This window comes from Malaya genurostris, chromosome 3 (genome assembly GCF_030247185.1).
Source record: "Malaya genurostris strain Urasoe2022 chromosome 3, Malgen_1.1, whole genome shotgun sequence".
NCBI lineage: Eukaryota > Metazoa > Arthropoda > Insecta > Diptera > Culicidae > Malaya > Malaya genurostris.
In genome coordinates, this window is record NC_080572.1 from 48837150 (window position 1) to 49077610 (window position 240461).

Below are 240461 nucleotides of genomic sequence, written 5' to 3' on the forward strand. Positions count from 1 at the left end.
ACAGGGTGATTGGTATAAAAATGTATATTCCACATAAATTAATCAGGTTTATCGGGTTAGCAGATTTGGATAGTCGATAAAAAAAATTAACTTTTTCAGTTTTAGTGGTATTTAGTTTTCGATTCAGAAGGCACCTAAAAATTTAATTCGTGCTATGATTTCTCAAAGATGTCTTCATTGATTTTCAAATATTTTGAAACAAATGTCAACTATACAGCTACTCAGGTGAATTTATCTGACTTCGGCCATACCGATTTTAGAATTCCGGTTCCAGTATAAAATCGTTTCTCAAAGCTCAATCGTTTCCTCAAAAAAAGCCTAATCAAATTTCAGAAACAAAAATTCAAATTAAAATAAACTTATATACAAAATAAATCCATTTCATCCAATTATGACTTCCGGTTCTCGAATTACATGATGATGAATTTTTAAAATTCAAACCGACATAGAAGATGACAATCCCGAAAAGCTTCAAAGTTGAACTCAAAACTGTTGTAATTTATTCGTCATATGGCCATACGAATCGGTTTGGGTTATGCTGGTTCCTGAACACCGGCTCTGGAAGTACCTTAAATTACCGTAAACTCTAAAGTGGAACTTACATATCATGGCATGTTTAATCGATTATCACACTTTTAGATTCAAATTCGAACCGATTTGCAGTTTCGACATTACAGAGTAATGAATGATTAAAATCTCAAATTGTCGCTTAAAACGACGGTCATTAAAATAATGCCATGAAAACTTAAACACCGAAGAATATTCATGCAAAAAACACATGCGGATTGATAAAAAAAGGTATCATCTCACTGCTAGGTGGATTAAACACGTTTTTATAGTCATGAGTTACAAGTTTTCCTAGTTTTCTGTTTAATGTGCTACAAAATCACCAACTAGTTTTGTTAAGATTTCTAGATTGCATCTATCAGTAGTTATCCATTGTTCAAAAGAGATCTCATTTACAATCTTCTGCTTAAGTTCTTCTAACAAGCCTTCCTCAAGAATTGAAGACATGTCCCAGCATTCGCGCAAATAACAATCCTTTATTTTTTTTTAATAACTATTTATTGGCATATGAGTTAAAACTAAATTATTAAGATTTAAATTGGGTGTTTTCATCCTTTTTATATCCCTATTTATACGACTTTTCATCCCTTTTATATACATGATTTGGTTATTACCATGAAGATATCATTTGCTTCCGCAATTCTGTGATTTTTGTGTACGGAAAATTCTAAACCTACTTGTATTGTGTAATGGGGAAAAGGAACTTATATACTAACTTACTAACTAATACAGAGAGCGAATCGATTCAATTGAAGATTGCATCGATTTTTGTCGGAATTTGCTTATAATATTATGTGACATTACATCTAATGGTTCTATATTTGTGAGTCTGTGTAACTCATTTGTACTAAACCAGGGAGGACGCTTCAAAATCATTTTCAGAATTTTATTCTGAATCTTTTGAAGCGTTTTCTTCCTGGTGGGACAACAACTTGACCAAATTGGTACTGCATAAAGCATGGCTGGTCTGAAAATTTGTTTATAAATTAACAACTTGTTTTTTAGATAGAGCTTAGAATTTCTGTTCATAAGAGGATATAAACATTTAATATATTTATTACACTTTGCTGGATTCCTTCAATGTGATCCTTAAAAGTGAGTTTTTTGTCATACGTTAAACCTAAGTATTTAGCTTGATCAGACCATGTCAATTCCAAGCCATTCAATTTGAGAATGTGATTATTGTTTGGTTTAAGAAAAGAAGCTCTTGGCTTATGAGGAAAGATAATTAATTGCGTTTTTGCTGCATTTGGTAGACAGATAATCGCTGAAAAAATTCAAACTTCTTTATAGGCGACTACAGATCACTCTTAGATTTCTACCTGTGGCTAACAGACTTGTGTCGTCACAGAATAGCGATTTCTGACAACCAACGGGTAGATTTGGAAGATCAGAAGTGAAAATATTATACAAGATTGGAGCTACGCTCGAACCCTGCGGAACACCGGCTCGTACGGGTAGCAATTCAGATTTACAATTCTGATAGCTAACCTGAAGAGTACGATCAGTTAAATAATTTTGAATCATTTTGATCAAATAAATAGGAAACTGGAAATGAGACATTTTTGCTATTAAACCTTTGTGCCAAACACTGTCGAATGCTTTTTCTATGTCTAGAAGAGCAACTCCAGTGGATAACCCAGAAGATTTATTTGCTTTTATCATGTTCGTTACTCTGACAAATTGATGAGTAGTTGAATGTTCATGACGAAATCCAAACTTCTCTGGTAGAAAAATTGAATTCTTATTTATATGAGACATCATTCTCAACAAGATAATTTTTTCAAAAAGTTTACTAATAGAAGAAAGTAAGCTAATTGGTCGATAACTTGATGTTTCTGCTGGGTTTTTATCAGGTTTGAGGATAAGAATTACTTTAGCGTTTTTCCATCTTTTTGGGAAGTAAGCTAATGAAAAACACTTGTTGAAAATTTTAACCAGGAGTCTCAAGGCAACATCGGGAAGATTTTTAATAAGAATATTAAAAATTCCATCATTACTTAACTTCTCAAATGATGCAATATTCCATTCGTACAAAAATTTACTGGCTCCGAGTGTAATTTGCACTCGGCTAGCAAGTGAGACTGTATGAACTTATATGCACGATTTACCAGCCAAGCAGATATGCGCTTCTGTGGCTCAGTCGGTTAACTGGTGTGCTTTGTGATCTAATGTTTTTCGGTTCAAGTCGCGTTGTTGCTGTCGACCTTTGATTTTTATTCCATTCGTTTTAAGGCCATGTAATTTTCAAATCACACAATTTTACGCGTTCTTGAATATAAATTTGTGTGAAATATGACGCTCCATTTTATGTGCATCTAATAAGATGTAAAATAACAAGATTTTTTCGAACTAAATTCATTTTCAATAGGACTCACAACGTTCAAATTAAAATTGTGGACACTCTCGAACTGCTGAGCAAGTTTTTGAACTTTCTTCGCCATTTGTAAGAAGTGTTTGATTTCCTTCCTTGAGAGCAGGAATTGGTTTCTGAGGTTTCCTAATAACCTTGAAAAGTTTCAAGAAAGGTTCAGTCGTTGAAGAACTGCAGTACCTACTTCACGTTTTATATCAAATGGACGGCCACATTTTTTGTTAGGAACAGTCAATACTTCTTGCTCTTTAACCAATTCTTTTACCGGTGAGACCGTGTATTTATTAACATTAAATTCTATCATCGTCATTGGGTAAAATTCACGAATTGGGTAAAATTGAGAGTATTCGTATTTTATCATCTGTTGAGTAATATGGCTCGGTAAATTTCGCCTTTAATTTATCAATGATTTCGTCGATTGCTGCGCCTTTGTTTCCTCTGTCTGAAATTCTTCAGATTCATTTTGTGGTGGATGGTCGAATAGTTGTTTCCTAATGCTTTCAACGATTTTGGAATACTTTTCTTGACGATAGTTGTCAGATCTGAGGTTTCTAACTGCTATATAAGATACATCAATTCTAGAAATACCTTTATTAAATACTTAAAATTTGTGATTCCTAAAATCATCCGCTAGATCACTGTGTTGGGAGGACGTTGAGTCAAGTGAAAGGCTGCTGATGGTATTTCTTCTAAATCATATCTCGATGTAGATGGCGGAATTTCTTCTAAATAATTTCCCGATGTTGCTGGTGAAGCTGTCGTATAATCTGATATCTCGTTGTCACTGGAAGCTAGTTGCTGTGCACTTTCAACAGATACAGGTCGATGTGAATATAATCGATATGAGTCGCAAATATGCATTGTAATATTCACAGTAATTCGCACTGCTTGAAAGCAAAGTGTTTAATCATACTATCCGTTACTTTGTGACGGTTAGACAAACAAGGTTTTCCATTATCTCGAAAAGGTCAACAATTATTTTTTCAATATGCCCGTAACCCGTTGTTTAACCTGTGATTTTTATAAACCAGTGATTTTTCTTCGATTTTGTTTTCAAAATATCTCGAAAACAGTTGCTCGCATCGTCAGAGAACAATTTATTCAAAATTTAATAAAGATTACAAAAATAATTTGGCGATAGAGAATCCAGACTAATTGAAAAAAAAAGTATTCTCATGAAATGTCCATTTTCTCGATTTAGTTCCTCATATATCTCGAAAATGACTGCATTTAAGAAGTAGATTCCTATGAGCTTTGTCAATGAACGAAGCTTGGAGAATAATATTTCATTGCTCAGATACATTTATTCCTATAAAAACACAGTTTTTTGAAAATTGTTAGAAAGTTTTTCCTTGAAAAATTTTTTTATTCATCATCTCCCCATTTATGTTCGATTTCACCAAAAATCTGAAGATTGTTTTTTTCAGGGTATATTTTTTTAGAAAGTTACATTGATTACTTACAACTTCTTCTTAGACATATTTTTTGTAGAGGCTATAGATTTCTAGTTATAATTGTTTGAAAATAATGTTACTAAAAACACATACGCCCTTTTCATAAATTAGTTTTGAGTGAAAAAAAAACTCTAGACCAGTGAAAAATACTTCATTTGCTATAACGAACACACATGCAAAGTTTCTTGTAAATCGAAGGGGGTCGTGCCAACAGTCAGCCGATTCCGCATGGAATTTCTCATTATCAAATTGCGAATTGTGGCCTTTCATATGACAGATTAAACTCCTGAATCCAGAAACTGAAAATAAAAACAATTGAATATTCATATACAATTTTGTGTAGACAAGATGTGCTAAATTATCCTTAGTAGGTAAACATTACTCCAAATTTTTCGACTATATTGAAATTTAGCGTCGATGTTACATTTTTTTGTGTGAAGAGAAACCTGGCTGACATCTCTAAGATCGTTACTCTTCACAAACATCATCTCACTTTTCTTTTTAACGCTTAACGGGGAAGAACGGATGGCTTGTTTAGATGCTAATCACGAGTGCTAACAAACCTTGGCAATGTCACCCACACATTTCCTACTCGGATAGAGCAACAGAGCGCTCGATAAAGGTGCGAGAGCTCAGAGTGGGATCGAAGTCGTAGTAAAATTCTCTCGCCACTGTAAAAAGGCATTTCGCTTCGGATAATGTCCAGTACTGTTAAAAGCATTGCTCCTCAGAGCGGGGGCGAGAGCATTTCAGAAGGAACAGAGGATCGATTCCAAAACACGATATACGGGAGAATGAGTGGTAATACTCTTGGCAAAATGCTGTCACTGCGAATCAGTTAGGATTTGCAAGTGCGTGGAAAAACAATCCGAAGGCCACGGTTTCGTAAGTGTCCCCGTGATCGTGTTGAAAGGCTTGGAATTATAAAAGAAGTTTTCTTGCTCGATTAGCGGAGCACAGTGCATCAAAATAGTGGTTTTTCAGCAGAAGCAGCAACAATCGTGCGTGGAAAGTAGTAAAGCAGGCTTTACGTCAATTTTCACCTGGACAACGATTCACTAAACGGCCTCAAAACGGAGCACATAACGAAAATGATGGATTTTAGCGGTGGGGCCTACGGTGGAGGCAAAGCAGGCGGAGCATTCGATCCCATCACCTTTGTGATGCGACCAACAGTGATCCTGAGGGCAGTCTGTTGGGTGAATATACGTTCAAATTTATTCCTGATTCCGTAATCATTTCGGATCCTGTTTTTCACTTTCCCACCTTTCCACCCGCACCAGAGAGAAAATCGATTTTCTGATAGTTCAACGTTGAGGGAGCTCTCACACGCTTCGGGCGCACATTTCGTTCGTTGTACAGAAGATACCATGCTCTCTTCCAGCTCTTTCTACTGGTCTCATTATTCTACTGAAATAGTGGGAGAAATTGACACAAATGCTCTGTTTGTAACCAGAAGTCGGATCCATCATGTAACGATCCAAAGATGTAAATGTGAATTAAGGTTTTGGTATTAATTATCACGGACACTGAAAACTGTAAACTGACACTGGCTACAAAAATCACGATTAGTTGCTAGGATAAATGTGTGCCTCGACCAAAATTGTTACTTCCACTTTCAGTCAATAGGAACAGCAGCAACTTAAAGCAACAATTTGGTACCATTTTTTGAAATTTTTATATGCAACAAACAATCCAGATTCAATAATGCTTTGTTTTAAAGATTTTTTTGCATTGCAAAATATGAATCCGATTTTTGCACTTACTGTTTTTGTCGGGGCATATCATAGAAAAGATATAGAATTACTCGGAAAACGGACTTTTGATCGGAGTCCTGGAAACCCCTTGTGTTATATGCCATTCGACTAAGCTCCACGAAAACGGAAATGTCTGTGTGTAGACAATTTCGCTCAATTTCCTAGGAGAATACTAAACCGTTTTCAGTAACCTTATGCTCGATTGAATGCTATTTCTGAATCATTGATCAAATTCTAATACTAAAAGGTTGACTCTTCTGGTTCCGAAGATATAATGGTATAAGTGACGTAACCGACAATTCGCACTTTTTCTATCCACTCAATTTTCGTGGATGTGTCTTAACAGGATTCAACCAGTTTAGGCTCATTTGAAAGCTATAATTGACCGGATAAATACATTTGTTTTGGAAGAACCGGTTAAGTTTTTGTCTGTTTTTTGCATTCAAAGTTATTTTGTCCGGTTCTTGCAGAAAAGATGTTTTAAACGTTTCTTGCATTGCAAAATCCATGTCCGGTTTTTGCTTTCAATGTTTCTATCCGATTTTTGCATTCAAAAACACTTGAACGGGGTTTCCAAACTAAGTTGCACTTATCCGATTTTTGCTTTCAGCCGTTCATATAAGAAATAGTATTGGATTCGTTTGAATGCTTCTGAGTTATTGATCAAATTTATAGCTGAACCTTCAGGTTTCAGAGATATTGCGATAAAAATTGGACTCAGATCCAGTATATTTCATTTCAAATAACTCTTCGTTGGTGTGTAGAGTACCGTTTGACTTCTCAAAACGGTGCAATTCAACAAAACGCAACGTCTCCCAATATGTGACGTAAGTGCTGAAGCATGCTTTATGTAAAAAATTAGCCCAAATTTGTTTCTGGATTTATTTTAAGAAAACAAAATTTCCAAGATAATGTGAATGACAAGAGCAAAACATTATCACTACACACAAATTTATTTTTACATCGATAGAACTGCACTGAACTTCGTGTCTGTCACTAACTTGTTCATCACTCAAAACCGATGTTCAGCAAAATTGCCAAAATGATCCTCAAATATATAAACTGCTTAATTTGCGAAGTATTACTGTTTTTGAGTGAATTTTATTGCAGACTTGTGAAATTAACTTATTTATTTTTTACTCAAAACATATTCTCATCAAAATATTTAATCTATTTACGCGGGATGAACTATGAACACTTATTATCCAAAATTTATATATGCATGTTTGTCGTTTGGTTGTCACCGATAATGTTGCAGTTTATCAGGTAGATTATGGTATCAGGCGTTATGAATATATTCACCCAAAGAAAACTGAAACTGAAAATCGGTAAAACTTTTACAGAATTTGACAAAAGAAATGACACTTTAAAGTTTACAGACCGTGTCAGTAAATGTTTCGGGTGTGTAGAGAGATTTGGTATGTGGTGGATTACAAGTTTTTTTTTTGTATCCGGGTAAACCGAAAGCTTCCATTAATTCATAGATCAAGTTCAAAGATCAAATGGCTAACACTTCCGGTTCCGGAGATATGATATGATATGATGGCACAAAGAACAGACATCCAAGTAGAGAATTCAACTTGTGTAAGTAATTTAACGATTGTTTTGAAAAGCAATCACCAAGTAACAATTCTCCTGTAGAGGCGCTACGAGCAGCCCAGAAGTTGCTTATGGGCTCTTGCGTTAGAGCTTCCATACAATGGTAATTAATGCGTACAAAGTCGTACACAACGGTGATTTTTAACGGATTGTCATTTGTATGCTTTACACAACTTTTTTGAAAAAGTTTGTACTAGCTTGGATGTCTGTTCTCTGTGATGATGGTGAAAGTTAAATTCAGATCTAGCATTTCATTAATCGCCATAAAGAAAACACTGTGCGGTGCGGAGTGGTTCAGAATTTTTACCATACTTCATGTTAATGATTCATGTTATCAATTTTTAAATATTGAGATCTCGTTTATTTTGAAGAAAGAAAAAATGTCAAATTGGTATCTCCAACCATGCAAAACAAATTCCATACCGAAACGTGTGCTTTTCTTCTAATTTGAACCAAGTGCAATCCAATGACTGGCTATCCGTTCCTCCGAAAATATTTTAACAAAATTGTTATTAATGTGATAAAAAAATCCAGAACAGCCAATCAATTGATCTAAATAAGTGTGGATAATTCAGTTCGCTTTCACATCCCATCCAAGTCAGTCGATAAAGTGTAAAGTAGTGAACAATAATGAACGATCTAGAAATGAGTGAACCAAATGAACAAAAGCTACCACAGCCAACACGAAAAAATACAACTATTGATGACTTAAACCAGTGCGAAATTCAAACTTCGATACGAGAACTTGAAGGTTTGCTTCAGGAATAAATGCATCTGAATGACAAGGGAAAAACATTATCACTAAACACCTATTTATTTTTACGGAAGTCGGAAAGTCGACAGGGTCTATATTAAAGATGTGCATTGACTTCAACATTCAATGAACATTTAATTAGCTAAAGACAATGGGCCGTATGAATAAAACGTAGCATGCTTGAATTTCGGTAGTAAATGCTACATGTGAATCACGTTCCTGTCAAAACATGCTACAAACTGTAGTATTTACTACAAGTTTTCGGTGGGTAGCTCTAGAGGTTGCTACTCGTGTGTTTGCTGATAAAGTGAAGTACAGAAATTAAAAAAGTGGCATTTTTACAGATGTAAGTACGTTTCTTGCTTTGTGCATGCTTATGTCAGCTTTTCCGGCTCTGTGTCGATACGATATGCAGTAAATGTCTAAATTCGGAAGTAGCATTAACTACATGTTCGAACTTGTTTTTTATTCATACCAAACCGCGTTACACTCTGTGGCCTTTTTTTTTGAGAAGATACTACAAACAACAGACTTTACTACATTTTATTCATACGGCCCAATAACAATGTGGACTACGTGGAGTATGAAAACATCAAGTACAATATACCAGTGCAGTGTATATGGAAGATAGTGCTATAGAAGTGCGTATGCATGATCTATCCTCAACTGTCTCCGATCCTTATATAACTATGTCCCAGTACGAAGAAATTCTTTCCATCGAAAAAAAAAGTTTCCCGGTATTCTAAATTGCGTACGTTTGTTACGTATGCGTTTGAAGGAAATTACTTGTTACCTGTGACAATCAGATGTATATATTGCCAAAAAGCTGTTCACTATGGTAAGCCATGTGATAAACTGGACAAGAGGACAACTACACCAAAGGACAACGATGCTTCTTTCACAGCAACAAAACATTCTCCTCAAAGAAACCATCAGTACGCCAGCTGCAGCTAACACCGCACCCAACGACTGGGCAAATGTAACGACAACAACAGTGATTTCGGTTCTAAAATATAAGGGAGTGACGTAACCGACAAAACGCATCAATTTTCTCTCCGCTCGATTTGGTCGGATATGGCTGAACCGATTTGAACAAACTTAGGATCGTTTGAAAGCTACTACACTGAAGTCTTTTTGTCGTGAATACGACTTACTTTACTATGGGGCGCCTTTTCAAAATTTACCCTCTGAGAGAGTGATCAGTTTTTGATCGTGAATATCTCTTGTTGTATCTAACGAATCAACATAATTTTTGCTACATGCCATCGGAAATATGATCACAATTTTATGACAAAAATTTTCAGTTGTGTGACATAATCTCAAACAATTCAATGAGCTTTCAATTTTGAAAGCTCATAGCTCAGTGATCTGTAAAAGGATTTATATAATCTATTTATTTTAATAGAATCGAGAATAGCAACATCATTGAAGTATTTCAATAGTACACTATTGAAAAACCTGTCTCATTTGACCCATGTCAACACCAGCCAATCAGAACGCTTTCTGAGGAAGAGAACAAAATATCTGCTGCTGTACAACAAATCGTTCGAGAAAAATGTTCCGAACAGTACTTAATATCGTAGTGAGTTCCACAATTTGATCCTTCTGAAAGGCAGGAATGAATCCCGTGCAGCATCTTGATAGTTTCTTTCAATGAAATGCGAATCCAAAATGAAATAATCGACATTAAAATTCTATATGCTGCTATTTTTAATGGCCGTTAGGACCGCCCATTCGTGAAAAAGTTACAAACGAAATCACGTAAAATGAAACCTCTTAACAAAAATTGGATCAGTTTAGATTCTATCGCCACTGCGAGAGATGTATTATGTGTCGTTTGCAAATCTAGTTTCGCTTCCGAAAAGAACGATTACGTCACAGCTGCTAGTCTTTTGCATAGGTGAAAAAACAACGGAAAGAGGACAACGGTGGGGAGCATCACACAAAATCAGCCGTTCTAATGGCTCTAAATGTTTCCTAAAGAACTATAAGGATTTTTTCTTCGCAAATCTAAGGTAAAAACCTCAGTTTAGTGCAAATCTAGAACTGTTTCGTTAGATTTGTGCGCTTTTCGCTGTGTGAGATTCACAGTAATCGAGATCAAGTGAAGCCTTCTTTGTTTTCGCGAAAAATGCAAAAAAGGGAATGCTGGAATAACTCTGAAATTTCGCATAAAAAACCACATAACTCTGAAATTTTACATAAAAAGTCGCATAAAAACCGCATAAAAAGACTGCATAAAAAAAGACCTTAGTGTATTGGGTTGTGGGTCAATTTCGAAAATAAAATGGCTGTCACTGTCGATTTCGAAGATACAATGGTATAAGTGACGTAGCCAACAAAACGTGTTTTTATCAGCACTTTTTCTTCCAGAAAAAAAAACCAATGATCAAGTTCAAATGTATTATTGCTGATACTCTTGATTTAGGTAGTGTTGTTGAATATGCGTGACGTAAGCGCTAAGTCACGCTTCTCCGAACTAACCAAAACCAATCTGGATGAATCTGCGGTAAAAATCAGCCCATTTTCGTGTCAGAAATTATGCAATAAAACAAAATGAAAACCATGAGACTGAATGACAAGATAAGGGGGGGGGGGGGGGTGGGGGCATATTACCACTCTACTATGTGTATAAGGAAGTCATTCGCCTCTTCGGACCAGAAAAATTTTCTGACACTATGTGCGGGGTTGGGGATCGAACCCAGGCGAACTGCGTGAAAGGCATCGACTCACCCATCACGCTATCCCCAGAGGTTTTTCTTACTATCGAAGTACAGATTTCAGTTGGCAGCTCTGGATGAAAAACCTTCCGGGAGAATCATTTAAGAGTTTCATAAGCTTATACTGGGGAAAAGCACTTAGAGTTTCATAACCACTTCGCACTGATCAATCAAGTATAGATCTATTCAATTAAATGCAAACGAGAGAAGAATCATTTCAGATAAAAAATATTTGACAATGAAAATTTATTTTGTTAAGGAATCATAGCGCGTCAAGAACTATGATTTACAGGTTTACGTCAAGAATAAACTCGTGATGAATAAAGTTCATGTTTGACTGCTTTTAGTGGTTATGCAATGTTCGAGTAAAATCTTATGGATTACTACGAAAAGGAAAACTTTAAGCCTTTCTTGAAAACTGACTTTTGATCGGAACTTCGGAAACTCCTAGTGTTATATAGCATTCGACTCAGCTTGACGAGATCGGAAAATGTCTATGTGTGCGAATGCAGCTTCCAAAATTTCGTTGCTAAATTGTTGATGCAGCTTTCAAAACGCTATTCGGAATTCTCGAATCAATTTGAACAACTCCGAATGAGTTTATGTCCATTTGATGAATTAATTACAAGATAAAGGCATTATCACATCATTAAGAGGATTAGGAAGAGTTTTTTTTCCCATTCAACTCATTGTCTTTATCTGATTAAACTTAACTTATAATCAATAAGTTGAAACAATTCGCATGTGACAAGTGCCACATTCCTTTCAGTTCATGTGATGTGGAAAATCGACAACGCCTGACTGAATGTGAGGTTACGTCATCTTATCGACATCGACAGATGGGTGGTAGGTGAAACGGTGAACAAGAGAGAACAGAAAAGAAGGATAGCAGCCACAAACACCAACAGATGTAAGAAAGTGGACACGGGAAATTGCTGTTTCGATGCAAATGTGCTCGCTTGGGTTATTATGCGAATAACGTATGATATGAAGATGAAGGCCTGTGTGAAACTAACGTACGAGGATACAAATGGTGGCCGAACGATGAAGACGAAATATTTGCTATACTTGATAGCAATTAATAAAACGATGCCTCAAATCATACATTCTAAAGAGGAATATTTTTTAGGGCCTGTGTATGAAATGTTCTTTGCGGACGTTGCTACCGAAATAAATATAACCCGACGAATGAAATTTATATCGCTGAAATTGATAGAGAGCAAATCAATCTTTTAATTGCTAGTGGTGATGAAACACCTTTGTCATAAACTCTTGGTAGGATGAACGCGAAAAATCAATCGCGGAAATAGATCAAGTTCCTAGACTAACAAGTCCAGCAAGCTAGCATAAATAAGCGAAAAAAAATCTTAGTCGGCCAACTATCGATAATAATAATCATTACTGTCGTCATGTTTAATGACGCAAAAAGACTAACTAACTAACTAACTAGAACTTGTACCGTTGGGTGATTGGGAGCATATTTATGCAGAACAGCGCATACAAGAATATTGGCAGAAATGTTTTCTCGAGTTCGGCTTGCGAAAGGATAAGTGCCAACTTGTGGATCTTGCTTGTGTACTCGTATATGTGACGGCTTTCTCACTTGAATCAAGGTTCCACTAGCTAGGAGTATATTCTGGTGGAAGGGTGTTGAGTTAGAGATTCTCACATAGCTATAGTGTATCAACGAAATAGGAATTCCCCAGCTCCTAGGAACATTTCTAATCCATCCATGGGGTGAATTTATTGACATATTATCATTTCTTTTCCACATGTGATCCCCTTTTCATTTAGCACTGGACTTGTCACTGGTAGATATGGAAATAATAAAGCTCTTAAAAATTTTTCATGCCGAATGGAAACTACTAGCTTTTCGCGATTATCGTTTTTGGCTGCATATCGTCTGAAGGCTGGCGGGAAGAAAATGGTAAGGAATATTGCATAATCAATCGCGACACCAATGCTTGTAACTATGCCGTCGGAATCGGTGTGATCGCTTTCTTGGCCTCCATGGGATTCATTGCGGGCGAGTATCTATTCGAGCAGATGTCATCGGTTAAAACACGGAAACATTACGTCCTAGGCGATCTTGGATTCTCTGGTAAATTGCTTGAACTGTAATTGTGTTGATAGTTGAAATTGTACTTTTACATGTGTTTTTCATTGTAGCATTATGGACCTTCTTGTACTTTATCGGATTCTGTTACTTGACCAACGCGTGGGGCAAAGCGGAAGACCCGCCAAATGGTGAGGGAGTGAACAATGTCCAGGCTTCCATCGTATTCTCGTTCTTCTCGATCTTCACTTGGGCCGGCTGTGCATACTTCGCGTATCTGCGCTTCAAAGCCGGCGTGGATCCATCATTCTCGTCCACGTACGAGTCGGATCCGAATGCCACAACGCAGTACTCGGCCTATCCAGTAGGCGGAGCTGACAGCGAACAATTCCAGTCGGCACCGTTCGGTGGTCAGCAACAGCAGCAGCAGCCAGCTGGTGAGTGAACAATTCTGTATAAAATGTTCAAAACGACGTATGTAACAATGAGAGATTCTCTTTGTTTACTTTCTCTTTCGATTATTGCGAAATATTCCTGCTTTTTTCGGTAATTTCTCCAGAGCAGATTAAAAGATGATAGCTTTAGTTATTATTATCGGTAAACGATTGGAGAGAAGGATTGCTAAGAGTGCCGTAATAATCAAAAGAGAAAGTAAACAAAGAGAATCTCTCATTGTTACATACGTCGTTTTGAACATTTTATACAGAATTGTGATTATCAATTTGGTTGGGTTTTGTGTGTAATGTAAATAACTTACGTAATCGGAGTCAATACTATGCAGAGCGAAAATACTGTTCTTAAGTAGTATATCGAATCATCATCAGCAGTTTGGAATTTAATTGTTGAACCAGTGTACTGTCCACGACACTTAGTCGAGCACCCTATATATACACTGAGAAAAAAGTTGAATGCGTTTTCAAGAATTAAAAACCTATTCTCAATCCTAGAAATGTGATAATGCCATTGACACAGTCTTATTAAAAGAATTTTTGCCTTGTTTTTTAGGGATATTTTATGACGAATTTGGGCTCATTTTTGATACAAATTCAATCTGATTGATTCGGATAGTTTACAAGTTTTGCTTCAAACCAAATGTATCAGCATAACACATTTGAACTTGACAATTGATTACTTTCGGAAATAATCGTGCGGATGGAAAAAAATATCTAGGTTACGTAGTTTATACGATTATATCTCTGGAGCCAAAAGAAACAACAATTTGATCATCGAACGCGATCCACTACCCAATATTATTATCTAACGAGCCTAAAATGGTAGGAATCGGATCATCCATATCCGAGAAATTTGAGCCTAAGCTTGTTGAAATTGCACATATGCATTTTCTGATCTCGTCGACCTGAGTCAAATGGTATACAACACTAGGAGACTCTGGAGTTCTGATCAAAAATCGGGTTTTTCAGCAATTCTATTACTTTTCTATAGAGAAATGCAAAAATTTGAGAAAAGATTTCATCCGAATACGACTTCCAAACCAGAAATCACTTCAATTTCTTAGGAATGGCCAGACCAATCTGTGCAAACTCAAATTCAAATGAAAATTATTATATTTCCATTATTTGATTTAGTATTTTATCTAGTTCTGGCTTCCTGCCTGGAAATACAGGGTAGTGTGTATGGAATTGTAACCTGTTATATAAAACGATAATGCAAAAAACGTATAACTTATACATTTGATTAGAAAATGTTTCAATTTATAGGTTATGCTAGTTGCTGACCTCATGAACCGATTTTAGCTATACCAGTTCCCAGCTCCCGGTTCCGGAAGTACCGGGAATAAGGGTCAAAAGCTCTAAACGAAGCTCAGAGATGATATGAACGATTTCACAAACTTAGGTTCAAATGGAATGTCCTAATGACTATTTAGAAATCAGCGGATTCCACGAGAGATTGTTAGCATTTAAAATCCCATTAAGCAAAAATATATCGATATCTTGTGCGTTTTTGGAAATTTCATTTGATTTATTTGCTCATCAATTCATTGCTATTGTAAACATGTCGCATTTCAAAAATGGGATGACATGACGGATATACCTATCGTTTTTTGACTAACAGGTATATTAGAAAAAATGTTGACCAGACGTGGCAGCCGGACGGTTTTGCTAAATTTTAGGTACTTTTGTACATCTAAATTTTTACCAACTCTGCAAACTTAAGGTTTTTTGTGTTTATAAAGTCCGAAAGTTTTTAAACATTCTATACTGTTTTCGTATCAACTTACTGTATAAAATTCGACTATTGCTTTTAAATTTTTCATACATTGCTAGTGTAGTGTTTTTTAAAGCGATCTGCTGTGTTTCGGTAATTAATCCCACAGCTGCTTGTTGCTTTCAATCAGCTACCGTCGTACATCTATCTAAACAATAAGTGAACCCGATGTAACGCGATAACGATCAGGTCTGAGAATAACAGTGACAAATGCAGCCAGGCTATATCCGGCATCGATTCAGTTTCATGACCTGTTCTAACGTTTCCCGAGCCCTCGTGAGCTATTTTACTTCGCATCGCAAAAATCTGTACTGGATGTGTGATAATTGTGTCACTCACTGAGGCGATCAACAACTTGCAAATCGAAATAAAGCAATTGTCGAATCACATTCCACGTACTATCACACCGAGAACTAGAATTTTTGGCCCATTGATCCTTGCCGTGCAGCCAAACGACCTCGTGGACTGGACTTGACACAGAAGCCATCAGAATGCAGAATGTCGGGATCGAAACAATCTGGGGAGAATGTTGTTTATGTTCATGTTTGCGAAAGATCGGTGAGTAAATCCTGGCTTTATTTGTCTCGCATAAGATCTGATGTGACTTATAACGATATATCTGAAATGGTTGGTGCAAATCTTGAATTGTCATATGACCCCGTGGTGGTTGAGTTGTTGGCTATTTCATATTTATATTGATTTAAGCTGCTCACAGCAACAATTGCTGGAAGAATATATCATCTTACACTCATATATCATTCGAATCAGTTCGTCGAGATAGATGGTTCTTAGATTTCATTTGAATCTTAGATCGGTTCAGCCATCTATGAGAAAAATGAGTTACACTATTATAATATCGTTTGACATATCATCCTGTAGCTCAGGAACCAGAATCTGAGTGCTTAGAAAATGGTTGAGTCATCTCTGAGAAAATTGAGTGAAATCATTTTCCACACATGCATTTGCTGATCTCGACGAACTGATTCGAAAGGTATATTGGTGTTATGTTCTTCCAGCATTCATTACTGTCAGTAGTTTAAATCAGTATAATTATGCAATTGTTTTCAACTCGAAAATGCTGCCATCTTTGCTATCATCTAATTTACATATGTCATATTCGAACGATTATGTTGCCTAAAACGAACCGTGCTAAAATCTGTCCGAGGCAAAATGACATAGAAAAGGATGCTGTACACAGTCTTTTTGGCACTTAGAAACAATTGTATGTAACAGTATAAAAAATCGTGTTTCACGTTGCTCATAAGTATTGCTTTGTCATACAGCGCTTAAAACTTCTACTACTAGAATAAGGTAAAAAGTCGCTTACACAAAAATATCGATATCTCCGTTAAAAATGGACGGATTTCAACAATCTATGGCTTGATGGATAGATATTACCGTGCGGAATCCAAGTCTAAAAACAAATTCTGTTTTCAAGGTCAATTGTGACAGATATAGTCAACAAAACTGAAAATTTTGACATACAACTTCGTATAACTCAAAAAGTAAACATCCGATCTCAAAACCATTCAATAGCGTTTAGGATGACGGGGAGACCTTCCATTTGCGACTAGTTCGATCGAAATCGGTCCAGAAATCTATGAGATCTCGACCTCTTAGTTGACAACTCACATACAAACACACACTCAGACATTTGCTCAGTTCGTCGAGCTGAATCGATTGGTATATAACACTCGGCCCTCCTGGCCTCGGAAAATTTTTCTACAGTTTGAGTGAATTCTATATCCATTTTTTATATTTATAAAAAAGGTAAAAAGATGAATTTACATTTTTCTTCTTGCAGGTGACTTCAATGCTCCCACCTACTAGACAACCACCAAAAATCTTACCCTAGACCGTTGACCTCTAACGGCAAACCATTATTATATAGCAGAGAGATCCAGAAGATCGGTAATCAGTGCAATGATGTCGAAAGAAGAAGCTTTGGTAGACATTCGTCGCGGATCAGCTATTTTTATAAGTGGTAATCCCAAGCTGCTTTGCAGCTCCAAACGGCAATTACTATATTAGAACGAAAAAAAACCGCAAATCGTATTAATCAGATTTCCAATGCATTGTGCAGAAACATTTTAAAATTGTCACATGTGGAGTAATACATAGCAACTGAAAACAAATATTTTCGCTCAGAATAATAGAAAGTGTAACTCAAACAAAAAGCTTTACACCAACATACACTGTTACATCCTACATCAACACACAATCTGGTCGAAGCATTGACGTGAAAAAAAAACTGGCAAAAAAACAAATAAATTATTCAAACAAAGACATTTAGAAAGTATTGTTAGTTTACAATAACAACTAAAAACTAATCCTTAAGTAAACATAAAACCAGACAACAAAGTATATCCTATCGTACTCAAAGTATGATTTATCACGATTAAAAATAATGATAATAAATATTATGAATAAACTAGGTAAGAAGCCAACAGAGAAGACAAATACATGAAATCACTAGATCGATGAGCTGCGGCAGTACGCTCGCATCGGTTTTTATTTTCTAGTGATGCGTTTGTTAGTGATTAAAAGGCTATTCGGATGTTGAGCATTCTAAAAATCGGCAAAACATGTTGTTGATTGAACAAATTGGAAATCGGAAGTGTAGTCGTAGTAGCAGCAGTAGTCGTACAACAGCGAACATAGTGCTGGCTATAACGTGTAATCTGTTGAATGTTTTGGACCTGATGACCAGGAAAAAAAAAGATTGCAATGGAATCAAACTAGCAAGTTCTACTGACAAAAAAATCAATAGATACGTATAGTTGTTTCAGTCATTAACATATATGTACAACATTGTAAAGGAACAGAAGTCACGGTCACCTGAATTACTGGTCAAAATAGCAATTTCAATACGTACATGATTTTCTCAGACCAGATCTGTTTAGCGAATCTATTTTAAATTATTCCATAGTCACAGTATGCCCTAGCATAATTTTGGTTTTTGTGAATGAGTCCCAAAACTGTGGAGATAGTCATTCAAGAATTATTCAACAGCGATTGTCGTATAGAATTCATGTCAAGCTGGCTGTTCTTCAAAACTTTTTTTTTCTGGAAAGTGAAATCTCGGTAAAATTAGCGTTAGAAAAAACAAATGGAGAAAAGTGTAAACAAGTGTTGCTTTCAACATCTAGAACAGCATCTAATGTGGACACAGTAGGTGTTGCAATGATATTGGAAAAGTTTGGCTTTCTGTTACCGATGTTTCCTCTAGATATCGTTCAGAGTCATTTATTTTTGAGAATACCTAATAGATATTGATAAAATCAAAAAGCAAATAGTATTAAAAATTCAATGCATTTTTTGTCAACAGTAAATGGATTAACGATAAGTGCTAGTAGCTAACGGAACCAAAACAAAGAAAAAGTGCAACAAAACCAAATCACGATCTTATTTACCGAAAAAGAAAACACTGCTCGATTTTTGGACTCGCACGAACAGAAAGAAAATGTCTTAAAATATGTAAATGATAAAAATAAATTGCTGGAGTAAAAAGAAATGTTATCAATATACATTGTGCATTATTTATAGTGACTTCAGAGTTTAATATTTAAATAAACGAGCAAAGGTAGCATGAAAAGAAACAAAATTCTAAGAACTGTGTTTACTTATGACTAGTTTTATGCTAGCATCCTAAACACTACAACATTGCGAATAGCTTTCGAAATTTGTGTTGTAGCAGTTCTATTCCTTTGCAAAATAACTTTTTTGTTATTTGTCAGTCCCTATGTGACTAGGAAGTATACACTCAGAATGAAAACTGCATGCTCTGTAGTAATTCCTTTGGAGCAAAAGTCGTTCGGTGATTTGTTTGGGTCTACTTAAAAAAAATCAAATAAATTCCAATTATAAGTTATGCATACCCATAAAACGTATCTTAAATCATTCAATCGTAGAAATCAATGTGATTATGTGCAGATTTAATCCAACATGACACGGTTAAACTTAAGAAATAGCCCATCTGAATTGTTGAGCCAATTGATTGAACAAAACCAATGGCAATGAGGCATCATCAAATGCGTTGCATTAGTCAAGCAGTACAAGCAACTACTAATAGCGGATCAAAATGAGAATGATTATTATTACTATGTACACAACAATATATGATTAATCGTGGAAAGGAAATAAAATCCTGTATAACAATCCAAATAATGGGCGATCGTCATTGTGTAATTAATTGATTAGCTTGTTTATAAGTTTTATATAGTTACTTTTACTTAAATATAATATATATATATATATATTTAGAAAACGTGGTCATCGCAACCGTTCGTGGTAAATAAAAGCGTATTTGAGGCCGAAACATGGTGCAGTGTCACGGATAAACGGAAAACCAAAACCAAAAGAATTATGTTAATAAAAATAATTTAGGAAAAATGTGGATTTATTTATGTTTCTAGAGAGAAATTATTCCGATATCATATCGTTTGTTTTCGTTTATGTTTTTCCGCTTCTTGTTAAATTCACTTTTTATTCATTTTTGAACTTTTGTGAAATCAAGAAACTTTTAATCTGTGGTGGAACTTAAAGTTTCGGAATATACACATACTTACAAAAAATCGGTCTTTAAGTGTTCGAGTACCCGTTTGCAGAGAAGCCATCCAAATGAACTTCCTCTTAGTTAAGTTATATTTGTGGATGTTTTTTTTTTGCAACAAACCACCAACCGATTCCGGCTATTCTAGTTCCCGGTCTGCGGTCCCGGAAGCACCGGAAATAGTGGTCATATATTCAAAAAAGGATCTCATCCACTTTTCTCAGCGATGGTTTGAACGATTTCCAAAAACTTAGATTCAAGTGAAAGGTCTCATGGTCCCATACGGAATTCCAGAATTTCATCTGGATCCGACTTCTGGTTTAGGCGTTATAGGGTAAAGAGTGTAAAATATTGTACACCGTCAGTTAAACTGGCGAAATAAAAACCGTAAAAATGTTTTAAACTGAACTCAAAACCGTTATTCCAATCTTACGGTCAAATGAAACGTCTTATGGTCCTCGGTCCGCGGTTTATCTATTCATCCATTGCTTCATCGTCGGCGTTGTGTGTGATTTCCATTTTCTTTTCGTTTTCCTTGTTGATCGTAGTCTTGGGCTCATTGAGAGTTGCTGTAGATGCGCCTTGTTGTACATTGGTTGCAGTTGCTGGGGTTGCTTGGGGTTGGTGTGAAGGAAGCACCGTTGTCCTTTGGTGTGGTTGTCTCCTTGTCCAGTTTATCACATGGCTTACCGTAGTGAACAGCTTTTTGGCAATATTGACATGTGGCCATCTGATTGTCATAGGTAACAAGTATTTCGCAAGATTCTTGTATCCTGACCGAAAATCACATAAGAATGTATAGGCCTCTTCGAGCGCATGCGTAACAAACGTACGCCATTTAGAATACCGGGGAAAACGTTCTTCCACTTTTCTTTTTCGATAGAGAGAATCTCTCCGTATTGGGACATAGTTTTGCGAATATAAGAATCGGTGACGCTTGAGGGAAGATCATGCACACGCACTTCAATAGCACTATCTTCCATATATACTGGAATGTTGTACTTAATGTTTTCGTGCTCCACATAGTGCACATTGTTATTGTCTTTTGCGAATTGAATTGCATCCAACTCTTTATAGAACTGGATGTAAACAATATTATTTGTCTTATTGCATTGAAGTAAATGCACACGTTTAATGTCAAGATGCATTTGCTCCTTAAGCAAACCTTCAAGTTCTCGTATCGAAGGTCGAATTTTTGCACTGCCTGTTGTCAACAACAATTGTATTCTTTCGTTTCGGCGGTAGCTTTTGTTCGTTTGGTTCACTCATTTCGAGGTCGTTCTATTGTTCAATACACAATACTGTACTTGGATTCTTCCGTCCGAACGTAAACGGTTTTGTTATATCGACTGATTTGGATGAGATGTTAAAGCAAACTGTACGATGACAAAATTGAATAAAATCTTCAAAATTTGAATACAAACTAGTAGAGTTTGTACAAGCAAAGCACTGTTTCATTCTGTATGTTATACTAGTTAATGCACAAACAATCCCTTTCTTTCAAAAATCGAGGAGAAAATTTTTGAATAGAATAGCACAATATTATATATGAGGAAGGCATCATTACACCACTTGGTGGATTAAAACAGGTTTTTTATTAGGTAATAAACATTGCTTACACTCTCATTGATCATGACTCAAAATTTAGTGACACATCACTCAAATTCAAAAAAAGTGCACGTACTCTAAACTTGAGTTACCACCTATCTACTCATTTTTGCGTTAAGGTACTAAATTGTCAAAACTTGAGTAATTTTTACTCAAAAAAAGAAAAAAATCATTTTGTTCAAAAATTTGAGTAAGTTCAACTCAAAATTTGAGTTCCTTGCTCTCAATTTTCATATACAAAGTTATTCTTCTTGCTTTTGAATGGGCTAAGTAGTGTATCAAAACCGTTTCCTGTATAACGGTTTGGAGTACAAATTGAATTGTTTTATTTATTTATTTTTTTTTTTATTTATTTTTCTCTAATTCATCCGACAATAAAAGGTCTTAATGAATATAATGTAGTCAAGTTATAAAATAGTAGAACGTAACACTTTCTGCGCAAATTTATGTGTAGGTTCGCCGAAATCGAAGAGATGTTCAACAGTCCCAAATGTTCTGATGCATGCTGTTATCGGTTCATAGAATCCAAACGTCGTTCGGTGAAATCTCGGTTGAAGTAAACCAGTAGAACGTAGCGATCGTTGTGAAGCACGGAAATCAAGACTCGATAAAAGCTTCGAAGAGTCAATATCGCCGTTTACTATTTTCGCAACAATAATTGCTTGCTGAATTTTTCTGCGCCGTTCCAGTGTGTCCAAACCAATCAGACGGCAGCGATCGGGATACGGTGGAAGATCTAGCGGATTTTGCCAGGGTAGATTCCTTAGAGCGAATCGAACAAATCTTTTCTGCACACGTTCAATTCGTAAACTCCAAGCTAGTTGATACGGACTCCAAACTATGCTAGCATTTTCAAGTATAGGCCGAACTAGCGAGCAGTATAATGCCTTCAAACAATATGGATCCTTAAAATCACGTCCGATCTTAGCAATAAATCCTAATTGTCGAGTCGCTTTTGTAATTAATGTGGAACGATGTAAATTAAAAGTTAGTTTGGAATCCAACAAAACACCAAGGTCATTAACACGATCAACTCTTTGAAGCGTTTGTCCGTCAATTTTATAGTCAAAAAGTAATGGATTCAAAATTCGGTGGTATGTTATGACCTGACATTTTGCTATGCTGACTATAAGCCAGTTCCTTCGACACCAGGTAACAAATTCATCCAGAAGCTTTTGAAGACGCACGCAGTCGTCAATAGAGCGTACCTCAAGGTAAAGTTTCAAATCGTCGGCGTAAACTAATTTGCAGCCACTATCGAGCAGCAAAATAGCGTCATTAAAAAACAGCGAGAACAGAAGTGGACCCAAGTTGCTGCCTTGAGGTACACCAGATATGTTCGAGAACGAGGATGACATACAGGAATCAAGCTTGACTCGTAAGACTCTACCACTTAAGTAAGAGCAAAGCCAGTCAATGAACTTTTGTGTTGCGCCCAGACGCGATAACTTACACAAAAGAATACGGTGATCAATTCGATCGAATGCCGCTTTTAGATCAGTATATACGGCATCAATTTGTACTTTTTCCTCCAAACGTGAAATACAGGTCGAGGTAAAATCCAGAAGATTAGTACTGACCGAACGCCCGGGCATAAAGCCGTGTTGATCAACTGAGATGTAATGTTTTGTACGAGAGAACAACTCATTGCTCACTATTATTTCGAAGAGTTTTGATGCAGCAGACAAATTCGTTATACCACGGTAATTCTTTACATTATTACGATCACCGGTTTTGTACACGGGAAACATATAAGACTGCTTCCAAATTGTCGGGAAGATTCCTTCCTCAAATGATCTGTTGAATATCAAGCAGAGAGGAACGGCTAAAACAGTTGCACAGTTGCTGTAGACTGCTGCTGGTATACCATCAGGCCCGATCGAGAATGAACGTTTCAATTTCTTTGCCGCTGCAACAACCATATCAGGAGTAATATCGAAAGTGTCGATGTGCACTAAGTTCTCAGGAACATCCAACGCTGCAACCTTCGCTTCGATATCAGAGGCAGTATTTCCAGCAAATACCGAAGCAAAGAACTTTGCAAACAAGTCGCAAGACTCCAATGTTGATTTGGATACAACACCATCGTAACAAACAGATGAAGGAACTGATGAAGATTTACGTTTAGAATTCACAAAATTCCAAAAATTTTTGGGATTCCGGCGAAGATCAGTTTGTACCCGCATAACGTAGGCTTTGTATAACCCCGCATTCAACCTACGATAGTTTTCACTAGAACTTTTGAACATTCGTAGTGTTCCAGAGCTATGCCATCGACGATGTTTACGCTGCCAAACATTGCGAACCCGTTTTAATTCACGCAACCTTACTGTGGACCAAGGAGGATTGATGGGCCGTTTAACGAATGGTAAATTTGAGCTAAACCATTGAAGTAATGCATCGCAGAAAACGCTTGCCATTTCATTAACATTATCGATCCCTTGTAAATATGTCCAATCAACATTCCGCAAATGTTCTAGTAAAGCAGTAAAATTAGTTTTACGATAATTTAACATCCTCGATTCATGAATAGGCTCCGATTGCCGTGAATTGTTCACACAGTCAACTGGCACCGAAACAACTAGAGGCGGATGATGCGGGTCGACGGGTAACAGAGGAGCAACACTACGCTCAACGACTAATTGACGCTCTGAAGAGCAAAAAATTAGATCGAGTACTCGCCCGAGATGGTTTCTTTGTTGATTCGCTAGACAAAGATTCAAATAATCCATTCCATCGATCAGTGCCGTACTTGCAGCGGGTAGCAAAGAGGAACAGATGAAATGTTCTTCCTCATGCCGTTGATTCCATACAATCCGGGGCTGGTTGAAATCGCCGCACACTAAAATAATATCATTAGCAGAACCTTTACTGCACAGCTCAGAAACAGTTGAAACGTGTGCATCTATCAAATCGACGTTTTTGCTTTTATCAGGAGGAATGTATATACCGCATAGAAACAATTTTATTCCACGTACGGTAGCGCTAGCACACACTTGTTCAATAGAGTGTCCATTCCGCGTTTCGATGATAGAGCTGGCATATTTTTGTGAGATGGCAATTAATACGCCACCAAATGTTGATTTCTCACTATTTGCTGAGCTGCGATCGCAGCGGAAGATGTTGAAGGAGTTCCCAAACAGCTGCTGGGAGTTGATACGGTCGTCGAGTCCAGTCTCAGTTAAAATGATTATGTCAAAATTACAATCAGCTGTTGTCAAGAAAATTTCGTCGATTTTTGTCCTCAAGCCACGAACATTTTGGTAGTACACCCATATTTGTGCCTCGTCTTGTTCCTCATGCTGCAACGCGGGATCATTTAGTGTAGTGAAAGAAAAATCAGTTGGAAAATACTCGCCTCTGGTGGAAACCCGAAGGTTTCCACCGTCCACAGTACAGCGCACGGAAATAGATTTATTTAATAACTCTCCGAACTGGTGGGAAGTACACGGCGATCTAAGTTTTTTGGCAGATGCACGAATTCCCGGAACAAGATTCCGACGGGCCAAGATGATGGGTCCAATGCTTTAGTTTTTAAGCCAGGCTCCAATCCAATTTTAAATGATATAAACGAAAAGCCGGTAACATCCTGCCCTTTTGGCACAAGCCGAACTAGATCCATTGGTTCTGTTACATCCAAGCAGCGAGAAATAATTTTCCGTACGTCGTCGTCCGTGATCAATGGATTGAGGCCAGAGAGGTAAAGCCAAAACCTATCGGCATTTTTTGCAACATTACGTACCGACAGATCGCTTAAATCGATCTGATTGGTACCACAATCGGTAGGAGCTTGAACGGTATTATTTCCTTCTGTTCGGCGACGCTTTGCACCCCTTGGTGTTGCTGAGTTTAGCGTTGGCCATCTAGGCTGAGCAGACGACATACCGTCAATTTTTTTATTTAATGCAATTACGGCTTCTGAAAGCTGCTGGACTTGCGCAGGCAATTGGACTAAATCGCTATGCGAGTCCGGCGACACGGTTGGTGCTTGTTGAGTCTCAGTAATATAGGTGCGAATGCTTCGACCATTTAACTCTTCTCTGCAAGCGGTACACAAGAGAATAAGCTTACCTTGGGTAAAGGCATCTCGCAAACCTCTAGTGTTTATGCCACAACAGTTTTGGCTGATGTGCAAGTAGGCATCACAGAAGCCGCAGCGCATCGGTTCGATGTCGTTCACATCGAGTTTACATTCGCCGCATTGTTTTTTATCCATCTTGTTGTCTCCACTGCTTCGTGATACACGGATGGTAGATAGCGAGACAGTAAGAACTTAACGAAGCCAGATACAGATGATAACAATGAAGTTGCTTGGCGCGTAAACGAAAACAAATAACCAGGCACTTTATCAAAAATGACACTGGGATTTCTGGCTAGATACAACACAACCAGGTGGTATTTCACGCTAGGATTGTTCCGAAGAGTCTTCCAATAACGATTCACGGGTTCTCGGTTCCGAAACGAGAGTTTAACAACGATAATTTTGAAATACTTTTTGCGCTCAACAATAGTAAACAAACTCAAACTTAACGAAAAATGGGGAAATTGATATCCTTATGTTGCGCTTTTCACTAAGCATAATTGAAAATTGTGCCCTTATGAAGCATGAAATTATATAACAATTTTTACTATCCGAAGCCGGTTCGGATAGTAAATGGCAAACGACCTTTGCCTTTACTTTCTGATATATCAGAGACTCGGATGACTCGTATCGCTAAGATGCCTAAGTTCGACTCCTCTGGTAGAAGGTAAAAGTTTAGATACGAGAAGCCTTCTGCTTACTTAAGGTGACCGTGGACAGAAGCCAATGAAAATAAATGTAAAAGTATTGGTGAAACAATACTTTTTCATATAGTAATAGTATTTGTGAGTAGAGAGGAATGAAATAACAATATTTGTGTGCTGAAAGGAATACAGGTGCAAGAACAAAATGTAAACATTGAAACTATTCAAATCACCTAGCAGAACAGAGTAGACTTATCTCATCTTCATGCTCATTCTGGAGTTAACAAATTGCAATCATGCGACCAAAAGAATATAATAATTGTGCCAAAGAAGATGGTTTACTGTTTGCCTTCGCTTGGTTCTTCGCATTTTTCTTACATTACATAGTAAAAAGGAAGCTGTTACAATATTTTTTTAAACAGCAACCTTCCTCTGACATGTTACATATGAAGCTCCCATATTCAAAAAATACAAACCAAGAAATTCTACATTTTCCATTTTGTCGACACCATCATCGTTTTCGGATAGGAAAGCAACCTCACCCAGAGAACAGTCAAGTGACACTTGACGAGAGGGCTTGATGACAAATCGACTATTTGCTCTAAAAAGATTTATCATGCAAATTTAAAGATATAATTTCATATATTGACGAAAATATCTTAAAAACTTTACCTATTGATACCAAATATTTGGATCCAGTACAGTTTCTAAATTCCGTGGTATTGTTTTGAACGGGCACTTCTGGCAGTTCTTCCACTGTTTGAACTGATGAGTCCCGCACATACTCATCACCCAAAACACACTCTATCAACGTATTCCATCTATTTTTCTATTTATTTTCGCGAGTAAGCGCTGTTTTCCTCTTATTAGATGGACGGGGCATTTTGAAAAGATTGCAATACTTGAACTGTTTGTTTATTTTTTGCATTCGATAGCGACGGTAAATAAGACAACAGGGTTGCGGATAACTTGGAGGGGAAGCAATGTTTGAAATGAAAATAAGGGAAATGTTATTGTTTTTTTTTTTAAATATAGATATTATAGATGGTGGCGTACGAAAGTAGTTTTGATCCGCAATTTTAACTAAATCAATGTGCGACTATTTGAAAATAATGCCATTTTTGTGCATTGCAAGGTTTTTTTTCTCTAATTATGTATGGCATCACTGCCAATATAAAAGGGTGGTATTACCAATACTAAAGTAGGCCGGCAAACTTTTTATCGTGGATTTTTGTAAAATTTTCAAAACCAGAAATGTTCAAAGGTTTTATAAAAAAATGTTTAGATCAGAGGATAAGTTCACCGGTGAAGAACAACGCAAAAGTGTTTCATAAAGCTTACTTATGTCACAGAGCTATAAACAGCAGTTAAAATCTTGAGGTGAGTGAAAAATAATAACATTCTAAGAAGAAACCTTCTAATGAAGGTCCGAAAAAGTTTTGCACAAATCATTCTTCAGAGATGATAGTTTATCGTAAACATATATCAATACGATGAGTGATTATGTCACCAAATTGCAGTAGCAATTCTACGCAACATATCAACCCATACGCGTAGAAAAAATGTGTTTCATGGTTTGTTTACATCAAGAGCTTGACAAAATAGCGGAAGGTGGAGTGGGAGGGTAGGTGGTTTCTTGGTTGCCATTTGTGGCTCGCTTCCATGGTCACCCTAAATGACCTTTGTCACGTCTCATTTTTCCGCACTTTATTCTTCACATTCTTGCTCTTCCTTGAGTACTATGGCTCCAGAAGTCATAAATAAAAAAGTAAAAAATTATATAACAATAATTACACTAACAATAAGACACACGACGAAAGTATAAGAAATTTTAGAAACATTTTAGATTTTGGAAGCGTGACCCCTACCATTAATATGATTTCTTTAATGTTCCAATTGCTGCATTTTTAATGTCATCGCAACCGGTTGTGTCTTGTACACACATCTTTGTTATTTTTTCGCTACGGTACGAAAAACCCGGTGAGAAATATTGTTGACAAAGAAATGAATTTTATGTCGGGTCCTGTGTACCTAAAGATGCGTACGCCAGTAGCTCAGTCAGTACCAACCTATACACAACCTGACAGAAATGAGCCTGTTCCATATGTGTTCCACTGAATTCAGGACGGCGCTAGTGTACCTAAACAATACAGGTGCAATGAACTACGAAACAAAAAGATCACAAGAGAAACCAGTACTTCATTACGTTATTTACGGGCACAGTGTATGCGTCCAGTAATATATTTAAAAGGAGCGTAATTTTCATATTGTGACTCACGCAAGAACTCCTGAATGAAATCAAAATATTGCGAATTTTTCTAACAGCGCTGCATAGCAACAAACTCATCAATAACACACGTCATAAATCTCCAAACATGCGTATTTTGTAATCTTTCTATCTTTTAATTCACTCTGCCCAACGTCTTCTTTTCGGTTTAAAGAGATAACTATTAATAGTAATTGATAGAGTTAGAAATGAAGTGTTTTGTGAAATGTGGTGTGTGGCTGAAGAGTACCTAACGTATTTATTCATATCAATGAAAACGCAAGGAATTAGTAGCCATTTGTAGGAGAAATCGTTATCATTGGATGATCTTCTAACGATTCGGATAAAAATAAGGGAACCATAGATTAAGTCTTGATTTGCAAATTAGTGGTATTCTTCCAGATTCAGTAGAAAACTTTACTTCACTTTCATTGTTCATTGAAATGTGATGAACTACTTTTAAACCTCCTATTGATGAAAAGAGAAAAATTATACTTAACTAAACCATAGTAACTTTTCATCGTAATTATTTTATAAATGGCAAGAAATGCTAGCAAAATTTATTTTACTTATTTAAATATAAAAATTTAAACCGCAGATTGCCGAACAACTGATACGTTATTTCCAAATGTTGTTCTATTTACGACGCCATCGTGGAACCAGAGAACCAAAACTTTTACTTATATTCTCGATGTATGGGAGCTGTCAAGTTAGACCCGCATTCGTGCAACCAATTCAAACCGATTCTATTGATCTGTATACAACTTTACCAAAAGTATGAAAGGATTTGTAATCAATACAGTTGAAGAAGAAAAAAATGTTAAAAGTCGAAAACATACTTTATTAAATATATTTGGTTTCTTTTCTTCTGGGAAAGGGATCTACAACAGTAAGAGCTGTACCGAGGTATGTAGCAGACAGTCACTGTCATTTTAGCAGATAGGAAAATAAATCTTTCTCTGTGATATAATTTTAACAACTTCCAATGATAGTTGAACTGATTAGAATAACAGTTATGGTTTCTGTTTCTTTGCATTCTTACAATATGTTCGTCAATATTTATCATTCAACAATTATATAATGGTAATAGATAGTGGATAGTTAAGGAGGCTATACTTTTTTTTCTTAAGTTCTTCTAATCTTCTTGCAAGCTTTGCTCTCATTATCTAATTGGCCGGATTGATTTTGCTTTGCAAGCAACACTCTTCTCTTTCTTTGAATATCCGATTTTCAGCACACGAGTAGTGGCTAGTTAGAGAAACAATTATTAACGAAGGAACTAACGTCAAAATAGTCCAAAACCAAGTTCAGTAGATTGAGCACATAAACAAAAGTTAATCGAAGTTAAAATCATTTTTTCTTTCTCACCATTGCATTGGTTGGTACCAAACATTTCTGTCATCTATTTATTTAATTCGAATAGTTATAGTTAAAACACGTAACAATACATTAATTCGTTATTTTTTTCTCTTGACAATAGTAAGTATGACACAAAGATAGCTTTGTTTTGTTTTGTTGGGATTGAGAAAGTATTTAAACGAGTTAAAATTCAACGACTTTTCTACGGATACGTTGGTGTTGTGAAGGATTATTGAGATAGATTGAACATGTATTGTTGATTTTCGCGTTTGGCACGGATTATTTTTCCTTTGGTTGAACGAAAAATTCCAGTCACAATAAATAATTCTATTTTTATGTGAATACAGATTGAACATAAATATTTTTCAGTTAGTAACATTTAGGCCACATTCATATGTTAGTACAGTAACTTCGTCAGCTTTTTCACTAACCTACACGTAGGGTATCATCAAATTTTCCAGATTGTGTCTGTTTATTTAGTTGTGATTTGTTCCATTACGGTTTAAAACCCTTTCGTTCGATAATTTTTACTTCTTTTGACAAGTTTTGAACTAACGAACATTTTCATTTTACTGATATGTCAGTACAAATAATCATTTGTTGTCAGTAGTGCCTTAAGGTACCGCTGTGATGAAACGTTATTTTTACTGAAAAAAATTAGCTACCGAAATTTGAACAACTAAGATCGGTAATCCAATTGTATTGTTTTGTTGAATTCTGTTTGCTCTATTTTGTGTTCTATAAGCTTTAGCTGGGCCTGAGAGTTCATAATTCAGCATATAGTTTTTTGTTTGTTTTATGCATACAATAAGTGGAATAATTTGAAACAGTCTAATGCATATCAAATTGAGAAAGCCTATCTAGGGTAGAATATATAGAGGTTTGCTTACTTCTGCGGTTCGTGTGAAAAAAAAAAACGATAAATTAACCATTACGCTTGCAATTTCCGTTTACTTGGTTATAAATTTAGGTTCAAGCGCAGCGGTGGTTCCACAAAATAAAAACTACCATGCGTCAGCACAGTACTGACACTAATAGAGACGTATGGTTCCAGGTCACTAAGTCTGAAGTGGTTAGTTTATTTAAGAGACTTTCAGCCGGAGACTGGTTAGTCTCTAAAACCACAGAAGTAAGAAACTGCTCGTTTTTTTTAAATAACAAGAGAACAGTGATAGTTTCTGTATTTGTAGAAATGTTTTAGATTAAGAAAGGGAATTTTAGTAATAGATTTGTTTACATAAGAATTCATTTCTCGATTAATTCGCTCTCGATTAACTCTTTTCCGTATTTCAAGAATAATACCATTCATTTTCTCCTGTATCCAAGGCAAAGCGTTAAGGCTTACGCCGTTAACTAAATAAAGACAATATTCTTAAGACGGAATAAATTGTGCATTTCTTTCGTGTACGCGTTTTAGGATGCATCGATATCCGAAAACGTGTTTCTTCACTCTTCTTCGCATTCTGTTGACGTTGTCAGTTGGTTTTACGATTTATTATTCGATAAGGTAACATATGTTGTCAGTTCGTTTCATTTTACTTTTTTTTCATTTGTCTAAACAAAACTTCTCGATCGGTTCGCCAATTTTTTCAATTATGTTAATTATTAAAAATCTGTCCATAACGGTTAGCTTGTTCAAAGTTAGTCCGGAAGCCCCGCAAAACAGATTTCTTGCCATTCATCACTGAAATTGGTGTTTAAAAAGTGTTGCCCCATCGAGTCCTAAGGTTTTTTATCTCGTCGCGTGAGCCTTCGGTAAAAGTCTCTAACTCGATCGTGTACAACAACTATTGGCAGAAGCCGCTCTGAAGGGTGCTCCGAGCTAGTGTTTGCTACTAGTGGTGGTGGTGTTTTGGGTTGATGATGTTGTTGATGGCTAGGATCAGCGTCAGCGTCACAACCACCCAAACCTATCATCATTCGCAGCTTGGCAATGGGATGCAAGGCCGCGGCGAATGACAATGATCCGGAACGGGATGTTCGACGATGCGACGACGCTGACTGCTGATGCGAATCGAGAGAAGTATCACCCCCATATTACTGATCCTCCTCTGGGGGTTGCTTGGCCAAAGCCAGCAAAATCATCGTCAGTTCCTTGCGCGAGATTTTTCCATCCTTGTCGTAACCAACACCTCGAAGAATTGTTTCTTCGAATTCGTTCAAGTCCTGCGCATCATAGTCCTAGAGAGGGAAAGAAATGGGAGAAAGAAAAAGGTTTTACATTGATTAGTGTTCGAATTAGTTTTCACGTGTTAAAATCGTGTTGATATTTCAGTTTTATACAAAAAGCGAAACTTTTGTTTTAGAGTTCATGTATCAGTTTCAACTCGATTATCAGATTCAGATAGTAATTGAAGATCAATTAATTAATCAATAATCAATTCCAAATGGTTTAGCGTGAATATTATTACTATTTGTGTTGACAGGTTTAACTACATATGTTGAAGTGATTTAAATCGCTGGAACCTGTCAGCAAATTTATCTTTATATTCAACATTAATTATGGCTTACTCTTCACCATAGGGTGAATAAAAAAAATATAAAACCAGCTGCGTAACCGTTTGACGTGAATACGTCTTATTTTACTATGGGGCGCCTTTTCAAAATTTGCCCTGTGAAAGTACCCCGAGGGGTGCCCGATGGGCCCTGACCCCTCCCGAATTCAGAAACCAAAACAAAAAAGGCGGGTGGGTTATGTCAGAGACATAACTAGATGTCGTGAATACGAAAAAACTGGCACGCTCCCATAACTTTTTCGAATATCAGTTAGTTGATTGATTGTATATTGTATTGATTGTGCAAGCTTTCCCCTTTTTCACTAATAGAGTTTGAAGCGATGCACCTACAATAAAGTACAGATTAGCTACATTAAACAGCAACTATTCTACAACAATATATTCCAAACTTGAAACAATTTCTTTTTAATTTGCTTATACAGGAGGCTAGGTACGACAGATTTGTAGTTTATTTTTATTGAAGCTATGAAGTTCGAAGATATCTTATCCTTCTCGAAATTTCAGTACAAGACTATTGCAATGGCCAGGTCTGAAATGTATCGACGATCTTCGGTATGCAAGAGTAATTTTAATAATAATAATAATAATAATAATAATAATAATAATAATAATAATAATTATAATAATAATAATAATAATAATAATAATAATAATAATAATAATAATAATAATAATAATAATAATAATAATAATAATAATAATAATAATAATAATAATACAGATTAATCTGTATATATGGCTACCCTGTTTCGCATGGCATATTTTCACACGAGTTCATACTGGTATAAAGATGTGTTGAACATCATCATTTTCGCATTGCGTTCGTAATTGAATGTGTTAGTGACGGTGCAAATTATTTTTACTTCCATCTTGATGAATCTTTTGGTAAGAAATATTGAATGTTTAATTAACTCTTAATGATAATCTGGGGCACTAAAAAGTGCCTTGAATTGTCACAATCAACAAGATCTGCATTTAGATCTGAGATGGTTCTCGTGTGTGTCTTGTTTCAGCAACAGTTGCTCAGAAAATGGTAGGAAAGCGACAAAATTCAACTAGTTCTTTATGATGAACTTTAGCACTGAAAAGTGCTTTGAATTGTCTGAAAAGCACTGAATAGTGCTTTGAATGGGCCTTGCTGGACTTTTTGGCTGCCTTTCTACCGGTTTTCGGTGCCATCGTGCTGACGGTGTCTAGTACGTTCAGAGTAGCTGCTTTAACTTAAATGATGCTATTTCTCACATCACATTTCATTTTATACCTGCTACTGGAAGCGGTGTACGGACAGCCCCTTCGCTAAAATTCCTTTTCCTGTTCGCAGAACGGGAAACAGTGAGACGACAGGTCCTCGATGTTGCTCTCGTGTGTCTTGTTTCGGGAACAGTTGTTCAGCACATGGTAGGAATTTTTTTTTGCATAAATATCTGTTTATTAATCTTATTTTGTGTATTACATCAATATTTTACAGTACAAGTGTTTTGATCGTTTGGCCTTTCATCTTTGTTGTTCATACGATTCGTTATTAATATTAGGTGTTTTAGTTACTCTTGTTTTACATACTAATGTTTAATCATAATATTTATTCTAATTATTTATAAAATATCTACCTACTTATAACTATCCCTAACCTATTACGTACAAATTTTGAATTATTTGTATTTCAGAGATTGAGCACCTCTCTTCAAATTTCGTGCAGTATTGTTCGAATTTTTGTTCTAGTATATCCAGTGAGGCCATCTCATGTACTTCACTAGTCCTTGTCCAAGGGGGTAGATTTAGAATCATCTTTAAGATCTTACTTTGAATGCGCTGAAGCCTAAGTTTGTGTGTTCGTGCACAGCCCCGCCAAACAGGGACTGCGTATTCAATTGCGGGATAGATGATTTGTTTATAGACAGCCATCTGATTCTTCAGGCACAGTTTAGATGTTCTACAAATCAGCGGATACAGAGACCTAATGAGTATGCTGCATTTTTGAACGATTTTGTCAACATGTGACCTGAATATCAGATGTCTGTCAAAGGTGAGTCCTAGATAGATAACTTCGTCGGACCATTGGATGACCTCATCACCGAATCGTATTCGGCATTCGTCTGATGGAACAAGTTTTGGAGATCTTGAATGTGGAAACAAGATGACCTGAGTTTTTGCTGCATTGATCACAATTTTCCAGCTTGTAAAATATTCCGTTAAAGCGTCCAGACCTGTCTGTAGTTTATTCTTCAGAGCATTAATGACACGACCTTTATAAAGAATGGCAGTATCATCAGCAAATTGTGACAGAACACCACCACCCGGACAAGGTGGGATGTCTGATGTAAAAATGTTGTATAGAATGGGACCTAGGATACTTCCCTGGGGTACACCAGCAGGAATAGTAAATCTTTCTGAAAGTGCATTATTCAGAGAAACCTGGAATGCTCTATTTGCAAGATAATTTTTGATAATTTTAATGAATACATGGGAAAATTATACCGATGCAGTTTGAACACCAGGCCATCGTGCCACACATTATCGAATGCCTTTTCAATATCCAATATTGCCATGGCAATCGTTTTGGACACTGATTTGTTTTGCTGGATGACGTTGTTAACCCTTGTGAGTTGGTGGATTGTGGATCTTCCTTTCCGGAACCCAAACTGTTCTTCCAGAAATATATCCTGTTTATCTGCGAAAGCAAGAATTCGCCTTTGTATTGACTTTTCAAACAGCTTGGATAGGGCAGAGAGTAAGCTGATGGCCCGATAGCTCTCGGAAAAGGAAGGACCTTTCCCCGGTTTCAAAACTGGGATAACTTTAGCTAACTTCCACTTTGAAGGGAAGTAACCAAGCTCCCAGCACCTGTTAAAAATTTTAGCTAAGAAGACAAATGAGCGAATACTCAAATGTTTCAGCTCAAAGTTGAATGTGTTGTCGAAACCGGGGGCCTTTATATTTTTGGATTTTTTCACAATAGCCATCAGCTCATTCGCAGTGACTCTACTTTCCTCCGGAACCAAGCTGTCTGATTGGTCAACCTCAGCTACGCTATCAGCAACGGCTCTTTCATGTGGACTAACAATGTTAAGTCCTAAATTGTGAGAACACACAAACTGCTGGCCTAGCGCATTTGCCTTCTCTACTGGTGTGATTAAAGGTATTCCTTCAGCTGCGTCCTGGGGTGACATCAGAGGAGGAATAGGCATCGGTTTTTTCTTAAGCACCTTCGTTAAGGACCAGAAGGGCTTTGAATGTGGGAGAATTTCTCGAAGCTTTTGCTGGAAGTTCCTGTTGCGAAGCTCAGATATCCTTTCCTGGATTATCCTAGTTAAGTTGTTATAAAAAGTCTTCCTATCTAGGATGCCAGTTCGTTGATACTGCCTCCGGTAGATATTTCGAAGTCGGATGAGTTTCTTGGTGACACTGTCGATTTGAAGAGAGGAACTCGGCATATATTGTACTGGAACCGTCCTATCACGAGCGACTGTGATTGAATGCTGGAAGGAAGATAGGGCTGCATCGATTTCCATCGGGGAATCAAGTGGCAGATCGATATTAATATGTTGGTCGGCGATTTGTTGAAATTGGACCCAATTGGTGCGATAATAGTTCCTCCGAGGTTGAATAGGCACTGTTTCTGGTGAAGATCCTAACGTCAATATTACTGGAAAGTGGTCAGAAGAGAGCTCGTTGAAGACAACCGGAGAGCTGTCTATGGCGATGTTGCTGATAAATATATCCAAAATGGAATGAACTCCCGATCTGGAAAGTCGCGTTGGTTGATCCGGAACGAGGATGTTGTATTGTCCAGCTTCGTAATCTTCGGCAAGTACGAATCCGTTTCGATTCTGTCTTTTGTTTCCCCACAGCTCATGCCGTGCGTTCAGGTCCCCAGCAATGATGAATTTGTTCTGTCGTCGAGTGAGCATAGCCAGATCTCGCTTCAATGATGCACACGTACTATCTCGAAGATTTGTTTGTTTGGAGCAGTACGCTGCAATGATGATGATGGGTCCCATCGTCGTTGTAATCTCAATTCCGATGGCTTCTATGAGTTGCAATTTAAAGGCTGACAGAAGCCTGTGCTGAATGGATCGTTTAACGGCAATGGCAACTCCCCCTCCTCTGGTAGTTGTCCTGTCGAGCCTGTGAATTCTGTAATTGGAAATAAAAATAGAAATTTCAGTTTTAAGATGAGTTTCAGTTAAAATAGCAATATCGGCATTCTTCTCTTGAAGAAAGTCGGATAACTCAGCAGTTTTGCTCCTGAGTGAGCAAGCATTCCAGTTTACTATAACCAACTCATTATATTTCATATTCGATGATGAATTTGCCTAAGGCGTTGATTTGATCTAACCGCGTTCTGCAGTTTCGTAGTTTTGTTGTCATTGTTTCAAAAATGACGATCAGTTGTTCAGTAGCAGTTGTTGATTCTTTTTGTGATCCAGCGGCTGAATCTTTTGGATTGCTGCGAGGAAGTGGCGGCAAATTCGGAATATCCCTCTTCGGTGGGAGCCGTGGGAAATTAATTTAATCCTTCTGTGGAACATTCTTGCGCGTTGATTGTTTACGGGACGCCTGTTGTCAAATTTTTGTGAACTCATCACGTTTGGGACACGATTTGCTAGTAGATGGATGGTCGCCATCACAGTTGACACATTTTACAGCGATGTCATCTAGTAGGCAATCGTTGGTATTGTGTGGTTCGGCACATTTCCCGCACCGACTTTTCATGTGGCAATTCCTCGCTCCATGGCCGTAGTTCAAACAGTTCGTGCACTGTGTGACATCCCGATGTACTGGTTTATACTTTTGCCATTCGATGATTATGTGAAATAACGATTTAATCGTTTTCAGTTGACTCATGGTGATGGAGCCCTTCTCCAGAAGAATCAGGTACAGTTGATCTCTAAACTTTTTGTCCGTATTATATCGTTTCATTTTAAACACCATCATAGGCTTTAGTCCAGCCTCCGACAGTGCCTGCTTTAGTTCGGCTTCCATCATGTCGGGTAGACCTCGAAGTACAACCTTCATAGGTTTGTTGGCGGCAATATCGTGTGTGAAGTATTCCGCTTTTTTCTGCTTCAGATAACATTCCACTCCTTTGTACATAGTGGTTCAATTGGTAGGAAAAATGAACCACTTAACTTTTATATAGAAGCTCTTGTATAGATGCAGACAGCTTGCGTTCTGATTTTCTGGTGCTGTCATGGGTTAAATCAAATAGATTTTTCAATAGTGTACTATTGAAAAACTTCAATGTTGTTGCTATACACGTTCAAGTTGAAAATTTTCGATTCTTTCAAAATACGAGAAAGGCAAACGTGCCTTATGAATTATCCTCTTTGATACTCGTTTATACCAAACAATTCAGAAAAGTTTATTTTTGAACTATTTGAGATTATGTCACACAACTGAAAATTTGATCATAAAATTGTAATCATATTTCCGATGGCATGTAGCAAGAATTATGTTGATTCATTAGATACAACAGGAGATAATCACGATCAAAAACTTATTACTCTCTTAGAGGGTAAATTTTGAAAAGGCGCCCCATAGTAAAGTAAGTCGTATTCACGACAAAAAGTTTGAAGAATATTATGGGGCAGATTACACCGTGACAAGTGGTTTCAAGAGTTTCGAGATCGAAACTCCGTTTCCGCAGACAGTGTCAAAATTACTTAAAATGACGATTCAAACCGGATAGAAAAAAACGACAATAATAATAACATATAAAATTGTATTGGATGACCGGAAGAGAAAGTGCACGAGCATGTGAAAAAGATATTCACATACTTATTTAGCCCTAGAAAGACAAACGCAAGCACATTTCGAACACAAGTTTGGCTGGATCCATTATGATACGCCAGAGAACAGAATGATTACCCGACAATGGACTGAAGTCAAAACGAGCGCTTCGAAATGGCATGAGTGCCTCAAAGGAGACTCAATTAGTCGAATAGATCTTGATGTCGGTTTTCTGGGATTGTTATGGTATACTTTTGGAGTACTACTTCAAAACAGACCGCAAGTATTGACTTGTAGTAATGGAGCGATTGAGGAACGTCCACTTTGTTCGCCTGATTTTGTTCCCTTGAACTATTATCTGTTCCCAAACCTCAAACCATCTCTGAGAAATCGATGTGAGCTTCGTTTTGGAATTTTAGACCACTACTCCCTGAACCACAAACCGAAACCAGTATAACCAAAGTTAGCTTGTATGGTCTTCAACTAATATGACCTACAAATTTAGAAGATTCTTTCCATTCTTCACGGATCGGAGTTCCACCTCTCAAAAAATACCGCTTCACCACAAGTCTTGTGGATTGTTGTCTCAAGAAACATTATATTTCACAAGTACGCAGTTTTTTCTTGAATACGGAGTTACAATGTGGGCTCATGTTCACGTCGGTCTTGACTGAATCGGCTTCAATCGCCTCGTTACGAGAATCGCTGACTCTGCAAAAAAGACGAGTACTTTTTCAACTCTAATAGAAGAAAGAAACCAGAAGCCATAATCGGATTTGATCCATTCTATTATTTGTGAAAATCGGCCTAGTCAACTCTGGTAAATCTATGTGCGTTTTGTTTTGGAATGTTTGGCCGCTACTTCCGGAACTTAAGATCGGTAAAACCAAGTTTGTAGAAAAAACAACATGCAAGACCTTGAAATTGAAACAGTTTTGAACCAAGTGGCGAAGATTTTTCTGTTTTGTTGAGTCGTTACTTCTAATGGCGAATGAAAATTTAAGCGAGGAAATTGAATGTCATACGGGATAATAACACCTTTTATTTGAATATAAGTTCGTGAAATAGACCAAACAATATCTTAGAAAGCTCCATTCCGATGTTTTTGACACTTTTTTATCGGTGCATTCGGAATTCGGAAAGTCAACAGGCCCCTCCCGAAACGAAATCCTGGGTACGGGCCTGTCACGCTTGCTTGCCTTTTTGCACTCGAACGATGGTTTTGAGGTTCCGTCTATGGTTTGTCTATGTTCCGAGTTTCAACTGGAAGAGTATATAGAAAGAAATAATGGAAATTACACGACATGTGAATCAATAGTAACATGGAATAGACATTAATTGTATCGAAATCATTGATGCACAAAGAACAATGCTATGCGAACTAACTTGTCTGCGAATTATTATTATGTCATATTTGAGAATATCTGCAAAAATGGCATACCTGAATGTACCTTAGCCTACTGAGTGAGAGGTAAGATTTCTTATTGACATTGGCTCATTCAATCTGTTAAAGAAGGATAGATACACATTTGGAAGAACGAACAAAAGCACATGTACCCATTTCTTCTCATTTATTACCAGTGCTGTCAACTGTTTTTTCCAAAAATCTGTATTTGGCGGAAAAATCTATCTGTGCAATATCTTTCTAGAAAAATCAATCATCAATTTACTGCGGAAAGTGATTTTGCGACTAAAAAAAAAGGTCGCTCGACCTGGTTTACCCCTATGGAATTCAACACAAAAACTGGAAATCGGTATTTATCTGTATGAAAATTGAAATATCGGTATTTTGAGAGAGCATATCTGTATTCCTGTATCGTGTCCAAAAATCGGTATAAATACCGCGAAATCGGTATAGTTGGCAGCGCTGTTTATTACTCGCTCTTCAAAAGCCGAAGATCCGTTCAGCTCGTAGCTTATTTTACCTTACCAGCAGGGATGCCAGGTCATTTTTTCAAAAATCTGTGACCATCCAAAAACTCTCACTATTTCCTACAGCTCTGTAATTTTTGGTACTAAACTGTGATCCATTTTAAAAATCTATGATCGATTTCAGAATCTATGTAAATCTGTGACCATTTTCGGAAATCTGTGAGAATCTGTGCCATTTTTGAAATCTGTGCAAAAGGTTGAAAATCTGTGAAACACAGATTAATCTGTGAACCGGGCATCCCTGCTTACCAGTGCAGTGAACTGGTGAGCTGCGGTTCTTTTGAAAAGAGCTGTGAGCTATCAGCTCACTTTAAAGATTCGATTCACTGGAATAGCTCAGAAGCGAATTGCACATCTCTAAGCTCACTGCAAAAGTGAGTTACAGAAATAGCAGACGCGTGACGCCCTCCGTTTCTTAACCAATCATGGTGGCAGCATGGCCATAGTGAAAATGAGTCACACGAATAGAACTCAGGATATTCTCAATGGAAAATAAATTGGATTAGGAATATATTTTCCTATAAGTATTGTTAAAGTTTGCTGCATTAAGTTGCATATTTCGCTTCAGTACAAGGTTTCCTAGGTAAAAATAGGTAAAATGATGTATAACTTTTTCAGAAAAGAATAAACCTATGCTTCTACAAAATTATGGGATTTTATATTTTCTACAATTATTCCAAATAAAGTATGTATAAAAAACTAACATGAAACAAGTTATGATTAGAAAACTAGTTTTAAGGGGGTTGTCATAATTTAATAACTAAAACTAACTTTGAAAAGGCCTAAAAAAAGTTCCATCGAGTTCCACTTAAATTTTTTTTATAGTATTGAGCAAATCTTTTCTTATAAATTTTGTAAAAATCAGCTGCATAAAGTTGCATATTTCGCTTTGGTGTAAGGTTTTATCATAGGTAAAAAAAGGTAAAATGATGTATAACTTTGCCAGGAAACCTTCAACAAAAATATGGAATTTTTTATTTTCTTCAATTATTCCAAACAAAGTATGCATAAAAAAATAACTCAAAAGAAGTTATTCTTAAAAGTAACTATATGCATTAAAAGAACGGTTTGGCAGCTACTGATTTATGTCCACGTTTTTATTGATTCGAACCACTGTGCGTCGTTGTGAGAACCTTCCTCCAACCCATCTTCTGGGTGGTGTAAAATGTCATATAGATTATATCCTGAAACTGAATTTAGAACCTGGATTCTGGTCCACCCGAATTTTGAACCTAATTTAAAGACTTGAATTTAGCTTAAGAATTTAGTTCCAAAGTACAGGATCAAAAGTTAAAACTAAGACGCTGAAACTAGATCCTAATTCTAGATTCTGGAACTAAATTTTGGAACAGAATTTAATTGTTTTAAGAATTTCCATAATTTGACACCTGCATGCTGAAGTTGGATTCGGAACTTGGATTCTGGAACTAGATTTTTTAACTGATTTCAGCTCTTTTATTTAGGTTCGGAATTCAAGTTTGGAATTCTGTTCTAAAACTTCTAGATTCTGAGTTCAGAGCCTGTTTCATATTATGAATTTATTTCTTGAATTCAGTTTCATTTCCTGAATACTGGTTCTGGTGTAGATAAATGGTTCTAGTATAGATAAATGGTGGCAAAAAGTACACAGCATTTGCAAACATCGGACAAATTCCGCTAATCGGTTCATTTTAGAACCATTCAAATATTCCCGAAGGATTATGCAAAGTTTTTCTCTACTGAGATTGACGTTCACACGTTTACGACGTTTGCCTGAGCCTGCGTTGTTCTCTATCACGTATCTGTTGTGCTATGACTTTTTATTTGTTCTAGTATTTATTCTAGTATTTATTCTATAAGGGCTGAGGCCAGTGTGTTTTAGGGCGTTTTAAAGGGCTATTTTCACGCTTCAAATCTGATTTTCTCAGAAACGGTGACGAATATAAAAAAACTGAACTGACAATCTCTTAGAAAATTAGTTTAAATTATTCTGTGAAAATTTCAGAATAATTGTTTGACTTTAGCGGTCGGGAAAGTCTTTTTTCTGAAGGAAGAATTGCATAGCTGAAAACGGCAACTTTAAACTTGTTTATTGAATATCTCGCCGTCAAAAGCATGGATCAAAAATCTTTCCTGACAATGTCTAGATAATTTAATTTAGATGCGATTGGTGCATAAAAACATATATGTTGTCGCGATAAAAAGTCAAGTAAAGTTATTTTTGTAAAGGTAAGTCGATTTCTATGGCGGCGCCATTTTAGTTCCCTGGTAAAGTAACGAAACATGAGAGAAATGAAATCGGCTCAAAAAGGTTGCCAAACAAGCGGCAGCTTTGTTGGATTTTATGTGATGTAGTCAAACTTGTAACCGAAAATATCAAAACTTTCTTGGCCACTCGGCCACATCAAGAGTCATTTTACACATTTGCGAGAGAGCATGGAGAGAAATGTAATACGCACAGCAAGCCACGTGGTTTTACGCGACCTATTGGCCTCAGCCCTTAATGACACCTGTGATACTAGCATTAATTTGCATCGTAATTATTATATTATTTTCGTTGATGTTTTTGAAAAGATGGTGCCACCCATTTGAGAACGACAAATGAATTGTTTAGCTCAAACGGTTTTTTTCCACTCTAATTGTCAATAGATTTCGACTCCGATGGACCCAATTATGAATAAATATATAATGTATATAGTCGCTTTTCAAGATTGACATGGTAGATGCAATTGGTGCAGAATTGTCCGATGGCGGCCCAATTGAAGCGCTACGATCAGGACGACCACCCCTATTCTGTATTTCGATCGAATCGGATTTTGTCGAACGAATGTAAAAATTGCATTCTCTAATTCGATCGAGTGATGCTTTTGTATGGAAAACTCGAACTCGATCGAGTTACGGAATGGCAAATTTCGTATTCGATCGAAACAATCCGATTCGAACGAAATACAGAATCGGGGTGGATATCGTGCTCTTAAATCGGGCCGATCAACGTACCGATGCGGTTCGACAAAATTCATTGGGTATTTAAATTGATTCATTGATGAGATTCTGACTTTTACCTGATTTCTTACCTTCTTCACAAGCTCTAGTAGATCTTTGAGAAAACCTCGAAGTTCTTCGTTTTCTATTGCTCCGTTGTTATCCTGTTGAGGAAGTGAACCAGAATTTTGCAATTTACATCAACCACTCTAACAAATTCACAATTCAATCTAATAATTTTTCATCAACTACTCACCCTATCATATAGCGAAAACACTTTTTCGATGTCCTCCTTCGTTAGTTTGGCTGCACCCTGGTCGAGAAAAGTAGATAAACGTGACAAAAGATTAGTAAATCAAGCACGGAAGAACGATCATATTCGCTTGCATCTCCCTGTCGGTTGATGCAATTTCTACCGGTTTTGTATTATAAAATCCTTAAAATCCAAACGATTGATGTTCAACAATTCGTACGCAAAACGTAAACACAAACAAACAGTAAAAACCCCAAACGTACGGAACTTGAGAAAATGTTGTAAACTAAACGGAACAGATTAAAAACGAAGAACAAAATCAGCTCTCGATCTACTGAAACAGAATGACACAAACAATTCTCAACTGTTGTAATGATTTGCGATTTTCCTGACCAGAGAAATTTATCTTTTCTTGGCTGCCATAATTGCAATGGAATAATACCTGTTATATGTTCATGCAGCTCGTACTCGTATGGCGGACAAGATTTGACAGAAACAGTTCAGACAATAGAAATCAAAAACAATAAGCTTTACAGCATTGTAAATCGACAATAGCGCGTCAGGAATAGAGGCATGAGTTTATTTACACGAGAAAGCAGTACATTTCGAATGAAGTAGAAAAGATAGGTGGAAAAGAGAATGGGATTTTTTTCTTAGTAGAAATGAAATGAGGTGTTGGTATGACATTACGTTTTTTTTAAATAGAAATATGAGAACGATTATGTTTTGTTATGAGCTGCTTAGAAAATGTGTGAAGGATAGTATTCCATAATTTTTCATGCACGTATCAGGCTAGAGAAAAAGAAATCGATTTTTTTTAACGTAAACTTCAAGACTTTATCTTACAATTTTCGGATTGTTCGAATTGCGTCAAATAATTACCGTTTTTTCACTCCTTTAAATAAAAATCTTGGCCCTTATTAGAGATGGTTTACCCAAAACCCGACCCGAACCCGAATCCGACGGGTACGAATCAGATTCAGAAAAAATTGTTTGTCGGGTTCAGGTAGCAATTTTTTCATTTTAAACGGTTACGGGTCATGTTCGGGTACAAAAATTTGGTCGGGTTTCGGATATTTGAACCCGACAACCAAAGTTTTTCTTGGGTTCGGGTTGGGTACGGGCAAAGATTTATATATTTTGGCGGGTACGGGTTTGGAAGAAAATTTATTCTCGAGATCGGGTCGGGTGCGAGTAACCTTCTTTTATTTTCGATCAGGTACGAGTCGGATTCGGGTTCAAGAAACTGCTTACCCGACCATTTCTAGTCCTTATTGGCGACAAAGTCTAGTAATTGATTTTCACAGCCTTTGGTTGATGCCAATTTCTTATCACTATGAAACTTTTGTAGTAGCATTGCCGTGCTAATCGCTTGGTTTCAGGACCGGGTGGTTATGTTGAACTTTCCAAGCAAGCTCTCGGAGTTTCTGACGAATCACCAGAGATGTATGTAGCCTGGTGTTGTTCTGAAGGGATATCTCTTCTATTACCCAATTCCAGTTGTTGACAGCAGATACTCGAATTTAGTAGCTGGTCATATGGAAGGAATTCGTAATAAGTGGTCCTTTTCCAATCTCTCCAAATATAAAATAAAAATTTTCCGGTCCGTTGGTATTCGTTTGGCTATTGTTTGAGTTGCCTCACCGCACTTTGGCCATGATCGTTTTTGTACCAAATGGTCGAATGTGACTCATTTTTCATCCCCAGTCATAATTCTTTTAAGAAATGGATACATCAAGCTTCTCTTCGAATCCAGATCAGCTCAAGTGGTTTTACACTGCTTTATGATCGAATTTTAGGTCAACTATTATTGTCTCTTTGATTTTATCAACATTTTTGACGACGGACTTGCTTAGGCAAGATTCATCTTCGGCGTCTGAAATTCCTGAACGGATTTCGTCGCACGAATCGTGCCCGAAGCTTACGATTGTGTTTCGCACAAGATTGACCTTTACACAGTGTCTGACGAGACAAAAAAAATCAAGAAAATGTCAAAACAAGTAGCACGACGGTTGCCCGATATGCTCTATAACTCGCTGTCGGGGTGACTTCAGTCCGATAATCTCGATGCGGTTTTAGGTTTACACTAGAGATGGGAACTGGTTCGTCTAGAAGAATGAGCGAACAACAGTTCTTTGTGAAAGAACGCTATCTTTTCAAAAATAAAATAGTGATTGAATATTATCAGAAGGTGTATAAATAACTGTACATAACGGTCGCAGTTTTAAAAAAATGCAAAAAATTAATTCTTAGTGTCAGTAGGATCATCGTAATAGCCAAACAATGATTCTGTACGCTATCAATCGGCTGCAAAGTCTGTTGAAACAGAAAGGAATAGTAATACCAATACTTCACTTTTAGTAGAAATTGTATATATTAGCGACCGATGAAAAAGTACATAAAAGTGAACGATTGCTACTTTAAATGCATGCGAAAAAGTTACTTCATTTCCCAACGTTTGTTACCAACGAAATATAATTATTTGCTCACGTACGGGTTTTGCCGAAACATTCTAAATTTCTGAAAAATGAATCAACAGTTCTGGAGAACGAGTTCTATTGGAAGAACTATCAAGTTCTGAGCAGTTCTTTGAAAGGAACTGATTAGCCCATCTCTAGTTTACACGGGTGAAGCAAATGGTGCAAAATATTCCGATGACAGTCGAATCACAACGCTACGATTTAGGTCCGAAAAAAATCACTGGGTTGTAACTCGCAACTGAATGCACCGAACAAAAAACAGCAAAAGAATTTGTTTAGTGTTAAGTGTTATCGATCACTTTAGGCATATACTGAGAGAAGCTCGGAATCGAGTATAGAATAATTAATTTTTTCAATCCATATTGGAAACAGTTCTAGGTGTGGGATTAAAAGTACAGTACAATCAATGTATTTCAGCTCGGTTAAACATCGGTAATGGTTTTCAATTAAATGTTTTTTTGGGTGATGTTTATTTTTGTTATATCTATTTATTTAACCCCGGCTTTAACCTAATTATGATAGTTCACCGAGGTGATATTTATTACATATTACCATTAATTTACCAGTTGTGTAGATTTCATTACTTTTTTCTGTGTGGCCTTCATTAGCAATTAAACATTAAACCAACAAAGACGCATACATTTTTTTAGACTATTGTAATCGTGCAAATTATAAACGAATAAGTTAAAAGTTCGTGCATGACATGTGTTAAGATTAAAATCATAATTGACATTAAAACACAACATGCAATATACCAATGTTAAACAGCATAGGGAGCTAGAGAACGAAAAACTTGCTACCAATATATGCGAGACACAGGAAAAAAATATGTCCTCAGACAAGAGAATATAGCTTTTAAACCAAAAAAAAAGGAAAATAACTGTTACATACTCTATAGCCTTATGAAAGTAGTAATAACCGGATTGACATATCACACTTCGAAAATTTGTATTAAAACTAAGACACATAACGCAGAAATTAAAAATATATGAAACGTCAAGATCATTGAGCATTTTGCGTCCCATATAAAGGACCGTTTAGTTTGTTTTTATTGTTGTTGATGGCGATGAAGGGGCTGATCACGTTCATCCAGCCCTTCAAGATCGAAGTCATCCTAAGTTTTCCTCGAGTGTTAAGAAACTGTGGAATTTTGATAAAAATGTCTCTCCTGCGAAGTGAACGGCGCACAAAATAAATTCACAAATTTGGTTCAGTTGTACAAAGTGCAAGTCGGTTCGAAACTGATTTTTGTTTTAAGCGTGCGAACACGCACATTGAAGAGCGAAATTCGAATGTAAAACGATAACTCATGGATACGACACAGTCATCTCTTTCAGAAGAAACCATTACAATGGCGTTGAAAACAGAGACAATTGGATATAATTAAATTGAAATTTCCACCTCCGATTATCTGAAATAGATATTTGAATTAGATTTGAATAGATATAGCCATATCTATTCAAATCAATGCGCAGAAATATTTTCAAGCAGTTAGTGAAATACAATCGAGAATCTGCTTAAAATTGGGTTTTGCAATGACTGAGTGGAAACATATATTGGAGAAGTCAAATGGCCACGGGGCGAAGATGACCACTTGCAAAAATTCGAACACGAAATGTCACAGCCTTCAGTAGTAGTAGTCGGTGAGTGCGAAAGTGCTTTTTCGTCAAAAGTAAAATTTTCTGGTTCCAGAATTTTTGGGTTGTAGAACATATTCCTAGGAACAAATCGTATTCGGTAAGTGGTTTTAGCTAATTAAAATGCGCTCAATTGAATGGTTTTAGTAGTTTTCATGAATTCTCTTAAATTCTCTGAGATGAACGCAGATATTTTCACCGAAGTGTGCATGCCGGTGAGCACTCTGGTGTTCGCATTAGAGAAGCATGGGTAATGCAGATTTGCTATCTTCTATAAATTGAAAAACAAATCACAGAAGTGTTCTCTCACCCACGCGCACCAGTGATCACATGGGTGTATTTAGGCTAGAGCGCGTGAGAGTGATTCATGCGAAGAGAATGTGGTTCACTCGCACCAGCTTCTTTAAACGCAATCACACACTCAAAGTCGTTCTATTCGACACTGATAAGAAGTGCGCTTTCCCTTTTTGTGGTGTTCGCTTGGTGCATCCCCAGTGTAGACATAAGATATACACCAGCATGTATCACTCTAGTGAAATGCAATCACTGCACTATGGTCCGAAACGGGAAATATTTTCACTATTAAATATTAGTTTTTTGTAGTTGGTGTTTCCACAAAAGTTGTTTGTAATCAAATGGCGCTCCTTTTGATGAAAAATGTTACTAGGGTGGTCCTCATTTAGATTGAAATCTGAAATCTAACATTCTTAATTGAACTTAAAAATGATTCTGTTGTAGAATAAAGTTGAAGAAAATTTTATTTTGAGCAACTTTGCTGAAAAAAGCACCTCTCTAGCTTTTTATTTGATCCTTAACGTATCAACATACTTCCTTTGTCAAAATGATAGTATCAAATTAGTTCTACAAGTGTTCCATACATTGTCCTTCCGAGAAATGAGACACACAAAAACTACAGCCGAAAATAGATTGCAGAACAATTTTAATTATATTTGAAGCTTGACTAGTTTTTGATGAAAAAATAATCATACCTTTTTACTGGTAGCTCATATGAAAAAGCTTAGCTGAGCAAAATTGTGCGCAATGATTAGTACAACAACTCTTCTAAAGACAACTTTTCCGTAGAACGTTTCACAAAAAAGTTAGAACAAAAAAAAATGAATTTTCCGGAGCTACCCTACTTTAATTCGGGAAAATTGATGTAACTCGATCAAATAAAAGGCTAGAGAGGTGCTTTTTTCAGCAAAGTTGCTCAAAATACAATTTTCTACAACTTTATTCTACAACGAAATAATTTTTGAGTTCAATTAAGAAATTTAGATTTTAGATTTCAATCTAAATGAGGACCATCCTAGTAACATTTTTCATCAAAAGGAGCGCTATTTGATTACAAACAACTTTTGTGAAGACACCAACTACAAAAAACTAATATTTAATAGTAAAAATATTTTTGTCACGCTAATTTCCCGTTTTGGATCACTGTGCACTGGCGGTGGGGAGCAGTGGTGGTAAAGCATCGAACCACCATCGCGAGTATAAATTTGCTGATACCATCGTTCGAGCAAGCATCGCCGAACCAAGAAGCGATGCTGATGCTGAAAGAACCGATGCTTTAGTTTGTGAACCTATCATTACTAGTATGTTCATGAACATCCGATTCGAGTACTATAGGCTGTTGCTTCGGATGAACCGAACTTTGTCAGCTGCGGCTGGACGTTTCAGTGTCTGGGTAGCTTAGCAGAGTATGGTAATTTTGTACATTTCCAGCGAGCGTAAGGTGGCTCAATATGATAAATTAAAAATGTTTTAACATTTGCAAATTCGATATTGAATGAATTTGTGAGTCAATAGCAAATTAAAATTGAGTAATTTTGGGCATTTACAACGAGCGTAGGGTGCCTGTATATGGAAAATAGAAATTTTTTTGAATAATCACATTTCGATGTTCTTTTGATTAGGTAATAAATAGCAGTTCGAATTGGATAATTTTTTACATTTTTATCGAGCGTAGGGTGGTGCAATATGAAAATTTGCATATATTTAGACTTTTGCTGATTTTATGTTCTATTTAATAGTGAATCAAGAGCAATAAAAATTTGATAATTTTGGACATTTTCGACGAGCGTAGGGTGGTGCTATTTGGAAAATTTTAAATTTTTTGACTGATGTCGATTCAATGTCCTATTAATTGGTGAATCAATAGCAGTTCCAATGGGATTTCCAATTTACAGCGAGCGTAGTGTAGTCCTATTTGAAAAATGTTAGTATTTGAGTTTGCAGATCCGATGCTTTATTGATTGGAGAATGAATTAAATTCGAATAGGATAATTTTTGACATTTTCAGTGGGCATAGAGTGGCTTAATATAAAAATATGGGAAGATTTTACCTCTTGCTAATTCAATGTTGAATTGATAGCAATTGAAATATTAGAATTTTAAGCATTTTGTTCGGTGGTAAGGCAGCTTTATATGAGAAATTGTGAACTATTTTTCTAAATCGGATGCTGTATTGATTAATATATAAATAGTAGTGGTGGTGAACCATCGGATTTGTACATGCAAATCGTCGAAGTGCCTGTGATTTTGAATGTATTTTTTAACGCGCTATTGCTTTGCTCATCAACTGAAATAGAATTTGGTTTTGATGCTGTAGGTAGGCATTTCATCGAACCATGATAATAAAACTCGGTTCACGCTTTACCGCTGGCATGTAATTGTAAATAGTTTAAAAATTACAATTTCTATACTAAGCCATCCAGCGCTCGTTGAGAATATCTAAAATTAACAAACGTCGCTTGCTCGCTAGAAACGTCCAAAATCATCCAATTCTACCTGCTACTGATTCGCTCATCAATTGAACATTAAAATAGCAAAAATCAAAATATTTTCAAATTTTTATATTAAACCCCCCTACGATCGCTGAAAATGTTCTTATCATCATCATGAAAATCATCTTATTTGAACTGCTATTAATTCATCAATCAATAGAGCATCGAATTAACATTAGTCAAAAACTTTACAATTATACAAATAGAACCATCCTATGGTCCCTGAAAATCTCAAAAATGAGTAATTTGTAATTGTTATTAATTCACTATTAAATGAAACATTTTATCAGCAAAAGTCAAAATATTTACAAGTTTTCATATTGCGCCATCCTACACTAACCGAAAATGCCCAAAATTATTCAATTCGAACTGCTATTGATCCAACAATCAATATACCATCGAATTGGTATCAGTCAAAAATTTTAAATTTTTTTTTAATTCAAATAGAAAAATACTATGGTGGCAGATAATTTCCAAAGATTTTTTACTTTCATCTAATTAGTAAAAAAATCCAAATTTTCAAATTGCGCCACTCTACGCTCTCTGAAAATGTCTAAAATTATCCAAGTTGAACTGCTATTGATTCAACAATCAATAGAACATCAAATTTAAATACACTCGTTGAAAATACCTGAAATTACTCAATTTTATTTGTTATTGACTCACCAGTTTATTAAACATCGAATTTGCAAGAGTAAAAAAAATCCCTTTCCATATTGAGCCACTCTACGATTACTGAAATGTTCCAAAATATTCAATTCTTATTGTTATAGATTCTATAACCAAAACCATAAAATTTGCAAAAGATCCAAAACATACTATTTTCCATATCGAGCCACCCTACGCACACTGATAATGTCCAAAATAATACCATTTGAATTGCCATTGATCGGTTTATCAATCGAACAAAACAATTTTTTTTGTGCTGATCACGTGTGCATTGATAATTTCAAAACCAGGATGCGAGAACTGAAATCAACAAACCATCGCATCGAACGCAGTTTACTCGGCCCTCGCCGATGGTCCGCCAACCGAACGGTTCGAATCAGATTGCTTCGCCGAACACCGAGCACAGAACACCTTCGCATTAACCGAGGGAATATCGCATGCTTACGCTCGGTGAACATTTTGGAGTAAATTTGCAGAAGCATTGGCGTTCGGTTCGCAATTTACCACCACTGGTGGGGAGAAAATGGTCACTTTTTGGTGGGTCGTAAATTTATTGTTGTTTTCTACAAAACCTTGCTGATTTTATGAAGCTCGACACAGTTTTCGAGTACATATAAAAAACCCTTCTTAATCCACCTAGTGGTGTGATAATGCCTTTCTCTTCTTTCATAACAGTCTCATGAAAATATGTTTCATACTTTTATTAAATAAATTTGGATACTAATTTTGACACCAATTGATTCAGATTGATTCGAGTAGTTCACAAAAGCATGCTTCAGTGTTTATGTCACACAGTCAGCATCATTTTTCCAAACTAGTGCTTGACATTTGCGTTGCCTATTTGTATGAGAACAGTGATGCTAATCTAAAAAACCCTTCTTAATCCACCTAGTGGTGTGATAATGCCTTTCTCTTCTTTCATAACAGTCTCATGAAAATATGTTTCATACTTTTATTAAATAATTTTGGACACTAATTTTGACAACAATTGATGCAGATTGATTCGAATAGTTCACAAAAGCATGCTTCAGTGTTTATGTCACACAGTCAGCATCATTTTTCCAAACTAGTGCTTGACATTTGCGTTGCATATTTGTAATCAGTGATGCTAATCTAAACTATAGAGAAAGGCAAAAAGCCTTCTTACTCCACTTAGTGGAATTTTCATATATCTTGAAAAATCACCATAGGGGGGAGTACATGAAATTTTCGAAATCGAAAAAAAAATTTTGATGCCAAAAGGCTTAGAATTGCATGAAACGTCGAGATTTAGTGTCATCTCGAAAAAAAATTTTTTTGAAAAAGTCGACTTTTTGGGACTTCTAAATCCTTCTTCTTTTCTAAATCCCAGAAAGTTGATTTTTTCAAAAAAAAAATTTTTTTTGAGGGGACACTAAATTTCGATGTTTCATGCAGTTTTAAGAGTTTCGGCATCAAAAAAAATTTTCGATTTTGGAAATTTCATGTACTCCCCCCTATGGTGCTTTTTCAAGATCGAAAATTGTCAAACCTTTACCACCGGGCAGCACCCCTTAAGCATGTCCAATTTAGGTCAAATTTTGCATGAAGGCTTTTTTCGAGGTGCTTAAACTTTTGAGCACTAGAACTTTACGAAAATAGAGTTGATCCCAAAATTTTGGCACCCTTATATATACAAGAGCGGTAAAAATCAACGTGTTTTGTCGGTTACGTCACTTATACAATCATATTTCTGGAACCAAAAGTCACAACCATTTGATCTTCGAACTTGATCAATGGCACGACAGTAGCTTTCAAACGAGCCCAAGTTTGTTGAAATCGGATCAGCCATCTCTGAGAAAATTGAGCGCGTTCAAATACAACGCTTTTTGTCGGTTACGTCACTTATACAATCATATCTCCGGAACCAAAAGTCACAGCCATTTGATCTTCGAACTTGATCAATGATCCGATAGTAGCTTTCAAACGAGCCCAAGTTTGTTGAAATCGGATCAGCCATCTCTGAGAAAATTGAGCGCGTTCAAATACAACGCTTTTTGTCGGTTACGTCACTTATAGAATCATATCTCCGGAACCAAAAATCACAGCCATTTGATCTTCGAACTTGATCAATGGCCCGACAGTAGCTTTCAAACGAGCCCAAGTTTGTTCAAATCGGTTCAGCCATCTCTGAGAAAATTGAGCGCGTTCAAATATCTTCGAAAAGTGCACACACATACACACACACACATACACACACACACACACACACACACACACACACACACACACACACACACACACACACACACAGACATTTTCCGATCTCGACGAACTGAGTCGAATGGTATATAACACTATGGGTCTCCGAGGCTCCGTTCGAAAGTCGGTTTTTCCAGCAATTCTAATACCTTTCTATAGAGAAAGGCAAAAATCCTTCTTAGTCCACTTAGTGGAATTTTCATATATCTTGAAAAATCACCATAGGAGGGAGTACATGAAATTTTCGAAATCGAAAAAAAATTTTTGATGCCAAAAGGCTTAGAATTGCATGAAACGTCGAGATTTAGTGTCATCTCGAAAAAAAATTTTTTTGAAAAAGTCGACTTTTTGGGACTTAGAAAAAATATGAAAATTTTTCTAAGTCCCAGAAAGTTGATTTTTTCAAAAAAAAATTTTTTCGGGATAACACTAAATTTCGATGTTTTATGCAGTTTTAAGAGTTTTGGCATCAAAAAAAATTTTTTATTTTGGAAATTTCATGTACTCCCCCCTATGGTGCTTTTTCAAGATCGATAATTGTCAAACCTTTACCACCGGGCAGCACCCCTTAAGCATGTCCGATTTAGGTCAAATTTTGCATGAAGGCTTTTTTCGAGGTGCTTAAACTTTTGAGCACTAGAACTTTACGAAAATAGAGTTGATCCCAAAATTTTGGCACCCTTATATATACAAGAGCGGTAAAAATCAACGTGTTTTGTCGGTTACGTCACTTATACAATCATATTTCTGGAACCAAAAGTCACAACCATTTGATCTTCGAACTTGATCAATGGCACGACAGTAGCTTTCAAACGAGCCCAAGTTTGTTGAAATCGGATCAGCCATCTCTGAGAAAATTGAGCGCGTTCAAATACAACGCTTTTTGTCGGTTACGTCACTTATAGAATCATATCTCCGGAACCAAAAATCACAGCCATTTGATCTTCGAACTTGATCAATGGCCCGACAGTAGCTTTCAAACGAGCCCAAGTTTGTTCAAATCGGTTCAGCCATCTCTGAGAAAATTGAGCGCGTTCAAATACAACGCTTTTTGTGTGTTACGTCACTTATAGAATCATATCTCCTGAACCAAAAATCACAGCCTATTGATCTTCGAACTTGATCAATGGCCCGACAGTAGCTTTCAAACGAGCCCAAGTTTGTTCAAATCGGTTCAGCCATCTCTGAGAAAATTGAGCGCGTTCAAATATCTTCGAAAAGTGCACACACATACACACACACACACATACACACACACACACATACACACACACACACATACACACACACACACACACAGACATTTTCCGATCTCGACGAACTGAGTCGAATGGTATATAACACTATGGGTCTCCGAGGCTCCGTTCGAAAGTCGGTTTTTCCAGCAATTCTAATACCTTTCTATAGAGAAAGGCAAAAAGCCTTCTTAGTCATATTTCATATATCTTGAAAAATCACCATAGGGGGGAGTACATGAAATTTTCGAAATCGAAAAAATAATTTTGATGCCAAAAGACTTAGAATTGCATGAAACGTCGAGATTTAGTGTCATCTCGAAAAAAAATTTTTTTTTGAAAAAATCGACTTTTTGGGACTTAGAAAAAATATGAAAATTTTTCTAAGTCCCAGAAAGTTGATATTTTCAAAAAAATTTTTTTTTGAGATGACACTAAATTTCGATGTTTTATGCAGTTTTAAGAGTTTTGGCATCAAAAAAAATTTTCGATTTTGGAAATTTCATGTACTGGTGCTTTTTCAAGATCGAAAATTGTCAAACCTTTACCACCGGGCAGCACCCCTTAAGCATGTCCGATTTAGGTTAAATTTTGCATGAAGGCTTTTTTCGAGGTGCTTAAACTTTTGAGCACTAGAACTTAACGAAAATAGAGGTGATCCCAAAATTTTGGCACCCTTATATATATATATATATATATATATATATATATATATATATATATATATATATATATATATATATATATATATATATATATATATATATATATATATAAGAGCGGTAAAAATCAACGTGTTTTGTCGGTTACGTCACTTATACCATCATACATCTGGAACCAAAAGTCACAACCATTTGATCTTCAAACTTGATCAATTGCCCGACAGTAGCTTTCAAACGAGCCCAAGTTTGTTAAAATCGGATCAGCCATCTCTGAGAAAATTGAGCGCGTTCAAATACAACGCTTTTTGTCGGTTACGTCACTTAAACAATCATATCTCCGGAACCAAAAGTCACAGCCATTTGATATTCGAACTTGATCAATGGCCCGATAGTAGCTTTCAAACGAGCCCAAGTTTGTTAAAATCGGTTCAGCCATCTCTGAGAAAATTGAGCGCGTTCAAATACAACGCTTTTTGTCGGTTACGTCACTTATACAATCATATCTCCGGAACCAAAAGTCACAGCCATTTGATCTCCAAACTTGATCAATGGCCCGGCAGTAGCTTTCAAACGAGCCCAAGTTTGTTAAAATCGGTTCAGCCATCTCTGAGAAAATTGAACGCGTTCAAATACAACGCTTTTTGTCGGTTACGTCACTTATACAATCATATCTCCGGAACTAAAAGTCACAGCCATTTGATCTTCGAACTTGATCAATGGCTTGACAGTAGCTTTCAAACGAGCCCAAGTTTGTTAAAATCGGTTCAGCCATCTCTGAGAAAATTGAGCGCGTTAAAATAGCACGATTTTTGTCGGTTACGTCACTTATACAATCATATCTCCGTAACCAAAAGTCTCAGCCATTTGATCTTCGAACTTGATCAATGGCCCGACAGTAGCTTTCAAACGAGCCCAAGTTTGTTAAAATCGGTTCAGCCATCTCTGAGAAAATTGAGCGCGTTCAAATATCTTCGAAAAGTGCACACACACACACATACACACATACAGACATTTTCCGATCTCGTCGAGCTGAGTCGAATGGTATATAACACTATGAGTCTCCGAGGCTTCGTTCGAAAGTCAGTTTTTCCAGCAATTCTAATACCTTTCTATAGAGAAAGGCAAAAACGGTTCAGAAATTCACAATTCTCGGGCATAATCGATAATCACAAATACGACATTACCGACAACGTGTACGTTTCTGAAGCACTATGGGAACTATTTATTCAGTAATCAGCGTCACAAAGTTGGCATTGCGTGACAGTATTTTTACATGCGTTAATTGCTTCTCTGAGCCAGAATCAGATAATGAGAGAAACGTTTTTTATTCATTTAAATTTTCTCATCATTTTTCATATTTATTTATCAATTAGGTCAAAACAAAAATTCATTCACACACAATAGTTTTAGTTTTATCATAGAAACTACTAAAACTATTGTTGGTCATATCTGAATGCTCCCTACGTCAAAATGTGACTGGTAATTCTCGCTTCACCCCGAGATTTGCGTTTGTAACTGAAGGTTGTAGCTTTCAAACATTATATAACACTGTGAAAATATTATTTTCCGTACTATTATTTACGCAAGACCAAATATAGATATTTCCGCCCCGTCTATCCTACTTTAAAAAGGCATTTGCTAAAACAAATTTTAAATTCAAAGTCTACAAGATTTAAATAAATCATTCTAGAGGAAATATTACTGCTAGTACTTTCACGAAGAAGTTACAGATTGCGAGATTTAGAGCTGATACATGAGCAATTAAAATGTAAATTTGACGAAACTTTAGTAGTAAGTAAATTTGTTATTGATCCATTAAACCATTAAAGTTGACCCATTAAAAATACTACGTATTTAAGGCACTCTGCATCACAAACGTAAAATTTCCATTGCCCAAAACTGAAACTTAGATTTGAATCATTTCTGGGAAGGGCCACATAAAATTCAATGTGACCATAAAGGTAACCCATTCGTATGCAAATCACTCTACGCTTCCAGGTAATGTATTCAAATTTTGCAATCGTAACGGCACTCAGCCGCCATTGTGCTCCTTCGCTAGAACCGGATAAATTAGGTTAAGGTCTGACTGAATCATAGTTCAGCCGGAAGCAGTTGTATTACATTAGAAATGTGGAGCCGAGAAATAACCGACACCATTAACCGAGCGTTCGTTCGTAATCATCAATAGATGATCAATAAGCATAAGCGACCAACATCCCAGTAGTCTCATCTTAGAGTGCCTTTAACCAGAGTGACGACATCTCATTCGTAATGTTAGCAACAATTCAAAACATTTAGTTCGCAATGTTGGCAAGTTTTTCGGTAGGTTTACATTGTATTTGACAGGTCGTTTTCTCGTTTGGAACAAATCTGCCATTCCAAACGAACACCTATTGTCACTCTGGTTTTAGACACTCTATCTCATCCCAATGCAGGCAGTCGCAAAACGATTTCTTCTTCTATTGAATATTCATTGAATCGGTAAAGTGCCTTGTATTTATACACGTATGTGGCTAAATTTGGTGTCTTACGAATTGTGGTTTTACTGTTTGACCAGTGGGTGGGATTGTGTTCGTTTTTGTATGACACTTTTTCAATCCGATAAAAATCAAAGTGGTGACATATTTAGAAAGTAAATTAATCTACGCTTGTGGCGGAAAATGTTCCGACAATCTAAGATGGGGTGATTCATAAATCTTATATGAGTAAAATAATCCGTCATAACAAGCGTATTTAATCATTTTCATCATCCAATAAAATCGACTAAATCTGAACCCTCATCTTCCATGGAGTAGGAATCGTAGTTTCAGGTAGTTAATAGGCTGAACTCTTTGAAGGTTTGTCAATTGTTTTAACGCTACTCTGGAATCGTTTTTTTTTCAACTCACAAAAAATTGAAAATTTTCCCGGTTTGGTTCTGAACAACGAAATAGTCGTTCCGAGATTTGACTTTTTATAGCAGTACGCTGAAATAGCGCATGACTCGTATTTATTAGACAGTTAATAGCACAGGAAATGAAATTCCTTGCGTGCCAACTGTGAGACGTTGCTAAGAATAATTCATCTGCAAATAAAATTTAAAGGAAACTATTCTAATCTCTTTTCAAGGTTCATATATAATCAGAAGTCAACAAATCAAAGCAGCATAGATAGAGTAGATGTTTTTCTAGATCCCAACGTTTCTGTTTGATTTTTTTTTAATTTATTGAAGTTTTGGTGGTTGTTTAAAGTCAAGACTACGATTTATTACGAAAAAATCCGCCATTTTGTAGCTCTAAAACCTCCTCAAGGTAACAAACAACGAAAAGGAAAACGTTGGGTTCTGGTATTTTACTTTTTTTTTTATTCATTTTGGTATTTTACTTGTAGAAAGTGTGTGCAAAATTCGAAAAAATTGGGACAGTAGTTTTTGAATGGCGATAGACACGGACTTTCAAAACCTGCTTTCGAGAAAAACGCGTTTAAAGTTTTTTTTATCTATAAAATCGGAGAAAACAATTTATTATCCTAGGACTCCCTAACTCTAACAATTTCAAAAAATCATAATTTTTCTTTTGTAATTATTGTAATGCAACATTTTAAGAATGTTTTGCATAGTTTTTCGGTCATTCGAAGCAGAAATCGTGGGCATGCAAGCCGAGCTCTTATTTCTTCGCAGTATGAGATAAGCAAAGATAAAAGCCCATAATTTGCTGAGTTTTGTTCCAATAGGCTTCAAAATTTCACAGAATAATCTTGAAATGCTTCACTATAAGAAAATACAAAAAAATAAATGAATGATCAAAGGTGTTAGACACTATCCGCCCCTTAACAAATTAATTATTTTTATATTTAGATTTGCTATAAAATCGAAAAACCATAAAATCATGCAAATAATAACAAGCATAAGGACAAAAATGGTTTTCATAACAAGGCGCATGTCTGAAGATAAGGAATATTGGAATAAGGAGTTTAGATATATTTGGTCATCAAACAGCATTTTTGACATTTTTAATTTTTTGTGTAGATTGGAAATGTGATATTTTTTTATATTCTATGCATACAAAACAAAACTTGCACATTTTTTATAAAGCCTATTTTCAATATTCAAAAACAAATTTACTATTCCGCAAGAATGAAGCTAACAGCAACAAACCAACAAATAAACAAACCTGCGTTTCAACGAACGTTACTCATAACATAACTATGCAGAAAAGCGCTACAGCAAAATTTTGACTATTTCAAAATTTTAGCTACTTCAATTTGGAAACGCAGAAATTGACACAATAAAACAAGAAATTCTCAAAGTGAAGGAACTGTTATATTGCCAAATAATGTCGACGTTTGAAGATTACCGTATTCGATTGGATCTGTTGAAATTCTGCAGAGGATTAAGAGGTATAAATTGCAGTGTTTTTATATAGTTATACGTTCATAAAAAGTTACATTTACATATTGTGAGCCACCTCTCAAAAACGACATAGTTTCACAAATAATTCACAAATAATTCTATTCTTACCGTAGTGGTGAGTGTTCCTTCAAAGATAAGTTAGAAGTTGTTCGACAATAATGTTAGCTCATTCGAGCTAATTGTCACTTTTGTAGCACTGAGTAAATGTTACTCAGAATATGAAAAATGCAATCTTTACTAACAAATAAGTATCTCTTACTTTATACACTATTCAGTAGTTCAACTTTTAGCGAAAGTGAGTGAAAGTTACTCGTGATCGTTCATGGTAACTGGTGGTAACTACTCATATATCATACGGAAATGAGCAATATAATACCCAGATTCTGAGTAACTATTTTATAGCGTGTATGATTTGTTTGATCGAGCGCATTTCTACCACCGCAGTGATCATGATTTGCTATCCGTTGATAATCACAATTATATACAATTATGTCGTTTTAACTTAATGCCAAACCTAAGAGCAAATTCAACATCTGCAAGATTCATTTGGGTGGTCTATAATAGACCTGAAACTGAAACAAACGTGTCCCCAGCAAGCCGTTTTAGTCTTATTTTTTCGAACAGTTCTACTGTCAAATTTAGAACTGGTATACGCTGCCGTTCTATTTTTTCTATATTTGAAACACAGATAAAACGCTGCTGGGGCTGGCAGTTTATTTTGTTATTAATTCTAGATTTTAATTTTAAAACTGACGTAAACTATGCATCTAGAACTAGAACACTCCTGAACACGCCCTAACCCAGTTTCCATTCTAACTGCTTCCAAACCGTTTGTTTAAAGCTGGCTTCGAACCTAGTTTCAACGTTATTGATATGAAACTCTAGTCAGTTTCGAACCTGACATTTATATCGGGTTACTGAGTGCAAGTCTAGGGATGTCGTAATATCGATCGAATAATCAAGTAATCGATTAGTAACCCAAATAATGGAGTAATATATAATCGAATAGTTTGAAACTATTATTCGATTATAAAAAATTTAACAACAATAATCGAATAATTAATCGAGTAATAACCCAGATAATCGAGCAAAATTTTATCGAATACTTTTAAAAGCTATACTCGATTGTTGAATAATCGAGTAATTTGAAAAATCCGACACCCCTAAGCGTGAATTTTGAGGAAGCCTTCGCCGGATCTTAGAAAACCATGGTAAGTTTCCGCCACCATTGTAAATCTACACGTCGTGCGTTCTGTTGGTGAAATTTTAATTTCATATTACCTACAGGATACACCGGATGCACGTCGAAATAAATTCTGTATTACATAGCAAGTTAATAGTTAAATAAGCTAGAGTTTGATCAAATTCGTTGATAAATAAGAGCTAATTACCATCTAGTTAATCTTATCTATTCAGAAATAAATAAAAGCTATCTCATTTTATCCTAGATTATTACCTAGATTATGAAATTGTGCACTTTTGTTTAATCCTAGCTGCAATGCAATGAAAGTGCTCAAACTCAGAATCTAGATAAATTGTTGAGACAGTTTTTAACTAGCTATGTGTTGATAACATTAACAAGATTGTAATTTTGCCTTATTTTTCAGTGAATTTCAGTAAATTCATGATAATTTGTCTATCAACTTTCTGAGTACTGAAGAATGCATTTGCATTTCATGTGAATGTCACATAGTTTTCCACATAGATTTGAAAAGCGGCTAAACATGTTCGAAGTGTTGTATATTTCGAACACAAAGAAGTTTTCATACAGTCAAACTACGAATGTTTGAATCCTGTAACTAGTTTGTTGCTTTTTGTTGTTATTGTTGGTGTTGATTTGTAACTCAATGATCGATACTTTCTACTCTATACCATCCCGTAAAGAAAGTCTAACGAGATCCAATCGATACGACCGAATATTCTTGATTTCTACATATAACCAAGAATAGGTTCCGCGATGGCATTCCAGTTCTCTTACACATGAGTTTTCTCAACCCAATCTAGTGACAATAGTAAAACACTGCGATTGATTCAGTGTTGTGCATGTTGTTTGTGCTTGTGCAACGAATCAACGAACAAGCCGGAAATACTCACATCTTCGTCTATTCTGCCTTCCTGTGTATATATTATTATATATTTGTGTTGTTACCAGGATATAATCATAAGCAGATTTTACCGGTGCAGGTTTTTGGTGAATACGTGATAAGGTTTTTTTTGGTGGTTGGTACAATCGTTGGTTTGTCAGCGTGCGGAAGCGTGTCGATGTTTTTGTTTCAGTGCAATAAATATGGATTTTGTTAGGTAAATAAGCAGAGATTAGGCCGCATACTTGGATAGTTAGGTGATATGCTACAATTAAACGTGTCTGTTATGTTGATTAGTTTTTTTTTTGTATAGTACAATTCGTTTCATTTATTTAATAAATTTCGCCACTTTTTAGGAACGTCTGATCAGTTTGGTTTCCCAACTTAAAATGACGAGATTTTGTTTTATTAACCTTACAGTTATGTTGTTTAACTCGATTATTATATATTTTTTCAGATTATCACATTAAAAGTGCCAGAAAATTCAAATAGGTAGAAGGACAGAATGAAAAAGTAAAAATTTTGCACAGCCAAAGATTCAACACAGTAGATGGTTTGAGCAGATTTTGAAATATATTTTTAAGATGGAAAGGTGGACGTGAGTCTGTTGGATGCACATCAGAAAGTATAGAAAGGGGAAAAGTTTTTCTAAAAGTTGAAAAATGGTTTGTTTTGCTCAGATAAAAGCAACGAAAAATATTTCTCCATATAACAGGCATGGAATCTATGTGCTTGTCTATTTTTTATTCATCTCAAAACAATTACTATGCTGCAACCGGAAGGCGTGTCATAAATGATTCTACACTAAGGATATAGTTCCACTTCTGCGATTTCGTGTCTCATCCAGTGGTAGTACTGTAGGGCAGATTGTTTTGTTTTTGTGGTGGATGAAGTAGGTGAACAAGGAACTAGCAAGTGTTACTGTGTATATCACTGGTAGATTGTACTCGAAAGTTGTCGCGGTAAAGATCCAATACATTCTATTTTTTAACCAGCAGAATTCGGAGGTTCGTAAATCGAGTTAGTTCGCAAAAAACAAGTTTACGTTATTTGGGATTTACGTCGTAAAAAAAGTTTTGTGTAATGCACGAGGAAAACTTCAATCATAGATATTATCGAAATAAGAAAATGATGTTTGAGGTTGTTAGAAAATGATGTTCAAGGTTGTTTCAAAATCCAAGATGGCGACTTCCGGTTAATTGACATTCTTTAAAGATCATTACAATATGGGAATATTCGGAACGGATGTGTCGATTAGGTGCCAGATAACGATGTTTGAGGTGGCTTCGAAATTCACGATGGCGGCTTTCGGTTTATTATTATTCCTTTAAAACCCTTACACTTTGGGTTTTTTCTTGGAACAGATATGTTGAATAGATGCAGAAAAACGATGTTCTAGGTCGCTCTGAAATCCAAGATAGCGATTACCGGTTAAGTGACATTTTCTACAAATTCTTGCAATGTGGGTATTTCCGGAACCGATGTGATGAGTTGGTGCTAGAAAACGATGTTTAAGGCAGTACAGATATCCATGAGCGCGACTTCCGGATTAATGATAGTCCTTGAAACCACCAATAATTATTTTCGGAACGGCTTTGATGAGTGAATGCTGGTAAATGATGTTTGATATCGTTCTGAAATCCCAACATAGTACCAGTTTGTGTTCCTTGAAAACCCTTACAAAGTGGGTTTTTTGGAACGGATATGATGAAAGGATGCCGGAGAACGATGTTTGCGATCGTTCCACAATCTGGCCCGAAAGAAGCGAATCACCTTAAGGTTGAAACTTCTATAATCGAAAAGAAAAAAATATGTTTGAGGTTGGTCTGAAACCCAAGATAACGATTTCCGGTTAATTGACATGTGGGTAGATGCCGGGAAACAATGTTTGGCGTCTACTCATTAAATCCGTTACGAAAATATGCATTTTGGATGCAATTTAAAGAAATTTCAATAAACCCAAAGTCGCCATCTTGGATTTCGGAACGACCCAAAACATCATTTTTCTACATCTATTCATCATATCCGTTCCAAAAATCCCGCATTGCAAGGGTTTAAAAAAATATTAATAAACCGGAAGTCACCATCTTGGATTTCAGAACGACCTCAAACATCATACTGCTCATTAAACCTATTCCGCCTATACCCATATTGTAAGGGTTTTCAAAGAATGTTCATTAACCGTAAGTTCCCGTCTTGGGTTCTGAATAGAATAGTACATAGTTTCATATTTAGCCAAAACATCTTTTTACGAAGTAAAATGTTTGAGAATCTAAGGGTGAAGCCAGAGAGAAAGCGACAAGCGATGCGAAGCGAAACTTGATAGATCGCACGAAGTCGCGCGGTAGAGCTGAACTTGAATTCAGCAGAAAAATGACAAGTATGCAGAGTGAACTCGATGCGTTGCGAAGCGATTACTGACCGATCGCATCACACTCACTCTGACATACATGTGATCCGTGATCTTTCAAGTTTCGCTTCGCGTCGCGTGTCGCATTCTCGCTGGCTTCACCCTAAGGGTGAAGCCAGAGTGGGAGCGACGCGATGCGACAAGCGACGCGATGCGACAAGCGACGCGATGCGAATATCAAAGGATTGCACGGCGAATGTGGTAAAAGGCTTTCGAAAAAGGCGTCATCTTCATCTTTTTCACGCGGTAAATATTTTTTCTCTAATAGTTCAAGCTTTCGATGTTCAATGTCTAGAAGTAGTGCCGATTGTTGATTTTTTTCAAAGTTCTTTTTCAATTACTTTCGGGGACGCGAAATAGAGACAGAAACTGACTGTAACAGATCGGCTGAAAAGTTCGTATCGTTTCTGTGAGAGGGCGCCACTAGAATTAAATCCATACCATTTTCAGTTAGTACCAACCTTCAAAAGATACGTGTATAAATTTGACAGCTGTCTGATTATTAGTTTGTGAGATATTGCATTTTGAGTAAAGCTACTTTTGTTATTGTGAAAAAAATGTAAAAAAAAAGGAATTTCGTGTGTTGATGAAACACTACTTTTTGATGAAAAAAGTGCCGCCAATACCAAAACATGGCTTGATGAGTGTTATCCAGACTCTGCATCGGGCGAAGCAACAATTCGTAAGTGGTTTGCAAAATTTCGTACTGGTCATATGAGCACCGAAGACGATGAACGCAGTGGACGTCCAAAAGAGGCTGTTACCGATGAAAACGTGAAAAAAATCCACAAAATGATTTTCAATGACCGTAAAGTGAAATTGATCGAGATAGCTGACACCCTAAAGATATCAAAGGAACGTGTTGGACAAATTATTCACGAATATTTGGATATGAGAAAGCTTTGTGCAAAATGGGTGCCGCGTGAGCTCACAACCACAATGTCACAAGTCGATGAAAACCATGCTGAAACTGAACGAATTGGGCTTCGAATTGCTCCCTCATCCACCGTATTCTCCAGATTTGGCCCCCAGTGACTTTTTCCTGTTCTCAGACCTCAAGAGAATGCTCGCTGGAAAAAAATTTAGAAGCAATGAAGAGGTAATCGCTGAAACTGAGGCCTATTTTGAGGCAAAGGACAAATCGTACTACAAAAATGGTATCGAAAAGTTGGAAGATCGCTATAATCGCTGTATCGCCTCTGATGGCAATTATGTTGAATAATAAAAACGAATTTTGGCAAAAAAATGTGTGTTTCTATTAAACGATACGAACTTTTCAGCCGAACTGTTATGCTGGATGTCTCGACCTGCTCGATTTCAGTCTGACTGGGTGTTATTTCAAATGAACCTTCTTCTGATTCGACGGTATCAAGCATATCGTTGTACTGTACAAAAGATTTCAGATTCCCCGACGATTTTCTGGGTTTCATTTGATGGCGTAGAAAAACAAGGCTGTTGAAATATGGCCAGCTTGATGAAATGTCATCACCACCTGCATCCCCGGATCTAGACTCTGGTATTTTCCGCAGCTCTCGACCAAAAGTATCGCGAAGATTTTTCCATCTTCTCTTCACAGTTTCGTCTTAAAATTTGAGAAAAAATGTATGTTGAACATTTTTGTTCCTACTTTTTTCATCAATATAACTCGAGGTATCCGAAAAAATTTAAGTAATTTCATTGACTATACTAACCAGTAGTTCCTAATATTTCCGAAACTTCTTTCCAGCACTTGTTCACAAGAACCCGGTTCCGGTAATTACGATTGTTGATCCCAGAGCGCATTTCGTTCAAAAATAGCACCGATTAGCGCTTCAACATCAATCGATTTTTTTGTTCCGTCATGACACAAATCAATTCAACCTCTGTTCGCTCGTAAATCGCGTGAAAAACTGTGCACGTGGTGCTTGGTCGCTTGTCGCATCGTGTTTACTGTGGCATGCATGTTTATTTTTTTAAAGTGGACGAAATTCGGCATGCATGTTTATTTTTTTAAAGTGGACGAAATTCGGTCGTGCTTCGCCGTATAATCCTTTGATATTCGCATCGCGTCGCTTGTCGCATCGCGTCGCTCCCACTCTGGCTTCACCCTAAGACGAATAAATGCGCGAAACAACCAGTGCTTCTCTATAAAACTGATTTCGGTAAAAATTCCTTAACCCTTCCTTCTTTTGAAGAACGGTTTAATTTCATTCCACCAACCACTCAAACCCCAAACATTGATTAACCGCCGAAATCGTTATTCGCAATTGTAAATAGAAATGTATTTAATATATCAAATATATTATATACCAATATTAATCACTTCAGAGAATCCAATATAAATCGAAAAAGGCATCACAGTTACTCCATCTCATTTGTACTATATTCCCAAGCAGCACACGTTATTACACTTCAATGACAGTAACTCTTATGACACAAATTCATGGAACAAGTTGAAGACTTTGCAACGTGCATTATAACTGCTATGTAACCTGAAAAGCGTAAGAGGCGGAGCTTGTGCGACTTACCAAAGGTTGCCAAATAACTTCTCAGTAAAGAATATTTGATTTGATTCATCGCGCACATCAGTCACAATGAAACAGAAAATATACGCTTGTGTCAAGTTACAATTTGTTGGTGTTTTTCCCATTCAACATTTACAGCCAAACATAGGCATCCGATAATGAGAGCTGAAATATAAAATTCAATATTCTTTAAACTCACTATATCTATTCAAAATCTAAGTGCTATTCTATATTTATGGTGAAGTTGACCATTGTACTTATTGAAAACATGCGCGCCTTCGATATTTTGAGTTTCAGAACATCGACATACAAAAAAATATTCATATTTTTATTCCAGTCATATGAAATTTACAGCTACAAAGTTCAAATGTGTTCAGATAAAGTTTTTTTGTGATTAATATTAGTTTTTCATATACCAAAGTTAAAACAGTTGACCAATCGCAATATTTAAAAATTGCACTTTTTTCAAATTTAATAAATATTTCATTCCCTGGTCTTAATGGTAGCCATTGGCATAAGTTTATTTTTTATTTAATATTATTGTCGGGGATAATTTACGGAAGCTTTCAACCGACACTGTAATTGTATTTCTTTGTTGCATCACAACGAATACGGTAACCGATATGAAATCAATACATAACTTTGTCTTATAGTGTGTCACTTTTTCATTGTCACATTTTGTTACGGTGACCAGTTGGTGACTAAAAACAGTCAATGCGAGCACGTCGTAAGAGTTAGATTACCGAAATGTTACGTTGGAACTTATTGTAACTTAGTATGATGAGATGTCAATTCGTAACATTATTTTTACTCCATTGTCACTATCATAATACGACTTGTTTCGTCGTGTTTGTCATGCGACCATTATGCAGCATCTGTTTTGTTTTTATTTTTTATGAACAAGTTACATGTGCTACTTGGGTTAGTAACCTTTTTTGCCACCGCAATATTACTGTGATGTCCCTCGTGAATCGCAAAAGTGATCCATATTGATAATAAAATATATTTGGAGGAAGGTTCTTGCATTTGGATATGGTATTGAAATTGAATAAAGCGAACATGGAAAAAGTTAAATAATATACATTTAATTTGATTCCCTGCAAGTTTGGAAATGATCGGTTGAATGGATGAATTTTTCCGAATATTTTCTTGTGATGGTAATGGTTAAAATGGTGAAACAAGTTACATGTATCACAAATCACTAAGTAATATAGATTAAATTGTAATCTACATGTGAAAAAAATATTTATAGACATGCCAGGTCGAGTTTTTTGCAGTTTTTCACCAAAACTAACAGACTTTTGCAATCATCGCATCGTTTTTTTTTGCTCGCTATGCCAGTTTTGTGCTTCATACTTTATAGAAAAAACAAGCCCGCAGACATTTTTTTCAGATTCCAGATTCCATTCTTTTTCAACTCAGTCTGAAGATATTCGACATTCTTACCTGGCATCTCTCCGCGAACCTACCCATTTAACTCGTCCCGAATTTGATGCGGAACTCAGTATGATTTCCAAGTGGATTCCGAATCAAATTCCAGACGAATTGACTGGGTAGGACAGGACCAGACAGCTGGCTTCTTGTTCCAAGAAGAAATGCGTTTTCTAATTTTTGCGAATCCCTGTTGTCAACTTGAAAAGCCTCTCGGTCAATGTTGCCAGAACAGAAGGAAAAACGATACATATTCAACGTAATTTCGAGGAAAAATTATCTTTTTATATTCAATTCATTCACAGATTATAGCAAACAGTAATCAGCTAGAAACACTTAGTTTCTCTCACATTAAAAATGAAACAAACCATTACAGGTGATCATGACATCTTTCTTTCACCCTGCAGTAATATTAATTTCTACATTAAGTCGAGATCCTGCTGATGCAAACTTCAACCAATCATTAGCTAATCTAAAACTGACTCTAAAAGTGGATACATAGTTATCTGCAGTTAAGCAGAACGTCAAAAATCAGCTGATTGCAATAATATATAATAATGCAATCGTATTTCGCATTACATTGTTTGTAGTCTGAGAGCTTGGGACATCCAGCGGAAGTAATCTTCGCATTTTAAGTAAGAACGGCGTATCAAAACATCACAGTGTATTAATCAAGTCTGTCCACTTTCAAAAAAAAAAAGTCTCCAAACCAGAATGCACTCAATTTTCTCCGGTATGATTGATTTTCTCAAACAAAAGGCTCTAAGTATTGCGAAACTACAGGTGGATTTTTGTTCTATCCGAATGAAATTCAGGAAGTCTGTACCGTTAATTTGAACCTAAGTTCGGTCGAGCCATCGTTGGGAAAAGCGAAGGAGCTTGGCCTTTCTGTTTCAACTGACTTTGCAGCTGATTGTTAGCGATCCTTCTTGGTTAGAGCTCGAACATACGACAACTGGCTTGCAAGACCAGTGCCCGATGCATTGAAACGCTTCCCGTAAAGTTGCTATGATTTTTCTCAACTTGCAGCACCGTGTTAATAAAACAAATCCAATCACAAAACATGTTTTATGCCACTGTGTCAAAAATATTACTCCTTATTTAACTTCAATTTGAAATACAAAAGTAACAGGAGCACAGGATTTCATTTGGTTCGTTTAATTTGTTTAATTAAATTATATATATATATATATATATATATATATATATATATATATATATATATATATATATATATATATATATATATATATATATATATATATATATATATATATATATATATATTAGTTAGTTAGTTATTATATATTGTTATGGAAAAAACTCACTTCGACTGAACCGTTTGAATTTCGATTCCACCAGATTGAATATCCTTGGTTTGATATTCTTTGATTCGTGTCATCCTGGCTTTAAGTGACTGCTCATCTTCGTCCTGAAAACTCTGCTAGTCCCCTCTTGTCCTTCCGCTACAAGGAACGGGTGTCGCAGAGTGAATGGTTGAGTTAATGACTAATTCGATTTGCGACAGTTTAGTATCCCAAGTCCTTTGATCTTCTCGAGCATATGTTCGGATCGCCGCGTTTATTGATCTGTTAACCCGTTCCACTGGATTGCCTTGAGAATGGTATCGGGACGTAAACCAATGTTTAATCCCGAAGCTCTCCAAGAAAGTGGCGAAGCAGAATCGATGGGGTTGTGTTGCGGAAAAACCATTGATCATGCAATACTATTTTAAGAGACGATACGGAGATACTTTGGAAGGCGTGTATTTGGGTCCATTTGCTAAATAGATCCATCACTACCAGAATATACTGCTTTCCAGACATTGTCCTTGGCAAAGGGCCAATGTAATCAATGGCTATTATCTGCCAAGGTTGGTTGGACTTGCGCATATCTTCCATTATAGAAGCAGTTGGAGCATTAGCCGGTTTGATCTCCTTGCAAACTGTATACTTTTGTATGTGTGATCGCACGTCGCTTGTAAGTCGTGGCCAGTAATATTTCTGGCGAATTTTCCCAATAGTCTTTTCAATGCCGACGTGCATTCCATCATCGTGAGCAGACAAAATAATTGTTTTCCTAGCGTCAGGAGAAGGAACAATTTTCCAATCGAACCTGTGATCTATGGGGTCGTTGGAAAACTCAAACTTCATCAGTTGATTATCCTGAATTTGGAAGTCAGGATAATCTTCCGGGAACTCTTCTAGTTTCTGTTTCAGGGTATTGTACCAACTCGAAACAGATCTCATTGAAATCGCTGAACTGCTCCTGGACGGGGCATCTGGAACCACGTTGTCCTTGCCACGTCGATGGAGGATCGTGAGGTCGTACTGTTGCAGTTTTAAACTCCAACGACTTAGTCGTGAGGAGGTCTTCCATTTCGTACGCATTATAAAGGTCAACGCCGCCGAATCGGTGACCAGTGAAAAGTGATTACCCTCTACGTAGCCACGAAAGTGTTCAATTGAAAGCTAGGCCGCGAGTTCTTCTTTCTCTTACCGTTTTCGTTTATTGATCAGAGCAGCCCGAAAGCTGACCCAGAGTCGCCCAAACAACGTTTGATATGTTTGTTTTAGCAACCTGAGGTCGCTCTAGATCGGACTCCAATCGCATAGTTTCGCTCTGAAAATTTTCTCTGGTCGCATCACGCATCCAGCTGAGTTTGTTTATTTTTTCTTTTTTTCATCAGTTGTTGTTTAGGGCGCGTACCACGTGTTCGTTTTACTCGGAGTCAGAGTAGCCCGCGTCTAGGTTCAAAAACGAAAACTGTATCTGTCGCATGATCGCTACGTTCTGGAGTGGTTAGCTTTTTGGAATAATATTCAATTACATACTCGCAGCCGTCTATCTTTTGGGTTAAAACACCAGCTATGGCCTGGTCGCTGGCATCGGTATGAATGGTAAATTCATGGTCAAAGTTAGCACTGGCTAGTATAGGCGAGGTTATGAGCTTTTCCTTGATTTTTTGGAATGCTTCCTCCGCATATTGATTCCATTTCAGATTCTTCGATGTCGACTTTAAAAGCTCTGAAAGGAGAGCGATGATGTGGCTATACTCGGCGATAAATCGTCGATAATAGTTCGACATGCCGAGAAATCAGCGAAGCTTTGTAATTGTTGTAGGTCGCTCATAGTCGATAATTGGTCTGATCTTGTCTGGGTTTGTTTGCAAACCCTGAGAAGACAGTATATATCCTAGGAATGGAAGTTTTGGTACAGAAAAATGTGATTTCTCCAATTTTATGGATAAATTGGCCGCCATTAGTCGCCTTGCAACCTCTCTGAGCAGACGAATGTGCTCTTCAAACGTCTCCGATACAATGACAATGTCGTCTAAGTACACGAAGACGTTTGGCTCCAGTACACCTTGTCCCAGAAATCGGTTCATCAGCCGAGCTAAAGTAGCTGGGCTATTGATGAGACCGAACGGGAGTCTGGTGAACTGGAACATCCCCTTGCCCTGGACGCTAAAAGCACAATATTTTCTCGAATGAGATGACAACGGTATTTGCAGGAATACCTCGGTCAGGTCGATTGTGCTGAGATAACGAGCCCTTGGTAGGCGACTAAGGATGCGTCCAGGATGGGGTAGGGGATAAGCATCACGAGTCGTCCGCTCATTGAGCTTGCGGGCGTCCAGGCATAATCGAATGTGGCTTCCACTATCTAGGAGTGCACAAACCGGAAGATCAAAGATTGCTATTTGAGCATGAGGGCGATCATCCTTTCCGTTAGGCGAACTTAAGATGATCTTGTTCACTTGTGGCTGTATCATTGTCTCTTCGTTACAATCAGATCGAGGTGCATAGATGTTTTCTACGGATGATAAAACTGTCTGGAAATGATTATTGATGCGCACTTGACGAGAAGCCTGCGACTCTAGGACTCCTTTGTAGGGTTTTATGAACAATATGGGCAGTTTTTATACACCACTCCCGGAAACGCACATATTCGGCAAAATAGTCGTTTCGGAGAAGGGCATTCCCCGTATCGCGCTCGTCTCCGCTGTTAAAGCACTTCATGAATCATGATTCATGAATTTCGAGCCGCACCAGACAATCGGTAACAATCCTTTATCCCCTTGAATGCAGTTGAACTTTATTCGAATTCGACTTACGGTTTCGAAATGAGGAAGGCACCATTGCACCACACCATTATATACAATTAATAGCTCTCGAATTACAATGATTGGAAAAAAGTGCTTGCAAATAAGCCATTCACCCTTTTCCTAAAAAATCAGTCTTGTGTCGAGTTGGTCGCTCCGTTCGTGCAAAGCAAATGGTTCGTCATACTCAAGACGCGTGCAAGGTTTAAAACCGGAACAAATCGATCCTGATTTTACCTATCTTATCTGCTATTAATTTCTAGAATAGCTCAATTTTAAGACAATAAGATTTGGAACAACAGATATCTGCTAGATCTGGGATACAATTTATAGCCTTTTGATTGAAATTATTGCGTTTGATAGTTTCTATTCTGAATAATTCCACAATTTTCCTACGCTAGCACGGCACAGATATAAAGTGTATCAATTGATATTCCCAAGTACCTACAGGAACGCGAAGTAAACATCGAACTATAGCGTGCTGGATAATTCCCACAATCAAATTACGCTTTAGCCCCGGCAGACGGCACTCTACTGGTGGCACGCTATAGCTACCAACAGCTTGAAACTGCACACACTAAATCGCACCACACAAAAAAATATATCGTTCATCGTTAACGTCAATCGATTGTGCATTTACTCATATCTAAATTCAATAAGCGTTCGCATAGATATGTCATTCAAATATGCGGGGAGTTTCGGTGTTGGGACTGCTCTCATCTCACTCACGTATAGATGCAAAAAACAAATCGATATGATATATCAAGCAGGCCCGTGCGCAAGAATCATTCATGGATGGAGGGGGTCGGTTCAAGGGAGGGTTCAAGAGAAGGCTCAAGAGAGGTTCAAGGGTCGATTCAAAAGGGGAGGAGGGTGTAGATTCAAAGGAGGAAGGGGGGTTTCAGAAGGTGGGGAAGTTGCAAAAATTTAAAAAAAAAGACAAGTTATTTGCACTTTTATATAAAAAGTACTCTATTGTTCATGGAACTTAATGTTGGGGAGGGGGGGAGGGTATTTAAAACCCCCAAAACCCCCCTGCGCACGGGCCTGATATAAAGTGTTTGACTTTAGCGTGTAACTGTACCCACTACTACAATGCATCCGTTGTTGTTGTTTGTTGTATCAAACCTCTGGATGTTGTAGAATGAGATGGTTGAGCACCCTACATGTGATGGATGGCAGAGCCGATCTCGACAGCTGGGGTTTGTGAGTCGATGTAACGAGGAAGGAGAAGGGCGGCGTTGCACAGCGCTACAACAGGATACGATTTGAAGGTTATGTACGCGGAATTAATTAGGGAGAGGTTAGAGTACTTTTTCTGAAAATTACAAAAAAAATTTAAAATTTTTTTTTTTATTAAGTAGAAAATTTATCTGCGTGAGATATAACTGTAAATGTCCCGCCTAAAGTGAATTGCACGATTTTCAATTTGTTTACGATTTTACGTGCCTTTGTGAAATACTGTGTATGTTTGACGAAGATTACATTATACATATTTTCGGAACGGATGTGATGAGCAGATGTCGGTAAACGCTTATATATAACGCTTATTATATATTTTCGGAAATAAGTATGCATATTTCGACAGCAACGGAAAGTTTCATCGTTTTTTTGCTGGTTCAATCCGTTTCAAAGCAATCATATTTTAATTGTTTTCAGATGATATTGATACAACAGAAGAACCAATCTTGGATTTCAAAACTACTTAAAATGTCATTTTCCTAATCGTATTGTAAGGTTTTTCACGAAATATCGATGAATCGGAAGTCGCCATCTTGAATTATGAAAAAACCGCAAACATTGTGCATATACTCATTAAAACGATTCAGGAAACATCCATACAGTCATGGTTTTCAAAGAATATTTTTTAACCGGGGGTAGTAATATTGGATTTCGGAACGATCTGCTCAACAAATCCGTTCCAACAATATCCATATGGTTAGAGGCTTTACGGCATTCATTAAGCAGAACATTTTTTACGAAGGAAATTCCAAATAACGTAAGCGTTTTTTACGAACTTATTTAAAATTCAATACATTGCATTACTGAGTACCAAGTGAAATGTCAACGGAAGGAAACTTCATCGAACAAAATATATATTTTTTTAAACCAATAGCAAGTAAAGTGAGAAAAAATGCTTCCAAAGAAAATATCCTTCGACATTCCATAACTAAAACGACGTATCAATTTTTAGAGCATTACCAAACCTTAATCTATCAATTTGAACACTTTTTACCGAACAAGAAAATCTTCCACCACTTTCATCGAATCCAACTGGCAGCAAAACGGAATCTTTTGAATTCCAAAGTATCTAAAGTGTCAAGTATGCACCTTTATATATCTGTGTCAACAAAACATCTACCTTAGCTTAAACGTTAAGAGAAAAAATCTTACCTTAAACACCTGTCGGCAGAGAAAGTTTTCCTTCACTGGAAGCAATCTATACGCGGTGGGAAAAAAGGAAGGTAAAATTAGTGTCTGTCTAAATCAATGCACCGTGCGGCAAAGTTATTGGTTTGCGAGCTTAAATTTCATCAAGGCACAATTGAACCGTTGAAATTTAATACCCGTATCCAGTGAGAAAGATTACATTGTTTCTCCAAGCAAGAACAGTTGGTTCAGCAGTTATTGTTACATTGTGTCCCACAATATAGCCCTAAACTTTGAAGATACAACATTGTAAAGCATAGTAAATTTAAATAAAGCGTTTGAACTACAAGTGAGCTTCGAGAGATTTAAACTAGATGGCGGAATGAGTATACGCTCATTCAAAATGATTTAGGTCAAAACTACATCAGGTGGCTTCATGGTTTAACGCTTGCAAATCTTGGAACCTTTTTTATTGTCAGAAGTCGTCTTTCCGGAGATGAAGTTGAACTTTTTTTTTGGCATTAAAAATGCCTTACTCTTCACTATACGGGGACGGGGGTCAATTAAGAGTTTCAAAAATAGCCGCGTAACATTTTTTCGTCATAATTTTGAACGTTAATAACTCAGCCATTTGTTGATGGATTGATATAATTTAACAACCAATCGATTCGGAAACTTTTAACTTAAACATGTATGGCAACTTCGTTTCAGTATTTCAATAGCATACTATTGAAAAAATGGTTGAAATTGACCTATGTTTTCATCCACCAATCCCAGCTGACCAAATTGACGTCATTTTCTTGTTCGGCATAGGAGGCTTTGCGTCATGCATAAAAACACCGCATCATTCTGCGTAGTTCGAAGAGGAATCTATAAAAATATGCTGCAAATCATTTCTTGATTTCAGTTGATGCTTGACTGTGAATGAAACAAGTAGCTCGTCCAGTGAGGTGATGACTAGATTGTATAGGCTGGGTGTCAATTTAAAAAAATGCAAAAAATATTGCGTAACCTTTTCCTATCATAATTTTGAACGCTTAGGGCATATTCAGGAGTGTTTTAGTTCTAGATGCATGATTTATGTCAGTTTTAAAATTTAAATCTAGAAATTATAACAAAATAAACTGGCAGCCCCAGCAGCGTTTTATCTGGGTTTCAAATATAGAAAAAATAGAACGGCAACGTATACCAGTTTTAAATTTGACAGTAGAACTGGTCGAAAAAATAAAACTAAAACGGATTGCTGGGGATACATTTGTTTCAGTTTCATTTACATTATAGACCACCCATATGAATCTTGCAGCTGCTGAATTTTCTCTTAGAACTCAGTCATTTATATAATTTAACTACCGACTTTTATATTTGATTCGAAAAAGTTTAAAAATGTTTTAATTTGTCAACGGGTAGTTTGCATACTACGCATACGCTGGCGCGCGAATAAATTTAGTATAATGTTGTGTTATGATGATAATCATAGATAATTATTTTTCATTAAATGTGGCTAAATACAAAGAACTATCTCTCAGCATAATGACTCAGACCCTATTAACGGGTGGCAACTAAAATTTTGGAATTTCTTTCTCAAGTAGTCAAAAAAAAGACAAACATACTTCGAAAAGATCTGATATATTGAAATTAAAGATACATTGTTCATTGTTGAAAAACAATTAGTGAACATTTGAAAACGGTCCGTAATCGGATGTTCGGCGAAGCTTCCGTTTGATGTCGGAACAGGAGCGTTGTATGGCCTACATGTCAACTTTGCGAATGCATCTCTTGATTCTACCAATCAACTGTTAGCAATTCGTGGCTCTCCAGTTATTTTTGTACACCAAGGAGCTCAAAACCCCGAAGAAATCTTCGATTAGGCGACACTGAGGTAGATTTATCGGGTTGTGGTTTTTGGGTACAAATGGGATCGAATGGGTATTCAGGAACGATTGTGTTTTTTGGCGCAATGCGATGACGCTTTATCCGGCCAAAACACGTATTGTCCATCAGCATGATGTTTTTGAAAAAACGGGATCAAAACTTTATACAAACATTCGTTCTGGTACACATCTTGATTGATTGCCAACCCAGATGGCTTGAACCATGGCTTAGAAATGCCTTTCTCGGAAATGACAAAGTACAGCATCACTTTATGTTTAAACTTTTATTTTATGTTCGGAGGTGCAATAGAACTATCCGTTGAATAGTATCGATCGTTTCCGGGAATTTGCATCTTCGAAAGAGGAAAATAACTTTCATCGTCCAAAACAAAACTTTTTCCGAAATAATTTTTAATCAACCAGCGGCATTGGGAATTCAGCGTTGAAATCTGTGCGTCAGTATATCCCGGGGCTCGTGTCTTCTTTCGGTACTTTATTCCGAGTCTTTTCAATGTTTTGCAGATGTACTGGTGAGAACAGTTGAACTTTTTTGCGGCATCCTTTTGACTCAGTGAATCCTTGTTGTTGAAAGCACGAGAAAGAGAACGAAGTCCTTTTGCGTCCATAGTTTTGGCTGGTCTTCCACTACCTCCCTTACGAGCAGTTATTGGGCATTAGGATATTGTAAACTGTCGAAGCCGCAACATTTTTGCTTTTAAAATGTTATACCGCATACTATTTGCCGAGATTTATGTGCAGTTCGTAGAACTGTACAATGCGCTCGTGAAATACTTCTTGTTTCGACGGCATTTTGAGCAAAACTGAGCAAGCATGAACTAAACAGAAAATACTACCAGAAAGAGGAGAAAGAGAGCTAACACATACACATTCTTAGTTCTTTCTGATCTCATTTGTTGTTGAGCATACAGGCCTCGAAAAAAATCCAAAATTTTAGTTGCCACCCGTTATTAAACCAAACAATAATCGTGTAACCTAATTGAATAGTTAGAAATTGATTAGGCATATAAAGCATAATATTTTGGTCTAATCTTGCTTCCATGAATCTTATAGAAGGGATCCATACTAAGTGTAGTGAAAATAATGCAATGCAAATCGTTATGTAGTATCGATTTGAACTGGCTGTTGTCCCACCAGGAATAAAACGCTTCAAAAGATTCAGAACTTAGTACAAATAAGTTGCACAGACTGACATATATAGAATTATCAGATGCAAAAAAATACAGTATTAGAGATAAACGCAAGACAAGCTGATCTGAGATTTTACATGTAACATTTAAATCCTTACTAAACTCGGGTTATCGCCAGTTTCAGTTAAATTATCATTTACATCAAAACAACAAGTGTCTTATCACTACATGCGTTGTAACAATGATAATGTTCGTTCATGTATTAATAAAATCAAGTTACAATATGAACAAAATTAAGGAATTTGGTTGCGTATGCATTGGTTCCTTAATATGCAAAAGTGAAAATCAATTAAAGTAACAAAATATGTTCTGCGGACTGTGTCCCATATTTTCTTCCTTGTATTGCTGCCATTCTATTTTCAGACACTTTCCGAAGATTATCGACGCTTTTCAAAGGAAGGATCATTAAAAATACTTTATTACTGAGTTTATTTTTGACGGTTATTCAAATTTTTCACATCCACATTTTTCGATCAAAATATTTAAAATCTTCTTCAATCGCTGTTTATAAAATGATTAGGTTTGTACGTTCTCTGTCTTGAAAATTATTATGATATAAAATCGTTTCGTTTGTCCAGATTCACATTTTGAGGCTCTTCGTATCCAAAATTGATCTTTTAAGTAACTTCGAAATCATCATAATTGACTTTCATTTAAAGTACATTTTCTAAAAATTTTAAAAAGTAAAAATTTGTTGAAGGCACAAAATAGAGTAGAATCAATTGCTCTAAAAGAATCTGATTGTCATTTTGATCATTCACCAAAAATGTAAACACTAAAAGTAGAGCAGGTATGTAATTTGTGACTTTTAGTGCATCCATCATCATCTTTATTTTTGTATTTATTATGGGTACCTTAGAATTATTTCATTTTTAGTGTAATCGTGATCGGTCGTGCCTTGCATACAACCCTCTAGTTTTTTTTTCAAACAAATAACAATACTTTTTCATGGCTCCAAAATTTGTCGTTATGGTAATGCACCAGACCTTCCTTATACGTTTCTTACTTCTTACTGTTGTACTAAATAACAGATCGGCTGAAAAGTTCGTATCGTTTCTATGAGAAGGCGCCACTAGAATTAAATCCATACCATTTTCAGTTAGTACCAACCTTCAAAAGATACGTGTATAAATTTGACAGCTGTCTGATTATTAGTTTGTGAGATATTGCATTTTGAGTGAAGCTACTTTTGTTATTGTGAAAAAAATGGAAAAAAGGAATTTCGTGTGTTGATGAAACACTACTTTTTGATGAAAAAAAGTACCGCCGATACCAAAAAATGGTGATGAGTGTTATCCAGACTCTGCACCGAGCGAAGCAACAATTCGTAAGTGGTTTGCAAAATTTCGTACTGGTCATATGAGCACCGAAGACGACGAACGCAGTGGACGTCCAAAAGAGGCTGTTACCGATGAAAACGTGAAAAAAATCCACAAAATGATTTTCAATGACCGTAAAGTGAAGTTGATCGAGATAGCTGACACTCTAAAGATATCAAAGAAACGTGTTGGACATATTATTCACAAATATTTGGATATGAGTAAGCTTTGTGCAAAATGGGTGCCGCGTGAGCTCACAATCGATCAAAAACAATAACGAATTGACGATTCTGAGCAGTGTTTGGAGCTGTTATATCGAAATAAAACCGATTTTTTTCGTCGATATATAACAATGGATGAAACATGGCTCCATCACTTCACTCTGGAGTCCAATCGACAGTCAGCTGAGTGGACTGCACGCGATGAACCGAACCCAAAGCGTGGAAAGACTCAACAATCGGCCGGTAAGGTTATGGCGTCTGTATTTGGGATTCGCATAGTATAGCTTTCATCGACTACCTTGAAAGGGGGAAAACCATCAACAGTGACTATTATATAGCGTTATTAGAGCGTTTGAAGGACGAAATTTAAAAAAAACGGCCTCATTTGAAGAAGAAAAAAGTTTTGTTTCATCAAGACAATGCACCGTGTCACAAGTCGATGAAAACCATGCTGAAATTGAACGAATTGGACTACGAATTGCTCCCTCATCCACCGTATTCTCCAGATTTGACCCCCAATGACTTTTTCCTATTCTCAGACCTCAAGAGAATGCTCGCTGGTAAAAAATTTGAAGAGGTAATCGCTGAAACTGAGGCCTATTTTTAAGCAAAGGACAAATCGTACTACAAAAATGGTATCGAAAAGTTGGAAGATCGCTATAATCGCTGTATCGCCTCTGATGGCAATTATGTTGAATAATAAAAACGAATTTTGGCAAAAAAATGTGTGTTTCTATTAAACAATACGAACTTTTCAGCCGAACTGTTACGCCTGTGCTACCAAGTTTCCAACACATTCAAACCAATTCTGACAACGTAGTCAACAGCACAGTGAACCAGCCTAAATCATGTTAATTAATTGTTAGCCGGATTGAAGTGCTCGTATCCACAAAGCAGCTTAATAAAGATTTCATTATTCGAAACCAGGTGTTATAAACTCAGCTTCTCCACTCGAAAGCTCTACTTGCAGTTGTAAATAGATGTAAATGTAAATTGCTATAGGTTAGGGCCAGGATAATTAGCGCACTTCTAGAATAGCATTGCGATTTTGTTCCTAATACCGAATGTCGTGGGTGGAAGCATACTTACTTAGCCATCTCCGATAACTGCAGTCGACCGTCCTTGTTGGCATCAAAGACGCGAAGCTGTTTGGAATATAAAATGGGAAAAAGTATACGAAATAAACCGGGTTTTATTTGTACGGACAATTATCATTTATTACCATAGTGTCCGTGTATTCAATTAATTTATCTTCCGACACGTCGTTAATTTTCTTGGCTTCTTTCAGGAGATCGCGAAGGAAATTCTGAAATCGAGAGCAACAAACGCAAAAAAATGGCTTTAAGAACATAACATAAATATGGAGCGTAAAATTTATTCATTTTAAATTGGAATGAATTATGTTTTGCTCTTAGTGAACCATACTGCCAGCCGTTCCGTATTTTGGACAGTACTGATCATACGAAATCTGTTGATGGAACTAATTACAGTTAATTTGGTTGTCTAACGACTTGAAAAATAATTATTCATATTGCTACGGTACGGTGATATTCGAACTTTCGATTATAATTGGTAATTAGGAAAATTGGCCGCCAAGTGATAAATAAACATGAAGAGGCAAATGTAATTTGTTATTGTTTGCATTTGTCAGCTTCGCATAATTTTAATCATATCGGGTTCATTACGCATCAATAACGATATAATTAAATTAAGCTGGTACAACAAATTACAGGGTGGGTTTGTTTGAATAAAAGGTGATGCTGTATGTTTTGTCTGTCATTTCTCCTCAACAGCTCCAACAACTATGCGGATGAAGGCAGTTTTCTTCGAACTTTGCCAGGAATAACACTGGTGAAATTGTTTGTGAATTTTCATAAGCCCGTGTTATCCCTCACTTTCGCCTTTACCAGATAAACCAAAACATTCTATTTATTCATTCTGACCAAGTTCCGATGTCTAGTGACGGCACGTAAACACCTATAAGAGAACGGCCAAGAAACGCCCTGTAACCGGTGCCGGAAATACAACATAATTCATCAACACACGCAACAAATCCAATTACATCAACTTCTATCTAGGATATTGGAATAATTTTGATTGAGTTAGGAACACTTTTATGGGTGTGCGGACTCACCTTCAATTCGTCTGCCTCGATGTAGCCGCTGTTGTCCGAATCGTACTCCCGCCAGATCTTGAATGGAAAATAGAAACAAAAATAAACAGCAATAAATAAGAACATATACATTTACGTTGTTTACCAATGAAAATCATTCAATATCCGTAGAGTTATCCATTCCATATATATATATATATATATATATATATATATATATATATATATATATATATATATATATATATATATATATATATATATATATATATATATATATATATATATATATATTTTTTTTTTTTTTTTTTTTTCAAAGTACTAATGCACATTGACATCATTGCGATTTCAACTGTCTCCTGCAAACTCACTCTTCGATTTTCCATAACATAGAAGAAACGTTTGAAAATATTTTCGGAACAACAGACTCATTTGGACAAACAGAGCCTTATGCATCATAGGTGTTTCCAAAGCTTATCAAGCAATTTCTTTGCTTGCAAAGTATATTTTTTCATTAAAAAACTGTGTCTCGGACGGCTACCAATTTTGGTTACGGAGATTTAATGGTATAAGTGACGTAATCGACAAAACGCGTTGATTTGTTACCGCTCAATTTTCTCGTAGATAGCTGAACCGATCTCAACAAAGTTAGGTTCGTTTGGAAACTAATATTATTTCCCTAGACAGGCTTGAAGTTCAAATGGCTGTCATTTGCGGTTCCGGTGATATAATGGTATATGTGACGTACACGACAAAACTCATTGCCTAGATTTCTGCTTGAAACACAGTACAGTATCTACCAGATGAATGAGACTGCGTTTGTATCATTTCACGACAGTAGGCACCAAGACCAGCACGACCATCCAACAGAAAACCGTTCGTATAACAAACTATGTGTTCATCAAGTTGTCGTTCCAAGCAACCAGAAAAACACACCTCATGATGAGGATATCTCACAGAATGTTTTGAAAGGAAAACTGCATGTGAAAGTTAAGCCACAAGAAGCGAGTAAACACTCATCTCAAGTAACCATTTGAGACCACAAGTAAGTGTTGCTAGTAACATAGTCTATTGGTTTACTGTTCTAAAGACCTGTAACCTTAAGACTGTATAGCAGGGCTTGCAAATTGAAGCAACGAATATGAACAAAAGGGTTTCACCATCTGTGCTATTCACACACATTCGTATGTCAGATAGAATTCACAGCGCAACCAAAGCAAGGAGAGCTGCTTCGTTCATTCATTAGCTCATGAATATGCCCGCTTGCTGAGATCTATGCTTCATGAGGTTAGCATTTGATGAATGGTTCTCATATTGTAGATGTCTATGAGGAAACTAGATTCATAACTTTTAGTTGCGATGAATATTAATTCAAAGAACATTGCTTTCAGTGTTTCTAGGATATACACACAGTGTAAACTGCCAAGAAACAAATTGATCGTTTTGAAAATGGGCTCAAATGCAAAATTTCTCCTATAAAATGTTTAAAGTATGTTTGAAATGTGATCAAAATTGGTCTTGGAAAGCGAACACTATGTTAAAAATGATTTCTGTAAACCTACACTTTAAAAATAAACCGTAAACGTTGCCTATATGATTTTGCTTCGCGTCTTGTAGCACGCCGTGAAGCAAGGTCTTCTTTCTCGTGCAATACTAACGACAGCGAACCCTTTATTTCATTACATTGTCATGGAGTGCACTTCAAGACGAGCGTACGGTTTTCGCTCGCTTCGCACACGAGTAAGTTCTTCTGCAGGCAGGGACGGTCCAACTAGTTTGTGTTCAAACAAATGGAAATCGAGTGACGCCACTTCGAATACTGTTTGGCGTTGTTGATTTACTTGCCTAGCAAGGATGTTCCGCCATTTCCCTTCCACCACAGTACTCGAGTTAGTGAACAAAAGAAATAATAATAATATTTACTATCAAATCTCGTCAAAAATTCGAAAATCAAGCATATTTTATGCTGAAATATTTGAATGACAATTGAATGTCATTAAAGTCTGTTATGTAGGGGAGGTCATGGCTGGTTAGCCGAGTTTTTCTTCCGAAATTTCTGTACTCATTCTGGTTGGACTTTATGATAAACGGTTTGCTCTGTCACGAAGACACAACTTTTGAGCATATATGTGTTTTTTTTTCATTCCTTAGGAAAAATCACATCAAATGCATCGATGGGAAACATTTAGGGGCTGTGTATAGACAATATTATGCTTCTTATTTTAGAAACACATGTAGTGATTGAATGCATAGTAACGCCCAGTCGGAGTTGTCATGAATGCTTCTGTCATCGCCATTAAGACCATCCTTTGCAAATAAATTAGATTTGACTGAACTGTCGAAACGTCTCCTTTCTGCCACCATACAAGACATCCATGATTTTCCAAAAGATTGTCTACATTGGCCGGAAGCCATGCAAGCTATCTCATTTCGATTTCGTCGATTTCCAAGATCATATGACTATATCACTTCATGTTTCGGAGATAAATTCGTGAATATGAAGTAATTGACAAAATTATCTTTTTCTGTTGATACGCTTGGTCTGAAAAATGTTACCGAATATGTGACATAAACGCTGAATCATATTTTTGTGAACAACATCAGAAATTATCTTATTAGGAAGGCTAAAAATGTTTTAATAAAACAGTGTCGATGAAAGGTATTTTAATACCACTGGGTGATCCTACGACAAAAGTGTAGTATTGGTTATGTTCACCAAATTTTGGCATTTTTTCAGTACTTTTATTCGAAAATTTGAATGATTTCGGTGAAAAAGTTTGACTCTTTTCAAAAGACAGTCTTCATCAACTTTGGAAAAATAAATTGTGCAAAGTTTTTTGTCGTAACAAAGTCTCATTTTCAGAAAGTTTATTGAAGTCTGAGAGAGTGTCATTTTCAGAAAGTTTATTGAAGTCTGAGAGAGTGTCATTTTTAGAAAGTTTATTGAAGTCTGAGTGAGTGTTGGCAGCACTCTCTCAGACTTCAATAAACTTTCTGAAAATGAGACTTTGTTACGAAAAATAACTTTTCACAATTTATTTTTCCAAAGATGATGTAGACTGCCTTTTGAAAAGGGTCAAACTTTTTCCCCGAAATCGTTCAAATTTTCGAATAAAAGTGCTGAAAATTCCAAAATTTGGTGAACATAACCAAATCTACACTTTTGTCGTAGGTTGGCATGAAATTTGTCATAAGCAAAGTTCTGTTTCAGTGAATAAATTTGAAGAAATATCGATTTTAAAAAGGTGTGGAATCTCACCCGGGTTTGTCCTATTTCTTCATATATTATCGTAGAGTCAACAGTTCCTCCGAGAAGGAAATTGAACAATTTGAAATTTGTTATTCGCAGCTACATTAGGTTTTCAATTCGGTACGTCCATGTTCATCGTAAATTTATAAGCTAAATGTGAAACTGAAAATTGTTTCATTTTCAATGCCATTGAAATTAGTCTTCTTAATTGCACAACCCTGTTTTTTTCAGTTTGTGCTCGCATCTCATCCGACACAATCGAAAATTGCTTACAGTCGAGACGACAGATCAGGAATCAGAACAAATTGGCTCAAATGGCACGTTCCCCTTGATATTTGGAGATTTGTGCCTTGCCATCAATTTGTTTTTAGCATCATTTTCCCGATATATAAGAGGGAAGGATTGAAAGGAAATGGTAAGGGTTGGACTAGGAGAATGGGAAAAATTGACGACACAAAAACACATAAAAGCAGAAGTAAATTCTGCACCCCTAAGGGATGCTGAACAATCTGCTGAGGATCACATTTAGTGGAAGCAGAAGGAAATTCAGAACCTCTACGAGGTCCCGAACAGTCTGCTGTTAATAAAACCTCCAACCCCCGAGAGGATTTAGAGATCTTACAAAAGCGACACCATTCTGCACTCTCGGAAGAATGCAGAACGACTCGCAGTATGTACGAGCAGAAGTAAATTCGGTACCCTCTAAAGGATGCCAAACAATCTGCTAAACCCTATTTAAGGTGAATACAGAAGGGATTCATTCACTCCAGGAAGAACGATGAACCCTTCTGACTATAGCTCCTTACCACATTGGGTGAGAAACGAGAGAATATCCTTCAATTTTAGCTCCGCATACACAGACTCAACCATGTATGGAGAACCAAAAACCCGGATACGTAGCTGCGTCAATGCGGAACAGTTACATATCAGATGATATGAAGTACCATAATCGCATTTACACAAATCACACGAATAATACTCAGCACGTTGAATAGTACCCATGTGATAATTGAGTTTGCAATGTCCAGTCAGAGCTCTGACCAGAATACTTCAATGATACTTGGAGAAATGCAGTAGACACTTTGACATTTTCAGATTTAAATCTGGTAGAAATGCTTTTGTCTGAGCGCAAGTTTGCAAGCTGCGCCAGTAGCTGGCATGTTTGGATGTAGCCCAAGAACGTATCTTGTGCTTTATCCAACTAGTTGAAAGTGGTAAAGCTGGTTCAGGACCAACGAAATCATTCGTTGCACCAGCTCTAGCCAACTCATCAGCCCATTCATTTCCAGTAATACTAGAATGGCCGGGTACCCATAAGAAGTAAACAGCATTTGAAATGCTGAGGTCTTCAATTTGAGTTCGACATGCGATCACTAGATTCGACCGTGAGTCATTCGAACTGAGTGCTCCTGTCATCGCCATTAGGACCATCCTTTGGAGATGATTTAGCTTTGACTGAACTGTCGCGACTTCTCCTTTCTGCCACCATACAAGACATCCATATGCTAAAATTGGTCTAACAATAGTTGTGTAGATCCAATGAATATATCTGGGTTTGAGTCCCCATGATTTTCCAAAAGCTCGTCTGCATTGGCCGAAAGCCATGCAAGCTCTTTCAATCCTGAAGTCAATGTGAGCAGACCAATTCAGTTTTGAGTCAAGAATAACCCCGACGTATTTAACTTGATCGACCACAGTGACCTCTGAACCAAAGAACTGCAACGGACGAGCTCCTGTAATTATCCTACGATGAGTGAAAAGCACCAATTGATGTTTTGCCCGGATTTACAGATAATCCAACCTGACAACACCATTGTTCAACAGATCGCAGGGCTTGCTGCATTAAATCAAAGAGAGTGTTAATGCTTATACCGGTCATCAATATATGATAATCGTCGGCAAAACCATAAGTCGGAAATCCAAGGTTATTAAGTTTCCTTAACAAACCATCAGCGACTAGGTTCCATAAAAGTGGGGATAGTACACCACCTTGAGGAAAAACCCAAGATATTCCGTTCACGACTGCAATGTTTAACCTCCTGCAGCCATTCAGCCATCGGCACGGAAATACACCTTGACTTAGGAGTTCCTATTTTTGTGGCCTTTTACGACATGGAACAGGAAACCAGTGGATCAATTCTTGGTAAAAAAAAAATAATTCCGCCGGATACCACACGGCTTACCTGTTTGGTGGACTTATACCACCGGTACAGGTGGACCGTAGCGTTATTCTTAGCCAGTTGGGAAACCGCTACCGACACTACACGGCTATCTAGGCTGCTCAGAGAGGGAAGTTAACATTGATGGTCAAATTCCATGGATGGCCGAGCATTGCACAACCCTGTTTTTTCAGTTTGTGCTCGCATCTCATCCGACACAATCGAAAATTGCTTACAGTCGAGACGACAGATACAAAGACAATACTGTGTAGTGAACAATAGAGTGTACGAAATGGGCAAATACTAGGGATGTCCGATACCGAGTCGATACTTTAAGGTATCGATACTTTCTTTCAAGTATCGGATATTTTTGGTATCGATATCGCATCAGAGCGATACTGTTAGTATCGATATTTTTGGTCTCGATACTTACAGTATCGCAACAGATTGAAATCAATTCTTATTACTACGTAACATTATTTTTGTTTCAATTATAGAGGCTTTAACCTAAAGGTCATTCCCCTCTTCGAGCCCAAAAAACTTTCTAACCCTATGTGCGGGGTTGGGAATCGAACCCAGATGGGCTGCGTGAAATGTATTGGTATGACGTGGACTAGCCGTCGTTAAAATTCGTTCTTGACAATCTCGCTTCGTCCCACAGGTGCGCTTAAAGAGAGTGCAATGAGAGAAAACCATAAAATAAACACGCACATAAAGGTACATACTCTCAGAGAATTCAATCATTTCAATTTTTCACACTTATTACACTCTCTTTCAGTGCGTCTAATAACGATGGAATAATAGCAATAGGAATTGGCTTTTAGTTTAGCTGATGTAAACTACATACTACGTTGTTTTGTTGTAATATCGTGTGATACCTTATGATAAAAAAAGAACCGGAATTTTAATATAAAACGCAAAATTTCAATTTTTAATAAATTTCTTTATTATCGCCTTCAAAGTACTCTCCTCCTGCGGCAATACATGCATGTCAACGCTTGATCCAATTTTCCATACAAGTTTTATAGGCCGCCGAAGGTATGGCCTTTAGTTCACGCAGCGAATTCTCTTTTATGGTCTCTATGGTCTCAAAACGCATTCCCCGCAATGGCAATTTGAGTCTGGGGAAGAGGAAAAAGTCACACGGGGTCATATCTGGAGAGTACGGTGCTTGGTTTATGATATTGGTTGAGTTTTTGACCAAAAACTGCGACACAACCAACGCTGTGTGAGCCGGCTTATTATCGTGAAATTCAGCTTTTTTGGCACCAGCCGAGAAGCGACGCGTTTCAAACCCAAAACATCAGTTAAAATGTGTTCGGCTGATCCATAAGAGATGCCCAACAACACAGCAATCTCTCTAATCGGTACAGAACGATTTTGCAACACGATTTGTTTCGCCGATTCAATGTTTGCTTCAGTAACAGATGTTGTTGGGCGGCCAGGGATCTCATCATGATCCAAGCTTGTACGACCACCTTTGAAGCGTTTTACCACTCGTATGCCTGTGTTTTTCCTAGACACGCTTCACCAAAGGCAACATTTTCAAAGTTTCGGAACACTTAAATCCATTGCAACACAAAATTTGATTCACGCACGTTGTTCTAAATTTTCATCCATTATAAAAATCGCCACACGAAAATTTTTCAACTTCTTTGTACAGACGCCAAACAAAAACTAATCGTACGATATGCGTCAAAATTTGACAGAATGTGTATAAAAGTGTTGCCAACGTTGAGAGAATAAAAGTTTACCGATTGGACAAGCGCGAGAATTTTAAAATGAAAATTCCGGTTCTTTTTTGTATCATAAGGTATATCTGAAATATCTCTTGAAAACAGAAAATTATTGCTTTTGATGTTCAGTACGTCTAATTTTTATTCACATTGATTGATAATCAAATTGAGATTGTTACAATTCTTTTTTGCTTTCTGTACATCATAAAATAACGCCACAGTCGACAATTTTATTTTATTTTGAAATGATTTCTGCGCAAGTATCAATTGATACTTACAGGTATCGATACTTTATTGCCTTTTGATACCTTGTATCGATACCCAAATTTTGGTATCCCGATACCCGAGGTATCGATACTTTGCCTTCCGAGTACCATCCCTAGCAAATACGATTTAACAAAGCCTGAAACTTGGCTTACAGTACCAAATTCAATTTGTATTGATTTCAGTCGCTGCAAAGTTAGACTAGCAGCAAATGAAATTGAAATCCCCCTAAAGAACGAATGCATCTAGACGCCAATGATACAACTGAGATTCAAATCAACAATGCGTCTAACTCTGTGTACATTATGTTTAAACGTGAAAGAGATGCAATTGCATTCGCTTCAGTTAACAACGAGGTGCACAGCGTTGAGTGTGACAATATTAGGTACAAAATCTTTGTGTACATGGTGGACAATGCCATAGAAATACGCGTGCATGACCTTCCCCCGCAGGCTAAGTTCGTTCGGAAAAATATGTCGCAGTACGGTGGAATGTTTTCCATCGAAAGGGAAGTATGGCGGATTTTTTTCCCCAGTATCCGGAATGGCGTGCAGGTGGAACGTATGCAACTACGTAAGGCAATTCCATCTTACATCATTTGTGGTCAAAGTGGGATACATCCCTGTAAAATGCTAATTACCTATGAAAACCAACCGGTTACATGCCAGTTTCGTGAACAACTTGCACACTACGACAAACTTTGCACTGAAACTGCGAAAAGGACATCTTCAACCAAAAACCAGAACAACGATTCAACTACGGTAATTAGTGAACCCGGTACCTTTACTTCAAAAATGCTTTCAGTCTCAAACCAACCATCAACTGCAATCAATATACAAAAAGGCGCATCTACAGCAACTATCAACGAGCCCAAGATGAAGATCAACAAGGAAAACGGAAACCACACACAACACCGACGGTGAAGCAATGGATGATGAGATGAGCCACTGACAAAGTGACTCTCGATCCTCGTTAAATGGAAATGGAAGCACTTCTCCCCGTGAACAAGGGCGACAACGAGATAAAAACAAAATAGTTTCATGGAACAAAAATATAAGCCAATCGACCACGTAAAGCTTGTACGTGAAAAGGGCCGAATATATATATATTTTTTTTAACTCTGAATGATCAATAGTGCTTTGTTGAAGAGCGGTATTCCGCTAATAAAGGTGCGACATTACGAAACCTCATTCGAGTGACTTTTTTCTTTGTTTTTTTGCTCACTAGACCTAAGTCTAGTGAGTAGTCTTTACATAAACATACAAAGAACGAACGAAAGAAAGAAATAACTAGTTCTTTTAATTGAACTTACTAGTTCTGAACGGTTGTTTTTGAAATGAACGATTTTGCCCATCACTACATGATTCCTTACAATGGTCTTGTCAAGGTTTGACCTGTTTGGCAAGGTAACACTACATAGGAGAAGTACTAAGTGGCTGAACGGTTTTTTTTTTCAAATGAACGGTTCTGCCCATCACTAGTTGAAATAGAAGGCTAACGATAGTGCTGATAGAAAAACCTTTTTTCCAATGAACATTTGGGAGTACTCAGGCACAGACATGATATTGAGAAGCTCATAGAAAACCCATAATAGAGGTAAAGCTTCTCAAAAAGCTTTCTTAGTGCTTAATTTTTTTTCGGACCAACATGTAAGAAGATGCTTCCTAAAAGTAAAAACCAAAGTCCCACGATTCGATCGAAATGTAAAGTGAAGCACTAGGAAAAAAATCTATAAAAATAATCACCACAAATAGCAAACGAAAGAATTCATACCGCTATTCCAATTCCTACCATCTTCGTGCCATTTGATGGCGATAGCTGGCCTTACTTACCTTCATAAATTCCACACTCGACTCCAGCGGGTTATCGAATCGGAACAGTAGCAAAAAGTTCTCTTCCATCGGCAGCAGCTGGGCGAGCTGGAAGAAAGAAAAAAGTTTCCGAAAGAAAAAGGAAAACGATTGAGTGAATGAACGAAATAAGATTCTTAAGGGATTCTAATTGTTTTAGCATGATATTTAATTAAATTTCCGTAAAGAAGTATTTTTCGCAGCACGGTTATCTGATGGGACCGTCGTTTTTTATGCCGGAAAGCGTAACATAAAATTATGACTACGCTCGAGGAATTTGATAGTAATCAATGTCAAAATAAATATAATGTTAATGGATATGCTTGGTTATTATCAGTTGCCACTATTTAAAAACGTTTTCAAATCAGTTTCAAATCTCATTCAAAGCAGTCGTCATTCAATAAACCACAACAACTTTTACTGTAGCTATTCAGCGATAAGATTAGCTCACATAAAAACATCCCAATTCGTGAGGCTACTCGTTCGCGACAAACTTGAGTTCTTCCGTCCATTTAATTTTCCTCGTACTAAATGAAAAAAAAAACCTGCAAACGACAGTGGATAAAAGATAAAAGTGACAAACTAATACGCCTTCGAAAGGCGCTACCAGGGATGAAAACTAATTTGGGACGTGACTCGACTTCTTCCAGGCCAGTCCAGTAACCAGGCGGCAACTTTAGAATACCGGAGCTGGGCTATGCCAGATGATGAAAGGCGATATTTCTCACGGGTTAGGGTAGCGTCAAAAAACTTTCGTAAAAAATTGCTTACAATCGTTAAACATTTATCTTCTCATACGTAGCACAATTCTGTAAATATGACAAACTCTTGCTTCTCGAACAAAAGAAGCTAAGCCCAGAAATGCGGAAGGATCCCGAGGTTTTAGTTCTGCACTCAAAGTGTTTGTGATGTTGAAACCTGCTGCTTTCAGAGACGAGTGAGTTATTTTGATAGCGCGATGCAATGTAATTTCAATGCGTTTCCCGTTTCGATTTATGAAACATTATAACTCAGTTTCCTGCTTATTTATTGCCCCATGTGAGAATTTCCCGTTGTTGTTTCTGCTTGTTTTTGAACATTCCTGTTTACGTGTTGCTTTTGTTCTTCTACCAATAAATTTTACTGAGGGGACTAAATTGAATGTTGAAGGGGTGAACATGACAATAAGATCTCGTAATATGTATCAGCTAACCGGATGAGTGTGATAGGTTGAATAAATTTGAATTATCTGGATTATGCAGATTTAGGCACATTTTATCTAGGATAGTTTATTATTAAAGTGTTATGTGTTAAGGAGGCACTGCATGAAAAATCGATTTTTCAATTATTTATTTTAATCGAAAGATATGTTGTTTGAGAGCATAATTTTAAAGTTTCAAAGTCGTACTTTAAATTTTTTCGGCGAGACTTTTTTCTTTGAAGCACATTAACATTGAAGCACGTTTTCTCGATACCGTCAATAAACACGGTAAAAACAAAACTACTGATCCATTCAACACAAATCTTTTTTATTATTTTGTAAGACGTTGTACAGAGAAATGCGTAAACCTCTAATGTGTACAGTAAAATCGATTTTAATATATAATTTTCGATCAAAACAACAAGAAAATACCTTGTTTTTCTTGCATTTATGTTTATATGTTTATAGGTAGTTAAAAATGAAACATTCACGTGACACACAGAGGCGCTTTGAGCAGCCCAGAAATCGCTTATGGACTCTTGTTTTCGAGCTTGCATACAATGTTAAGGGTCAAGAGTAAATCAAGTTAATTTGTGTTTTCAATTTGTGTATTACGTATAATTCATTTGGTACGTATGCCATAGATCTGTGTATTCATATATGCAGTGCACCGAGTTTATCAAAGTGGATTGCACATTTGAGTTTCAAACAATCTTTTGTCGTGAATACGACTTACTTTACTATGGGGTGCCTTTTCAAAATTTACCCTCTGAGAGAGTGATAAGTTTTTGATCGTGAATATCTCTTGTTGTATCTAACGAATCAACATAATTTTTGCTACATGCCATCGGAAATATGATCACAATTTTATGATAAAATTTTCAGTTGTGTGACATAATCTCAAATAGTTCAAAATTAAACTTTTCTGAAATGTTTGGTATAAACGAGTATCAAAGAGGATAATTCATATGGCGCGTTTGCCTTTCTCGTATTTTGAAAGCTCATAGCTCAGTGATCTGTGGAAGGATTTATATAATCTAACTACCAATAGAATCGAAATTTTTCAACTTAAACGTGTATAGCAAGAGCATTGAAGTATTTCAATAGTACACTATTGAAAAACCTATCTCATTTGACCCATGTCAACACCAGCCAATCAGAACGCGTTCTGAGGAAGAGAAGAAAATAGCTGCTGCTGTACAACAAATCGTTCAAGAAAAATGTTTCCAAAAGTGGTGAATATCGTAGTGAGTTCCTCAATTTGGTCCTTCTGAATGCTAGAAACGAATCCCTACAGCATATTGATAGTCTCTTTCAATAAATTATGCAAATCCGAAATGAAATAATCGACATTGAAATTCTGTATGCGGCTATTTTTATAGCCGTTAGGACCGCCCATTAGTGAAAAAGCTACAAACGAAATCACATAAAAGGAAATCTCTTAACAAAAATTGAATCAGTTTGGATTCTATCGCCACTGCGAGCAGATGTGTTTTGTGTCGTCTGCACAGCTAGTTTCGCTTTCGACAAGAGCGATTACGTCACAGCTGCCAGTCATTTCGATGGATGAAAAAGCAACGTTGGAGAGCATTATAAAAAATCAGCCGTTCTAATGGCTCTAAAATTTTTCTAAAGAACTATTAGGATTTGTTTTTCGCAAACCGCAGGTAATTATCCTCAGTTTAGTGCAAATCAAGAACAATTTGGTTAGATTTGTGCACTTTTCGCTGTGTGAAATTCACAGTAATCGAGATCAAGTGAAGCTTTTTTTTGCGAAAAATGTTCCGAGTTTAATATCGTAGAGAATTACGCAATTTGTCCCTTCTGAATGCTGGAAATGAATCCCTACAGCATATTGATAGTTTTTTTTTCAATAAATTTGCAAATGCGAAATAAAATAATCGACATTAATATTCTGTATGCGACTATTTTTATAGCCGTTAGGACCGCCCATTAGTGAAAATGCTACAAACGAAATCACGTAAAAGAAAGCTCCTAACAAAAATCTAATCAGTTTGGATTCTATCGCCAATGCGAGCAGATGTATTTTGTGCCGTTTGCAAAGCTAGTTTCGCTTCCGATAAGAGTGATTACGTCACAGCTGCCAGTCATTTCGATGGATGAATAAGCATCGTTGGAAAGCATTATAAAAAATCAGCCGTTCTAATGGCTCTAAAAGTTTTCTGAAGAACTATTAGGATGTGTTGTTCGCAAATCGAAAGAAAATATCCTCAGTTTAGTGCAAATGTAGAACAGTTTGGTTAGATTCTTGCACTTTTCGCTGTGTGAAATTCACAGTAATCGAGATCAAGTGAAGCCTTCTTTGTTTTTGCGAAAAATGTGGAAAAGGGGAATGCTTGCATAATTCATACAATTGATCAACTATTTTATATTCGGAAGTGTTAAGGAACATGTCATTTGTTTTCGTATTCACGACATCCAGTTATGTCTCTGACATTACCCACCCGCCTTTTTTAACAACAATTTATTCTCAAATGAATGTCAAGCCTGACATCTTGGATGAAATATCAGTTTGGATCAATTTTTCACTAACGTTTGATGGAAAATTCCTTACATTTTATGAATGTAGATTTTAATTCCCTAATAAAAAAAAGTTAGCAACACTGCTTCAATGCATTTGTATTAGATTGCGCTACTCAAAATAAACAAAACTGAATATTTTCTGTTACAAAAGCAAAATAAATAGTTTTACGACAACATTCCATATCCATTGCCTTTCGCGTGTTAAAATAAAGGTTCCTATTTTGCGGGTTCACTTAAAGAAGGTACGTAAATCGTTATATCGCAATAATTTCTGCAAGAAGAAAATCCATATAGGAATGTGTTTGTTGCTAATCAAATGTGTCAGTGGAAGTAAGCTGAAACTGAAATAATTTTTCCCGAGCAGTTTTAAGGAACACGGAAGAGTTTTAGACTAAGATTGCATAGTAAGTAGATTCTTGAATTGCAATTTTAAGCAGTATTAACCGATTGGTATATTTTTCAACCATATGGAAAATTTATTGATTAAAATCAGGAAAAGAAGCACCGGAATTTGTTTTTACGCACACATTGTTGGCATTACTCATACGCTTGCAAAGAGTCTTGCTCCTCAATTGATGCATGCAAAATCGTAAGTTACGGTGATTTTTAACGAATTTTTACTTGTACACTTGTAGCAATGGAAATGATCCGAAAAGTAGGCAATTGTGTGCCGCATGAACTGAAACCAAGGGACGTCGAACTCCGTTTATTTAGGTGCATAAAACTCCTTCAACGGTACAAAAGGAAAGGTTTTTTTTCATCAAGATGTTACTAACGATGAAAAGTGAGTCCATGACGATAATCCATAACGTCGGGCAACGTATGAATATCCCGACCATGTATCATCATCGATGGCCGTTCAGAATATTGGTGGTGTGGTGTACTATGAGCTACAGCAACCGAGTGAAAGAATGGTCTACCAACGACAACTGAGACGTTTGATCTGAGCGTTGCTAACACGACAAAGTAATATTGCAACATGACAATGCTCGCTACATGTTGCACAGTCGGTAAAATATAATTAAATCTTACCTCACCGGCCGTATAGTCAAGGAATTGCTCCTTCCGATTACTATTCGTTCCAGTCGATGCTGTATGACCTGGCTGACCAACACTTCTCCATTTAAGATGAAGTCAATAAATGGTTCAATGCGTGGAATGCAGCTCAATCGATCGTAAAGGGTATCCACGAAAAACCAGAAAATGGGAAAAAGCAGAGGCTAGCGATTGATAACTTCAATTTGAAACCATTTCTTGTTTAAAATTTCGATAATAAAAATGGCACAAACTTATTTATATCCCTAATATATGAAAAAAATCTTGCAAAAGTGTGTGTAATAAGTGCTCTCTACTATGCGTGAATCGTTTTACAAATGATTTATTTTTTCTTTGAACGGTGCGAACGGTGTTTATGCGAAGGTTTTATGGTATGTATGTACATCCAAACCTCCATTTACGAAGTCTTTTTGCAATCATTGTAAAACCAGACTTTCAACCGAGACCCGAAGGACCGGAGGAGTGATGCATACCATTCGATACAGCTCGACAAACTGAGCAAATGTATATGTGTGTGTGGGTATGTGACAAATCAATTTTCTCGATGATGGCAGAGCCGAATTTCACAAACTTAGCTTAGGTTTTCCCATATAACGCAGCAGAGGGATAGGGTAGGGTCTAAATGATGAAAAAAATCATCATTTTTGCGATTTTTTTCAGAACTATCGTTCAACAAAATAAATTCAAATATTTTGTATAGTAAAAAGCATCATTCGAACTACATTTTTTAATTTTTACGTGAAAAAATATTGAGAAATAAGTCGGTGAAGAGGCATTTTTGAGGACACTTCTTAAAAATCATGATTTGCGGTGTCCACTGTATCTCAGTGGAGACTAATCAGAAGTGAACAAATCAAAGCAGCAAAGTTAGAGTAGAAGTTTTTCTAGACCCCAACTGTTTGATTTTTTTTTATTTTTAGAGGTTGTTTAAATTTCAAAAGTACGATTTTTCTCGAAAAAATCGGCCATTTTGTACCTGTAAAATTTTCCCATAGTAACGAAAAGGAAAACGTTGGAGTCTGAGATTTTATTTGTAGAAAGTGTGTGCAAAATTTTAAAAAAATTGGTGCAGTAGTTTTTGAATGACGATGGACACGGACTTTCAAAACCTGCTTTCGAGAAAAATGCGTTTAAATTTTATTGTCTATAAAATGGAAGGAAATAATTTATTACTCAAGGGAGCACGTAGGCTCTAACATTCTCAAAAGGCCTTATTTTATCTTTTGTATTTTGTTATAATGAAATATTTCGAGAATGTTTTGTCAAGTTTTAAAGTCAATCGAAGCAGAAATCTTGGGCCTGTGTGAGCAGCTCTTATTTCTTCGTAGTATGAAACCGTCAAAGATAAAGGCCCATAACTTGCTGAGTTTTGTTCTGATAGGCTTCAAAATTTCACAGAATATTCTTGAAATGTTTTACTATCAAAAAATAGAAAGAAAATGATAAATGGTTTTTCAAATGTGTTAGACCCTACCCGCTCCTTAATAACTTAAAATCGAAAAACTTCCGGAGTTGCTGAAGACTTCCAATTGCTGAATTACATGATAATACGTAAAACAACAGCTTCCGAAGTGTGTTGGCGAAGAATTATATGGCGATGCACAAAACGAAAAAATCGTATAATTCGTTCAATGTGTTCGTATTATCGGTTGGCCAAAAAATATGAAATGGAATATACCGGTTTCCAGTTCCTGGTTCCGGAAGTTCCGAAAGCAGTCAAAAACTCCAATAAGGAACTGACTTCATTTGCTTAGAGAAATTCCAACCGATTTTTACGAACTTAGATTCAAATTAACGGTCACATAGTCTTTTAGAATTGAATTTCATCCGGTTCCGGAATTACTTAAAATTTTAAATTATCATACAGAGCGATGAGACAAAACAAAGAAAAATTCTGCTACATTTGGCTTAAAACTGTTTCAACTTATAGACTCAATGAAATGGTTTTTTTCAATACCACAGTGATATTCATGAGAATATAAGTAATATGAGAATGGCTTCTTAGCACCACTAGGTGGAGTAAGTAGGTTTTAACGAAGTATTCGATTTACGTAACTCTTTCTATGAATCAAATCTGAAATAACGAAAGCTTTTGTTACGGAGTGAATTCCAAATAAGGCAGGGGAGGGGTAAGTCGATGCCTTTCAACGCTGCCCATCCGGGTTCGATTCCCAACCCCGCACATAGGGCCAGAAAGTTTTTTTGACCCGAAGAGGCGAATGACCTTAAGATTAAAACCTCTATAATCGGTTCAACCATATCCGAGAAAAGTGAGTGAACAAAAATGCTACATACACACAGACACATTATGCGTACTCGGGCCTCGGTTTATAGGTTGATTTTCACAATGATTCTTTAAGAGAAAGGCAAAAAATATTTTCATTAGATAGTTGATTTTTTTTGTTAAATTTGGTGTGACGTAATTTGTGCATGACGCCTTAAGGGCAAATAAGCCGAAAAAGAACTTAATGAATAAAAATTAGGTATAATTATTGATAAGTTGGTTGAAGCAATCGAAGTGCCTCGGGCAAACACAAATCTTGTTGCATCATAAACTTCTCAATTGGCAAGATCAACTTACTTTACACTTTTACAGATTAAATTGTTTATTGTACGCACAGATAGGCAAATGACTATCGAACAAAAACAACCATCGGAATAGTTCACGAACAGATTTACACAAGTTTTAACGTGTTACATCGTGACGAATACCTGCTGATGTCACCGCGATCGACAATATTTTGGATGCATTCACACCAGACACTATTTTGGAGACTATATTCACTTCATGCAAAATTTATGTTCTGATGTTAGGTAAAATCACAAGGTTATTAAATTTCTGTTTATTGTTGTTTTATTCCGATCGAATTCACGTGTAATTTAAACGGTATGGGAAGAAAGTTGTCTTTTACACTTATGGAAATTGTGTGAGAAGTGTTCAAATTGTTATATTTGGAATATTTCTATAATAGACTCAGGATTTTTGTAGGGGAAAGTCTTATAAAGCGCCCCTGCTAGCCAAAATGCCCCCTTTCATTTCTTAAGCATTGAAGACTTTTCCGAACCAAAGTTTTATCACTAACACTATCTTTTCGTAGGATCTTTCTGCTATGCAAGTTTGGTGGTTGTCGTTTGCAGGAAAGTATGAAAAAACTAAAAATTTCATTTGGCAGCTTTTCGATGTAAGGTTTTGCTTCGACTAAATAGATGTTTTATCAGCCATTTATTTGACATACTGATTATCTCAAAACAGTAACTTTATGGACATTTCAAGAAGCATAATGCATCATTGTTGTGGGATAAAATGTCTTTTGTTGTGTGTCATGCCACTGATTTGTTGTGAGACATATTTTACGGCTGCTGGGGCATTATGTCTGAGGCGAGCGAAAAAAACTAAGAATGTGGCCGCTTTGGAAAATGTGTTTATATCAATCAATTCTCATCTTTTCTATTGGAGTCATTGAAAATTATGTTCCTCAACCGTATTGCAATGAAATACTTACATTCTCGAGGAAAATATATCAATACACTTGGAAATATATCAATGTTTTCTTAAGGGGGGCATATTATAACACTTTACCCTAATCTTTCCGGAATGTAGTGAAACGATTTAGAAGATCGCAGCGGAAAGTCGAGTAGGTGGTAGAAGCCCAGCATCCCGTTCGAAACATAATTACCACTTTTTCAATTGTTTACCAGAAGACTGATTTGCCCATTCATTTAGATAACATTAGTTCTAGTCCAGAGAATATATTTCAAACAAACCATAATTTCCTTTTGTTACACAACATCAACAACAACGTTTTCATTCATATAGTGATGTCTCACGTGATGAAAGTTCCATTGGTAGATAACAAATGGACCTTTTGTAGGAATATAAAAAACCGCCTCCGTGGGGAAACGAGAAATGAAACGAGTAATAATGTTGTGTTGTTTGTGTCACAAACACACCGCAATGGCTCACCCACACAAGCCGGAAAATTATCTGTTCCAAACAACCAGTGAGTGCGCTGAATCTGGCGCCTCTACCAGATTTTGCTGTTGTATCTATTCGATTTCCGGGATCATTCTTTTGTCAGGGGACGTGAGCCAAATTGTTTAAATCGAAGCAAAACTTTGGGCGCCCAGTTTCGGACCGAACTCGTGGGTTGTACATCTATCCAGCTTGGCTGTAAGGATTCAAGTATAAGTCGCGTTTTCTGTACTCGAAACGATATACAGATAACAAAAGCTTCCACGTCGTCAAGCATTCAATTCTGAAATGTGGCTTACTGCCAATTTTGAATCCTTACATGTTGGCTACCGGAAATCTAGCGCACATCGACCGAAAGTAATCCATTGTTGTATCTTTCAAGCGCTCAATCACACGCTGATTCAGAAGTGCGGAAAATATGGCTGAAACAGGAGAGATAGAGAAAATGTGTCGCACGTCACCCACACTTACCTCTCGGATGTCGATTTTTCCGTCCTGATTATCATCGTACGCCTCCATGAAGCAAGCCTTCAGCTCGACCAGCATTTCGTCTGTGAGTGACTAATGGGGATAATTTGAAAGCCCGGCAAAGGAACAAGAGTAGAAAGTTATCAGTAAATTGCTACCTGTCTGCGACGATAAGGTGGTTCAAAACTTATGAAGCCTAGTCGTTGAAGAGAATCAAGAGCCTTTGATGGTTCTTTGCTATGAAGAGTTAACTGAGCTGGGTAACAGAAATCTTGTATTTTCTAGTATTTGAGCTCATTTTAAAATGTTGATTGAAGCTATTTGAACTTGAGAGTCACATTTATTCTAGGTGAATTACAATAACAAAAAGACTGCTTTAGTTTATCTCTTTAGATATTCGGTTATTTTGAGGGCCGCACATGCATTTTTGAACCACCTTAAAGGAAAAGCTGTTATGGCAGTAAGGTAACAAGCCGTCCTAAATTGATTCTAACTGAGTAATGAATCACGGAATTAGGTTTTGGTAGTGCCATTTCTATGGCACTACCAAAACCTAATTTTGAAAAGAACTGTGAATAAAATTAAGGCATTCATATCTAAACCAAAACAAGCACATTAAACTTAAGCACCTAACTAAAACTGATGCATGTTATTAAGTATGAGATGATCGGTTACACACGGTGTTCAAACAGCAAAAATTTACGTTTTACATTTGGCATGCTAGTAACAATGTTACTGTTGTTGTTGAATCAATTGAATCAAGTACTCTTTGGGATAATAAAATGTGAGAAATATCCGTAATAACCTAGTTCGATTATTAGCGAAAACCAGAGTAGGGAATTAAATCCAAGTAGGCTAGTCGTCTTGCTCGTGCATGTCTCACGTTACTTTAGTGATACGATAATGTCACTTAAGGTCTGAGGACAGAGGGTCACGTGTGGGGTTTTAAATCGACCACGTGGCTCGCTCAATTCCCTTTGCGCATCGTATTTCTCTTGTACTCTCTCGTATATGAGCAAACTGTACCGGGTTGCCAGCATACATTTTATTATTTTGATGAGAAGTTTTATCACATTAATCTATCGTATGGGTTGGACATTACCACATCAATTCCAATGAACAATGAAAAAATATTCAACTTTCACAAAGATTGAATGTCTATGTGTTTGGCAGCCTTGTCGAGCCAATTTTATTTCTCTCTCCTTTTTCAGAATGCTATCAGGAAACCAAAGCGAAAAAAATGGCGGATGCATTGAAACTGACTTTGTTTTACATAAAAATACCAGACTTTATTTTTATTGCGATAACATATATGTTTTTATGTACTAATTGCTTCTAAACTAAATTATCTAGACTTTGTTACGGTAGATTTATGATACAAGCCTTCAAAGCCGAGATATTCGATGAACAAATAGAGGTATGCATTTCCGAGCGTTCCAATTTTCAGCAGTTCTTCAGTCAGAAAAAAATACAACTCGACCACTAAACTCATTCTGAAAATTTCACAGAATATTCTCAACTAAATTTTGAAGACATTGTCAGGTGGGTTTTTCTATATTCTGTACCGTTTCCAAGAAAATTTAATTTGAAACGGGAAAATAGCAAAAAACCTACCACTTTACGGTACTGTCCTCAGCCCTGGTGATGATAGAACGAATAAAAATAAATGCCGGGAAAAATAAATGTCGAGGTATTGGGGAAACCATACTTTTACATACAGGAATGAGCTTTAACTGTTGAGCCATTCCTGAAATTAACATCAGGAAAGGTGGCAAAATAGAGAGAACGACTCGACTCAACAATAGTTTTCTGCATACACTTTTTCTCAATCGTGAAAACAATTACATGTGAAAAAATGGTGCTCAAGAAGAAGTAGAGGGAAATCAATTAAGTACTCTAAAAAGATTATACACTAGTAAAAATTGGATAATTTTTAATAACTACCAAACTATAAACCAACATTTCTATCGTCCCGCGAGTATCTTTTTGTTTATTTTCCCTTTCGATTTTCACAGAGTAATTATAGACATTTGTTTGCATTTGTTTTTGACTTGAAAGTTATGTAAAGAGCTAAGCGGTGAATATAATATCAATCCGGTAATTCACATAAAAATTAAATCGATTAGTTTGATGTTAATTTTTTATGCTTTTTGCCTTTCTCTATAGAAAGATAATAGAATTGCTGGATAGACTGACTTTTGATAAGAGCTCCGGAGTCCCCTAACGGCATATAAGGAGTGTATCGATAAGAAGTTAACAACATTCAAACAGTTATTACTCTGAAATGGCTTAATTTTTGTTTATATATCAATAACAGCTGCGCAATCGATTGGTTTCGGTACGGTTTATCGTTTCAACGATGAGTCGAATTGATCCGGAAACACGAAAGAAAATTCTGCACACTTGGTTCTCAGAAAGTGGTGTCACGTACAACGAAATTGCAAAACGGGTGAAAGTGCACCACACCAGTGTAAAAAAATATTATCGAGAAGTTCGGTAAGACCCTTTCCATGAAGGATTTGCCCCGATCCGGTAGGAAAACGGGTCCCAGCCAGCCCGGCTGGGACTTAAAAGTGGTTGAGTACACCAGGAAAAACCCATCGGCGTCGACGCGGGATTTGGCCAAGCAGTTCAACACCAGCATCGGGATGATTCAACGGATCAAAGTTCGGAACTCCCTGAAAACGTACAAGAAACAGAAGGTGCCAAAAAAGTCGCTGGTACAGCAAGTTCAGGCCAAAACAAGGGCGCGAAAACTGTATAACCGGATTCTACAGAATAAAGACGGATGCATCCTGATCGACGACGAAACCTACGCCAAGGGAGACTCTCAAGCGCTGCCCGGACCGCAATTTTATACGAAATCGGTGTACCAGGACCTGGACGACGGTGACACCATGGTGGCGATGGAAAAGTTTGGGCAGAAGGTGTTGGTCTGGCAAGCAATTTGTACCTGTGGTTTGCGGTCGTCGATTTTCTTCTCGAAGGGCACAATTAACGCCAAGGTGTACGAGGATGAATGTTTGAAGAAGAGAATGCCGCCACTGTACAGAAAGCATAAGGCTCCTCCTCTCTTCTGGCCGGATTTGGCTTCAGCCCACTACGCCAACTTCGTTCTACAGTGGTTGTCAAAAAAATAATGTACAATTCGTGAAAAGGACATCAACCCACCGAACTGCCTGAATCTTCGGCCAATTGAAAGGTATTGGGCAATTGTCAAGCGGCACTTTCGGAAGGAAGGTACAGTGTCCCAAATCATACAGGAGTTCAAAAAAATCTGGACAGCTGCCACCAGGAAAGTCACAAAAGTAACTGTGCAGATCTCCGTACAACTTTCTCGACGATGGCTGAACCGGTTTTAACAAACCAAGACTCGTTTGGAAGGTACTATCGGGTTGTAGGTCAAGTTTTAAGATCGAACGGCCACACACCAGTAAGGACATTGCACTAATAAATAGCACACGGAAAGAAAGTTTGATTAATTTTTTTCATAGATATAAGAACACAAGCTGTATTGATTCACCAAAATATTACAAATAAGACGATTTTGCAAACGATGTTTTGAAACCAAAAAAGGAAAAATCGATCCGCGATATTTGCAAGAATTCTACATAGAGTATCTTTTTAAGAGGTTTGATTCACACGTGTTTTTCATGCAGTTCGTTTATGTGTTTCAAATTCTTAAAAAATCAAAACTGGAGCAATGAACGAATTCAAATTTTGAATCAAAAAATCAAAACTGGAGCAATATTTTAAAACATAACGCCTGAATTTATGTTGCAAAGATTACCATCGTAGCAGAAACACGTGTTTTTCATGCAGTTCGTTTATGTGTTTCAAATTCTTAAAAAATCAAAACTGGAGCAATGAACGAATTCAAATTCTGAATCAAAAAATCAAAACTGGAGCAATATTTTAAAACATAACGCCTGAATTTATGTTGCAAAGATTACCATCGTAGCAGAAACACGCCTGAAATTATACCCAACAACGTCAAATGCGTTACGCTAATTTTCAACGAAATCAGTCCAAATGGATCAAGATCCGAGAACTTTTAATCATGGTGTATTATCATAACATGAAAATATACTATTTTCTCCAAATCATGACTCGTTTTGCTCATTTCTTGAATCGGAATTTTGCCCGTGCAGACACACCTACTAAGCGGTTTGTGTTTAACTACTAGGTGGCAGTTCAACTTAAATTTTGTGCATTGACGAATCGAAGATGGAAATGAAGTAGCCATGTTATGCAGTTCAGAATCAGTGTGGGTCATTTAGCTGAAGCGTGCACACTAATACTTTTTTCGAAATGAAAATTTCGGAATTTGTGACGATTTAAGTGTGTTTGCGCAGAGTTATTTGAATGTAAAGAAAACAGCCGCCGAAACTCATTGTATTCTGGTGGAATATATATGATGAGCATGCTCTAGCTGAGCGAACGTGTCGGGAGTGGAATTTTGATTTGGATAACGAAGAACGAGTCGGAGCGCAACCAAAGCTTCAGGATAAAGAATTGATGGAATTTCTTGGTCAAGACCCGTTGCAAATGCAAGAAGAACTAGCAAAATCACTCGGAGTTACTCAACCAGCCAATTTCCACACGGAAAGACCGGAATCAGCATTTTGGCGAAAAAATTAGTTGATTTTTTTATTTTAGTTAGTTATTTTTTGAGACAACTAAAAAAATCTTACTTTTGCTAATTTAGATTTTTTAATTGTCATTTCCCTCATAATAATAAAATATTTGTTGAAATGGCTATTTTTTTAGTTGAATTCACCAATTAAACGTGCTGTCATTTCTTAGCTAAGGAACACTTCATTTTCATTCAACTAATTTTTTAGTTGAATTAGAGAAATAAAACGTTGTTTTCAACCAACAGAATCAACATCGAAATGACTACTAGTCACTAGATGGCACACTACCACCGAAAAAAAAATTCAGTCGCGGTGGTATTTTCTATATTTTCAGGTATGAATACGATGTTGTATTGGAGAAAAAGATATAAACGAAACATAAACTTCGTTTTGAAAATTTTTCTTCTAAATCGATGTTTTCTTCATTAGACTGTTCCGCGTGTAAACATTATTATGCATAATCGCTTCAAATGCGCACAAATTCTGAATAAATACAGATTCCACTAAGAGTTTACGTCATTTTTACATATCGGTTTAGAATATATCGTAACACGGTTTAGGATATATCGTAACACATGCGAAAAACATCAAAACAATTTGCAAACAGTTTCAACAAAACTGTACTTTTAAGCTTTTTAATGGATTGTTTTGCTTTGACACTTCTCATGTGTTTTTGGCTAAAAAACTTGTTAATAAACCCAATTTCATTTCTGTTTTCTTTGTGCTGTCCTTCAGTAATAATGGTGATAAATACATAGAAACAAATTTTCTGATTTTAATAACAAAATTAGTAATCAATGAGAATTTCATGTTGGGTTGAAATATTGCTGGTTTGTGTCCAGAATATTCGCCAACTAAACACATTCTCTAAAAATAAGATTTGTTTTCAGCAAAATAAATTCTCAGTTTTTACTAATTTGATAGTTATTTTGGAAATTTTGTTGTTAAAATCAACTCATTTTATAATGTAATACGAATTAGACGCAGAGCTAATTTCGGTCGTTCTGTGCAACGTTTAAAAGCAATGGGAATGATCCGAAAGGTAGGCAATTGGGTGCCGTATGAATTGAAGCCAAAGGAGGTCGAGCCCCGTTTTATTATGCGCGAACAATTTGGAAACATGACAATGCTCGCTAATTCGCAATTTGGCAATATAACAATGCTCGCCTACTTGTTGCACTGTCGGTAAAAACATACTTGGAAACACTCACATGGGACGTCGAACCCAATCAGTCGTATAGCCCAGACATTACTTCTTCCGATTACTATTCATTCCGGTCGATACAGCATGATCTGGTTGACCATCAAAGCAAAGTCATGGCATTACAGTCCTTTTGTGGAATTTGGCCTTTCGTTTTCAACAGACTTCGCAGCCGATTTATAGCGTACAGAATCATTGTATGGCTAGTACTACGAATCATTGTATGGCTAGTTCTTACTTACACTAAGAATCCTTCCAGGTTTGCATTGAACCGCCAACCCGGGGTTATCAGTAGTTCTTCAATTACGATGAAATAAAAAAAATGGATGAATTGCGGTATCGGTCGAATTTTTCAAAAAAGGTATCAATGAATTTTCAAAAAGATTCGAAAAAGTAGTGGTTAGCGATGGACTATACTCTTAAAATTGAAATTGTAACCATTTTTTGGCAATCAAGATTCAAATTTCGAAAAAAATAATCATATCTCTAATAAAATGTTTTAGCTGTTACGTTATGCCTTTCTCATATAGAAAGGTTATGCAATCACTTGAAAACCCGACTAGTAAAAATTGGCCCGGAGGGCCAAGTGTCATATACCATTCGACTTAGTTCATCGAGCTGAGCAATGTCTGTGTGTGTAAGTGACAAATGATTTCACTAGGTTTTCTCGGTGATGGCTTAGCCGATTTTGAATTTCATCCGGATCCGACTTCCGGTTTCAGAGTTATAAAATAAAGTGTGTTCAATATTGTACACCGTCACTTAAACCGGTGAAACAAAAACCGTAAAAAATTTTCTAAGCTGGACTCAATACTACACAAATCGATAGCCATTATCAGTAGGCAACTAAACAAACCGATTCCGGCTATCCTGGTTAACGGTCTCCGGTTCCGGAAGCACCGGAAATAGTTGTCATATATTCATAAATGGATCTTACTCACTTTTCTCTGGGATGGTTTGACCGATTTCCACAAACTTAGATTCAAATGAAAGGTTTCCCGGTCCAATACGGAATTCCTGAATTTCATCCGGATCCGACTTTCGGTTCCGGAGTTATAGGGTAAAGTGTGTAAAATATTGCCCACCGGCAAAACTGAAACCGTAAAAAATTTTCTAAACTGAACTCAAAACCGTTATTCACAATCTTAGGGTCAAATGAAAGGTCTTATGGTCCTACCAAAAATTACTGCATATTTTCGGATACAACAAAAATTTAAATCGTCGTTTAGAGTACGATGGCATAATCGTATAAAATCTTCAAAATTTCAATAAAAACTAGTAGAGTGTGTACGTCATGTAAGTTGGTGGCCGTACGAACCGATTTCGAATATACCGGTTCTCGGGTTCCGATGCTTGAAGTGCATATAATAATGAACCTACTTTGTTTTCTAATGGATGGCCTAATCAGAGAGCTGTTTCATTTTTTTGGAGTATTTCATTGACTTTCTTCAATTTATTCTTGCACATCATTTTTGTGCAATTAGCTTTTGAGTAGAGAAAAATGATTTTTTTTCCATATCCGAGTATGTGAGATCTAATGATTTGCTATCCATGAATAATGAATGATGAAAATTGTGCATTTTATTCATGCATTATGATTTTGTAAAATTTCTCTGGCTTGGAAATTTAAGTGAAATTCTCCATTTGTGTAAGTCGAGCAAGATAATAAGCTCTAAGATTTTTTGATGACGTGGAGTAAAATAGTTGGAATCAGAAAGTCATTTTCATTGACTAAAAACAGGAGCAATTAACGAAAAATAAATGTCACTCTCAGCTCTTGCTTGCAAGTTTTGTGAACGATATCTATGTTCAGCAGTGCGGTAAAATTAAGAAATTATGTTGATGACATGGAAATTTCTGGCCTTATACCGTCAATATATTCTAATTCGCTCAATTGACTTTTGTGGTCATACTCAAATGAGATCCACTGGATTCATCGTAAATTGAATAACCATGTCTAGTCGTTTGAAGTTTCGCTAATTCCATTTCAAGCGCCAATGAATCTACCTGATTAACTGTCTCAGCTGTCGGTAGTGAACAAGTTCGAATAAATAGGGATTAACATCAGCTCGATGACAGGAAATTATTCCGACCGGTAGAATCATTTGAGTTTACAATTATCGCCAGCGAGTGTGAATAGATATTTTTACGAATTTTTGGTATACATTGAGACATGTTCCGAAGTAGTCAAAATAGAGATTGGACGAGAAAGCAATAAAATAAAGTACAGTTTGTGATTGACATTTCAGCTATCAAGACTGGTTTACCGTTCATTTATTATCTTGAAGCAACTGAATATTCACTAGGAGCTCGTTTGATAGGTGATCTCTCAGTCAATTGGAAAAGATGTTTGTTATTTCAAGGGAGACGACGGTTCAACTGAGTTTTTATTGACGATGCAACGGATGAAGAACTGAATGCTGTCCAGTCAGCGCGTCAGTGAGCGGTGTATGTATTGAGTATAAAATATAGCACAGTCAAGTGATCGGCCAAGATGGCGGCTTACGGTTCACATACATTTTTCAAAATCCATGCCATATGGACATTTTTGAAACGCGTCTGATGAATGAGTGTCGAATATCGACGTTTGTAGCCATTTTGTAATTCAAGATGGCGGCTTTAGTCATCGATATTCGATACCCATTCATCATACCCTATTCCAAAAATACCCATATGGTATTTTAATATTCGGTTGAAATTAACATAAGTTCTAGAGAAAATCACTGTATGGCTGATAATCGTGAGAATGATCATTTATAATTATGTGACAGTTCAAGTAACATCACTATAGTTGAATGTCACGGGATGAGATTTCTTGCATACTCAGCGGTGATATTTGATCATGTGATAATTTCGCGATCCCGATCAGAAATGATTACGCTGTCCGAATATTATTATCAGAAAGCCAACCGATTTTCGTCATCATTTTCTGTGATGATTATCACCGACAGGGCCGGTGAAATAGGTGGGTACGGTGGGTAGTACCACCCACCCGAAAAATCCTAAGGTTGTTAAATACCCACGTGAAATTTCGATCGAAAAACAGTGGTAATAGTTATAAAAAGGGAACATTTTTATTGTAATTCGGAATAAGAAATAAAATCAAAATTTTAGAATGCTAGTACTCAAGCTGGAGTAAGGATGTGAATATATAAAACAAAGAGACAAGATGTCACAAAGTTCATTTGAGCAAGCAAAAATCTTTTAGTAACTTAATTTTTACCTTCTACCAGAGGAGTCGCAAATCATCAATGCAAATAACTCGAGTCTCTGGTATGCCGGAAAGTATCGATACAGGTCTTTTACCGTTTGCTGTTTATTCTTTCTTCATATGCGACCGTTTTTTTTAGATATCGCACTTCAATCCCATTAAGAATTCAATGCTAGAATCACTTTTGATGATTCTTTCCTTTTCAAAATAGTCGGTGTTAATTATACCTCGAGCATAAAAAAAATAACACCTTGACTTTTCCAGCTACCTGTTGCATTTTCAATGGTAGATCCATGTTCCGTCCATTGCATACCAACGCAAGAAATCCACAAATCTTTGTTTTTAATGGATCCGTGTGCGGACTGGACTTGTTTGTGCTGCCTAAAAATCCAAAACAAATGCTGGTATTGATTTTGACACTAGTTGGGTAGTCCTGCATCAACAGTTCGAATAACCCCATAGTATGGCAGTGAAAGAGGCAAAAAAATCTTCAATCAGCGTCTGATGGCAAAGCAGAGAGTGAAGATATACTAACGAAACGAGGTGTAATTGATGGCGTAAGGGCTGCCATTGAGATAGATTTAAAATTTAATGTCGTGGCGTTCGAGTACAGCGAAACATGCTCGGATGTTCTAGTCAATTGAGCTGTTTCTTTATGTGGTTTCACATGAAGGGTAGTATGATTGGCGAAACAGTTTCCCAGGATAGGGGCTAGCTACGGATGCGAGTCTCGTCTCTGCGGTAACGTTCATTTCATGTATTTGTATTTACCTGTATTTTTTTCAATTTGTTTTTCTCGTTAGATACTGATCAAATTGAGAACTATCTCAGGGCGACTCTACGTCTTAACAACATTAAAACAAATCATTGAACCCTGTAGTAGTTTTATGTCGTATTTAACGCTTAAATGTGCAATTTCGTTTTAAAGTAAAAACCGAAATACTTCAAACTTCGAATTTACGCGTTTCATGCAAAGTTATTTCGAAACAAAATATTATGAAAAATCGACTTTGCGTTTTTTAAGAAATAAATAACATTTCCATTAGAATGAAGGGATACTTCAACATAGTGAATTGTTCCCCCCGGTACGAAAAATTACCCACCTGGCTAATTATGTTTCACCGGCCCTGATCACCGATGATTATTATCGGTAATGATAACTGATTTTTGAATTTTTTTTCGAGAATAATAATACCAACACTGCTATTAAAACTCTCTTTTTCTGAAGCGCAAGACAAAAAAAAAACTTCGTCTTTGTTCGTTTATTTTAAACGCGACCGTAAAAAACGAAGCCTAGTGTGTTGGATTGGATTCTTTCAGTGAAAACATGGCACAATTATTAACTCGGGTCGGAATCTGTAAATCTTTAGTAGTCTGACAGAAATGCTATAATTCAAAAGTAAAAAATTCGAAATAGATGCAGTTCAAATGGAGTGCTGCTCTGGAAATAAGACTTGTTTAGTGACCAAATCCGGACACCCTCATATACGTATATCTCTGAAGATACTTCATCAACGCGTAAAATGTTTCGCAGACTGATGAACGTATATCTGTTCATCGTGTAAAATCAATTTCAGGTGATTCTACAATTGTGTTCGGTTGCAATGAAAATCCGGATCTGTCAGTAAGAAAACAAGCCAAAAAGCTTGGAGTCCATAATGTTCTTAAATCTTTCGATACACGTTTGATGACAACCAAGAAGGCTGGAAGTGGAACAAAACCGGATCTTTGGAAGCACCAGAAGGACGCAAAGTGCATACTTCCAGGTACCAGCAAGGTATGAAGTCGTTCAAGGTGAAAATTGTACTGAACCGTAATAATAAACAGACTGTGACGGCTAAATCTCGGGCTCGCAAGCTGTATCACAACTATTTGACGAAGTTTTCCTGCGAGATAATGGACGATGAAACTTAGGTGTTGGAATACTGAAAGACTTTAAGCACCTTCCCGGAATGTCTTTCTGTACTGCCATGCAACGGAACGGCATAGAGGAACATTTCAGGACGAAGGAAAAGGCCAAGTACCAAAAAAAAAATATTTGGTTTAGCAGGCAATATGCAGCTGTGGTCGGGCGAGCAAGTTCATAACTACTGGAAAGGTAAACAAGGAAATATGCTGTGAAGAATACCTAAAGAAGCGATTGTTATCATACATAATCATTACGCTCCCTAGCAAATCTGGCCTGATTTGGCATTTTTTCACTAGAGCCAAGATGTTTCGCAGTGGTATAGAACGAATGAAGTCCATGTTGTGCCGAAAGCGGCAAATTAACCTAACTGTAAAATGACTAATAATGTACAATTAAATAAATCAAAAATGCATCTTGGATTGAGTGATCAAGTTTCGAACTTTAGAGATTTTCCAACCATAGTGATCTCAACTGGATTGTTCGATACATTTAACCATCCCAAAGAACTCTTTTAATTGTTTCAACATTACGATGTATTTCTGCTCCGTTTTATCTTCGTTCTTACTAAGACTTAGTATGGACTCTCGTGCTTATAGTTGGTACGATTATAGTTTTACATGCTGCATACTACATACTAACCGCTTTCTGTAGAGATGATGGATACACATAAACATGATGGTAACAGTGATGAACACAACGAAACAACAGAACGGGGCGCATTTTCAGCGTCAAATAAATCCAAGAAAAAAAAAGGAAACCAGAAAAGGATCCCAAAAAAGAAATGATTAATCATAAAACCAACACACGAACGCAATTAAATGAATCTCAAGATTGACTCTGGGAAACATATTCGCGTTGCTTTGCCATCGTCCAGTATCAGCGCCACCCTCGGGGAAAATCTTTCTTTAAACAAGACTGGTCCCGATGGAGACGATGCTTACTCTCGGTATGATGGTATATTCATCTATTTCTGTTACTAATTTTCCCTTTGCTTCAATCAGTTCCCAGAATCCGTCGATGGTGGTTGGCATAATAAAAGCTGAAGCAAACAAAATCCTACCTCCGGTCCCAAATCAGTCGCATTCGCACTGGAGACAAACTCTTTGAGGAACCCATCAAGTTCGGTGCCTTCGATGTATCCATTTCCTATTGCGGGGTGGTCCAAATGTGGTGAGCGTAAAAAAAGAAATCAAAGAGAAGAAAGCGATTGATAAGTGAAAAAAGTAAGATCTTAAATGATTCTAAATTGGGAAGAAGGGTTTCGTCCAACAGAAATATATTGTTCTTATAATATACACAGTTTTTTTTATTGTGGAGAAAAATAGGGTATCAGAGGTACTTTGGCCCACTTTATTATTGATTTTATTTTGGCCCACTTTGTAAAAATATCCATCAAATGTTGTACTATATTTGAAATACCCTTCCGCAATAGGTAATTTAATGTGATTAGCTTCAAATTGATGCAACATGGGTAACTTAACATCGATTAAATCGATAAAGTTTGTTAGGTGGGCCAAAATACCTCTATACCATACCCCTCGTTAAACAATACAATGGTTTTTTTTAAGAATCGAAGAGCATACATAATCCGTATCATACCAACAACGGCGATTTGAAATTCCGCTAGGCATACCTCTCAATATGCTCTACTGCCATAAAGTGAGTTTCTGCTACAATAAATTTTAATTTCACTTTTACATGCAACCAGACGTAAGTTTTTTGTTCATTTTAACTACCGTTCGTTCTTCATGAGCCATCATTTCCCAGTGCAAATCATGATATCGTACACCTTTGGGAAAGCTCTGTTCCATTACTTTATCTACAGTGAACTTATTCTGCTCCTCCTCGGAAACTCCGGTTTCATATTGGATTCCGGAAGGCTTTCCTTGCGAACGTTGAAAAAGAAACAGAAAAAAACAAGAAAGAACAATCACGTTTAAATTTCATATTGGTTACTTCCTCTTCCTGCTGTTCACGGGAACTTCCTTCATGCACAATCACGTTTCCGTGGTTGAAAAAAATGTGATGCTAATTTGCTTGGCAGAATTCGCAGTTCTCTCTCTCTCTCTCTCCTTTTATTCGAATTCACCAGCCAACAGCTAGATGAATCAAAGCGCCCATTGCTCGTTAAATAGAGCAGAAATTACTCACTTATCGTTTAAGATTTATATGAGTTCAACCAGCATGCAAGCAGACCCTGTCAGCTTGGAGCGAAATCAATCTTCAGCTCAGAAACGCCATCGAACGGCATCACATTCAACATATCATGCTAATTGTATGAGTGCGCAGTGCTGCTATTTTGGCGCGCACGAATTTGACATTTCTCTTCACTACCTCTATGTAGATAGGATGTTGCCAATGATTTGATCGGGAAATGTGAGAGCTGGATATCTTGTTAACATGATGTCTTTGATGCAAGCCAACCTTACCGTTGTGATCAAGATGTTGGAAATGAAATACCGTCTGGGGATTTGGTTAGCAGTCATTGTTTTGTTTGCCTTTTACATTTACATTGTAGAAAACATTTATGGGAGCAAGTTCCTTATACTAATCGATTTAGCTCGACAAATTGAACAAATGCCTGTGTGTATGTGTGTGTGTTAAAAAAGGGCGTGGACGGCTATCTTAGAGATGGCTGGACAGATTTGGACCAAACTGTTGAATGATTTTAAAATCGGATATTTACTTTTCGAATTATACGAAATTTAGGTCAAAATTTTCAGTCATGATTATCATTGGAAAAAAATATGTCTAGAGACTTACATTTCACACGGTAATAGCTACCCAAGATGCCATAGATGGGTAAAATCCGTCCATTTTAATAGAGATATCGATATTTTTGAGTCAGCCACTTTTTCCCCTATTCAAGCAGTAGCACTTTTTTGCTTGGGAGCAAAGTGAAACAAGATTTTCAATACTGTGGTATGCAATTGTTGCTAAGTACCAAATAGTCTGTGTACAACATCCTTTTGTCATGACATTTTGTCTCGTTTCGATTCAACAACGGCTCGTGTTTAACAACATAATTGTTCGAACGGGAGCGGGTCATATCGCCGTAAGTCGTTTCGCCGAATGCCATTTCACCGAATGTCGTTTCGCCGAAAGGGTCATTTCGCCAAAAGAATCATATCTCCTGCATGTTATGTTTTCTGTATAACTGATGTGGTGCAGTCACGCCGTCGGAAGCGGCGGCCTCTTGCATAAAAACCGTCTGTAACCACCTCGTTTGCCCGGTCTACTCAAAGCTAGGTTTCTTTGCTTTAGTTAGGTCCGAACGAGCGGTAGCGAGGTCGGACAGCACATGAACCAAAACGATGTGGCGTAGCCGCATTAGATATTTTTTCATTTTCACTTAATAAACAGAAAATACCACATACATTTGCCTATGCAATTGCTTTGATGCTTAGTAGCTAATAGTCAACAAGTTTTCTTGGGAACTACTTTCTGAGGTTCATGAATCAATCTTTATTCAAGAGTACAACAATCAATCATTATTTAAGAAGTACAATGTTAGGTCAACAAAACGGGCGTTAACGCTATCATCTTTCGTTTGTCTTTAATTTAAATCAATTCTAATTACGATTTTAAGATGATTTAAGGATTCGGCGAAATGATCCTTTCGGCGAAATGGCATTCGGCGAAATAACTCTTTCGGCGAAATGGCTTTCGGCGAAACGGCTTTCGGCGAAATGACCTTGATCCGTTCGAACATGACATTCGTATTAGGAAGAAGTATTTTCGAGTTCAAATCAATTACATATTAATAATGATTTAAGCTGGAATAACATAACTTCTTACACTCATATACCATTCGAATCGTTACATGGAGATCAGCAAATGTGTGTGCAAATAATTTCTCTCAATTTTCTTGGAGTTGGCTCAACCGATTTCTACAAATTTAGCTTCATATGAGTCGTGAGTCGTGAGCTCCCATACAAGGGTCCTGAATATCTGGTTTCCGAACTACGGGATGATATGTGTAATGAAATAAAAGTAATGTCACTCATTTTCACTCGCTCTTTTCAGTGATGGTATAAAATTTTTAACACACTTTACCTTATATTTCCGGATCCGGAAGTCGGATCCAGATGAAATTCGGGAATTACGTACACCACGGGACCACAGGAATTACGTACATTACGGGACCACAGGACCTTTCATTTGAGCCCAAGTTTGTGAAAATCGGTTCAGCAATCTCGGAGAAAAGTTAGTGCACTTATTTTCACATTTTTTTACACATTTTACCCCATAATTCCGGAACCGGAAGTCGGATTCGAATAATATTCAGGAACTTTGTATGGGACCACAAGACCTTTCATTTGAATCTAAAAAGTTCACTAACGAAGTAGCAATCATGGGTGATCGCTCAAGCTTAAGCTCATTATGAGTGCAGCGTATTCGCATAACTGAACCGAAACAACCTAGCGTTACATTACGTTATGATAACTAACTTTCATTAGTTGAAACACGAATTGCTATCGTATCCACCATATTCGCCAAATTTAGCCTCCAGGCTTTTTTTTAATTTTAATTTGAAGTTGAAAATTTTATCAATAAGGAACAAATATTATTATATCGTTTATTTTTAGCCGGCTTTAACCTAGTTGCGGTCGTTCGTCGACACAGGAACAAATAAAAACAATCCGGCCTAATCATCTTTGAGAAATTGAAATGTGTTCCATCCGGGCCGACTCTCGAAAAGCTTTGAGCGCATATTCTTCATAACCAAGTTCTTCCTCTTCACGAAACGACTATAAAATGACAAGAGCGTAACTTTGAAAACCAATATTGAACCATTTTTATCGTTCGAAAGCCATAATTTGAATATCGTTTAAGGATACTATTCGTTTAAGGATACTATCACCAGACAAGGACACTCCCGACCAAGCGAACAACAGTTCCGCTACTTATCGGGTGCTTGTGAGACATTTTTTATTCCTTGATGACGAACCATAAAGTCACCTCGTAATGAGCATTCGCGCATTTACCAAACCGCATTGCATTAAAACCCTGTATCTTACCATCCCGATCATAATGACTCCAAACGTCCATAAACTGGTTGGCAGACAGCTTCTTCAGTTCCCGCGATTCCGGATCCCGATACTGACGCATAAAATTTTGCGCCCTTTCGATATGTACTTTCTGCTGAGCCATTTTGTTATTTGTTGTGCGCTGCGTTGCGAATCAGGGATAAAATCTGGAGGAGAGAAAGAAAAAATTGAAAGTTAGACTACATTACACAATCTTTGATTTACATTATTCTTATCCACTGTATTCGAAGAAGCAATGAATTTTTTTTTTTTGGAAAATAGTGATGGAATCAAATCCACCCACATCAATGTGTTGTTGTTCCAAGTTGCGGTATCAAAATGACCAAATGTTTTTTACTTCAAACGACGCCCTTCATACAAAGGAAAAACGGAAAATGAAACTGCTTCGGTCTGTCTAGGTGTGTCCTAAATGCATCGAACACAACATTGCATCCGTGTAGCAATTCTATTAGTTACGAAAAGATCATTACATGACGACGACACGACTATACTCCTACATCCACTGAAACAACATATCCTCCGCACAACACGATGAATGCTGTGACATGATTAATTTTTGAAGACGTCTTATTCATGGTTCCGACATTGAGCAAACATTTGCTACCACCTGTTTCGAGCTGAAACATTCCCAACCATTTTCGGAAGGAAATCGAATAGTAAGTCTGACACTGAAGGGAACCACAGCACTTGTCCTCGAAGGCGGAATACATTTTGCCCGATCTGAGGAAATATCATCATCATGTAATCGTTTGTTGGTTGCTGGTGTATTACGCAGTAAAAAAAATATCTGTGTTATGTATTACATTGAAAATTTAAAATATTCAAAGGCCTGGCATCGATTGAAATTGCTACCTACTGAAATGGTATAGATATAGTACGGACAAGACGATTGTACTCATTGATTATAATTGTCCATAATTCAGAAACCTATTTTTAATTATTCAAACTAGAATCGATAGTTTCTGTTTGAATGATGATTATTCTTCACCATGGCGTGAAGTAGTGAAGTAGTGTAAAGGGTGTTGTTTTTAGAGTGTCTCAACTTTTGACGTGAATACTTTACCGCCTTTTCGAAGTTATCATCGGAAATGTGCTCAACAATTCATGATGAAATTTTCAGTGGAGAGTGATAGTCACTAATAACTTAAAATCGAAGTTTCCTAAAATGTTTTTAACAGAATGAACGAGCATTAAGGTGAAATTCAGTGCCGAAATAAAGCGCGTGAAATTTCAACCGCACGAATTAAACGAATCATCGCACAAAGCGTATCTGGCAAAACCGACACATAGCAATACGTAATATTTTCAGTGATTTAGTGCAATGGGCTTACGACATGATTTGTTCGTTAGTAAAACAGATATGAACTGTAGATGGTTTTAAACCATGAGTATTTTTAATAGACTAATATGAGACAGCCACATTTAAGCATGTTGTTTAAGACGGTCAATTTAGTTATTCAATTGATAACCAAAATGCTCTTATAATTACAAGCAATCCCGGTGATTTGTTGAGCGATGGTGTTGTCAGGATGGATTATGTGTAAATTTGGGCAAATAATCATAGAGCATTTTTCATTCATCTTAGGATAATCACAGGTGCTCGTCCAGTACAGTTGTTTGGTTCATAGGTGGCTGTGGTTGATCGCTTGTGGTCTCAAATGGTTATTTGGGATAAGTATTTACTCACTCCTAGTGAACTAACTCTCACATGCACGAACGAACGACGAACACTTAGTTTGTTATACTGACTGCTGGTGTCTACTGTCGTGAAATGACACTAGAGCAGTCTCATTCGTTTGGTAGATACTGTACTGTGTTCCAGGCATAAATCTACGCGATTCTGTGTAGGATACAATCGGCACTTCAGCATAGAATCTGTGATAAACGGATGTACGGATTTTTGTTCCGACAGTCGGGCAGCTTCAATCTAGTGACCGCATGTCGAACTCAAATTGAAGATCTCAACATTTCAAATGCTGTTTACTTCTTATGGGTACCCGACCATTCTCGTATTACTGGAAATGAATAAGCTGATGAGCTAGAGGCTTGAGCTGATGCAACGAATGATCTCGTTGGTCCTGAACCAGTTCTACCACAGTCAACTAGTCAGATAAAGCACAAGATTCGCTCTTGGGCTGCATCCAAAAATGCCAGCTACTGGCTAAGTTTGCGAACTTGCGCTCAGACTAAAGCATTTTTACCAGATTTGAATCTGAAAATATCAAAATGTCTACTGCATTTTTCCAAGCCTCAGTGCAGTATTCTGGTCAGAGCTCTGACTGAACATTTCAAATTTAACTATCACATGGCTACTATTCAGCGTGCTGAGCATTATTCATGTAATTTGTGTGATTGCGAGTACAGTAATTCCCGCGTTGTCGCAACTACGTATTCGAGTTTTTGGTTCTCCATACATAGTTGAATCTGTGTATGGGGAGCTGAAATTTAAGAATATTCTATCGTTTCTCACCCAATGTGGTAAGTAGTTATAGAGAGAGGGGCCCGTCGTTCTTTCTGGAGGTTTTAACAGAATTTACTACTTTAATTTTACATATTGCGAGTCGCCCTGTATTCTTCCGGGAATGCAGAATGGTGTTGTTTGTGTAAAATTTTTCGGGATTTGGAGGTTTAATTGAATGTGCATTCTGGCACCTGCAGATCGTTCAGCATCCTTTCGAGAATGTAGAGCGAATTGTTTCTTTATGTTTTGTGCTGTTTGTCGTAAACACACACCCACACACAAATATAACCGAAACTAGAACAATGTCAAACCCATTATTCCAATGCGGGTTTGTTCAAGTTTTTTGATTCCTTTATCACACATTTCAAAACCAAACGACCATCTTTCATCTACCAGTCTCCAAAGTTTTCAACCCCACCCAGAATAAGGAATAAAACTAAAATCTACTTCCAATTCAACTGCATGAAACATTTTACATAGTGTCACATTCCACTCTTATTATGCAAATAGCTGCGTTAAGTTCCCACTCTTGGTATTCTCGCCTACGCCTTCCACAAGCGCAGAATACCGCATTACAGTCGGAACAAAAAAATAATTGCCAAGTTGGCAAACAAAATGGATATCCGAAAGATTTCTCTGGATTTGTGCCGCTTCGCGTTCGTATGAATGGCTCAGTCGGTAGCGCAATGTCGTATTGTGTTCTACCTAGTGAAGGCCGGAGTTATAAAAGAGGGCTTTACTCGGACTGTCGGCTTTCAGTGGAATTTGAAAAGATTCTCCTGCAGAAACGACACTTGCGGGAAACATGCCAACTTGGCAGTCGCATACGATGATAAGACTTTCGATTCAGTGTGGAACAGTCGGGTGCTGTTATCCGATGCACGGCGTGTTGATCACGGTGAATTGAGCTCATCACGCGATTGCACTGTTGTTCGTAATAAACTAAAATTAATCAAAGTGTCACATCCGGAGAATGTGATAGACCAGGATTAGATAGTATTCATCATTTTGCAGACAAAATGTGGTGGCATCATTCCGATGGCGAATCACTACCAGAATAAAAAATAATTGCTGACGTCCAGAGTTCGTGTCTTCATTCCATGAAGCTTTCCAGTTTGACATATTTCGTGCCAACTCGAACAAATATTGGCAGCTCAGACTTCAGTGAAACAATCTGAACAAGCAGACTTGTCACAAAAAGCCACTTTGTTTTTTCCAAATTGATCTAGATTTTTTTTTAGAAGGGCTAAACTTTTTTTGATGTGGAACACATCTCTATTTTCTATATAGGGGTTCTAGTCAGAAATTCAAGGAAAAATATAAGTAGAAATGTGGTCAGGTTTAAGCACTTACAGCTCAGTATATTTTGTATCAATTATTAATATTATTTCATTATTTGATGGGAAATATTTCTACGTATTGATTTGAATGTTCATAGCCATGTATTTTTAATTGAATATCATTGTAATGTTGATTAATAGCTAGCATCGTCCTATTTTGTCTGCAAAAACTATCCGACATACCGGATTTCCCTACGGTTTTGAAAGAGTAAGCGATATATCAAAGGGAAGGCATCGCTCTAATTGGTCAATCGATGCAAAAACGAAGCTGTTGGAAGCACGCGAATCTATAAATACAAGCAAAATTATAGCTAACGTTTCAGTTCTACGCGTAGCATGCTAGAGGTAGGTAATTGCATACATTTGGGATATTGATGTAATTTCGTCGGCTACAAAACAAATACAAATTAAGACAAACAGATTTTTAAGAATTTAAAGTTGATTTACAAAAATACACCATTTTGATGGTTTATTACTTTCTCATATAGAAAGGCTATGCAATCACGATGGAAACCGACTTTTGAACGAAGGGCCAATTGTCATATGCTATTCGACTCAGTTCGTCGAAATTACAAAATGTCTGTGTGTATATGTGTGTATGTGTGTACGTATGGCTGACCGATTTTTACAAACTGATACCGTTTTCGTTTTTGAATCTACTCGCGGGCGACTCTGACTCCAAGTAAAACGAACACGTGGTACGTGCCCTGAACAACAATTCATAATAAAAAGAAAAATATACAAGCTCGCATGGATGTCGTGGTGCGACCCGAGAAAATTTTCAGAGCGAAACTACGCGATTGGACTCCGATCTAGAGCCACTCCAGATTGCTAAAACAAACATCTCATAAGTTGTTTGGGCGACTCTAGGTCAGCTCTCGGGCTGCTCGATCAATAAACGGAAACGGTATAAGATGCAAAGTTCTTGAAATTCTTCTTCGAAAAATTGATCCAGATTCGACCTCCGGTATTACAGCGCGTAAGGTGATAATTTTTCATTTTCATAAAAAAAACGAGATGCAAATTTTTATAGAACTTACAATTGAAGTCATCTAGTTGACATACCTCCATAATGAGTGGATTTATAAATCTACTTTAGGACTACTCCGATTTCGAAAACACCGTTAATAGTCGACGTTAATAGCTCCAAAAACGGAACTCACTTCGAATTCTCAGCAACGGTTACACAAATTTTCATAAATCATGATTCAAATTAAAGCTCTCATGGTCTTAAACAATACTGTGCTTTCATCCAGGTCCGACTTTCGGTTCCGAGATTATATGGCGATGAGTGTAAAACTGTCAAACTGTCATACAAAATGACAATACGAAACCGATATGCATCGGTATGTGCTGGTACGGAATAAAAAACACCACAGCCTAGCACACAGCGTGATTTGTTCGATGTCGTATAGCGTATAGAGTTGCCACATTTAAATCTATATTAACTTGACATAACTGTTTACAAATTGAAATGGTTATGGTAGTTTATACCCAAAGAAAGGTTCAGATTTTATTCAAGTTTGAAATTCTTGACAGAATCTTTTAGTGATGTTTTTGAAAAAAAAAGTAACATGAGAGAGACATCATCACACTACTAACAGGTGTACAACTTTGCTTCCGCCGTTTTCCGATAGGTGACTGTACCGGTTGAGGCTGATCAAAATACATAGATGATAATGCCTTTAAAGTGAGTGTCATCGCCGTTTCAGTGATAGTTGTTCTTGTTTTCGTATTATTCACGCTCGAAAATGTCTGTTTATGTGCCCAATTCTCGCCATTTGCGGGAAGTTTACTTTTCTGTTACAATTCGAAAAAAATGCAGCTGAAGCGCATCGAATGCTCTCAGAAACTTTCGGTGATGCTGCTCTGAGTAAAAGAACGTGTCGGGAGTGGTTTCACCGCTTTAAAAATGGTGATTTCGATGTCGAAGACAAACATGATGGTGGAAGAGAAAAACCTTCAAAGATGAATAACAATTTACTACGAGCTCTTAAAACCGGGTGAAACCATCACAGGAGATCGCTACCGAACGCAACTGATGCGCCTTAGTCGCGCGCTAAAAGAAAAGCGGCCACAGTATCAAGAGCGACATGGCAAAGTCATCCTCCAACACGACAATGCTCGACCTCACGTCGTAAAAGAGGTCAAAAAGTACCTGGAAACGCTGAAATGGGAAGTCTTGCCCCACACGCCGTATTCCCCAGATGTCGCCCCTTCTGACTTCCACCTATTCCGTTCGATGGCACACGGCCTGGCAGATCAACATTTTCAATCCTTCGAAGAGTTGGAAAAATGGATTGCTTCGAGGATAGCGTCAAAAGAGGACTCCTTTTTTCGAGCCGGGATCCGAAAATTGCCGGAAAGATGGGAGAAAGTTGTCGCTAGCGACGGACAATACTTTGAATAATACATCTGTAAGCACTTTTTCGCAATGAAGCTTTTAACTTTGGAAAAAAAACTGGCGGAAGCAAAGTTGTAGACCTCCTAATTGAATTAAAAATGTTTTTTTTTTTTCAGAATAGGTAAACGTTCATTCATTATGAATATTATGATAATTATTTTTGCGAAATGAAAGGTTTTTTAACAAAAAATGCAAAAAGTTACAGTACTGAACAAAGAACATTTTAAGATACAGAATGTTTTCTTCTTAAAAGTTCTTGCAATATATGGACGTTTGGAAGGGAACCTATTTTAAGACAAATTTCACTCGAATCAAAAAGGGTTTGCCTTCCTGTGTAGTAATAGAATTGCAGGGAAAAACGACTTTCGAACGGAGCCTCGGAGACCCACAGTGTTATATATCATTCGACTCCGCTCGACGAGATCTGAAAATGACTGTGCGTGCACGTGTATGCATTTTTCTAATATTTTCTGCTCTAAATTTTTATTTTCTTTCGAAGATGGCTAGACCAATATCAGCAAGCTTAGGCTCGTTTAAAAGCTACTATTGGATCATTGATCAAGTTTAAAGATCAAATAGCTGCCACTTCCAATTCCTGATATATAATAGCATGAGTGACGTAGCCGACTAACCGCATATTTTTAATCGGCAGAATTTTCTTGAAGATGACTGAACGATTATTGATGTACGATAATTCGATAATAAACACTTATTTGTAAGCTTTATCCAATTTGACAGGGTTGTGGCGATCATTTCCTTTTCGAAAACTTAGTGTTACTTAATACACTGACATTACTCGGAAATGAAAGAATCGATTCCGAAGGACATAGGATCACAATCCTAATGGCCGAGGATAGAATGTTATGAATGTTTCAATGAGACTAAAGACTGTCCCAGAAAGTATGGACGCAACCAAAAACCGCTGCCATTTCGCAATGGTTCAGAATCTGTCATTTTTTATGGCTGCGTCCTGTTATTTACACTCTTCTCTAACCACTTGTGCAGTTGTTTATTCATTTTCATTAGTTTGTTTTGAAATGCGTGGACTTTCAGTAGAACAACCTCGAAAAATTGTGTACAAATGGTGCACAGAACGCGGACTGTCACTGAGAAAGATAGCAAAAATGGAATGAGTAAGTGAAAAAGCCGTGCGAAATGCTATCTGGAAGTTCGGTGAGGATAACGCCGTTGTGGATAAACCGAAAACGGGTCGAAAAAAAGGTCCTGCTAACCCTCAGTTGGATAAACGTATACTGAAGGCGTTCGAGCAAAAGAAGGAGGTTTCAGTTCGGGATGTGGCCAAAAAAGTGGGCACTTTGAAGTCAAATGTTCTTCGTGCTAAAGAACGTTTGAATCTTCGAACCTATAAGAAGCAGAAACAACCAAAACGTAGTCCGAAACAAGAAGCATCGATCAGGCCGAGGGTTCGAAAGCTGTACAATACGATTCTTGCTGGAAATTTGAACTGCATAATCATGGACGACGAAACCTACGTGAAACTCGATTACAAATCCTTGCCAAGACCACAATATTAGACGGTGCGAGAAGGGCAAGTGTTAAATCAGTCCGAGACATCAATTGAAGTCGAAAAATTTGGTAAGAAAGCTATGGTCTGGCAAGCAATTTGTAGCTGCGGTAAGATTTCGAAACTCTTCATCACCACTGCTTCAATAAACAGCGAGATATACATCAAGGAATGTTTACAAAAACTACTTCTACCCATGATTCGAAGCCACAAGGATCCTGTTGTCTTCTGGCCAAGTCTTGCCACTACTCGAAATCAACGAAATACTACCAAAAATGTCACTTTCGTCCTAAAAGACATGAATCCACCAAATTGCCCACAACTTCGACCATTTGAGGAATTTTGGGCATTAACGAAGGCACATCTTAGGAAACATGTCTCGGCAGCCGAAACCATTAAACAGTTCGTAAAGATTTGAAAAAAGTGTCAAACATTGTCGCCAAGAAGTCTGTACGGAATTTAATGAGGAACATTCGCAAGTAGGTGCGCCAGCTAGTCTACAATGGCTAAGTAGCAAATGTTGAGAATAATATTCTGTTGTTATAGTCTAATATTATCAGTATATCGAATAAAATTTGAATATATAACACTTGTGAATTATTTACAGCGAAATCAAAGTGCGTCCATACTTTCTGGGACAATCTTTATTTAAATATCAAGAGAAAGGTATTATCATACCACAAGGTGGGTTAAGAATATTTTTATTTGTAAATTGACAATAAACTAAACGAGTGACATTGATTATAGCTGTCATAAAAGTATAGGTAGTTATTATAAAGTCCTACACGGATAGAATGTATTTCTTTTAAAGCTCGTAACTCCAATTTACTATCCGAAGGACATTGAAAAGCATGAACTACTGAAAATTTTTACTTGATCCTGAGGCATATTCATTTTATAATTGTGTACCTACCGGATGACAGAGAACTGACAACATAAAGATAATGAACCGAAAATTGACATCATAAGTTTTACATTTTGTATGAATATATCTGAATGTATTCTTACATATTCGATGTGACTGTTGTTGTTAAAATAATATTCCGAGAGCTAGCGTAAACCGAAAAATAAATTTGACTGTAAATTAGGAGCATCATCTAACGAAGATTAGATTTTTTTTTTGTTCAACCAGTTTGATTAATTTGTTTCATAGATATAAGAACACAAGCTGTATTGATTCACCTAAATATTTCAAATAAGACGATTTTGAAAACGATGTTTTGAAAACAAAAAGGCGGGTAATGTCAGAGACATAACTGGATGTCGTGAATACGAAAACAACTGACATGTTCCTTAACACTTCCGAATATCAATTAGTTGATCAATTGTATGAATTATGCAAGCATTCCCCTTTTCCACATTTAGGCTTCACTTGATCTCGATTACTGTGAATTTCACACAGCGAAAAGTGCAAAAATCTAACCAAACTGTTCTAGATTTGCATTAAACTGAGAATATTTCCTTTCGATTTGCGAACAACAAATCCTAATAGTCAAAAAAATCCTCCTTCAGAAAACTTTTAGAGCCATTAGAACGTCTGATTTTTTTGTAATGCTCTACACCGTTGCTTTTTCATCCATGCAAATGACTGGCAGCTGTGACGTAATCGCTCTTGTCGGAAGCGAAACTAGCTTTGCGAACGACACAAAATACATCTGATCGCAGTGGCGATAGAATTCAAACTGATTCAATTTTTGTTAGGAGCTTTCTTTTACGTGATTTTGTTTGTAGCTTTTTCACTAATGGGCGGTCCTAACGGCTATAAAAACAGAAGCATACAGAATTGTAATGTCGATTATTTCATTTCGGATTTGCATAATTTATTGAAAGAAACTATCAATATGCTGTAGGGATTCGTTTCTAGCATTCAGAAGGACAAAATTGAGGAACTCACTACGATATTCATTACTTTTCGGAACATTTTTCTCGAACGATTTGTTGTACAACAGCAGATGTTTTGTTCTCTTCCTCTGAACGCGTTCTGATTGGCTGGTGTTGACATGGGACAAATGAGACAGGTTTTTCAATAGTGTACTATTGAAATACTTCAATGCTTTTGCTATACACGTTTAAGTTCAAAAATATCGATTCTATTGGTAGTTAGATTGTATAAATCCTTCCACAGATCACTGAGCTATGAGCTTTCAAAATAGAAGAAAGGTAAACGCGCCTTATGAATTATCCTCTTTGATACTCGTTTATACCAAACATTTCAGAAAAGTTTAATTTTGAACTATTTGAGATTATGTCACACAACTGAAAATTTTATCATAAAATTGTGATCATATTTCCGATGGCAAGTAGAAAAAATTATGTTGATTCGTTAGATACAACAAGAGATATTCACGATCAAAAACTTATCACTCTCTCAGAGGATAAATTTTGAAAAGGCACCCCATAGTAAAGTAAGTCGTATTCACGACAAAAAGGAAAAATCGATCCGCGGTATTTGCAAGAATTCTACATAGAGTATCTTTTTAAGAGGTATGATTCACACGTGTTTTTTCATGCAGTTCGCTTATGTGTTTCAAATTCTGAATTAAAAAACCAAAACTAGTGCAATGTATGAATTCAAATTCTGAATCAAAAAATCAAAACTGGAGCAATATTCTAAAACATAACGCCTGAACTTATGTTGCAAAGATTACCATCGTAGCAGAAACACGCCTGAAGTTATACCCAACAACGTCAAATGCGTTACGCTACATTTTAACGAAATCAGTCCAAATGGATCATGATCCGAGAACTTTTAATCATAGTGTATTATCATAACAGGAAAAAATACTAATTTCCCCAAATCATGACTCGTTTTGCTCATTTCTTGAATCGGAATTTTGCCCGTGTAGTAGTAGTAGTAGTAGGTAGTTATTATAAAATCCTTATAAATGATTTATTTTCTTATATTTCTAAACTTTCAGCTATGTCTAGTATCCATAGGTTAGAAATTTGTCTTAAAATATATAAAGTCATTCTTCGTAAGTTCATGATTTTCAATAAAAGCATGTTCAGTTACTTTTGACTTGAAATGGCATGGTAATATCTCTTCTAATTCTTTCGAAATTTATGCGTAATGCACCTTGAAACGAATGTCTAGTATTTTTATCGTTTGCTCAATGTAATTTTTATCGTAATATGAACACGAAATGTTATACATTCCAAATTTTATCTGGAATTATCTGAAGGGTCTTTTGTAGATCATAGTACAGTTTTTTAATTGATAGTTTCTACTGCTGAATACTAAATCCAGACCAAACCAAAATATCAATTAAGCTTTCAAATATCGAAGATGATTTTTTTCTCTTTGAATTCAGCCTTTTTTCCCTGGGGCAAGGTTAGAATTCTATGAATCATATGGGGGAAAGCTGCCATTTGATGGTGAAGAGAATGATTGGAAGTGTAAGGTCTCCGTACTGGTTGGCTTCCTATATATTTCAAAAGATAGGTTTTCCGCTTCCTTCATGATGAGAATGGCTAAGAAAGATAAGCTGCTATTATTTTCTACTTCACAAGTGAGTTTCATGTTTTTGTGAATGATGTTAATGGTTTGCAAAAAGCTAGATAGACTACCACGTTCGATGATGCAGAAGATATCATAAACCTCGCCACCAGCTATAAGGTAATAATCCTCGCTAAGTTTTTGCTAAAAATTATACGCATAAGAAAGAGAAGACAGAGGATTATCCATCGGTGCTCCTTTAATTGTTTATAAAATACGCCTCTGAATTTAAAGTAATTTACTACGTCCATGCTATGGCGAGATAGGCTGAGTACTATTAAATGTTTATTTTCGACGTTCATGTTATGTTTCGTCAGACAAACCGAACTGTCAAGATTTTCCAAAGAAAAACCTATACAATATATTGGCATTATAATAACACTACATACGTTCTATAATAGCACTTATCGAATGCTTAGAGTATAAAATCTATAATGCACGTACATTTTATTTTAGCACTTTCAAATAATATTAAGCTAATTGTGACGCTATTATTAATACCGTGTTTTTATGCATTTAAATTTCAAATATATTAATTTATTTATTTATTTATTTCTATATGACTTGAGCGCCATATTAAGGATCGAATACGACATTTATGTCTTATAGAGTTTATATCTCGAAAACGAAACTCTTATTTTCCATAGGTCTATTCGAAAAAACTTTTACACTTGCATTATTTCTGAGTAATTTTACACTGCTCGGCATAACTTCAACCCTTTCCAGCGACGGATGTCCACCCACCGTGCGACCCACAGTTCGTATTGTATGGAAATTATAGCTCTGCTGCTGAGCAGCATTACCCATTGCAGCAGCTCAGACAGCTCGGGTGTTATTATTCCGTCGTAGTATAATTGGAAATTTATCGCCTACAAACTTTGCACTAAATTATCGATGACAGGCTAAACGAACCGATGATACCGGTCGGTGTCGGGGCGGTCCTTGTCGCACGGATCTACACGCTAGTTACCATGAAGAAGCGCGCACGACATGAGAATACCGGCACGCGCCTTGCTGGAATCGCTTTGCCAGTGGCACTGCGACAGCCAAACGAAATTTCAGTCTAAGTGCAATTGAAATGTGGGTGCCATTTATTTTGAAAAAAAAAAATACGTGAAATAAAATTGTGAATTGGGTTAGGTAGGTTCAGATTCAGCGAATAAGTGCAGATCAGTTTGAGTCCATTTGTTTGAGTTTCTATCGACAATTTTTTTTATCGAAATTTAGTGAGACCGATAATGCTTTTGAAATGCAGAGTGCTGCAGTGCAGCAAAGAGACGAAAGTTCGTTTGCTAAACTGTTACTCGATCAAAATCGCACAAAAGTGCACTTCAAGACGAGCGTACGGTTTTTGCTCGCTTCGCACACGAGTAAGTTCTGCAGACAGGGACGGCCCAACTAGTTTGTGTTCAAACAAATGGAAATCGAGTGACGCCACATCGTATACTGTTTGGCGTTGTTGTTTTACTTACCTAGCAAGGATGTTCCGCCATTACCCTTCCATCCCACCACATTACTCGAGTTAGTAAACAAAAGAAATAATAATATTTACTATCAAATCTCGCCGAAAATTCGAGAATCTAACATATTTTATGCTGAAATATTTGAATGACAATTGAATGTTATTAACAGGCCCGTGCGCAGGGGGGGGGTTTGGGGGTTTTAACCCCCCCATGAAGAATTTTTTTAAAATTAAGTTTCATGAACAATGGAGTACTTATTATATTAAAGTGCAAATAACTTGACCCCCCCCCCCCTCCGCTTCAATGATTTCTGCACACGAGCCTGTCAGAATCCGTTTTACATTATCAATATAGTGGATGAGCCGCCTTTTCGCCTTTTGGACACTCCCCTCTCCCCTTGAAACCCCCCCCATGGATGATTCCTGCGCACGGGCCTGGTCATTAATGTCTGTTATGTAGGGGAGACCATGGCTGGTTAGCCGAGTTTTTCTTTCGGAATTTCTGTACTCATTCTGGTTGGACTTTATGATAAACGGTTTGCACTATCACGAAGACACAACTCTTGAGCATATATGTGTTTTTTTTAATTCTTGAGGAGAGATCACATCAAATGCATCAATGGAAAACATTTATTAATGGAAAACCTTTTTTTCATTCTCCCAGCGGTGTACTAACGCCTTTCTCATATTGTTCACGATGTCCTATATATTATAGCAAGATTAATCAAAATACTACAAATGAAAACTGTTTAGAATCCAGTTTTGAAGACTTCTTTTACTTCCTTTGAACACTACATTTGAATTTGAGTTAGTGAAAATCGGTTCAACCGTTGAGAAAATGAAGTGAGCTCCATTTTAAAGATTTTGACCACTATTTTCGAAACCAAAACCTGTATGCCGGAATAGTGAAATTCGGATCAGACAATATGAACTACAAACTGAAACAGGTTTAAGCCCAATTTAAAAGAATTTCCAATGTTTTCTGCACCTTACATTAAAATGGTGGTTTGAAATAAATGACGGGTCCAGTATAACCAAAAACAGCTCGTATGGCCATAAACTAACATGAGCTACAAATTTGAACGGTTTCGAGCACAACTTAGAAGATATTTTTCGATTTTCTAAGCAGATATATTAGGGGAGAGTGTTCGGTTGCCGGCATCTCACCATAACTTTTGATAGAAAGCAGATATCGTTTTGAAAGTACCTGCAATAGTGAAACTCACTTCGTTCTCTCACAGATGGTCTTACCACTCTGTAGGTTATACTAGTTTCACTCTGTAGGTTATACTAGTTGATGTATAAACCATTTTGTTTTCATAAATCAAACACAATTCTTTTGGGAAATTCCACACATTTATATATTTATTTATTTATTTTGGGGAGCAGGGAAAAGCCCGATGGAGATGAAATATACCAATCCCTCTCTCCAGCAGGCATAAAAACCTCCTCATTTTTTGTATCAACAGATTACAATGATCCAACAGATACATTTACGTTTAAAACTAACAGTTAAAGCTAAACCACTAACCCTATAACTAGTTGATGACACAATATTACAGCATTACAGAGCAGCTTCCTTGAAAGGCGAGATAGAAGAGAAAAGTGGATACAAAGATGGAAGAAGAAGGCTAGTTGAGGGAGCAGTGAGTGAGCGTGGATTAACGACGGGGTTAGAACCGGCATATAGATCTAGTTAGTGAACAAAAAGATGGTGGAAGATGGAGAAAATGAGAGGGAGGACGAACAGGTTAGTTTCGGCAAATTTGATTAGTTTCCAATCAAGATGGTGATTAATTTACTGGATAGTTAAGGAATCGTTGAATAAGCGTTTTATCGCATTACGCGAAAGATGAAAATCAAAGATCTGCGAGCAACTGTTAAACAAACGACACATACTGAGAAACGGTTCATTATATCCGTAGTTAGTTCTAGCACGATGGATTCGTAAAAATGGATGTGAACGAAGATGGCGACGATGGATGTCAAAGTTGACCAATCGTAGGAGATCAGGGCAATCAATACGTGATTGTATTAAATCAGCGATGAAAACAGCCTTGTAGACGTTTCTACCAATACACAGCGGATCCAGTTCGATCAGTCGGCAACGATAGGTCTCTCCATGGTAGATTTCGAAGAGCAAACCTAATGAATTTGCATTGAACAGCTTCGATACGATCAATATCAGTTTGATAATGAGGTGACCTAACGACAGCCGCATATTCAAGCGATGATCAAACTAGTGCACAATAAAGAGTTTTCAAGCAGTGTATGTAAAACATTCTTCACTGTCAGACGGCCAAGAGAGCAAAAGCGAAGCTAATTTTCAAACAATCAAGACTTTTGTTCAAAACGCTTCCGCAATGAGTAAAGGTTGTCATATTACACGTAAAGATGCATAATTTCATATCAGAATCATAAACAGTATTCAATTAAGGTGATGTAATGTACTCAATACGTTGTTTTGATACAATAACGTGTGATTTATCTGAAATATTTCTCGAAAACAGAAAATTATTGCGTTTGATGTTCAATACGTCTAAATTTTTCACATCGATTAAGAATCACATCGAAGTTTATACAGTCATGAAAGCAGATGAAATGAATAATCTTTTGAAGCTCCCTGCTAAGTGAAAACTGCGGGAATCTTTCGTTATGAGTGCGACTTTTTTTATACAAATGCATAAAAACCAAACTTTACCAATTTAAGCGATTATTCTATTGTCCAACACAATTTTTACTCAAAACATATAATAATCCTGCCTGTTCAATTCTCACACAAAATCGTTTCGCTAGTTGGTGAAAACGAAAACAAAACTGAGTAATAGGCAAACAAACGAGGTCAACTATAAAATAGCAGAGACCACTGAGATTGCCTCCCACTTTATGTTCGCCAGATCTCTGACCTACAGTGCCCTCTGGCTGTGGGGTGGCAATCAGGAAACAAAACATTCACAGATTGCCACCCACTCCGGTAGCACTGAGGGCCGTATTTCCCTGCCGTGTATTCTATCATTGGCAAGAGCTCCGATTGTGATCTCATTGCTTACTGTAGTGTTGTGTTTGTATCCTTCGTTTATTCGCATCATGAAATGTGGCTGGGTTTTCACTACACGCTCCAATGTTGCTGTCATTTGCCAAAGTTTAACTAGGGATGAAGGAGGTGGCACGAAATGTCAAGGCAAACATGATTCTACACCACCGGGGGTGGTGACTTCTTCCAACGTATGGAGACATTTTACCTATCACCTGCTCCTGCTTATCAAGCAGAAAAACGATGTTTGTTTGCGCTGTCAGTGTTTAGTAAACAGTTTAACATTTTTCTTATTTAGAATCGTTGAAAACATAGATGCCAAAACGCGTGATTTTTTTTCTACTTTAACTTGAATATAATGTTTCCAACTGTTAATAAATGGGGAAAAATCCAAATGCGTAACTGACGCAGTTTGACTTTCGCTCGTGGTGGAATCACTAAGCTACTGTATAATTGAATCAATTGCATTTCATTGCCTGGCTTAGAATACTTTGATGTTGATCCCGCGCCGGCTTTGGTCGGTCGATTTAGTCGAACCCGTAAAAGACTGCCCTTGAACTCGGTCACCATCAGCTGAATGGAAGAATAAAAGCTGCCAACCAAGTAAATAATTGGATTTCCGAGTGCAAATAAAGCCCCTGCCATTGGCGAAATTAACCATGCTCTAACATTGGTATCTGATCTCTTTGAGTTGTAACTTTTCCGTATTTGGTCTAATTGAGAACGTTGGTTCTCGAGAGACACATATGGATATGGCCTCGATTTTGTTTGTTTATTGACTAAACCAATTTACCGTGGTTTTAGCCGTATTCGGATAACTTCATACGTGTTTAGGAAGTTTAGCTCCGTTGCGAAGTGTAAATGTGCATGACGAAATATGGTAATTGTTTAATATTTTAAAAAAAACCTCAAACAATTCTCAGTTGTTAATGAGCAGTTCCAGAAATGATTAGCAAGTCATCGAAATACACATTCTCTGATTCGGATGAAACTTTGTACACGTTTTAAGTATAACAAAACATTTATTTTGCACGAACACAAAGACCAATTCGACTCCAGACTGATTTTTAAAAAAGGACGTGTGTATTTTTTCCTTTATTTTCTCCAAATTGTGGTAACTCGGAAACAGTAATTTGTACAAAAAAGGTGTCCCAAAAGAAGTCGTAGGATATCGATTGGACACTTTTAAACAGATATATACTGCAAAAAAATGAACACAAAAACAATCGAAAAACGAATATTAAAACTATAAAAACGTTTATTCAATATTACTATTAAACAATTTTTGAAGTGGAACACATCTTTATTTTCTATATAGGGGTGCAAATTAGAAACTCAAGAAAAACTAAACGTAGAAATGTAGTCAGGTTTTAAACACTTACAGCTCAGTCTATTTTGTATCAATTATTAATATTATTTCATTATTTGATTGGAAATATTTCTAAGATTCGATTTGAATGTATCAAGCCACGTATTTTCAATTATAAATGATTGATTCCTATCCTATTTTAACTGCTAAAAATCTCCGGCATATCGGATTTTCCTGCCATAGACGAAGGTTTTGAAGGAGTAAGCGCTATATCAAAGGGAAAGCATCGCTCTGATTGGTCGATCGATGCAAAAGCGAAGCTGTTGAAAGAACGCGAATCTATCAATATAAGCGAAATTATAGCTAACGTTTCAGACCTACGCGTAGCATGCTAGAGGTGGGTTGTTGCTAGACATCAAGACAAAAAGTGCCATAACACGATTTGAAGCTTTAATTGGTATGCTCTGATCTTTTGTCATGCAAGCTCGGATGAAATTCCATGTTATGTCGTTTCGCCTGAGAAATTGAAAAACTACCCCAGGATAAATTTTGAGTGCTTAAAATTAATTTCTAATTTATATAAGATGAACTCGATTGATAATGAGAAAAAGGTTTTGGCTTCAACCGAAATCGCAGAATGCTAGAGAAACGTAACGCTATAAAGATAACTGCTTGCATACAAAACTTGAACACAAGCTTGTCGAAGAGAAGTTTAAATATCTAAATCGCAAGTATGTATAAGTAAATAATTGCATACATTTGGGATATTGGTGTAATTTTGTCGGCAATAAAATAAATACAAACCAAGACAAACGATGTTCGGTGTTGGTTCCTAATTCTATCTAAGCTGACTCTCGTGCAATTGCGGATTTAAAAGTGTGACGATTGATTGAATTTTTTTGATTATAGATCATTAGAAATTTTATTTGCCTTCTTCCACATCAACGGTTCGAACAACCCCATGGGGCTGATCCTTGTAGTTCTTTTAAACCCTAACTAAATGCCCACATTTTGAGGCAAATTTGGTTAGTGTGAATTGAAAAAGACGAAGTGACAGCTAAAACAATTTACCAAGATTTGCAAAACACCAAGCTCCCGATATATTTAGACATGAAAATCAAACAATCTGGTTTTTGTTGATTTGTACCGTTTGAATAAGTTAAACGTAATTCTAAACATATGAAAACATTTATTCTAAATGAAATATACAAATTTATATGCCATACTATCAGTTAGTAGAAAAATTGGAGTGTATTATTAGTGGATGTAGGGTCGTAGCTCCAAGCCATGCAATGGTAAACGCTTAGATTAGATAGACTTGTGATGCGATGTATGTTTGTTTTCTGTTGTATGGGTTTTCATAGAGATAATTGAATTCTGTAGCGGCCAAGCAAATCAAAGCATGCCTGGTTCTTGTAATAATTTAGGCTATCAATCCTTTTCTCCGGCTAGGAGCTAGCTACGGGTCCGAGTCCCGTCTCTGCGGTAACATTTTCGCAGTTTTCATTACATAGTTGCATTCATATCTCATTTTTCCAATCTGTTTTTCTCGTTAGATACCGATCAAATTTAAAACTAGCTCAAGACGGCTCTTCGTCTTAACAAGACTAAGACAATGATTGAATGTTCATGTAGTTTGATCCAATTTCCGCACCACGCCATTCGTTTTAAATTACCACCGAGTACATCACATGGTCCTTTTACCACAATAAATTCCTACTAAGCATCAATGTTATACATAAATTTAAATTTTCAAAGACTAGCAAAGACTTTTTCTTGATATGTTTACGTTTCGTCTTTGACTCATCAGTGCATAGCAGTCGTAAAGTTTCTGCTACTTACGCTAAGCAGACGTAAAGTTTCTGCTACTTACAGAACACTTGTCTTCTTTGCATCGAAATGCAATGTCTATACTGACGTGCCGAACGAAAACGTGTTTTCGACTTTTTCTGGCCGATGCAGGTTTGGTCATTCAGGGGTTAGCCAAATTTTGTGCTAGGGCACATAACCGATTTTGATATGTTTAAACAAAGAACCGATTTTGATATCAAATATACTCAAATTTTCACCGTGTTCACTCGTTGAGGGTTCCACCGGAGGTGGCACAGAAGTTCAACGGCTGTACAAACCACCAGCTACCGTTAACATCGTGGGTGTGGGTTTGTGAGGCTAACAAAACGGGCATAGTTGACAGATTAATTTAAATCAAAATCATAATTCATTTTGCTTTGTAGTAAGAAATTGTAACCAAAAAAAATTCTCACTAATGTTCAAACTACTTACACTTGAAGGACTCACTGTTCACCATTTTCAAAATTGAATTTTTCACATCGGGAATACACGAACATTATTTGATGTTCGGTCAATTCACGAAAACAAACCGATGATATTCTATTCATTTTAGGGGATGTTCGCATAACATTCATTTTGGTCACCTATAATATTCAATTTGACATTTGGAACCATTTTACGTGATTGTTCAAATGATTCGAATGTGAATTTTTATTTGTGTGTCAAGATAATGAGCACGCTTACTTGTGGTTCTGAAGAATCGAATCAAAAGTCGCACTGTTTCGTAAAAACCATACCTACCCAAAATTGAATACAACGGGTATTACGACATTTTGGGTAAATATGCTTCTCGAAAAATTTTAGTAGATATTACTCCCTTTTGTTGACATTTGTAAATGAGTATAAAGTAGCAAAGACATTGGAAATCTATTCCTGCTTTACAGTGTATTTATATGTTTGAATGTAAACAAGCATTTTAATATATTTTACTTACCAACTAGAGCCTGATACGGCTCACTATCTAAAACACTTTATGTTTTCCATCCTGAATTTTGGGAAAAATTTTTACTGCTCACTCGGGCCGGGTACGGGTACAGGTAATTTTTAATCGGGTACCGGTAAAATTTTTTATTTTTTATCGGATACGGGTACGGGTATTTTTTTTTTTATTTTTAATCGGGTTAGGGTCGGGTACGGGTAAATTTTTTTGCTGATCACTCGGGTACGGGTCGGGTTAGGATATAAGATTTTCTATACCCGACCATCTCTAGTGTAGATGGAAACGCATGGTATTTAGTTCTAAGGACATGTAATACATGATTTTAGAACTAAATACCATGCGGCTCCATCGAATGATGACAATTTCATACAGACGCATGGTTTATGGAATGAGGTTTTTTTTAAAGTGTGATATTATACCCTTTTTTAAAAATTATACATTTTTTAAAAATCTGAAAACAATACAGCGTAATGCACTCATAAATGGTTTAATTTTTATGTAAAATCTAGAGTGGTAATAAAATTGTAAGAGCGAATAATAAAAATTTGAACTTTTTTTTCACACGAAACACATTTTGAAAAAATCCGAATCAAGAAAATCAGAAAGTTTTCCCATAATTCCAAAAATATTCCAGCTAAAGTTTTTGAAAATTTAAATAAAATGAAAATCAGAAGAACCCCCCATAATTCCACCAGTTAAAGGGTTTGGGAAAATCATCTCCAATATAAACCCTTTCAAACAGCGTATATCAATTTTTTCTGTTTGGGTGCAGTTTTTATATGCAAACCCGGCTACACCTCTTCGCTGACACAAAAAAAATCACTTGTGAATTTTGAGGTTCAGAGTTCAGAATATCTCTTGAACTTATTTTTTCACGAGTGATAATGAAATTAACTTTTTCTGATAATGATTTTCTCAACTCTGGGTGTTACAATCATTTCGAACACGGTTTTGTGTTATGTTCGATCAGATACACAATCTCTACTGTGTCACTTCCAAAGTGAGTACAGCGTTATTCATTAGATAATGGTATTGGTTATATATCAGCAAATATCATTACGAGTCTGTCTGGTCTGGGAAAATTGCAATCAAACTTACTTCATTTGTGATCATCGCTAAACCTCAAAGCTCAAAGGCCTTTACGGTATGCGGAAATTTTCACAAACATTATATAACTATAGCGTAAATCCTGATGCAATCTTTTCATTGCGGAAATCCTCAACTAGTTTTTTATTTCAGCTCAGTCAAGCCACACAATTTGGATTGTTGCCAAATTATTCATCCGGGTCTGTTTGTTGCATTCGTTTCGCAAAAAATATGTCCACGGATGAACTTTCTATAAAGCAGATAATTTGTGGCATACGAAGCAGGAATTAAGTAAGAGTGCCGACTAATACCAAAGACAATCCGCGAAAACCGAATTGCTTCTCAAGCAGATGTCTGCTTATGTTAAAATCCGTCAAACATTATTCACTCAAATATAATCACGTCATCGTCGGTATCGATTATAAATGATATATTTGAGCATTTCCGTTTTGATGCCGCGAACACACCCAACCTCTGGTTCTATTTTTATACCCATGCAGCTGATATACACGCAGCCCACCACACCCCAGCAAGAGTCGTTATTATTCCGTCATCCATTCCTCATCACCGGGAAGAAAAAATCGAATAATCCTTACTTCGGAGTGAGGCCACTTGACGGTTGTCCACCTAAAAATAATCTACGCGAAATCGATCTGCTTTGTTATATTTTTCTTTCCAGGGTTTCCATGCACCGGTTGGTAATGTTTCCTATTCTCCGGTGATCAACACTGGGTACCGCTCGATCAAAGTAAATCGGTACCCTTGAAAGGAAAATAACTCAAACGAAGCAACAGAAGTAATCAATGATATCACGTCTGCCGGCGTACGGCAGAATGCTGAAATATTGATAAGTATTCTGCCTAAGCATCGTTCGACACATCCTGTCCAATTGAAAAGGAACAACCCACCGTAGAACATCGAAGCAGCACGATGACGGACACAATGGGTAATCGAGGCTATGGTTAGTGCCGGGAGAAGGCCGGGCACATCATGGTGAAAATTTAATCATAAAGCCTAAAGGCCGGTTGAACGATGCTCATCAGACAGCGGTTGCTTCCTGACGTTTAACGACTCGACCACCCAATCCTGCTTTGGTGGTGATTCCAGTCAATATATAAATTTCACTTTAAATACTTTCGCTTTGTCATGACCGCAAAGTTTCGCTGCAAATAAAGCGATCCAGCTTGCATAAGCTAGCTATCTAACCAATACCAGATTTTTTTTATGTGGAACACATCGTTATTTTCTATATAGGGGTGCAAATCAGAAATTCAAGGAAAAATATACGTAGAAATGTGGTCAGATTTTAAACACTTAAAGCTCAGTCTGTTTTGTATCAATTATTAATATTATTTCATCATTTGATTGGAAATATTTCTAAGTTTCGATTTGAATGTATCAAGCCACTTATTTTCAATTATATATGATTGAAATTTTGATTAGTAGCGAGCAGTGTCCTATTTTGTCTACTAAAAATCTCCGGCTTATTGGATTTCCCTGCCATAGACGACGGTTTTGAAGGAGTAAGCGATATATCAAAGGGAAAGCATCGCTCTGATTGGTCAATCGATGCAAAAGCGAAGCTGTTGGAAGCACGCGAATCTACAAATAGAAGCAAAATTATAGCTAACGTTTCAGTCCTACGCGTAGCATGCTAGAGGTAGGTTGTTGCTAGACAGCAAGACAAAAAGTGCCATAAAACGATTTGAAGCTTTAATTGGTATGCTCTGATCTTGTGTCATGCAAGCTCGGATGAAATTCCATGTTATGTTGTTTTACCTGAGAAATTGACAACTACCCCAGGGTAAATTTTGAGTTCTTAGGATTAATTTCTTATTTATATAAGATGAACTCGATTGATTATCAGAAAAAGTTTATCGCTTCAACCGAAATCGCAGAATGGTATTAAAGTTGTTTGAAATATTTTCGCTAAAAAAGTTGTGTTTATTTCACCATCCGCAGAAATTACAGCGCTATAAACGTTCATAAATCTTTCGATTGAACCGATTTTCGGAATATATCCCATGCTTACAATTGTGGAGTACTTTTCCAGAATTCAGATCTAAGAATCATATCCTGAATTTTGTTCTGGAATTCAAAAATCAAAATTCTAATTCTGAATTCAAATTCCGAACATAAAATAAGGAACTAGATTCAGTTCCAAAATTTAGTCGAGGAACCAGTTCCACATTCCGGAATTAGGATTCCGTTCTAGAGTCATAGTTTTATTTGATGAACCTGTAATCTGGAACTAGACTCTGATACTGAATTCCGGATCTAAATTCTAATGAAATTAGGTTCAGAATTCTGGTGGACCAGAATCCAGGTTCTAGATTCAGGTTTAGAATTAAGTGACAGAATCCAATCTTGAATTCAGTTCACGAGTTCAAATTCAGGATTCAGAAGCTACATGCGATTACTGATATTCTGTTGTTGCTGCTATCGGTTGAAGACGATGTTGCCTAATCAGAAACAAAATTTGCATTCATCACTAATTCCAAACCCTTTACAAAAAATGACGATGATTAACCGAGATATTACAAGGTTTGTTATTGCATTCAGTAAAGATCAAGTCATTTAGATTATAAAAGACAAATTCAAATAAAGAGTTAAAGTTTTCTAGAACATTAGAAACACGGTAAAATTCTTGAACTTTCGGTAGTAAGCCCGTCATTAGATTTCGTACGGTACACAATAACAATTTACGACAGCAACATAAATATTTCCCTATACCATCGGAAATAGGTTTAGCAAATTGTGATAAAATTTCCAGTGGTACGAGATAACCGCAAACTCGAAAATGTTTGGTATGAACCAGCATTAGGGTGAAACACAGTGCCAAAATAAGAAGCGCAACATTTTAACCGCATGAATTGAACGAATCATCGTACATAGTGTATCGTACAAAACCGACACATAGAAATACGGAATATTTTCAGTTATTGCCATTTGCTAGTCATTAATATAGTGAGGTTGTAAATCGTAAATGTTTGCCCATGCTTAGTGACTGGATTTTAATAAGTTATAATTTTAGAATACTCAAAATCCAAGATGGCGGCTTTCGATTTGTGGAAATTTTATAAAATCGCAATAAAATTTGTATTTGTCATATCAATATTTAATAGAAATTTAGAAATCCTAGATGGCCACAAACGACTTGTTGTATATTTGAATGAATTTATGAATGAATTAACACATTGCTTTTTTAATGTCATCGCAATCGGTCTTATCCCCTAAACAACCCTGTAATTTTTAGCTTTCGTGTGTTTCGCCTCATATTTGCACCATTACAATTCTGCAAGTGAAGCATTGGAAGTTGGCAAAATTCACACAAACAATCTACTAGTACGTGTGATTATCGATATTCGGAAGAGTGTAAAAAGTGTGTCAGTTTTATTCCTATTCACAGCCCCCAGTTATGTCCCTGACATTACCCACCCGTCTTTTTATATGGATGATTTTGACTTCTCAATTTTGTGAGCCACATTTTGCACAGAGAGATTGAGATTTTCTTCGATCACGATTACCCTCTTTTTGTGCATAGGTCGAGAGCATACTCTTCGATTTGTTTCACTTCCAACTTCCGATCCACAATCGAGCGCTGGCCAAATGATTTTCAAGCACAAAACACGGTACTTTTCATATCCCACGGAAATTTTTATGACATTAATCGTTTTGCGCATGAAATCATAGCATGTTTCATGATTTTTTAATCATGATTCCGGTAATGTATTTTTATCTGTATACTTTAAAATGGTCTCCACATTCGTGCAAAATAATTACACACTTCGAAAAATTCATGAGAGTTTACAACTTATAAGATATATGGAGCGTCGCAGATTTTACGTGCCGGAACATCGAAAATTGTGCGCTTGGAAAATTCCATGACATGACATTCATTGAAATAAAAAAGACATGTTTGAATACACCTAGCGGTGTTATGATGCCTTACTCATATAACTCTAATTTTCAATAATATTACTAGAGAATTCTTCAAAAAACTTTTTTTTGATACTGAAAATGAACTAACTAATCTTTAGATATACATTAGTATAACTTTTTCAATTTTCAATAGGTTCGACCCAAAATAATAGGTTTTAAAATAAAAAACGTTTTATAATTTTAAACAAATCTCACCCTGTTGTTCCGGAACCGGAAGTGAGATCCGAACAAAGGTCAAAAGCAGTATATTTTAATAGACGTTGGCACTTTTATTTAAGTCTAAGTTTTTGAAAATCGACTCAACTGTTTGAGAAAATGAAAGAAGTTTCGTTTGTCGATCTCTATTTTCGGTACTTCCGGAGCCGGAAACTTGGAACCGTATAGCTGAAATTGGTTTGTTTGGTCGGCAACTAGCATAACCTATAAATTGAGGCTTTGAACCAAATTTAGAAGAATTTTCACTACATGACAGGTTGCAATTTCATACACACTATCCTATATTTCCGGAACCGAAAACCGGATCTGGATAAAATTCAACATTAACTTATGGAAACATAATACTTTCATTCTGAGAAATTTGTAGTGATTTCCGGTTTGGAGCACACGAGCACTTTTCCGGTATTCCAGAGCTAGAAACGATGACCCGATATACCGAAAATCAACGTAGTTGATCATCAACTAACCATACCTGCCTGATTGATAAATTACACTGCTATTTAAATATATTTGGTTTGATTTTTCCGTGTCATGCAGAAACACATGCTCCTGAAAGCGAAATTTTTATATTTATGGAGCTGTAAGTCGTATCCGGATAAAATTCGGTAGGGTTGTATAGGGTTGTCAGATCTTTCATTTGAATGAAATCGGTTGAGCGGTCTCCTAGAAAAAAGAGTGCCAATTGATTCAGATTGAATCCAGTAGTTCACAAAAGCATTCTTCAGTGTTTATATCACAAATTAGGCATCATTTTTCCAACCAGATGACACTATTTTTGATTTTGAGATGACACTAAATCTCGACGTTTCATGCAATTCTAAGACGTTTGACATCAAAAAAAATTTTCAATTTCGGAAATCTCATGTACTCCCCCCTATGGTGCTTTTTCAAGATAGAACATTTTCAAACCTTAACCGCCGGGTAACACCCCTTACCAATGTCCGATTTAGCTCAAATTTTGCATGGGGACTTTTTTCGAGGTAACTTTTGAAAAATAGCGCTTAACGAAATTAGAGGTGATCCCAAAATATTGGCTCTCTTATATACATTAGAGCGATAAAAAACAACGTGTTTTGTCGGTTACGTCACTTATACCATTATATCTCCGGAACCAAAAGTCACAGTAATTTGATCTTTGAACTTGATCAATGGTCCGACAGTAGCTTTCAAACGAGCATAATGCTAATACCTTTCTATAGAGAAAGGCAAAAAGACTTGAGTTGAAATGGTCGAAAGCCGATGAAAATGGTCCATTCGGTCAAGAAGAATGCTTCTACAAAATTTGAGTCAATTCAAATCAAAATCAAATGGGATCAATTTGGTTTAATTGGAACAGCTTTGCACAGAGCAGTCAAAAACGCGACTTGAGAACGGGAAATAGGCGAACAGAGGACAAACGCCAACACTCTTGTGGTGTGACATCTCAAGACGCACCAGAATCATTACTCAAATCAGTTTTTGCCACTGGTCGCAATCTACCGGGTCGTCTACCGTTCGTCCTGAATAGGCTTCCGCCTTCGCAGTACCCACAGTTAACAATGAAATTTATTACCCGTACCAAACCACCGAACTGCCATAACAGTCACCATAACCAGAACCTTTCAAAACGATGGGGCGGAAAAAGGTCAATTGGGTTATCGCCAGCCACATCCAAATGTATTCAAACGATAGTCAACGAAAAATGCGCAAGTGAATTCTAGTTTTTGTTTCAGGATTAAAAATCGTTCGTTCATTGGATGGCTAAAAACATTACCGGCATTTTACAGTACCACACTGCGTTTCTGCAGACGCTTGATCACGGCATGAACTTTATGCAAAATGGTGAAGGAAATGTTTTATTCGCTCTCTTCTGGGTCGTTCGTCGCAAAATATCGCATAGAGTTATAAATTTGTGCTGCCGTTTACTGCCTTCACGAAACAGTAGGTATATGAAAACGACTGTTGCTGCCCGGAAGCTCTTGATAACTTTTATGATTTCGAATTTGGCACATTTTGAACCTGTTAATAGGTTTATTGATTTTTCCATCATTCTCAGCTGGAATTCGACAAGGGATGAAAGGATGTGTGCCTTATTGGTACATTCCGGTGGGGAGCTTGACCTGTTGTTTCAACGGAGTTTTAGACGAAATATACAGAACATTGATACACATATACAAACAAACCAGAAATAATTATATCATGTACAGTATATACATTGTTTTTAAGTAGATAAACTAATGAATACCGACGTACTAATATGATATTTGAGAAAGCTAATAGTAATATGTTTTAGTGAATACTAACTGTTGTGACTATATTTGAAATATATTAAGTCAAATGTTATAGTACTGGTGGCGAAGAAAAACTAATGTATAACGCCTTAACAATAATTCGCAATTATGAAAAAAAAGCTTTTTTAATCCATCTAATGGTGTAATGATGCCTTTCTCACATTACTTATATTCTCAAAACTATCACTAGATGATTCTATCAAGAAAAAAATCTTCGAACCTGAATAAAATTATAAACTAACTCTGGATACAAACTAATATAACCTCTTCAATTTGTAAACAGTTATGTCAAATTAATAAGAATTTTTCAATATTTTGCATCGTCGCACTAAATGACTATTTCCGGTACTTTCGGAACCAGGAAATGGAAACCGGTATAGCCGTAGTCGGTTCGTACAGTAAGTAACTAATATAGCCTACAAATTAAATCAGTTTTGAGCCAAATCTTCTCCTCTTCTACCCTCTTTTGGTATCGTCGCTCTGAATGACGGTGTGCAATTTTAAACACACTTTACCCAATGAAAGCATGATGAAATTCACTAGTAACATATAGGACTTTGAGATTTTTTTTGAGCCTAAGTTTGTGATAATCGGTCAAGCCATCTGAGATAAATGATTGACATTATTTGACACATACACACACAAACATTGATCAGACCCATGAGCTGTGTTGAATGATATAGGACACTTAATCCTTCGGACCAATTTTTCAAGTGATTGCATAAACTTTCTATATGCGAAAGTCATAAAGTATACTTCTATAGAATAAAACCGTTATCATGATTTTGTGATAATACTAACATGTGGGAACAAATTGAATAAAAGAGAACATCAAGGATGATAAACACTACAAATAGTCCCATCTGCTAATGACGGTTTATCTATATTAAATTTTCTTGCAACTATTTTAGCGTATTTTTTATGTTTCCTAAAATCTCTTCTGATAGGATGGAATGATAAGATTGTAAAAAGAAATGATTTTCAGTTACATTACAACACGCTACCTCTGAACAAAAAGTAGCTTTAACCTTTTCATTTCGTTGCCCTTAGAATTTCTTCTCATTTTCATAGATTTTCAATAAGAATTTTGATCTTTTCAATTAATTTACAAAATTTTTCACCTTCACCTTTCACCTTAAAAATATAGATTTAAATGTGGCAACCCTGCATGCTATATGAAATTGAACAAAGCACGCTGTGTACTTTGTTCGGAAAGTTGGTGGTGTTTTCTTCTACCCTAGCAGCACGTACCGATGCGTACCGGTCTTGCATCATCATTTTGTATGATGGTTTGATAGTTTTGACACTCATCGCCATAGAATTTCCGAACCGGAAGTTTGATCTGGATGAAATTGCACAGTATTTTTTAAGACATTAAGAGCTTTAAATTGATTCATGAAATTGGAAACTTGGTTTAACCATTGCTGAGAAATCGACGTGAGTTCTGTTTTTGTTCTTTTTTTACACTATTTTCGGTGCCTTAGGAACCGGAAACCGGGAACTAATAGTCCTAAAGTAGGTTTATATATCCACCAACTAACAAGATCTGCACACTGCCCTGAATTTACCAGAATTATAAAAATGTGTACCTTGTTTCACCATCGCTTAGGAAAAAATACTCATGAAATTGAAAATTTCCCGATGTAATACAAGAACCGGAAGTCGGATCTGGATCAACTTTTCGGGGACTTTTTAAAGAATTTCAAGATCTTTTGTTCCCATTTTAGTTTGTGAAAATCGGTTCTTCTCATTTTCTCATAGATTTGCATATTTTACTTTGTAATTCCGGAACCGGAAGTCGGATATAGATGAAATTCATGGGACCAGACGAACCTTCCATCGGATACAAGTTTGTGAATATCGGTTCAGCCATCTCTGAGAAAAGTGAGTAACAAGTTTTTCCCATTTTTTTGGTGCATATCACCCTGTAACTCCGGAACCGTAAGTCGGATCGGATTAAAACTCAATGACCATACATACTCACACAGGCATTTTCTGATCTTGACGAACAGAGTCGAATTTTATATGGCACCAGGCCTTCGTTTAAAAGACGGTTTTCACAGTGTTTGCATAGCCTATCTATTTGGGAAATTAAAAATAACATTCCTTAAAAAATATACCAATATAGTGGGTTTTTGATGAACGACCGAAGATTGTAGCCATAGACTCAAAAATGGATCCCAGTCACCTCGTTGCCCTGTTACTGCGGAACCGGAAGTTGGATCCGAATGAAATTTCACAGTAGCTTTAAAGATAATAGGGGAAAGTCTTATAAAGCACCCCTGCTAGCCAAAATGCCCCCTTTCTTTTCTTAAGCATTAAAGACTTTTCTGAACCAAAGTTTTATCGCTAACACTATTTTTTCGTAGGATCTTTCTGCTATGCAAGTTTGGTGGTTGTCGTTTGCAGGAAAGTATGAAAAAACTAAAAATTTCATTTGGCAGCTTTTCGATGTAAGGTTTTGCTACGATTAAATAGATGTTTTATTCGCCATTTCTTTGACATACTGATTATCTCAAAACAGTAACTTTATGGACATTTCAAGAAGCATAATGCATCATTGTTGTGGGATAAAATGTCTTTTGTTGTGTGTCATACCACTGATTTGTTGTGAGACATATTTTACGGCTGCTAGGGCATTATGTCTGAGGCGAGCGAAAAAAACTAAGAATGAGGCCGTTTTGGAAAATGTGTTTATATCAATCAATTCTCATCTTTTCTATAGGAGTCATTGAAAATTATGTTCCTCATCCGTATTGCAATGAAATACTTACATTCTTGAGGAAAATATATCAATACACTTGGAAATATCTCAATGTTTTCTTAAGGGGGGCATATTATAACACTTTACCCTATGAGCTTTAATTCAAATCAAGATTTGTGAAAATCGGTTCAAGCATCGCAGAGAATTCGAAGTGAGTTCTATTTTTGGAGTTTTTCATCACCGGTGCTTCCGGAACCGGAAAAGGGGGACCAGTAGTGCCAAAGTAAATATTTATGCTCACAAACTAATAAGCTTTGCAAATTAGAAAAATTTATCAGACAGTTTTATGGGATTTGTACCTGTTTTTATCTATCGTTCGTGAGAAAATACTAATAAAATTGGAAATTTTCCACTTATTACGCTTTAGTTCCGGAACCGAAAGTCGGATCTGGATAACATGTTTTACAAATTTTTAAGAGACCATAAGACCTTTCATTTCAGTTCGCTTTCACATCTCATCCAAGTCAGTCGAAAAAACAAAACCGCTTACGTTCGGGACGAAAGAAATTGCGTAGTGAACAATAAAACGACCTCGAAATGAGTGAACCAAACAAACAAAAGCTACCGCCGACACGAAAGAATACAATTGTTGTTGACTTCAGGCAGTGCTAAATTCGACCTCCGATACGAGGACAAATGCATCTTGACATTAAACGTGTGCATTTACTTCAATGCAATAAGACGAATAATGTTGTTTACATCCAGTTTTATAAAGAGTTGGATGCAATTCAATTCGCAAGAGACAATAATAATGTGCACTATGTGGAGCACGAAAACATTAAGTACAACATTCCAGTATATATGGAAGATAGTGCTATAGAAGTGCTTGTGCATGATCTTCTCTCAAACGTCATCGATCCTTATATTCGTAAAACTATGTCCCAGTACGGAGAGATTCTCTCTATCGAAAAACAAAAGTGGAAGAACTTTTTTCCCGGTATTCTAAATGGCGTACGTTTGTTACGCATGCGCTTGAGGAGGCCTATACCTTCTTATGTAACTTTCGGTCAGGATACAAGAATCCCGTGCAAATCACTTGTTACCTTGGACAATCAGATGACCACATGTCAGTATTGCCAAAAAGCTGTTCACTACGGTAAGCCATGTGACAAACTGGACAAGGAGGCAACCACACCAAAGTACAACGGTGCTTCCTTCACACCAACCCCGAGCAACCCTAGTACACCTGTGACAGTTACCAACAACAGTGAAGCATCCCCTTCAACGATACCATCCAACGTATCCCCTATAGAACAAAGTACACCAGCTGCAGTTAACAGCTTACCATCCAACCAACCAGCAACTGCAAACAATGTACAACAAGGCGTATCTACAGCAACTAGCAACGAAATCAACAACAATACCACGGCAATGGATGACGAGACGAACCACGAACAAACTGCCCCTCAATCCTCGCTGGAAGGAAATGGAAGCTCCTCTCCCCCTAGAAAAAGGGTGACAACGAGATCCAATACAAAAATTTTTTTAGCTAAAAACTCAGCTCAATCGGCCACGTAAAGCTTGTACGCAAATAGGCCTGAATCAAAATAATTTTTATAAAAAAAGACCTTTCATTTGAATACAAGTTTGCGAAAATCGGTTGAGCTGTTTCAGAGATAATTGAGTGCAATCTTTTTCTCAAATTTCCACTTATTACCATATAACTCCGAAACCGGAAGTCGGATTCAAATTAAATTTAATAGCAGGCTATGGGACCATAATACCTTTTATTTGAATCTTAGTTTGTGAAAATCGGTTCAGTCATCTCTGAAAAAAGTGTGCGCATATTTTTACATTTATTTTTGTTACATATCATCCTATATCTCCGGATCCGTAAGTCGGAACACACACACACACACACACACACACACACACACAAACACAAACACACACACGCACACACACACACACACACATACACACATTTGCTCAGTTCGTCGAGCTGAGTCGAATAATATATATGACATTCGAACCTCCGGGCCTATAGCGGCAGCAAGCCTAACTTCACAACTGCCTCCATTTGAAACAGAAGTGTGGAAACTGTATTTTGAACCTGAAACTGTAACTATATTCAGGAACTGAATTCTTGATACTAAAACTGGAACTGCGCATGCTAGAATGAACTAAATATATCAAATAGGGCTATTGTACCAAGAGTCATCTCATTAGTAGAGTCATCATGTTATTTTACCGATTACTCGACTTTCAATAAATGAGTTATAATAATATCTAATACATCATCTTTGCTTTAGCTCCAAAGAGCAATACCGCAGAAAAGTAGTTGTGCAATACTGCTGTTGTAGCGAAGCGAATGTAATCCCCCGAAATTTTCGTCACGGGTACGAGAAAATCACACACCCGCAACGAAAAATCTTCAATACTCGTTGATACTATACATTTCAGAAAACTTTAATTTTGAATTATTTGTGGTAATGTCGTCCCGGTTTGGCGGTTCAATGCATAGGACGCTGGTCTTACATGCCAGTTGTCGTATGTTCGAGCCCCGACCTGGAAGGATTCTTAGTGGCAGTAGGATCCATAGCACTAGCCATGCAATGATTCTGTACACTAAGAATCGGCTGCTAAGTCTGTTGAAACAGAAAGGCCAAATTCCACAAGAGGAATGTAATGCCAAGACTTTGCTGGTGGTAATGTCATACAACTGAAAATTTGATCTTAAATTGTTGATTTTTTTTTTTTCATAAATATTTGTTTATTGATCTTATTTTTGTGTATTACATCAACAATTTACAGTACAAGTGTTTTGACCCTTCGGCCTTTCATCTTTGTTGTTCATACGATTCGTTATTAATAATAGGTGTTTTAGTTACTCTTGTTTTACATACTAATGTTTAATCATATAAAATTGTTGATCATATCTCCGATGGTATGCAGCAAACATTATGTTCATACGTTAGATACAACGATCGATATTAACGATCAAAAACTCTTCACTATCCCAGAGGGTAAATTTTGAAAAGGTGCCCAATAGTAAAATAAGCCGTATCTACCGTCAAAAACTATAGATGCCTACCGAAAACCTTGGCCATGTCACAGACAATTAATTTACTGTTTACTGTCTGCAAAATAATTCCTCCTAGCAAATGCTTTCCAAAACCATCAGGATTACATTTACACAAAGGCTATCCTTCGTCAACTCTGCCTAGTCAAACAAATATGGTATTCTCGCCATCGTATCTTAAGTACTTCAAAGCTGCCAACCAAATGGACTCCCTACGTTCCTTCTCAGTAGAAATCTAGCACTGGAGCATGGTTTGATTGATGTTGACAGTCAGAGTGTAGCTGCTTTAAACTCACCTCAACATTTAGCCCTGTTGTTGCTAGATGAGTAGTACAACTGGCAGGTTTTTCTTTCTCTCTCTCTCTCGCTCTCTAGTTTCTGCGCAAGTCAATTTTTGAACAGAATGACGACGTCAGTTCTGAGAGCTAACAAGGATTGTTCACTTTCATATGCTAGAGGTAGGTACACTTTACGCGGTGTAGTAGGGAGATAAGTGTTTCATGTGTGAAATATCCTTAAATTCATTACCTTCGGCTTGCTCCTCGGCAACCCGACAACTATCGAGCGGAGCACGTCTCAGCTCTATCTTTTTGCAGTCTGCTATGAAATAATGCCTAACGAGCTTCAAAGAAAGACACCATGATGAAGTTAAGGTTGAACTATGCAAACGTGACAAAAGCCATTAACTGACGGCAATTCCGGCTGAGCACACCACTCGAAACAAGTTCGTGAACAAGCGAAACTATTAGTACCTAACTCAAACCACGGTGCCCGTGATAGCGTGAAATGATAAATCGATCGAACAGTAGATTCAGGCTCAACAGGTGGCAAATGATTTGCAAACCCGAACGAATGCTTGCGGGATAGAGCTGTCTGCTGTCTTGCATGGTAACTGCTATTCAGTGAACATAAATATCCGGTTGCTATTTCTAGTGCTACGGTGTATGCAATAACAGGAAATGGCTTTTAAACGACTTGTTATTTCCAGATAATAGGATGCAAAGGAACTGAATGCTAACTGTAATGACCTGAGAAACATATGCACGATGCGATGACAAAACAAAACCACTCGCTAAAGATTATGGTAACAGTCTTTAAAGTTTAATAGTTTACCAGACTCACTTTCACTGTAGAATCTTAATGAAGCCATGCTCTCCTACACAGACTCGCTCAACAAATGTAAACATAGGAACACTTTAACTTTTAATCCGTGAGTGAAGCGAATTTTAGTTTAATCCGAACTTTGGTAATCGGCAAAGTGAATCCCAGGTTCCGAGTAATCTATTATGTTTGCAAACAAAAATTCCAAAGTCTGGGTCACTCGATATCTTTAATTGATGAACGTGATGAAGAAGTGAAATAAGCTCAGTTTCAAGAGCCTATTAGAATCAGTTTTAGTCAATATCTAGGATACACTTCGAAAAAAAAACGAGAGCCAGATCCGTACCCAGGATTTCGTTTTGTTGGCCCTCAGATAAAAAAATAATGTTACTGAAGATTACTTAAGTACCTAATTCTCGGTGTGTCTTTTGCCGGTGTTTTCAACAGACATTATGGAGTATTTTGTAGCTGTGCCCAAGAGAAGGTTGTTGTATTTCTTCACGTTTATTGTCGTGCTATTCTTGTAACAGATGTCTAAGACCTTCTAAATATTTATACAACACAACAATCAACAAGACTTGTGATGATGCCGTATATTCTGAGATCATTCACATTCCTCCTTTAAATAACGAATATTCACTGCCTAGAGTGACACAGCCCATTCGTGGAGAACGGAGAGCTAAATTTAAAGGTCATATTAGTAAATGGTCATACAAATTTACTTTGGCTATATTTCCAATAGTTTCCAAAACGAAACTCACATAAACATAACGCTTCATTAATACACGCTAATACTGTCTTTTTCTGATTTGAAATAGTCCTCAAAAAGTATGTCGTTCTCAGAAAACCGACATTGTGATCTTTCCGTCTTCAATCTATTGTCGGGTAGTCATTATGTTCTCTGGCGTATAATGATGGATTCAGCCAAACATGTACTCGAAGTGCGCTTGCGTTCGTCTTTCTAGCACTAAATAAGTATGTGCGAGATCCTGCGGCAACATATCTTTCTCTTCTGCAGAATCTTGCTTAACTAAGGCATGCTCGCGCACTTTCTCTTTCCGGTCATCCAGTACGATTTTATGTATTATTATTAAAGTCATTTGATTTACCCCGGTTTCATCCTCCATTTTATATGATTTTGACTCTGTTCTGCTTTGTAGGACCTGCCGCTGCGTGCTTTATCGGCAGTAGAGTTTCGACCATCACGTAACTCTCAAAACCTCTATCTCACGATGTAATCTAGCAGCCCCATAATATTTCTCAAACTTTTTTTTCGTGTCTGTTTCTGATTTCGGGCCCTCTGAGCTGTTGGTAAAGACTGTCCCAGAAAGTATGGACGCAAACAAAAACCGCTGCCATTTCGCAATGGTTCAGAATCTGTGAACAACGTCGAAAAATTGTGTACAAATGGTGCACAGAACGTGGACTGACACTGAGAAAGATAGCAAAAATGGAAGGAGTAAGTGAAAAAATCGTGCGAAATGCAATCAGGAAGTTCGGTGAGGATAACACCTTTGAGGATAAACCGAAAATGGGTCGAAAAAACGCCCTGCTAACCCTAAGTTGGATAAACGTATACTGAAGGCGTTCGAGCAAAAGAAGGAGGTTTTAGTTTGGGATGTGGCCAAAAAAGTGGGCACTTCGAAGTCAAATGTTCTTCGTGCTAAAGAACGTTTGATTCTTTGAACCTATAAGAAGCAGAAACAACCAAAACGTAGTCCGAAACTAGAAGTATCGATCAGGCCGAGGGTTCGAAAGCTGTACAATACGATTCTTGCTGGAAATTTGAACTGCATAATCATGGACGACGAAACCTTCCTGAAACTCGATTACAAATCCTTGCCGGGACCACAATATTATACGGTGCGAGAAGGGCAAGTGTAAAACCAGTCCGAGACATCGATTGATGTCGAAAAATTTGGTAAGAAAGCTATGGTCTGGCAAGCAATTTGTAGCTGCGGTAAGATTTCGAAACCCTTCATCACCGCTGCTTCAATGAACAGTGAAATATACATCAAGGAATGTTTACAAAAACTACTTCTACCCATGATTCGAAGCCACAAGGATCCTGTTGTCTTCTGGTCAGATCTTGCTTCTTGCCACTACTCGAAATCAACGGTAGAATGGTATACTACCAAAAATGTCACTTTCGTCCCAAAAGACATGAATCCACCAAATTGCCCACAACTTCGACCAATTGAGGAGTTTTGGGCATTAACGAAGACACATCTTAGGAAACATGTCTCGGCAGCCGAAACCATTCAAAAGTTCGAAAAAGATTGGAAAAAAGTGTCAAAACTTATCGCCAAGAAGTCTGTACGGAACTTAAGGCCATCGTCCAAGTACCATGCGCGCGGGTGGTTTTAGGAAATTTTGAAAAATTTGCCAAAACCAAAAACATACAGACCTTTGAAAATCTACAGGGTGAAAATGGCTGAAAAATTCGGATGATTTTCCGAGTCTTATCAAAAATAGCAGCATGTTTTTGGTTTTGGCAAAATTTTCATCGAAAATTTCCTAAAACCATCCGCGCGCATGGTACTTGGACGATGGCCTTAATGAGGAACGTTCGCAAGAAGGTACGCAGCTAGTCTACAATGGCTAAGTAGCAAATATTGAGAATAATATTCTGTTGTTGTAGTCTAATATTATCAGTATATCGAATAAAATTTGAATATCTAACACTTGTAAATTATTTACTGCGAAATCAAAGTGCGTCCATCAGTTCGCTTTCACATCTCATCCAAGTTAGTCGATAAAACAAAACCGCTTACGTTCGGGACAGAAGAAACCAAGTACGGTATTATGTAGTGAACAATAGAACGACCTCGAAAATGAGTGAACCAAACGAACAAAAGCTACCACCGACACGAAGGAATACAATTGTTGTGGACTTCAGACAGTGCAAAATTTGACCTTCGATAGGAGAACTTGAAGGATTGCTTAAGGAGCAAATGCATCTTGACATTAAACGTGTGCATTTACTTCAATGCAATAAGACAAATAATGTTATTTACATCCAGTTTTATAAAGAGTTGGATGCAATTCAATTCGCAAAAGACAATAACAATGTGCACTATGTGGAGCACGAGAACATTAAGTACAACATTCCAGTATATATGGAAGATAGTGCTATAGAAGTGCGTGTGCATGATCTTCCCTCAAGTGTCACCGATTCTTATATTCGCAAAACTATGTCCCAACACAGATAGATTCTCTCTATCGAAAAAGAAAAGTGAAAGATTTTTTTCCCCAGTATTCTAAATGGCGTACGTTTATTACGCATACACTTGAAGAAGGCTATACCTTCTTATGTGATTTTCGGTCAAGATACAAGAATTCTGTGTAAATCACTTGTTACCTATGACAATCAGATGGCCACATATCAATATTGCCAAAAAGCATCTACAGCAACTAGCAACGAAAAGAAGACGGAAATCGACAACAATACCATCGATGCGGCAATGGATGACGAGACGAACTATGAACGAAGTGCTCCTGTATCCTCGCAGGAAGGAAATGGAAGCTCCTCTCCCCCTAGAAAAAGGGTGACAACGAGATCCAACTCAAAAAAAAAATTATTTAAAAAATCGTCTCAATCGGCCACGTAAAGCTTTAACGCAAATAGGCCTTAATAAAAAAAATATCTTTTTAAATTAATTAAAGTGCGTCCATACTTTCTGGGACAGTCTTTAGGTGAAATGTAGCGGAATGCGAAAATCGCGTTTTTGATCAATTATTCAAAAACTAGACCGATTTTCGAAAAACCAAAAACACTTAAGTTTTCGAAATCAAATTTATCATAACTAAGTATTCTTAGAATTTTGAAATTTTGCTTTGTCGAGCCGTAATCGGTTTTTGAAATGTATAAACGGTTACTGTTCCGTTCCACGGGGATGATTTTAGAACTGAAAAGTAGTGTTTGTAGCAGAATTTCACAAAGAATCTGAAAATGCAACTCAAAATAATAAAATATTAGCTAAAACAACCGAAATTTGAAAAAGTTTACATAAACTTTTCCGCATTTTTTTATTGCTTGCGCGCTGCTGTTTCGTATTGAGGTGGTGTGAGAAATGCACGGTGGGCACGGTGGCATTATATCGTGAGCAAAATTACATATAAAATAATGACGCGAATTTATGCCGCATTGGGTTTTGTGTTGAAATGAAAACGAGTTGAATACAATAAAATGGGTATTGTAAGAAATCGTTTATTTTCTAAGTAACTGTCATTTATAATGCTAAAAATGTCCAATTCTGTTGAGTTCAATGCATTGATGTTGCTGAAGCAATAAAGCTTGGCTGTGTAATATCGTATAACAGGTATTATTTTAGATTGTACCGTATTGGGAGAATACTGAATTCACATCAGGAAAATGTCTGGGTGTGGAAATCTTGGAATTACATTCCTTTCGAGAAATTTGGCTTTTCTGTTTTAACAGACTTCGCATCCGACTCATAGCATAGCTTCGATTACATGGCTAGTGCTACGATCCTATTGACACAACAGAAATAATACTTTCTACTTATTCGAAGATGATAATGAAAGTCAATTAGAATGGAATATATTGGCATTGAATGTATTCGATAAGTAAATTCGACCGCGCTCTATCATGCGAGTCAAGTAAACACTTTTACGTAAATTCTATCTCATCGGCGGGAAGGGCCTGGTGAACGTCTTCAATCGTTCTTTTGAAGGAGAGTCCATGCTTGCTACTAAACTCAGGCTCATACATGGTTAGCAAGTTGGTCAATACATATAGATATAGCCTCATGTTAGTCATTCATAATTACTCATGATTTATAGCTCTAGTGTAAGAGTAATCACTAACAATAACGATTGAATTAGCATATATTCAAAGTGTGAAGGATTCAAAAATCCACTACGTCCAGTCTTTTTTACAAGCCAATATAACGAGAGGTAAACCCACTGCGCTCAATCATTGAAAAAAGTTCTTGTATCTATGTGTCCGTTTTTCTTGGTATGCTTTGTGCGACGGTTCGTTCAACTGAAGCGGATAAAATTTTGCGCGCATTATGTGACGCTACATTTCACCTTAACATTTAAAATATTGAAACCGTTCAACCATGTGAAGTAACATTCCAATTTACTGAATACTAATCATTCCTTCATGAAATCATTAGTATTCAGTAAATTTTCTAATGATTCTTTCATGGATAGAACAGAACAATTAATTCACTTGAATCGCATGTGTTGAAGCCGGATTACTTCCTTTTTTCCTTTTCCGTTGGGCGGTTTCCCTGGTGGTAGTAAAGAGAATCCTTAGTTTTCTTTCAAAAACAGGGGGAGAGGGTGGTGTTCTTCACGAAATCGCCGACTCCATACACCGCGAATTTGCAGATTCTCCGTTACTTGAACTGGCAGACCTGCTTTCCATCCGTCGCCGTCCATGGTACACAGGACCCACAAATATTGACATATCAATGCCACATACTTTAAAGGCAGGAGCCGTCCCCAGCATGACACAATCCGCCTATACCCAACTCGTAAAACGACTTTTCTCCAATCACGTCAAACTGTTCACGAATGGATCAGAACTCGATGATGCAGTAGGAATCGGAATCCATGGTATCGGAAATGGCATCTCTGTCCGGTCAATATACTCCATATTTTCGGCCGAAGCAGCCATGTGGTTAGCTCTGTCCCGTAGACCGAAAGACGTAGCGTTGGTTGTTTTCTCCGACTCTCTGTCAGTTATCCAAGCCTTAGAGTCCGGTGAATTTTGTCACCCGTTCATACAAAAAATTGAAAACATATGCAACCCAGTCGTCACCATCTGTTGGATACCGGGCCACGTAGGAATTCGAGGGAATGAAGAGGCCGACCGTTTAGCAGCACTCGGACGAAATGTACAGCACAGTTTCACGAACGATATCCCGGCTGCGGATCTCATAAAAAAATTCAAGATGCATTACAAACAAATTTTCTGAGCACTGGAGAAATCGTTCAGGTCACCTACAGAAAGTTAAGGGAGATCCAAGCAACTGGGTTGATCGGAACTCCCGAATCGAACAGAGAACTCTCTCAAGTTCAAGAGTGGGACACACGAAGGTTTCACACGACCATTGCATATCCCAAATCCATCCCCCGCACTGCTGAACATGTGGCACTTAAAACACAGTTGAACACATTTTGATTAATTGTCAACCATGTTCAGATCTACGTCGTCAACATATTCCAATATCTATTAGAGATGTTCTTACCAACGATCCTGTCCGCGAGGAAGTTTTAATATCCTTTCTTGAAGACGCAGATCTTTACGATACTTTGTAGCTGCGGGATTTCTTATACGTTTAATATTTATGTATATGTACGTGTATGTGTATGCGGTCTACTGTTTTTTCTCATTTAATTACTCATTTCGAACACTTACATCACGGGCTATTCGCCACGCTCTGAACAATCGCCGGAGATGTTCTCCGCGGCCCAACGATAGCCATCTTACCTGACACAATCCGACTATGCGGTCGTTTCGATGAAATATGTCACCGCGCTAATTTTAATCAGTGTATTCCATGTCATTGTAGGATCATTTCTAATCATTTCATAATTTTGACATTTTCAGTACATTTTGCAAATAAGTAACTCTTCAATATGTTAAAATTGGGATGCCAAAATTTTGTAACGCTTTTTAACATCTATAACTTACAAAAAGTAACACATGTAACGCTTTGTAACTCACAAAACTTAAAAAAGTAACGAATGTAACGTCTCGTAGCGCTAGTACATTTTAAAAATGTAACACATGTAACATTTTAAAACACCAAAATTTACAAAAAAACGCACGTAACGATTTGTAACGCCCATAACATACAAAAAACTAACGCATGTAATGTTTCGTAACGCCTAAAACTTATTTAAAGCAACGAATGTAACTCTTCGTAACACCTCTAACTTCCAAAAAAGTAACGCATGTAACACTTCGTAACGTCGTTGAAATATGTGTTTGAGCTGAATGTTTTCGAATCGATTGGTAGTTAAATTATATAAATCAATCAACAAATCTCTGTGTTATAGGCGCTAAAAATTATTACAGCAAAATGCAAATACCCGTCGTCCTCTTTTACACTCGTTCATACCAAACATTTTAGAATACTTTAATTTTGATTTTTTAGCGGTTATCTTATGCTACAGAAAATTTTATCATAAATTACTGAGAATATTTCCAGTGGTAAGGGGAAAAAATTGTGTTGCTACGTAAAGTACAACAAGAGATATTCACGAATAAGTTCTACCCATAACTGTACAGAGTAAATTGTGAAAATGCGCCCTTCTACTCAAATGGTTAAGTATTCAAGTCACAAGCAAATTTCAAAATTATTGGTTGATTTTAGAGAATCGTCTTTTGCATGAGTTTCGTCGATTATTTTGTGCACAGGAACAGAAACAAACTTTCTTGAGGAGTCAAATATCCACCGGTTCACCGTAAATTTACTATCATAAGCATCATCTTTGTTTCGAGCCTCGGGTTGGTAAGGATAAACGTATCAACGCGTGTTGAATATTGCAAGACATTTTTTAGCGTGTTCGTCCTGAATGAATTTAATATGATGGCAAATGAAAATTCCTTTTGAATTTCTTGCCTTGCTACATGATGACAAATTTTTCATATCGTTTGTTTATTTGGAAGTAGTATGGATGTCGCTTAGATATAAGTAAAAAAAAGTGAAAACTCGATTTCAGAGTAAAAAGGTGTCGCCCAATTTGCAATTGCAATCGTATTGTCTAGCGAAATAAATTCCAATGCATTGGAAAGAAGAGAAGAGAATTATTTTCCTCTCATAACGAATGAAGCACCAATTTGAAATCAGTATAGTTAGCAATAAGCCTTTTGAAGCTAAATCACAGAGAACAGACATCCAAGTAGAGTTTCCAATGTGTGTAAGAAAGTTAACCACAGAGAACAGACATCCAAGTTAGTACAATGTTTTTTGAAAAAGCTGTGTAAAGCATACAAATAAAAAAATTGTTCAAATTCACCGTTGTGTACGATTTTGCACGCATGAATTACCATTGCATGCTAGCTCGAACGCAAGAGCCCATAAGCAAGCGCCTCTACAGGCGAATTGCTACATGGTGATTACTTATCATTGCATGTAATTCATGCGTACAAAATCGTAGACAACGGTGATTTTAAACAAATTTTCACTTGTACGCTTTACACAGCTTTTTCAAAAAAACTGTGCCTACCTTGGATGTCTGTTCCCTGTGGCTAAATATGGATAGTGAAATTGTGGAAACAGAAAATTTTTAAAAATCTCGATGCCGCTATTCGAGTAAAATTAAAGGTTTGCTCAGCAAAGGACAGCAGGAACCGGCATTCCGGCATCGACAACATAACACGAAGCATGAATCACGTTTTTCTTTCCGGTTTGAAAAAAAAGTATTTCCAGCACATCCACACGGTATTGCGTTTACTACATGACAACACCACGTTCGAAGACATTGTATTATTGCACGTCATGTAGCAATGGGAGCGTAGTACAGATGTTCGTAGAAAGCAGCACATAGCAAATCCTTCAATCTGTTGGTAAATAAGTTTCGTTCTTGCTATCAGAAAGACAGTTTCGCTTCGATTGGTATTCCAATGAAAGAAGCCACATTGAATGGGAAAATTCATGTTTCCCAACAGTAACAAATAACTCGATTCAGCTGGTTCAGGTTGGCTCCGATAGGAAAAAAATCAACAAACGTTTCTTTCATAAATAAAACTTACGTGATCTTTCGATTGATGCCACCTGCAAAAGAAGAAAATACGACAGTTATGAATATCAATTCGTCATATATAAGTTAAAATAGACAGGCAGTCAACAGTCCGACAGAAATTTATTATTCATTTTTCAATGTTTAGGAATCTGTAAGCATCTATACAGCCAGGCACGTGCCCAGAGGGGGGGGGGCGAGGGGCCCTGGCCCCTTCCGGAATCAGAAAGAGGAACTAAAAAATGTTTGGTACGAAGCGAACAGTATCAAAACTAAATAAAACGGAGACCTTTTCGCCTTGGAATAATTGTCCACTTTGTTGCTTTGTATAAAATTCGACACTATGAAGCTGCATGAAATCTGATTTGAGATATTTGCTTCATCATCCATAAACATGCAACTGAATTCTATAAGCAAAATGTCTGAATTCTGAACCAAAAATACTCCATTCGATACACACTATACTTTTTTTACGGGTGTCGGTAAAAATTTTACTGACTTTAAAACAGCTGAACAGTCAGTAAACAGTTCAGTAAAATTTAAATTTACTGAATGATTGGTAAACTGGATCGCCACAACGAACTGTCAAAATTTACTGACTTATTCATCACCTAATACCGAAGTTCGGTAAAATTTGCAAAACAAATCGTAAAAATTGAATTTTCTGAATTCTTCTATATTACTAAATCTGTAGTATTTGATACCAAATACTAAGAAATTAAAAAGGATCAGCGAAAAATAATACACAGGTTAATTCGGTTATGTTAAGTTTAATGATTTTTGAATACATTACTTAAGACTACGCATAAATTTTTCTCCCGTCGTTGTTAAGGCAGCAATGCCCATGAGCGAATATATAAATATAAAAAAAAAATTTATCCGAAGGACGACAGTCGACTTTCGCCACATTGTAGCACTCAACCAGTATCTTGAAGAAATATTGATAGTCGCCACTTATTTTCAGGCTCCAGTTTCTGCAGATTATAAATGCTTCAGAGTTGTCCGCAAACATGTCTCCTTTAATATGTAATGTGGGTACGTCATATGATTGCGGAAGGATGTCATCCTGTGATGTATAAAAAATATTGTTATTTTCGATGAAATTCTATACTGTATTATATTACCTGACACCATTCTAAGATGCCCTGGAGAGGATTATCGTTGGCAGCGCCGGATACACGCAATCGTTTTGCTCCGCGATTCGGATTTTTCATCCGAATTATAGCTAGAGCCCTCAAGAAATCTGTATAGAAAATTTTCATATTAATTTCGAATATACGTTTTTGGATACAATTTATTTACCGTTAGTGATGTGTGGTTACGTTTTATGTGCCACTCGTCAGACATTTTCGTACTTTGCTAAAAATGAGAAAACTTTGAAAATATTATAAATGTACTTACTGAACAGCTTCTTTACTTCTTCATCCGCAAGTAAGTCCAAAATATTGTCCATTTTAGCTGCAGTTTGCACTTTTCCTAAAAAAGCACTAATTTTTACCACTGTTAGTATTATTTGAACTTTAAAATGGCGACACTTTTGACAAGCCTTATTTTCTCCGAAAGCGTTCAGTGAAAATTACTGAAGCTGAGCACTGTTTACATATTTTTTCGGTGTTTATTCATTAACCACTGAGAATCGGTGATTTATTTACGGTATGACTTGGACGTGATGACATTTCAATGTTTACAACATACGTCAGTAAAACAAAAAAACAAATTTTCAGCAAAATTATCCTGGAATTACTGACAACTCGTGCATATTTTACTGATGTCGGTAAAATGGAATTATTTAACGATTTTTTCTGCTAAAATTTCCTTTTACAGATTAAAACTGTAAAAAAAATTACCGAACATCAAAATAAGAATTCAGTGTGTAGTCATTGTCAGTAGACGGCCAAAAACACTGATTTCGGCTATCCTGGTTCCCTGTTTTCGATTCCGGAGGCACAAGAAAAAGTAGTCGTATTTTCTAAACTGGATCTCATTTACTTTGCTCTTGTACAGAATTCCAGAATTTCATCCGGATCTGAAATCTAGTTCCGGAATTATAGGGTAAAGTGTGTTTAAAATTTTATACTTTAACGCAGGCGAAACAGAAAACGTGAAAAAAATCTAAATCGGCCAAAAAACTACTCCAATTGGTAGTCATTGTCAATAAACGGTCACTAATCCGATTACGGTTAATCTTTCAAGATTCGAAGAATTTAATTTTGGAGAATAACACAGTATTATATATGATAGTATGTTTGATATGAGAAATGCATCATTACACCAATAAGTGCTTTAAAATAGATTTTTAAATAACAATCAACATTTTTGGTTGTAGTTCCGACCATAGAGAGACATCTAACGAATAAAATGTCGTTAAGTTATGTTGATACGAGCAATAGTTCTGGAATACGAGTAACACCCAGTTGAAAAAAATACAATTTCAAGAAAAAGTCCGTCAAAGTTTTTATTCGTGACTAATCGTGCCTTGGTGAGCACCGTCCCTCTTTTTTTCTACCAAGTTCTCAGTCGCGCGTACTTTCGGTACTAATTCTATAACATTTTTAAGAGTATTTTCTAGCAATTTACGGAAAAAAAAGTTTGAAGATATTTTGAAAATTCTATAGAGAAACCTGGCCTTGGAATACGCATGGTTCTAGATCGAAAAGAACAATTTGCATCATCAGTTCACAATTTTGATTCAAGTGTCCCTTTAAGGAGTGTATCGAAAATAAGCTATCCACAAAGTTTTCTTTCAAATTATGATAAAAAACGATATTTTATTCAAAATTAAAAATTGATTCTTTATTGTTCGAGGTTAAACTTGAGCATAATGAAAACCGGATGAAATTTAAGTTCCGGACAAGTGTTGCATCGCATTTTTTGGACGCTTGAGCCCAAATTTTTTTGAAGTCCTGCATGTTTCCAGAAGAAGAGGAGCGCAGCGAGCAAGGTGGATCGATCAAGTGGAGGGTGATCTCAGAAGCATCCGTGCCTTAAGTGGCTGGCGACGAGCAGCCATGGACCGAGTTATGTGGAGACGTATGCTTGATACAGCAAAGGACACCCCAGGCCTATAGCTGTTAGGTAAGGTAAGTATGTTTCCAGCTACCTTACAAGTCTTCTTGTAGACTCTCTTCACGATTGCCCAGTAACGTTCGATGGGTCGAAGCTGAGGGCGATTTGGTGGATTGCTATTTTTCTCAACGAAATTTATACCCTTTTCCGAAAGCCAATTGAGAGTAATTTTGGCATAGTGAGCCTATTCTAAATCCGGCCAAAACAGTGGAGGTGTACTTTGCTTCTTTTATAAAGGTAGCAATCTCTTCTGGAGACACTCAGATCGATAGATCTCTGCATTTATAGTTCCGGTAGTGTAAAAAATGGTTGACTTCAAACCACAGGAACATATTGCTTGCCATACCAGTACCTTTCGACCGAATTTCTCCACTTGAATTGACCTGTTTGCATCGCTCACATCCTCCTTAACGACGTAAAGTATTGTGGACCTGGAAAGGTTTTTGAGTCCTCCTTTACATAAGTCTCATCGTCCATAAAAACGTATGCATCCGGATAGCTTATTTTCGATACACTCCTTAATGAAATGCCTTAGACAAAAAAATACTTGGAAATTTGAAAAAAACATATATCGCATAATCAGTTGATCCGATTGATTCGGTGTCTTCGTCAGTTTTTTAGGCCGGAGGCTGTACACTGATAAAAATCGACACTTTTTTAAAATGTGTTTCTCTAAATTCATTTCAAGTTTCTGAACGCTCCAAAAATCAAATTCGCTCTATTTGTGCTTCAAAAGCATAGCACATGAATGAAGAATGTGTCGTCATATGGCTTAGGCAAATGTCATTACATTTTAATCTTAAGCGTAAACCTGTTTATATTGAATATTTTGCGTATAAAGTTTGCATTAAAAAAATGGACAAAAATTGCAGACTTTTCATGGATTTACCTTCACCCGCACTGACGAAACTACCTATGTAGCATCAATCACAGTAACCCATAAGTCGGCAGACAAAATTTGACAGTTCTATTATCAGTGCCTAAAGTTTTTAACACTTGATTTTGCCGCATTTGATTTGATATTTCATTTACAAATGTAAATCACTTCAAATCGCATTCAAATTAAATCACATTGAAACATATAAATAATACACTTTTATTCCACCTACCAAACAGCAGATTGATTCTATTTGTACGACACCTAATATTAAACTGGCTTGACATTTGCAGTTAAATTGTGGGACAAGTGCATGTAAACTTATTGCAATATTTAAATTTTAGCTGATTTCATATTTAGTTCTCATATAAAATGCATGAAAACTTGTTATGAAAAAGTCATCATTTAGATAAAAAGGTTTAAAATATTTGATAAACGTAGTTTATTGCATTGAATTTATTCGATTTAATTTTCTATTCTATATATTATTAAAATTGTAAATCACTATCGTTGGCAGACACAGATCCCCTGAATGAAATGAGTGATTTTGTTAGTTGAATCATACAAATTAGAATAAACAAATTTCTGATGACATTTTCAAAAGACTTCTTCAACAAGTGTCAGTTTTTTCCTTTCTCATATAGAAAGGTTATGCAATCACTGAGAAAACCGACTTTTGAACCGAGGTCCGGAGGGCCGAGTGTCATATATCATTCGACCCAGTTCGTCGAGTACGCAAAATGTTTGTGTGTGTATGGTTGTGTATGTGCGTATGTGTGTATGTAACGTTTTTTGCACTAACTTTTCTCGGAGATGATGAACCGATTTTCACAAACTTAGATTCAAATGAAGATTTGTGTCGTGTTTATACCAAAGATTGTGTCGTGTTTTATACCATCACTGAAAAGAGCGAAAAACCGTAAAAATAAACAATCAAACCGACCTCAAACCTTCTCCAGTTGATAGTTTTCATCAGAAGACATCAAACAAACCGATTTCGGTTATTCGTTTAAGAATCGAAGAAAATCATTTTGAAGAATTCCACAGTATTATATATGATAGTATGATTGTTATGATCTTGTTGAGAATGATGACTCATATAAATGAGAATTCAATTTTTTTACCAGAGCAGTTTGGATTTCGTCATGAACATTCAACTACTCATCAACTTGTCAGAGTAACGAACATGATAAAATCAAATAAATCTTCTGGGTTATCCACTGGAGTTGCTCTTCTAGACATAGAAAAAGCATTCGACAGTGTTTGGCACAAAGGTTTAATAGCAAAAATGTCTGATTTCCAGTTTCCTATTTATTTGATCAAAATGATTCAAAATTATTTAACTGATCGTACTCTTCAGGTTAGCTATCAGAATTGTAAATCTGAATTGCTACCCGTACGAGCCGGTGTTCCGCAGGGTTCGAGTGTAGCTCCAATCTTGTATAATATTTTCACTTCTGATCTTCCAAATCTACCCGTTGGTTGTCAGAAATCGCTATTCTGTGACGACACAAGTCTGTTGGCCACAGGTAGAAATCTAAGAGTGATCTGCAGTCGCCTACAAAGAAGTTTAAATATTTTCAGTGATTATCTGTCAAAATGGAAAATTAAACCAAATGCAGCAAAAACGCAATTAATTATCTTTCCTCACAAGCCAAGAGCTTCTTTTCTTAAACCAAACAATAATCACATTCTCAAATTGAATGGCTTGGAATTGACATGGTCTGATCAAGCTAAATACTTAGGTTTAACGTATGACAAAAAACTCACTTTCAAGGATCACATTGAAGGAATCCAGGCAAAGTGTAATAAATATATTAAATGTTTATATCCTCTTATAAACAGAAATTCTAAGCTCTGTCTAAAAAACAAATTGTTAATTTATAAACAAATTTTCAGACCAGCCATGCTTTATGCGGTACCAATTTGGTCAAGCTGTTGTTCCACCAGGAAGAAAACGCTTCAAAGGATTCAGAATAAAATTCTGAAAATGATTTTGAAGCGTCCTCCCTGGTTTAGTACAAATGAGTTACACAGACTCACAAATATAGAACCATTAGATGTAATGTCACATAATATTATAAGCAAATTCCGACAAAAATCGATGCAATCTTCAATTGAATCGATTCGCTCTCTGTATTAGTTAGTAAGTTAGTATATAAGTTCCTTTTCCCCATTACACAATACAAGTAGGTTTAGAATTTTCCCTACACAAAAATCTCAGAATTGCGGAAGCAAATGATGTCTTCATGGTAATAACCAAATCATATATATAACAGGGCTGAAAAGTCACCACTTGTGGCTGAACACCCAATTTAAATCTTAATAATTTAATTTTAACTCATATTCCAATAAATAGTTATTTAAAAAAAAAAAAAAATGATTGATATGAGAAAGGCATCATTACACCACTAGGTGGATTAAAACAGGTTTGTTATTATATGTTTGACACTTAATATTGCTGCAATTTGCGGAAGAAATAATAATTATTGCGATGACATATATACATCACTATGGTGACATTTCAAAATAACATGTTATGGCATTGACTTATGTCATAAATACACACTTTTGTCCTATGTTCGAATCCATTGATTTTTGAAAAAATGACTTGGGATTCTTGGTATTGCGTTAGCGATGTTCGTTGCATCTTGATCTTGACAAACATAAAACGCTAATAGCCTATGGCTAGATTTTGCTGTGAGCATACCTTATTAGTTGGTTTGTACTTCCGAGAGTAATTCAACGAGTGAACACGTTGTGTCGTGTTAGTGCGGTGAAAATTTGACCCAGAAGTGAAGAAGAAGATCAATGATTGATTTTTTGTGTGTATACATAATCATTTAAAGACAGAAGACATCTTTGAAACGAAATTATTTGCTTTTATGATAAATCGTTCCTAAGAATGCGAGTGTTGAAAGACAAATAACGTCAGTTACAGTACACTGAAAAATATTTTCAGAAACCACAAAAACCAAAAAATTAGCGGTCGAGTTCAAGCTTTTGCCAAAATTAATTCACCTTTTGCCAAAATTACTAGGTAGTAGGAGGAAACTCCATCTTCGTTCAACCACATTTCGTTATCTTGGCTGTTACGCTCGTTAGCGCACGATCCACAATGACAAATTAGGAGTATGTCGTGCTTCCATCCTGGATAATTGCCGTGGCACCGGTGCACGTTCGGCTTACGTACCACCACTCTGGAAAGTAGCATTCAGAAAGCAAACCGAACCGAAACAACAAATGAGATTAACTGCAAAAGCCCTAGACACTTACTGATAATAATAGACAAACCAAGCTAACAATGCTACAATGTTATAGCTAAAGTGTAGCTTTGGTGTCTAGATGTAAATGTAATCATATTAGGCTATGGATAAATGCTTTGAATCACGTTAAAAGGGGACGAACAATGAAATAATTGTATTATGCCTGGATACGGGAGAAGGGGCAGGGAGACTGAGAGCCAAAGCTAGGTAGATTAGATTGACACGGTGATAAATACAAAAAAAAAGTCTAACACTGACTGTTGACTGAAGTATTTCTAGGATCCGAGGAATATGCGAAATTCAGACGGAGATTACAAACAAATCAACCAACGAAAAGATTTATTCAGGTTCTTGGCGTAAAACCAAATGTTTAAAACTGAAGTAAAATAATCTTATATAGAGTAACGGCTCCAGTAGTCATCTCATATCAGCTGTTTTTCACAGAAGGGCGAATCTTACAAAAGTAAACAAAACGAATTTCTTTTTCCAACGAATAAATGCTTCAAAACTCTACAATTTTGCCTGAAAATTAAAAAAATTACAAAATCTCAATCTTAGTGATACAAAAAACTATAATGGGCGAAACTGTCATTCCATTTGTTTATGTAAATTACAGCGTCCGTGTTCCATGCCAACAAACTAGGTGATATTGCAATTACCAGAAAGGAAGGTCGAAACTATTAATTTTCGTTATTTTAGTTCAGGCCCGTACCCACGATTTCGTTTCGGAAGGGGCCCTCAGATGAAAAAATAATATTACTGAAAATTATTTATGTGCCTAATTCTCGGTGTGTCTTTTACCGGTGTTTTTAACAGACACTTTAAACTTTTCCACTGGAACTGTCATTATGGAGGTTTCAAATAAAATTTGTGACTAGCTCACAAAAAAGTAACGCCTGTAACGCTTTGTAACGCTCAAAACTTATCAAACGTAACGCAATTAATATTTGAAACTTACAAACGCCATAACTCACAAAAAAGTATCCCATGTAACGCTTCATAACGTCTATAACATACAAAAAATAACGAATGCAACGCTTCGTAACACCTATAAATTACATAAAAAAGTAACACATGAAACGCCTTCAACTTACGAAAAACGTTGCGAGATTCTCCGTAACGCCTATAACCGACTGAAAAGTAACGCATGGAACGCCTATAACATACAAAACAGTTACGTTTGTAAAACTTCGTAAAGCCTGTAACTAACTAAAAAGTAACACATATAATGCCTTGTAACTTCTATAACTTACAAAAAAGTAGCGCATGTAACGCTTTGTATCGCCAATATCTAACTGAAAAGTAACGCAAGTAACGCCTCGTAACGTTTATAACATACTAAAAAGTAACGCATGTAACGCTTCGTAATGCCTATAACTTACAAAAAATAAAGCACACAACGCTTTGTAATACCTATAACTTCGTTAAAAGTAATGCGTCGTAACTCGTTTACCGCAAGAATCTAACCCTTATAATAGCTTTTAGCATTCAAAATTTCCAAAAAATAACTCTGATTTGTAACCATCAATTAAAAAAAAAACATCGTATAAAACGCTTTCTAGCTTCTTGTACTTAAGGGGCGGGTAGGGTCTAACACTTTTGAAAAATCATTTATTATTTTCTTTATATTTTCTTATAGTAAAACAATTGAAGAATTTTCTGTGAAATTTTCAAGCCTATTGGAACGAAACTCTAGAAGTTATGGACCTTTATCTATGACTATCTCATTCTACGAAGAAGCAAGAGCTCGGCGTACAGGCCCAAGATTTTTACTTCGATTGACTTCAAAACTTGACAAAACATTCTTGAAATGTTTCGTTATAATGAATTATAAAAGAAAAATATGATTTTTTTGAAAATGTTAGACCCTACGGGCTCCCTGGAGTAATTAATTGTTTCCATTGATTTTATAGACAAAAACCTTTAAACGCGTTTTCCTCGAAAGCAGGTCCGTGTCCATCGTCATTCATAAATACTGCACCAATTTTTTTCAAATTTTTCACACACTTTCTACATATAAAAAACCAGACCCCAACGTTTTCCTTTTCGTTGTTTGTTACTTTGGGGAGGTTTAAAAGCTACAAAATGGCGATTTTTACCCTGAAAAATCGTAGTTTTCACTTTAAACAACCACCAAAAATTTAAACAATTAAAAAAAATCAAGCAGAAACATTGGGGTCTAGAAAAACTTCTACTTTAACTGTGCTGAGTTCGTTTGTTCACTTCTGATTAGTCTGCGCTGAGATACAGTGGACACCGCAAATCATGATTTTTAAGAAACGTTCTCGAACGGATATAGCGTGATGGGTAAGTCGATGCCGTTCACGCCTGGGTTCGATTCCCAACCCCGCAGAAAGTCAGAAAGTTTTTCTGGCCAGGGGCGAATGATCTTCAGGTTAAAACCTCTGTAACCGGAACAGCTAAACTGTGTATTATTATTATTGTCATATAGTTTACCCTGTTTCATCCTCCATTTTATGTGGTTTTGAATCTGTTCTGCATCGTAGGTCCTGCCACTACGAGCTTTATCGGTAGTGGAGTTTTGACCATCACATAACTCTCAAAACCTCTATCTCACGATGTAATCTACAGGATCAACAGCTCTATAATATTTCTCTTTTTTTTGTTTCTGTTTCTCCCCTTCTCTGGGTACGTGACTGTTTTAGATGGTTTCCGAAATTTTTACTACTGGAAATAGAATATCAGACGATATAATTACCCGTAGATTTGTCTTAGTCGTGGGGGAGTAACTTCATTATTCACACAATGAGCATAAGAAGTGAACGAATCGAAAAAGTGCGAAACTCTTTTTATGTTGAAGAAGTATGAAAAAATTACATACCTTTTAAAGATAATTTCTAAATAGGAATTGAAAGTCGAAAAATTTATCGATGTTTTTTCTCCATTTGGTCAATGTTAGTTTGGACCTCCTTTGAAAAACAGTTCATATATGAAAACCATTAGAGATCCGCTATCCCTGTTTGATATATTGACCTCAAGGGTCAAGGGTAAGATGGAAATATCAATGCGAGGTAAATTATAAGCTCTTAATTCGTTCAATGACAGAATTTTACAAGATTAACTTGAATATATGGCAAACATACACACACAGAAAAAATATGAATTTTACAGATGACCTAATTCTACATGCAATACAATTCATATGAATTTAACTTGTCAAAGGACAGAGATTCCTTTCATATTTAATTTCACAGGTTCTGACTAATTTTCTAATCAACTGTAAAAACGTGTCATTTTGGACGCTCGAATATGTCGGTCTCACATGATGTAAGAGCCGAAGCCAAAACATTCTATGCGATTTTACTACAATTCCTTGATTGAAATCAGGTAACCCGCAAAATAACATGACAAATAAACTAATGAGATGACCAAACTTTTTCTGTCGATTTTTGCGTTCTTTGTCAATAACATTGAGATCAATAAGAATTCGATATCCTTTCAATATCTGTTTCTTTTGATTAAACAATTTGTGTTTCATACACAATAAACGCGTGTTTCTAGTTCGAAACCAAGAGAACAAGTATGGAGTTTTGAAGAAGTGGTCCTACCAACAGAAGAGCGCTTTAGATTTAAAAATCCGTAAACAGATTTTATGCGTCAGCTTTTGACAGCAAAGCGAAATGTTTAAACTTGCACATCAGCAGTCCCTGTCAGCTTGGAGCGAGACCAATCTTCAGTTCAGCAACGCCATCGCACGGTATCACATTCAACATGTCATGTCAATTGTATGGGTGCGCAGTGCTGCTAGTTTGGCGCACACGAGATTGACATTTCTATCTCCTACTTCTATTTACTAGGTTCGATGCGAACTCGCCTGAGGGCGCCATACTCGCAAAAAAGGATGTTGCCAATGATTTGTTCGGGAAATGTGAGAGCTGGATATATTGTTAATATAATGTCTTTGGCATCAGGTAGTCTAAATATCATATATTTAAAATTTTTGATGACTTTCGAAATTCGGTCGACCCTGTGAGAAATTATTTTTGTTTTATTTACTATGACGTGAAGCACTCAGCAGCTTATTTTCACAAAACGAAAGACAGAATCGAAGAAAGGTAAATGATTCAAATGGCGGAACTGAAAATTCGCAAAAAAAACACACCTCAGAAGCCAAATTTGAACCTGCAAACTTTCTCCTCCGTGTAAAATTGTCCATTTTTGCTAGGAAACTTATTTTCTTTTCTGTCGATCATTTGGTAAAGACATTAGAAATTTTTTGTATCTCTTGGTTGCTTGAGTATCTCGAATAACTGTAAATTCGTGTCAAAACTTCAAGATAGTGAAGTTATCATTAGGTGCAACATAGTTTGGACTTAGTCGTATCAGAACTAGTTGCGGAATGCTACTTGGGTACTGTCTGAAGGAAGATAATATGTACTATCAATCACATAGTGGACCCCAGCCCCTGGAAAGTCAAGTCATTTGCACTATTATCTTTCTTGAAATAAATTGCTCATTTATTGCATATCAACAAAAGATAAGTTAATTTTATTACCAAAATCTATATTGATTCAAATCTACTTTTCCTTTATGGTAAGAAAAAGTGATATTCATTTTATGTATGACCTACTTGTATAATGATACAACAAAGATTATTGTTGAACCGTATTAGTATTATTACTTATAAACCAGAGAAATTTTTTTTGTCGTGAATGAACAGAAAAAAGTTTATATGCGTTTAAAAAATTGAAATTACGTCTGCTTATTTTTTTGTCTTGGGGCTTTTCAACAATCCAAGCGTGAATACTGATAATTGATAATATTAAAAACAGCATAACATAACACGTTCTTTTTACAAAAAATATTTGATGCACGATATTTCTATCTTGACCGGACTACAAGGGAACCGGATCATTGGACACTATAAAAAGTTATAAACCTGGCCTTGATTGTGGATTTTATGAATATAATAGTAATTGCTAAAAATTAAATAAATCGAAGAAAAATGTGTCAAAACCAACAATCCAAATAATTTTGAATAAAATCATTTTACTCTTAAGAACAAAAAAATAAGATTTTAACAAACAAAAGCGTAAGTAGAAATCTGAATCATTATAGGTTTATAAGATATCATTTATTTCAACTGCAAAGTTTATAAATTCGAAGCCCTACAAATATTATAGTTCGTTTTAAACTGATTTTGCAAGTTCACTATGAAATGACTATGAAATTGTTTGTCAAGAAATTGACAAGAACGTACAAGTTAAAATATTTGTCAGTTTTATTTAAACAAACCAAACCACAGAGAAAAATTAGATATCTAGTTTTGTTGTTTCAAGGAACAAGATTAGCTAAAATAAACCAAATTTTCTTTTATCACTGGCCCTTAGTACCGGTGTCACTACACGGTGAAAACAAAGTGAAGTGACTGTTACCCTTATTATGAATATCACTTCACGGTGAAAATCAAGTGAAGTGAATGTAGGTCCTAATTACGGAAGTCGCTTCAAAGACAAAAGTAATTACTTGAATGAACTTGATGTCATTATGAACATCACGCCACCAAAATTTTGTTGAAAAAATTAGTTTTTTTCACCACAGTGATCACTCCACAATGTGTGATACTGGTAATAGGTCAAATCAAGTGAAGTGACATGTAAGTGAAGTGAATGTGAAAGTAGAAGTGAGAACGGTAATAAGGGCCACTATTTTAATAAAATAAATTGTTGCGTGCAACCCAAATTTAGTTACATTTACAATATTTTTCTGTGTGTGTGTATGTAGTAAACTCACCACCAATTAAACATGCTGGAATTATAAAATTGCAAAAACAGAGAGTATAGCTGTCTAAATTTATCGTGAAACCCTAAACACAATCTATTGATATCATCGTATATATTTAAAGCATCTTTATTAGGGACAAAGAATCTGATATACCAGCTTCTATTAGTTAAGTACTTTCCAGTGCATACACGTCTCTATAGAAACACATAAAAGGGATGGCAGCTAGCACAACTTATCTTCTCAATTTGAATCGCTAATCAGACGTGCAGTTCTTTCTACTCGAGCTACACATTGAAAAATTGCAGTGATGATTTGATGACGTGACGATGAAAAAAGAAAGAGGTCATGAGGACACAACAGGTCTGCTTTAATTATAATTATTCCCTGCGTTTCCAAGCTGAGAGCTTTCCTCTTCTTTACCATTAAATCAGCATAAAAGATTTATTCATGAACATATCCATTTCATCAAGTCCCACATTTAGTCAATTATTTCTGAATATGATTGAGCGTAAACCATGTCATTCCGGATTCGCCATTAATCCATCAAAACCGTAATGACAGCAATTGATACGAAATACTCGAATCACTTGCGTTGAGACAAACATTTCTAAATACTTTTCTACATCGTATCACGTTTTTACATCATGACATAACAGTCACGAAAACGACATCAGTAAGCCGGATAGGATCCCGCCAATGAAAAGGCACCTCCCTACTAATCTTTTCTAGCAAAACATTCTGCATTGATGAACTTATAGCTGCACGGAAAGACCGGAATCAGCATTTTGGCGAAAAAATTAGTTCATTTTCTGATTTTAGTTAGTTATTTTTTGAGACAACTAAAAAATTCTTACTTTTGCTAATTTAGATTTTTTAATTCTAATTCCCTTAATAATAACAAATTATTTGTTGAAATGACTATTTTTTTAGCTGAATTCACCAATTAAACGTGCTGTCATTTCTTAGCTAAGGCATACTTCATTTCCATTCAACTAATTTTTTAGTTGAATTAGAGAAATAAAACGTTGTTTTCAACCAACATGAATGGTTGAATCGGCTTCTGCAATTTGCATCTATATGGCGCTCTGTCACCGAGAAAATGTTAACACCCTAATGACTACTAGCCACTAGATTTTCTATATTGGCAGGTATAAATACGATGTTGTATTAGAGAAAAGGACATAAACGAAACATAAACTTCTTTTTGAAAATTGTTCTTTGATCGCTGTTTTCTTCATTCGACTTCGCGAAATCTCTCACTGAAAACACTGAGCACTCGGAAAACAAAACCGAATACAAGTAGCACACCGGACGGCGTAGTCCGGAAGGTTGGAAGATACAAAAAACATCATTTGGCATATACAATTAGAGTGCAACATTCGAAACTCACTTCACTGTTCCGCGTAAAAACATTATTACCCACAATCGCTTTAAATGCGCACAAATTTTGAATAAATACACCTTCCACTAACAGTTGATGTCATTTTTACATATCGGTTTAGAAATTTATATATGGATATATCGTAACACATGCGAAAAACATCTAAACAATTTGCAAGCAGTTTTAACAAGACTGTCCTTTTTAGCTTTTTAATGGATTGTTTTGCTTTGACACTTCTCACGAGTTTTTGGCTAATAAACTTGTTAATAAAACCCATTTCATTTTTGTTTTTTTTGTGCTGTCCTTCAGTAATGACGGTGATAGATAAATAGAAACAAATTTTCTGATTTTAGTAACAAAATTAGTTGTCAATGAGAATTTCGTGTTGGATTGAAATATTGCTGGTTTGTGCCCAGGATATTCGCCAACTAAACACATTCTCTAAAAATAAGGGTTTTTTTCAGCAAAGTAAATTCTCAATTTCAACTAATTTTATAGTTATTTTGGAAATTTTGTTGTTGAAATCAACTAATTCAAAAACTGTAATACGAATTAGGCGCAGAGCTAATTTCGGTCGTTCCGTGATGGTGAAAGAGTAAAAAATATCATTCTTCGTGCAGGCAATAAATAGTTCCTTCCTAACGTCAACGTAATTGATGGGCAGAGAATATGAAATGTATTTAATCAAATGGTTGACCTTGATACATCGATGTGACGGATCGAAATGTCACTGAGGGTTTTCCACGATAACCTTGGGAACACTTTCACATCCGAGAGGACGGCGAGACATTTGATACGTGCAATAAATCACGTCAGTTCATGATTTATTATCCATTTGAATTGGGGAAATGAAGCAAATTCCAAATAGCCAAAAGTTTGCTTCCAAGTCACAATAACCTTCATCATTGTCTTTCAATTCAGATACGTCAAGGTGTTTGCAAACTAGAATATGTACACAGAGTAAATTTTTCTTTCCCCTGTGTGAAATTCATGCCGGTTTATATGCAGATAATCGATGTCTGGGATAATTTGATACTTATTTAACTGGTGCAACTCACGAAAAACATATCGAACAGAAATTAATAACACTTTTGAGGTAACAGATATGAACGCGTCTGATTATTGCAGAGAAGTTGAACGAACATCCAATCAACGTTCGTTTATTATGATACATACACTATTTCCGTTATAAACGAGGAATGGGAAGCAGGGCTTGTGTCGGTGTGTTGTCTGTTGTAGAATTAACAGTTGATAAATGGGCAAAATCATGAACGATTGCTCCAGTTTTGGTAAAATGTTGTACACGTCTTTGTTATGGTATCCCAATCAACAGAGCATAACAGGATTCTATCAAAATTATATATGTTTAATCAAAATTTAATATTTAAATCTCACTATGTTATAAATATGATTAAAAATCAGAAGCAAACATTCAGATGCGATTAAGATTATAGCAAGTCCTGATATTATATTAAGGGCTGTTATATTTCAGGGAAAACTATACTAGAGAATTGAGAAAAAAAGAGTTCAAACATTTTTGTCGATCATATTTTTGACTTTCAACCCGAAAAATGCTATGCTTCAATAAAAAGCAGTAACAAACATTTTTTCCAATGTCACATATCGGATTCGGATAGTAAATGGTAAAAGACCTTTATCACTACTTTCCGACATACCAGAGACTTGGGCGATTTGCATTGTTCAGATGCCTAAGCCCGACTCCTCTGGTAGAAGGTAAAAGTTAAGTTACTAAAAGATTTCTGCTTGCCTAAATGACCTTCTGTCACGTCTCTCATTTTCCGTTCTATATATTCACATCCTTGCTCTCTCTTGAGTACTATCATTCTATAATTTTCATTATCTGTTTCTACAAAAATGGTCTCTGGTTAGGTGAATATCGCATAAAAAGTTCTTGCTGTACTTTATACTATGTTGATCAGATGATTTTTTACGTAGTTCTACATAAAAACTTTGTTAATAGTACATTGAAAAATGTTCACTGGTGTCGCTGATGAGATCATCATGGCCTAAAACAAACTGAAGTAATATCGAATCACTTTCACAATTTTCGGATCCAAAATCAGTAAAATCGAAATGAGTTGGTTAGGTCATCTATTCATAAGATCTACAAATTGCAGATATCGCTTTTTGCCCGTTGTCATCTATATCATTGCATGAACATTTTTACATTCATGAATCAGACAAAAACGATTTGAATCGATTTGAAAAGTTCAATCTATTAATATCTGATAAATTGATAATAGTCTCCATGAGCTGGGATTCGAAATTTGCAATGTAGAGTTTAAAGCAACCGACCCGTATTATGAGACTATCAATTTGAATCATTTTTCTGTTAGTCAATCTAGGATATCAAAAAATCAAACTGCAATGAAAGTTAAATTTTGATGGTTTTTAAACATTACTTGCGGGACTTCTGGCTGCGGATATCGCAAACTAATGTGACTAATAGGCAATTGGTTGATAATCAATAATAAAATCTTGCTATTCGAATCGATGTTATTAATCGATACACTTCTTCTGATTTTTCACTGTCTTTCAAACGAATTATTTTTCAAATCTAAATTTACGAAAATCGATTCAGCCATCTCCGAGAAAATTAAGTGCACATTTCAATCAAATATTCCCGCCAATCGACATACATACACGTACAGACAGTTCACTACTTCAATTGAACGAGCGAACTGATTCGAATTGAAAGTCGGCCCTCTTGATACAAAGAAGAAAAAACTGAAAAACTATCATTCATTAGTTAATTTCCTCAGATTCTATAAGGTGGTTTTGTTTTATTGAATTTAATCATTTCCGTTCATTTACAACTATTCTTCAGTACCAAAAAAAGCTTGCTCATAGTTCTAAAATAACCCCTTTTTTCATTCGTATGCCGGTTGGAAGAAACGACGAAAGAGGTGGAGACCGATAGATTATTTTTGTAGCAATATGGACTTACACTAGTTATTATATTATGCCAATATATCCTTCCAACCTCAGTTGGTTCTCATACCCCGATGCGATCGTAGCGTATGTTGGCAACTCAAAACTTCCCGGTTCGGAACCAGTCCGCTTAACTGGGAATGGCTTTTTATATGGCAAATCAAATCGCCTAAAGGTATGCAATTTCATCTTACTCCGCGAAAACTATTTTTAAATTTGCACGGTAAAGCCTTTCCCTTCAAAAAATGGGTAATAACAGCTGAAAAGTCGTACTATATTTGTAACAAATTTAGATATAATATTGATATTTACATATGAAGGTTTGTAACAATTTTGTTATCACCTAGGATAAATTGAGTTATAATTTTTGATATTTTAACTATTAACGAGGCCAAGATTATGACTAATTTTGATAGAAAAAACAAAACAACCCCAGATACAATTTTGTTCTCCCTTGTTGATCGGGATACCATGCATATTACACTTATAGAGGAACCGATTGGACTCAAGACTGATTTTTAAAAAGGACTTATGCGTCTTGTACTTATTTTGAATCATTGTAACACGGAAACCGTTAGATGTACAAAACGGTATGCAAGAAGTTGTGGGAAGTCAATTGGACGTCCTAAACAAATCAGACACAGTAAAAAATTAAACTCTTTTGTAAGATTAAAAATATTTACCAAAAAAAACCAAAAAGAGGCATCACTATTTTCCTTCTTCGAATGATTTAATTTCAAGCGTTAATTTTTTGAGTACCCAGGTTGGTAGTTCAATGCATTGGGCGCTGGTCTCACAAGCCTTTTTTGATATGTTCGAGCCCCGACCGGGAATATGCGATTTATCAATTGTTTAGTTGGTTTGATGTAAAGTTTGATCTGATTTTTTTGAGAAAAAATACAGCATTCGAACCTGCGTTCGGACTGCATAAGAAAACAATTTCGAGTCCCGCCTCTACGTGTATCCTTTCCTAAAAAGCTGTTATTTTCTGCGAGTTTTTCATTCATCCGACTATTCCAATCTATGTTTCCACTCAGTTATTGCGAAACTGGTATATGATTTTACAGATTTAAAGCAATAAATTTATACAAAGTAAACATTCTCCTAAATGTAGCATCTCTCGATTTATTTGGACAAGTCATTTATAGAACTTGAGATGGTTGTAGAATTGTACAAGTAACTAGAAAACTATGAATTGAGTTTAAAAAGAAGTTTTTGGAAATCAAGTGAACACTCTTGAAAAATACACACTGGATAACGACAGAGCTTAGGTATATTAAAAACAACATTCGGAGTTAATTTCAATAGCGCTATTTAAAATGAAGGATTTGCAGCTAAAACAATTTCTAGGCATTTTCAATTCTTCATATTCTTAAAATAACATAATTATTTAAACACTAGAATATTCAGCTTTCAAAATCCAAAACATCGTTACATAAATAGTGCAAACTTTGCGTCTGTTTAGCGGCTCAAATTGAAGCTGTTAAGCAGAGATGGTAGTTCAATTCAAACTGCTTTGATCAGAGCCGGTGAAACTGTAATTTGTGTGTAATTTGGCATTTCTGTTTCAACAGACTTCGCGGCCGATTCTTAGCATACAGAATCATTTTATGGCTAGTACTACGATCCTACTGACACTATGAACCATTCCACGTCGGGGTTTCTAACATATGACAACTGGTTTATAAGACCAACGCCGTATGCATTGAACCGCAAACCCGGGCGAATCGAACGGTGCACAAAACAAATCCAGCCGCTGATGTGCATAGCACATTGTTAAAAAAAAGTCCCGGGACGGACTGAGATGACGTTTATAATGTCAAACTATCATCATCGTTCAGACGACAAGTGTCAAATTTTCACGTCAATCACACCACAAACACTAAACTTACCGACATATAAGTAACATTACTTTTTGATTTACGAAAACTTAAACATAACGAATTCCGTTTATTGAAAAAATATTGCTTCCTATAAGGAAAGTCCAGCAATGGTTTAAGAAGTGTTACCCACACTCAGATTAAAAACAAAGATTTGTGGTATTCTGATTTTAACGTGACCAAATTAAGCAGTCATCCGGAAAAATATGAGCAAGTTTTGATAATCGTTATGGATGAACACAAAATCAAAGTCCGACTGAACTGGAAGTGCTTTTATGATCGTATGCGAAAATCTGAGCCTGAAAAAGATCTTTTCCAAATAGGTGCTCACAATCTATCAAAAGCAACTACGCAGCAACAATCCAGAGAGCTGGTCAGCACTGATTAGTCGCAATAAAAAGGATTTCTTGCGTTGGTATGAAACAGTGGACGAAACATGGATCTATCTTTTTTCTCCGAAGTTGTTTCAACATTTAGACGCGGAAAACGCAACAGGTAGCTGAAACAAGTATGGCCTCAGTTTTTAAATGCTCGAGGTAACGTCGACTATCTTGAAAAGGAAGTAACATCAAAAGTTTTTAGTTATTAATGCGTTAGGAGTTATTAATGCGTTTGAAGTATGGAAACGTAAAAAACGGCCTCATATGAAGCAGAAAAAATCATATTTAACCATGACAATGCACCGTGACACAAGTCAATGAAAATAATGGCCAAATTGAACGTGTATTGGGCACCGATCTGTTTCTTCACCCACCATATTCTCAATAACCTAGCCCCCAGCGACTACTTGTCATTTGATGATCTGAGAGAGTTATCGCCGCAACTGAAGCCTATTTTAAGACCATGGACAAATCATTCTATAAGTATGATATAAAAAATTTAGATAATAAATAAAGATATTTTGCTCAAGAAATGCTGTTTTTCTAGTTAGTTCCTGCACTTTTTGGACGATGTGGAAGCAACCTTCTCTACGGCAGTATCGAACCGCACAGAATGCAAGTCGATTCGACACTGAATTTGGTTTGCTGTGAGTGATTTTCTCAAATGCGAACGCACTCATTGAAGTGCAGAAATCATATGGAAACCGTGAACTTATGTATACGAAACCGTCATATGAATTAGAGGAATGACAATGGTTTGAAAAACAGGGAGAATTAGACATTGTTCGTAGTTGAGTTGTAGATGTTCAAAACCTAACCACTGCCTATATGGTTCTACTTCTATATTTTGAATGTTTACCCCGGTATAGAAAACAAAGACGCAATCCTACGTCAAAAGATTTTGAGTGATTTCATTTATGTGAATTTTAGCAACCTGAAATCTTTTACTAACTTAACTTTCGCAAGAGGAGTTGAACTTAAGCATCTAATCAATTCAAATCACTCGAGTCTCTGGTTTGCCGGAAAGTACCGATAAAGGTCTTTTACCACTTACTATCCAAACCGACAAAAGAATAGTTATCAGTAGTTGTTACTTTCTACTTGCGACTGCATTCTCGGACACAATTAATTCTTCACTATCTCTAATAGTGAAACAGTAAAAATAGCATGATGGGTTTCCATCAGGTAGCGGTGAGTGCAGCACTATTGAATACCGCTTACAATCTAGGCTAAACAGCCAGAACGCTGTGACTCTGGGGACATAAGCAATAGTTCGAACAAACCTTTCATTCTGATGTTCAACTAGCTGTATAGAGATTGAGAAAAATATCCATACAGTGAAGAACTCAATGTGTATAAGAATGCTGTCGCAAATAGAAACTGACAACTTCTGGTAACTTTTCTTTTACCAGTTCGTATAGTAAATAGTAGAAGACCTTTTTCGGTACTTTCCGGCATACCAGAGACTCGAGTGATTTGCATGAATGAGATGCTTAAACTTGACCCCTTTGGTTGAAGGTAAAAGTTAAGTCACTAAAAGATTTCTGCATGCTCAAATGACCATTGTCACGCCTCACCTCTTTGTTGTATATCTTCGCATCCTTGCTCTACCTTAAGTACTAGCATTTTATAATTCTGATTTTATTTATTATTCTCAGTTACAATAAAACTACTTTTATTTGTTATAAATAATACTAATATTACTATTATTTTTCGTTAGAAATTTCAGGTGGGTAATTACCCATCTTTGGATTTTTCGGGTGGGTAGTACTACCCACCGTACCCACCTCTTTCACCGGCCCTGGCTTTGAGCACTGATGAGCCGAAGGCGAAACGTGAAGAAAGCTGTTTTTAAATATATGCTTTTTTGTACAAACAAAAAACCCCTAATTCTTCACTAGAAAATTATTCTACATCTAAAAAGTAATGAACAGCCTATTTCTTTTTAGTAACCGTTCTCGAGATATTTGGACATAAAAATATAGCAGAGAAAACAAAAAAAAATCAATTTCCAGTTATTTGTACAATCAATCTGCTTGAAATTTTCTGATTCCCCCTCTATTCTTGTAAGCAGGCAAAAATTCTTGGACAATCTAGTAAAAAAATCATATCCCGAATTTCCAATCCATAACTTCTAGAATTTTTTTTTTCATCGATTATTTCGAACAATTTGGCAACCAATTAGGCAACAATATACATGTTTAGTTTTGATTACTGAAGCACGTCTCTGTACGGATCACATATTCGCAAGTACTCCCAGGTATCACCTATTCATTGATTTCACAGCGGCATACGATACAATCGATCGAGACCAGCTATGGCAGATCATGCACGAATACGGTTTTCCGTATAAACTGACGCGATTGGTCAAAGCAACGATGGATAGAGTGGTGTGCTACGTCCGAGTATCTGGAACGCTCTCTAGTTCCTTCGAAGCTCGGAGAGGACAACGGCAACTCTCTTGTTTCTTGTTTTATATTGCCTTGAAAGGTGTGATTCGAAGAGCGAGGATCGACACGAGTGGTACGATCTTCCGAAAGTCCGTACAGTTTTTTGGCTGACTATGTTGATATTGTGTCTCGTAAGATTATGCCCAAGGATTAAAAAATAATGTTACTAAAGATTGCATATGTACCTAATTCTCGGTGTGCCTTTTACGGGTGTTTTTAACAGACACTTTAAACTTTTCCACTGAATCTGACATTGTTTCACATTTCATTACGCTTACTGTATTGTTATTTCTGTAACACATGTCTGAGACCTTCTAAATAACTATATATCTGTTTTTGGTTTCGGGAGGGGCCCGAAATGTCAGATTACAATAAAAAAAAGAAATAAATTGTGAAACACTATCGAGGATCTTTAAAAACAACAGAAAGTTGAAGTTGATAATTGTTCAATTATAATCATATATATTTTTAATGTAAAATTATAGAAAAACATTTATTTCCAGTTTTCCGTATCATAAATCTACAATCTAATTGACACCGATATCTACTTTTTGATAAACTGAATACGTCATTGGAATCACCAATGCTGTACGACATTCGAAGTACAAAGCGATGCTTAAGCTATTCTGATTGGTTTGAACGAACGATATAACAAGTCGTTTCATTTCTACTTTCGATAGCAAAACTAACGATGGGTATTGTTAGAAACAATACTGCATGATCGACGTGGATATACAATGGCTTATATGTAGTGTTGCTAAATAGCCAACTAATGAAACTTGTAGAAGCTGTCTATTTCAGCATGACTTAAAACATCAATTTTCAAATCCCACAGAGGAAGTCGCTATCTTGGATTCGAAAATATTTTAAAACATTACTGACTTTGCCATCTAGAGGCTTGTTCTCAACAAAAATATACACGGTTCGAAACTATTCACGTCTTTTCTGTTAGAGGCTCGGAACATTTCATTCCATGTAGTTTGGCATGCTGTGATTGGCTCATGAAAACATATGTCAATTCAAACCAATCTTTCAATGGTGTACTATTGAAATATCAAAACGTTGTTGCAATAGTTTTTTAACTTAAGTGTTTCCGAATCGATTGGTTGTTAAATTATATAAATCCATTAACAAATGAATGAGCTATAAGCGTTCAAAATTATGACAGAAAAATATTATGCGGCTAGTTTTGAATTTTTCTATTAACACACGGCCCCGTATAGTGAAAGGTAGAGCCTTTTTAATGCCAAAAAGAACATCTGAACTAGAGAAGGGCAAAACAGCTCATTTCAAAGAATCGTTCAGTGATGCAAAGTTTTAATAAAAGAACTAGTTCTCGAAAGCCGTTCGTTCGTTCTTTTCATAGTTAGTTTGCTTGTTGAATGACTAACCGAGATCCCAATGAGAAAGTTTCGTAGTTTTTTTTATTAAACTGTTTTCTAAGATTGAGCGAACTAAAAAAAGGTCCACGACTTTGAACTGAAGAATTACCGTTTTCAAAAAAAAAAACTAATGGTCATTCATTCTTTCAAAAGAACTAGTTTTTTTTAACCGTTCGCGAACGAATTGCTCATCTCTAATCTGAACCCTCAACTATAATGCATTTTCCAGATACACTTTCGTGCATGTGTCAAGACTTAATTGAACCAAGCAGAGCAGTCTATTCATATTGTCGCAAGACTGCGAATTCCACACCACCCCATTAACTTTTCTGGGAGGAAAAGCTAGCATAGAGAAACACAATAGAAAACGAAGCAGATGTGAAACCCAAGCTAAACAATTTCTACAGGTAAGCAACAAGCATTTCTAAGAAAGACAGAATAATATGAAGGTATACAATGACAGGCCGGTCTATGTACTGTGATGATATTGCATTTCTGACCTTGAGTTGCATATATGTACATTCAAGCAAATCAGACAATTTCCATTGACCATACAGTTGAACAACGAAACTAGTTCCCTTGTGTTTGTGAACGATATGTAACTGCAGTAGCAGTAAGCAAACATACTTCCTCATGCCATGTCCCTCGCTTCGTTCATGCCTGTTGAACGTAAGCTCAAATGTCTCAAATATCTTTGCAAATTCAATCACCGTTCCAGAAAATTGTTCACTTCTCGTATCCTCATGGAGACGCTACATCGACGGTACAAACGCTCCTAACCAACATGACAATGCAAATTTCGACGGAAACGAATTCACTAAATCACGAACTATGTGACAGTTTGTTTCAATATAGACTGCGATTTTCCACCCGATTCTGCGTTTCTCCATTGAAACACACGTAGGAGGACGTTCGGTTCTCTAGCACTGAAAAAAATTTACCCCATTGCCCATCAATAGCTGAAATTTCTATCGCAATTCGACTAAATTGGAATCAAGACTCAGATACGGGTTCTAGTAACTCATTAGGAACGAACTGAAGTTTGCGATTGCTGATGATTGTGTCAACAAAAAAAAAGCAAACAACTATCATCACAAACTTGTTCACGAACAATAACAGTTAATTCATTCATGCAAAACAAAACTTTGGAAAAAACTACGAGGATCAGCCCCATGCGATTGTTTAAGCCATAGAACAAGGCAACCAAATTTTCTAATAATCTACAATCAAACAGTTCAATCAATCGTCACACTGTTGAATCCGCAATTGCACGAGAGTCTGCTTAGATTGATCTTGATTAGGAACCAACACCTAACATTGTTTGTTTTATAGCCGGCGAAATTACACCAATATCCCAAATGTATGCAATTATATCTTTGTACATACTTGCGATACGGATTTCAGTATTTAAGCTTCTCTTCGCCAAGCTTGTGTTCAAGTTTTGTATGCAAGCAGTTACTTTTATAGCGTTAAGTTTCTCTACCATACTGCGATTTCGGCTGAAGCGATAAACTTTTTCTCGTTATCAATCGAGTTCATCTCATATAAATAAGAAATTAATATTAAGCACTCAAAATTTACTCTGGGTAGTTGTCAATTTCTCAGGCGAAACGACATAATATGGAATTTCATCCGAGCTTGCATGACACAAGATCAGAGCATACCAATTAAAGCTTCAAATCGTTTTATGGCACTTTTTGTCTTGATGTCTAGCAACAACCTACCTCTAGCATGCTACGCGTAGGACTGAAACGTTAGCTATAATTTTGCTTCTATTTATAGATTCGCGTGCTTCCAACAGCTTTTGCGTCGATTGACCAACCAGAGCGATGCTTTCCCTTTGATATATCGCTTACTCCTTCAAAACCGTTGTCTATGGCAGGGAAATCCGATATGCCGTAGATATTTAGCAGACAAAATAGGACACTGCTCGCTACTAATCTAAATTTCAATCATTTATAATTGAAAATACGTGGCTTGATACATTCACATCGAATCGAAATATTTCTAATCAAATAACGAAATAATATTAATAATTGAAACAAAATATACTGAGCGTAAGTGTTTAAAACCTGACCACATTTCTACGTGTGTTTTTTCTTTAAGTTTCTGATTTGCACCCCTATATAGAAAATAAAGATGTGTTCCCCATCAAAACAAGTTTTAAATACGATTCAGATGGTCTGTCACCTTCCGTCATAGTCAACCTCCGTCACCGTCGAAATTAGTTGCATGCATTCTTATGGAGACATTCACCCACAACATCACCGTCACGAAACGTCTTGACGGTCGGAACGTGTGAGCGTTACAATAAAGAAGTATTAAACTAATTTTGACGGTCGCTGACGTTCCGGTGACGGTGACGGAAGGAGATGGTCCGTCCGAATCGTACATTATACTTCATTATGATACCAAGGTTATACAGTATTGATTTTGTTTCCAATATCAAACTCAGTAGGCACCTGCCATCGCTTCGTTTTCCCACCAAAGGCAATGAAAATCGGAATCAACAATCGCGTCTCGGAGGTGAAGCTACTTTATATGTAATTGCGTACTTTGTATACTGAAATTTATTTTATTTCGATGGATTGTTGGTGGGTTGATACGCAGGTGAGCTATAAATAATAGGATTGTTGGGAAGCAGTCAAAAGCAAAAGAAAGCTCTTTATCGGTACAAAAAAACAAGAAAAACCACGCGTGTATGTTTTCACGCTCATTATATAGGTTAGACGTATTTCCGTAGCGTGAGAAGTTGCAGTCACTCGCAAAAAAATTAGGCATTAAAAAATACCGGTTCACATTTTTATTCCCCACAAATTACTGTTTGTTATTCGAATTCATTCTCTTCATGTCACATCTGGCTTCAAGACCTACACGAAGTGTGAACATGTAAATCAAAACAAATATCAAAATGAGAAGTTTTCGGGTCCCCACGGTCATTATAAAAGCAGTGCTTCCACACGCCGATCCATATCGCGCCACCATAAGAACAATTTAAATATGACATGTTTTATAAAGAATTTAATTATAAAGAATTGTACGAGATGAATGTTCCATAGTATTGAAATCTCTTATCCTCAATCCTCGATTCTCTTATCTTAACTGGGAGGGCTCATAGGTATTTTCTGATAGATATCCGAATACATTTGTCTATATTTTTTCATAATTAGTAGTGCTTCAAATAGAAAAACAAGTGTACACAAATAATTACAGACAACATTATAATAAAAACGCCTTAGTCACCGTTCATAAATAATGTAGACCAAAATCAGGAACTACAGCGCGTTAAGTAGAAATTTAAAATTTCATAAGTATTACAAAAACAGATGCAATACCATGAAACTGAAAGATAAATGCTTCTAGTTTGCAGAACTTGTTAGCTGGTCAATACGTAAACTTAATTCGGCAGTACTGGTCCCCCGTTTCCTGTTCCGGTTGCACCGAAAGTAGTGAAGAAATACTCTAATTCGATTTCTCAGCAACGATAGAATCGATTTTTACATGTCTTTATTTCAAATAAAGCTCTCATTGTGTCAAAAGCTTCTGTTCAATTTCATCCGGATCCGACTTCTGGTTCCGTAATCACTTTCAAAACTTCCAGTCCGTCATATAATGTGAATATGCAAAACCAGTACGCATCGGTACTTGCTGGTACGGAAGAAGAAAACACAACGCCGCACACGAACGATGCACACAGCGTGCGGTGTTCGATTTCGTACACACAGTACAGAAAACGAAAACCAAAGTTCGGGTTTGAAAACACAACCGAGCACGCATGAACATGAGTTTTGAACCGTGTTGAAGAAACCAGAGCCACTATGGTGATACGATCGTCTGATACCGGTGCTTTATTTTGGTTGAACATGATGCTGCGGTTGAAAAAAAAGCATAATTTCTAAGAATCGTAGTTTATTCCATCGTAGATATACATCGAAATTCCATGTTTCGCGATGGGTATGAAATTTTCTCATTCTCAGTCGACAATGAAAACAGTAAATAATATTATACATGCTGTGATTAATAATAATAATAATTATAATAATATTGACGATATTAAATATCTAATGACAGCGACTACGCTGCGATTGCTGTATGTGCGATCCTGTAACTACTATAATTCAAAACCACCATAATAACGTTTGTGCTATCACTCCAAATAGGAATACTAATACTACCAATAGACATTATATTAGTAGAGTCCCAAGTTATTTTGTGAATACCTCGACTTCAAATCAACGAAATCGAATACAATGTCTTGGCTGCGGATCCAAGAAGCAATACCGCAGATAAAACCTATTTTACTTCTCCTAGTGACGTAATAATGTCTTTCTCATACTACAAATATACTCGAAATGAAACATTTGGCTATCAACTTACAATACCTGCACAAAAGATGAATTATATGGCTAGTTCAAAGGATTTTGTTCGTTTTTACATCTTCTTGCATAGAAACACCACATTTGCACATTTTTTTGACAGAATCCTCTAGTGATAATTATGAAAATGTATGTGCATATACATGTATATCTTTATACATATATAGATTAGTGAAGTGAATGTGGTTATGTATAAACATATACATGTACTTTTACAAATACACGCACATATGTATACATATATACATATATAAGGCGCGTAAATTGAGGTTTCTGTGAAATATAAGAAAGGTTTCATTACATCCCTAGGTGGATTGAAACAGGATTTCAAATCTTTTCTCGATTACAGTCACTGATAGCTCATAATAACTCAAACTTACAATTTTAGGAAAATTACCATAGTTGCAAAACGCAAAAGCAGTTTTTTCTACTGTCGTTATATGAGACACGTCCAGAAAGTAGTAGGCAATACTTGATCGACTTTTTGGCAACACTGCCCGACCCTTTACTGAAAATCATTTGATTTTTTTTTTGAGGAGAAATCACTCATTGTCGAGTTCTTCTATAAGCTACCCAAAATTAGGTCGTTATCTACTCAGACTTCGAGTTGATCGGTAAAAATGGGTAGCGTGCTTTGTTATAGTATAACACTTGTACTAAACTTTAATTTACACTCTTACCAGCCGCTACCTAATTTTGGGTCAAAACCTATTCAAAATCAACTAAAGTGCATCTCCCCTAATTTTGGAGAACGAGACCAACCCAGTGAATTTTGTCGAGTCGCATCGGCCGTAACGCTTCGATCGGACCGTCATCGGGCAATTTTGCACCATTTGCAAAAGAGTGAAGAAAAACCGAGGCATTGTCTGGTCGAAGTCTAGAGTGATAATATTCATCGGCCTTTTATTTTTTTTTAATAATCGAGGTTTTAACCTTAAGATCACTCGTTTCTTTGGGCAAAAAAACTATGTTGAGGGTGTATAATCACCCTGATATACCCGTCCCCGCAGCATCGGGCATTCGTCGTGCTCTTTGCGGTATCTTTTCACTCTTTTGCACTAACGATACACAATCTGTCCGATGTTCGCATTTACTGGAAAACCAAGGTCACTGTGTTGAACAGTGATGTCACTTTTCCCTGAAGTCAAATCCGTGTCAAAATCACTAAATGCGTCTACATGTTTAGAATGAAAATTAGCAAATACCAAATACAAAAAAAAATTAAAAGGTACGTAAAATTAAGAGTTTAGAATTCCAAGCGATAAAGACAGACTTCCAAAAAAAAGTAATCGGTGACGATAGATGTTTGATAATTAGACATGAGGTAAGAATATCTCTAACAACGATGTGACAATATTGAATTCTTTTTCTTTTTTTTTTATTCAATAATATAATATAATATTAAGGCACACTGCTTAAGCTCTAAGATGCCAAGGGTATTTACTAATCTTAATTATCGTCTAACTTAAAACTAGAGTAGTATCATTATGTAATATAGTATCTGGCGATCGGTAGTGGCCGGTGAATTGAATTTAGGATGAGATGATTCCAGATGGCGATGGTAATTTTCTATGTTGGCCGCATTCTTCGGTCCGTGAGGGCCCGCGGGAAACACCCCCAGGCTACGAAGGCCCGGCGGGTCTGGAGCGGTCTTCCGGTGATGGTGATGTTACGGAAGAGAATGAAAAAAAGAAGTAAATATTGTGGGAAACGGGGTAAAAAAGGGGTGTGGGAACAAAATGTTTGAAAACGACAGAGATCTAATTAGTTGCCATCGAGATGGTGAAAAAACAGGGAAAGGGGAACGAAAAAGTTAGTGACAAAAAAAAAGATCTTGTTAATTCCAATGAAGATGGTGAACAGGGACGGGGATCGAGAGAATCGGGCGGATGTTAGTGTCGAACCTGTAGGTGGAGATTATATTTTCTGAGCGAGGAATAACACATTACACTTGTATATCAATGTGTTTAAGGTACTGGTATATGAGAAGCATATATGAACTATCCCGACTCGCCAACACATCCCGAACCGGCACCTCAGGCGGTCTACCTCGGGCCCTGAGGGATTCCAGTAGCTTCGACCTGGCGTCACGATACTCTACGCACGACCACACGACATGCTCGATGTCCTGATAACCGTCGCCACAGGTGCAGAGCCCGTTCTCCACGATCCCGATACGCCGGAGATGTGCGTTGAATGTATAGTGATTTGACATGAGCCGTGACATAACACGAATGAAATCACGACTCATGTTCATCCCCTTGAACCAAGGTTTCGTCGATACCTTAGGGATAATGGAGTGTAGCCATCGTCCCAGTTCGTCATTCGTCCATGAAGTTTGCCAACTTTCGAGAGTTTTCTGACGAATTCTTTTTCTTTGTTATCTAGAGAAATAATAAAAAATGAATAGGAAATAATTTTTTGAAGAAATTATGTAAATTGTTAATTATGTAGGGTTGGCATCGCTGGTGTTGAAAACTGTTGACATAGTAACATCTCTCGCGTCAACAAATGACGCTTGTTTTTGTAGCCATTTGTTGTGAGCACGACATCTCACGACTAAAGCTGATTAATTTGAAATTTTTTCAAGCGCTGTTCCTCATTTCTATTGCGAGTTTAAGAACGAAATATTAGGAAAAAAAATGTTGTTTAAAATCAAAATTGCGATTTATCACGAAAAAGTTCACCATTTTGTAGCTTAAAAACTCTCCAATAGTAAATGGTAAAAGACCTTTAACTTTACTTACATACCAGAGACTCAAGTGGTTTGCAATGCTGAGATGCTTAAGCTCGACTTCCTGGTAGAGGGTGAAAGCTATGTTACTAGAAGATTTCTGCATGCTCAAATGAACCTTGTCACGTCTCACCTTTCCGTTCTCTATCTTCACATAAATAAAGTCACTAGAAATCTTTTGACGTGTAGGACTACGTCTTTGTTTGCTATACCGAGGTCCAAGTTCAAAATACAAAAAATAAAACCGTACAAACAGTGATCAGATTTTGAACATCTCCATCTCTATAATTTTTCAACTGATTTTCGATATCATTACACATAATGTTTGGAAATATTCCTACGCATAGATTCGTGCAGATAAATCTATATATTTCAGAAAAATGGTGATCGAAACTTCAATGAGTGACGAGCCATGACTAACTTTCTCTGCTTCCCAAACCATTGTCACGGTTTCCCTGAACAGATACAACAGTTTCGTATACATACAGTTACTCACAAAATTGATCGTACACACGAAAAAATATCACATTTTCACATTCTGCTGTTCAATTAGTACGTTTAAAGTAACAAAATATATGTAATTTCAATGTTATATATTTCATGAATTGGATTAATATACATTTTATTTAAATATTAAGATTCTTCCCATTTGGTGGTTCGATTGCAACAAAAAACGCCTTAGTTCTATCTCACAAAATTGATCGTACACTCATTATGAAAATCTGCATTATTAAGTGTAGCTAGTGAATGCGGATTTAAAGATAAAATTTAGTACTTAGTGTGGCCCCTCCATGTCCCGGGTTGGCGGTTCTCCTATGCATTGAACCGCTGGTCTTACAAGCCAGTTGTCGTATGTTCGAGCCCCTACCTGGAAGGATTCTTAGTGTCGGTAGGATCCATAGTACTAGCCATGCAATGATTCTGTACACTAAGAATCGGTTGAAACAGAAAGGCCAAATTCCACAAAAGGAATGTAATGCCAAGACTTTGCTTGTGGCTTCCCTTAGCGTCGTTTTCGGCTTACAAACGACGGGGCATTGGGTCCACTAGTTCTTTGCGCAAGATGCTCGGATGTTTTCCCATACTTATTTTATTTTCTGTTTCAGCGTGTTTTTGTTTGATGTGTTAGTATCCTTGAACTGCCGATTAATTTTATCCCAGGTTTTCGATGTGCGTTGTGATTCGGATCATTGTCCTGTTGGAAACAATGTCCTGATGTTAGTCCTAATTTTTGTGCACTTGGTTTTAGGTTACGTTTAAGGATATCCATATATAGCATTTTGTCTATATTCCGGTCGATAAACTCCAGTGTTCCTGTGCCTGAAAGCTGCCATACAACCCCACAACATAACACAGCCACCACCGTGTTTCACTGTTGGTCTCAAATTTTTATATTTGAGCTCTGTATTCGGCTCTCTCCAAACAATTTGTCTGCCATCATATCCAAAGCAATTTATTTTTGTGTCATCAGTGAATATTACCTTCATATTTCAAAACTCCAGCGGTTTGTTTACGTGGGTTTTGGCGAACTCAAGCCGCTACTTCTGATTTACTGCTGATATGAATGGCTTTTTACGGGCAACATGACCATCCAGATTAGATGTCCGGAGAACGCGACGAACAGCTTCAGTTGAAATAGGTCGGTTGATATCTTGAGACACTTCCGCCGTCAATTTCGGTTCACTTTTTTCGGGTTATTTCGTATTTTGCGAACTATAAACCGTTCGTCAACTTCCGATAGGATCCGTTTTCTTCCCCTTTCTGCCTTCAGAACTTCAGAGTTCCCTCGTATTTCCAGTTGTCAATGATACTATGTACGGTGGAATGTGATCGTCCAACGATTTCTCCTATTTCGCGTAAGGATTTTCCTTTACAGCGCAAGGAAACGATCAATTTTCTTATAGAAATGTCTTTTTGCTTTCTTTGGCCTTCCATTACTAAAAAAGCGGTTTTCTCTGTATTGCAATTTATAACTTCAAACCAAAGCTAAAACGAACTATTAAAACTGACAGCTTACACATAAAACGAGTTCATAGTAAATTGAGTCGATGTTGGTGTAAGATCAATTTTGTGAGATTAAAATAGACATACATTTCCTTATAAATCGATTATTTCTAACAACAAAATAATTTTAATCCAAGTTTTCGTTCAATTATGTTTCAAAACAATTTTCATTGTAAAATCACTTCAAAATAAAAATAAAAGAAGAAAAAATGCTAGCTAGAACAGTAAGAAACTGCAATAAAATGTAGCATCATTCGTGTGAACGATCAATTTTGTGAGTAACTGTAAATTCAAGGTTTTCATAAGATTTCTGCTCTCATTCAAGAAAATCACTCACACAAAACAAGATTCAGTATCGTATCGACTTGCATTCTGTACGGTTCGATACTGCCGTAGAGAAGGTTGCTAACACTCCGTTCCAAAAGTTCCGTAACTAATTAGAAAAACAATATTTCTTGTGCAGTATTTTTTTATTCATCAGCACAATCACCTTCAAATGTAAAACAATCGGTCTAGCCATTTCTAACCTTTCGGTACCATACTTTTAGAATGATATACACTGAGGTCTTTTTTTATGCGGTCTTTTTTATGCTGTTTTTTTTTACGCGACTTCTTTTATGCGAATTTTCAGAGTTATGGTTTTTTTGCGAAGTTCCAGAGTTATGCGGTTTTTTATACGAATTTTCAGAGTTATGCGGTTTCCCTTCTGCGGTTTTTTTATGCGAATTTTCAGAGTTATGTGGTTTTTTATGCGTTTTTTTATGTGGTTTTTTTATGCGGGACGTACATTCTCATAAAAAAAGACTTCAGTGTATAGTCCATTGTTTCAAAATAAATTTCAGTTGCGCGATGACTCGCTCGTTCGAGCCAAAAAATTTACCCTAGAGTATCTTTTTGAAATCATCAAAGGACAAGTAATTCGAAAAATGAGGTAAGTTCGATATTACAAACGTCATCGCTGGGCCAGTCCCGGGACTTTTTGAACAATGTATTATGTACATCCTTGGCTAGACCGTTAATGGATTTGTTTTGTGCGCCGTTCGCACGAGGCACATTTTGATCGAATATGATTCGAGAAAATGCAGGATGATATGCACGAGTTAGGCACCTTCCATCATCAGCCCCAACAAACTAAACGGCCAGGATAACTAAAATTCTCAAAGAATTAATTTCGAAAATTTGCACACAAAAAGGCGGGTGGGTAATGTCAGAGACATAACTGCATGTCGTGAATACGAAAAAAAACTGGCACGTTTCCTTCACACTTCCGAATATCAGTTAGTTGACCGATTGTGTGAATTGTGCAAACTTTCCCCTTCTTCACTACTAGAGTTTAAAACGATGCACCTACATTAAAGTACAGTTAGTTACATCAAACAGCTACTATTCTAAAACTGTATATTCTTATTCATACTTGAAACAATTCCTTTTAAATTTGCTAATATAGGCTGGGTACGAAAAATTGCTAATAATAATAATAATAATAATAATGTTAATAATTACAATAACTATAATAATAATAATCACAATAATTATAATAATAAATAATAATAATATTGATAAAATGGAAATAATACTGGACAAATGGTTAAATTTCATAAAGAATTTTGAAATAAAAATATCAATCATTCGAAATATTGATTATTCAGCTCAGATTCAATCTTCTCAACAAGATGAAAAATTATTGGAATGTATCAAGATCCTTAACTCCTGTATCCGTAATATTATCACTAGCACTTCATAATTAGTAATGAAAAATCTGGCACGAATTCAAAATATAGGAAAACCAACAAGGATAATAACAATAATATCATATGATTGTTATTATTATTTCATTATTATAACTTTTTGGAAAAACAAATAACATCAGAAGATTACAGATTAATCGGTATATGTGGCAACCCTGTTTCGCACGGCATATGTAATTGAATGTGTTAGTGACGGCGCAAACTTTTTTCAACTTCTGATGCTTTTGGTAGGAAATAGAGAAAATTCAATTAATTCCTAATGATGATCTGTGGTACTGAAAAGTGCCTTGAATTGTCACGAACAACAGAATCTGCATGGCTCTTGGCGTTTACAATCGGTAAACTCGTCCGAAATTTTACTAGGAATTCATTGTGATTTTCAATTGGATTCCAAAGATGAATCACCTCAATGTTATTGCAATACACGAATCCATTGGTAGTTAGATTATATAAATCCTTCCACAGATCACTGAGCTATGAGCTTTCAAAATACGAGAGAGGCAAACAAGCGTCATGTTTTTTCCTCTTTGATACTCATTGATACCAAACATTTCAGAAAAGTTTAATTTTGAATTGTTTGAGATTATGTCACACAACTGAAAATTTTATCATAAAATTGTAATCATATTTACTATGGGATGTAGCAAAAATCATGTTGATACGTTGGATACAACAAGAGATATTCAGTTCGTGCTCGCATCGCAAACGACACAGTCGAAAATTTCTTACGGTCGCGACGACAGAAACAAAGACAATACAGTGCAGTGAACAATAGAGTGTACGAAATGGGCAAATACGATTTAACAAAGCCTGAAACTTGGCCTGCAAGGCCAAATTCAATTTGTATTGATTTCAAGCGCTGCAAAGTTAGACCTGCAGCAACCGAAATTGAAATCTTGCTTAAGGAACGAATGCATCTAAACGTTAATGATGTAAGTGAGATTCAATTCAACAAGGCGTCGAACTGTGTGTACATTATGTTTAAACGTGAAAAAGATGCAATTGCATTTGCTTCGGTTAATAACGGGGTGCACAGTATTGATCATGACAATGTTAAATATAAAATCCCTGTGTACATGGTGGACAATGCCATAGAAGTACGCGTGCATGACCTTCCCCCGCAGACCAGCGAGGGGTATGTTCGGGAATGTATGTCGCAGTACGGTGAAGTTCTTTCCATCGAAAAGGAAGTATGGCGGAATTTTTTCACGGGTATCCGGAATGGCGTGCGAGTGGTACGTATGCAACTACGTAAAGCAATTCCATCTTACATCATTTGTGGTCAAGACGGGATACATCCGTGTTAAACGTTGATTACGTATGAAAATCAATTGGTTACATGTCAGTTTTGTGAACAACCTGCACACTACGGCAAACCTTGCACTGAAACTGCGAAAACAAACAAAACAAACAAAAACAAGGACAACCACCCAACAACGGAGACTAGTGAATGCAGTGCTCCTGTTTCAAAAGCACCTTCACCATCTAACCAACTATCAACTGCAATCAATGTACAAAGCGCATCTACAGCAACTGCAAATGAACCCAAGACTGCGATCAACAATGAAAACAAGGAAACGGAAACCACTCACAATTCCTACGATGTAGCAATGGATAATATGAGCAACGGACAAAATGACCCCCAATCTTCGCTAGAAGGAAATGGAAGCTCCTCTCCCCCTAGAAGAAGGGTGACAACGAGATCCAACAATAAAAAAATTATATTGTGTAACAAAAACATGGGTAAATCGGCCACGCAAAGCTATACGCAAATTGGCCTGAATAAAAATTGTTATAAATAAAAAAAACAAGAGATATTCACGATCAAAAACTTATCACTCTCTCAGGGGGTAAATTTTGAAAAGGCGCCCCATAATAAAGTAAGTCGTATTCACAACAAAATAAATTTATACGGAACAATGCAAGACTGCTATCTTAATATTCAAAACAAATATTGGCAGTTATTTTGAAACGAGTTGGGTACACATGGTAGTTTCTTGTCGTATTTAATCCTTAAACGCACAATTTCGTTTTAAAATAAAATACCGAAAACGCTTCAAAATATTATAAAAAATCGACCTTGAACTTTTAAGGGATAATTTTAAATATTCCAAAATAGTGGGTTGTTCCCCCAGTACGAAAAAATACTATGCAAAATTCTAATTGAAAGTGCTCAATGGGTAAAAAGTTATAGCCGTTTGAAGGTGGATGCAATTTGAATCCGTTTACCCTTTATGTGCTCAACTTGTGAATTAAATCATGATCTAATAAGATTTGTTTGAAATATATAAGCACTTCATGATACTGAATGCAGTTAGCTAATAATGATTTATAAAGTACAAACACAAATCGTGCCACTTTCAAACCACTCTGCAGCAGATCTGCATGCCGGCCGGCATTAAATTCAACCCATTCAATAGTATTTCATTTATCCAGATGCTTCGCGAAAACCCATGATTTCATCGATAGAAGCCGAATTTTAAACATTCTCTTCAAACAAACTCGATCATTCGTTACGTTCAAGACTAAATAACAGTTCGACGTCTTCGCCAATAAATCATACGCACATTTCCACAAAGACCGCAGCAAGTAAACAAATCGACACCCTTCACAGACACCTACCTCTTCCTCGACTATTGAAAGCGGACAGCCTTGGGAATAGAAAAATTAATTGTTTATGGCTGTGATTCTTGTAACTTTAGCAATGCGCATAGTCTGCTAATAATCATACTCACGCATGAGAAACAAAAAGTGTAGGTTGTTGTGATCGCCAGAAACTTGTTCGAGGAAAGTCGAATAGAAGAGCAATAACAAAACTGCTAACAATAACAGGCATTTCCTTTCCATTTCCAAGCAGCGTCATTTGTTTCTGCACTCCGGGAGGGCGATGTGTGGAAAACGGTAGCATTCGCTGTTGGAACGTTTGATGCCTAATACCAAAAGCTGTCGGATGTGATGCAATCGCTTGAGTGGAATAAGGGACTTTTCAACTGGCCGGCTTACTGTCCGAATCTACCATCACACTCTCCACAAATTGTGTCCATGCGGGAATCTATCGATTATTTTTCCTACGAACGAACGGAAACACAATCGAACCATTTGATGCAGCAGGAGAAAACTAATTGGCAGAAGAGATATATTTAGGGTATCGAATTTCAATGGCAAGCCGGAATGTTTGGGTTGATAGAGTGAACAATTTCTCTTCGTTTGATCAGTTTCATTTCTTGTTCAAAAGAAAAATTCAAAAACTTGTCTGCAAATGTTGACTCGTAAGTGAATTTCACGACGATGTTTATCATTTCTCATATCTGTACTCATTGCCAAAGGCTGAATATTTTTTTGTAGTTTACAATTCGATTCCAAGCATGTACGGCTTATGCTTGGAATAAAATTACTGATGGGATTATGTACATCCCTAGTACCTTATGTAAACGGCAGTTTTCGCCTTCCAAGAATAAATAAAACCTCCCTTCCCGTTTGACACAGAAACTTGATATTCTTGATTGCGACACAACTCGACGCAAAGCAACAATCATGAAAAATGGAAAACTGGTTGTAAATGTTTTACTATTGCTTCGTTCAAGAGTGACGCTAGGAAATCTACCGTATCCGAGATAAAAGTTTCTAATTGGGTTGCACATGTTCCAGTTGTTATTAGGCTGTGAACCATTTCGCGATTAATTTTAACTTTTAGTTGAAATCTGACACTTGAGCGGTTATTTTGTGTCGAGTAGTTAAATTTAACTAAAACTGCGGCTCATTTCAAAGTTTGACGGATGGAGAGTTTTTTGGGTTCATTTAGCACTGGAAATAATTTTAGCTAAAGAATTGATATTAGGATTTTCATTGTGAAATTTTTTTCAGTGTCGGAAAATAACCTGGAAAATAAATAAAATCAGTCAAAAATAACCATGTTTTCGAGCAGGATTTTTTTTTTTGACAACATCAAAATAACCGCTCGAGTGTCAGATTTCAACCAAAAGTTAAAATTAACCGCGAAATGGTTCACAGCCTTATGAATATAAGCTAACAGTATCTTCATATTGATTGAACGTAGTTGGCTTATACTGTGTCGCAACTTGTCTTTGTTCACCATACTTAATGCATAAATGTTGCTCCAAAGCATTCCGCTGTTGAAAAAATATCGTATTTTACTTCGGCGTAAGAAACAAGCACACACACACTAGATGAGCTCGCAGCACGGTTGTCCGAAAAGTGAGTAAAAAAATATACATTTACAAAAGCTGTTCCTACATCCGGTTCAGCTTATTTTTTTTTCACCACACGAGTTCTGAGCCGACTGGAATAGTGAGGTTGAATGTTATTTTTTTCTGTAGCCGAGTGGAACCTAACGAGAAAAATTCTGACATCTGAGAGTTTTTCCATTAAACAAAACCGGCATTACTGTCGGCCAGAAGTTTTTCTCGCTCTACACATATACCGCAGGTCATTGTGGTAGAATAGACAGCTGCTCGTTTCCTTGTCTTGTGTTCCTGACAGAACTGAAAGAATGTTTTAGATTGTTTTATCTCTCTCCATCTCTCTCCATCTCTCTCTCTCTCTCTCTCTCTTTTGGAGTTAGTTTATTTCAGCACTGATAATGTACATTACGAAAAGCGTGATTGAGAAGTATTTCTGTGGGATTTATCTTATACGTTTTTCTATGGTTTTGCAAAAAAAAAACAAATAAGTTCTCAGTGGAACGATTATCCTCTACAGCCGAAAGAAGGGAAAAAATTGTGCAGAGTTATTTGGAAAATCCATTGTGGTCTGCATCTAGGCTAGCTAAACAGCTGAGATTGCTCAGAAATACCGTATGGCGCGTTATCAAACAGTATAAGGAAACATTGACGACGATTCGGAAGCCTCAAGCCAATCGTCGGAGTGGAACTGTCGACTGGAAACTGGGCGGTAAGATTTTGAAGACGATTAAGAGGAAGCCTAATCTGTCGGACCGTGATTTGGCCAGAAAATTCGGTGCTACCCATAGTACCGTGAGGAGAACTCGACTCCGGGAAGAAATCAAGTCATATCGAGCTAGCAAACAGCCAAATCGGACCATAAAACAGAATAGTGTGGTCAAAATTCGTGCTCGGAAACTATATGACCAGGTGCTGACCAAGTTCGACGGGTGTCTTCTGATGGACGATGAAACCTATGCCAAGGCTGACTTCGGGCAAATCCCAGGTCAAAAATTCGGCTCGGGGAGATGTTCCAGTCAAATTTGAATTTGTTTTTGCCGACAAATTTGCAAGAAAATTTATGATTTGGTAGAGCATTTGCATTTCGTTACAAATAAGACAATGGCATCGGAACTATACCAAAAAGTGTGTCTCCAAAAACGAATTTTGCCGTTCATTCGATCCAACGACCATCCCGTAATGTTTTGGCCAGATTTGGCAAGCTGTCATCACAGCAAAGTCGTTCAAGAATGGTATGCAGAGAAAGAGGTCTGCCCCAGTTCCACCCTATTGAGAAATACTGGGCTATCATGAAGAGGAGACTCACGGCAAAGAGAAAGGTTGTCAAAGACATCAATCAGATGACGACCTGGTGGAATAAGATAGCTAAAACGATGGACGAAGAAGGTGTGCGCCGCCTAATGAGCCGTGTTACGGGAAAAATTCGAGAATTCCTTCGAAACCGTGACGAATAATTTTATCCGTATTTTTCTTGAAAGTATAAAGAAAACGCTACATTTGTATAAAAAAAGATCTTGAATTCAATAATAAATAGCTTACATACAGGCAATTGTCTTTGTACCAATTCTATCTGAAGCAATCTTTAATACAGCAGAAATTCTCCGAAATACTATAATTCAAAAAAGTTTAGAAAAGAGTTTTGAAGATTTCTGTTCTGCACACTACTACTACATCGATATACTACATTTGAATTCAATCTAGTGAAAATCTATTCAATCATATGTGAGAAAGTGAAGTGAACTCCATTTTATCACATTTGATTACTATTGTAGGTACTTCCGGAACTGAAAGGTGGAAATCGGCATAGTGCACCTACATTTTTTTTAACATTTCTCTATGGCGATTTGTATTTTGGAAAAAAAATGTACCGGTAATTGGACTAAAATTCAGCTAATCATTTTTGGTTACATATTCTCATAGTCTGCAAACTAAAGAAAACTAGCCAATATAGAGGTAGCATATGGAAAAAATATTCTTGAAATTGATATTTTTATACTAAGCACCCTACCTCCGAAACCCGTGGTTTGATCCGAATGCAAATTGGAATATTCTTATGGCATCTTAAGACCTTTCATTTGAATCTAAGTTTGTGAAAATCGGCTCAGCCATCTCCGAGAAAAGTGACAATATTTGTCACACACACACACATACACACAGCCATTTGCTCAGTTCGTCGAGCTGAGTCAAATGGTATATAACAAGTTAGCTTTCACAAAAGTTAGTTTTCGCAGTGGTTGTATAGCCTTTCGATATGAGACAGGCAATAAAATATTGCACTATTCAACTCTCAGATTCAAAATGTCAGAATTCTTCTTGAAAGGGCCTAATGTCAACTTGTGACAGATGTCAAAAAACACCAATTTTGTACATAACAGTTTGGATAATTCGGAAAGTAATCATGAAATCCAAAAACAATAGCGTAAATGCTACTTGGAAGACCTTTAATTTGCAACCAGTTTGGTCAAAATCGGTACTGAGAAACACACCTCTTATTTTTGCACACACACACATCCAGACACAAACAATCCAATGTCGAATGGGCAACGTAGGCTGTGAGTCACGCTTTTCTGAACTAACGGAAACAATCTGAATGAGTTTGTGTTAAAAATCAGTCCAAATTCGTGTCAAATACTATCCCAAAGAAAAATATATGTTTTGGTGAGACTGTTTGAATAACAAGAGAAAGACATTGTCACACCACTAGGTGGATTAAGAAGAGGTTTTTTACATCAGAAATACTCTATTACTTTTTCTGGCTGGTTGTCAAATGGCCACAAGTCCCTATCTCCTGTCTCCACATGTGTCTTATGATAACCGTCACCGGCTGGGTGCTACCGCCTTCTGCGATAGGGCGCGAGAGAGCAAAGGTACGATAACCCTACCGTAAACAGAATTAAATACTTGTCGCAAGTGTCAGTTATAACAGAGAAGCTACCCCAGGGGGTTGAGACAGACCTAACAATCCGCCCGAAAAATACTCGTTACGAATAATCTAGTAATCGGCGTCGACCTAGGCGACGAAATAAGAATAACGATTGGAGGCTCGGCACATGGAACTGTAAATCGTTTGGCTTCGAAAGGTGCGATCGAATACTGTCGTAAATTGATGTCGTAGCACTGCAGGTACTTTCTTGGACTGGGCAGAAGGTGTGGAGAAGCGGGCATCGAGCGGCTACCTTCTACCAGAGTGGTGATACATCTAATGTACTAGGAACTGGCTTCGTAGTGCTGAGCAAAATGCGTCAATGCGAGACGAGACCCGATGAAGAAATTTTTTTTACAGACGCCCTCGAACGAACGCCGAGACTCAATCTGAAGCAGCTACGTAGCGTAAGTACTGCCGCCGAGAAATACGCGCATCAACTGGAGCTAGAGCTACCAACGGAAGAGCTTGGTGCCGTGACTCTTGAAGATGGCTGGAGGAATATAAAGTGCCCCATAAGTAGTACTACTGCCACTGTACTAGGTACGAGGAAATGACTGGTTTGACGGCGAATGTTGGTCGAATGCAGCAAATGCGAGGATGTTGCAGCACCTCATGAGAGCGAACGAGGAACGATAAAAACAGGCGCGGAACAGACAGAACTCGGCTTTCCGGAAAAAGTAGCGCCACCAGGAAAATCGTGATCGCAAAGCTATACCACGTAAATGATACCCGGAAGTTCTATGAGAAAGTGAACCGCTCACGTAGAAAAATGTACAGAGACATCAATGGCAACCTTCTCACGACCGTATGTGAGGTGATCGACAAGTGGAAGCAGTACAATGATGACTATCTGAATGACAAAACACAAAATACAGAGAACGACATAGAGATAAATCTTGGTTCCCGGACAGCTGACGACAAATTCCCAGAACCCGTTCTGTCCAATTGCCAGGCGAGCTGTTCAAACATGGAGGAGAGGCACTGGCTAGACTGACTGCACTAGATGATTTTTCCAAGATTTAGGAGGAGGAGATTCTTCCGCAGGACGGTATGGAAGGAGTGGTATATCCCATCAACAAAATGGGTGATAAGCATGATTGTTGCAACTACCGCACAATCACATTTCTGAACGCCGCCTACAAGATTCTCTCTCAAATCCTATGCCGTCGTTTATCACCAATAGCTAAGGAATTCGTAAGGGCGTACCAAGTGGGATTTACTGCAGCCCAAGCTACTACAGATCCCATATTCGCGATAAGACAAGTGCTCCAGAAGTGCCGTAAAAACAACTTAAAGACTGTACCAGAAAGTATGGACGCAACCAAAAACCGCTGCCATTTAGCAATGGTTCAGAATCAATTTTTATGGCTGCGTCTTGTTGTTTAAACTCTTCTCTAACCACTTGTGCAGTAGTTTATTCGTTTTCATTAGTTTGTTTCGAAATACGTGGAATTTCAGCAGAACAACGTCGAAAAATTGTGTACAAATGGTGCACTGAACGCGGACTGTCACTGAGAAAGATAGCAAAAATGGAAGGAGTAAGTGAAAAACCGTGCGAAATGCAATCAGGAAGTTCGGTGAGGATAACACCTTTGAAGATAAACCGAAAATGGGTCGAAAAAAAGGTCCTGCTAACTCTCAGTTGGATAAACGTATACTGAAGGCGTTCGAGCAGAAGAAGGAGGTTTCAGTTCGGGATGTTTCCAAAAAAGTGGGCACTTCGAAGTCAAATGTTCTTCGTGCTAAATAACGTTTGAATCTTCGAACCTATAAAAAGCAGAAACAACCAAAACGTAGTCCGAAATAAGAAGCATCGATCAGGCCGAGGGTTCGAAAGCTGTACAATACGATTCTTGCTAGAAATTTGAACCGCATAATCATGGACGACAAAACCTACGTGAAACGCGATTACAAATCCCTGCCGAGACCACAATATTATACGGTGCGAGAAGGGCAAGTGTTAAACCAGTCCGAGACATCGATTGAAGTCGAAAAATTTTGTAAGAAAGCTATGGTCTGGCAAGTAATTTGTAGCTGCGGTAAGATTTCGAAACCCTTCATCACCTTAATGAACAGCGAAATATGCATCAAGGAATGTTTACAAAAATGACTTCTACCCATGATTCGAAGCCACAAGGATCCTGTTGTTTTCTGGCCGGATCTTGCTTCTTGCCACTACTCGAAATCAACGGTAGAATGGTATACTACCAAAAATGTCACTTTCGTCCCAAAAGACATGAATCCACCAAATTGCCCACAACTTCGACCAATTGAGGAATTTTGGGCATTAACGAAGGCACATCTTAGCAAACATGTCTCGGCAGCCGAAACCATTCAACAGTTCGAAAAAGATTGGACAAAAGTGTCAAAACTTGACGCCAAGAAGTCTGTCCGGAATTTAATGAGGAACGTTCGTCAGAAGGTGCGCCAGCTAGTTTACAATGGCTAAGTAGCAAATGTTGAGAATAATATTCTGTTGTTGTAGTCTAATATTATCAGTATATATATATATATATATATATATATATATATATATATATATATATATATATATATATATATATATATATATATATATATATATATATATATATATATATATATATATATATATATATATATATATATATATATAATTTGAATATCTAACACTTCTGAATTATTTACAGCGAAATCAAAAAGCGCCCATACTTTCTGGGACAGTCTTTACCCACGCATCACCTATTCATTGACATCAAAGCGGCATACGACACAATCGATCGAGAACTACCATGGCAGATCATGCACGAGTACAGTTTTCTGGATAAACTGACGCGATTGGTCGAAGCAACAATTGATAGAATGATGTGCTTCGTCCGAGTATCTGGAACGCTCTCTAGTCCCTTCGAATCTCGGAGAGAGCTACGGCAAGGTGATGGACTCTATTTTATCTTGTTCAATATTGCTTTCGAAGGTGTGATTCGAAGAGCGAGGATCAACACGAGTGGCACGATCTTCCGAAAGTCCGTTCATCTTTTTGTCTTCGCTATCGGTATTGTCATTGTGACACGTAATCTTGAGAAGATGATGGAAACATACATCGGACACAGGAAATCGTGCGGAATTTAGACCCTTCGATCGAGAAAAGTACGCCACCGCACGAAATTGGCCATCTACAAACACTCATTAGACCGGTTGTTCTCTATGTCCACGAGACCTGGACTATGTTGGCAGAGGACCAACGCGCCCTTAGTGTTTTCGAAAGAAAATGCGAATGCGTTCAAAACTTATGACAGAAAAAAGAAAACACAGGCTTCAAAAGTTTTCCTCTTTGATACTTGTTTATACCAAACATTTGAGAAAACTTAAATTCTGAGTTATATTTGGGTATGTCATACAACTAAAAATTTTATAATAAATTAATAATCATATAATCACTCACCCGGAGGGTAAATTTTGAAATGGCACCCCATAGTCTAATAAGACGTATCCACGTCAAAATAAGAACGAAACCACAGATCCGAAACATATGAACAATTTTCAAGAGTTTTAAATAACCTCACGCTATTGAATTAGCTCCTCACTTCTGGTCAAAATGAGATAACCAGTTGGTTTTGTCTGAATGAAGGAATGAAGTGAAATTCCTAACATCAATAAAAAAAGAGCACATGTATCTCTATGCTGACCACAAACGATACTGCCTTTTATATCATTCAACCTTTTAATATCAGATCATCGAACAGAAAACATTCCTCTCCACTGTTTGTATGTGATGTAGAAGAAAACCAAAACACTTTATAGTTGCTAGAAAACCCAAAATGGAAAATTCTACCTAGACCGATAAAAATGGCAAAATAACTCAAACCACGAAAAAAGGATTGAAGCCATGAAGTGCTTCGTTTGTTCGAAACATTTTCTCTGCCGAACTCGCATAAATTCCGTTCCTAGACAGAAAGAAAGTAGAATTCACGATCTTAGGAATATGCGAAAGTTAAATCTTATTCTTAACTAGTAAGAACACACATTTTTAAGATCCAAGAAATCCAGATCAAGAATAATTTCGATACAACCATTGATACTGGCTCTCTACAGTATCTAAAAATGATCATCAATTAAATCTAATTCAGTTACTCTCTCTTCCTCACTATCCATCAGCAAATAGGAAACCGAGTTTCTACCCAATATGCTAAATTAATCAATTCTACCTTCTACTGTGCCTTCCTTCAAATGTTCACTCGATGCTGGCTACTATTTTTGTTGTCTTTAATGTTTACCTCGACCTTGTCCTTACCGGCAGTGTCACAGCCGATGCCGTTTGGCTGTTTTCCGTTAACGATTTTCCGATACCTTCGCCGCTGGTAATCGCTGCCAATACCTACGGAAGTATCTGTTTTTTTCTCGCCTCTGTGTGTGTGTGTTTGTGTTTTCGTAGACCACTCGTTAGAGAACGAAACCGAAACTATTTATACGAAAGCGATAAACTGTCGACTTATTTCCTCTATCTTTAGCTTCGTGAACGATTCGAAATTTGTGTATCACACGCACGTTTGCATACGACCGTGCCGCAGGACAACATTAACAACAAACATACACAGACGCTTACCGTTCAGAGCTTTTGCGGAGCTTTCTGAGGGTTGGACTTCGATGGGTTACTGCTGGGCAATAAAACACGAAAAACACATGAATGGAAAGAAAAAGCAAAGGAAAAAGATGTTTGTTATCAGTGTCAAGCTACACACAATGAACAAGTTGTTGTTTGTCTGTTTAACATGTTTATCCTTGAAGCCTAGCCCAAAACTGGTTTTTGTAAAATTATGTTCGCAACACACGAAAGGAAACTTGTTAGACTTTTCAATAGTTGAAGCGTGCGAAAAACAAGTCTTCGACTGCCTTATTGAGTCTGATTGAATGACTGCTTCCGTTGAATGGAAATTTGAAAAGGAAATGTCAATTCATTGAGATGATGATGTTTGCTTCATCAAGATTTATTTAGCGGAACAGAGAAAACTAATTTCGCATTTTACCAAAACGACTGTTTCCGGACGTAACATACCAGATATCCAAAGTCAATTTATCTTTTCATATGACCTCTCTGTTGTGAGAGTTTAACATTATCATGGAAAAAACGAATGGTATTACTAAGCCACGCTCTGGGATCTCTCAGGAACATTGTCTACAGGCCCGTACCCAGGATTTCATTTGGGGGGTGGGGAGGGGTGGGGCAAAGATTACAAAATAATGTTACTGCTTATGTACCTAATTCTCGGTGTGGCTTTTACGGCTGTTTTTAACATACACTTTAAACTTTGCCACTGGAACTGATATTGTATTACATTTCATTATGTTTACTGTCTTGTTATTTCTGTAACATACATATGTCTGAGACATTCTAAATAATCATATGTTTTTGATTTCGGGAGGGGACAGGGACTGATTGTCTAACACACTTCAATCGAAGTTATGTAAACAATTAAAGCTTTAGAACATTAGAAAAAGTTCGTTTCATGTTTCACGTTGAAACTCGTTGGGAACATTAAAAACGGCATAATGGTATTGCAAACTTAATGCAATGTCAAGGCTTCGGCCATGGTAACAAAAACTGTCATATGGACATACGGTGTTTGAATTGTGGTAATTCGCATTCGAAAAATGTCTGTCCAATGAATGAAATCACTGATAAATTTTCTTGTTCTAACTGAGATGGAAATAATAAATCCAGCTATTTGAAATGTCCTGTCTAGAAAAAATTTAAACGCTCGTTCGCTTAGACAATAACAAGTCAATTCAACCATATTAAATTCACAGAATATACCTGAAAATCAACAAAACGATTCAAATGCACGCCTAAGTTTTCACTTCGACTGTAAATAAACAAAAAACAAATTCGATTTTCCTGTTTTCCGTCTTCTAATGAAAACAATTTATTAACAGGTAAATCTGTCCCGTCTTCTTCATCTTGCGTCAGTTACACTAGCGCGCTAGCTTACCTGTTGCATGTTCAGCGGAATTGTAGACAAAATAACCGATATGGAAAAAAATTTTTAATCAACTCTCTGCTGGTTACTTCACAGTTCATAATCCCAGTAATCCAACTTGTTTCGTGAGAAACCGCTCTACAATAGATCTGGTTATAACAGATCCAAGGGACATTTGTTGTAACATGATTTTAGAAAAATTCATCGACACACAAATAGATAACATGAATCATTACATAAACAGCTAGGAATCTGTCAGTTCCCAAAGCTCACATTAAATTAAATTCTCTTATTATCGATGACAATCTTCAACTCCTCATTCGTTTGAGGAATATTCATCGACGACAATGACAACGTTCTCGTGATCCTACTGTGAAAACCAAAGTTAAGGATTTACAAGAAGAAAGTAAATATAGGTTTACCCTTTTGCGAAACAAAAATTTCGCAAAAGAAATTGTGCAAATTAAACCATATTCTAAACTTTTCTGAAAGCTTTCTAAGGTACTTAAGAATCTCAGAACCACAGAAACAAATTCCTGCTCTCAAAGAAGGAAATCAAATACTTCTTACAAACGGTGAAAAAGCTTAAAACTTTGATCAGCAGTTCGAGAGTGTTCACAACTTTAATATGATTGTCCTATTGAAAATTAAGTTTCACTGAAATATGGTCATATTTCAACTCAATTATTGTTACAAGATGGCATTACTGAGACGAATTTTAATGACATTAAGTCAATGATTAGGAAACATGGAGGCAACATCATGGAATTTTCAATATTCTTATTAACATCGTCCTGATGTTGTCTTGAGACTCTTGGTTAAATTTTCAATAAGCGTTTTTCATCAGCTTTCTTAGCATTCTTAGCCTAAGAGATGGAAAAACACTGAAGTAATTTCGATCCTCATATCCAAATAAAAACCAGCAGAAACATCAAGTTATCGACCAATTAGTTTACTTTCTTCTATAAGTAAACATTTTTGAAAATATATCGTGTTGAGAATGAATTTTATATACTATGTTTATTTGCATGTAATTTTGGCGGCTTAGTGTTTCGACAAAATTACATGCAAATAAACATAGTATATAAAAAGACAGCCAAGCGTTGCTACTCGAACTATTTGCGCAATGTGCAGAGGAGGCTAAAGTCCGATCCAAAATCATGTTGGAAACATGTTAACGAGCTAAGAAAGGAATCAGACCTACCCTCGACCGTGTTTACGAACAACAAACTGGTTCCTGCACGCAAGAGATAAGCGATATGTTTAGGAAAAAAATTTCCAGCGTTTTTTCTAGAGAGACCTTAAGCCCGTACCAAATCTCTCAGGCGGCTCTTAATGTTCCCATATCGAGCCAGTCTTTGAATTTAATCAATTTCGACATCGACGCTGTACTAACGGCAATCGTAAAACTTAAACCTTCACACTCTGCTGGACCCGACGGTATCCCGGCAGTTGTCTTGAAGAGATGTTCAAGTGCAATAGTAACTCCCTTATGCCAACTGTTTCAACTATCACTCACGACCGGAGTCTTTCCCGTTATGTGGAAATCTTCCTACATGTTTCCAGTTCACAAAAAAGGAGACAAAAGAACATTGACAATTATCGTAGAATTACTGCCATAAGCGCCATATCTTAATTGTTCTAATTAGTAGTTTTTAAGCCAATTTTCGACCACTGTGAACAAAAATATCAAAAATGTCTGATCTCCAGTTTCCTATTTCTCTGATCAAAATGAATCAAAACTATTCAACTGATTAAACTCTCCAAGTTAGCAAAACAATAATCAAGTTTTCAAATTGAATGGCTTGAAATTGGCATGGTCTGATAAAGCCAAATACTTAGGTTTAATGTATGACAAAAAAAACTCAATTGCTGAATCAAACGATGTCTTAATAGTTATAACCAAATCATGTATATAATAGGGCTGAAAAATCACCACTTGTGACTGCACACCCAACTTAAATCTTAACAAAATGAATTTAACTTATATCGCAATAAATAATACAATAAAAGTAAATTTCTTCTTAATTTAAATGTTTTTGTTAATTTGTTGTTTTCAAAATATTTATTCTACGTTAACGGTCAACGTTTCGAAGGTTTACTTCTTCATCTTCAGGGCAACTATAAATTCACATACAATTTCGCATTTTTCGCAATTTTTTTTCACAAGTTACAACAAACAAAAAAAAATGCTCACAACTACTACAAATATTTTTCGTCGAGTAGGTTGAAACATTGAAAATAGCAGAGACGGAATCGGCTAATCTGCACTAAAAGCACAAACAATATATACGAACACAATTTTTCATATTATTTCGATTTAACGCACATCGACTCAAATTGAGCATTGAAATATTGTAGGTTTTATGGCAGACAGTAGAGCAAAAATTATAGTAAGACAGATGAGAAGCAATTAACTGTTTTAATGCTTTGTTCAGTGTTTGTATAACCAACTAGGAATCTCTCCGGGAGGAATACGAATTGTCTTATCTGAGTAGGTCTCGAATTATCCGAATGGCCAATACTACATTCTTTTTCGGCTCAGACGTATTGGTTGTCTTAGATGTTTTTAGTAGAAATTTTTGGGAGATCAGGACAATACAAGCAAAACAATTTCCTTGGCACTGTTAGCATGAGACAATCCGAGAGTCGCTAAACTAAAGCGATAGTTGAACATAGCACCTCAGTTAGGAACTAACTGGCTGTCAATTAAAATAACTCCATATTCCTCTTCCGGTAACCGGCTGCCTAGAGATTGAGACCTATTGAGACCGGTTGCCTTGAAATTTATCCTAGTCTTAAGTGCTGTTAACAAATGACCTTGGTATTTCAGAGCTAAAGCAGTGTGACTTATTAAATATATTGTTAAATAAAAAACTAAAAGGATCAGCCCCATGGGGTTGTTCGAGCCATTGATGTGGAACAAGGCAACCAAAATTTCTAATGATCGACATTTTCAATTGATCGTCACACTTTTGAATCCACAAAAGCACGAGGGTCTGCTTAGATTGATCTTTATTAGGAACCAACAACGAACACGTGAACCCAGAATATAGACTCTACATATTTGTCGTGATTTGTATTTGTTTTGTAGCCGACGAAATTACACCAATAGCCCAAATGTACGCAATTATATGTTTGTACATGCTTGCGATACGGATATCGATATTTAAGCTTCTCTTCGCCAAGCTTGCGTTCAAGTTTCGTATGTAAGTAGTTATTTTTATAGCGTTTCTCTACCATTACTACCATTCTGTGATTTCGGTTGAAGCGATAAACTTTTTCTCATTATCAATCGAGTTCATCTTATATAAATTAGTAATTAATCTTATGCACTCAAAATTTACCCTGGGGTAGTTGTCAATTACTCAGGTGAAACGACATAACATGGAATTTCATCCGATCTTGCATGACACAAGATCAAAGCATACCAATTAAAGCTTCAAATCGTTTTATGGCACTTTTAGTCTTGCTGTCTAGCAACAACCTACCTCTAGCATGCTACGGTTAGGACTGAAACGTTAGCTATAATTTCGCTTCTATTTATAGATTCGCGTGCTTCCAACAGTTTCGCTTTTGCATCGATTCACCAATCAGAGCGATGCTTTCCCTTTGATATATCGCTTACTCCTTCAAAACCGTCGACTATGGCAGGGAAATCCGGTATACCGGAGATTTTTTGCAGACAAAATAGGACAATGATATACAATTAAAAATACATGGCTATGAACATTCAAATCAATACGTAGAAATATTTCCAATCAAATGGTGACATGATATTAATAATTGATACAAAATTGACTGAGCTGTAATTGTTCAAAACCTGACCACATTTCTACTTGTATTTTTCTTGAGTTTCTAGTTTGCACCCCTATATAGAAAACAAAAATGTGTTCCACATTAAAAAAAACTGGTTTTCGATCAATCACAGGAAACTCACGAGCGGTCAAAGCAAAGCCAAGCTTATCGAAATACCAATCAAACAAGCCATAGATTGTAAGGAACCGTCAACTAGTCTCGGAGATATCGATAGTTTGTGTAGTCGATTTTTCCATCATATCTCAATAGTTGGGGTTTTGAACGAAGCACGACGAAATGACACTTGCAATCAAATTAGACACAATTAGCAATACAATCGTTTCTGAGTGATTAAAAGATTTCAGTACTCTTCAGCATATTATATTGGCTCGTTTTTAGCACGGTTCCATCTATGCAACATATTTGGTCGAATGTGATGTGTTCAACCATATATTGGAAATTCCGCATTATCTTTGAAATCAAAGTGGTAACCCTTATATTTTTATAATTAAATCGATTGAAACTGTCTTCAACTACAAGCACAGAAAAAAACGAAATTTATGCAGAAAAACATGTAGATTCAATAAATATAGAAAATATGTATGCGTGTATGTGTGTAGTTACTGAAGAGATCGAGATCTTAGAGGTGACTGAATCTATTTTGATCAAACTAGTCGTTGCACTAAGTAGTTTGAACTCCTCTGCACTGATGAGTCAAAGACGAAACGTAAAAATAATAAAAACGGTTATGTGCCCTAGCACAAAATTTGGCTAACCCCTAAATGAACAAACCTGCATCGGCCAGAAATAGTCGAAAGCACGTTTTTGTTCGGCACGTCAGAAAAGACATTGCACTCCGTTGCAAAACGAAGTGTTCTGTAAGTAGCAGAAACTTTACGTCTGATTAGCGGTTCAAATTGAACTGCCGAGTTTAGCACTAAGCAGTTCAATTCGAACTGCTCTGCACTGATAAGCCAAAGACGAAACGTAAAAATAATAATATTGAAGTGTTCTACATTCATTCAGTCGTGTTTTTCTGATATTCACGTGAACGCTAAAAACTATAAATTTCACAAGAGCAATATTTCTATTACATTTTGAGTTAATGACATTTCAAGTTGATTTGAGAAAAATCCTTCAGACTTATTTGCGAAAAATAGCAAAACTAATCCGAAGATATAGTTGGAATGTTGCTAGAAATTACCGTGAAGATCTATGTTAAACAATTTACTTAAAGCTACTTTATCATTCATACTCTTCTTGCACTTAGAAGAAATTATTATTTATTGGTGATATTTACAACGATTTTAACACCTTTTAATCCTCAAATCACAGTCGAACAAGGTCAACTAAATTATTTTTTAATCAATGGCGTGTCTGGGAGGGGGGCGGAGGGGGCATTCGCTCCGGGCGCAACGTTTTTTAGGGGGGCGCAAACCAATCCTAGGGACCTTCTTTTTTCGTCCAAGTCATCTTTACGAAGTTCAGCTTTTTTTTGGTCACTAAACCAACGATGGGGGCGGCTCATCTTATTTTGCTCCGGGCGCCAAATATTCTCTGTACGCCATTGTTGTTAATCACCAACACTCTTGTCATTATTTGTCTCTCATTTTCATTTACATTTAACTTCATATAATTTTCCATGATTCCATGATTTGTGGCATAGTTTAAAATTTAGAAGAAGAAAATAATACACCAGTATTAAAACTTCCAATACAATCAATGTATGTACACAATGATGACCAAGTGTGGATTCTCATATGTTTTTGTTTTGCAATTTGTACCGAACAAAATTCCATAAAATCCCGATAATGCTATTTGAGTCCAACGTTTACTGCTGGGATCGTCCCGGCAAAAGACATAACACCTTTTCCCAGGTGCCTCCGTGCGAGAAGAACAAAATTGAAACCGAAGTGTAATTTTGTCCTTGTCCTGTTTCAAGCGAAAACGAACAAAACATAAAAATATGTTTTCCGCCTAACTCAACCACCCACTTTTCAACTGTTCGTTGCTCGATGCCAACCGTGTTCGTGTTGACAGTCACGATGATTCTATAAATGCATGCCTGGAAAAATACGATACAAATACAAAAAGTGCACTTGAAAAACTAATCACTTGTGGATGTTGCGCTTTGCTTCTGGAGATAATGAACTCTGATCGTTCGCGTGGCAGTGATTTCGAGTAGTTTTACATTTGAGATCAATCAATCAACGACTAGAATTTCACTTTTAAAACTCACTTTCTTCTGGATCCCGAATTTGAACTCCAACTGTGATTTGTTAAACTAGTGTAAACTTCCAAATTTCACCAGCACAGCACTACGCTTGCTAGTGGAACAGAACGACTGTTTTCACCACCCTTCACTACACCAACTGTGATAATGCCGTGAGCTTTCGCAAGGCAATGAATTTTCCTTCTTTACCGTACAGAGTCAGAGCTCGTTATGAGTGGATTCGGCTGCCGTCGTTGACTAAAATACTTCCGTTCGTGTGGGATTCGGTATCCAAATACGAACACCATCCCGATACAGATTCGCTGATGTGCAGGACGCTAAAGCTTTCGAGAGGAGAACTATATTGAGTGAAAGAGAAAGTAGCATTTTCTCCTGTGCGGCAAATTATTTCATTCATAAAACACCCGCTTACCGGTATAGCCAAGGCATAGTAGGCAAGTGTCCTTTGCGAACGAAGGAGTCGCTCTGAAATAATTACGATTTCAACCGGTCGTCGGAAGGAAAGAAAACACTAGGTTTAGAGTGCCTATAACCAGAGTGACGACATCTCCTTCGTAATGTTGGCAACAGTTCAGAACATTTTATTCCAAATGTTGGCAGTTTCGTTAGTTTTACAACTTTACAACAAGTTTGGCAGGCCGTTTGTTTATTCGGAACTTTCAATTATAGACACTCTAGTTTTCAATTGTTTCTAGTGCTCCTCAACGTCTTTACCTGGAAATAAGCATAAGGTATCTCGGTTGACTTTTCAAAACGCAGGAGTAAGGAGCAAGACTCTGCAAGTGTATAACTAATGTCAACAATGTGTGCGTAAAAATTAATTCCGGCGCTTCTTTTTCTGATTTTAATCAATAAATCTTCCATATGGTTGAAAAAATAAACCAATCAGTTCATTCTGCTTAAAATTGCAGTTCAAGAAAAGCGAAAATCTTAGTCTAAAACTCTTCCGTTTTCCTTAAAATTGCTCGAGAAAAATTATTTCAGTTTCAGCTTACTTCCACTAACACATTTGATTAGCAACAAACACTTTCCTATATAGATTTTCTCTAGCAGGAATTATTGCGTTATAAAGATTAGGTAAAATAGGAACCTTTAATTTAACACGCGAAAGACAATGGATATGGAATGTTGTAAAACTATTTATTTCTCCGGAAAACTGCTTTTGTAGAAGAAAATATTTAGTTTTGTTTATTTTGTGTAGCGCAATCTAATCCAAATGCATTGAAGCAGCGTTGCTATTTTTTTTATTAGAGAAATAAAATCTACATTCAGTTCGCTCTCACATATCATCCAAGTCAGTCGATAAAACAAAACCGCTTACATCGGGACGAAAGAAACCAAGTACAGTATTGTGTAGTGAACAATAGAACGACCTCGAAAATGAGTGAACCAAACGAACAAAAGCTACCGCCGGTACAAAATAATACAATTATTGTTGACTTTAGGCAGGGCAAAATTCAACCTTCGATACGATAACTTGAAGGTTTGCTTAAGAAGCAAATGCATCTTGACATTAAACGTGTGCATTTACTTCAATGCAATAAGACAAATAATGTTGTTCACATCCAGTTTTACAAAGAGTTGGATGCAATTCAATTCGCAAAAGACAATAATAATGTGCACTACGTGGAGCACGAGACCTTTAAGTACAACATTCCAGTATATATGAAAGATAGTGCTATAGAAGTGCGTGTGCATGATCTTCCCTCAAGCGTCATCGATCCTTATAGTCTTAAAACTATGTCCCAATACGGAAAGATTCTCTCTATCGAAAAACAAAAGTGGAAGAACTTTTTCCCCTGTTTTCTAAATGGCGTACGTTTGTTACGCATACACTTGAAGAGGCCTATACCTTCTTATGTAACTTTCGGTCAGGATACAAGAATCCCGTGCAAATCACTTGTTACCTATAACAATCAGATGGCTACATGTCAATATTGCCAAAAAGCTGTTCATTACGGTAAGCCATGTGATAAACTGGACAAGGAGACAACCACACCAAAGGACAACGGTGCTTCCTTCACACCAACCCCAAGCAACCCTAGTACACCTGTGACAGTCACCAACTACAGTGAAGTATCCCCTTCAACGAAACCATCCAACGTAACCCCTATAGAACAAAGTACACCAGCTGCAGTTAACAGCTTACCATCCAACCAACCAGCAACTGAAAACAATATTCAACAAGGCGCATCTACAGCAACTAGCAACGAAATCAACAACAAACCCACGGCAATGGAGGACGAGACGAACCACGAACAAACTGCCCCTCAGTCCTCGCAGGAGGGAAATGGAAGCTCTTCTACTCCTAGAAAAAGGTTGACAACGAGATCCAATACAAACAAAATTTTTAGCAAAAACCTCAGTTCAATTGGCCACGTAAAGCTTGTACGCAAATAGGCCTGAATAAACATATCTTTTATAAAAAAAATCTACATTCATTAAATGTAGGCAATTTTCCACCAAATATTGGTGAAAAATTGATCATAACTGATATTTCATTAAAAAGTCAGGCTTAACACTCATTTGAGAATAAATTATTGTTAAAAAAAGATTGTTTGAAACTCAATCGTGCAAACCACTTTTATAAACTGATTGCACTGCATGTATGAATACATGGATCTATGACATACGTACCATATATAAAATATACGTAATATACAAATTACCAACACAAGTTAACTCGGTTTACTTTTGATCCATAAGAGCAAGTGACAGTTTCTCTTTATTCAATTTCTCTTCTTTTAACGACCAAACAGTTTTCACATTTATCACCAGCGTTGTCAGATTTTTCTCGCTTCGCCAGACACTCTAACTAACCAGATCTTTTGCCAGATTGTACCATTTTTACCAGATTTCGTCAGATCTCACCAGATCTGTACGCTAAAGACGATCACTTTTTTCCTCACAGAAAATGAATAACGTCACAATAATCAAAAGAGAAAATGAACAACTACGGCCTTTTAAAAATTCAACCGAGATATTTTTAAGTAGGTATGTACATGAAAAGTTGATTAATTTCGATTCCACTTATCTTTTCACGAAATATACAAATCTTTTTCTTTCATCCAATTTATGTTTTCAGCTCCATTAGCAATGACGACGTGGTGCTCTGCAAAATCGAAAAGAGACATCAGATGACAGGTTGACTGATCAGACTGTTAGAAATCTCGCAAACGAATTTGCTGATTTCGGTATATTTGCTGTTTACTGATAAGTTAAGCGTATTACTATAATGAATTTCGGAAAAGAGGCATTTAACTATGCCGTGGTCGAGAGTCGGTTTTAGGTTTGTATGTATATTTTCTGTGCCCATATTCTTTATTTCGCTAGAAACGAATTATTTCGATCGAATCGAAAACATTTGATGTAAAATTTTGCATTCGATCGAAATTCAGAATCGGGGTGATTATCTGAACTCTCACCTCAATTTTGGAATCACGCCAATGTTACAACAACCAATCAATCTTTTCTATTTTCGGAAGAAAACTATTCCAATCGGTCCTCCCCTGTAGACAGTTACGTTCAATTTCCTCGGTGTTGGATGAAGGACTATGTAATTTATGATGACAGATTCGACATTTACTACTTTGCTCGTCTAAATAGCGTCGTTGTCATTCAGTATCTCTATCATGTCAAGAAGCCAATCGATTGGAATCCACAATGTTATTTGTCAAGACTTGTAAACGGAACCCAACTAATCAAAAGTTCGGATAAAAGGAACTGATTTGGCTTAAGCAGCTCTCAAAGTTCATCAATAGCATTCTAAGCAGCCCATTTTTCAAGTAATTATCCGCACTTGAAAGTTCACGCGACGGAACCGAACGAACTTCTAAGCTGCTTCTAGAATACATTGTTCAGCTTTAATGCAGCGAAAAAGTTCACGCAGAACTTGTTCTGTACTTCGAATTGTCAAAAATTGCCACGTGTTTTCTTAAGCAGCTAGATAGCTCACGTGGAACTTAATCTGTACTAAATCAAGGCAAAAGGTGGTCATATCGAGCAAAAGTGAATTGATTCTGAATTTTGTATTATTTTTACACATTTTGTACTTTGAATTAAGTAAAAGTAATTTTCCAAACTGAATTTATGGCCTTTTTAATTGGTTACACTTCGAGTGCCAGACCCTGTAAGAGCAAATTCAGCAGTTAGAAGTTCTATATGGAAGATCTATAATAGAGCATAAACTGGAACAAACGTAGCCCCAGTAGCGTTCTAGTTTTATTTATTCGACCAGTTGTTCAGTCAAATTTAAAACTGGTCTACGATGCCGCTCTATTTTTTGTATATTTGAAACACGGGTAAAACACAGCTGGGATGGCCAGTTTTTCTTGATATAAAATTCAGATTTAAATTTTGTAACTGGCATAAATTTTGCATCTAGAACTAGAACACTACTGAATATGCCCTAATGCTCCACTCACTCATCAATCATCATTCATAGTCTACTATGAGAATGCAAAAAAAAACATTTCCGCTTTCAAGGTTGTGGATTGTAGTGCACATTTTAAATCTTGTTTACACATTTTATGATATATCCTCATGCGCAACATCGACAAAAGTAGAAACAATTGGAACAGATCAGAAAAGTTAGTGTTAGTAGACGAAAACTATATACGATTTCGGAATACAATACGAAATTCTCCGAAGTTTCACCAACAAAGACATCAAATTCAATGAAGCAGTTTTTAGAATGACAAAATACCGATATGATACAGACGCAGGAACCAATGTTCGACTGGTGACCGGGTGAAGCACATTGCCTGCCCTTAGTGTCGAATTCTCAGCTGGACTTGCAATCAGAGATGCAAGATCTGCAGATTTGTCAGTAAATCTGCAGATTTCGTACATAGTGCTGCAGACATTTTTTGTTGTGCAGACTTTTGAAAATCGAGTTGTTTGTAGAATTTCGTCAAAATGAACAGACTTTTGAAATTGTCGCGACCTTTTATTATTATTTTTTTGCTCGCCAAGTCAGTATAGCATATCATCCTTTATAAAGTAATTGCAGCTAGCAAGACATACTGCCTGACTACAGATTTTTTTTGGGATTTACACATTCGGACTTTTCGAACCCTATCTGCAGATATTTGAAATTTTTTCCTGGCATCACTTCATGCAATAGAAGCTACTCGTTTCGTTCATTACAAATTGGTTACCACAAAGCTATCCATATCGATAGGAAGGGTCCACTTAATTTAGATGATGACCTCGGCTCCCTACAGCGTATATAGTGTTCATTTGAGCACCATAGCTTAGTCCGTCCGTTATGGAACCTGCAACCCCCACTCTCGACCAGAGTAGCCTATGAAGGGAAGAAACCTCCTTCGCCCTGGAAATTCATTTCTATTCACTTGATGTTTTATTTTAAATAGAATCAAATCTTCCAGCGTCTTTGAGAAAATATGCAGTTGACGTTTCTCTGACTGGATCATTGGATGAATGATGGTAATTGGTACAGTCGACTGAGATCGTAGAGCTCTGTGCAATTGATGATGCACAACTTTTATGCAATTTTTATTATAGATAGACCTTATAGTCAATCATTCATTCGGACCTTAGAGGCATTCCGACTCTATGCATGGAATGGAAATTTTCTACGTAGGAAAAATCAAACTGAGTCCGCCTCCGTTACATAATGCTTTCCTCATTTATTTGGTGTTTGTAATTGGGTTATTTTGTTTTTTTTTAAAGCAATAACATGTAAACGGTGGTTTTCGTTGGTCCAATACGTTGTATTGTTGGTCTAATCAATGTCCAATAATTAACCGACTAGTTGCACTAGTTTTATTGGAGTATTTTGGAAGTTTTTATCTTTTTGCCTTTCTCATATAGAAAGGTTATGCAATCACTTGAAAAACCGACCAGTGAAAATTGGCCCGGAGGGCCAAGTGTTATATACCATTCGACTCAGTTCATCGAGCTGAGCAATGTCTGTGTGTGTGTGTGTGTGTGTGTATGTATGTGTGCGTGTATGTGTCAAATAATCTCACTAGGTTTTCTCGGAAATGGCTGAACCGATTTTGACAAACTAGGATTCAAATGAAAGGTCTCGTGGTCCCATACGGAATTCCTGAATTTCATCCGGATCCGACTTCCGGTTCCGGAATTATAGGGTAAAGTGTGTTCAATATTGTACACCGTCACTTAAACCGGCGAAACAGAAAACGTAAAAAAATTTCTAAACTGGTCTCAAAACTACACAAATCGATAGTCATTATCAGTAGGCAACTAAACAAACCGATTCCGGCTATCCTGGTTCCCGGTATCCGGTTCCGGAAGTACCGGAAATAGTGGTCATATATACCAAAATGGATCTCACTCACTTTTCTCAGCGATGGTTTGACCGATTTCCCAAAACTTAGATTCAAATGAAAGGTCTTCCGGTCCCATACGGAATTCCTGAGTTTCATCCGGATCCGACTTCCGGTTCCGGAATTATAGGGTAAAGTGTATTCAATATTGTACACCGTCACTTAAACCGGCGAAACAGAAAACGTAAAAAAATTTCTAAACTGGTCTCAAAACTACACAAATCGATAGTCATTATCAGTAGGCAACTAAACAAACCGATTCCGGCTATCCTGGTTCCCGGTATCCGGTTCCGGAAGTACCGGAAATAGTGGTCATATATACCAAAATGGATCTCACTCACTTTTCTCAGCGATGGTTTGACCGATTTCCCAAAACTTAGATTCAAATGAAAGGTCTTCCGGTCCTATACGGAATTCCTGAGTTTCATCCGGATCCGACTTCCGGTTCCGGAATTATAGGGTAAAGTGTGTTCAATATTGTACACCGTCACTTAAACGGGCGAACCAAAAAACGTAAAAAAATTTCTAAACTGGTCTCAAAACTACACAAATCGATAGTCATTATCAGTAGGCAACTAAACAAACCAATTCCGGCTATCCTGGTTCCCGATATCCGGTTCCGGAAGTACCGGAAATAGTCGTCATATATACCAAAATGGATCTCACTCACTTTTCTCAGCGATGGTTTGACCGATTTCCAAAAACTTAGATTCAAATGAAAGGTCTTCCGGTCCCATACGGAATTCCTGAGTTTCATCCGGATCCGACTTCCGGTTCCGGAATTATAGGGTAAAGTGTATTCAATATTGTACACCGTCACTTAAACCGGCGAAACAGAAAACGTAAAAAAATTTCTAAACTGGTCTCAAAACTACACAAATCGATAGTCATTATCAGTAGGCAACTAAACAAACCGATTCCGGCTATCCTGGTTCCCGGTATCCGGTTCCGGAAGTACCGGAAATAGTGGTCATATATACCAAAATGGATCTCACTCACTTTTCTCAGCGATGGTTTGACCGATTTCCCAAAACTTAGATTCAAATGAAAGGTCTTCCGGTCCTATACGGAATTCCTGAGTTTCATCCGGATCCGACTTCCGGTTCCGGAATTATAGGGTAAAGTGTGTTCAATATTGTACACCGTCACTTAAACGGGCGAAACAAAAAACGTAAAAAAAAATTCAAAACTGGTTTCAAAACTACACAAATCGATAGTCATTATCGGTAGGCAACTAAAAAAACTGTTTCCGGCTATCCTGGTTTCCGGTATCCGGTTCCGGATTCCGGAAAGTGCATATAATAGTGAACCCATTTCGTTTTCTTAAGGATGGCTTACGCAATCAAAGCACTGTTTTATTCTGTATATTATACATAAACAATCTCTTGGTTTCTTTCAAAACTCGAAGAGAATTTTTTTGAATAGAATACCACAATATTATATGTACATGAGAAAGGCATCATTACACCACTAGGTGGATTAAAACAGGTTTTTTAATGAACACTACATACCTGCAGTGTTGCTAATAGAGCGAGAACCCAGTGCATGCAGCACATTCTCGAGCGAGTGCGAAGCGTATTCTATTTTACTCACACTCCTCCGCGCACGCTTATGAGTCACTCACAAAAAGGTGCATTTTAAACACTAGTTGTGTTTTCTTTTGGATACGATGAGTGAGAGTCAGCAGGAGTAAACACTTACTGCGAGTGGGTTACTGCTGCGAGTCAGCTTGCTCTATTTCAAATTATGTCTGATCGCTCGCCGAACGTCCGAAATGTTGGCTACAATAGCACTTGGTAGGACGCTCTATTCTTGCCACCGGGCTGGGTTGAAAGCGTGTTTGTGTTCTCTTTAGCCGAGTACTGTGCTCCTGTTACCTCTGTGTATGAAATTCAAGTTAAGTATGGATATTTTTTAAACTGCTGCATGAAACATGCTTTGCTATTGTTTTTTTGTCATTATATTTGCTTCTAATCACAGCATGATCGACCTTGATCAGATTGCATATTAATCCTCCGCGCATAGAAAAAACGGTATAAGAGTACGAGTGGGAGCAAAATTGTAAGTGGGAGCAAGAGTGCGAGTATTTATGAGGAACAGCGTAAGTAAGAGAGTGCACACCGACGAGTTGGCCAACGAAAGAATGAGCGATGGAATATGCACGTTAGGAGTGCTGTGTTTCATCGTCACTCACAGAAGAGCACTGCGATAACAAAATAAAGGATGGAAATAACCATAGGGAGCACACTCACACGGGAGTTTTAGATGTATTGATGGCACACGAATTATCTGCACAATATGAGAATTATCTGCACAATATGAGCGAGCTTAGCAACACTGCATACCTGTAGAATACTTCTACTTTATGTACAATAACAACAAATTTTGTTCTATATGAACGACCAACAATTACCAAGTTGTATTTCAGGTTCTTGATCTCTGTAGACGGATCAGGTGGTAGATTTTTCCGACAACGGCCTTTCTTGGAAAACCTGTTTACCATGAGTTTGATGGGACATTCATATTTGCGTAAATATGACTCCCAATAAGAAAGATTCTTAATACCTATTTTTAAATATATAAAAAATAGGCACATCATTTGCTTAAACTTTGGAAAAATTTTCCGAGGCCCGAGTGTCACATACCAATCGATTCAGCTCGACGAACTGAGCAAATGTCTGTGGGTGTATGTGTACAGAAGAAAAATGGCGTAGATCTCAGAGTTTTTCTTTTTTTTACATTTTTTGAGAAAGTGACTCTATTTCAGTAAAAGAAGTTTTAAGCGCCTCATGATAAAGCGTTGTTTGGAAGTGAAGCACTATTTTTAATACGCACTTGAAAAACCGTGTACAGCACTTAAGGGCTGAGGCCAGTAGGACGCGTATAACCACGTGCCACGCTCTGCGTGTTACATTGCTCTCTCGCATATGTACAAAACGACTCTCGATGGGCTGGGTGACCAGAAAAGTTTTGATATTTTCGGTTACAAGTTTGCATAAAATGTGTCTGCATCCAATAAAGCCACCGCTTGTTTGGCAGCCTTGCTGAGCCGATTTTATTTCTCTCTCATTTTTCGTTCCATTACCAGCAGAGATGCCAGATTTGCAGATTTGTCTGCAAATCTGCAGATTTCGAGACGAGTGCTGGAGACATTTTTGTTGATTTTTGCAGACTTTTGCGTGTCATACTTTATAGAGAAACTGCCAGCAAGGCATACTTGCTGACTGCAGATTTTTTTTTACATTTACAGACTTTTGAAACCCTGTCTGCAGATAATTGATTTTTTTACTTGGCATCTCTGGTTACCTGGAGCAGAAACAATGGTTACTGGAGCAGAAACAATGGTGCGTACATAAAAATCGAGTTATCTTTACGAAAATAACATTCACTTCATTTTTATCGCGACAACATCTATGTTTTTATGCACCATATTTATGTTTTTCGGTTCAAGAGATACAGTAAAAATATCAAATTCTCATAAATCAATCAGGTTTATCAGGACTTGCAGATTTTGATAACCGATTACCGATGAATAAACTTATTTCAATTTTGACGGTATTCGGTTTTCGATCCTGGAAGGAACCTGAAAATTCAATTTAGAACGCACTACGATTTCTCAAAGATGTCTGCACTAATTTTCAAAAATTTCGAATCAAATGAAATGATTTACAATCCCATAGACGAATTTAACTGATTTCGGCTACACCGATTTTCGAATTCCGGTTCCGGTATTTGAAATAGAGGGACTCAAACGTTTTCTCAAAGAAGGCCAAATTTCATAAACAAAAATCCAAATTTGGTAAATTTTATCCGATTCCGACATAAAATGGTGAAGAGTTTTTTTTAATTTTACCCGTCATAAAAGATTACGATATCCAAAAGATTTTCAAAGTTGGGCTCATAACTATTCCAATTTATTCGTCACAATAACTCATCACCATATAAACAATTTTGGGTTCTGCTGGTCCCTAAATACCGGTGTTGAAAGTACCATGAATAATGGCCAAAGACTCTAAATGCTCAATCGATTGTCACATGATTTCATGCAAATTCTATTTTCGATCCGACTTGCAATTCCGAAATTACAGGGCTCTAACTTTCATTTAAAACAACGGTCAATAAAATAATTTCATGAAAACTGAAAACACTGAAAAATATTTATGCAAAGAGCACATGTGGACTGATAAAAAAAGGTATCATCTCACTTCTACCCGCTTGTGAGGAATTCTGGCAACCGTCAGAAGGCTGGCTGCATTCCGGCTGCTGTCAAAATTGTCCAGGCGAAATTGCGTCATTATCTCGCCGTATGTGTCTTGTTTATTTCCCTTCTCTTTCTTTTTTCTTTTCATTCGACTTCATTCGATATTCGTCAATCCCGCATATACGTACAAAAAACGAATCTTGAGACGAGGTAAATGAGATTTAAATATGGGTATGTTTGGTAGTGAGAAAGTAATGTTATTGGTAATAACTAGAGTGCCTATAACCAGAGTGACGACATCTCATCCGTAATGTTGGCAACAATTCAAAACATTCCAATAGCTTTACATTGAATTGACAGGTCTTTTGCTCGTTTGGAACTGGTAGCTGTCATTCCAAACGAACAGCTGTCGCCACTCTGATTATAGTCACTCTAGTAATAACATTTTCCATGATAAGTATATATGAAGGGCAATAACTTGTTGCTTTCATATGTATCTTTTATTTAAAAAATAAAACCAAGACGCTTAAAATGTAGAACCGATTCAAAACGGTTCTGCCCATCTTGTATGGCAAGAATCCGACAGAAAAGAACCGTTAATAACCGCTAGGCGACATTCTCTGCCGGAAACGGTTTTTGCATTGTTGCCAGACTTTGCCGATTTCCGGAATTGCAGAATTCCGGCGAAAATGGCTGGCAGACATAGCCAGCCGTCTGGGGGGAAATCTGCCCGCCGCGTACAAGTGGGTAGGTGGATTAAGCACGTTTTTAAAGTCATTGCACATTATTAACAGTTTCTCTCTGGAGAGATAGTATTGTCGGATTGATGAGCAGCTTTGATTTTTTGACAATATTTTCGTCAATCCGATGAAGTTTCCATAACACGATCAAAAGTATTGTCAATAACATTGTCTCGTGTAATGGCCGCTATTGAAACCTATTGCGTACCGGTTCGATTGAATTATACTAATTATGTATTATTTACGATTAAATGTAATGTTAACAATCTTATAATATACCTATACTATGGGTTCTCCACTTGTAAAGTGTAATACTTGAGAAGTCAAGCAATGGATTATAAATAGCGCAAAATAGGACCAGAGCGGGTCTATTATACGTTGGATATTTCTCGAGTGCTGACTAATTATCCGAAATTCCTGAGATCGGCCCTTAAATTTGAACTATAATATATTAAAATGCCGACGCCGATGTTGTAATCTAATTTTATTATTCAATAAACTTGACGACTATCACATCATTTTTTCCACACTACAAATTACCGTTCCTGTTATGACAAGTAGCATTCCAGTGTAGGTTCCTGTAGAAAAAGAATCGTTGTTTAAACTAGTTTCAGATACAGACGTTCACGATAATCTCCACTTACTCCAACTAGCAGCTTGTTCTCCTAACAACCACGCCGTAATAGCCGTAAAAACAAATGTTCCTGAATTTCATCCGGATCCGACGGAATTCCTGAATTTCATCCGGAATTCCTGAATTTCATCCGGATCCGACTTCCGGTTCCGGAATTATAGGGTAAAGTGTGTTCAATATTGTACACCGTCACTTAAACCGGCGAAACAGAAAACGTAAAAAAATTTCTAAACTGGTCTCAAAACTACACAAATCGATAGTCATTATCAGTAGGCAACTAAACAAACCGATTCCGGCTATCCTGGTTCCCGGTATCCGGTTCCGGAAGTACCGGAAATAGTGGTCATATATACCAAAATGGATCTCACTCACTTTTCTCAGCGATGGTTTGACCGATTTCCCAAAACTTAGATTCAAATGAAAGGTCTTCCGGTCCCATACGGAATTCCTGAGTTTCATCCGGATCCGACTTCCGGTTCCGGAATTATAGGGTAAAGTGTATTCAATATTGTACACCGTCACTTAAACCGGCGAAACAGAAAACGTAAAAAAATTTCTAAACTGGTCTCAAAACTACACAAATCGATAGTCATTATCAGTAGGCAACTAAAAAAACTGTTTCCGGCTATCCTGGTTTCCGGTATCCGGTTCCGGATTCCGGAAAGTGCATATAATAGTGAACCCATTTCGTTTTCTTAAGGATGGCTTACGCAATCAAAGCACTGTTTTATTCTGTATATTATACATAAACAATCTCTTGGTTTCTTTCAAAACTCGAAGAGAATTTTTTTGAATAGAATACCACAATATTATATGTACATGAGAAAGGCATCATTACACCACTAGGTGGATTAAAACAGGTTTTTTAATGAACACTACATACCTGCAGTGTTGCTAATAGAGCGAGAACCCAGTGCATGCAGCACATTCTCGAGCGAGTGCGAAGCGTATTCTATTTTACTCACACTCCTCCGCGCACGCTTATGAGTCACTCACAAAAAGGTGCATTTTAAACACTAGTTGTGTTTTCTTTTGGATACGATGAGTGAGAGTCAGCAGGAGTAAACACTTACTGCGAGTGGGTTACTGCTGCGAGTCAGCTTGCTCTATTTCAAATTATGTCTGATCGCTCGCCGAACGTCCGAAATGTTGGCTACAATAGCACTTGGTAGGACGCTCTATTCTTGCCACCGGGCTGGGTTGAAAGCGTGTTTGTGTTCTCTTTAGCCGAGTACTGTGCTCCTGTTACCTCTGTGTATGAAATTCAAGTTAAGTATGGATATTTTTTAAACTGCTGCATGAAACATGCTTTGCTATTGTTTTTTTGTCATTATATTTGCTTCTAATCACAGCATGATCGACCTTGATCAGATTGCATATTAATCCTCCGCGCATAGAAAAAACGGTATAAGAGTACGAGTGGGAGCAAAATTGTAAGTGGGAGCAAGAGTGCGAGTATTTATGAGGAACAGCGTAAGTAAGAGAGTGCACACCGACGAGTTGGCCAACGAAAGAATGAGCGATGGAATATGCACGTTAGGAGTGCTGTGTTTCATCGTCACTCACAGAAGAGCACTGCGATAACAAAATAAAGGATGGAAATAACCATAGGGAGCACACTCACACGGGAGTTTTAGATGTATTGATGGCACACGAATTATCTGCACAATATGAGAATTATCTGCACAATATGAGCGAGCTTAGCAACACTGCATACCTGTAGAATACTTCTACTTTATGTACAATAACAACAAATTTTGTTCTATATGAACGACCAACAATTACCAAGTTGTATTTCAGGTTCTTGATCTCTGTAGACGGATCAGGTGGTAGATTTTTCCGACAACGGCCTTTCTTGGAAAACCTGTTTACCATGAGTTTGATGGGACATTCATATTTGCGTAAATATGACTCCCAATAAGAAAGATTCTTAATACCTATTTTTAAATATATAAAAAATAGGCACATCATTTGCTTAAACTTTGGAAAAATTTTCCGAGGCCCGAGTGTCACATACCAATCGATTCAGCTCGACGAACTGAGCAAATGTCTGTGGGTGTATGTGTACAGAAGAAAAATGGCGTAGATCTCAGAGTTTTTCTTTTTTTTACATTTTTTGAGAAAGTGACTCTATTTCAGTAAAAGAAGTTTTAAGCGCCTCATGATAAAGCGTTGTTTGGAAGTGAAGCACTATTTTTAATACGCACTTGAAAAACCGTGTACAGCACTTAAGGGCTGAGGCCAGTAGGACGCGTATAACCACGTGCCACGCTCTGCGTGTTACATTGCTCTCTCGCATATGTACAAAACGACTCTCGATGGGCTGGGTGACCAGAAAAGTTTTGATATTTTCGGTTACAAGTTTGCATAAAATGTGTCTGCATCCAATAAAGCCACCGCTTGTTTGGCAGCCTTGCTGAGCCGATTTTATTTCTCTCTCATTTTTCGTTCCATTACCAGCAGAGATGCCAGATTTGCAGATTTGTCTGCAAATCTGCAGATTTCGAGACGAGTGCTGGAGACATTTTTGTTGATTTTTGCAGACTTTTGCGTGTCATACTTTATAGAGAAACTGCCAGCAAGGCATACTTGCTGACTGCAGATTTTTTTTTACATTTACAGACTTTTGAAACCCTGTCTGCAGATAATTGATTTTTTTACTTGGCATCTCTGGTTACCTGGAGCAGAAACAATGGTTACTGGAGCAGAAACAATGGTGCGTACATAAAAATCGAGTTATCTTTACGAAAATAACATTCACTTCATTTTTATCGCGACAACATCTATGTTTTTATGCACCATATTTATGTTTTTCGGTTCAAGAGATACAGTAAAAATATCAAATTCTCATAAATCAATCAGGTTTATCAGGACTTGCAGATTTTGATAACCGATTACCGATGAATAAACTTATTTCAATTTTGACGGTATTCGGTTTTCGATCCTGGAAGGAACCTGAAAATTCAATTTAGAACGCACTACGATTTCTCAAAGATGTCTGCACTAATTTTCAAAAATTTCGAATCAAATGAAATGATTTACAATCCCATAGACGAATTTAACTGATTTCGGCTACACCGATTTTCGAATTCCGGTTCCGGTATTTGAAATAGAGGGACTCAAACGTTTTCTCAAAGAAGGCCAAATTTCATAAACAAAAATCCAAATTTGGTAAATTTTATCCGATTCCGACATAAAATGGTGAAGAGTTTTTTTTAATTTTACCCGTCATAAAAGATTACGATATCCAAAAGATTTTCAAAGTTGGGCTCATAACTATTCCAATTTATTCGTCACAATAACTCATCACCATATAAACAATTTTGGGTTCTGCTGGTCCCTAAATACCGGTGTTGAAAGTACCATGAATAATGGCCAAAGACTCTAAATGCTCAATCGATTGTCACATGATTTCATGCAAATTCTATTTTCGATCCGACTTGCAATTCCGAAATTACAGGGCTCTAACTTTCATTTAAAACAACGGTCAATAAAATAATTTCATGAAAACTGAAAACACTGAAAAATATTTATGCAAAGAGCACATGTGGACTGATAAAAAAAGGTATCATCTCACTTCTACCCGCTTGTGAGGAATTCTGGCAACCGTCAGAAGGCTGGCTGCATTCCGGCTGCTGTCAAAATTGTCCAGGCGAAATTGCGTCATTATCTCGCCGTATGTGTCTTGTTTATTTCCCTTCTCTTTCTTTTTTCTTTTCATTCGACTTCATTCGATATTCGTCAATCCCGCATATACGTACAAAAAACGAATCTTGAGACGAGGTAAATGAGATTTAAATATGGGTATGTTTGGTAGTGAGAAAGTAATGTTATTGGTAATAACTAGAGTGCCTATAACCAGAGTGACGACATCTCATCCGTAATGTTGGCAACAATTCAAAACATTCCAATAGCTTTACATTGAATTGACAGGTCTTTTGCTCGTTTGGAACTGGTAGCTGTCATTCCAAACGAACAGCTGTCGCCACTCTGATTATAGTCACTCTAGTAATAACATTTTCCATGATAAGTATATATGAAGGGCAATAACTTGTTGCTTTCATATGTATCTTTTATTTAAAAAATAAAACCAAGACGCTTAAAATGTAGAACCGATTCAAAACGGTTCTGCCCATCTTGTATGGCAAGAATCCGACAGAAAAGAACCGTTAATAACCGCTAGGCGACATTCTCTGCCGGAAACGGTTTTTGCATTGTTGCCAGACTTTGCCGATTTCCGGAATTGCAGAATTCCGGCGAAAATGGCTGGCAGACATAGCCAGCCGTCTGGGGGGAAATCTGCCCGCCGCGTACAAGTGGGTAGGTGGATTAAGCACGTTTTTAAAGTCATTGCACATTATTAACAGTTTCTCTCTGGAGAGATAGTATTGTCGGATTGATGAGCAGCTTTGATTTTTTGACAATATTTTCGTCAATCCGATGAAGTTTCCATAACACGATCAAAAGTATTGTCAATAACATTGTCTCGTGTAATGGCCGCTATTGAAACCTATTGCGTACCGGTTCGATTGAATTATACTAATTATGTATTATTTACGATTAAATGTAATGTTAACAATCTTATAATATACCTATACTATGGGTTCTCCACTTGTAAAGTGTAATACTTGAGAAGTCAAGCAATGGATTATAAATAGCGCAAAATAGGACCAGAGCGGGTCTATTATACGTTGGATATTTCTCGAGTGCTGACTAATTATCCGAAATTCCTGAGATCGGCCCTTAAATTTGAACTATAATATATTAAAATGCCGACGCCGATGTTGTAATCTAATTTTATTATTCAATAAACTTGACGACTATCACATCATTTTTTCCACACTACAAATTACCGTTCCTGTTATGACAAGTAGCATTCCAGTGTAGGTTCCTGTAGAAAAAGAATCGTTGTTTAAACTAGTTTCAGATACAGACGTTCACGATAATCTCCACTTACTCCAACTAGCAGCTTGTTCTCCTAACAACCACGCCGTAATAGCCGTAAAAACAAATGTTAGCGAGTTGGCAACAGGCACTACCAACGACAACTCGGTCCGTTGTAGGGCAAATACGTACACGATGCTACCGAATTGATTCAACACCAATGGGAGAAGGTACTAGAAAAAGGGGGAATCAAGAAGTTAGAAGAAAATTATTGATCAACTATTGGAACGTTTACCTGCCAGCGTGAAACTAAAAACCGCAGCTCCAGCCAAATTTGACCAAGTTTGGATGACGCCTGCAAACTGTTATAGCCAAGACTTCCCCGTCGAATAAAAGGATTGGTTGCTCCCCAAAAAAGAGCAACTACGACTATCATTAGTACAGAAACAGCATCCACCGAGGGTTTTGAGCTAATGCTATCGGCAGACCGATTCAGTGGCAACTTTGAAGACATATTTCCACATAATTACTGAACGACGGAGCGACGACACCGAAGTTTGGCAAACGAAATATGTACACCGTACATTCGTTTATCATAACAAATGATAACGTCTTAGAAGATAACAACGTTCAACGAATAACTGTTTAGTGTTTACTTACCGTCAGCGCTGCCAACTATACCGATTTCTCGGTATTTATACCGATTTTTTGACTCGATACCGGAATACAGATATGCTCTCTCAAAATAACGATATTTCAATTTTCATCAAATACCGATTTTCAGTTTTTGTGTTGGAATCCATAGGGGCACACCAGGTCGAGCGACCTTTTTTTTTTGGTCGCACTAAATCGATGTTTGATTTTTCGAGAAAGTTATTGTACAGATAAATTTTTCCGCCAAATACAGTTTTTTGGAAAAAAAACAGATGACAGCACTGCTTACCGTCATTCGTTTACGTTGCCAGATTACCAATTTACCTCTATACCGTAATTCAAATACGTTCTTCAAAAATACCAAAATTCACAGTTCATACAGATAAATACCGATTTTCGGATTTGTCTTGGGATGGCATGACAAAATGTGATGGTAGGACCTTTTTCGCTTACTTAAATCAACCCCAGTCACAATTTCCTAGTGCATATATGATAAAGATTCTGGTACAGACGTGGTACAGAAAGATTTTTGAACCTGATACAGATTTCTGAAAAAATGACCTGGCAACTCTAGTCTCTGCACTGCGAAGGAACAAAATGGAAACGATTTGACTGCCTGGTAGCACCGGCTACGTTCAGGGATACCATATTATCCGATTTTTTAGAGAAGTGATATACATATTCAAATTTCTCCAATTTTTACGAGTTATTTCCGAAAACTGACACATTTTTAAGATTCACCATATTTTCACAGATTTGCATCCATTTCATGCATCAAACATGGGAATAGAGCAAACATGGGAATAGAGCATATAGGCCCTCTTGTAAGCTACAAATTAATGCTCATTACTCGGGTTTTAAGTTATAGATTTTTAAAGTTTATTGAACATAATTTCATAATTTGGGTTCCTGTTCTCAAGATTATACCGATTGTTGTGTACTTGAAAGTAGAGCAATGAATATTATATTCTGCACTCAGGCAAAATGAATGATGAAAATCATAATGCAAATCTTATGATGCATCAACAACCACTAAAATCAGCATTTCATAAGATTAATATGAAAAATATACCTCTGCAATATACATCTCATCTATCACTATTATATGAATTCCACAATATATGAGAAAAGTTATGTTTGTCATAGAAGTGTCTAGCAATGTTTCTAAAAATTTCATATGAATTTAATAAGGCTTTTTATTGGAATTTCAGTTTTCGAGACTTCATAAGGCGGTCTTATAATTCGCATACGATATTCTTGTGGCTGAAAACCATGCGAAATCATTATGAAATTCCATATATTTTTTGCCTGAGTGTGTAACGTTCGCGAGGTATGCCCAAAGATAAATAATAAAGACATGTACGTGCTTATAAATATTTAAAAAAAATGTGGTTCGTTCCCGGTACCTTCTGAAATGACTTCACTCACCGCTTGGCGGAGCGCGAAGTTAATAGCATTGTTATCATTTCCACCAAAGTGTGCCATAAAATCTCAATATATACAAATGAGCTACCGAATCGAAAGGGTTCTCACGGTTTGGCATTTGCATTATGGATGTATGATGGAAACTCAGCAGTGCAACCAATTTATCACCATTGGTGCCAGTTTCACGGAGGACCGTAGATGTGCGCCAAAAAAGATCGTGACTGTCATGTCTGGAAATTCGTTTGTGGTATGCCCTAATCACCTTATATCGGTTGGCAAATCTGGCTACAAAAAAAATCTAGTTTAAAACAACAGAATAATAGTTGTTCATTAAAGCAAAATAAGTTGCTTCGACGAAAGATTCAAACAATATACCTTATGATCAAAAAAGAACCGGAATTTTATTAAAAACGTGATTAATCCACCTAGCAGTGAGATGATACCTTTTTTTATCAATACGCATGTGTTTTTGCATCGATATTCTTCGGTGTTTTAGTTCTCATGACATTATTTTAATTATCGTCGTTTTAAACGGCAAATTGAGATCACTCATTACCCTGTAATGCCGAAACTGCAAAACATATCGAATTTCAATCTTAGCGTGTGACAATCGATTGAACATTCCATGAGATGTCGAAGTAAGTTCCACTTTAGAGTTTTTCGTCCTTATTTATGGTACTTCCAGAGCCGGTATTCAGGAATTAGCATAGCCCAAAATGATTAGAATGGCCATAAATTATTACGCCAAACAATTTACATGAAACTCATCATCTGTAATTCCAGAATCGGATAAAATTCACCGATTTTGTATGGGACCTTAAGTCCTGTAATATTTGTTTTTGAAGTTCGATTTGGTCTTTTTGAGAAAATGATTGAGCTTTGAGAATCGATTCGATACTGGAATCGGAATTCTAAAATCGGTGTAGCCGAAATCAGTTAAATTCACCTGAGGAGTGTGTAGACATCTTTGAGAAATTGTAGTGCGAATTAAAATTTGGGGGTACATTCCGAATCCAAAAACGAATACCGCTCAAACTGAAATAAATTTATTTGGTAATCGACTATCCAAATCTGCAAACCCGATAAACCTGATTAATTTATGTGAAATGAACATTTTTATACTAATCACTCTGCATTTTCTAAACCGGAAGTCGGATCTGACTAAAAAGTAAGAGGTTTTATAGAATTTGAGGACCTCTCATTTGAATCATAGATGATTCTTAGATTTCATTTGAATCTTAGATCGGTTCAGCCATCTACGAGAAAAATTAATTGCATTATTTTAATTTCGTTTCACATATCATCCTGTGGTTCCGCAATCATAAGTCGGATCCAAACGTAATTCAGGAACCTTGTTTGGGAGTATACGACTTTTCATATGAATCTGAGTTTGTAGAAAACGGTTTAACCATCTCCGAGAAAAATGAGTGAAATTATTTGTCACACACGCATTTGCTGATCTCGACGAACTGAGTCGTATGGTATATGGAAGTCATGTTCTTCCAGCATTTATTGCTGTAAATAGTTTAAATCAATATAATTATGGAATTACTTCCAACTCGATAATGCTGGTATCATCTGGTTTACATATGCCATATTCGAAAGATTATGTTGCCAAAAATGAACCGTGCTAAAATTGGTCCGAGGCAAATTGTCATAAAAAAGGATGCTGTACACAGTCTTTTTGGTACTTAGAAACAATTATATTTAACAGTATAAAAAATCGTGTTTCATTTTGCTCCCAAGCATTGCTTTTTCATACAGCGCTCAAAATTCCTTCTACTGGAATAAGGCTTACACAAAAATATCGATATCTCCGTTAAAAATGGACGGATTTTAACAATCTATGGCTTGTTGGATAGGTATTACCGAGCGAAATCTAAGTCTGGAAACATATTCCGTTTTCAAGGTCAAATGTGACAGATACTGTCAAAAAACTGAAAATTTTGACATAAAACTTCGTATAACTCAAAAAGTAAACATCCGATCTCAAAACCATTCAATAGCGTTTTGGGTGACGGGGAGACCTTTCATTTGCGACTAGTTTGATCAAAATCGGTCAAGCCATCTCTGAGATCTCGACCTCTTAGTTGACAACACACATACAGACACACACACATACACACACACACACACAGACATTTGCTCAGTTCGTCGAGTTGAATCGATTGGTATATGACATTCGGCCCTCCGGGCCTCGGAAAATTTTTCGAAAGTTTGAGCGAATTCTATACCTATTTTTTATATATATATACTAGCTGACCCGTCGAACTTCGTCTCGCCCAAAAATTAATTGTTCGAATTTATGGTTATGGATAGCAGAATTGTCAACCTATGACTATGTGGGTAACGTTTTTCTCCGTTATCTTTCTAACTACTTAATCTACTATCAACGAAATTCGGCACACATTCGCTTTAGCCTAAAACAGGAAATATCACAAAAAATTAGTATGAAATTCTTCTGTAAAGCAAAAATTGAACAAATTCACAGATTTCTATTCTGAACAGTCCATTTTTTTTAGGAACAGGTACTCATACGTTAATGTTCGCCCGACAGAACAACAAACTTCGAAGCAGTTTCTTATACACAAAAAAAAATATATTTTTGCGTTCGGTAATAATTTTTTCGGCAACGGACTGTAAAATATTATTTTTACTGAAAGATACTTAAAATTTATTCAACTTACGGTCATCTATCTACGGAACTACTGAATATCGGAAAATCCTATGTAAAAGTTACGATACTTTTACTGACATGGTCTGTGAACTCTGAAAAGTCAGTGAAGTCTCTTGACGAACTCAGTTGACAACGTTTTACCAATATTCGGAAAATTTATAAAAAATAATGAAGAATTCCAGTAATCATAACTAAAATATTCAGCAGAAATACAGATCTTTCAAATAACATCATTTTCGGACGTAAATATGGGAACATTTCTAGATTTGTAGAGCATAAAATATGGTGCAAATTGATTGCTGTTCACAAAATAGATAAAACTGATTCCTGGCGGTAAGTTTTCATTGAGTGAATATATTCAAAAAGCCTTCTACAACTGTTTTAATTCCGCACTCTAAAAATATGAAGGGTGATCTTACTTTTACATGCATTGAGCATCCGAAAGATATTTGATTCGTTTTATTTGTATAAATAATTTCTGGAGAGCAAATGTAATTCAATTCATTCATCACACGCAAATAAATTAATTATACGGATGGAGATATATTTTGAAAACCAAATTGCTTCTTTCTTTCACAGATCTACAAAACTAAATTTACAAAAAACAGTATTACTTTGCGGGTCAAGACGTTTACATAGGAGTTGGGATTGTTTTGTAAATTTCGCCGAACGTCGGTATTGAATGATGAAGAAGTCAGTAGAATTATGACAGATCGAAGTTCAGTGGAACTCTACTCTCTCATTCAGCAAATCAAACTTTTACTGAACGGATTACCGAATGTGTTCAGCTGTTTGAAAGTCAGTAAAACTGCACCGTAAAAAAAATAATTCGGTGTTTACAGTTTTTAACAGCGAGAAAGTTTTCTCAGAATCTGTTCTTTACGTTCAAGTTATCAAAAAGCGTACCATGCGTACTTTAGAGCTCTAACATTTAGTGGATATTTTCAGGTACTGCGGAACTTTTGATTGCTTGGAGACGACGCTTAAATTTTAATTTGATATTAATCTTACCAGTTCGATCATTCTTCACAGAATATGCAATATGAAATGACAGTCTCAATATTCTTTATGGTAATTATCTTGAACATTGATATCTAATAACCACTTACTGTGTGCGCTTAGTCTAATCTAAATAATTAGAAAGAAAAAAGGCAAGGAAAATCTCTTAGTTTGACCTTAGAGCTTCTACAGTACCAAACGATTTTTTCAATGATCTAGTATTCTTTTCTTCAACGGCCAAACACATATGCAACTCGTTATGCATCAAACACCTATCGATGATCTAGCAATCATTGGCGACTTTTTCAGTGGAAAATTCCATTGTCCATACAAAATAACTTTATTGGTTTTTCCCACTTTTCCGGTAAGTTTTCCTAATTTTTTTTATGTACGAACCCGGTGGGGGTAAAAACTGATCAAACAAAAAAAAATCATCTCAATCCGTCCATCCGTTCTTACGTGATGCGATTACAAAGAATGATCTCTGCATTTTTATATATATAGATAAAAAGGTAAAAAGGTAAAAACAAAAAATTTCAATTTTTAATAAATTTCTTTATTATTGCCTTCAAAGTACTCTCCTCCTGCGGCAATACATGCATGCCAACGCTTGATCCAATTTTCCATACAAATTTTATAGGCCGCCGAAGGTATGGCCTTTAGTTCACGCAGCGAGTTCTCTTTTATGGTCTCTATGGTCTCAAAACGCGTTCCCCGCAATGGCAATTTGAGTCGGGGAAAGGGTAAAAAGTCACACGGGGCCATATCTGGAGAGTACGGTGCTTGGTTGATGATATTGGTGGAGTTTTTGGCCAAAAACTGTGACACAACCAACGCACACACGACGCTGTTTTTGAATGAAATTCAGCTTTTTTAGCACCAGCCGAGAAGCGACGCGTTTTAAACCCAAAACGTCAATTAAAATGTGTACGGCTGATCCATAAGAGATGCCCAACAACACAGCAATCTCTCTAATCGGTACAGAACGATTTCGCATCTCGATTTGCTTCGCCGATTCAATGTTTTCTTCAGTAACAGATGTTGTTGGGCGGCCAGGGATCTCATCATGATCCAAGCTTATACGACCACCTTTGAAGCGTTTATACCACTCGTATGCCTGTGTTTTTCCTAGACACGATTCACCAAAGGCCTTTTCTAACATTTTCAACGTTTCGGAACACTTAAATCCATTTGCAACACAAAATTTGATGCACGCACGTTGTTCTAAATTTTCATCCATTATAAAAATCGCCACACGAAAATTTTTCAACTTCTTTGTATAGACGCCAAAAAAAACTAATCGTACGATATGCGTCAAAATTTGACAGAATGTGTATAAAAGTGTTGCCAACGTTTAGAGAATTGTAATTAATGGTTTTCGTATAAGAGATCCACATAGATTATAAATTTTACTGGCGACAGAATTCTACAAACGATACAATTCACAACTACGTAATTTTTCAAATGACGCAATATTCCACTTGCATAAAATTTTACATGCTCCAAATGTAATTTGCACTCGGCTACCATGTGCCACTGTTTGGATTTATATGTATCAATTACTAGCTGACCCGTCGAACTTCGTCTCGCCTGCAATTATTTTTTTTAATTTGTGTTTTCAGACAGCAGAGTTGTCAAACGTTAATGTTTCTTTCCATTATTCTACTGATTACTTGGCTTACAATAAACGATTTACGACAAATTCATATCCAACACATTAACTTCGTCCCGAAAAAGAAATATCATCAAGAATTATTGTGGATATGTTCAATGCTTTTCTTATACAAAAAACTAAACAAATGCACCGATTGCCATCTCATCCTTCGAGTCAGTGTATTGAACAGAGATTGTAGATCTCTCTCAAACTAAAGGTTTGACATATGGTATGATGGATTGGATTGAATCATATCTGAAAATTGGCGACTGCGTTACTCCATCATTCATCGTGAGCTCTGGCGTTCCTCAGGAAAGCCATCTAGGACCATTCATATTTCTGCTATATCTAAATGATCTAAATTTCGCATTGCAATGCATGAAGCTATCATTCGCCGACGATTTCAAGCTGTTTCATCTCATCAAAGATCTGAAAGACTCAAATTTCTTGCAGTCACAGTTGGATGTATTTTCTAACTGGTGCAACGTCAACAGAATGGTTATGAACGCCTCTAAATGCTCCGTTATCTCCTTCTCTCGTAAACGAACCACGATCATGTATGATTACACTATTTCGCAAGCTGTACTAAAACGGGAGGTATCAATTAAGGATCTAGGAGTGTTATTGGATTCAAAACTTAGTCTCAAAGATCACATAGAATATACCCTCTCTAAGGCATTAAAGATGCTAGGTTTCAATAAAAAAAATTCAATAACATATACTGCCTGAAATCGTTATATTGCACTCTAGTTCGCAAGTATGCTGTTGTTGTTTGGGCACCATATTACCAAACAGATAAGCTACGCATTGAAACTGTTCAGTGCAAGTTCATTCGTTTTGCTTTGCGTTGCCTGCCCTGGAGAGATCCATTGAATCTTCCAAGCTACGAAAATCGTTGTAGGCTCATACACTTCGATTTGCTGTCAGTCCGCTGTGATACACAAAAAGCTGTTTTCGTCGCGGACTTAATCCAATCTCGTATTGATTGTGCAGATCTCCTACAACAGCTAAGTTTTGATATTCTTTGGCGTAATTTGCGGTTTAATCCCTTTCTCAGAATTCCTCGTGCTAGAACTAACTATGGGTTCATTGAACCGTTTTCGAGTATATGTCGCGTATTCAATACTTGCTCTGATGGATTTAATTTCAATTTATCTCGTAACGCCATTAAAAACCTTTTTCTCCAAATATTTTCCTGCTAGTTTTATTAGGATAATTGATCAATATGAATAGTTGTTAGTTAGCTTTGTAGTTTAAATAAGGGTAATTTGAGATTTCGTTATGTATCATTTGGTCAAATGTTATTTGTTGATACAAAAGATGAGAAGGTTTTATGCCTGCTGGAGAAGGAGAACCAAAATCTCAGCTCCAGCAGGCTTTTCCCTTGCTCCTAAATAAACAAATAAATAAATTAACAGATGGATGAAAAAGAGATTACCAAGATAAATACTTTAAATTGACCCCACAAATTTCCAAAAGCAGCCCTCGGGGATTGTTGTTTATCATTGAATATTAAGACTTATTTGTACTGAAGACGTTTAAAATTTAATAGTAAATCCTTAGGGATTATCGAAAGTAATAAACTAATTTTGAACGGTTGTCCATAACCTACTTCACCGCTAGTGATATTACTGTGTTTGATGAATGTTCGTGGCAGGATAGTGACAGGATCAATTTTCGATTAACGAATTAGAGATAAAATGAAAAATACTTGGACATTCGAAAGTTCAAATTACCCTTTTATTGACACAATTGACAATGGACACAATTGTCCATTAACTTTAACATGAACGCTATATTCGTTCAAGAATTGTATCAAAAGGCCTCTCATTCGTCGAGCCACCACATCGGTTTGCTTAGTATTCAGTCCTGAGAATCAATATTCTGTTCTAGCGGAGTGAACATGAGGAGTGATTATACCAGTATTCTTCTTATCGTTAAAGCCAATGTATAAAACAGCAGATCTCACAACTAATGGTTCTTACATGCCACGATTTCTCCTTCAGATATGATATTCACGATTTGCATATGGTAATTCGTCAAGTAATCCAAAGTTCGGAAAATGAAATGATTTGGCTTAAGCAGCTTACAAATGTCATGAATACCATCCGTTTTTAAGTAAACCACTCTTGAAAACTCACTCGAATCGGCTGAACAAACGTCAGCATGCTAAATGCAAGGAAAATATTTTAATCTGAACTCATTATTTCAACAGCAGAATCCTATCATTGATACGTAAAAAAATCGTTACATTATTTGATTTGTTCAACTCACGCCCACGATGGCCAACATAATTCATCTAACTACATCTACTGGTAAATGACATTAGAACTTGTGTTTCTGTTTACGGTATAGCTAAAACAGTCATTTGGCAAGTAATTATTTTGATACCCTATTAAGCACGTGTTTCAATCATGCATGTAAAATCTCCACCCAAATCTACTCGTTGCGCGCCAAACGATTTTCCAAAGATCTAGTATTCTTTTCTTCAACGGCGAAATACTGAGCATCTCCTTGCGCGCCAAACATCAACTGTAGATCTAGCAATCATTGGCGACTTTTTCAGTGGAAAATTCCATTGTCCATACAAAATAACTTTATTGGTTTTCCGACTTTTCCGGTAAGTTTTCCTAATTTTATTGATGTACGAACCCGGTGGGGGTAAAAACTGATCAAACAAAAAAAAAAGCATCTCAATCCGTCCATCCGTTCTTACGTGATGCGATTACAAAGAATGATCTCTGCATTTTTATATATATAGATTCATAACAGATATGAGCTCCGTGGTTCAGTCGAGTAACCGATGTGCTTGTGATCTAATGTTTCTCGGTTCAAGTCGCGATGCTGTTAACGAACTTTTGTTTTTTATTTCGTTCGAATTCAAGCCATGTAATTTTCAAATCACATAATTTTTACATGTTCTCGAATAAAAATTTGTGTGAAATATGACTCTACGATTATGTGCATCTTATAAGATATAAAATTACAAGATTATTTCGAACTGTGCAGTAAAAACAAATAAAATATTGATTTTACAGTATGAAACAATTGATTCACAATCAGATCAGTGGGTTTCAATACATTTTATTGTATCTTAACAACGATTCAATATATTGTTTCTACGATTCACAATTGAATTTATTGTATACGTGGTGTTTTAAACAATAAGCAAACTGTGCATTTAATTGTACATGTATGAGAATATTTATTAATTTGAATTGTTACGATACTTAACAATCTAAACATCAACTTTCTTTGCGTTTCGCCTTCGGCTCGTCAGTGCTTAAAGCAGTTCAAATTGAACTGCCATCTCGTGCCTAGCAGTTCAACTTAAACCGCTAAGCAGACGCAAAGTCCACACTACTTATGTGACCCTTTAAGGATATAACACTAGGTGCCATATTCTATCTGACGTCTCGGGCGTAAACGAATGACGACTGGCTACTGGTCGCCGCAGAGTTTGAACATTTAGGGGTTTTTTGTTTTGTGCAAAAAAGCACATATTTAGTTTCAAAACCCCTAAATGTTCAAACTCTGCGGCGACCAGTAGCCAGTCGTCATTCGTTTACGCCCGAGACGTCAGATAGAATATGGCACCTAGTGTTATATCCTTAAAGGGTCACATAAGTAGTGTGGACTTTGCGTCTGCTTAGCGGTTTAAGTTGAACTGCTAGGCACGAGATGGCAGTTCAATTTGAACTGCTTTAAGCACTGACGAGCCGAAGGCGAAACGCAAAGAAAGTTGAAACTAAATATGTGCTTTTTTGCACAAAACAAAAAAACCCTAAATGTTCAATCTCTGCGGCGACCAGTAGCCAGTCGTCATTCGTTTACGCCCGAGACGTCAGATAGGATATGGCACCTAGTGTTATATCCTTAAAGGGTCACATAAGTAGTGTGGACTTTGCGTCTGCTTAGCGGTTTAAGTTGAACTGCTAGGCACGAGATGGCAGTTCAATTTGAACTGCTTCAAGCACTGACGAGCCGAAGGCGAAACGCAAAGAAAGTTGAAACTAAATATGTGCTTTTTTGCACAAAACAAAAAACCCCTAAATGTTCAATCTAAACATTCTATTATAAAAAAGTTGTTTACAATTCATTGAATAGTTTATATATATATTGTCACAGCAAGCTATTTCATGTCATGAAATAGGATGCTGTACACAGTCCATTTAGTGTTTAGAAACAATTGCATACAACAGTATTCAAAATCGTGTTTCATTTCGCTCCCAAGCATCGTTTTATCATAGAGCACTCAGAACTTCTACTATTGGAATACGGGGAAAAGTCACTTACACAAAATAAGTATCGATATCTCCGTTAAATATAGACGGATTTTAACATTCTATAGCGTGTTAAGTCTAA

The 240461-nt window shown here is 36.7% G+C and overlaps 3 protein-coding genes across 8 annotated transcripts; 1 reads left to right on the top strand and 2 right to left on the bottom strand.

Moving 5' to 3' along the window:
- Positions 1-5209: 5209 nt before the first annotated feature.
- LOC131434979 (synaptogyrin) lies at positions 5210-19899 on the top strand. The gene is made up of 4 exons (XM_058602365.1): positions 5210-5594; positions 13095-13326; positions 13395-13718; positions 17312-19899. The coding sequence occupies exons 1-4, from the start codon at positions 5487-5489 to the stop codon at positions 17335-17337; spliced, it is 690 nt and encodes a 229-aa protein (XP_058458348.1). The 5' UTR covers positions 5210-5486; the 3' UTR covers positions 17338-19899.
- A 9579-nt stretch (positions 19900-29478) lies between these two features.
- LOC131437871 (calbindin-32) lies at positions 29479-212133 on the bottom strand. 6 transcript variants are annotated; one of them, XM_058607505.1, is made up of 15 exons: positions 211921-212133; positions 204512-204560; positions 158574-158595; positions 115584-115759; positions 111623-111708; positions 99608-99697; positions 90366-90452; positions 81146-81202; positions 80234-80317; positions 80101-80156; positions 74417-74462; positions 61583-61603; positions 43413-43469; positions 43249-43320; positions 29479-32198 (listed from the first exon to the last, which is right to left on the bottom strand). In XM_058607505.1, the coding sequence occupies exons 4-15, from the start codon at positions 115714-115716 to the stop codon at positions 32055-32057; spliced, it is 933 nt and encodes a 310-aa protein (XP_058463488.1). In that variant the 5' UTR covers positions 115717-115759; positions 158574-158595; positions 204512-204560; positions 211921-212133; the 3' UTR covers positions 29479-32054. The 6 variants fall into 6 exon arrangements, with proteins under 6 accessions (XP_058463488.1, XP_058463489.1, XP_058463487.1 ...); XM_058607506.1 differs by having other exon boundaries at positions 204512-204563; XM_058607504.1 differs by lacking the exon at positions 204512-204560.
- Positions 212134-227841: 15708 nt separating this feature from the next.
- Positions 227842-229359, bottom strand: LOC131436022 (transmembrane protein 234 homolog). The gene is made up of 3 exons (XM_058604441.1): positions 228983-229359; positions 228761-228920; positions 227842-228694 (listed from the first exon to the last, which is right to left on the bottom strand). The coding sequence occupies exons 1-3, from the start codon at positions 229199-229201 to the stop codon at positions 228627-228629; spliced, it is 447 nt and encodes a 148-aa protein (XP_058460424.1). The 5' UTR covers positions 229202-229359; the 3' UTR covers positions 227842-228626.
- Between the last annotated feature and the right edge of the window lie 11102 nt (positions 229360-240461).

What these genes read in the sequence shown, in the direction of transcription:
- LOC131434979 (XM_058602365.1), top strand. Translation starts at nt 5,487, where the DNA reads ATGATGGATTTTAGCGGTGGGGCCTACGGTGGAGGCAAAGCAGGCGGA. An exon ending in TCCTGAGGGCAGTCTGTTGG is followed by an intron (nt 5,595 to 13,094) that starts GTGAATATACGT and finishes GGAAACTACTAG; the next exon opens with CTTTTCGCGATTATCGTTTT. An exon ending in AGGCGATCTTGGATTCTCTG is followed by an intron (nt 13,327 to 13,394) that starts GTAAATTGCTTG and finishes TTTTCATTGTAG; the next exon opens with CATTATGGACCTTCTTGTAC.
- LOC131437871 (XM_058607508.1), bottom strand. Translation starts at nt 115,716, where the DNA reads ATGGCTCAGCAGAAAGTACATATCGAAAGGGCGCAAAATTTTATGCGT. An exon ending in CGACTGATTTGGGACCGGAG is followed by an intron (nt 99,698 to 111,622) that starts GTAGGATTTTGT and finishes TATCCCCATTAG; the next exon opens with TCACTCACAGACGAAATGCT. An exon ending in CAGTTATCGGAGATGGCTAA is followed by an intron (nt 74,463 to 80,100) that starts GTAAGTATGCTT and finishes CACCGCGTATAG; the next exon opens with ATTGCTTCCAGTGAAGGAAA.
- LOC131436022 (XM_058604441.1), bottom strand. Translation starts at nt 229,201, where the DNA reads ATGTCTTCAAAGTTGCCACTGAATCGGTCTGCCGATAGCATTAGCTCA. An exon ending in TTTTAGTTTCACGCTGGCAG is followed by an intron (nt 228,921 to 228,982) that starts GTAAACGTTCCA and finishes CCCTTTTTCTAG; the next exon opens with TACCTTCTCCCATTGGTGTT. An exon ending in AGAACAAGCTGCTAGTTGGA is followed by an intron (nt 228,695 to 228,760) that starts GTAAGTGGAGAT and finishes CTTTTTCTACAG; the next exon opens with GAACCTACACTGGAATGCTA.